Source organism: Furipterus horrens, unplaced genomic scaffold (assembly GCF_987537825.1).
Source record: "Furipterus horrens unplaced genomic scaffold, mFurHor1.1.pri manual_scaffold_2, whole genome shotgun sequence".
NCBI classification, from domain to species: domain Eukaryota; kingdom Metazoa; phylum Chordata; class Mammalia; order Chiroptera; family Furipteridae; genus Furipterus; species Furipterus horrens.
The window spans coordinates 141,741,198-141,977,682 of record NW_028327172.1 but is presented as its reverse complement, the minus strand read 5'-3'; the positions used below and the strand labels follow the sequence as shown (position 1 = coordinate 141,977,682).

The window sequence follows — 236,485 nt, the reverse complement described above, 5'->3', positions numbered from 1 at the left end:
ATAGAACTTGATCCAATGGACATATCCATAGCTTGCCACAAGTTATATCCACAGGACTTTCAGCATGTACAATCTTCAAGTTCTTCAACAAATTGCTAACCTTCTTCTGAAAAATGTTAGTAAATATACATCTATTTTGTATGCTAAATTTTACAACCAACACTCGAATTTTTTTCTATTTTGTTAACTACTTTTTCTTCTTCCTAATGTGGATAGTTGTGTATCATGGACATTTCACATGTAGGATTCTCTCTACTTTAGAATCATCCTTACTCCAAAAATAAATCCCTTATGCATGTGCAACTTCTGTCCTTTTCACACCATTTGCTTGTGTTTTGTTTTCTCTAATATCCTCCCATCGTAACTTTATGCCTGTCCTTGCTAGTGTTTTCAACAGTGCCATAGCTTTTGCATTTATTGGCCATTTCCGGGTTAATAATATCCCAGACACCTGAAAAATGAAGCACAAGCACAATGCTCACAACTAGACAAATGATCGAAATGAGGCTAATGCCATCTGTTGATACAAAAAATGGATTAATGTATTCTAAAATGACAAGCTTGGGACCTGGGGGCCACAGTGAAGCCTATGGACCTGACTTTTGTGTGGGATTCATTTAGTCCATAACATACTTTTAACTTTACTTTGATTCTTGTAATGAAAGCTTTGGAGCTACACATAAAAATCCAGGTATATGGCCTCTTTTGAAAACTAGATCAGCAATTGGATCTACATTCTTCAGCAGTAAGCAGGTGCACCTCCAAACCAACATGGGCTCTCTAGTCAACTACAATCGCCACCTAACTCACTTCACCCATGACCCTCCTGGTCCTAGAAGGCACTTGAATTGGTGAATCTTCCCATGTGAAGCAGGGGCAGCCTTGCAACTAAGAAATAGCCTCATAGAAAAGGCCCACACACAGAGGGAAAATTTTGGTTTTTGATGGTGACAAATATGTCTCAACAAATAAAACTGGTGATGTGAATAAATCAAGTTGTTGAAGTTTTAAGAAACTGAGTAGTCTAATATGGATAAACCACAAGAAAACCAAACAAAATTATTTAGCAAGAGCAAATAATTTTTTAAAATTTCATTGCATTTTAAAAAATGATCTGCTAATACTTAGAATTCTAATAGCTAATGTTTTCAAATGATAAAGAGAAGAATTTCAATATGCTAGGCAATATCATAATGTAGAATGCATAAGACTGAAGAAAGACTCATTACAACAAGATTCAATAATCGAGCAAAGTCTTTCTGATATAATCTTGACATTAATAGTCACATAGATTCAGATAGATCATATATCTTTACAGAGCTACAACCAGTGGTGTTGGGAGGAGGGTGCTTTAACTCAGATCTTTGTAAAGATGAAAAAGTGACTAGTTGAGAATGGCTGAACACACACATACTTTCTAAGATGAAAATAGATGCAGTGGTATATGTATTTCATATACATATGAACTATGAGACATAGAGTTTATTCTATCACTTTCTTGTGCCTCCTCACTAAAAAGTAGGTTACAGAACTAGAATACTTGATTTAAATTGACACACAAAAAATGAATTTATTGGCTCATGTAATAGGAAAATTCGAGAACAGCTTAACCTAGGGATCCACTCTGTCTCCCTCTCTTGGCTCTGAGCTCCTCTTGTTGCTTTCAGTTCTTGGCTCTCTATAGTGGTAAGATGGCTCCTCACATCGCCAGAATTCAAGCCCTCTCACAAAGGGCACAGAAAAAGTCTTTTAATTGACTCAGATATGCCCAACCCTTAACTAACAACTATGATCAGACAAATGCAATGTTTCAGGTGGCCAGGCCTGAATTTCACATGCACATCTGATATGAATCCAGTTCTGCAAGCAGAAGTCGGCAATAATTTTACTAGGCTAAAACCAGTGTAAGGAGAACTATATTCCCTCTGGAAGCTCCATAGGAAGTCTGTTACTTTGCCTTTTCCAGCTTCTAGAAGTTGCTTATATTCTTGGATTGCGGCCCTCATCTTCATTTTCTAAGCCAGCAGCACATCTTCAAATCTGTCTCTGACTCTGACCTCTTCTTTTGTCTTCCTCTGTCACTTTAAAGGACACTTGTGATTATACTGGGCCCACCCAGATAACCAGGATAATCTCTTTACTTTCAGATCTGCTCAGGATTTTATCATACTTCAGAGTCCTTTCTCCTAAGCCCTTTTTCTTGAATTTAGTCATTTAACAGGCAGGCATCAAGTAGCTAGCATGGGCAAAGCACTGTTTAGGTATTGAATAGGCAATGAAACGAGATGTTACCTTTCTTCATGGGGTTTACAGTCTCATGGATGAACAGACCATAAATCAGCTGACTCATAAGTAATATTTAAATATTTAATTATATTCAATCTGTTTCTATGGAGGCTTTCTTTTACTCCAAGTTGGTTTGAAAAATACTGACTGTGTCTTCAGAGATTCTACTGCTCTGTTTTTCTAACCCTCCCTCTGGGTTGTTAGGGTATTGAAGAGAGGAGATGGTCTTGGCTAAGACACAGTGGACAGGAAATGCCCCTCCTCCTGCCAAGAGTCCCAGCTGAAACAGAGGTCCATAGCATGGAAACAGGTGGCCATAATTCTCCATGTAACATCTTAAATGACAGCAACTCCCAAACTCATGCTCCTCATCCCTGACAGAACAGTAGTTCAAGGGTATTTACATTTTAATCACTTCATGTCTAATATCATGTTGGTTAAATTAGTAGGAAGTATGAGTATAAAACTACTCAGAACAAATTAAAGGGGAGAGAGAGAACAATTTTAATGAGTCACATGAATGAGAGATAAGGAGATAATGATGATTATGAAGAATGGATGTAGCTGTTCAAATATTATCTCTCTTTAACTAGTATACCATTACATAAGAAGCTTTAAGTGTTTTAAGTATATTTTATTGATTATGCTATTACAGTTGCTCCAAATTTTTTCCCTTTACCCACCTCCACCCAGTATCCTCTTCCCTTCAGCAATCCCCCCTGCTTAGTTCATGTCCATGCGTCATGCATATAAGTTCTTTGGCTTCTCCATTTCCTTCATTATTCTGAACATCCCCCTGTCTATCTTGTACCTACCAATTATGCTTCTTAATCCCTATACCTTTTCCCAATTCTCCCCTTCCCCACTCCACTGATAACTCTCCTTATGACCTCCATATCTATGATTCTGTTTCTGTTCTAGTTGTTTGCTTAGTTTTTGTTTTTGTTTCTTAGATTCAGTTCTTGATAGTTGTGAGTTTGTTGTCATTTTAATGTTCAAAATTTTGATCTTCTTCTTTCTCTTAAATAATTTCCTTTAACATTTCATATAATAGAGCTTGGTGATGATGAACTCCTTTAGCTTTACCTTGTCTGGGAAGTACTTTATCCACCCTTACATTCTAAATGATAGCTTTGCTGGAGAGAGTAATCTAGGTTGTAGGTCCTTGCTTTTCATCACTTTCAATACTTCTTGCCAGCCGTTTCTTGCCGGCAAAGTTTCTTTTGAGAAGTCAGTTGACAGTCTTATAGGCATCCTTTTGTAGGTAACTCTCTGCTTTTCTTTTACTGCTTTTAAGAGTCTCTCTTTATCTTTAACCTTTGGAATTTTAATTATGATGTGCCTTGATGTGGTCCTCTTTGGGTCCATCTTTTTTGGGACTCTGTGCTTCCTGAGCTTGCATGTCTATTTCCTTTACCAAATTAGGGGAGTTTTCTTTCATTATTTTTTCAAATAAGTTTTCAAAGTCTTGCTCTTCCTCTTCTCCATCTGGCACCCCTATGATTTGGATGTTGGCACTTTTGGAGATGTACCACAGTCTTCTTGTTCTCTCCTCATTTCTTTGAATTCTTGTTTCTTTATTCTGTACTAATCTACTGTTTATTTCTTCCTTACGCTCCAAATCATTGATCTGAACCCTGGCTTCCTTCCCTTCACTACTGGTTCCCTGTGGATTTTTCTTTATTTCACTTAGTGTAGCCTTCATTTCTTTCCTTATGCATTTGCCGTACTCAATGAGTTCTCTAAGCATCCTAATTACCAGTGTTTTGAACACTGCATTTGATATACTGGCTATCTCCTTTTCACTTAGTTCTTTTTCTGGAGTCTTGATCTGTACTTTCATTTGGGTTATATTTCTTTGCCTCCTCAATATGGCAGCCTCCCTGTTTTTGTTCCTGTATTAGGTAGAGCTGCTTTGACTCCCTGTTTTGGAGCATATGTTGTATTGTAGGAGGCGGTGCCATAGGTATTTGTCAGTGTGGGGTGACCCATTTCACTGCCTTCTAGCTGTTGCTCTGGTGGTGATTCATGGAGCAGGTGGGCTTGCATATGTTTTACGATCATGTGGGCCCTCTAAACAAAATCTCCCAAGAGACAGGCAGTTTCTTCCGCCACCCCAGCCTTCACTGGTTTTCACAGCCAGGAACTATGAGGCTTTATTTTCCTGACACTGGAACCCTGGGCTGCGTGGTCTGGACTGGGGCTGGGATTGCTCCCCAGTTGTCCTTCCCAGCTTTTATCTGCCACACATGAAAGTGGGACTGCCCATTCTACTGGCCACCACTGCCACCCTGCCATCTCCTCACCACACCACACTGCATCCTTTTGCCCTGGCTCCATCTCTGTCCCTCTTACCCATCTGGATGACTATTTCTTCTTTAAGTCCTTCATGGTTAGACTGCCATACAGTTCAATTTTCTAGCAGTCCTGGTTGTTTTTGTTTTGAGGTTAGTTGTGATCCTTCTTATGGTTGTGCAAGGAAGCAAAGTATGTCATCCTACACCTCCATCTTGGCTGGAAGCTCACCAAGAAGCTTTAATTTTTAATTCAATCTTTCTGCTGTATCATCTTGACCAACTCTATGCCATAGTGTCCTTATTTATAGGAGGTGGGTAAAATCTGGCAATACTTCACACAACTATATTGAGGTTATTTTTAAAGGAGTCTAAAGCAAGGGACAAGCCTTCATACACAGGTCAAAGGGTTTTGTATACATTCACTAAAAATTCTTTCAATGCTTCTGTAGCTGAACTGCATTTTATCCTTGTTATCTCACAAGAATCATAGGTCCCTTAAAAACATGACCTTGAAAAAATTCTTTTAATTATGTGTTGACAGCAGTGCTATCTACTCCCTCTTTTTCCATTTCACTTTCCTCCCCCAACAAAAATAACACAAATATTCACTCAGGAAGATAGTTCTGTACTATAGCACATGATCACAAACTTTAAATCTCAACTGAGCACTTCATATTGCTGAAATAATTAGTTATTTCATCCAAAATAAGCAATACAATAAAAGTAGTCATTGACTATGGACTTTAGTCAATATATTTCCTTATAATCCACACATTTTGGGCTGGATTAGTAACAAATTCTGCATGTGTTAGCCTTAAATGCCTTCTTCCTTTCTAAAACTTTATGGTTTCACATTTTTATTAATTTCATTCCCATTGCTATATTAATCATAATTTTAGCAGGACATTTTTAGAACATTCAAAGAATTGAACTGAAGAGCATTAAAAGAATTATTTGTAGGTAGCATATCTATGGCTGGACAGGAAAAAAATAAAAGGAGTAAATACTCTGACCTCTCTTTCATTCCATCTTCTGATTCCCCCACCAACACCTCTCATCAGCCTGCCCCAGACGGATGTCAGAGGACAGGCAACCCTGGCGATGTAGGCCTTAGCAGTCAGCCCCCTGGGGCACAGACTGAGGATATGCCGTGCACTGTGGGCCACAAGACAGAGGCCATCCACAGCCCAACAATATTGATGATCCCTCCTCAACACTCAGAGAGCCCACCAGCCAATGACAGAGACTCAACTGAGCTCCTGAGATGGCAAAATTCCCAAGAGAGACTGGCCAGCCTATTGGTAAATCATTTATATTAACTGTTTTCTTTATGGAGTGGGTAGATTTCTGTTCTACCCTATGCACAAAAATAAATTCCAAGCAGATTAAAGAGAAAATAAATGCTATATTGATGTTAAAATAAACAGGAGTTGTTAATAACCTTAGGATAGAGAAGTCCTTGTCCAGAAAATACGTGAAATGCAGAAGCTCTGAAGAGATGGATGCATTTTTTTAAAATGTTAATACTACTCTATTCTAGAGAACTATGTGCATTTGTGTACTAAGATATTGCTGTAATATTGGTAATACTAAAATTTTAGAAGGTACCTAAATGTCAGTTAGTATGGATAGTTTTAAAAACTGTTCTATGGTCTATGAAATACTACCTAGTAGTTAAGAAGTGTGAGAGGCCATACTGCTGCTTGATGGTGAAGATTGCAGACTCCGGAATCAGACCAATGGCTATCAGATCCCAATCACATCACTTTTTGTTCACATGAATAGCAAGCTCTAAACTTCTCTGTGCCCCAAGGTCTTCATCTGAAAGTGGGACTTAACAGCACCCACTTCATTGTGTGAATTAAATAAGACAGTACATAGGATGTTATCAGAACAGCATCTGACACATAGAAAGTACTCAATAAATTGGAAGCACTTGTTGTTACAAGTAACAACATGAAAAGATCTCCAAGACACGTGAGTTAAAAAAATGTATACACATGCATTAATGCACACACTCAGTATGATTGTAACTTATATATATAACACATATGTCTACATAAATAAGGATGAACATAAGCAACCACTTACAAGTGACTTTTTAGTTGTCTGTAATCCTTTCTGGGACAAACTGATGTTGAAAAATAAATTATTTTTCTAACTTTAAATAGAAAAAAGACTGGGAGAATATGAAAAATGTTGACAGCGATTGCTTTTGGTTGGAGAAATTATGAGATCATTTTGCTTATTTGTTGGATTTCTTTTCCTAGTTTTCCCTTAGGCTTATCTATTACCTTAATAGCAAATTTTAAACAACCATGATCAGTGATAACATATATTTATAGAAATTATGACATTTGAAAGCAGAGACCTTTCTCAGCACTGATGATTTTCATGTTATAAGATGAATTTAGGCAGGATTTCCTTCTCTACCATTTTAAAAAGAAGTATGAGCATCTGAAAACAAGTAATAAAAATGACTCCTTATAAAGATGAAGGATTTGAAATCAATTGATTTGGAAGGAAAAAGACACTACTTAACAAAAGTCCCAAACACACAGCCTCTCTTGTTCAGTAAAACCGTGAGACATGTTTTGTTTGACCTTGGTAACCAACACTGAATATGGATGCCCTTACCTGGGTACACACACTCCATTTTCTCACAGGTCATTTTTTTTTTTATTCTTTTTGTTCGTTTGTTTTACTATTTGGCAAAGATTTATTGTTTTCCATTTCCAGTCCTGTAGACACATGTGCTTGGGGTGAAGCTGAGTCTTGGTGTGCAAACACTGACATAAACGTGAGCTTCAGTTCATCTGCCTGGAGTAGAAATGAGGAAGGTGCTCAGCAGGGGTCTCTGGAGCGTCCTGTGTGTTCCTTCATTTCTAATTGACCTCAATCCTTTTGCAGCTTTTATTTATGATCCTTGCCTAGCCCATAAACGCATTTGAGCTTGCAATGCCTAGTTAAACCCTTAATACATAACCAAAAAGTAATTGAAAGCACCTAAAGAAATTTTAATTAAATATGAAAAAATACTATACAATATTCCCTCACTTATCGCGGGTATTATGTTCTAAACCCCTTCCCACCCCGCAATAGGTGAAAATCCGCGAAGTAGGAACCTTACATTTATTTTAGTATTTATGTATTTTTTAAGGCTTTATAAACCCTTCCCACACACTTATAAACTATTCCCAGTCCCTTATTAACCTTTCCCACTCCCTTATTAACCTTTTCCACACTTTTATAAACACTGTTTATGTTCTTAAACATATTCTACACTCTTAAACCTACGTAACTTTAACAACAAATATACAGTACCGCAAAATCCCGCGATACAGTGAAAAATCCGCGATAAATAATTAAATATAATATTTTTAAAAATCCCACAATACAGTGAGCCTGCGGTCAGTGAACCGCGATATAGAGAGGGACTACTGTACAGTTCTGTATAGGCCTATTTCTGGTGCGCCTTTATCATAGGATTTTTAACTATCTCAGATGATTTTTGCATCTGATTCGTCAAGATCAAACATTAAAATATCATTAAGAGTTTTAGAATATAATGGTTCCCCAAGGATGATGAGTATCAACATCACCTGGGGAGCTTGTCAAAAATGCAGACTTTTTTGGAGCCAAAGTACCAATCTGATCACATGGTGCCTTGCCCTCCACCCTAACTTCTTTGGCCTCTTCTCAGAGGTTCTTCACAGAATCCATCTCTGAGATTCTAATTCATTTGGGTGAAACTAAATCAGGGAAGCCTTAGACCACATTTCAAGGAACAGTATTGTGATAGATGCCTTTAGGGGTACTCATTAAACCCATTACTTTCTTCCCCACAGCATAGGCCCACAGCAGCCACCAGACTATTCAGTGAAACTGCTGTCTGGCCCTAGCAGACTGGTACACAGGAGAGTATTTTCCTCCAGTTGGGCCTGTTGGATTCTTTATCCTGTGGACTTAGACTTGGACTTGGAACTCAGCAATGCTAATAATCTCCACTAATTATCCAACTAGAAGGATGGGGAGAAGACATGCAAATTTAGGGATGGCTATCTTCTGCCTCATGCTGCAGAAGCAAATAAAGCTAATCCTTTAAGGAAATGAAGCATCAATGATAAGACAAAGAAGATAAAGAGATCACAAAATCCTGCATTAGGGTACAGTAACTGCTATACCAAACATCCTCAAATTTCAGTGGCTTAACACAATAGAATTTTATTTCTTGCTCACACAGCAATCTACCACAGGAATTTTTGGTCAGAGTGTGCCCAATACCATGCTCTTTCTGTCTTGTGGCCCTGGGTCCCTGGAACATTTTCCGTTTAGCCAGTGGATAGGATAAGAAACATATAAGAAGTTTTTATGGCCCAGGCCTGAGAGCAGCATACATGCTCTGTTGGCCAGAAGCCAGCCACATGGCCCTGCTGAACTGCAAGAGTTGCTTGGAAATGTAGTCTAGCTAGGTACCTCAAAGAGAAAGGGAAATGGGGTTTGATGAGCACAGAGCAGTCTGTCACAAACTCCAAAGAGAGAAAAGTTCAGAGAACAATTGCCAAGCTACTATCAAAAAATAAATAAATAAAAATTTTAAAGTGTAGGTGTGGATGTGGAGAAATTAGAACTTCTGTGCATTGCTGGTGGGGATGTAAAATGGTGCATCCACTGTGGAAAACAACATGGCAGTTTCAACATAGAAGTTCAACATAGAATTCCATATGATGCAGACATTCTGTATGCCCAACAACTGAAAGCAGGGAATCAAATAGATACTTGCACACTAATGTTCACAGCAGCATTATTTGCAAGAGCCAAAAGGTGAAAATACTCCAAATGTTCATCAACAAAAAAATAGATAAACAAAACATGGTATGTTCATATAAGTGAATACTATCTTGCTTTATAAAGGAAGGACATTCTGATACATGCTACCACATTACAAAAAGATGAATATTATATGGTTCCATTAATATGAAATTTCTAGAGTAGTCAAATTCATAGAGATAGAAAGTGGTTACCAGAGTCGGGAGGGAGGGAGTAATGTCTCTAGGCCAGAATTCCTTCCTGAGCTTTAATTATGAATACAAAAAACAAAAACAAACAAAAAACTGTTTATATTTATATTCCACACATCCAGTTTGAATATATCACCACCCTCCCCTCTTCAGTGCTCACTTTGCCCTGCCCCTCCTTGTCCATTCTCTATCTCAGCCAGTAGTTCTGCTTTTAGTTGCCCAAACATCCAAAAAGTCATTCAAGACCCCTCTCTCTCTATTCCCACCATCAAAAACATCTGTTAAATCAGAAGCAAGTTATCCATTTCTGTTTCACTGCTCTAGTCTATGCCTGCTTTGTTTCACACACTCATTTCTACAAGAACTTGCTAATCACTGTCACTACCATCAATCTCTTGTCAACCTTTTTTCACCCTTTTGCCAAACTGTTCATTCCTAAGTACCAATCTGATCACCTGTCACCTGTCCTTCACCCCAGCTTCCTGGCCCACTTCTCCGAGGTTCTGCCTCACTGTCAAGATGATGGCATATGAGGTTCTTCACATCACTAACATTGCCTGTTTTACTCTCACATGTTCCTTTCCCCACAAGCACCCAACTTTCTCCCCAAACTGGCCTACTTATTATGCTTCCATGACTTTGCAATACTATGCCCTCTTCCTGTAGCACCTCTCTTGTTGACCTCCTCACTGGGCCTACTTCCACTTCATGGAGTCGATTCAGACATCACCACTTCCTGAAAGCCTTTTGTGACTCCTCACCCCATCCCTAATCCAGGTCAGTTAGCCCTCCAAAGTTTTCTCACAGCATTATTGATGGTCATTCTATATTTATTTATCTATCTACCTAGTCATCAGTTCCTAGGTCAAGGACTCTGCCTTTGCCTCTCCAGCACCAGAGCTCATCTATGTGACTGGTATACTTAGACAATCAAAAAATGTCTGCAATCACCTCTAAAGGTACTCATTACTTCCTGGGATTTGTAACAAAGAGAAGCTGCTGGTCAAGATGAAACAAACACCAGGTATACATTGATACATTCATTGCATAGTCAATTTCATTTCGATCTTGTTTTTTTGGACTATTGATCATCATGCAAGATATTTTCCTATACTAGAAGAGTTAAACAGAAAGTATAACTTTTTCTGTTTCTGAGGGCTGATTGTATTCAAGAATTCAAACATAGATAATACTAAAGCACAATTGGAAGCTAATGAAGTACTCATTTTTACTAATCCTGGCCATACTTCTATATGAGAATATTCCCGTTTACAATTCTAGAAGGAAAATCTGGGTTTCATTTTGTAAATTCAGAACAGAAATAAGGTGCCTAAAGACATCCTGATACTCTAGAAATATTTTAGAGAAATTCTCTGTATTGCACATTTCCTGATGACAACACCAGTCAGAAATGTGTAGTTTTCTAATGAAGGAGAAACTACACTCTGTCCATAATCTGATAAGTCACCTCTGAAAGCTGAGTTTATGACTGATTTGCTCCTAATTCCCAGAGGAACATATTCATACAGTTTCTATTTATAGGCTAAATTGAGTCGCCACAAAAATGCACAATAACAAAAGATTGTTATGCCCCAAGGGAATAACCTACTTAAAGGAACACCATCGATCACTGGGAAAGCACAGACCACAGATGATTTAACCCAAGTGTTGCTTCAGTGGAATTTGACCTGTGTAACCATTTCCCTTCCTCACATAACATTTCTACAGCAGGGCTTCTCCACAGGCTTAATTCAAACCCTGCTTGCTGTTTTCCTGACCCATTTCTGGCAGATGGTATTTTGTGGGACTGGATTGAGTTATGATAGCTGGACAGTTTCAGTGACTAGAAACATGAATGTATGAATGAAGGCATGGTGAATTCACATGCTCTCACTTAAATAAAGGATAGGAATGAGAGCCATATAAGGTACTGGGGCAAAATCCCTCTCCTCTTGGTCCTTAAAATATTAAAAGAATTTCATGGTATGAATAAACAATACTTCATTCCTTCTGTAGATGAACATTTCACACAGTGTTCGTGTTTGCAATGTGTCACTTTCCACATGCTTATTTTAAGAGTAATAGATCAGCTTATGTATCCTAATTTTATAAATGTGGAAGTTTTCTTTGGCAGGGATCACATCAGTACTGAATATAAATCAGAATGATAACAGAGTTCAAAATCATCTCATTCTTCTCTCTCACCGCTATGTTTGCCCTCCACTATCATCAACCTCCAGAAGGTACAGATCTAATTTCTAAAACCTCCGCTGTTACAGAAATAGTCCAAACTTGCACATGCACTCCTGTAGATTTGGGCCAGCACTGACACCCCAGGCTCTGCAAATGTCCTCAAGTCTGAGGCCATCCCCCCATCATGAGGACTCCTAAAAGAACACACCAATCTAGGCATTCAGATCTGCTCAGGTCGCTGGCGTCCCAGCCATCTCCTGGGACTGCAGACGGCTATGATTTCTTTCCTCATTCCATGGTGACAAGGTCTGGGCCATAGGAAAATTACAGCAAATAAGACTGTTGAGGGTTGCCAGATATCAAAACATACTGTCATGTCACATCCACTAAATTAGTATAGAATTCATACAGGAATAGAAATGTAGACCAATATAAAAGAATAAAGAGTTTAGAAACTAAACACTCACACACACAACTGTATTACATGATGCAAATATTTTAAATTGGTGGTTCATGGAGAAAATACTATTACTCAGTTCTCTCGAAACAACAAACTACCAGTTTGGGGGCAAATGAAGATTGATCTTTACCTTAAATTTTATATCCAAATACATTCTGACTAGATTGAGATTTAAATGTAAAAAGAATTCCATAAAAAAAATTCTAAGAAAACTAGGTAGATTATTTTTATAACCCTACCATGAAGGATCTCTTTCTAAATATTAAAAAAAAAAAAAAACCTCAGAAATTGCAAAAGAAAAGATTAATGGATTTTAAATTTCCTTATGGTTAAAAAAAGACATATGATATATGTTTAAAGGTAAATAAAAAGTTAGGGGAAATATTTGCAATGTATCTTTTTAAAGGTGAATATAGAAAAACATTTCATACATCAGTAAGAGAATGAGGAATTCTCCACTAGAAAAATGGGCAAAAAAACAAAAAGGCGATTCACAAAGGTAGAAATACAGATAGCATGAAATGCTGTTAAAGATCAAAGAAAGTCCTATTAAACAACAATGATGTATCATATTTCACTTATCAGATTGGCAAAGAATAAAAAGAGTGATCCTACCCAAGGTTGGGTAGGAAGAGGGAAATAAAGCCTTTTGATCCACTGCTTATGGGAGTGGAAATTGATACCTCTTTCAAGAGCAGTCTGGCACTGGATATCTAAATTCAAAATACACATCATTTGACTGGCAATTCCACTTCTGGGAATCTATCCTGGAGAAACAGTCAGCCAGGTATAGGAAGGGAAAGGAACACAACAGTGAGATATGTACTGGAGGATGGGGGTGGGAACACAGAAAAGAGTCACACAAAGGGCTCTGGGGACCAGCGAGGACAGGGAGGAGCATTCCAGCAGATATCCAAGAGGAAGAGATGAAAGGGACCAGTCTTGAAAGACAAGGAAAAGGAGGACCAGAAGAGGTGGGAGGGTGGAGGTGTGGCCAAGAGAGAACCTTGTGCAGTCTAGTCCAGTCAGGAAGCAAGCTGGGCCTTGAAGGTGGGGCCAGGGTGCCTGCGAGAACAGGGCAGGGAGAGAGGAACAAAAAAACAAAGGTGGCTGCCAGTGGGGCCCATTTTCTGGGTGAGGAAATTCAGGTTTGGTTACACAGTTCAGGTTAACATACCTGTTCACACAACTTGTTAAGAAAGAGCTAAAATTTGAGCCCAGGGTTATCTGACTGTGGGGCTTAGGCCCTGGTCAGGGATTGGGACACTGTCTGGAGGGCCATGGGCCACTCTAGAAGGCATGTGGAAGAGTTAGGTTCACCTTCCAGAAGTTTTCTCTGGCGGCAGTGTGGAGAATAGATAGGAGGCAGCCCACGACAGAAGGGGGAAAGCAGTTAGGGGTCTATCACTAGGAGACAGGCCCAGGAAGATGAAGTGGGAATGGAGCAGTGGGGGATTTGGAAGATGCTGAAAAGGGAAACTTCACAGGACTTGGGGACCTGTTGAATGAAAGGTAATGGGAGGTAGAGGAGGAATAAAGAATGACTCCTGATTTCTAGCTGACATTACAGGATTAACGAGAGCTAATGTCCAGACAATCGCCTACTTCTTGAATATACCCTATATCCTCACTTTGCTCTCGTTCTTCCTTTCCCATGAAACATCATCCCTAATTGTCTCCAAGGTGGAACCTTACCCATCCTTCAAAGCCTGTCTCCAATACCACCTTTTCCATGAAGCTGTCACAGGAAACTCTCCCTTCACCCGCAGAGTGAGTCTTGGCACATTTTGTTATCTCCTAGTTGCCTACCTGATAGTTAATCAATTATGCAGCTATCTTGTTTTCTTCTCTAGACAGCCTCCTGATGGCAAAGGCCATGTGGCCACATCATACCCCCTTCCACATGTTCTGTGGTGTGTGGCAGAGCCTCTTGTGCATGGATGAAATTTAAATAGCTGAAATAAATGAAACAAATGGTTCTCCCCCTCTTTCCTCCCTTAGACTTTGCCTTCTCAGCTTTTAGCAAAGACACAGCTTTCATGTTTCTTGCTCCAGAAGAAACCCAAAGAGTTGGAAGGAAGTTTCAGAATGCCTGCAGGAGATTTTCTTAATCCTTAACTGGCTGATAACACCACAGGAAACTATCTCAAGGAAAACACAGGAATGAAACAGTGGGTCCTATTACCACTTCCTTGTTATACTAAACCAAACATTTTCAGGGTAATATCCAGTGGAATGTCTTCCAAATGTATATAAATAGTCATGGTCAGCTTGGTGAAAGTGTGTGTTTTCAAGATGAACTGATAAAAAGGGTCAAGTGGCCAAGATGGATTGAATGAGACATTTACAGACACAGTTAGAGCATTTTTCTGGAGAGCAAGTACATAAGAGCTCAGACACTTTATGGGTCTGCCCCATTTTAGGAAGCACAGTACAGAACTTTAATCTCAAAAAGCTTATAAATAAGGGGGAAATTGTTTACAAAACTAAAACATTCTAAACTCTACAGTAGGTCAGACACAAACAGTTATCTATGCAAGAAATAAGGCTAATCCTTGGTAAAAAAATGAGTCAACCCAACACCCGCCACCACGTAACACTTTGGCCACTTCAATGACATGATGAGGTCTCTTTTGGAGTTGCCTTTCTTTTCAGCTACTTCATACATCAAAACAGAATTTATTATAGTGTGATGCCTGGAACACTATTCCCAGAAGATTTTCGGTCAAATACATTTAGGAAATGTTTAGTGTTATAACATTATCAGAGAAGCACAATGCATCTTGGCATCATGGAGGCTCTGAAAAGTTCTATTACAGATTAACTTTTCCTTTCTTTAAGTATGTGTTTTCCCCAGTTATTTGGTATGAGACCTCTGAGAGGAGTAAAAGTAAGACCTACTAACACCAGGTGGAACACGTGTAGGGAACCTCAAGACATTACCATCTCCAATTTCCTTTCTTCTTCTGAACCTCACCTCATCCCTTCAAAATTCAAGTCTTATTGCTCATTTCTTCAGAGCCCAGAAAGGTGACTAGAACACATGAAGAGATCACTTACTTCACTTAATGTTGCTAATAGGTAATGATTTTTATTACCTCTCCCTAGGAGAATTTACATTTTTACTGAAGCCTCCTAAAATATAATGGCTAAATTCAAAGGAATAGTGCAAATGCCAAGAATCTCATACTTAGATGTTGCAGAAGAAAAGTCGCCTCCTCTTTCCATGCATAGGGTCACCTCTAGGAAAGTGAAGAGAAGTGACTTCTTCATTTCCTGCCATCTAAGCACTAGCAGTGATAACAAAATACCATGCTCACCTGCTTTGCAAATTGTGTGCTAAGATTCACCCATTATCTGTACCTGGCTCACTCCTTCTTATGCTTTAGGAATCAAAATAAGTATTGCAGCCTCCTCTCTCACCCCTAAACTAGAATAAAAATGGTCTATGCATCTTCATAAAACCCAGTACCTCTTCCATCCCTGCCCCTGTAGTATTCATCAGCAACAGCTGCTTACTTCTCTGTCTCAACCACCAGACTTTAAAGTATGTGGAGCCAAAACTTCTGTCTGTCTAATCTACTTCTGTATGCCCCAAACCTGATCTAGGATAGGGTACATAATAGGAAGTCCATAACATGAAGAACAGAGAAATGTGTTTGTTTGTTTATTTTTTAAGTATATTTATTGATTATGTTGTTACAGTAGTCTCAATTTTTTCCCCTTTGCTCGTCTAACCTCAGTAATCCCTTCCCTCCAGCAATCCCACCCCTCTTAGTTCATGTCCATGGGTCATGCATATAAGTTCTTTGGCTTCACCCTTTCCCATACTATTCTTAAGTTCCCCCTGTCTATTTTGTACTAACCAATTATACTTCTTAATCCCTGCACCATTTCCCTGATTCTCCCCCTTTCGCTTCCCAGTTGATACCCCTCCAAATGATCCCCATACCTATGATTCTGTTCCTATTCTGATTTGCTTAGTTGGATTTTGTTTTTATTTTTTAGATTCAGTTGTTGATAGTTGTGAGTTTGTTGTCATTTTAATGTTCATAATTTTGATCTTTTTCATAAGTAAGTCCTTTTGACATTTCATATAATAATAGCTTGGTGATGATGAACTCCTTTAACTTTGCCTTGTTTGGGAAGCACTTTCTCTGTCCTTCCATTCTAAACAATATCTTCGTTGGATAGAGTAATCTTGGTAGTAAGTCCTTGCTTTTCATCACCTTGAATACTTCTTGTCAGCCCCTCCTTGCCTGCAAAATTTCTTTTGAGAAATCAGCTAATAGTCTTATAGGCACCCATTTATAGGTAACTCTGCTTTCTCTTGCTGCTTTTAAGATTCTCTCTTTATCTTTCACCTTTGGCACTTTAATTATGATGCATCTTGGTGTGGTCCTTTTTGGGTCTAGCTTGTTTGGGACTCTCTGTGCTTGCTGGACTCATATGTCTATTTCATTCATCAAATTTGGGGAGTTTTCCTTCATTATTTTCTCACATAAGCTTTCAATTTCTTGCTCTTCCTCTTCTCTTTCTGGCACCTCTATGGTTCAGATGTTGGCATGTTTAAAGTTGCCCCAGAGGTTCCTAAGCCTTTCCTCATTTTTGTCAATTCTTGTTTCCTCATTCTATACAGGTTGACTGTTTTTTCCTTCCCTATGTTCCAAATCATTGATTTGAATCACAGTTTCCTTCCCTTTACCATTGGTTTTGTGTGGATTATCCTTCGATTCACTTAGCATAGCCTTCACTTCTTCCCTTATGCATTTGCCATACTTAAGCATATCTGTTATGCCTGTGAGCATCTTTATCACCAGTGTTATGAATTCTGCATCTGTTAGATTGACTATCTCCTCATCTGTGAAGTTGGCTATCTCCTCGTCGCTTAGTTCTCCCACTGGAACCTTGATCCATTCCTCCTTTTGGGTCATACTTCTCTGTCTCCTAATCTTGACAGGGTCCTGTGTTTGTTTGCCTCTGTGTCTTAGGTAGAGCTGCCACGCCCGTTACATTGTAAGGGGCGGGGCCCTAGGTATTTGTCAGTACAGGGCAACCCATTTCACCATGTTGTGGTGCTGTATGTGGAGGAGGGGTCTGAGAGGGAAAAATGCCGCTTGCTCAGCACTCGCCCCTTTTCCAGGCACTTCTCCCACTTCCGTGTGGACCTGGCGCCCCTCTAGCTGTTGCTCTGGTCATCGTTTCCAGAGTGGGTGGGTCTGCGGATGTTCTAGGACAGTGGGGACCCTTTAAACATGCAGACTCTGCTGAGAGACCGGCAGTTTCTTCCTCCGCCCCAACCCCCAATGGTTTGCAGAGTCAAAAGCAATGAGGCTTCATTTTCCCCTGGCGCTGGGACTGTAAGCTGCTCACTTTAGTTTGGTGTTGGGAGGGCTACCCAGGTATGCCCCCCCAAACTTTTTTAAATGTGTGATTGCGCTTTCTGCCAGTCTGCTACTGCCGCCACCGCACCGCATCCTCTCTGCCCCAGCTCTGCCCCTCCTACCTGTGTGGATGAGTATTTCTTCTTTATATCTTTGTTGGACTTCCATGCAGCTCAATTTTCTGGAACTTCTGGTTGTCTCTAGTTTTGAGGTCGTTGTATTCCTTCTTAGTTGTGGAGGGAGATGCAGCATGTCTTCTAGGCCTCCATCTTGGCCGGAAGTCTCTGTTTGTTTGTTTTTATTACTGTGGGACTAATAACCCTATTTTCAAGAAGAAATTTTGAAGGAGAAGATGAATGTGAAAAGTGGGCAAATTGGTGTGAGTCCAATGGTCCCATTCAGCCATGCACAGTAACTAAGCATTGTTATATAAGGCATTATAGGGGAAACTGTAGAAACATAAATGACATAAAATTCAGTTCCTACCTTCAAGGAACTAGAATAATGAAATGGCAGTTCTGACATTTCTATCAACCTTTACATGTGACTAGTGCAGGAGAGTATTTGTGAGACTTGAGACTGTCCTGAATACTGTGTAGGTTGGCCATTTCCCTCTTGATCTGTTAATTAACAACACAAATGTTCATTAGATTGAAAGTTTCGCCCTGGTCCCAGTGCCAAGGGCTGACAACAGGGTTGCAGGGAAGGTTGCCCACAGGATACCTAACTGACTTAGTGTGTTTCTGCTACTAAATACTGTGTAGGCATGAGGACAGTAGGCCAAAATGCAAGGGACCAGGTTGAAGGAGGGCTGAGGAAATTGGGGGTGGAGCTGTGCAGCTTTCCTGGTGTGTGCGATAGCAGCGGAATGGGGAACATCTGGGTCCTGTCACCGTTTCACAGAGATCTTCTCTGTCTAACTACAGTGTGAGCAAATTAAGATTGATAAATTGTATGGCTCTTTCTGGCTTTAAACATCCCAGATGCTCTGTTAAATTAATGAATGCTCTATCTCCACTCAATCTGACACCAAAACAGAACCTTGAAAACATTCCAGACCCTTACTCCTCCGACCATCCAAGCACACCCAGGGTAGCACTGCTTCTTTCAGCCTGGATTCCAGAGCGCAGACTCATGTATTTAATTGTGCGTGTGTGTGTGTGTGTGTGCAAGCACTTACGCTTTTTCAGACTAGAACTTATCTTCACTGCAGGGCATACGTGCACAATCTTGACCAACAAATGTACATCTGGAAACAGAAATTGTTCCACTCACCCTGAGTTCCTTAAACACCAAACTGCCCACTACAGACTAATTTCAAGAAAGATGAGATCATTTGTGTCATTTGGAAACTATAGTTTTACACAAATATAACACATTACTAATAATAACACCTAGAATTGTTCTGGTCTTATTCTCCAGCACTCAGTTCACTCATGCAGTTGTCTGCATGGCTAAGAGCATATTTTATTTATATCATTAGAAAACAAACAATCAAACGTAGAGGAAAAGGATTTGGGGCACATAGCTAAAGCTATTCTGTTTGAGATTCCAGAGATCAAATACAACTGGAGAATGATTTCTTGGTGCTCACCCAGATACCCCTAAGCATACAACTCCAAATGAAGCATCTCTTATAATGATATGTCCTCTAGAATAGAACTGACTAGAAGGAAAAATCTCTAACAAAGGAAAAGCATCCTAGGAAGATGCCCACAAAAGGAAGAAAGCTCTTAAAATTCAGACCACTGGGTCATTCAGATAAAAACCACTGAATAGGCTACTTCTATATTGATAAGGGTGCTAAAAGGAATTAAATAAAATGTTTCCTTCTTGTCATTGTCAAAAGTTTATAATGTTCCTAAACATTCCTTGTCAAGAGTTGATAAGAACGACTTAAGGATTTTGAGTGCCCACGTGCTTCACAGTAGAGTGTGCCTAGACACTGGCCCCAAGTCAGAAGTCTCCAGCATGGGAACCACACTGGTTTCCTCGGCTGTTTATTATTTGGTTTTCAAAGTTCTCCCATTTCCAGAGCCCAGTTATCATATTGACAAGCCAGTTCCCACTCATTCATTCATTCATCCATTTGACCAGTGTTTATGGAGTATTTACTATTCTGTATGCTAGGATGCATTGGCAAATAATAGACATATAGTTCTCCAAATGTGGTGCTAAGACCAGGAACATCAGTATAACCTGAATACTTGTTAGATACGCAAATTCTTGGGCTCCACCTCAAATGTACTAAACCACAAACTCTGGAGGTAGTGCCCCAGCAATCTGTTTTTTAACAAGTCCTCCAGGAGATTCTGATGCACATTTAAGTTGGAAAACCACTGGCAAAGATCAAGGCCTCACCCTCACTGAGTGTGCCTTCACATGGAGGCAATAAATAAATAACAAATGTGTGGTGTAATGTCAGGCAATGATCAATGTAACTTTTTTTAAGCAAGTAAATCAAGGAAACAGAAAGAGCAATGGTTTGCTATTTCAGGAAGGACAGTCAGAGAAGGAAAAGCCTCCCTTTGGAGCAGCAAATGAAGTGAGGGACTGGGCCATGTGCAGAGCTGGCCAGGATCAGTGCTGCATTCTGTTTCCTTTCAAAATTTCTGGATAAATATCAGACCACACTGGAGAGAACCTTGTCTCACCAGCCATTCAAGAATGCCTATGAGAATTTGAATCTTGAAGGAAAGTAAAAATGTAGCACCTACTCCAAACCTCCAACTACCTTTGGAAATAGGAAGATACCAAAATATCCAAGAGCTTAAATGATTTCAGTTACCGTTTGAAACAGACATAAGAAAGAACTTCTTAACAGCAAAGACAGATACAGAATAGACCGCCAAAGAAGAAGGAGGAATGCTTTTTTTGAAAGGAAGATTATTCTCCAACACTCATGGTTCAAGTGCAATTCTGGTGGGAGACAAGCCTGAAACAAATGACCCTTTGGGGTCACATTTATCCCCAAGATTATAAACATCTGCAATATCACTTTTCCCAATGCTTTTGATGAAAAGTCTCAAACATACTGAAGAATAGGATGATAATGATACATAGACCCTCCACCTAGAATCCAAAATTGTTAACATTTTTCCATATTTGTTTTAACTAGATAGATGGGTAGATAGATAGATAACATATGTTATAAGTCATTTGAAAGTACATTACAATGATCCAAGATGGCGGCAGAGTAAGTGAGAGCTACACTCACCTCCTTTCGGGACCAAACTGGAATTACAACTAAAATATAGAGCAAGCCCTGGCTGCTGTGGCTCAGTGGATTGAGCGTTGGCCTGCAAGCCAAGTGTCGCTGGTTCGATTCCCAGTCAGGGCACATTACTAGGTTGCACGTCAGGTCCCCAGTTGGGGGCGCAAGTGAGAGGCAACCACACAGTGACAAAAAAATAAATAAATAAAATAAATTAAAATATAGAGCAATCAATTTGAATAACCAACTGAAGACTAACTGAAGAGAAGTCTTATATCCAAGAAGCCACAGCAAGACTGGTAGAAAGTGCAGAAATGCAAAAAGGGCTGCCCCACTCCCATGGATGGAGGCTGAGATCCAGCAGGGATATCTCAGCTGTGGCGGTTACCCCTGAGAAGCATGGCATTTCAACTGCACACCAGGCACCCTAGGCCAGAGCATCAGAGCTGGGAAGAGACACCTATATATCATCTGGTTGTGAAAATTGGTGGGGATTCTGTCTGCTAGGGAGAGACAAAAGACTAGAGACCCAGGTGCCCTCATAAAGGGCCAATGCACAAAATCCCATTCATAGCCACTTACCCTGGGCTCTGGCAGAGAGAGGACGAAGCAGACTGCAGTCATGGGAGGAGAGTCTAGAGTTTATGGCTCTGCAGAAAGAGCCGAGAGGACAGCCACTGGGACCCCCTGTGGTGAGCAACATTACTGCACCACACAGATGCCATCTTTCTTAAGTGGAGCTCCTCCTTATGTCATTGGCCTTGGAGAATGGACTAGCCCTACCCTCTGGACTCTGTCATCTCACCTTGGGAAACTCACACTCTGCTGAGAAATCAGCTGCCTACTTTGAAGTGTAGGGATCTGGGCAAAATCAAGGGGTATTAGTGAATGGGTTGTATGGCTTTGGGGTAGGAACAATTTCTCTCACTTTTCTGTGAACCTGACTGGCACCTCCCACTTCTGAAAGATCAACTAGCTTCATCCCCTAGGTTTCTGGTGAACCCACCCTCTCTTGACTCTTGGTGGCTCTGCCCTGCTGAGGTGTGGACAGAATCTGAGAGAGATTGAGTTGTGTGGCTCTGGAGCAGGGGCCACACCCCCAGCCTTCCCTCAAGCCTGACTGGTACCTACCCTTCTCCCAACCCCCAGTGGCCCCACCCTCCCAGAAGACTTTGGGACAGATTGAGTTGTTTGGCTTTAGGATGGGAGAAAATTTTACCTTTCATGCCCCACTGGTGCAGAGCCTTCCCTTTGCATGGCCAAATCTTGGTCTCTTAGGGCCTGATAAACTCTGCTGGCCTCACCTTAACAACTTACTGAGACCCCATTCTACCACAAAAGTATGCAGGTACCCCACAGAAAGCAGCTAGACATGTTATACCCTGAGGCATTTGCTGAGCAACCTCAGACCCAGACTGGCACTGAAGTTAAACCAGTATCAATCTGGTGGCCACCTCTCACCCCTACCTGGTGACTCACTAAGAACCTACCTCATGCAACTTGAGTACCCCCAAAGGCTACTTCAGTGACTGAGCCTAACAGTCAGCTGGCAGGCAGAGGTAGGCAGAGGCAGGCAGAGGCAGATCTTGGGGTGCCTTGGGACTTTTGCTGACCTGCCTCCAGGCCCAGTGATGGTAAAATCTAGCCCAGGTTCACAGCCTGGTCCTTCCCATGCACACTCAGACTGAGCAGAGACAGCCACAAATTGTAGCTCCAAAAAGGTTGCTTTGGGCCAGTCACAGGCAGTGTCTAACATTGGTATAAAGCTTCAAAGAGGCCCCAGAACCACCGCACTCAGTGGCCAGCTTCAGAAAACATCAGAGCAGGATCCAAATAATTTTACAAATGCTATAAGCAAAGGGAAATATAAGCAGACACCAGACTCTGCTGAGGTGAATTCCACTCTGTGTAGTCAGCATCTGCACAGCAGTTGGTACACAGTGGTTAGGGTTGATTCTCACAATCAGCCAAGCTGGGGGTCAACCCCACACATGAATGGACCAATAACAATCGAGACTTTATTACAGATAACCCAAAATGGTGAAGGAGTAAGTGGGAGTTATTCTAACTTCCTCCCAGGACCAAACTGGAATTACAACTAAATTAAAGAAAAATTATTCTGAATAACCAACTGAACACTAGCTGGAGAGAAGCCTTATGGCCACAGACAAACAGAAGAAGCCCCATCACCACAACAAGACTGGTAAGGAGTATGGGAGGAGGTGTGAGAGGGCTGGTTGAGCTCCCACGGGCAGCAGCTGAAGTGCTGGAGGGATATTTCAGCAGCTAGGTGGGGTTCCCCTGGGAAGTGTATGGTCTAAACCCCCAAGCTGGGCTCCCTATACTACAGCACCAGAGCTGGAAAGAGACCAATATAACATATGGATGTGAAAAGCAGGGTTTCTGTCTGTCAGGGAGTGATGGCTGGAGACGCAGAGAGCCTCTTAAAGGCCCAACACACAAAATTCTGTTCACGCCACTTACCCTGGGCTCCAGCAGAGGGAGGGTGAGTGGACTAGAGATGACTGAGGAGAGTATGGGGCTGGTTGCTCTGGTAAGAGAAGAGAAGGAACCAGGACCCCTGTGCTGAGTCATTCCTCATACCGCAGGAGCCATTTTTCTCAGGCAGAGGACTTCTCTGTGAATGGCATCAGCTTGAGGGAAAGCAATAGCCCCTCCCATAGGATTTACTCTGCCTTCTTCTGTGGTACGTAAGCCCCAGTGCTGAAGTGTGCAGCTGGAAGACATTCACTGATTAACCCTACAGAAAGCCTGCAGGCAGAGGCAGATCACTGAAGGTTCTGAGTCTTCACTTGACCTTTCCCTGAGCCTGCTTCTGATAAAATGTAGCATTTGTGTGCATTCTGATTCTCTCTGAAGACATCCAGGCCCAGCAGAGGGAGCCACATGCTGTGGATCACTGATAGCTCCAAACATGTTGCCCAGGGCCAGCCATAGGCAGAATTTGACTTCGGACTGCACCAGAGTCTTGCAGATCTACCTATTACATAGAAACAAACACAAAGAGGCAGCCAAAATGGAAAAACAGAGAAACAGGCCCCAAATGAAAGAACAAGAGGATTCTCCACAAAAAGAACAAGAAGAAATGGAGGAAAGCAATTTATCAGATAGAAAGTTTAAAGTAATAAGGATACTCAACATTATGAAAAAAGACATAGAAACCATAAAAAAAGACCAGTCAGAAATAAAGAATACAATGTCTTAAATAAATAATACACTGGAAGGAATAGGATAGATGAAGCAGAGATTCAAACCAGTGATTTAGAAGACAAGGTAAAAAACAAACACAAAAACACCCAAGCAGAGCAACAAAAATAAAAAAGAATTTTAAAAATGAGGAGAGCTTAAGTAACCTTTGGGACAACATGAAGCATGACATCCACATCATGGGAACACCAGAAGGAGAAGAGAGTGAGCAAGAGATCAAGAACATGTTTGAAGAAATAATGACTGAAAACTTCCCTAATTCAGTGAAGGAAAAAGACACACAAGTCCAGGAAGCTCAGAGAGTCCCAAACAAATTGAACCCAAAGAGACCTACACCAAAACACATCATAATTAGGATGGCAAGGCTTAAAGACAAAGAGAGAATCCTAAAATCTGCAAGAGAAAGACAGGTAGTTACCTACAAGAGAACACCAATTAGTCTCTCATCTGATTTCTCAGCAGAAACATTTCAGGCCAGAAGGGAGTGGTGTGAAATACTCAAGGTACTGAAAAGTAAGGACCTACAAGCAAGGATACTTTACCCAGCAAGGCCATGATTTAAATCAAAGGAGAAATAAGAAGCTTCCCAAAGAAAAAGCTAAAGGAGTTTGTTAACAACAAACCAGTACTGCAACAAGTGTTAAAAGGCTTGCTTTAAGAAGAAGAAGAGAGAGAGAGAAAGAAAAAAAAAAAAACAGAGGAAAATAGTCAAGCAATAAAATTCCACTATATATGTATCTATCAATAATAACTTTAAATGTCAGTGGCTTAAATGCTCCAGTAAAAAAGTATAGGGTAGTTGAATGGATAAGAACAAGACCCATATATATGCTGTCTAAAAGAGACCCGCTTCAGGACAAAAGATACATACAGACTAAAAGTAAAGGGATGGAAAAAGATATTTCATACAAATGGAAAGGGGGAAAAAGCTGGAGTAGCAATACTTACATCTGACAAAATAGACATTAAAACAAAAGCTATAGCAAGAAACAAAGAAGGACACTACATAATGATAAAGGAGACAATTCAACAGGAAGATATAACCCTTATAAACATTTATACACCCAACATAAAAGCACCTAAATATATATAATAAATTTTGATAAACACAAAGAAAGGGATCAACAGTAATACAGTCAAAGTAGGGCATTTAAACACCCCATTGACATCAATGGGTAGATCTTCCGGATAGGAAATTGACAAGAAAACAGCAGCCTTAAATGACATATAAGATCCGATTAATTTAATCGGTATCTTAAGTGCATTTCATTCCAAAGCAGTAGAATATACATACTTTTCAAGTGCACGTGAAATATTTTCTAGGGTAGACCACATGTAAGGACACAAAACAGGTCTCAGTAAATTTAAGATTGAAGTCATATCAAACATCTTCTCTGGCCATAATGCTATGAAACTAGAAATCAGTCTCTCTCTCTCTCTCTCTCTCTCTCTCTCTCTCAAAACATTAAAGATACACAAAAACATGGGGGCTAAATAATGTGTTACTAAACAATGAATGGATTAACAAGAAGATCAAATAAGAAATAAAAAGATACCTTGAAGCAGATTAAAATGAGAATATAACAAACCCAAAATCTATGAGACATAGCAAAAGCAATCTTAAAAAGGAAATTCATAGCACTACAGGCCTGTTTCAAAAAAACAAAAGAAACCTCAAATAAACAATTGAACTTTATACTTAAAGAACTAGAAGAAGAACAAACAAAGCCCAAAGTAAGTAGAATAAAGAAAATAATAATGATAAGAACAGAAATAAACAAACTATAGTCTAAAAAAATACAAAAGATCAGTGAAACCAAGAGTTGGTTCTTTGAAAAGATAAACAACATTGATAAACCTTTAACCAGATGCATCAAGAAAAAAATATGAGGACCCAAATAAATAAAATGAGAAATGAAAGGGGAAGTAACAACCAACACCACACAAATATAAGCAATTGTAAGAAAATATTACAAACAACTATATGCTAACAAATTGGATAATCTGAAAGAAATATATAATATCTTAGGAACATGCAACTCCCAAACTGAATCAGAAAGCATGAGAGAATCTGAATACAACAATTACAACTAGTGAAATTGAAGAAGTAATTAAAAAAACTCCCAACAAATAAAAGTCCTGGAACAAATGACTTCACAGGAGAATTTTACCAAACTATTCCAAAAAACTCAAGAGGAGGGAAGACTCCCAAGCTCATTTAACAAGGCCAACATTACCCTAAATCCAAAACAAGATAAAGACTCTACAAAGAAAGAAAATTATAGGCCAACATCTTTGATGAACATAGATGCTAAAATCCTCAACAAAATATTAGCAAAGCAGATCCAGCAATACATTAAAAAGACCATTCATTACTATCAAGTGAGATTTACTCCTGGAATGCAAAGTTGATACAATTTCCACAAATCAATAAATGTGATACATCACATAAACAAAATGAAGATAAAAATTACATGTCAAGTCTTCCATCATTTATCCCCACTTTACCCTCTTCTATCTCCCATCCTCTTTTCCCTTTGGTAATCCTCATACCATTGTCAGTGTCCATAACTTTGCGTGTGTTTTTTTGGCTTAATCCCCTCACCTTTTTCAGCTAGTCCCCAAGGCCTACTGCCCTCTGACAGCTCTCAGGTTGTTCTCTGTATTTATGAGTCTTTTTCTATTTTGTTTCTTAGCTTATTCTGTTCATTAGATTCCACATATAAGTGAAATCTTGAAGCCAAAACTCACAACCACTGCTTTGTCAGCTATGAGGGCAACACTTTGACCTGAAGAAGCACCATTTAAGAGCCTCTCCAAGGCATCTGGAACACTAGCTGCTATGGCAACCATATTCCCTTGGGCATAACCCAATAGCACCTCCCCTCACACCCATACTGAGGACTAAACACTTCCTGACCTGGGACCTCCTTGTTAGTTTTGGGGGGTGAGATGTCATGGAACTCCCTGAGTGCCCACATATGCACAATCCAAATGTGTGAAGAGGGGTCACCCCATGTGAAGATCTTATGATCAATGAGAAATGGTGGATAAACTCTTCTCCTCTCTGGTGTGTAGTGTTCTTCATGTGGCCTGTCTAAAAATGGACCTGAAAAATCAAGCAATCCTTTATGAATGACATCAAGCAATGTCCAGCTCACCAATGCATGCCTCAGAATGCTCTCAGTTCTTCCTAGCTTTATTCCTCTTTCACTTTACTCCTGTTTCCCTGGGATTGGATTTCAAGTAAAACATTGTCATGGTATAATTTACCTAAGACTCTCTTTACTAGGAATCCTGAAGTAAAACAAGCTTAAACATACATGTGTGTATGCACACACATAGATAGGCTGGAGCAGGTGTTCTTCTATACCTTGTGTGTATGTGTGTGTAAAATGCTATATTTCTATTTGTTTTTACATACGACTTTCTCATAAGACTCTAATCTCCTTGCAGGCAGAGACTGTGTACAAGGGGGAACCAAAAGAATCCAGAAGTATCATCTGGAAAGCAGACTGTAGTACAGTCTTCCTCGGCTAGGTGAGTGTTCTAGGAACCCATCTGTATCAGTGTACCAGCTGGCATTGTTGTGAGAGGCTGTGTTCAGCTTCAGTGATTTTTTTTTCAAGACAACGCACTTGCCCATTTTATGATGGATGGATGATTTACGAGTACACCTGCCCACACTGCACTGAATGTTCAGCAGTTTTTTATTGAAAATGGCATGATCCCTAAGCCCCACACTTTATCTCACCACAAGTACCCTTTTTTTGTTTTCCCGGGTGAAAAATTTCCCCAAAGGGAAACATTTTGCTGATGTAGAAGAGGTGAAACAAAAAATGGTAGAAGCACTAAAAGGCATCAAAATTGATGAAGTCAAAAACTGTTTTGAGCAGTGGGGGAAAAATGTCTCAATAGGTGTATTGCATCAAATGGAGAGTACTTTGGAGGTGACTCCAATTAAACATGTAAGGATAAATACACAATTTCTTATAAATAACTTCCCATTTGGGGGTCACCCATCATATTTTTATAACTTTGTATCTCCAAAACTCAGCAAATGATGGCATTTCTAGTGTTGAATAAATATTTGTTAAATGAAAGAGCTAAACAAGAATAGCAATTAGAATCAAGCTATAACCCCTCTTTTTTTTTCTTCTGAAAAAAAAAGAAAACTAAAAGAAAGAGGGAGAGAGGGAGGGAGGGAAAGAGAGAGGGAGGGAGAGAGATAAAGAGGAAGAAAGAAAGAAAGAGAGAGAGAGAGAGAGAGAGAGAGAGAGAGAGAGAGAGAGAGAGAGAGAGAAAGGAAAGAAAGAAAGAAAGAAAGAAAGAAAGAAAGAAAGAAAGAAAGAAAGAAAGAAAGAAAGAAAGAAAGAAAGAAAGAAAGAAAGAAAGAAACTAAGATAATAGCCAAAAGCCAGGCCCTGGAAGGAATTTACACTAAATATAAGTCATACAGAGCTGGTTAAAGAAAAACAATGAGCTGCTCATGTGTGCTTTCCTAGGAAAGCACAGACATCACCTAGACATGACTAGAAATGAGTGTCAGCTCTTCCTGTCTGCCTCTGGGCTTAGAGATTCCAGGTCTGTGACACTCAGGGCAGTCATCCCTTACACATGTAGATTCTGCTTTGGGGGATGAGTTGTAATAAATTCTCACTCTCCCTTTCATTCCTACCCATTCTCTTCCTAACCTATAACCCCCAAACTTTTCTGTTCGTCAGAGACCAGACAGAGTTTCTATAAAACAATAGGGCAGGAAGTGGTGAGAAGGTAGGAAGCCATGGTCTACTAACCCAGCTTGAAACAACAAGTTTCAGAAAACATTCTTTAAAAGATTATGCTCAACTTAAATGTACTTAAATTTTCCTTTGTTTTTTAACATAGTTCATAATAACTGGGTCAAAGATGAATGTGTTATGTAGCTATTTAAATTAAGTTTATAAAATAGCTACAACATTAGAAATGCCTATATTATGATGCCACGTGAAGAAAACCAGGATACAAATTTTATATAGTATAAACTTCACTGTATATAAAAATGCATAGAAAAACCATAGGAAATACACTAAAAGGTTAAGAATTGGTGGGTGTGGTTGGACAAGTTAAAAGTAATATTTTTTCTTCTTGTTACTTCTCTTTATTTTCCAAATTTGTAGAATGCATACATTTTTATCATCAGAAATATAAACATTATTTTTTAAGAAACGTGACCTTCTAGTCAAGACGGAGGTGTAGTTAGACACTTCACCTCCTCATGCAACCATAGGAAGAATTCCAACCAGATCTCAAAAACATATAACAACCAGAGCCATCAGAAAATCAAGCTAGAGTAGAGCTCTGGTAGTCTCCAACAGGCTGCCTTAGCCCAGACTGGTACATGATCTGATGCCATCAGGGGCAGATCCAGGAAACGCACATCAATCTAAGAAGCAGAAACAAACAAGAGGAGTTAAAAATGGGGAGACAGAGAAACAGTGTCCCATCGAAAGGAAAGGAGGAATCCCCAGAAAAGGTGTTAAATTAAACAGAGGAAAGCAAATTATCAGACATGGAATTCAAAACATGGATTATAGGGAAGCTCAATGAGATCAGCATGCTCAAAGAAAATGACAAAGAACTCCAGGGAAACTACAAGGAACTTACTGAGAATTACACCAGCATGAAAAAGGACATAGAAGCTATCAGTAAGAGCCAGGAGGAAATAAAGAATACAATTTCTGAATTGAAGAACACAGTAGAAGGAATTGAAAGCAGGCTAGGAAAAGCAGAAGATTGAATCAGCAAGCTAGAGAACAACATAGGAAAAAATTCCAAGACAGTGCAACAAAATGAAAAAAGACTAAACAAGAATGAAGAGGTTTTAAAAGAGCTGCAGGACAACATGAAACATAATAATATCTGTAATATAGAAATACCAGAAGGAGGAGATGAGCAAGGGATAGAAAACCTGTTTGAAAAAGTAATGACAGAAAACTTCCTTAACTTGATGAGAGAAAAAGTCACGCAAGTCCAGAAAGCACAGAGGGTCCCAATGAAGATGAAACTAAAGAGGCCCACTCCAAGACACATCATAATTAAAACAGCAACATTGAAAGACAAAGAGAGAATCCTAAAAGCAGCAAGATAGAAACACCTAATAATATACAAGGGAGCTCCAACAAGGCTATCATCAGATTTCTCAAAAAAAAAAAAGAACACTACAAGCCAGAAGGGAATGGCAAAAAAATATTCCAACCAATGAAAAACTCTACCCAGCAAGGCTCGCATTCAAAATGAAAGGTGAAATAAGAAGTTTCCCAGACAAAAGAAGGTTAAAAGAATACATTTCCACCAAACCAGCATTGCAAGAGATGCTAAAGGGTCTGCTTTAAGAAAATGAAGAAACAGAGAGAGACAGAGAGAAACACAGGTACAAAGGGGGAAAATGACAATGAATAGGTACCTATCAATAATAACCTTAAATGTAAATGAATTAAGTGCACCAATCAAAAGACATAGGGTAGCTGAATGGATTAGAAAGCATGACCCACATATATGCTGTCTGCAAGCGACCCACCTCAGAACAAAAGATCTACACAGACTGAAAGTGAAGGGATAGAAAAAAATATTTCAAGCAAATGAACATGAAAAAAAAGCTGGGGTAGCAATACTTATATCAGACAAAATAGATTTCACAGCAAAGGCCATAAAAAGAGACAAAAAAGGACATTTCGTAATACTTAAGGGAAAAATCCATCAAGATGATATGACCCTTGTAAACATATATGCACCCAACATAGGAGCACCCAAATATGTAAGGAAATTTTTGAAAGACTTCAGGAAGGATATAGACAGCAACACATTCATAGTAGGGGACTTTAACACCCCATTGTCAACAATGGACAGATTTTCAAAGCAAAGAAACACCAAGGATATTGAGGCATTGAACAACACTCTAGATCAAATGGATTTAACTGATATATATATAGAACATTTCACCCCAAAGAAGCAAAATATACATTCTTTTCAAGTGCACATGGATTATTCTCAAAGACAAACCACATGGTAGGACACAAAACAAGCCTCAACAAATTCAAGAAAACTGAAATTATATCAAGCATCTTCTCAGATCACAATGGCTTGAAACTGGAAATCAACCTCAAGAAAAAACTCAAAGACATTCAGACTCATGGAGGATGAATAACATGCTATTAAATAATGAATGAATTAACAATGACAACAAGGAAGAAATCAAAAAGTTTCTAGAAACAAATAATAATGAACACAAAACAACCAAAAACCTATGGGATACAGCGAAAGCAGTCCTGAAAGGAAAGTTCATAGCAATACAAGCCTATCTAAAAAGAACAGAAGAATCTCAAATAAAAAATCTAACCCTACACCTACAAGAACTAGAGGAACAACAACAAACAAAGCCCAGAGTGAGTAGAAGGAAAGAAATCATCAAGATCAGAGGAGAATTAAATGAGAGAGAGACTAAACAAACAATTCAAAAGATCAATAAAACCAGGAGCTGGTTCTTTGAAAAGATAAACAAAATTGACAAGCCTTTAACCAAGCTCATCAAGAAAAAAAGAGAGAGGACCCAAATAAACAAAATCAGAAATGAAAGAGGAGAAATCACAACCCATACCACAGAAATACAAAGGATTATAAGAAATTACTACAAACAACAGTATCACAAGAAATTTGACAACCTAGATGAAATTGACAAATTTCTGGAAACATATAATCTTCAAAAAGTGAATCAAGAAGAAGCAGAAAGCCTGAACAGACCAATAACAACTAGTGAAATTGAAGAAGAAATAAAAAAACTCCCAGCACAGAAAAGCCCTGGTCTGGATGGCTTCACAGGTGAATTTTACAAAACACTTAGGAAAGAACTAACTCCTATCCTCCTCAAACTATTCCAAAAAAAATCAAAGGAGAGGAAAGACTCCCAAACTCTTTCTATGAAGCCAGTTTTACCCTAATTCCAAAACCAGGTCAAGACACAATAAAGAAAAAAAAAACTACAGGCCAATATCGCTGAGGAACATAGATGCTAAATCCTCAACAAAATATTGGCAAATCGAATCCAGCAACATGTTAGAAAGATCGTACACCACAATCAAGTGGGAGTCATCCCAGGGATGCAATAATGATTTAATATTCCCAAATCAATAAATGTAATACAGCACATAAACAAAATGAAAAACAAAAATCACATGATCATGTCAATAGACACTGAAAAAGCATTTGATAAAGTATAACACCATTTATGATGAAAACACTCAGCAAAATGGGAATAGAGGGAGCAAACCTCAACATAATAAAGGTCATATACGAGAAACCTGAGGCCAACATCATACTCAATGGGCAAAAACTGAAAGCATTCCCCCTAAGATTAGGAACAAGACAAGGATGTCCACTGTCTCCACTCCTATTCAACATAGTCTTGGAAGTTCTAGCCACAGCAATCAGGCAAGAAAGAGAAATAAAAGGCATCCAAATTGGAAAAGAGGAAGTAAAACTGTTATTATTTGCAGATGACATTGTAGTGTACATAGAAAACCCTTTAGACTCCACAAGAAAGCTACTAGACCTAATAAGTGAATTTGGCGAAATAGCAGGGTACAAAGTCAATATTCAGAAATTGAAGGCATTTCTGTACACCAACAATAAAATATCAGAGATAGAAACTAGAAGAAAAATCCCATTTACTATAGCAAAAAGAAAAATAAAGTACCTAGGAATAAACTTAATGAAGGAGGTAAAAGACCTGTACTCAAAAAACTACATAACACTGAAGAAAGAAATTAAGGAAGATACAAATAAATGGAAGCATATACCATGTTCATGGATGGAAAGAAACAATATCATTAAAATCTCCACACTACACAAAGCAATTTATAGATTCAACGCAGTCCCTATTAAAATACCAACGACATATATATTTCACAGACCTAGAAAAATTACTTCAGAAATTTATATGGAACCAAAAAAGACTTCAGATAGCCACAGCAATCTTGAGGAAGAAGAACACAGTGGGAGGAATCACAATACCTGATACCAAACTATACTACAAGGCCACGGTAATCAAAACAGTCTGGTACTGCCATAAGAACAGATATATAGATCAATGGAACAGAATAGAGAGCCCAGAAATAAACCCAGGTCTATATGGTCAACTGATGTTTGACAAAGGGGGAAGGAACATAAAATGGAGTGAAAAGGGCGCCTTCAACAAATGGTGTTGGGAGAACTGGACAGGGACATGCAAAAAAATGAAACTAGATCACCAACTTACACCATATACCAGAATACACTCAAGATGGATCAAAGACTTAAATGTAAGCTGTGGCACCATAAAAGTCCTAGAGGAAAACATAGGCAAGAAATTTTCAGATATCCCACATAGCAATATTTTCACTGATATATGTCCTAAGGCAAGGGAAATAAAGGAAAGAATAAACAAATGGGATTACATCAAACTAAAGAGTTTCTGCTCAGCAAAAGAAAACATCAGCAAGATGAAAAGGGAACCAACCATATGGAAAATATATTTGCCAATGATACCTCCGACAAGGGATTGATCTCCAAAATATGTAAAGAACTTATACAACTCAACACCAAGAAGACAGACAACCAATTAAAAAATGGGCAAAGAACCTGAACAGACACTTCTCCAAAAAGGACATGAAGAGGGGACATAGACATATGAAAGAACGCTCAACATCACTAGCCATCATAGAAATGCAAATAAAAACCACAGTGAGATATCACTTCACACCATTCAGAATGGCTATCATCAACAAGTCAACAAATAATATATCCTGGCGAGGATGAGGAGAAAAGGGAACCCTAGTGCACTGCTGGTGGGAATGCAGATTGGTGCAACCACTATGGAAAACAGTTTGGAATTTCCTCAAAAAACTAAAAATGGATCTACCTTTTGAACCAGCAATTCCATTGCTAGGATTATATCCAAAGAATCCTGAAACACCAACTCAAAAGAACCTATGCACCCCTGTGTTCATAGCAGCACTATTGACAATAGACAAGTGCTGGAAACAACCTAAGTGCCCATCTGTAAATGAGTGGGTCAAAAAACTGTGGTACATTTACACAATGGAGTACTATGTAGTAGAAAGAAAGAAGGAACTTCTACCATTTCAAACAACATGGATGGAACTAGAGAGAATTATGGTTAGTGAAATAGCTAGGCAATGAAAGAAAAATACCATAAGCTATCACCTATTACAGGAGATTAATGAACAACACAAACAAATGAGCAAAACTGAACCAGAGGCATGTAAACAAGGAGCAGACTAACAGTGACAAGGGAGGAAGAGGCAGGGAGAGAAGGGGGTATGAAGGGAAAGGGTCTAGTCATAAAACATGTACAAATGACCCATGGACATGGACCACAGGGTGGGGATTGACTGTGGGAGCAGGGGTGGGCAGGGTGCAGGAAAAAGGAAAGAAAAAGAAAAAAAAAGAAAGAAAATCAAGCTATATGGAAGTCTGCCAACCAAGGATTTAAAGAAGCCATATTTATCCAGACGAGTAAGAGGGGTGGAGTTGCAGAGACAGTGCAGAGAAGCAGTGTGGCAGCAGCAGCAGAGGTGGTGGCAGAATGGACAGTCCATGTGTAAGGGATAAAAATCAGGAGGGATACCCTGGGAGTGGGTGATCCCAGCGCCAGGCCAGACAGCACAGCCCAAGGACTCAGCACAGGAAAATAAACCCTGATTACCTCTGGCTGTAAAAACCAATGGGGGTTGGGGAAGCAGAAGAAACTTCCAGATTTTCACTGTGTAAAGGGCCCACGTGGTCTTAGAATGTACACAGACCCCAGGGCAGCAACTGGAAGCGTGCCAATTGCATACAGGAATTGGGTGAAGTGACTGAAAACAGGGCAAGTACCAGGCAAATTGCCAGAAGCCATAGGGCAGCATTGTCCCCTCTCTTGGCCCCCTACCACAAACAGAGCCACACAGTAGTGAAGTGGGTAGCCCTTCCCTGGCAATTACCTAAGGCTCCACCACACACAATTCACAGAAGCCTTTGCTACATAGGCCACACTACTAAGACAGGGAGTAAAAGCAGCTCTACCTAATACATAGAAACAAACACAGGGAGGCTGCCAAAATGAGGAGGCAAAGAAATATGGCTCCAGTAAAAGAACAAAACAGAACCCTAGAAAAAGAACTAAATGAAAACAGGTACCCAACCTATCAGATGCAGAGCTCAAAACACTGATGATAGGATGTTCAGAGAACTCATAGAGTATGGCAAAAAATAAAGGACAAAATGAAGATGGCATAAAGTGAAATAAAGAAAAATATAGAGGGAACCAACAGTGATGGGAAGGAAACTTGGAAGGGAGAATTAAACATTCAACTAGAACAGAAAGAAGAAACAAGAATACAAAACAAACAAACAAACAATAACAACAAAAAACAAGAGGCTTAGGAACCTCTGGGACAACTTTAAAGTACCAACATCCAAATAATAGGGGTGTCAGAAGAAGAAAAGGAAGATCAAGAAATTGAAAACTTATTTGAAAAAATGAAAGAGAACGTCTCTAATTTGGTGAAGGAAGTAGACATAGAAGTCCAAGAAGCACAGAGTCCCAAACAAATTGGACCCAAAGAGGACCACACCAAGACACACAATAATTAAAATGCCAAAGGTGAAAGATAAAGAGAGAATCTTAAAAGCGGCAAGAGAAAAGAAGAATTACCTACAAAAGAGTTCCCATAAGACTGTCAGCTGATTTCTCAAAAGAAACTTTGCAGGCTAGAAGGGATTTGCAAGAAGTATTCAAAGTGGTAAAAAGCAAGGACCTACAACCTAGATTACTCCACCCAGCAAAGCTATCACTTAGAATGGAAGGGCAGATAAAGTGCTTCCCAGAGAAGGTAAAGCTAAAGGAGTTCATCATCACCAAGCCCTTATTATATGAAATGTTAAAGGGGCTTATTTAAGAAAAAGAAAATCAAAACTATGAACTTTAAAGTGACAACAAACTCACAACTATCAACAACTGAGTCTAAAAAATAAAAACAGAAACAAAAACAAACAGCAAACAACCAGAACAGGAACAGAATCCTAGATATGGAGATCATTTGGAGGGTTATCATTAGGAAGGGGAAGGGGGAGGATGGGGTAAATGGTGCAGACATTAAGAAGCATAATTGGTAGGTACAAAATAGACAGGGGTTAAGAATAGTATAGAAAAGGGAGAAACCAAAGAACTTACATGTGTGACCTATGAGCATAAACCAAGAGAAGGGATTGCTGAAGGGAAGAGGGTACTGGGTGGAGGTGGGCAAATGGGGAAAAACAGGGGCAACTGTAACAGCATAATCAACAAAATTTTCTTTAAAAAAATAAAGAACTGTGACCTTGCCCACAGCTTTGCTGATCTTATTGGCTCAGTGAAAAGAGCACTAGATTCAGGACATTTGAATGTTTTAATGATAAAAATCAACTCTACTGCCCAGGATTGCCCAATACTGAAAGTCATCCAGCCCACATGCCCAAGTTTCTACATGTTGAAAATGAGACGGTTGGAACAATGATCTTCAAGGTTCTTTCCAATTCTGTGGTGGCCATGAGAAGTTGTGCAAACTCCCAACTACAGGAAGTGTAATTGACAGACAGGTCTAGCTTCATGCTCTGAAATCCATCATCACATTTGCATCCAGGCCATGCTTCCCACAGGCTGCTCTCAACCAATGACTGAGCACAGCAGAGCACATCTGGGAGACAGGTGACTAATCTGACAGGAAACCTGGCTTTGGCCCCAATGGCTTTACTAAGCCTTTCTTGAACTGCATAGCAATCTTAGACATTACCACCCAACCTTCCTTCCCTCTCTTCTTCACTTGGGGTCAGCTTTGCATTGTGGTCTGATGGCTGTCCATCCTTTCCTGACTCCCTATGCATTTTCTCTCACATAGATGTTTCCCCTATAGAAATCTTTGCTCATTTATCTCATCTTGTCATCTACTTCTCAGAGAACCCAGACTACCCCAGCATATTTATAGATCCACAAACTACCCCTGTGGATAGAAAGACTGAGCAGGAACTGCCCAAGTGGCATGGTTCCTCGGAGGACTAGATACTTACTTGGTTTGTATTTTCTGTCTTGTTCTTTCCTTTCTTTTTTAAACACATGTCAATTATAGTACAAAAACAGTAGTACTCTATTGCTTGAAAACCAGGGAAAAAAATTTTTTTCAATGAGCCTTTTCTGAGTTTATTTTAAACTTGCTCTTGGTTCTTCCTTCCTATCAGCCATATGTATCTTTTCAGCAACTTCTGACTCCCTACTTCAGATCAGATAATAAAGTTCATTCTTCACTTCTGTCATATACAACATTAGAGGAATCTTCTTCTGAGATTTAATGTACAATTAATCACATTCATCCCAGTGTGGACTCCCCACCCCCACCCTGCCTTTCGATGGCTAAAGGACCATTTCTTGCTGAAATCCTCTTTCCTTAATACAGCAGCTTCTACTTTTCAAGCTTATTTGTCAGTCTTTGTCCATCTTAACAACTGCTTTGAAAATGTCAGCAGTTCCGCATTCCCTAGCTCTTTTGCCCACCTCTCTCAGGTGGAGGGTATTGGAATCCAAAGATCCTTCTGGCTGTGCTGTTTAGAATCTCCTTTGCAAGCTAAATGAGGCAGCCTCACAAATTTAAATTCCAAATCAACATTTCAGAAAAGTCACCCTTATGCTTTGGTAATTAAGAGGAAAAATAAGCAACTCTCCGGGGAAGTAGAATTCTTTCTTTGATGAGCTCTGAGTAATTCAGCGACTACTTGGCAGACATTTCCTCCTCTGGGTGAGGGGCAGCTGATCCTGGGGTGGGTCACCACCTAGGATGCTGCCAGTGCCCTCTTTGTCCCCTGAGCAATGGGTCCTATGTCTGCAGGCCTTGCACATGGTGTGTTTCATCTTCTTGGTGATGTCAGATTTGGCTCTGGTTCACGGATTCTTGTGGTGATTGTTGCGTCTGTGCCAAAACCCTACAGAGCCACGCTCAAAAAGATTAGGGAGGAAAGAGCCCCCTGCATGTGCACAGACAAGATCATGCAAAAGTACTTGGTGTTGACTTCTCCTCCCTTAACCAAGACTATAATGCTATATCCAAACTCACTCTATACCAGAAAGCCTCAGGTTGCATCAGATGAGATGGATGGAGACCTAGTTGGTGCAGGAGAGCCCTGCCAAGTTCCCCAGAGAGAGAACTGGTTCAGTCTTGGAGGCGTGGGAGTGGGTATCACCCCGCCGGGTATAAACATCTAACTCCTGGGTTCCAAGGCACTGAATCAGCTCAGGATCAAGTGTCCCCAATTCCCTTATTTGACCAAAAGGACTAAAATAGAAGCCTTTACTCAGCAAACAAATAAGAGATTTTTTTCTACCTCTTGTTCCTGTTTCTATTTTATTGTCCTCAGAGAATGTAGAAAAAGCAAATATTATCTATAGCAATTTCCTCTCCTCAGAGGCCACATACATGCAGCTTTATGTCCCCAAAGAATTTGTACCCTTTCTCTAATATTCTTTCTTCAGTTATTTATTGTGACTTTTCCAAAACAAACAACCAGGCAGCTGAAACACAGTCTTGCACAGAGAAACTTAAGGACACAGGTTAACTGGTTTTAGGCAGCAGGCAGGATGTCTTGTTGGGGAACTAAGAAGCCCATATTCAGCCTGAGGAACTCTGTTGAGTTTCTTCAGTCACCCATGAATGCATTAACAATACATGTGACACCCTCTCCCCTACCTCCTAAAGAAGGCCACTTTGCAACAGAGAAACTACTATTTCTAAACATAAATCTCTTGCTAATACCCTAGACTGAAACTTAAACACTTGTTAATCAAGTTTAATCCCAGGTTACAAATAGCCTCTCTAAGTAAGGAATCTTATCCCCTCTGGTATGGGTGCAATTCCCTTCCTTTCAAAAGTGTTCCTCCTCAATCAAAACTCTATTGAAAATATCCTAAAATGGAAGAAATCAAGTAGTGGGTGTCGGGAGGGGGAAAATAATAGAGTTAGTGACTTAAAGGATAGTGCAAGAGATCAAGGCTTTGGGGACTATGAACATATCATGAATTTAGTAAAAGAATGACAAAGAAGAAAGAAGACACTCCTAACCAAGTTTGGGGATTTTAGGTACATCCTAATTATAGATGGTTTCTCCAAGAAAGCTCTATTTAAATACATTTACCTCACTCATGTACATCTCCAGAGATTATTTCAGAAAAAAATAATGGCTGCTTTACAGGTGAGCTGAAACCATTAACCATCCCTGAGAAATGGATGTTAAGTTAAATTCTTTAACCTGAACATACAATAAAACCAGATGGTTCAGTGGTATAAATTAGTGTAAAATTATTGTGCTAATAGCTCAATCTTAAAAAAAAAAAAATCTCAGCAGAAGCTAAATGTAAAATGAGTAAGAAAATACATCATGTAATTCGTTTTTAATTGGGTTGGTGCTAGAGCTGAGCAAGGGTATCTTTGTTAAATGACCTAGAAGATGAAAAGTGAAGAAAGTAAACAAAATTAGAAGGAAACACAGAGAGAAAGAAAATGGAGTTTGGGGTGTGAAGTTTTAACCTAGGAAGAATTCTACTTGCAGCAGAAAATCACCCAAAAACATAGACCTCAAGTATGGGTGAGACTAGAATAGAGTAAAAAGCCTGGGGAGAGTGTAGGGAACAGCTGGCTGAACACATGCTGAATGATAGGGAAACCTAAGACCAGTGTTTGTTAGGGATTCATGAAATGGTCCCCCCTATGAAATATGATCTTCCTACTCCCTACAAGTTGATTTTAACCTCCAATTCCATAAAAGAGAATAACTAATTCCAGTGACATGGAGAGAACAGAAGTTGGGCTGGATTTAGTATGATGGCATCAGGACCAGGATTCTCACTCACCCTGGGGATGATACCTCATATGATACCAGAAGGCTATAGTATGTTTCAGAGTTTACACTGTTTGTACGTTTACATGGTTTGCTTGAATTCATGTATAGTGACAGTGAATTAAGAAAAAAATTTTTAAAACTCAGTGTACATGTTTTGACTGAAATGGCAGTAGGGAAGAATGGAGTGAAAGCAACACCATAACTCAGGTAAAAAATAAAAAAGCTTTTACATGAGACGTCCTGACACAACTATAAGGCAGAAGAAAGGGTGAGAATGAACATTTCAGTGGCCTTAGAGGAAACAAAAGAACCCCGCTGAGAAGAGTGACCTTATTATGAAAGTGGATTTCCAGATGAATAGCTTAAGTCACTATATCCTGCCCCTTTAATGCCAAAACAACAACCCCCTAAAGATGTTAAAACTATCTCAGAGTAACTGTGAAGAAGCAGACAAGTGTTACATTTGTGAAACTGACTACAGTGTTCTTCAGTACTGAGAATGTAGAATCTATCAAGCCTAGTATTTACTGATAATTATTATGGACCTACGGCTGTTGGGGACATTTTAAACACAGTAAAAGAGTATTAATAGAATTATCAAGCACTTTTAAAATTGGAAAACCAATATTTGAAAACAATCATTAGGTGATAGAAGTCAATACAAAACTGCATTGTTATTGGGATAGTCATGAAGCCCAAGAAAAATTCATAGGAAAGTGAAAGCAAGATCATCCATGGAGGCTTCTTGGAAGAGGGGGTCCCAAAAGCTAAGTAAGATATAAATAAGCAGAAGAGAAGGAAATGGGCAGTCAATAAAATAAAATAGCAAAAAACAGCTTCTAGAAAATGTCTGGGGGACAGTGAGGATATGGGCCCAATCAGACCAGAGGGGCTGTGATAGGGACCATTGGTATGATAGATTCTCATAGGGCTAGAGTGGGGTCAGATGAGAAAGGACATTCAAGCAAAGCAGAGGCATATGTGTACTTCATAACATCAAAATAAGGAGCCACTTGTTTTCTAAGCAGGGAGTCAAGCCAACTAGCTAGGAAAGTTAGTGCCAAAATCCAAGCATGGGTAAATAGTCTCAATTAAAAAGTGGTGGTTATGGCAACAGAGAGAGGAAGAGAAGAGAAACATTCCAAAGAAAAGATGAGAGAGATGTTTCAAAGGCACAGTTTAGAGCTCTTGCTAAATAACTAACTCAAATCTCCCAGGGTGGGGAAGGGAAGGAAGCCCCCAGATCGCCTGCCACCAGGAGTCAGATGAGATCGTCTGAGCAGGACACCATGTGTAACTCATTTTCCCAAAATACTCTTTACAGGGGGTAGATGTTGAGTAGAATCTGTACTCTTTAAACTCAAAAGGCAATGTCTGAGTGTTTGAAAAACCACAGTCTATGTTGCAAAGAAGAAAAAAACTGTGGGTTAAACCTGAAGACCACACATTAAATAAAAGATGGAACATGGTACAATGTGGTCCCCAAATATCCACACTGAGGTCCCCCTGTTGCATAGAGAAGAGTAGCTGGTATCATCCTCTTTCTACCCTTCCCCAATCCAGCCTCTACTCCCAAATTCACTGGAGTCTCAGGCTCTGATATATAAAGTAGGAGGTCCCACAATAGTCTCTGTACAACCCCTAAGCCTTTCTGTTCAGGAGGTACTTTAAGAGTCTTAACTTTGTGTCTTATGCTTCAGCTCCACTGAACATGAGAATTCAGGCTAAGGATGGAGCTGCTTAAGGCTCTAGCTCCTCTGCCTGTAATAAATTACAGCAAGTCAAGAGGGAAAGCTGGTTAGGACATCTCACTGATTTTAAGATTACCCATAGTCTCTGCTTCATGGCTTCTTGATTGTCTGTTCCAGAACATTAAACAGAAAGCTATAAATGTTATTTTAACTGCCGATGACTAATAGAGCCAGAGAATAAGCAATTACTGGAAGAAATGTCAGTACATATTTTTCTTAACTCTCAATCCCTGCTCGAGGCCAGGCTTGTTGTGTGATGACTTCAAGGTCTCTTGGAGTATACAATCATACCTCTGTATCTGTCAGCTTCAGAATTCATCAAACCCTATACTCGTTGCACTTTGATGAGAAAAAAAAAATGTTTCAGCACTTGGTGCTTGCTCAGGACTAGTTGCACTTGCTAGAACTTGTATAAGCCACGACATGCCACCCTGCATGAGAAAATGCCTCATTGTTCAGTACTCATTGGTTTCAGCATTCATCACAAGTTCGGGAACAAATTAACGATGAGTACTGAGGTACCACTTGTAATTCTTCATTTAATCAAAGTTCATCAGACTGTACTGAACACATTTTCCTACACTCCTTATTTTTATTACTTATTTTAAGAGTCAACTCTGACAGTAAAATCTCATCTAAATGAACAGGGTAAACATATAACAATTTGGTAGGACAAAAAATAAAAAACAATGTAAATGGCATTAGTGTAGAAATGTTAGAGAAATCATCTTTGTAAATGTGTGCTTAATAGAGATTTTGTAATAAAATGTCAATTCAAGCATCATTCAATTATCCCTGTGAGCTGTTCTTTTAGAGTATTATCTGTGGACATGTTAAATTTAGTCTGACTTACTTCACCATTTAGCCTGTCTGGGGGGCCTTTTTCCCTCACCCTCAGGTGCTATGTGTGCAAAGCTAACATAATTATCAAATTGAACTAAATAAACATAATTGTGACTATCAGCATTGAAAAGCAATTATACAGTGAACTGTTGGGTTCTTGCATTTCTTTGCTCCTTCTGCCTGGAATGACCTTCCCCTTACTCTCCACCAAATGCAGCAAACTCCTGCCTACCCTCCAGAATTCATATCATGTTTTACTTTCTTGGAACATGTTGCTTGCTTTCAGTCCACTCCCCTTCCAGCAAGAGAAACACCTCAGATTTCTCTCCAGTGTTCCTCCATAAAGTTTTCTGTTTACTGCAATGACAGCGACTTTCCCTGGGTCTCTTCTATTCTGCCCATGCCTCCCCCATGCAGGAAACAGATAAGGTCCTACCTTTTGCAAGAGATTTTGATAATCATCTAAGTGCCCTACCTCTTAACTTTTCCCTTTTTACTTCTTTTTTGCCTCTCTGCTTGTTCTATTAATCATTCTATTTGTGTCCCCACATCAAGTTGTCTGTCTTTAAAGTAAATCTCCAATTACAACCTCGATTGGTGAGATGTGGATTTGTTTATATGCCAGCGCAGGGGAGTTGGGAAGAGAAAGCTGAGGTGGAAGAAAGAGGATAATTAACTCAGAGGAAGGTGATTTTCCTACCATTTCTGCAATAAATATATATTAAAATATGCATAATTGTATCCTGCATCGTATTGTCAATCATCGATGCACTGTGAGTTCCTTGACCCTTGGTGCATCTTCTATTGCCTCATGCTTAAAGAAAAGACTCCCGTTATTTCTTGACATTGATGAGCCCCTGAAAACACTCCATTTTAAGACTGAACACTTGAAACAAACATTTCCAGAGCAAAATAAATAAATAAAATAAGTTTCAGGCATATCTAGAGAAGAGACACATATGTAGAGGACAAAGTTAAACTGCATTGTCAACTATTCCATTCAGCAAATGCTTATTGAGGTTTACCATATATTGGGGATTATTCTGGGTGCTGTAGATACAACAATAAACATGACACAATCCCTGCCTTTATGAAACCTGCTCCTGAAGCTCAAAGAACTAAAGAAAATTCTTTTTACAAAATTAAAAGGAAGTATAACAATGACTCCATGCATGGAAACTTAATAAGATAAAGAAATTATAAGAAAGAAATGTAAATTGTGAAGTTGAAAAGTAGAATTACTGAAATTCTTAAGATTTTCACCAGAGGGTCTCAGCAGCATATTGGAGATAGCAAAAGAAAGAATTGATGAAATTGAAGATAGAGCAATAGAAATGATCCTATAAGAATGAAGAGAAAATAAAAATTGAAGAAAAATATACAGAGGCCCAGAGACTTGGGGGACAATATCAACTGTATCAGCACATATAATGAGAGTTCAAGAAGTGAGAAAGAAAGGGACAGAAAATTTTTTGAAGAAATAATGGCCAAAACCTTTACAAATTTGATGAAAAATATTAATCTACAGGTCCAAGAAGTTCAACAATTCCAAGTTGCATAAACACCAAGAGATCCACAACTATACCTATCATAATTAAACTTTATAAAGACAAAAATAAAGAGAAAATTTCCAAAACAACAAGAGAACAACATACACAAGGCAACAATTATTAACGGCTGATTTCTCAATGCGCTCATATATAAAGTGAAACAGTAGACCTCTGGATTCAGGTAGAGGCCTTTATTTATAGCACAGCTAACATCAGTGTCTCAATTCCCCACAGGACAATGTGATAATTGTCAATGTTACCTGATCTTGAAATAAAATTTTTACCACAGGATAGTAATTCCCAAAATTTTGAAACTCAGAGCTTATATAGGAAGTTATGGCACCTGAAGAGGATGAGCAGGAAGAAGCCTTCACTTTGGAATACAAGCAAATTCTTTCTGAGAGGATAAAGTTTGTGTTACCTTTTGGAATAAACAATAATTTTCCTCAGGGTAGATATCTCCTAATCTCTCATAAAGTTACTATATTGAACTTCCAAAGTGTGTTTGCCATCAATCATCTTTTAACTCAATTTCCAATTCTCTTTATTTAGAAAGGCTTGATCCTGCAGAAACATGAAACTATCCATGGAACATTGTCTTTTGATGGTCAGAAGACAGTGAAATAACATATTCAAATTGTTGAAATAAAAAACTGTCAACCAAAAAATCTATATCCAGCAAAACTGTTATTCAAAAATATAGGTGAGCCCTGGCTGGGGGGCTCAGTTTGTTGGAAAATGTCATCTAGCACACCAAAAGGTTGCAGATTTGATTCCCAGAGTACCTACCTAGGTTGTTGGTTTGATCCCTGGTCAGAGTGTGTATGGGAGGCAACCGATTGATATTTCTCCCTCACATTGATTTTTCTCTTTCACATTGATGTTTCTCTCTCTCTCTCCCCCTTCCTCTCTCTCTAAAGTGAATAAACATGTGAGGATTAACAATTTTCAGCATATATAGGCAAAATAAAGAAAATTCCAGATAAACAGAAACTATGAGAATTGTTGTTAGCACTTATGTTTTGCAATAAATACTAAAGGAGATGCTACTCCAGGGAGAAAAAGTGACACCAAATGATAAGTTATATCTACAAGAAAAAATAAAGTGTGCTGAAAAAGGCAAATATGTGATAAAATCTAAAAGACTCTATAAATATATTTTTCTTTATTTAAAAGGCATAAGATTTTATAAAGCAATAATTGTGCCACTTTTGTCAGGCTTATAAAAATATAAATATATAAATGTAATATATGAAACAATGGCACAAAGAAAAGAGAATAAAATTACATTAAAGCAATGTTTCTGTATTTTACTTGAAATAAGTTAGTATTATTCTAAAGTAGATTGTGATATTTTAAGATGCATATTATAAGCCATGAACAAACCACTAAGGAAATAACTAAAAATTATATGATAAAAAAATTAACAAGTGATTTGAATGCTGTAGTAAAAATATTTACTTACATTAAAGAGTTAGTAAAGAATAAAGAAACAAAAAGATATGAGGCAAACAGAAAACAAAAACAAAAATGTACTTAGAAGTCTATCCATATCAATAATTGCATTAAATGTAAATGAACTAGATGCCCCACCCAAAAGACAGAGATTACCAAATTGGATAAAAGAGCAGTACTGAACTATGTGCTGACTATAGGAGATACACCTACATTCATTGACGTAAATACATAAAAATAAAAGGGTAGCCCTGGCCAGGTGTCTCAGTTGGTCAGAGCATTATCCTGTACACCAAAATGTTGCAGGTTTAATTCTTGGTCAGGACACATATTCCTTTCTCTCTCTCTCTCCCTTCCTCTCTCCCTAAAATCAATAAGCATATCCTCAGGTGTTGTGGTACGTTGTGGTCGAGGGTGCGGAAGTAATTCCAGCAGACAGAATGGGACAGTCGGAGGGCTGCTGCACACTCAGGCAAGTCAGCACTGAGCAGAGCAAGCACCTTCCTTTTATTGAAATCTGAGGGTGGCAATTACAGGATACACATCCTATCGCTTAAGGAGAAAACAGGAAACCCGGGTTCAAATATTAACTACTTAGGTACAAAACAGAACTGTAAGTCCTTAAGGCTAAACAGTTCCAAACAAGATGATAGGACAAGGGAGTAATGGAGTACTCAGCAAAGTCTCTTTGTTCTCAGGGTACCATAGCTCAGCAGCCTGAAACAGCTTGCAGCTACCAGCGTTAGCAAGTTCAGCTCACTTAACTGAGTAACAGGACACCTGGACAGGGGGGCATAAAGAAATGCCCCTACCCAGAGACTTGATTTCCACCAACACTCAGGTGAAGACTAAAATAATAATAACAATAATAAAATAAATAAAGATAATCATAGAAAAAATAAATACCATACAAAAATGATGATAAGAGGGCTGAGTGGCTAGTGGCTATATTAATATCAGACAAAATTGATTTTAAAGGCTTCATGTCAAAATAGAGGCATAGGTAAACATGTTTCATATCCTCATACAACCACAGAAAGATTACAACTAGCCTCAAAAGAAATAACACCCAGAACCATCAGAAAGTAGGGTTGTATGGAAGTCCAACAACCAAGGACTTAAAAAAGCCACATTCATCCAGACAGATAGGAGGGGTGGAGAGTCATGGAGACACAGAGAGGCAGGGGCAGCAGAAGGGCTTGGTCCCACATTTATATGTGGTGGATAAAAATAGGGAGAGATACTTTGGGAGCAAATAACCCCAGCCCCATGCAAGACTACATGGCCCACAGCTCCAGTGCCAGGAAGAGAAATTCCTATAACTTCTGGCTGTAAAAAACAAATGGGGGTTGCGGAAGAGGAAGAAACTGCTGGGTTTTCAGGAGACTCTGATTAAAGGGCCCACATGGTCTTAAAACATATGCAGACCCACCCCCTTTGGAATTCAGCACCAGAGCAACACCTGGAAGGGTGCCAGTTGCACAGAGCAAGTGCTAGACAAACTTCCAGAAGCCAGGCAGCAATGTTGTCCCCTCTCCAAACCCTCTTCCACAGAGCCTAGCCCTGATGATTACCTAAGACTCTGCCTCACACAATTTACTGGTGCCTTTCTACATAGGCTATGCTACCATGACAGGGAGTCAAAGCAGCTCTACTGCACAGAAACAAACATAGGGAACCTGCCAAACTGAGGAGATGAAGAAATATGGCCCAAATGAAAGAATAGAACAAAACACCAGAAAAAAAAAATTCATTGAGTATGACAAAAAAATTAAAAAGACCCAGAAAAAATGAAGGTTACTCTTAGTGAAATAAAGAAAAATCTACAAGGAACCAATAGTGGAGGAAATGAAGCCGGGATTCAAATGAATGATTGGGAACATAAGGACAAAAATAAGCATTCAACCAGAACAGCAAGAAGAAAAAAGAATTCAAAACAATGAGGATAGTATAAGATGCTTCTGCACCATCTCCAAATGTACCAACATCTGAATCATAGAGATGCCAGAAGGAGAAGAGAAAGAGCAAGAAACTGAAAACTTATTTGAAAAAAAATAATGAAAGAAAACTTCCTTAATTTGGTGAAGGAAATAGACATACAAGTCCAGGAAGCACAGAGTCCCAAACAAGTTGAAGGCAGAAAGGGCCACATCAAGACACATCATAATTAAAATGTCAAAGGTTAAAGATAAAAAGAGAATCTTAAAAGCAGCAAGAAAAGAGAGTTACCTACAGAAAAGTTCCCATAAGACTGTCAGGTGCTTTCTCAAAAGAAACTTTGCAGGCAAGAAGAGACTGGCAAGAAGTATTCAAAATAATGAAAAGCAAGGACTTACAACCTAGATTACTCCACCCAGCAAAGCTATCATTTAGAATGGAAGGGCAGATAAAGTGCTTTCCAGACAAGGTAAAGCTAAAGGAGTTCATCATCTCCAAATCATTATTATATGAATGTTAAAGGGACATCTTTAAGAAAAAGAAGACAGTCAAAATTATGAATATTAAAATGGGAACAAATTCACAACTTTCAACAACTGAATCTAAAAAACAAGCAAAGCAAACAAGCAGAACAGAAACAGAAAAATAGATATGGAGATCATTTGGACTGTTATCAGCAGGGAGGAGGAAGGGGTTAGGAGGAGAAAAGGGGTGGGGATTAGGAAGCATAATTGGTAGGTACAAAACAGACAAGGGGATGTTAAGAATAGTATATGAGAGACTTCCGGCCAAGATGGAGGCTTAGACGGACACGCTAGATCTCCCTCTACAACTAGAGAGGAATACAACTACTTCAAAACAAAGGATAACTAGAAATTCCAGAAAATAAAACTACACGGAAGTCCAACATATGAAGTTATAAACCAGCGGTGCCATTTGGGCAGGTAAGAGTTAAAGAGGGCAGTGCTGTTTGCGGTCGCACCTGGACAGCGGCGGGGCGGTGAGGAATCCCGGCTGCGGTCAAGCCCCTGGCGGTGCGTGACCCCGGCGAGGAATCCCGGCTGCGGTCAAGCCCCTGGCGGTGCGCGACTCCGGCGCTGGGGAGAGCGGCCGCCGCATCGCCTTGAACAGTGAGGCCCAGGGGGGTGGGAGGACGGATCCCGGTCTCCTAGCTGAATAACTGTGTGAATCCATCTTGGACCCCCACCCCCAAAGAAAGCACCACAGGGCTGCGAAATAGGTCGCGGACAGGCAGGCGCCGGTCGCTGATTTGTGACGCGTACACAGGCACTGCCCCGGACAGCCGGCCCAAGAAACAAAACGCATCTGTCAAAATGAGGCAGACAACTATAGAAATCCCGGTGACACAACTCACCAGGCAGCAGATAGAGAACCTAACAGATGAACAGATAAGAAACCTGTCAGAGGCTCAGTTCTGGGCCATTGTTATCAGGTGGCTTACAGAATTCACAAAAGAGCAGGAAAAAGATAAGAAAGAAGCGAAAAACTTTCATAACGAAAGGAACAAAACCGCATACGAGATAGATGGTGAGAAAAAAAAATCCAGAGTTCATTTCAACAAACTGGAATATGGAGAAGGAACAAGCAGTCAACCAATGCAGCGAGAGGAAATGGGAAGCAACAATGAGAGGATCAGAAACCTCTGGGACAGCTATAAAAGGCCCAACATAAGAATCATTGGTTTGCCAGAGAATGAGGAAGATGAACTAGAACTTGAAAAATTGAGTGAAAATATAATAAAGGAGAACTTCCCAGACTTGGGGAAGGGAATAGACTTGCAGGTCCAGGAAGCAAGGAGAGTTCCCAAGAGACTGGACCCAGGGAGAACCACTCCAAGACACATTATAATCAAAATGTCAAAAATTAAAGATAAAGAGAGAATCTTAAAAGCAGCAAGAGAGAAGAAAAGAATTATGTACAAAGGGGTCCCAATTAGACTATCAGCTGACTTCTCAAGGGAAACCCTACAGGCAAGAAGAGACTGGCAAGAAATATTCAAAGTAATGAAAATCCAAAACCTACAACCACGAATACTCTATCCAGCGAAATTGTCATTCAGAATAGAAGGACAGAGAAAGTGTTTCCAGGACAAAATAAAACTGAAAGAGTTCATTAGATCCAAACCACTGTTATATGAGATGTTAAAGGGACTGGTTTAAAAAAACAGAAGCTAAGGAGATGAAACAAAGGCAAACTAAATAGGCAACGAGAGTGGAAAAGGAACTGTGGGTACGGGAAGCATATTGGGGGGAGGTCAACAGGGAGGGGGAATGGGGAAAGGGAGGGAGATGATATAGGAATTGGGGATCAAGGTAGGAGGGAATGGAATAGATGGAGAGAGGTTGGGAGGAACTGTATGCACAACTAATGGACATAATCTAAAAGGGGGGGACAACTGGAGGGAGGGGGGCCACCGGGTGGAGGGGAGCAGAGGGAAGGGAAATTGGCACAAATGTAATATTTTAATCAATAAAACACATTAAATCTGAAAAAAAAAAAGAATAGTATATGAAATGGAGAAGCTAAAGAACTTATATGCACAACCCATGGACATGAACTAAAGGGGGGTGGGTTTTGCTGGAAGGAAGGTGGGTACCGTACAGAGGGGGCACAGGGGAAAAAACTGGGACAATTGTAATAATATAATCAATAAAACATATTTTAATTAATTAATTAATTAATTTGATTTTAAGAATACACATTTATAGGAAAAAAAAGAAGCTTTATGATGATAAAAGGGTCAATTCGCTGGGAAGATATAACAATTATTGATGTATATGCACCTAACTACAGGATCCCCAATTACATGAAGCATAAACTGACATACATTAAAAGAGACACAATTAACAACAATATCTGGAGATTTTAATACCTCACTTTTGATAATTGATAGAACCACTAGAGACAAAAATTAATAAGGATATAGAAGAAATGAACAATACTGTCAACCAAATTGATACTTAGAGAACACTATCCAAAAACTGCAAAAAATCAGAAATTCTATCAAGAGTACATGAAACATTCTCCCGAATACACCTATGCTGGGCTGCAAAACAAGATTCAATGGACTTAAAAATACTGAAATCATACAAAATATGTTTTCTGACCACAACAGAATGAGAGATCACAATAGAAATTAACTTTGGAAATCCCCAAATATTTGGAAATTAAACAGCATACATCTAAACAACTCACAGGTCAAGGAAGAAAGAATGAGAAAATGTTTACAATATTTTTAACTGGATGAAAATGAAAGCAATATATCAAAATTTATGGGAAGCAGCTAACATAGTACTAAAGACAAATTTATAACTTTAATTCTTATATCAGAAAAGAAGAAAGCTCTCAAATCAATAACATAACCTTTTACTTTATAAAATTAGAAAAAAAGTAAACAACACAAACCAAACTAAAGAAAGAAAATAATGATTAGAGTGAAACTCAATAAAATAAAAAACATAAAAATAATAGCAAAATTTATAAAACCAAAAGTTAGTTTTTTAAAAATATTAACCAAGTTGATGAAACATTAGTTACATTAGCTAAGAAAACAAGAAGGCACAAATTACCAAAACCTGGAAGGAAAGGGGAACAATTCTGTCAACCCTACAAAAATGAGAGAATTATAAGAGAATGTTATAACTTTTGCCAACAAACTAGAAAAATTCTTGAAATAAATAAATTCCTAGAAAGACACCAACTAATTCAAGAAGCAATAGAAAATGTGAATAGGTTTATGACCAGTAAATAATTTGAATTAATGTTTTAAACATTTTTAGAAAGAAAAGAACAGGACCAGATGGTTTAACTGGTAAATTCTCTCAAATATTTAAAGAAAAAAATATTGCCTACTCTTCATAAACTCTTTCAGAAATTAAGTGAGGAAAGAAAACTATCAACTCATTGTATGAGACCAGCATTATCCTGATACTGAAGCTACACACAAGAAAAACAAACATTCCTAATGAATATACACACAAAAGTCCTTAACAAAGTATTAGGGAAGTGAATTCACCCACATATGGGAAGGATTATATACCATGACCAACTAAGATTTATTTGAGGAATGCAGGGTTGTTTCAACATCCAAAAATCAATTAATGTAATGTATCACATGAATGGAAGACAAAACTCACATGGTCATTGCCATAGATGCAGAACAAACACATAAATGCCTATAATCAGAGAGAAAATACCAAGTATTGGCAAGGATGTGGAGAAACTGGAGCCCTAGTACACTGATGATGGCACTGTAAAATAGCACAGCCCCTTTGGAAATCAGTTTGGCATTTCTTCAAAAGTTAACAAACATCACCCCCACGCACACAGAACCACTTTTAGGAATATACCCAAGAAAAATAAAAATGTCCACACTAACACTTTTATGTGAATGTTCACAGCAGCATTATTCATAATAATCAAAAACTGAAATTCATATGCTTATCAAGAGGTGACAGATAAATAAAATGTGGTATATCTATACAATGGGATATTATTCAGTAATAAAAAAAAGAATGAAATGTTTATATATATTACAATTTGGATGAATCTCAAAAACATGATGCCAAATGAAAGAAGCCAGGTACAAAAGACTGCATATTGTATTACTCCATTTATAAGAAATGTTCAGAAAAGGTAGATGTATAGAGACAGAAAGCAAATCTGTGCAGGACAGAGATGCCTAGAGGGAGGAGTAGAGATTGACATAAAATGCTCCCCTGGTAATTTTTGGAGGTGTTAAAAATTTCCTAAAGCTGATGGTTGCAAAGATAATAAATTTCTTAAAACTCAAAACATTAAATTTTATTTAAAAAGTGAAGTCAACTTCCAGTCAAGATGGAGGCATAAGTAGATATGCTTTGCCTCCTTGCACAACCATAGAAAGAATTACAACCAGATCTCAAAACGAGTAACACTCAGAACCATCGAAAAATGGGGCTCTATGAAAGTCCGACAATCAAGGATTTAAAGAAGTCACATTCATTCAGATGGATAAGAAGGGCAAAGTCACAGAGATGGGTAGAGATGTTATGTGGCATGGAGAAGTGGCAGAAGCAGCAGTGGAATAGATGGTACCACATCTGTGTGCAGTGAATAAAAATCAGGAGGGATACAATGGGAGCAAGCAATCCCAGCCCCAGACCAGACTACACAACCCAGGGTTCCAGCACCAGGAAAATAAACCATTACTATTGGTTGTAAAAACCAGTGGGGGCTGGGGCTGTGGAAGAAATTGCCAGATTTTTACCACTTAAAGGGCCCACATGGACTTAGAATGTACACAAAACCACTCACTCTAGGTTTCACCACTAGGGAAGCAGCTGGAAGGGTGCCAGTCACATACGGGAAGTAAGGGAACTAACTGGAAATGAGGAGAGTGTCAGGCAAACCTCCAGAAGTCACGCAGTGGCATTGTTCCTTCTCCATGCCCTCTCCCCACACAGAGCCACAAAGTGGTGAAGCGGATCACACCACCTTAGTGAATACCTAAGGCTTCATCCCACACAACTTAACTGGTGTGCTAAGATAGAAAGTAAAAGTAGATCTACCTAATACACAGAAACAAACATAGGGAGGCTGCCAAATTGAAGAGGCAAAGAAATATGGCCCAAAGGAAAGAACAGAACAGAACCCTAGAAAAAGAACTAAACAAAATGGAGAGAGCCAACCAGTTAGATGCAGAGTTCAAAACACTGATGATAAGGATGCTCAGAGAACTCATAGAGTATGGTAAAAAAAAATAATAAAGGAAGAAATGAAGGTTACACAAAGTGAAATAAAGAAAAAACATACAGGGAACCAATCATTAAGGGAATGAATCTGGGATTCAAATTAACAATTTGGAACAAAAGGAAGAAATAAACTTTCAACCAGAATGGAAAAAGGAAACAAGAATGAAAAAAGCAAAAACAAACAAACAAACAAAAAAACCCACAAGGAGAGGCTTAGGAACCTCTGGGACAATTTTAAACATACCAGCATCTGATCATAGGGGTGCCAGAAGGAGAAGAGGAAAAGCAAGGAATTGAAAACTTATTTAAAAAAATAATGAAAGAAAACTTCCTTAATTTGGTGAAGGAAATAGACATACAAATTTAGGAAGCACAGAGAGTCCCAAACAAGTTGGACTCAAAGAGGACCACAACAAGACACACAATAATTAAAATACCAAAGGTGAAAGATAAAGAGAGAATCTTAAAAGAAGCAAGAGAAAAGCAGAGTTATCTACAGGGGAGTTCCCATAAGACTGTCAGCTGATTTCTCAAAAGAAAAATTGCAGGCAAGAAGAGGCTGGCAAGAGGTATTCAAAGTGATGAAAAGCAAGGACCTACAACCAAGATTACTCCACCCAGCAAACTATCATCTAGAATGGAAGGGCAGATAAAGTGCTTCCCAGACAAGGTAAAGCTGAAGGAGTTCATCATCACCAAGACTTTATTATATGAAATGTTAAAGGGACTTATTTAAGAAAAATAAGATCAACACCATGAACATGAAAAATGTAACAAATTCACAGCTATCAACAACTGAATCTTAAAAAAAAAAATAGGGACAGAATCATAGATATGGAGATCATCTGGAGGGTTATCAGCTGGGAGAGGGAAGGGGGAGAAATGGTGCGGGGATTAAGAAGCATAACTGGTAGGAACAAAATAGATGAATATTAGGAATAGTATATGAGATGGGAAGCCAGAGAATTTACATACTCGACTCATGGACATGAACTAAGGGGAGGATTGCTGGTGGGAAGGGGGGTACCAAATCGAGGGGGGCAAAGGGTAAAAATTGGGACAAGTGTAATATCATAATAAATAAAAGGTACTTAAAAATATAAAGGTTGGAGGATAATAAAGAAGAGATTTTCATCACAAAAAAATAACTAAACAGAAAATAAAAAATGAAGTCAGATAGAGAAACAGGGGCTAGATCATGTCTGACCCTGTAAGACATGGTAAGGAGTCTGAATTTAACTGTGGTGGAGATCCATGAGGCAATTTTAAGAAAAGGGATTACATCGTCTAATTTCCTGTTGCTGGGCAATTTTTTGTTGTTGTTGTTTGCTTTGTTTTTTAATTTTTCATGCTGTGATGGGGACAATAAACTATAGGGAAATAACCGTAAAACCAACGATACCAGTTATAAAGACTCTTACTCATTCCGGCAAGAAATAATGATAGCTTGAATGCGGATGGAGGCAATGAAGATGTCCTTAATGAATTTAAACTCAAGAGAATGGAATCATTACCATTTCATTCAGATAAATGAACCAGGAGACCAGAGGATGAAAAATACCTAATTTCCCCATCTCTGGACACACACATATAGCAAAAAAAGAAAAGAAAGAAAAGGAAAAATTCACACAGATGAGAAGACTAGAAAAATAGTTGTCTTACTGTGAATTTCCAGGTTCAGTGCTTTCTAAGTAATGAACTTAGAGTAAACAAGAAAACAGAGTGATTTCTCATCATGTAGAAGCCAGACTGGTATTCAAAACGTTATTTATGTTTTAAAAGAACATTTGTTTCTCTAAGTATCTTATGTTTGCTTGTCCTAAAGAAATCATCATCATCAAAATCCCGGGGTCTGTCTGTAGTTAGCAATCGCATGTCTGAGTAGTACATGCCTTCCTGTTGCTTGTGCAAACATGCATAGCCATTGACGGAGTCAATGAAGCTGGAAAAGCAGAGCAGAGGTGGTTAATGAGAGACACCAACTTCATATTCTTGCACTAGTGTTGAGAGGTCTTGATATTTCCATGTGTATTTGAATCTCCTGCTTGTTTTAATTATGTTCATCCAGTTCTAAGTGATGCATGATATCAAGCATGACCAGGAATGGAAATATTTCTCTGTGGAATTTTTTAAATCTTGATTGCTGCAAGGAAAAGACCTTTAAGAAAACATAGAATCTTTTCCAAACACCAAAGAGATTCCCATAACTAAGACTCTTCCCAAAATGGAACAGCATTGATGTAGTGGCCTGTTTGCCCCACTCCTATTAGCCAGGATCATACATCCCTGAAAGACAGAAAGCTGGGAGAACGGTAGAAAAGAGCACAGAACACAGGACCTAGAAAGCAGCAAGTGGGACCCAGAAGTATTTTTCATGTCTTGGTTTGTGAGAGGAAAATGCTGTTTATTAAAAATGCTGCTTCAGGGGACAGGAAAACAGAGAGGAGAGTACTGACCTAGTGACCTCCACCAATTGCTGCTGTAGCTCAGCCTTCTGGCCTCGTCTGCAGGAAGCCAGCCAGCCAGACTCCGAACTTCCAGTCCTAATCAAGAGAGGTTGATGGGGCAGGCCTCGAGTGAGAAAGTCATGAGAATGCAATTTACTGCATTCGGAGTTCAGGGCAACTCTTTCCTCCCAGAGCATTTTGAGAGCAGCAAGCAGAAGCTCTGAGGCCAAGGGGTCACGGCTGCTGCTTCAAGGGTTGGGAGGCAGAAAATGTCCCTTCTTTCCCCTGCAGGGGAAGGAGGTTTGATTACAGTGGGTGGCCAGCTTTGGCTCAGAGTCCTGGCTTAACAGGAAATCCTTGTTTCTTCTGGGTCACTGAGTCACTGCATCTTGAAGTTGCAAGCCAGGTAGGAACCTTATACAGTCTCTGAGTCCATCCTTCATCCTCAGGTATGACACCTTGACCAGTCTATGATGATAGCAGGCCATGATGGCAGCCATGAATTGTGCTATATTGCTCCCTCCTGACAAGCCAAATGACTCAGGAAAGTGGTTGATACAGACAAGCTGTCCTTTTCTTAGTATGATGAAATGTCAAGTCACTGCCAGTAGGTGAAAGAAGTTTGTTCAATACGTGCTGACTTAAGTATTTGGTGGAATTACATGACTAATTGTTTCTAGAAAACTGATTCTGGTGAACACTAATTTCTTATTCAAGAACTCACAAGTCATTCTTAATAATCCACTCTAAAATCTTACACAGAGTTGACATAAAGCTTACTGCCTATAGTCTCAGAATATCTGAAAATGATGAATAGACTTCTGGTCAAGATGGAAGGGTAGGTAAACACAGCTCACCTCCTCACAAAACCACAGCAAAATTACAACTAAAATATGGAACAACCATCACTCAGGCCCATCAGAAAATCAAGCTGTATGGAAGTCTGAAAACTAAGGAATTAAAGAAACCACATTCACCTGAATGGTTAGGAGAAATGGAGGGGCAGAAACACGGAGACGAGGAACCAGCTGGTCCCAAACCCACATGTGGTAGATATAAAACAGAGGGATATCTCAGGAGCAAGGGATCCCACCCTGATACCAGAAAAACCAGCCCAGGGTTCCAGTGCTGGAAATATAAGTCCCCATAATTTCTAGCTGTAAAAACCAGTGGGGGTTGGGTCAGCAGAAGAAACTGAGAGATTCTCAGGTCTATCCTCTTAAAGGGTATTGCACTGCACACACACTTACTCAGACTTACTCCCTCCGGGATTCAGCACCAGGGCAGCAGCTTATACAGGGCACCAGCGGCACACAGGGAGGAACTGAAGTGTCTGGCATCAGGAGTAGAGCTGGGGGACAGCTTTCTCCCCAACATAACTGCAGACAGCAACCAATGTACCTTTTCTGAGCCATCCCCAACACAGAGCAACAGTGTGGCAGCACCATATCTGAATCTCCATTAACCTGGGTCACATAGTAAGCCCCACCCTGATGATTACCTTAAGGTCTGCCCCATCTAACTTACAAGCCTGCCCAGGAAACCCTCCCACCCGGGTAACAGTGGCTTTTCCTTATGAAGGGCTGGGCTAAGTGCAGGCTACAGAACTTCCTAAATCTGCTCAAATAAGCAATTGCTGAGCCCAGCCCCCATACCTCTCGCCAAGTGGCCCCAGACTCAGCACTAGCAGCAGAATCTGCAGATTGCATTATAGCTTATGCCAAGGGGCCCCAGACCAAACACAGGTGGAGGCTGAGCTTAGCCTGCACCACTCAGGAAACCCTAGAGCTTGGGCACCCAGAAGACAATTATAGGCCATCTTAGAGCACCACCCAACCACCTCCACAAGCCATGGAGGAAGGTGGTTGCTGGCCAGGGGTCACAGCCAGTCCCACTAGCTCTCTTAACTGGGTAAATTCCTCTCATTGACCTGCTGACAGCAATCAAGACTCATCCCACACAAAGGGAGCATCTCAAGCACACAGCTTGGGAGACAGGGGATGCCGTGCCACCAGACCCAACAGGATACCTGCTGCATTAGGCCATGCTACCAAGACATGGAGTCAAAGCGGCTCTATATAATACAAAGAAGCAAACACAGGGAGGCTGCAAAAATGAGGAGACAAAGAAATATGGCCAAATAAAAAAACAGAACAAAACTCCAAAAAAAGAGCTAAACAAAATGGAGATAGAAAATCTATCAGATGCAGAGTTCAAAACACTGGTTATAAGGATGATCAAGTAACTCAGTGGCTACTTCAACTGCATAAAAAAGACCCAGGCAGAAATGAAAGATATACTAACTGAGATAAGAATAATTTACAGGGAATCAACAGCAGAGTGGATGAAGTCAAGAATCAAATCAATGATTTGTAACATAAGGAAGAAAAAGACATCCAATCAGTACAGCAAGAAGAAAAAAGAATCCAAAAAATTGAGGATAATGTAAGGAGTCTCTAGGACAACTTCAAACATTCCAACATTCTTATCATAGGGGGCCCAGAAGGAGAAGAGAAAAAGTAAGAAATTGGAAATCTATTTGAAAAAAATAATAGAAGAAAACTTCCCTAATTTGGTGAAGGAAATAGACATACAGGTCCAGGAAGTACAGAGAGTCCCAAAGAAGTTGGACACAAAGAGGATCACATCAAGACACATCATAATTGAAATGCCAAAGATTAAGGATAAAGAGAGAATCTTAAAAGAAGCCAGATAAAAGCAGAGTTATCTACAGGGGAGTTCCCATAAGACTGTCAGCTGATTTCTCAAAAAAAAAAAAAAAATTGCAGGCTAGAAGGGATTGGCAAGAAGTATTCAAAGTGATGAAAAACAAGAAACTACAACCTAGATTCCTCTATCCAGCAAAGCTATCATTTAGAATGGAAGGGCGGATAAAGTACTTCCCAGACAAGGTAAAGCTAAAGGAGTTCATCATCACCAAACCATTATTATATGAAATATTAAAGGGACATATTTAAGAAAAAGAAGATCAAAACTATGAACATTAAAATGGCAGAAAATACATAACTATCAACAATTGAATCTAAAAACAAACTAAGCAAACAAGCAGAACAGAACCAGAATCATAGATATGGAGAATATTGGGATAGTGGCCAGTGGGGAAGGGTACCTGGGGGAATGGGGGGAAAGATTAAGGAATTAAGTACAAACTGGTAGTTACAGAACAGCCAGGGAGATGTTAAGAGCAAGTATAGGAAATGAGGTTGCCAGAAAACTTATATGCATGACTCATAGACATGAACAAAGGAAGGGGGCTCTCTGGAGGGAGTGGGAGGTGCTGGGTGGAGGGGGGCAAAGGGAGAAAAATTAGGACAACTATAATAGCATAACCAAAAAATAAGTAAATTTTTAAAAAGAAGGATGAATAGTTTCTGACACATACCTCAGAATTATTATTTTATTGAGGACCCTAAATTTTCTACCATTAAAGTCATTCCTTTGGTGTCATTTGGTGTAAATTCTCTGGAAAACAATCTGGAAATCAATCACAAGAGTCTGTTGCACACTATTGTTGTACATATGTCTGGACACAAAGACATTCATTTGAGTCTACTTTTGGGGGGCTCCAGCTCACACCAAGAAAAACTTCTGACCTCCGAAGGTCATGAGTTAATTTTCTATATGTTTCAAATTTTCTGCTTTTCATATAAGGTTTTATTATCTTTAAGTCATTTCTAAGGTTACCATGCTTTAGTATTATATACAACTGGTTATATCAGAGGGGACTAGAAGCCAATATAACCTGTATTATATGAGGAACCACTAGTTGAAAGTGTGTACTTCTATAGAGTATTTTGTTACAAGCTTATTCTAGTTTTCAAATGACTTGTACAGTATATCCATGAACAATAACTTTAACGGCAAATTAAAATATCTATTTTAAGCCCTGACCAGTATGGCTCAGTTGGTTGGGTGTCATCCCACAAAGTGAAAGTCACCGGTTTTACTCCTGGTCAGGACACATGCCTGGGTTGTGGGGCCAGGTCTCTGGTTGAGGCAAGTACAAGAGGCAAGGAATTGGGGTTTCTCTCTCAAATCAATGTTTCTCTCCCTCTCTTCCTCCTTCCCTTCTCCTCTCTCTAAAAATAAATAAACAAAATATTTTTAAAATGTGTATTAAAAAAATAAAACAGCATTCTGTAAAAAATTATTTTTAAAAGTGAGGAAAGGAAGTAATAAAGGCTCTCCAAAAATACTGGCATTTCCATAAAGTATCAAAAGAGAAAGGAAAAATTTCATTTAAGAAATAGTTTTTGAGAATCTTCTACATGCTAGGTATTCAACCAGAATTTTCCTGGGATAGAAGTAGGAGGAAAGCCTACTTCATGCCCTTGAAGACCTTACATAGAATCAGAAGAAGGTGAAAATAAGTACACAAAAATAAAGTACAAGTTAGAATACAATAATATCATAAATGATACATTTTTAACAGTATTGTTATGGGGTTCAAAATAAAAGGAAAGAGCATAATGGAGGGAGTCAGAAAATTGTTATGAGGGAATCACATTAGAAGTAGAAAAATACCTATAACTTTGGCAGGAAGAAAAGTGGAGTAGAGTACCCCCCACTCTGGTCTAAAGGCACAGCATGAATAAAGACATGGAGGCAGGAATGTAGGTAGCCCATATGGAGGAAGATCTTGGTAGTTGGGGTGGGAGCACTGGGTCCCAAAAGAGCTGGGCTGACAAGGCACCACCCTGGCTGGTCCAGGAACTATGAGAGACATTAGGTGTTTTTGAATCAGAGAGTAGTGTAGTCAGAGTTATGCTTTAGAAAGATTAGTCAGGCAAACTCTACAGAAAAAGTAAAGAGGAGACAACAGAGACTAACTGAAAGGGATCAAGCAAGGAGTAGAAAAATCCTTGTACCTGCAGTGGGAGGAGTGTCAAGGAATCTGCAAGTATGTTTCAAAACTGCCTCCACTTCTATTTAGTTTTTCCTTCCTACAGCTTCTTCATTTTCCCCCTCTCCTTTTCCTCCAGGGCAGAGGATTCCTTAAATTTCCATAAGCCAAACAAGCTATCCAGTCATTCCATGTACATCCCTTTTGCTCCTATGATGAGGCAAGTATTAGACATGGCCCTTCCCTCAAAGTGCCTGAATGAGTTCGTAGGGCCCTAGTAGAGGTCTTCCCTCAACAAGGAGGCAGTCTGGATGGCAGGGTTTTGCCCTGCCATTGTGTGTAAACCTCATTGAGCCCATTTTGAATAATACATTTTTCAGAACAGGAACAATGAGTTCATATGACTCCAATGATTGTCTCTTAAAAACCTCAAGTTAAAAGGTTATGTGAAGTGGCTTTGAGGAAAACAATAATAAAATCACAGAAGAGGCATTGCATCTCCACATACTATTGTTTGATTAAGGAAATTACAGTAAGGGAGGCTTCCTTCATAAAATACAAAATTATGAACTTCCTTAACTTTCACAAATATAAACTGAATAGTCTCATAGACTCCAGACATAATCTATCATCTGATCTCACACGACTCACTTCAGTTGACAGTAGGATCCCTCACAAAATGAAGGATTGTTAAATACTAACCTAGAAAGTGACATAAAAAGATGTGTGCTAAGAAATGATAAAGAAAATTCTTCTTAGCTAAATAAATACAGAGAAATGCTTGTCTTCATGAGGTCAGTCACAACTATATCATGCAATTTAGCAGGAGTGAAAAGTAGCTAAGGTAAGATTTAAGGTTAATCTCAAAATGTCCTTGTAGCCCTACCAGTATTTCATTCTCCAGTAGCTGAGCATTGTTATAGAATGGAGCAACAACTGAGCCTGCTGTTAAGTGGGACTCTTCCCCGTCACTCTATGTACTTCCCTATGGAGGGACCTCCATCAGAGGAACAGCCCTGGTCCATTGTCCCTTCACTCTTTGTTTTTATTCTCCACAGGGAAAAGGTGCATACTTATATGTGACAGACATTGTTCCACATTTCCCAACTAAGCAAAGCTCATCTACTAAAGAAGATAAACACAGAGGATCCCCTCTCTTTTCTCCTTTCTGTTTCTCATTCACTTCTGCCCTGAAAAAAGTATCTGGTCAGTGACTTTAGAAGAAACTTAGTCTCCCAACCCACCCCCTGGCCTGCTCTCTGCTAAGGGAAAGCAGTCTACCCTGTGTGGGAAGTCTATGGTTGTGGAGCTATGCCCATAGCTTTAAAAAAAATGTACATCTAAATCCAGGTAAAGCCATAGCAAATCCACCTGGCTACAGTTCCAAGCCACCTTCGCCCAACAACTTAACCCTATAACAAAGGCAGATTATTCTTCTATACCACCTGAATTCTAAGCCTATCTTTCAATTGATTCACTGCAGCATTTTTTATAATAGTCAAGATGTATAAGCAGCTCAAGTGCCCATCGGTAAATGGATAGATAAAACATCTATGGTACATTTAAACAATGGAATATTACTCAGCCATAAAAAAGAAGAAAACTTTATCATTTGGGACAGCATGGATGGACCTGGAGAAAATTATGCTAAGTGAAATAAGTCAGTCAGAGAAAGACAAATACCATATGATTTAACTCAAATGTAGAATCTAATAAACAAACTGAACTAACCAAGACTTCCGGCCAAGATGGAGGTGTAGACAGACATGTTGCATCTCCCTCCACAACTAAGAAGGAATACAACTACCTCAAAACTGGAAACAACCAGAAGTTCCAGAAAAATCAGGCTGCATGGAAGTCCAGCAAACAAAGATATAAAGAAGAAATACTCATCCAGACAGGTAGGATGGGCAGAGCCAGGGCAGAGAGGACACGGTGTGGTGGTAGCAGCAGCGGCAACAGCAGCAGGCTGGTGGAAAGTGCAGTTACACGTTTTAAAAAGTCAGGAGGGACACCTGGGGAGCATTCCCAGCTCCTCACCAGACCATGCAGCTCACAGTCCCAGCACTGGGGAAAATCAAGCCTCATTACTTCTGATTGTGCAAACCAGTGGGGGTTGGGACGGAGGCAGAAACTGCCGGTCTCTCAGTAGAGTCCACTTGTTTAAAGGGCCCTCATGGTCCTAAAATGTCCCCAGACCCACCCACTCTGGGAAAGACGGCCAGGGTAACATCTAGAGGGGCGCCAATCTGGTGTGGAAGTGGGAGAAGTGCCTGGAAAGGGGGTGAGTTCTGGGCAAGCAGCATTGTTTCTTCTCAGACCCCTCCCCCGCATACAGCGCCACAACCTGGTGAAGTGGGTCGCCCATTACTGACAAATCCCTAAGGCTCTGCCCCTTACAACGTAGTAGGAGCAACAGCTCTCCCTGGGACATGGAAGTAAACAAACACAGGAGACTTCCGGCCAAGATGGACACCTAGAATGACATGCTCCATCTCCCTCCACAACTAAGTAGGAATGCAACTACCGCAAAACCTGGAATAATCAGAAGTTCCAGAAAATAAATGGAAGTCCAAGGTATGAAGTTATAAAGAAGTGGTGCTCGTCCAGACAGGTAGGAGGGGCAAAGCCAGGGAGGAGAGTTTAAGCTGTGCTGTCCGCAGTAGCAGCAGCGACGGAGGCAGGACAGCAGTAAGCACAGACACCCATATGTAGGGGGAGGCGAGAAGCGCCTAGGAAGTACCCCCGGCTGCAGACCAGACCCGTCAGCTTGATATTCCAAAGCCAGGGAAGGCAGACCTCCATTGCCTTGGACTGTGAGGCCTGGAGGAGATGGGGATGGAGGAGGAGGCTCCCGGTCTCTCAGCGGAGAGTGAACAGCAGGAATCCATCTTGGACCCCCACCCCTGCAGAAAATGCCACAGCGTGGTGAGACAGGTCGCTCGGTTGTGATGAGTGCATGGGGCTCTGCCCTCTATAGCGTAGGAGGTGTGACAGCCCTGCCCAGAAAACAAAGGTAAACACAAAATGGTCAGGATGACACAGATCATGATAGAGATCCTGGTGATGCAGCTGACCAGACAGCAAATATCTAATCAAATGGCTCAGCAGATAGGAAATCTTTCTGAGGCTCAATTCAGAGTTTTGGTTATAATAACAAGACGGGGACAGAATGAAGGCTAGTCCTGCTGAAATGAACAAAAATGCGTACAAAACTAGTGGTGAGGGAAATAAAACCAGGGATCAAATCAACCAATCAGAACATAGGGAAGGAACAAACAATCAACTAGTGTGGAAAGAGGAACCAAGAAGTGAGGAAAATGAGGAGAGGCTCAGAAACTTATCGGACAGCTATAAGCGGGCCAACATCCAAATCATAGGGCTGCCAGAAGGTGAAGAAAAAGAACTAGAAATTGAAAAATTATGTGAAAAAATAATGAAGCAGAACTTCTTTAACTTGGGGAAGGAAATAGACTTACAGGTCAGGAAGCACAGAGAGTTCCAAAAAAACTGGACCCAGGGAGAACCACATCAAGACACATTAGAATCAAAATGTCAACAATTAAGGATAAAGAGAGAATCTTAAAAGCAGCAAGAGAGAAGAGAATTACATACTAAGGGGTCCCAATAAGATTCTCAGCTGATTTCTCAAAAGAAACTCTGCAGGCAAGAAGAGACTGGCAAGAAATATCTAAAGTAATGAAAAGCAAAAACCTACAGCCACAATTACTCTATCCAGCGAAGCTGTCATTCAGAATAGAAGGGCAGAGAAAGTGCTTCCAGGACAAAGTAAAACTGAAGGAGTTCATCAGATCCAAACCACTGTTACAATGAAATGTTAAAGGGACTTGTTTAGAAGAAGGAGGATCAAAACTATGAACATTAAAATGAAAACTGTATCACAACAATGAACAACAGAAGCTAGGGAATTGAAACAAAGGCAGACTAAGTAGGCAACGAGAGTGGGAAAAGAACTATAGGTATGGGGAACACTTTGGGGGGAGGTCAGTTGGGAGGGGAAAGTGGGGAAAGGGAGGGAGATGGTACAGGAATTAAGAAGCACAGTAGGAGGGAGTGGAGTAGACAGGAAGATGTTGAGAAGAACTATATGCACAACCAATGGGCATTGACTAAGGTGGGGGGGACAACTGGAGAGAGGGGGGACACTGGGTGGTGGGAAACAAAGGGAAAAGAAGTTGGGATAACTGTAATAGTATAAACAATAAAGCATATTTTTTTTAAAAAAATGAACTAACCAGCAAAATAGACACAGACTCATAGATAGTGAGCAGGCTGACAGCTCAGTTTGGGGGTGGTGGTGTTTGGGGTGGTGGAGGGATCAAACGAAAAAAAATAAAAGAACTCATGGACACAGACAACAGTGTGTTAATTAGGGAGGGGGGTGGAAGAGGGTATGAGGGTGGTAAACGGTGATGGGAAAAAATAAAATAAAATAAAATAAAACCAGGAAAAAGAGAAGTTCTAATTATTGACTCCCAAAAGTCCCAATGCACAGGTAACACGAGCAGTTATTACATAAATAGTAATTGACAACTGTTGAGAAGGAAAGCAGCTCTTACAGAGTTAAGTCACCAAAAGTCTTTCTAGTAAAAGCTCATTGACCATCTACTATATGCAACATCCTGCATACCTGTGTGGGATAAAGAAGAGAGGAATATACAGCAATAAACAATAAGCCCATATTCCCTTAGGGAGACAGACACATGCACAAATAACTTCAATACCAAGCAAACTGATAAATGGTGTAATAACATTATAGACAAACTGCTTTGAGATTTTCAATAAGTGGTGCTGGGACAGTTGGATATGCACATGAGGCTGGAATCCTATGTCACACCATACACAAAAATTAACTGAAAGTGGATAAAAGATCCAAAGCTCTTAGAAAAAAACATAGATGTAAATCTTTGCAACCTTGGATGAGGCAATGGTTTCTTTTTTTATTTATTGTGTTAAAGAGACATGACATAAAATTTATTACTCTAACCATTTCAAGAGTTACAATTCAGTAGCATTTAATACATTTATAATGTCATGCAACCATCACCACTATTTAGTTCTGGAACATTTCACCAGGCAATGGCTTCTTAAATATGACACCAAACACACAAGCAACCAAAGAAAAAACTAGGTAAATTGGACTTCATCAAAATTAAAAGCTTTTGGCATCAAAGGACATTATCAAAAGAATGAAAATACAGCTCACAGAATATGGTAAAATATTTGCAAATCAATATCTCATAAGGGTCTAGAATGCAAAATATATAATAATTAAAACTCAATAATAGATAACTTTTAAATGGGAAAAAGATTTTAATAGGCATTTTTCCAAAAAGCATATACAAGGAGCACATGAAAAGATTCCCACATTATCGGGGGAATACAAATCAAAAGCACAATAAGATACCACTTCACACCCAGTAGGATGGTTATATCAAAAAGACAGACAGTAACGAGTATTGACAAATATATGGAGATACTGGAATGCTTATGCGTTACAGTGGGGATGTAAAATGCTACAGCCACTATGAAAATGGTTTGACAGTTCCTTAAAAAGTTAAACATAGAGTTTCCATATGATCCAGCAATTCCACTCCTAAGTATATATACACAAGAGAATCTAAAATATGTCTACACAAGAACTGGTACATAACTCCAGTATTATTTGTAATAGCCAAAAAAATTAGAAACAATTAAAATGTCCAGCAAGTGATGAATGGAAACAAGATGTAGTACATGCATATAATGAAATACTATTCAGCCATAAAAGAAATGAAATAATCATTTGTGTTACGATATGGCCTAATTTTGAAAACATCATCTAAGTAACACAAAACACCTCACATTGTTTGATTTCATTTTTATGAAGTGTCCAGAATAGACAAAAAATTAAGTGGTGTAAACTGAAAACCGTTTTCTAATACAAGACCAGAAGAAAAAAGAAAGCAGAACTGGTATCAATATCCTCATTTTACAGGTGAGAAAATTAACTCTAAGGAGAGTTACAGTGTTTGGCCCAATGCCACATAGCAAATGGCAGAGCCATAATTATAAGTTAAGCCTTCTAACTCTTAGACTGGTGCTATTGGCAGGGCTCCCACCTCCAGCTAGATCACATTTCCTGGGATGAGCTCTCTCCATAATCCATTTGATCTGCCTGTTTCCAAATTAGCTGATCAGGACAGCAGACATGACTGGACTCACACAGCACAGGTTGACCACACCACAGATGATAGAATCACTGCTTCATTCTGTCTGCTGTCAAATTTCCCCTTACTATGCTCCAGACACAATCCAGCCTGATATCAAAAGGCCCTAAAGGGCTCCATCCAGGGGATGGGAGTTCAGTGATGACAGTAGAAAGTGTAGGCTACTTAGGACCCTGGGAAATGATACTCTCTGAGCATCCTTGTTTCATAACCACAAAAATGCTATGACAATATAATATCTTCAGAAAAAAATGAAAAGAAAAAGAAAAACAATTTTATCAACACAGTGATAGTGCATTGGGAAAAGGTGTTTTAAAAAATCACTCATTTTATTACATTAAATTATATGAATTTTAGAGGTTTCTTGAAATTTCTAGTAAGTCTTTTATGAAATCTCCAAATCTATATATTTGAATGAATTTTTAATTTTCAACTAGCTAATTTAACGTCATAGAAAATAAGTTAATACAAAAAGGAAATTCTCTCAAATAAATTCTATGAGGTATAATGAAAATTGTTTTCTATACAGATCAGCTTGGTCAAATGTTTTATTTTCTCCTATCTTTTTAGAGGAAAAGAGACAAAGATGATCCTTCTCAGCTGAAAGTCACTTAAGAGAGGTGATAATCTTGGTAACAGAATTAGCTGCAAAATATTTAACTGTGCTAAACTGACTAATCCCAGAAGCTAGATACCATGTTTTTCGTAAGAGTGGGAGGAAGAAAGTAATGACTTAACTTTTGAAACACTTATTAGATTTACTAGAGATTACTAAGGATTGGAGAACAGTTTATATAAGTTCCACGGCTCTTAAAGGACCAAGAAACAGGAAGATGAATGTTAGTAAAGTAATAGCGGTGGTGGAATAAATCTTGATACATATGTGCGCATAGTTGATGGGAAAACACAGTTTAAATAATGTTGAATAAAGCCGTGGAAACAAATGTTGACCACCTACTATTGACAGACTATACAGGCAAACTATCAAATGACTTTGTGTAACACATAATTTCCAAAAGTATCCTTGAAAATTAAATAACAATTTTAAAGTACTGCAAGGTTATGAAAACAATAGGACATAAAAACTATATATAAAGCATGTTTTCTCATTTTGTAATTATATATGTATATATAACAAGAGTGAAAGGGAATATACCAAAATTTTTGTAGTGCTTATCCTGGAAATTGCTATTGTGGGTGATATTTGTTCTCTTTTTCATTATTTTCTGAATTTTTAAAATGTTCTACACAGTACACACTATTACAATAAATACTTACAATTAACATTATAAAAAAGACAATAGCATTTTGGGTTCTTGCTGTTTAATTGAACCATACATCAATACATTTATAAAGCTAACACCATTTTCGGTAGAACCTATCAATCTTCAGTGACTGTGTATAGTGAGTTGAGACTTGACATCATACCCCGATACCTTTACTTAAAGCAGAGAATTTTACTGCAGTGAGGATGCAATTAATGTTGGGTTGTTAACACTTGTTCTTTATCCTTACCAAAAATAGAGGAAGAGGAACATCTAAATGCTTCACCTAAATGATATTCATTTTATTAAACTAAATATTGGATATACTTATAGAGATATATTTATACATATTACTCAAATAAAAATGCAATGTTAGAATGATTTAAGTAATAGGAAATACTGAAAACTACTTAACAAAATGACATTTCACCAATATTCCTCCAGAACTCTTAAAGAAAACTCACTTACAGAAATCATTCACTTTATAAATTAAGTATTTCTTCAATACCAACTCAAACCAGCTTACTCAAGTTCAACAATCTGCATTTCTCTCATCCAAGACAGAGAACCATAGGGGGGAAAAATCATTTAGCAATATTTGCAGCATCAGCCTGTCCAGACACAGCAATGATCACTTAACCAAATTAGATCAGAGAAGGGAGCAGAACATACTTTCAAAGGTTTCTGAAGCATCTCCAAATTTTAAATCAGAGGTGAGAGATGGAATGCAGAAAGCCTGCACAGTACCTTCCAATGACGGCAAGTACTTTCCAAATAAATACTTCCTTAACTAGAATCAGGCATTTGTAGTTTGATCACTGTCACAAAGCAAACAACTTATGAACTTGCCCTGGTCTAAAAGGAAAATATTCACCCTTCTTGTCCCCCCAAAGAGAAACTAGTCCCATTCTCTAGTGAACAGATGGCTCGCTGAGGGCCAGGAGCGGGGTCCCTTGGAGCACGTGCAAATGACTTCAGTTCCACTTCACCAGAAGGAGATTATAGGGCTACCCTTTGCTCCAGGAGACAGGCAGAGAGATTTTCCTGTTGATTTATATAAGATTATGCTCTCAAAACAAGACACAAGACAGCTGTTGGGGAGAAAGGCCTATCTGCAGTGCATCCCTGATGCACAGTGTTGGTGTTGGCACTGTGAGGAATAAAACATGAGTCCAGTCCACTTATCATAACAAGCAGAGAATCAGGGACTGGAAACCACGCCAGTGAGAAAGGCAAATCCTTTGATTTTGTCCACCCCTCCCCCAGTTGTCACAAAATATCATAAAAGTAATTCGTCTTGGCCGTGCATCCTTCCTGATAGTGTATCTGGTCCCTATGAAAGATGATACTGTGGGGTGTTCAAAATTTTCAAGAGTGTCTATTTTTCTTACATTTTCCAGATTTCTGCTTCACTCTGCTCTATGGCATACCTGCTCATGTCTAAATGTTCTCCCTGATTCTTTTCGTTCATCTAAAGTAAATATGACTTGCCCTGACTCTGTCCTGCTCCTTCCTTCCGGGATGTGGCTGGCTGCCATAAAGTCAAGGGTTGAGATCAAAGGGAGGTTGCTCCTACGCAAGAGAAAACAAAGATGGTCAGCTGTACTCTCTCTCCTGGTCTATGGGACCGTGTGATTCAGAAGAAGAGAGCAGCAGAGATTTGGGGATGCTGCCCACCTCTTAATGGTCTGAGTAAATGAGGCTGGCAGCCAGCAGAAGGAAGGAAGCCATTTTCTGCTTAGATTTATGACCAGAGTCTAGTGTAGCCTGTTGGAAAATTACTAAAAGACTGGGTGTGAATCTTGCTCTCCGAAATTTCTCTGTTCCCTTTTGATAAACAAACACTCTGAAATTCAAATACACGGATCCCCTCATAGCACTTCTGTAACAAAACAAGAAGAAATAAGGCCACTCCTAAATAGTTTTTCCCAAAGCCACTGAGATTTCCAATCTTGTGCTTAACTACTAGAAAATGTTTGCTTATCTACAGAAGTTCCAATCTCTGTAAAAGGACCCCATTCTGAGAGTTCTTCTAAATCAGAGATGTCTTAATTTTAGGAGCTGGAGACCAAATCCATTATAGGCATACAAGGTCGGTCCAGAAGGTATCCAGCCATTTACTATGAAAAACAGAGACATTTATTGAAGGAGATACAAGATACAAGAAATATAGTAAATAGGAAAATGATGCCTCAGTCCCCTTCAAAGTAGGCACCTTGGGACCTCACATGGTTCTCCCAATTGCCATCAGCTGCCCAGTCGTATTTTCCTGAATCTCATTGACATTTTGAAATCTCTTCCCTTTCAGAGGTAATATTAGTTTTGGAAAAAGCCAGAAATTCACAGGGTGCCAAATCTGGGCTATAGTGGGGCTGAGTCACCTAAGTGATTTGATGTTTCGCCAAAAAACTCTGCACGAGACATGATGCGTGAGTGGGTGCATTGTTGTGATGAAGCTGTCAATCACCAGATGCCCTTAGCTGCAGCCTTCCTAATCATCCAAACAGTTTCCGTAGAGGAATGTTCAAGCTTAACACAAAATCTGATGCAGATTCTTCGATCTACTCACGCAGTCATTTTGAATGCAATGCCCACACAGTACGCATGCTCATTCAACTGCATTTACTGCCCCATTGACTAATACAATGAAATCATCATTGTTCATGTATGCACATTCCAGTCCACTCTCCTTGGCTGCCAGGTTACAAAGAAGTCACGCCAAACCATTCTCATTATATTAGAAATGGCTGGACTTTTTTCTGGACAGTCCTCATATTTGCATCAGAATAATCTCTGCTCTACATCTAAGGCAAAACATTAATTTCCCTTCAGGTTTTTTTTAGAGAGAGAGAGATTGAAGACTGAATCACTATACCAAAAACTGAACAAAGATGACCCAAGTCCACTTAAAATACATCCACATTTAGAAAACCGTAACACAAGCCTTTGAAAGAGATGTTAAAACCAAATCCACACTTGAGGGTATAAAGTAAAACCTACTCATGTTTCCAGCCCAGTTTGGAAGAGCAACTTCTCCAAACAATCTTTCCTTTCCTTAGTCACTTACTTTAGTCAATTGTGTTCCTAAAGAAATGTTTTGGGAAAACAAAATTATTAATCTTCATTGAGAAATAAGTAACAGTAATTGCTTCAAATATGGAATTCATCTCAGTTAAATAACTTAATGACACCTTTTTTATTCTTTTCAATTCTTTAATTGACAATTGCAATACTCAGTGTATCAGAGATACTGCTAATGATGTTGATGCTATTATATATATGTGAAGAGGTAGTGTATTTTCAGCTAAATATCTTGAACTGTTTCTATATTGAACAACTATACTGAATTGGAATGAAACTGCTTTACCCTAACAGACCACACAAAATATGGCAAAATTGATCCCTACTTTCTCTAGAGCTTGAACATATCAACATTCCATATTCACTTCTAATTAGAGCTAAATATTTTACCCTGTTTCATCATGAACTGGTACATCTTCCTATTTCTGTAGGAGTGGCTGATACCACAGAATCAAAAGTTTCATTTTCAGGAAAGATTTTTCTTAAGCAACTCAAAGCCTTCATTTTTTCAGTGCATAGGTCAGTCCTGGTGTATTTAGGGACCTAATAAATGTTTCACAATTGATTGGTAGACCTTAGGACATAATAGTTAGACAACTTCAAAAACAGGTGGTATATTTGTTGTCTTTTTAAAAAATTTATTTCAATAAAAATGTTTAATTAAAAATGATCAATTAACTGACAACATATTTTGTGAACAACTTCTATTTAATTTATCTTAAAATATGGGGAAAAAAACAACATTTCTAAAATTTAAAATTTTTCAAAGACTTAATGATAAATTTAGTTCATGAACAGGAATGCATCTCCTTATCATGTCATTGCCACACTATGATTATTTTAAATTTTTTGTTATGATAAAATACAAGTAACATAAAATTTACCATTTATCCAATTTAAGTGTACAATTCAGTGATGTTTACATTAAAATGTCGGGCAACCATCATCACTATCTAGTTCCAGAACATTTCATCACCCCAAAAGGAAACCCTATACCCATTTAACAGTCATTCCCCATTCTTCACACACCCGACAAACATAACCTACATCCTCTCTCTGTGGGCTTGTCTATTTCATATAAATGCAGTCATACAGTATGTGGCCTTTTGTGCCTGGCCTTTTTTTATTAAGCATAATGGGCATATTTCAGTCTTGATAGTGAGCATCAATATCATTTTTGTCTTCACATTAGAGTTCTAGATTTGATTTCCCCTTGGAATTAGAGAGTCTTTTCTGATTACTGATATTTAATCCGCAACCTAAAATTTTTTTTGCATGGCTTCAACTCATACCAGAATCTTGAAGACTGGTTTTGCTCAAGGTTTCAGAGCATGCACTTCATGCTTCCACTGCAAATATTACACTGGTTTTGTGTTTACACCTGTTAGAATGCTTTCCACCTTTGAGTAGCAGAAAACTCAACTAACGGTACATCAAGCAATAAGAGGTTTATTATCCCATATAACAACAACAACAACAAACAACTAATCCAAAGACAAAGTGGTTTCAGGACAATTCAGCACTTCGGTGAATAAGTTTCCTTTAAATTTCTGCTCTGCCATCCTCAGCACCCCACCCTTCACCTCCCACCAACTGTGGCAAGAAGGCTGCTGCAGCTTCCAAGATCACCTCACAGCAGCTCATACAGAGACAGAAAATTACAGTTGTTTCTTGTGTTGATTTTTATTAGGGCAGGAAAACATCCTCAAAATCTTCCCAGCAGATTCCCTTTTATGCATCATTGACTAAAGTTATGTCACAAGCCCAAACCTAAACCTGCAAGGACAAGGGTCAAACCATGCCAACATTCACTCCTGGAACTGGCAGGACTCACCAAGCACGTTGCCACCAAACATGTCAACATACTGGGATTCTATTAGGAAGGAAAGCTAGGGAAATTATAAATTGATAGGCTACCTACCATGTCTGCTATAGCATTTGTGTTGGTTTAATCAATTACTTTTCCAACCTAATAATCTGAATGGTTCCCTAAGACTGGATAGTCTAAGACATAGATCTAAGAAACTTAGTTGACCATTCATTGAAAGAGATTGTTATTACTGAACTCTTGAAACTCACACTTGGGACTTCCGGCCAAGATGGAGGCTTAGACGGACACGCTAGGTCTTCCTCTACAACTATAGAGGAATACAACTACTTCAAAACAAAGGATAACTAGAAATTCCAGAAAATAAAACTACACGGAAGCCCAACATATGAAGTTATAAACCAGCGGTGCCATTTGGGCAGGTAAGGGTTAAAGAAGGCAAAGCTGTTTGCGGAGCGGCGGGCGGGGCTGCGAAAAATCCCGGAGGTAATCAAGCCCCTGGTGTGCGCGACTCCGGCGCTGGGGAGCAGCCGCAGCATCGCCTTGAACAGTGAGGCCCAGGGGGGCGGGAGGACGGATCCCGGTCTCCTAGCTGAATAACTGTGTGAATCCATCTTGGACCCCCGCCCCCACAGAAAGCACTACAGGGCTGCGAAATAGGTCGCGGACAGGCAGGCGCCGGCCGGTCGCTGATTTGTGACGCGTACACAGGCACTGCCCCCGACAGCCGGCCCAAGAAAACAAAACGCATCTGTCAAAATGTGGCAGACAAATATAGAGATCCCGGTGGCACAACTCACCAGACAGCAGATAGAGAACCTGACAGATGAACAGATAAGAAACCTGTCAGAGGCTCAGTTCTGGGCCATTGTTATCAGGTGGCTTACAGAATTCACAAAAGAGCAGGAAAAAGATATGAAAGAAGCGAAAAACTTTCAGAACGAAAGGAACAAAACCACATACGAGACAGATGGTGAGGAATCCAGAGTTTATTTCAACAAACTGGAATATGGAGAAGGAACAAGCAGTCAACCAATGCAGCGAGAGGAAATAGGAAGCAACAATGAGAGGATCAGAAACCTCTGGGACAGCTATAAAAGGCCCAACATAAGAATCATTGGTTTGCCAGAGAATGAGGAAGATGAACTAGAACTTGAAAAATTGAGTGAAAATATAATAAAGGAGAACTTCCCAGACTTGGGGAAAGGAATAGACATGCAGGTCCAGGAAGCAAGGAGAGTTCCCAAGAGACTGGACCCAGGGAGAACCACTCCAAGACACATTATAATCAAAATGTCAAAAATTAAAGATAAAGAGAGAATCTTAAAAGCAGCAAGAGAGAAGAAAAGAATTATGTACAAAGGGGTCCCAATTAGACTATCAGCTGACTTCTCAAGGGAAACACTACAGGCAAGAAGGGACTGGCAAGAAATATTCAAAGTAATGAAAATCCAAAACCTACAACCACGAATACTCTATCCAGCGAAATTGTCATTCAGAATAGAAGGACAGAGAAAGTGTTTCCAGGACAAAATAAAACTGAAAGAGTTCATTAGATCCAAACCACTGTTATATGAGATGTTAAAGGGACTGGTTTAAAAAACAGAAGCTAGGGAGATGAAACAAAGGCAAACGAAACCGGCAACGAGAGTGGAAAAGGAACTGTGGGTAAGGGAAGCATAGTGGGGGGAGGTCAACAGGGAGGGGGAGTGGGGAGAGGGAGGGAGATGATATAGGAATTGGGGATCATGGTAGGAGGGAATGGAATAGACGGAGAGAGATTGGGAGGAACTGTATGCACAACTAATGGACATAATCTAAAAGGGGGGGACAAATGGAGGGAGGGGGGCCACCGGGTGGAGGGGAGCAGAGGGAAGGGAAATTGGCACAAATGTAATATTTTAATCAATAAAACACATTAAATCTGAAAAAAAAAAAAAAAAAGAAACTCACACTTTATTTACCCTGATAGCTGGTTACAGAAAATAACAGACAACTGTACAAGAACATCAACTTGGCAGAAACAAGACTAGAATTGCTATGCCATAGCAAAATGTGAAGAAGAAGGCATCACATCAAGAAGATATTTTGAAAAGATTCCAGATTTCCTTTCCATTACACTGTTGTAGTATGTTTTGTGGGTTATTTACTCACAATGCAGGGGCTACTCTGACAGTTTTATTCAATTGATCAGCAATTGAACCAAATTTTTCACCACCCAATTCACTCCTTTTGACAGGGACTAAACCAAACCCACCAGTTAATGTCATGTAGATAGAACCTTAATTGAACCAATAAATCTAGAGGCCCATCAATTACCATGTTAGTCAAAGAGGGAGAAGAGCATAGATCAGTCACAATTCAAAGGACAAAAACAAAGCACACCCCAGAATGGGAATTGTTCTCTTCCTCCTCATCCTGTGGGAAGAGGAAAACCTTAGGAAATTTGAGGAACTCTTTAGCCAAAAGAATAATGAGGCATAAATCCTGCCTGCTGATAGTGAGAAGCCTCGCTCAGGAAATAACGCCATTAACCAAAGGATCCTCTGGTGCTAGGAACAGTGATTAATGGTCTAAACATGACACTTCTTTGTGGCTTGGAAAGGGTTTGCACAGTTAGTTTCCACTCTTAGGGAGAGTGATTTGCAGAAACTGGAAACGATTTTGGTGACTGTTTTCATTGTTTTGCTAGTTCCCTTTGCTCAGCAGCTAGCTCAGGGAGAAAGGAGAGTTGTTTATAACCTTTTCTCTCCAGATGTGAGACCTGAGACTGTTATCTGTGCAGTTGATGTATGCTGGCTTCCCTTAAAAATGGGAGGATGGGTTGTTAATGTTACAATTTATGGAGTGCTTATCAACATACTTCAGCTTGCAGAATGCTTGGGCAAAGGACTTTATTCTTATCGGAAACAATTCTCTTCAACTGTCATTTGTTGGTCTGGAATATTAACATGGGCAGAGCACTGTTGTCACACACTTGGTATGAGAATAACAAAAACTTTGCAGACAGCCCTTTGGAGACTAAGTTTCTGTCACTTCTTCAGATGTCTGTCACATCTCTATCACTAGGTTTCAAATCTCACATCTTTCCCAGAACACAGGAGCATTAAACAGCAAGACCAGTGACTCTTTAGGACTCACAGAACATTCCAATGCAAAATGCTGGAATTATTTTTTAAGTCTAATACAGAAAAATGGATAAAGAACAGGTATTCACTATTCAGTAACCAATGAAGCATAAGTAGACATGCAATTTGGTGGCTGGAAGAATATACCACAGTAAACTTAGTTATAAAAGTCAAAATTTAAGAAATCTGGAAAGATGTTTAAATCTTCCTTAAGATTCAATCTATTTTTTCCTCCTAGAAATTCCCTCCCAACCAACTAAAATAGTCAGCCTGAATTTGGAAAGCAGGGAGAGCTGTTTCTGAGAGCTAAGTGCAGAGCCAGATGCTACTTTGGTATCTGTGAGTGACTCCCCATTTGTGGCCAGTATGCACAGATTTTGAATGGTGTCAAGCCAGGATTCTGCAAAATCACATGAAGCTGAAATGGACAAGACGCTAAACACTTTGTTCTCTTCCTAGGGAAGAAAAAAAAAAAGGCTGGAATTGTTTCAATCATTTTTCTTGGTGCCAATCTAAATGGCAGAGGTAAGAAATTAATGGCTTTGGAAGGGGATGGAGGAATGTGGGAGGGAGACTGAACAGAAAATACAGCCTTGGGAGTGTACAACCGAAGACACAGAATGACTGTCTTTTCTAATAGTTATTTAGATAAGATTGATTTCCAATATAGAAACACATTTCCAGGGAGGACTGACCCCAGTTTGACCTCCATTTTTCACACCTGCATCTACACTTTGATCACCCAAGGAAATCCAGATCTCCCATAGACTTCAATGGAAGGATCCATGCATTTACATCGACATAATTACAGCAGCGGTAATAATAGCATACCTTAGCACTACATACACACCCACCACAACTCCATAGTGCTAGAAAGAGAAAGGGGGGAAAAGTGTACCACTAGCCCAGATGCGCATATCCAATGTGGTGCAGAAAAGTATAAAATGGCCTTTTAGGTCCAATTTAAAGTGAATTTTATCCCATTACATAGTCCACTCCAGAGGCAGGAGATCTAGAAATACCTTTTTTACACTTTCCCACAAGTTTCCTCTTCCCCCTTTTCACTGGTGTGGGGAGAGCATGGCTAATCCCTATCTGAAGGAAGAAAAACCTCCTTCTCCTTGGACTTCTAGTCTCTTCTTGCCCTCCCCCAGATCCCTCTGTGCTTTTCTCTCCTCTGTTCCTCCCCTCCAATCCCATTTTTCCGGTTCTGGGAAGTGGGTCCTTCAGTTGTAGGGGCTCCCTGCTGAAGGGGTGTCAATCTTCGACAAGTCAAGGAGGGACAAAGGGAAGGAGGCGTCACTGTGGTCTGCCTTGAGAAAATGATAACTGCAAAATAAGAGACCTCTCCTCCCTTCCGGTTCCCAGAGTGCCAAGCCTGTGGGCAGCTGCTTTATGTTATATGTTAAAAAAATATCTGTACCACTACTGTTATTACTATTACTGCTTCTACTGATAGTTGTCCTTACAATTCCTTTTGTATTCTGTTCTAATCACTGTGCCAAGAACTGTACTTATATTATCTCCTTTCATTCTCATAATGTGATATGAGTAAGTTCAGTTATTATTCTTGTTACTCTATGACAATATTGATGTTTGGAGAACTGAACTAACTTGCATGAGGCCACATAGCTGTTAAGGGGCAGCAGTGAGATAAGACAATTCTTAGTGAGTCTAAACTGAGGCTTCCCTCATGTAGTGGGAAAAGAAGCTGCTTAGGGTTGGCCTCTGCAGATAAGATGTGTGAAATTGTTTTGTCGTGGTTAGTTGAAAGGACAGCCAATTTCCCTTGCTTAAAACACCCCTCGTCCCCTATTGTGCTTCGATGACATCCAAACTCTTTCATCTCTCTTACAAAAGCCTTCATGATCGGACCCCTGCTTTCTCTCCAGCCTCATCTCTCAACACTCCCTGCCCTGTCCTCTGTGTTCTAGCTAAATCTGGGCAACATCTTCATAGAAATCCACTCACTGGAGGGGCTCACTTTGCAGTTGTGTGTGTGTGTAGTGTATTCTTCAGCCTTCCCATCAAACATTGTAAAGTCCTAGGAAGCAAAGAACATGCCTTCAGTGAATAAATTCATCTGTTACTACTCATTGCTTCTGGGGGTGCAACAGGATGAGGGACAAACAGGAGACGAGGTACTCAGGCCCCTCTGAGTAACAATCAAATATTATCAGTGATGGAAGAAGTGACCACTGCTAAGGCAGCACCCAAGCAAGGCCTTCAACAGAGCCTTGGAAGACAATGGGTAAATGGAGACTTTTAGAATAAATTCAAGTTGGTCAGGTAAAGAACGGCAGTGACTGGGGACAGGGCAGCGCTCCAGGCTGAGGAACAGCACACAGCACAACTGGAGGCCAGAAAGTGCTTGTCCGGCTGCAGAAACTGAAAGAATTCCTGCGAGGCTGGAATTTCCAGGGGAGGCCTATGGAGTGTGGAGCAATGAGGCCAGAAAGGTTGGTAGGGCAGAGCATTCTGTCCAGCTGACAAAGGGACAATATTAATATTAAAATGTCTTAAGCAGAGAAGTGACAGGACCAGGTTGGCCTTTTTGTTCTCTATTTTCCTGTAAACTATTAAATACAGTTCTCTGTATATGGACTTAAAGACACAGGTACTTAACATAGCTAGATTTCCCAAGGAAGGTTAAATTTGTACATTTTTCCCTCAGATCTAGGTAGGAAGAGAACTGAAAGTTGCTCCCATCCTCATGGAAGAAATCCTCTCCAAGAGTTAGGAGATGCTGCCGGAAGTCATGGCGTCTGCCCTCAGGATACCATGTTGCCTGGGAGGTGAAAACAATCAGCTCTTTTGTGTTGACGTTCAGTAAGGAAAGCTGCAGGGACCCAAGTAGGCCCTGACGGCACTGGCTTCAACAGGGAAAAATAATGACCTTATTGAAGGCGCTTCTTAATCAACCTTTTCAGTGGGGTGCAGAAGAGCAGGAAGAGCTCTGGGTCTCTACGGAGAGCAATCTGTTAATAACAACCAACACTTATACAGAACTAATTATGTGCAAGGCACTGTCCTACTGCCCTACATAGATTCATGTATTAGCTCAGTTAATTCTAACAGCAATCCTGTGATGGAGGAACTTCATTAACTTCATTCTTCAGATAAAGAAACTGAGGCAAAGAGAGGCTAAATAACTTTCCCAGGTCACCCAGCTGATGAATAGCAGTGCTGGGATTCAAGCCCTATACTTCAGAGCCAACTATGCCTCTTAGACACTACCCCTGCCCCCAGCCCAGCCTGCAGTCTGGGCCACAGCTTTGAGGGAACTGGAGGTGTTGCTACTCCTTGACCTCTTTCAGATGGAGCCCTCCCAGCCCAGCCACAGCCCTAACATCAGCCCCCACCACCACCACCACCACCACATGGCTTCAGTAGAAGAGCTCTGATTCCCTTCTAGAAGTGAGGCTGTGGTCCCAGCTCTGGAGACAGTCTGCATTCTGGGCTGGAAGGGGAAAAAATGCACTTTCTCATTTTATTGATAAATCACTCACACCCCTCATTCCAGGTTCTCTTTCCAAATGTTACCTTTTCCTAGAAGCACTCCTTGACTGCTTATCTAAAATACACACAAAAATACGTACCCCTCTTTGTTCCCTGACCTTGCTTTATTTAATTTCACAGCACCTATCACTAGTTAATTTGCATGGTCTACTTATTTATTTAATTGATTACTTTGTTCTTGCCTCTCTTACTGAAATAGTATAATTACAAAATAGTATATATTTATGTGTATCAATTATTATATACAAATAACTATAAATAATATGTACATATAAATATAAATGCTATAATGTCAAGGACTTGATCTTTCACTACTGTAGTTCTAGATCTTAGAACACTGACAACAAAAGGGGGCCACTCAAGAAATATTTTTTAATTAAGCAATTGAAAGGCAAGTAAAATTATACTGACCAACTTCCCAGCTTCACCTCTGCCAGGACTGCTTTTTGCCATGGAAGCCTGAGTCCTCTCTCTCCCTTCTCACCTCTTTTTCTCCTACTTCCACTTCTACAAGCTCTACTGAGCAAAAATAAAACAAACCCCCCAAAACAAAACCACAAGATTTTTTGGAGTTTCTCCTACTAAATATTCCCCCACACCCTCTATGAGCCTGTGAGTCTGTGCTGGTTTCTTCAAACTGGCTTCTTTCTCAGTAAGGAGAGGAGAACTGTGTCTATCCTGGCATGGACAGTTTCTGTGACATCCTGTATTATCCTGCATATTGTGGTGGAAGTGACCACTAACATTTGACAGACTTTCCTCCCCTGTGGAAGTGAGCTCCGTGATTCAAGCACCACAATGTGGGGCAATGAACTCTATTATAATTTGTAGTTCTGTTCAGCTCATTGTTAGGAGTTTGACACTATCATGAAATTATGAGAAGACACAAATGAGTGCCAACCACAAGAGAATGAAATTCTTCTGACTTCTGTGAGAACTCAAACAAATCTGTGTGGGATCTGCCTGCAGGGAGACTCCATGTCCTATGCTGGAAGGAAGGCAACTTCCCTGGGCAGAAGGGGACACTGCTGCTGCCCACTTCAAACCCAGCTCTCTGCCAGCTGCTTTCTCAGTCCTTCATCCCAAACAAAATCCCAGGAGGCAAAACAAGGTAAGAAAAGTTAGCCAGCTGGACTTTGGCCATAAAAGGAAATCCAGGGCAAATTTCCAAAATAAGGGGGTTATGCTTTTCAAATCGTCATTTTTCTCATTCTGGACTCTCCCACAACTAATTTTGCTTACTTAAAATGGAAATACACAGGTCATTATCTTCATGTAAATACCAGAACAAAAAAGATAAAAAGATGTTCCCTAGAAGAAAAGCATCTCAACAGAAGAATCTAACTTGGAGATGTTTCTTCAAGAAAAGTAAACATGTGAATATTTAGAAATCATAGTCATAGGGGCGGGGGGACAAAAAAAAAAAAAAAAAACTCAGAATTCTCTCCCAGAGGGCAGGCCCCTTGTAGTACAGGCTTTCCCTGCTAGGTGAGTGTTCTAGGAATCCACCTGTATCAGTGTACCAGCTGGCATCTTGTGAGAGACTACATTCGGCTTCAGTGAATTCTTTTTGAAGACTCTTCAATGCATTTGCCCATTTCATGATGGGTGATTTACGAGCGCACCTGCCCACACCGTGCTGAGTGTTCAGCAGTTTTTGACCAAAAAATGGCATGACCCCATGACCCACCCTCACTATTCACCCGATCTCGCCCTGCGTGAATTTTTTTGTTTCCCTAGATGAAAAAAGTCCTCAAGGAAAACACTTTGCTGATGTGGAAGAAGTGAAACAAAAACAGAAGTACTAAAAGGCATCAAAATCAACAAGTTCAAAAACTGTTTGAGGAGTGGGAAAAATGTCTCAATAGGTATACCTACCAAGTACTTTGAAGGTGAATGGAGTTTAAACACATAAGAATAAATACACAGATTTTTATAAATAAATTCCACTTTGGGGGGATCCCCCTCGTAAGTTGTTACCTGGCTTGTGTGAACATTTTAGGTAAATAAAATGTTAATTAAGTTATATTTTTACTTCTATCTGTAATGTCAGACCAGAATTAACTCAATTATTCTTTGAGATCATTACTTCAAATTCTTATTGTGTATGTCAATGATATATTTTATTTGATTACCTATATTTCAAAAAATATTCTAAAGGCATTGAAGACATTTGGCCATGTTGCCTCACAATTTTATTTTTCTTCATCCACAAAATTTCCTTTTTCTCCATAATAAACTTCCCCTCCCCGCCAACAATATTTACTGATCACCTCTCTGCATAAAGCAGCATGCTAAGCACCTTCATCTTGAATGACAACTGTTCAGGTCAGTGTGCCATGGAAGCCTCAAATTTTAAAAAAATTTCCTTATGCATAGGGTTTTCTTGGTTTGTGTCTCAGAACATTGTCTCATTATTCATTTATTACATGCCTAGAGTTTCCCCAATGTTTTAGCATGTCCTTAGTCTGAAATCCTTTTTCCATTTCCACAGCTTTTTAAAATAAGGCAACAGGGATCACATTAAGTAAATTTTAAATTGTCAACATCCTTTAAAAATGTATGTCTTCAAAATGAAGTAAATTTTAACTAATTATATTCATTCAAAGCCAAAATCTAGAAGTTTCTTCATGCTACATCTTTGAAATATCAACATTCCATGAAAATATTTTTGTCTCAGAACTCATACAACTGGGACTTATTTAGATATAGCAATAACTTCCAGCTTTTCTTCTAAACTCATAGCAGTCTAGGCATAGTTTCCATGTCAAGACAAAACAGAATAATCATATTGTTCAAACCCAGTTTTTTTTTATTTTTACCCTGAATATCATTTGCCCACAAGATGTGAAGAGGAAAAGGTTGCAAATTCAGATAAACCATGCTGGGAGGTTTAATCTACCCTCTATTTTACAACCAAATGATACAAAGATAAGACATCTGATTCACCTGCCACCCTAATTTCTGGCGCATATCCTATACCAGCTGCTCACTGCTGATTTTGGTAATTGTATTGATGAGCTTTGTATTCCTAAAGTTGAGAAGGATATGTAGAAGGACTGCCTAACCACACTTGAGATATGACCTCTTTAAAACTCTGGTCAGTAAAGTTTTTATAGACCAGTCCTTTTGAAAATAAAATTGTTTCAAGCTTTTGGGGGGAGGGAGGTATTTAAATAAGGAAAAAGGAAACTAAGAAAGATGACATAGGCAAAATAAGAAATTTTTGCTTGCCATGATTAAAATAAGTCTTATTTTACCCTTTTTTACTATTTGAGTGTTTTTTAATTAAATGCATGTATTACCAGATTAATAAAAAAGAACTAGAACATTTTAAATTGATGATCTGTCTTCACTGTTTTGTTCAAAAGTTAGCGAAATGGAGCCCATGTGCCAAAAATGGCCGATAAGAGGATGCTACTGGTGCAACTGAAGCTAGCACTGCCTTGGTTGTGAGATATGAGTGTTTTGTTGGAAACCTCCCTTGGGACACCTTGTTCATACCCTCCTGTTCTACCCAGCACCCCACCCCTCACACCCATCAGTCTCCAGCCCAAATCTCCTTCTTGCTCTCAGCTGTCAACTAATCCCTATAAAGGTGTTCAGTTTTTTAATATGTAAATTTAGGTTGAAAAGAAGGGTTAACTCCAGAGCCCTCTTTAAACGGATATAATGAGAAGTGCCCCAATTGAGGTAGCAATTCAGGCCCCTCCTTAGTCTCATATTGTGTGAATTAGAAGCATGGCAAGGAGAGTGAGTGAACTCCTATGTGTGTGTCAAAATGGCAATAAAGAGAGTTTGCTTAATCAGTCAACAAAATGTTATGCATCAGGTTAAAAGTCGAGGCTACCAAAAAATAAATTAAAAATGGAGGCAAGGTCCCGTCCTAGAGAAGTTCATCTGCTCATGTGGAAGTAGACACATAAGTAAATCAATGCAGTTCTGTATGATAAATGGCTAAACTAGAGTCATGTACAAAATGCCATGGAATCCCAGGAAAGGCTATGTCCTTGAAGGATTTTAAACAGGGAAGCTATGTAGTCATAAATAGCTCTCTGGTGGCACCATGAAAGAGTGGAGACCAGGAGACCAGAGGGGATGCTCTGAGACAGACCAGAGCAGAGGAGGAGAGGAGATAACACAGGGACATTGGAAACAGACAGAAAGGGGCCAAATCCTCCCAGGTAGTAAGTTTTCTCAACAACAGATCAGATAATGTTCATCTGAAGTGGAGAAAGAAAGTTTGTCACCCTCTGGTGGCTAATTCCCCAAATGCAAGTATTCGTATTGTACGTGTTTCCTTGTACATTGTTTACCACTGTTCTAAAAGAGAATTCTGCTGAACGTGCTATTATTCTTCAAGTGCATAACTTAAAATGCATGAAAAAAACATTATTTTAATACACTCTTTGATCTGAAGTCTGTCTTCTAATCTGTGTCCATAAACATACTATAGCATTCATTTACAGCCACCATTGTCTGGTCATAACAGTGGTTTTACCTGCTGTCCTTACTGTGTAATAAGTCATCATAATGAATTGAAAAGAGTCTCAGAAATAGCTTCTAGGTTCTACTCCCTGCTCTGCCTTTAATGAGGTCTGAGATGTTAAACTACTCAGTTATCCCTTCCAAACCCCGGTTTTCCAATTGATGAAATAATTCTAGGGACCCTCTCAGCTCTAACCTGCTCTGTGTCATCTAGCACATATGATTAGCCTTTCTTCCCCTTTGCCTGGTGGAAATGGGCCGAGGCAGTATGTGTGCCCTAGGTCTGCTTACTTCCCTACATTTATCAGCTGTGTGTAAGATAGATGACTAGTGAACTCTTTGTGTTCAAGAATGGTTCATAATTACTACTCATAAAACTCTTCAATAACTTAGCTATTATAACTTTAGAAAGCCTAACACTTAATCATAAAAGTTATTTAATATCTCCATCCTGTGAAATACTTTCTTTGTGTATCCACACATACTCTTATCAGTCTCAAAGTAAAAATTTTGTGTTAGTCAATAACCATCTAATTATTTACTGATCAATATTTATATTTTGTTTTAAACAAAGTAAAGTATCCTTTAAAAACAAAATCTAAATATTGATCAGTAAATAATTTAAACAAAAGCAATAAAGGCAATCAAAAGTGATCATTTTTCAAATGGCTATGAAAAGCAATGTCTCAAATAATGCTGCCTACCCCCCCCAAAGTGTGTTTACATTATTATTCCCCAAACTCCATCCCAAGGCTTAGAAACATAAAGGAAGCTTTTCCCTTTTACTATTTATGTTTTCAGTGATAATTTGACACTCATTAACTACTTAGACTAAGCATGAAAATGCCAGGTTTCACTCTAGGTTTATAATCTTTATGTCAAGTTAAACCAGATCTTTTCCTTTATGGTTCATTTGGTTTCTCAGGTTTCATTCCTGCATCCAGAATGTAAAGAGAAAAGAAATAAATACAAAATTAAATTTCATTAATATTATAGACATTTTTTTCCTGTAATGTATTGTTAACCAAGACTGTGGATTTTGGAAAAATCTCTGGGGCTTGGGGGGAGCAATTAGCTTTCACTCTATGTGTTTTGCCTTCTTCCAATTCAGTCAAATAGCCTGGGAACATGGAAAGAGGTCTGGTTTATCTTTGAGTAATTAAATAGAACAATAAAGAGAACTTGTAAGCTTTCTGACTCCAAACCTGAATGTACTGGACGAATGAAAAATAAAATTAGATTACCAATTGCAGAAGGAATTGGGACTTGCAGGATCTAAAGTACATGAGAAGTTGTTTTTGGCTTAGAAATTATTGTTTTTATGCCGGAAACGTTTCAATCTAACAGCTCCCCTTCAATATTACTGTTGAATTTAGATAAAGAGAGAAGAATCACATAGAACATGTACATGAATAACTGGGAATGTTGCCTCTCATTGTTTGAAATGTGACCTTTGTCCTCATAGGGAAGCACAATTTTTTAACTGGAAAGAGATCCTGAAAGGCCATACAGGAGGAGCACTTTGCAAACTACAGGACCCAAAATATGTGATCAAGATCTGACATCAGCTTTCAGAAAATACAGAGGCAAAAAAGCAAGTTAAACAACTTAGGACAAAATCAACAGCAAAATCCCAACTGTGGGACACTTTATAGGACAAGCCATCGGTTTCTCAGTAAATATATATCAAGGAGAGGGAAAAGAAATGGGAGAAGAAATCCATTTTTTAACAGATATTTAAGAGACATACCAACAATTGCCATTTGTGTATCTTACTTGGGTCATGATTCAAATAAACCATAACAATGTTATAAGACAATTGTGAAAATTTGTACCCTTACTGGTTATTTTGTTATTAAGGACTAGTAATCATTTTGTGTGATCATTGTATTGCCATTATTTAAAAGAAAGAGTTCTTATCTTTCAGATTAATATCCTAGGATTGCAATAGAACCTACAAGAGAAGGAGCCTGGGAGAGAAGGAATGTGTAGGTTGATAGGTGTATTTAGATCCAAGATGGGTCATGGATTAATAATCATTGTTAAAACCAAATGATGAGAACATAAAAGTTCATTATTTTATTCTACTTTTGTATATGTTTGAAATTTTTAATAACAAAAAGTTTAAAAAGGTGGATGGGGAGGTGGATTGCAAAATTGCCAAACACAGAGATCTAAAATCAAGTGGAATATGTGCACACCTACAACTCTACCATCCCACTCCTTGGTATTCAGAAAACTAAAGTTCTGGGAAGCTGAATCACACTCTAAAAAGGTTTTAAATGCCCGGTCTATTGCCTCTAATTTAAAAAAAATTATTGACAGCTATAAGAAATAACACAAGCTACGTTTAGTTAGGAAATAGGGAGATAAACTGGCTGCAATGACTATAGATATCACTTTTACATTTTGTTGTTCTTATGAAAATCTAAGGCACATAAAATATATGTTTATAGGAATATCTCACACATAAACAACAACGGAAAATGGAAGTGATATAAATACACATCAGTGGAAGAAGACTGGTTTAAACAAAATGTAAATAATGTATTCAATGTGCAAATGTAGAAATAAATAAACTAGATATCAATGTGAATAGTCTTTCAAAACATAATGTTGAACGGGGGGTGGGGGAAGCAAGTGCAAACGGACAAAGTCTGTAAGCTAGATGACAAAGGCACAAATGGAAAAACTGAACTCTAAATACTAGGGAGGAAGGGCAATGAATGCAAATGGGAATAATATATAGGATGTTCAAATATACCTGTGATTTTTCCTTTCTTAATCTGAGTGATAGGTGAGTGTATGTTTGTTAGATTAGCTCTCCTTTCTTGTATCCCTGAAAATTTAATAATAACACAAAAGAAAACTTTGAACAAGATGCCTTTTGGCCAACTGCAGGGGTGGGGGTGGGGGTAGGTCAGGAAAGGTGCTGCAGACAGCCAGTTTGCCATACATTCATTCACTCATCAGGTAGAGTGTATCTTATTTTAGTGTTAGTGATATTTTTAAAATTGAAAGGCATTTTCAGAGTAACACGACTTCTCTGGACTTTGTTGTTTTAGGTGTAGGAAAGGATAGTAAAGAATTTGTGAGGGATTCATCTACCCATCTAAACTGTAAGACCTGGAGAGAAAATATTAGCAGAATATCTTCCAAATCTCAGATGAGAGGTCTTAAAAAATAAATGCCCAAGGAACAGCTGCTTAGACAATAACTCTCTTTACTCAAGGCACAGAGTTTAGAGTATTTTTTAAGGAGCTTTAGAACATTAGTTGGTACCTGCCTAGAACTAGGTTAACAGATCTGGGTTTCCCCTCTCAGCCCCTGTTCTAAGAATATTACAAGTTTCTGATGAGCGTCCTGGAAAGCAACAATTCTGAAAACTGACCCAAAACACAGTGTAGCAGCGCCATCTACTGAGCCCTCATAACTTTACACAGAAACTTGGAAAACAGAAAAACTTACAATTGACGTACTTATTTTATCCTTTAACAGTAATTAAAGTAGTAAAGTGGAACGTGTAACATAGCAATGCTGTATAAATATTTCAAACGATGAGCTTTTGGTTTTTTTTACAAACTAGATACTATACTGTTACTTACAAAAAGACAGTTAAAATGTCTTCTACTTCAGAATGGTGTGGCAGAAAGAGGGATTTAGGCTGGTAGGAGGGGTGTGTTGGAAAACACTTGACCATCAGCGTTCTACGAGACGGGGGGGGCGGGGGGGGACCTCGGTGTGCAGCGCTTGCCGAGTTCTGCGGTGTAAATTCTCCTAACACGGCCGGCTTCCATAGGGCGCCCTCCGACCGGGGCTGCAGCAAGTGCTCAGGCTCCAGCTTGCCACTTGGTCCTGCTTTACCATTAAGCGGGTACTGAAAAGGCAAGTCATGTCACCTCTCCAAACGTTAGTTTTTCCATGTCCAAAAAAGCTGGTAAGTCATCCCTAGGATGTTTCTCAGCTTCAATTATAGAATTCTAGCGAAAGAGGTTTGCTCAGTAAATGAAGACCAGGAGAGCCGCAGCAGCACTTCTTCAGTTAAGCCGTCTGTGAGAAAGGGCAGTGGTAGTTTCCTTGCAGCCCCTCCTGTCCTGTTTCTGAGTCACGTTTGGAAATCATACTTTAAAAAAATTTTTTTTGAAAAGCTATTTTAATCAGCCCCCAGTAGATAAAGAACATCTAGTCTTACTTCAGATCCTTTTAGATCTATGCCTACATTAACGTTAAGGTGGTCAAAGCTAAAAGGCAATTCCTTGAAAATCCAATGATGATTTCAGCAAGCAGGTTCATCCCACTGGAACTTAAAGAGAACATGCCCCACGCTGAATTAAGGTAAAAGGACATTTCTTAGCTGATATACAGGGTTAGGCAAAAGTAGGTTTACAGTTGTAAGTACATCAAACCTTTCTACAGTAGCTACACCATTTTACATTTCTACCAGCAATGCACAAGAGTCCCAATTGCCCCACATCCTCACCAACATTTGCTATTTTTCATTTTATTTTTTTTATAACAGCCATCTTAGTGGTTGTGAAATGGATCTAGTGATTTTTAATTTGCCTTTCTCTAATTACTAGTCATGCTGAACAGCTTTTCATGTGCCTACTGGCCATTTATATATCTTTTTTTGGAGAAATTTGTATATACAAGTCTTTTGCTCATTTTTTAATTGGGTTGTTTATTTTTTTGTTAAGTTGTAAGAATTCTTTATGTAATCTGGATATTAATTCCTTATCACATATGTGATATGCAAATATTTTCTCCCAGTCTGTGAGTCTTTTCACTCTTTTAAAAGTGTCTTTTAATACACAAAAGAATAGCACATATTTTTGACACCTTAATAAATTATGTGCGGGCCATAACCAATTCCAACTCCATTGCTACTCCATAGGTTTCTTAACAAGAATATTGTTTTAACCTCAATGCGATGCTATACCAAAATTTGTATTTGTATTATCACCACAAAAATATTCAGAGTTGAATGTTTTAAATCTATACTTCTACAGACTTTTTATTCGATGGAATGAATTTAAAAGCTTTATTTTGACTCCATAAATTAGAGATAAAAATTCAACCATTATTGAAATGATTTTCTATTTGTGGCAACAATGACACTGCGGTAATACTGTTCTCATTTAACTCTTTAAAAAGTTCTTGTTCTGCTAAAAGAGCAAACATGCTGATAACTATCATTGTGCATTTTGTGTTTGCACAAGAAAATCTGAAATTTAAAAATGAACAAAACAAATTTGCAATGGCCATTTGCTCTTAATGTAAAGCCATGCTTTGTGAAAGGTGCATAAATTCAACTTTTGTAGCTGCTTACAGCCTTCCTGAAATAACTACCACTTTAATATATATGCAGACATTTATTCAGTACATTTGTGTCTGGGTCAGTGATATTACTCCATGATGGATAGTTGATGTCAACAAATATTTTGTGAAAATAATACATTTATCATCACCTTCCTTGAGAAACTGCAACAGTACTTAATTTTTTAATTAAATATGCACTACCATTTATTTGGGCTCTTTGCTCCCCAGAAAATTTATTGTTAAATATAAAAAGCGTTATCAAATAATGCTATAAATAGATGAACAGCTATAGATTTACCGTATTTTTCACACTATAAGACACACCTGACTATAAGACGCACCTCGGTTTAGAGGAGGAAAACAAGAAAAAAATATTCTGAACCAAATGGTGTACTAAAATATTTAATAAAATATAATAGGATAATGTTTCAACCATGTAAAGTGAACAGCAGTCAACAGCAGTATTAAGAACCATCATCACTGTCATTAACAAATGAGGAGAGACTTTAAGGTTCAAGTACTCTTCTAGTTTTCTGGGAACGCTGAGAACTCGCATTGCTAGTGTCAGAATTTATGAAGCTCAGTTGCTCACAATCACTGGTATCACTTTCTTCGCTATCTTCATACTGACCAGAAGCCATGAGATTCAGCAGTAAAATGGGACATACAAGAGTCCCCAAGAGTTTCGCGTGGGCCCACCACTTCCTCTTCTAACAACTGTTGCCACCGCTGACAGGCCAGGTAATACATATCAGAGTCTGCGATGCAATATTCACTCCATAAGATGCACAGACATTCCCCCCCGCCCCCCACTTTTGGGGGAAAAAAACTGTCTTATGGAGTGAAAAATACGGTACATTATACAGTATATAACAAAACACCATAGTAACAGCATTTACCCGACTCTCAATTTGCTCTTTAACCAGACAGTTTAACTACAATTTTCTACACATATTTCAAATACTTCTAACCTGTAGTTTCTTAACGTTCTCACTGATCACATCAGCTGGCAGTTTATGGGCTTCATCCTTCTTGCAGGCCAGCAGCCAGGGCCATGGCACAATTCGCTGGTATTATACCAAATAGCCAGCAGGGGCAGCAGTGTCAAGAACTTCTTTCACTACAATTTAAGACTGAAAGAAGATAGCTCTCCCTAGACTTTTGTACCCCAGAATATTTATTTTTAAAGCGCTCTGAATTCTACCCATCAAAGGGAAATTTTAGTTTTGTGGCATCAGGAGAGATTTAGGAAAAGAAAAGTCTGTTATTTCTGGTTGCCTTTCAGATTTAACAATGTGTTAAAGTATGAACTCTATTGTTTATACATCCCACACTACTGGACAAGATCCTGGCAGAAGCTGGAAGAAGAAAGAAGTCCAATAAACCTTTTCTGCCTTATTTTAATGCAACTATTAAACAAAATTTTCTTTCAAAGTGAAAAAGTCTAGGATAAATACTAAACTGTAAAGCATTCTGAGAAAATATGCACAAGCCAAAACTGTTCAGGGAAAACCAGGACATGGTCACCTAGCCAGGGAATGCTCATGTTTCACTTTAAAAGACATTGGAAGTTTCCTGAAGTGATTTTGGAATTTACATGCCCACCAACAACATTCGACACTGTTTGTCTTTTTAATTTATTGCCAGTCAATTACAAACACAGGTGTCAACCTGAAGTTGAAACTAGCTCTGTAGTGTGGTGGAGAAGGGGGTAGTCTTGTAGGACTGAGCCCTTTACCTGTGAGATCCAATGCTCTCTTCAGGTAGAGAGTGTCATAATTGAGTTGAATTGTAGGATGCCCAATTAGTGTCTGAGAAATGTGGTAGGAGGAGAAATCCCCAGTTTGGAGTTCAGTGCAGAACCTTCTTTGTGTCCCATTATTTGGGACAGTTTGTGTCAGTATTGTTTGGAAAGTGGAAATTTTAAGAAGTCGCGTTTAAGGGATGACAGCATGAACTGCCAGAACATCAATCTTGTGATTTTTAGTTTGTGTTTTCTAATTTGCTTTCTCTTATTCACAAATTATCATCCATGTGAGTGAATCAAAATAATTGTTCTAATTTTATATAAAAATAAATTAAATATTGAATCATCTAACCCCATAACCAAAGCAATAAAATTTAAAAATGGAGTGAGTTATTGGTATAAGAGGAAAACCATGCTTTAATTTAGAAAATAATAGGAAACTCCCTGTAATAAAAATAGTGTTTTGAGGAGCATGCTGAGTTCCCAGGAATCAATAAAAATGTTTGCTGTTTTATAGTTTTCCAAAGATGGAGTCTGCAATTTTAGGGCAGGTGCTGTACTCTTTCTTAATGTTTAGATGCCAGAGAGAGAAAAAGAGAGAGAGAGAGAGAGAGAGAAGGGGATCAGCAGTTATTTCCCTTCCAACTGGAATAAGGAATTTATAATATTAACAAGTAATTTTGCTAGCAATAGACTCTCCAAAGAAAATAAAGATGGTTTACATAAGGAGAGCCATCAAAACAAAAGGATCCATTCAAGAGAAATCAGCACAAAGTTCTGCAACTACTGAAACTATCAGCCAAGTCCAGCAGGAAATATAAACAATATTTTCCATTTCAGAGAAATACATCTTATCTCAATGATTATTCATCAAGACACAAAGCCAAGTAATTCTTAAATATTCTGTTTTATAGAGGATAGCATAGGGGAATTCCACTTAGAAACCTAGCCAAGAGACCAGTAATCACAAGTCCTGTCAGTTCAACTAAATGTTTTAAGCCATCACAGGAATACTTTGGGACAATAAAAAGAGGAATTTTATGTCTACAGAAAATATTAAATAAACCTAGGGAACTTAATAATTCTAAATCCCTTAAATATGTTTTACTCTAGAACCCTGTCAACTAACATTGGGGCAGGGTTGAGTGTACAGGGAAATCTAAATCCACATCACCAGCCCTCTTGACTCACTGAGGACCAGTACATTGTGTAGTACATCCCCAAGGACTCACCCTAGTTGGTCACCAAGATGTATTCATTTAATTAAATTACATAAAATCAAATTGTGTTTACCAAAGCTAAGATTTCATTTAGAAAAGGACAGAAATTAGTAATGACAATCTTCCTGTAGTTCTTATTTGATCAACTTGGGAAGCTTATTTTTGCATATCCCCTTATTCCTTTCCTCTACCAAGCACCAACAGCTTAAGGAAAAAGAACCTGTCTCATTTATCTTCTTACTCTTACTCTAGCATAGTAAGAGTTCAAATCTGCTTTTTGAATGAATGAGTAAATGATTCTTTAAATTTTCTTTTATTAGAAATTATAACTATATACTGTAGAAAATTTATTTAAAGAATAGTGACTCAGGAACATGAAAAAATAAAACCCAAATACAGGGGATAGGATAACAATACATAGAGAAAGTAAAATAAATATGCACATCTTATCTCTGTTCAATACAATTTTACAGTCTAAAATGGATATTCTGGGATCAACAAAAATGCAGAAGACCAATAGAATAATATTAGGAGTAAACAAAGTATGTGCATTGACATAAGGTTCCAAGCTCCATGAGTTGTAGTATTATTAAGAGAAAGCATAAATCAGATAAGAAGCATTTAAATTCTGAGTGCAAAGCAAATGGCAAAGATAAGCAGTGACAAAAGAGACAAAATGATGATAATCTTGCTCTAGCTGTCAACCTAATTCCAATAGCTAATTTTCAGCACTGATTCCTGAATTTCCACCAACTTGGGAAAGATAATAAATCCTTTTTTAAAGTTCTTAACAATCTGGCAATCGTTGTGTAAATCCTTGTAATACTCTGAGAGGGGGATACCATTAATCAAGTTTTATAGATGAGCAAGTCAAGGCCCAGAAATTAACTAACTTGAACCCAGATCTCTCTGACTCCAAAGCCCATGTTGTTGTTTTTAACTGAGATATAATTATACATAATATTGTATATGTTGAAGGTGTACAACATGTTGACTTGATTCACTTATATATTGCAATATGATTACCACAATAGTGCTAGCTAACCCCTCTATCACATCACATAATTGTCGTTTTCTTTTTGTTGTGGAAACAATTACAGTCTAGTCTGTTAGAACTTTGAAGTTTATAATAGAGTATTGTTGACTATAATCACTATGCTGTGCATTAGATCTCCAGGACTTATTTATCTACTGGTTGCAAGTTTGTGCCCTTTGACTAACATGTCCTCAGTCCCTCCACCCACCAGCCCCTAGTAACTACCATTCTACTTTCTGTTTTTCTAAGTACAACTATTTTAGTTTTCACAGATAAGTGAGATCATACACCATTTGCCTTTCTCTGCCTGACATCTTAGGATAATGCCTTCAAGGTCTATCCATATTGTTGCAAATGGTAGAAATTTCCTTCTCTCTCATGGCTAAATAATATTCCTGTGTGTGTGTGTGTGTGTGTGTGTGTGTGTGTTCACAACTTTTTTAATCCATTCATCCATTGATGACACTTAAGTTGTTTTCATATCTGGGCTATTGTGAATAATGCAACAATGAATGTGGAGGTAAAGATATCTCAAGATCCCAATTTCATTTATTTTAAATAAATATCTAGAAGTTAGATTGCTGGATCATATGGTAGTTCTGTTTTTAATTTTTTTCAGAACCTCCATACTTTTTTGCATCATTAATGTCATGTTCTTTATCATCATCCTCAATTGCCTTGTAGCCTAGATTGCTTGCTGACATCTCAAGCTCAGTGTGGTCAGTCTTATAAAAATAACAGTGCCCTGTATGTTAAGAGATTGTTCTATCATCTGATACTAATTTTGCTTGACTTTGTGTTGTTACTGGATCTAAGGAAAGAAGATGCTGACAATTACTCTTCTTCAACAAATCATTGTGAGATAAAAATGAAACAATATATGTGATTCATCAGCCTAATTTTTATGGATACTAATACCTTATCATCGTGGTGCAGGCCACGTGGGTGTCAGAAGTATAAACCCTGACCCCAGATTTTAAGCTTTCATTCTAGCTAAGAACACCAGAGGGACAGGACATCATCTTGATAGTTGCTGCAATTTGATATAGCCAGTAAATGCTGTGCTCTCTCACCAGAAAGCAGGGTCCACAGAGGCTTGTTCACTGCTTATCTCCAGCATCCAGAACAGAGCCAAGCACATAACCAAGCCTCCATAAATATTTGTTAAGTGAATAATAATAAATTAGTCTACTCAGATTTGAGTTAATGCAGTTTGGGGGCAAAATGTGATTAAAATTTATTTTTAGAATCTAAAAAAAGAAAAACATTCTTATTATATTGTTTATCATTCCCCACATATATTCTTAAAGCCTACATTTATAAATACTATACTGTGAAAAATGGTATTATCCCACACACCAAAAAAATGGCAGCCACCATTTCTTATTCTCACATCTAATCACAGAATCAGAATAGTGAAGCTGGAGGGGACCCCACAGATACTGTGGTTAAACCTTCTTTTGACTTATGAGAGAAGTTGTGGTCCAAAGAGATCAAGCCACTCCCCAAAGGTTTCACTGGTTGCAGATCCAGGGCTTGAATCCACATGTTTTGATGTCCAATTCAGTATGTTTTCCATAACACACCTCTGTCTCAGCTAGATGTTGTATTGTTCCTTCCCAAATACACTTCCACCTCTCCTCATGAGGTAACTTCGTCTGACCCCTTGTCATCTTGAGATTATGGACAATTCTACCCCTCTGCTTCCTGAGCACCAATACCATTCAGGTGATTGCATCAAGCCCAGTGTTGGCAGGACTTGACATCCACTATCTCTTCTCCTGCTGCATACATTCCCCCTCCCCTACATTTCACCCATGTGCACACACATGAGTGCACCCAACTTTCCCAACTACTTAGTAACTCTAGACTTCCCCAATTCTTGTTTATATGTCCCTTGTTTATTTCCTCAGTTCCAAGGTCAGGATGTAAGAAGTCCTTGGTGCCCATAATCATGCAAACAGAAGAACTTAAAAATAATATGTATAAGTAGTAGAACTTCAGGTCCTGGAAATATGGTGTGGACAAGACAGCCTAAAACCTTCATACTAAAAGTACTTAGATGAACTCATAGATGGAGAGCAGATGACAGCTAGTTGGGGGAAGGCAGTTAGGGGGTGGAGAGATTGAGCAAAAAAGAAAAAGGACTCATGGGCATTGACAACAGTGTGGTGATTGCTAGAGGGAGGGGCTATAAGGGGACTAAATGGTAATGGAGAAAATACAATAAAGATATTTTCTTTTAAGTACTAGATCAAAAATTAAATTGCCCTTTTTGTGCATAATTGCACTTACAAGATGATTAGGTAAAGTTTTAAAACCAGGAACAAAGCAGGAACTCAAGCCCATTTAGGATAGGTGGACACTGGTGCCATATGTTACCTTGGGGCTCCTACTGATAGCAGGTGACCCAGAGCAAAGATGAGCAGCAAAGCCAGGAGCTCATGCAGGTCAGGTCACAACCTCCCCCTTCAGATAACAGGGGAAGGCTGACTAAGATGGAGATTAGAATGTAGACGTTGGATTGAGGGGGTGTTATTGGGCTTAACATCTGTTAAGGACAGGGAGCAAGATCGGACAGAATGTATGAGTCCACCATTCTCATGTTGTACCATTCAGCTTCTCAGAAAATCTGGTTGTTGAAGAGAATTTGGACAGTAAAGTATGTTGAGGTGGTGGCTGATATGTATATGCAAAAAATAAATGAAATATATGCAAACAAAGAAATGAAATAGAATATCTAGGTAAGTTTAGGATGTCTTAGGATGACTAAGTGTAGGGAAACTCACTGAGATGCAATATGGCTCCAGCTGCAAAGGCATCTGGGAGATGTTGGACTCTCTGTGTAACCTTCTGTAACTGTTTAACCTTCTGTAGCCTCAGGCTTGGCTGACTATGCAGAAAATCAGAATGCACCCAAAGATAATTGTCGTGCCTCGAGGAAGGTTATTGGGTGCATGGAGTGTGATATCGTCGGCGGCGGCAGCCGTCCGTCTCGAGAGACGATGGTGTAGCTTCTTTTTTTTTTTTTTTTTTTTTCAGATTTAATGTGTTTTATTGATTAAAATATTACATTTGTGCCAATTTCCCTTCCCTCTGCTCCCCTCCACCCGGTGGCCCCCCTCCCTCCAGTTGTCTCCCCCTTTTAGATTATGTCCATTAGTTGTGCATACAGTTCCTCCCAACCTCTCTCCGTCTATTCCATTCCCTCCTACCTTGATCCCCAATTCCTATATCATCTCCCTCCCTTTCCCCATTCCCCCTCCCTGTTGACCTCCCCCCAATATGCTTCCCGTACCCACAGTTCCTTTTCCACTCTCGTTGCCTATTTAGTTTGCCTTTGTTTCATCTCCTTAGCTTCTGTTTTTTAAACCAGTCCCTTTAACATCTCATATAACAGTGGTTTGGATCTAATGAACTCTTTCAGTTTTATTTTGTCCTGGAAACACTTTCTCTGTCCTTCTATTCTGAATGACAATTTCGCTGGATAGAGTATTCGTGGTTGTAGGTTTTGGATTTTCATTACTTTGAATATTTCTTGCCAGTCCCTTCTTGCCTGTAGTGTTTCCCTTGAGAAGTCTGCTGATAGTCTAATTGGGACCCCTTTGTACATAATTCTTTTCTTCTCTCTTGCTGCTTTTAAGATTCTCTCTTTATCTTTAATTTTTGACATTTTGATTATAATGTGTCTTGGAGTGGTTCTCCCTGGGTCCAGTCTCTTGGGAACTCTCCTTGCTTCCTGGACCTGCAAGTCTATTCCCTTCCCCAAGTCTGGGAAGTTCTCCTTTATTATATTTTCACTCAATTTTTCAAGTTCTAGTTCATCTTCCTCATTCTCTGGCAAACCAATGATTCTTATGTTGGGCCTTTTATAGCTGTCCCAGAGGTTTCTGATCCTCTCATTGTTGCTTCCCATTTCCTCTCACTGCATTGGTTGACTGCTTGTTCCTTCTCCATATTCCAGTTTGTTGAAATGAACTCTGGATTTTTTTTCCTCACCATCTGTCTCATATGCGGTTTTGTTCCTTTTGTTATGAAAGTTTTTCGCTTCTTTATCTTTTTCCTGTTCTTTTGTGAATTCTGTAAGCCACCTGATAACAATGGCCCAGAACTGAGCCTCTGACAGGTTTCTTATCTGTTCATCTGTCAGGTTCTCTATCTGCTGCCTGGTGAGCTGTGTCACCGGGATTTCTATAGTTGTCTGCCTCATTTTGACAGATGTGTTTTGTTTTCTTGGGCCGGCTGTCCGGGGCAGTGCCTGTGTACGCGTCACAAGTCAGCGACTGGCGCCTGCCTGTCCACGACCTATTTCGCAGCCCTGTGGCGCTTTCTTTCTTTGGGGGCGGGGGTCCAAAATGGATTCACACAGTTATTCAGCTAGGAGACCGGGATCCGTCCTCCCGCCCCCCTGGGCCTCACTGTTCAAGGCGATGCGGTGGCCGCTCTCCCCAGCGCTGGGGTCGCGCACTGCCAGGGGCTTGACTGCCGCCGGGATTTTTCGCCGCCCCGCCGCTCCGCAAACAGCTTTGCCCTCTTTAACTCTTACCTGCCCAAATGGCACCGCTGGTTTATAACTTCATATGTTGGGCTTCCGTGTAGTTTTATTTTCTGGAATTTCTAGTTATCCTTTGTTTTGAAGTAGTTGTATTTCTCTCTAGCTGTAGAGAGAGACTTAGCGTGTCCGTCTAAGCCTCCATCTTGGCCGGAAGTCGATGGTGTAGCTTCTTAAGAGTCTATCTGCACCGCCGAGAATGGCTGTGCAGTCCGACTCGGGAGTGACACGGTATCTGTCTCCTCTCGTGTTGAATCGACATCTTGCAATGACGCTGGAGTGTCCTCTCCAGTGGAGCTGAAGCTACAGAGCCTGGGCAGGGTGATATGGAGGGTCTGCTGTTGCCCATGCAGCAGACCCCCCCTCTCTTCGCAGCTGAAGGGTCCAAGGGAAAGACAGAGTCAATACAGCTTGGCTTCAGGTGCGCCGCAGGAGTTGCCGGTGTTGACTACAACGTCAAACCGCCTTAGGGACTCCGGCTCTGGATTTTCTGTCGGGGTTTACTCCCTTAGCCTTTCCCCTGAAGAGGTATGCCGCAAGGCAGCAGAGGTTTTTTGGAGTCAGAGTTTTCCTTCTCTGATGTGCCCTGACTGGAAGATCGAACCAGCGTCACTTAGCTCGCAGGCCGACGCTCAATCCACTGAGCCAAACCAGCCAGGGTAAGGAGTGTGATAACTGCCTGATGTTACCTGATAACTTAGGAATGCATTATTCTTTCTGGTGGTCTCTGTGACTACAGATCAGATGGTTTTACCATTAACCCCTTATAAAAAAGAAACCCTGTCCTGGGAGGGGTGTGGATAATTCCTGGCCCACCACCACTAGGAGCAGCTGATATGCCCATGAGTGCAAGTTTCTCCTATTGAAGCTCTTTTGAATTTGAATAAGGCTACAGAATCAAATCCTGAGTTTAGACTTTTGGGACTTTCCCCCAACACTAAGTTTCTGCACACAAACTCTTATTCTTCTTCAAGAACATAACTCTTAACATGGACAATATTGCCTCCAAGATAGAGGGCAGGAATTGGTTCTTGAGGATCCAGAAATCATACTTTTTTTTAAATAAAGCAGATATACATATGTACACAAACATATACAATATGTCTGTGGTATTACAATTTCATGGTTGTGGTCTTTAGGAAAATTATGTCTATAAAGTCTCTTTATGGAATGGTAATGAAAAAAATTGAGAAATACTACTTTCAAATGACTTTGTTTTTAAAGATTTTATTTATTTATTTTTATAGAGAGGGAAAGAGAGGGAGAAAGAGAGAGAGAAACATCAATGTGTGCTTGCCTCTTGTGCACCCCAACTGGGTACCTGGTCTGCAACCCAGGCAGGTGACCTGACTGGACTCGAACTGGCAACAATTTGTTTTGCAGGCTGGTCTTCAATCCACTGAGCTACACCAGCCAGGGCTACAATGACTTCTTAAGTATTATCTTTGTAGGCTTTCTTTTTTTAATCATGGAAATGGTTTGTTGCATTTTCTTATTATAAAAAAAAATAATGCTTTTTCATTAGAAAAACAAACAAAAAAAGAAAAACCTTGCTAAAAATCCCACCACCCAGAGATAACTCCTAGTACATATTTAGGGGTGCGTATGTGTATGCACATACACAGAAATTCAGTTTTTCTATAGCAGTTTTTACTTTTACTAAGGTGGAATTATGCAATAATTACTATTCTGTAAATTTTTTCCACTTAATATTATAGTTAGGTTTTTATGCAACAAAGATAAATGACATCATAATTTTAATGCTCACATGATATTCCATGATATAATTACATCATAGTATATTCAGTCAGTCTCAATTAATAGATCTTCATGTAACAGCAATGTTTGTAACAGTAAACATTTATATGCTGAATATCCTGTACTTTTGTTATTTTTGAAGATAAATTCCTGAGAGGAGGAGTTGAAGTCTATATACTTTCTTTGAAACATTTATACATATTACCAAGCTATATGTATCTCTTCACATCAATAAATAGATTTCCAACATCATATTAATGCTTTTGTAACAGTCAATTGTATTAAAATATATTTTATTTAATCAATATAATATTTAAGTTACTGCCAATTTTTTCTTTGCTATTATAAGCAATGCTGTAAAAATCATCCTGGACTTGACTGATTATTTTCACAAGAAAAATTCCTAAGTAGAATCGGTGGGCCAACAGTAAACAATTAAAAAACAGACACACACAACTTTTTAACATCCTTGAAATGCTGTTCCAATTTACCCTCCTTTGAAGGTAATGAACCATCTGTAAGTCACAGCATTTCTGGCCTCCTGGCTTGCCATGACTGTATGTCTCTTACAGGATCCACCTGAAGTATCTCCTGCTTCATGTTCTGCTTCCTTCTGGATCATTTGGAAAGGCAAAGGTTTCTTCTACTGCCAATGCCTGAGGCTTCCAGTTTCCAGTGTTAGCAACAGGTGTCAAGGGGGAAGCCAGTATCTCCTCTCTAGAAAGGTGCTTTAAAAAATAAAGTATGGGAATTTTTCATACTGGCTTCCTGGTCTGCTGTTCCTTTGGTTTATTTATTTTCATTCTTAGCTTTGGACCTGCCAGGATGAGAATGGTGTGTTATATGTCACCTATTGACACAGGATTTGGGAAATTATTTCTGGCCGAAGTCTTTAATCCTGCTCCCACTTGCTTATTTTTGCTTCTGTTCAACAATGAAACTATCAGGGGCAGGATATCCAAAATAAGAGCCTCAGAGTCTGTAAAATCCTGGTAAGCCTTCTTATTTTCCAGAAATACATGGAAGAGCACTGCAAGTCCTATCATTCTCTTATGGAAACAAATGCTGGATTGTTTGCTTTTTATTTTAGATTTCTAAATGTCGTTCCCCTCTATTTCCTACTCCTCTCACCCAGACTCAATCTGAGGAATGAGAAGTGAGGCTACTGGCCCTGGGCCAGAGGTTTGAATGCCTGAGGGTGGTATAGAGAATCTGGTGACAGAAGCTGTGTTGGAGGCATCACCTGGGCGAGAAAACACATGGGACTCAGAAACACCTCTGCTTCCAGGTCACCAGCCAAGGAGTCAAAAGAGTTATAGCAACATTCATTGACTTCAGAACTTCATCTCTCATCCTCTCAAAATCTCTCCTCACGCTATTTCACCTTATTAATGAATGAAAATAGAAGTCAAAGGCGAATATGGGTTTTTTCATAACTTTTAAAAATTGTGCCAAGCCTTGGCTGGCGTGGCTCAATGGGTTGGGCATCATCCCACAAATTGAAAGATCACTAGTTTAATTCCCAGTCAGGGCACATGCCTAGGTTGTGGGTTCAGTCCCTGGTCAGGGCACATATGAAAGGCAACCAATAGATGTTTCTTCCTCACATTGATGTTTCTTTCCCACTCTTTCTCCCTCCCTCTGCCTCGCTCTAAAAATAAGTAAATAAAAATAGAAATTGTGCCAAAATACACGTAACATAAAATTTACCATCTCAGCCATTTTCAAGTGTGCAGATCATTGGCATTAGGCACATTAACATTGTTGTGTTACCGTCACCACCATCCATCCACAGCACTCCTTTAATCTTGCAAAACTGAAACTCTGTACCTAGTAAACAATAACCTCCATGCCACCTCCCTGTAACTCACGGGTTTTGGCCTGAACAGTTGGAGGGATGGTTATCACTGCTGCTTGACCACAGTGTCTTTCAATGATTATTTTCACCTTATATTACAAATATTGTACATTGGCATCAGGCCTGATGGTTTGAGTCATCTAAAAACAGCCCACGTTGACTTTTAGTTTTAGACTTTTCCTGATGCCTACTCATTGGTGCTGGTGTTTCTCATTTTATCCGTGGTCGGTGTTTAGGGTCATCTAAATTGAGCACCTGATCCTTAACTTCACTCTAAAATCATGACCCCCATGGATGTGACTCCATGAGGACAAGGCCAAATTCGAAGTATCGTAAGGAGTCAACTGTCATTATTATCATTTATTTAGAGCTTTCAGGTTGCAAAGTGCTTTGCTTTCATAGGTAGTAACACTTCATCACCTCCACAACCCTGTAAGGTAGTTGTTATTTTCCTCTCATTTCTTCAGAACCGAGGAAAGTGGATCTGAAAGAGAAAGTAACTTGGCAAAATTCATGCAAATAGTCAAGCAGTTCTTGACATTGTAGAAAATCCTGAGTGTTGTAATGTCTGTCTTGAAAAATAGTTCTCAATGTACTAACCAGTTAAGCTTTGGCTTCTATTTTGATTTGGTTGGGGGAGGTTTACACCTAAATTTCTCGTCTCAAGTTTTACTTATTTGAATTACTGCAATTCAAAATGTTGCTTAAATATTTTTACTTTTTTTTAGATTGTTTTCATTCTCTTTTCATAATTCAGTATGTATCTGCGTTGTCATTCCTATGCACAAATTTAGCTGCTTTTTAGTCAGCTATAGAAAACTATTACTAGTTTTCTTCCCAAATTCTCCCAGTGCCCATCAGGTGCTCTCCAGTTTACTTACATCCTTCTGCAATTCTGGCACAGCAATATATCAGTAAAGTGGAAAAATCACATTTTGTCCTTTTTCTTCTTCAGATTTTCCTCCAGCCCCTTTCTCTTTATAATTGTCCCCCTTGCAGCTTTCAAGACCTCAGCACAAATGGATATTTTAGAGAAAGTTGATATTACAGGAAAAATTTTGTTTTCACCCCTCCTCGCTTAATCCTACTTTTAACACAAACCAGCTCAGCATGAGGATTTCTTTTTATCAGGTTTATTCCTCATAACTGGACCCCAGAGCCCTTTGTGGGGCTCTCTCTGCAGCAGCTCCTCAGCCCCGAGGCCTCCCATGTCTTGCACAGGACAGATGGCCTGCTCAGCGGGGGAGGCACCACACAGATGTGAGCAGCTATCTTCAGGTTGTGTGGGAGAGGCGCAAGGCCTGTGCTCCAGGAATGCAGAAAAGGATCTGTTTTCTAAACCCAGCCTCTTCACATCTAGCAAAGGGCAACCTTGTTCTCACAACCAACAGCCACATTTCAAGTGGCATGCAGTGTGGGGAATTCTAGACAGGGGTGGAAAGAGGTGACGCCCTCCTTGTTTCTTGCTCAGCTCTCCCATCATGAAGTTTGTGAGATTTGGTGAAGGTGGGGACAGGTAGGGCCTTGGATCTTTGGAAAATCCTGTGGAAATCTTTTGTCCTCTTTCACACTGAATATTTTTAAATTAGTACAAGTCTTGGTACTATTTACATCTTTTGAGAGCAGTGCATTTTCTTTGTGGCTTCTTAAAGGAATTGTCTTTAACTCTAGCTCGAGAGGAGGAAGACTTCTTTTTCTTTTATTTTCTTTTTATTTTATTATTGTCCTTTTACAGTTGTCCCAGTTTTCCCCCCATTTCTCTCCACTGCTGCCACTCTTCCCCTCCTCACTCCCACAGTTAATCCTCACCCTGGTGTCCATGTCCATGAGTCATGTATGCATGTTCCTTAACTAGGCCCTTCCTCCTCTTTCCCTTTTTATACCCCTCCCCCTCCCCCTCTGGTCATTGTCAGTCTGTTCCTTGTTTCCATGCTTCTTGTTCTATTTTGCTCATTTGTTTTGTTCATTAGGTTCCGCTTATAAGCAAGATCATACGGTATTTGTCTTTCGGCTTACTTCATTTACCATTGTACTCTCCAATTCCATCCATGCTGTCGTGAAAGATAGGAGTTCCTCTTTTCTTTCTGCTGCATAGTATTCCATCATGTAAATGTACCACAGTTTTTTGATCCACTCATTTACTGTTGGGCACTTAGGCTGTTTCTAGCACTTGACTATTGTAAATAGTGCTGCTATGAACATAGGGGTGCATAGGTTCTTTTAAATTGGTGTTTCAGGATTCTTTGGGTATAATCCCAGCAGTGGAATCACTGAATCGAAAGGCAGTTCCATTTTTAGTTTTTTGAGGAAATTCCATACTGTCTTCTACAGTGGCTGCACCAGTCTGCATTCCCACCAGCTGTGCTCTAGGATTCCCTTTTCTCCACATCCTCTCCAGCACTTGTTGTTTGTTGATTTGTTAATGATGGCCATTCTGACCTGTGTGAGGTAGTATCTCACTATGGTCCTAATTTGCATCTCTCTGATGGCTAGTGATGTTGAGCATCCTTTCATATGCCTATGGGCCCTCTGTATGTCCTCCTTGGAGAAGTGTCTGTTCAGGTCCTTTGCCCATTTTTTAAGTGGATTGCCTATCTTCCTAGTGTTGAGTTATATGAGTTCTTTATATGTTTTGTAGATCAAACCCTTCTTCGAGGTATCATTGGCAAGTATATTTTCCCATATTGTTGGTTCCCTTTCCATTTTGCTGATGTTTTCTTTAGCCTAGCAGAAGCTTTTTAGTTTGATGTAAAAATATGGAACACTTCACAAATTTGCATGCCATCCTTGCTCAGGAGCCATGCTAATCTCTGTATCGGTCCAATTTTTAGTATATGTGCTGCCGAAGAGAGCACAAGACTTCTCTCTCTAATGTTCCTCCGCCTTCTCCATCTCTCCCTCACCTCATTTCCTACTTTCTTCACACAATACCTTTCTCTGCATTATTTTCAGTCTTCAAAGTGTTTTTACCTATATCATCTTGTCACCAAAAAAGTATTTTGGTACACTTACCTGCAAATCCCAGTTGTAATCATAACTGTCATTTTATGTGGTAAATGCTATAGGTAACTGTTCTGCAGTTTTTCATCCCCTGCCCCTCCTCGCAGGTATGAGCTTAGACTCACTGGGGATTAAATTTGTGACTTTGCTTCAGTGCCAAACACTAAGTCTTTGCCCTGAGTATCCCATTCTCCTCATGTTCCTTACTCTGCTGATTAGCTCTTCCTTCCCCTATTAGAGAACCTTTGGAGACAGGAAAAATAGTTACCTAGTTTCCTGTTTCGCCTGAACTGTTTATTATGTTTAATTAACTCCTCTATGGTGATTTCTATTTTTGTTGGCCAAGGTAACATTCATATTTGAAAATTTAGTTTTCAGCTGGTGGTTGAATTCTAAACTGTTTACCAAAGTAGGTCTGGCTTTTGTGATTCAGCCCAGATAAAGACAGCTACTGCCTTTCAGTTACTCGGAAGGCACTCACAGGTGGTGGTGTGGGTGCTTGGTTACCAAAGATGGTTAAGTTTGCACTGTGGAAGTGAAAAGGCAGATCTGTCACCATCAGTGTCTGTGACAAGTGAAAAGAGAAAATGATGGGGCTGGCGGATTAAGTTTCAAAACATAATAAAAACTTAGGGTCCAATACACAAAGAATTAATATGATTTTAAGGACTTTCTTCACCTAGTATGAAGATTTAAATAAGTGATTGACCAGCATGTCTAGAGTTTCTGGTTTTGCCCCTGTGTGTCTCAAAGATACTTATCCTCATGGGAAATGTCCTAAAAGTGCCTTCCCGAAAAAGTCTAGTCTTCCAGGAAGCTTTTCTTCACTGTGATAACAACCACAGTCTTGGAAATCAGGAAGTTAGGTAGATGCCACTTTATCCTGCAGGCGGCATCCAGAACCAGCAAACTGTGGGCATCCATTTCTCAGTTCAGCTGGTTTAGCCAGATTCTTTTGGTTGTAAATTGAGAAAGCCCAATTCAAGATCGTTAAAGGGAAAGAAAGGAGTTTATTGGCTTAACAAGCGAAAGTCCCAGGGAGAGCTGGACGGGATTCAAGGGCTCGTCTCACTCTATCTCTTAGTTCTGCTTTGTTCTGTTTTGACTCCATTCTTAGATTCTTACCGCATGGGGGCAAGATGGCTGCCAGAAGTTGGTGGCTTTTATACTCTCCTGTCATTAATTCCAGTTGGAAAAGCCCACCTCTCTCTCTAGTTTCAATTTTTTTTAAAGTTCTGGAATCAAATCATATTTTTTACAAAGTATTGACTTGGGGGTGGGTGAAGGAAAAGTCTCTAGGTTGTGAGCTTTTCAATCTGTCCGATGCTTTTGATAAGTTTAGGAAGGTCACCTTTTATGCTACTACAGGATGCTTTCCTACCAAGCTTCCTGAGAATCAGCTGTCAGGGCATGCAGAGTGAGAATCAGGCCTCTTCCAGGAGGCTTGGACCCATTCCCTTCCCCTTTCAAGGACTGATGCCTCTTGACTATATTTCTCTAGGTCCCTGGTTTCCATTATCCTCAGGGAAATATACCCAGGACCACTGCTCATTGATCTACTAACACCTTCACCCCAGGTAAAGGCAGATTCTGGAGCAGATGTGGTAAGGGAGACAATGCCCAAGCCTTCCAGAGTGGTGACTCAAAAATATTTATTTGAAAAGTAAATATTTTTATTTAGACAAAAATGTTTGTTGTTATATAACATCTTTCTTAGGTGTTATAAGTTGAAAGAATCATTTTTTGTATCATTTGTTCACCAACATCTAGCATTTCCCATGACATCTTACATTTCATCTGAATTATTTCTAATCCATCAAATCTATTTATGTCAACCAATAGGTAAGCCAGTAGGTAAGTGCGGAAAGTCATTTCCAAGCAAGGTGTTGTCAAGATCTTGAGGAAGATATCGAGATGTAGAAGTGAATATTCCTTTAAAGAGCTTGCACCGTGGAAAGAGAAGATTATTGCTGTAGTAAAGATATCACACTCAGGTTTTTAGTTTTTTTAGTTTGTTTTTTTTAATGACTGAAGTATGCCTTATTTTGAGGAGAATGTTCCAGAGAGTTATTGCATACATAAACCTTTTCCCTAAATACTGATGTTAGAACTCAGAGGTCAGAAGTTTACACAAACTCAGATAATCCCACCAGATGTTACCATTTTGACTAGTACAGACAGACTGCATGAACTTGGGGAAATGCAGCCCCAAGTCACCTTAGAATCAGGCTGTACATCTTTTCTATACATGGTGTAACATACATATAACACAGCTGTTTCTGACATGTGGTAACATGTAATTAGAATGATAACTCACTCTACAAAATAGTTAATGGATGAAATAAACCTTACTTGTCAGAAAGCAGTGTGGACTTGGAGGCCATGACAGAGGTGTGACTTGAACCACACCTTGAAAGATGGAAAGGAATTAGAGGGTCAGCATCAGCAAAGGTCTCACAGTGGGAATGTTCAAGTGTACTTCAGGGTACAGGGAGTGCCTCCTGCTTTTCTGAAGTGGGGTCTCTGAAATTAGTCCTGAGAGGGAAGTTCAGAAAGGTGGAAGTGTGGGACTGGAGAGGGTCTTCGGTTACCTTAAACTTTGGGCCCAAGGTAAGGACTCAATAAATACTTGTTAATTCATAAATCAATCCAATGTAGCAGAGATATACGTAGACTAATTGGAAGTATTTCTTCTAGGTAAGATATGATTTTTCACATTGTCAAGTAGTTATTGAGCTTCAAACATTTTTCCTAGATATTAGAAATATATTAATAGTGAACTAGACAAAAAGCCCTATTTTCATAGAGCTTATATTTTAGTGAGAGTTTAGTAACAGACAGTAAGAGTTGAAGAACTAAATTAAGATCATCTCAGATAGTGACAGGTGTTGTTAGGAAGACAATAAAATGATGGACAATAATTTGGAGGAAGAGGGTTACTTTAGATAGGGTGGTCAGAAGGGTCTTTGGTGAGGTAACATCACCAAGCTAATGTTCTGAAGGAACATCAAACACACAATTGTTCGCACACATGAGGGTCCACAGGGTGCCTTCACTCCTCCATGCATTTCTCCTGTGCAACCACACCTTCTATGCTAGGCCTGGAGGTGCCTTCTCCTGGGCCTTCCTCACTTCTGCAAAGGTAGCCTGTCCTACCCAGCCTAGCTGTGTGACTTTAGGCTGGCCCCTTATTCTACTTTCTTAATTGTGAAACATAGTTTTTTCATGTTTCTTTTAGTTCTAGCATTCCATTTCTACCATTGCATTTCATGTTCAAAAATGCAGAAAAGATACTGGAACTGTTGTAAAGGGGCCAGTAATGTTTTGAGTTATCCTTGAACCTAGAACTGAGGTGATAACCATGTTCAATCATCCAACCACTAGGTTCTAGGGTTTGTTTGGGTTTTTTTTATGACATTTCCAGACTTCCTTGCAGCCAGGCTTCTGGATAGGAGTTAAGTTCTGCCTACTAGATGTTCTTGGTAGAGATTTTGGAAGCAAAAATGAGACAAGGCTGTCTCCCTGTTCCTGGCCTGGAAGTTCTAGAAGGAGACTGGCAGGAGGTCAGGGTGAAGCCCTGCTGCCTGATCACTGGACCCAGTAAGAGTACAGGGTCTTGAATGCAATCTTTGCAGTGCAGCTTCCTGCCTGGGGCTGAGGAAGCAGCTCCCCAGGCTTCCTGATGCCTTGGAGGCCCGGCCTGGAAGCCCTGCCCTAGCCCTTGCACAGATTTCAGGAGCACCTAATTCCCTGCAGAACACCTGGCTAGCAAACTAGAGGGATTTCTCTTCCCATCAACTGAGCCCTTACTAGTGGAGCCTGTAACCTATCTTCAGAAAAAGGAAATGCTCTTTCAGATCATGGTTATTAAAGTTTTAATTTATACATCTTTATTTCCAAATCATTAGAAACCCATTGTTCCCAAGTATATCTGTCAGGGTTCTCCAGAGAAATAGGACCAATAGGATAATGAGACAGAGATAGAGATAGAGATAGAGAGAGGGGGGGGAGATAAATAGGGATTTACTATGAAGGATTATCTCACATGATATGCAGGCTAAGAAGTCCCATGGTGTGCCGTCTGGAAGCTAGAGAAGCAGGTGATATAGTTTGGTCGAAACCCAAAGGCCTGAGAACCAGGGAAGCCCCCAGTGTAAGTACCAATCCAGGGTCCCAAGGCCCAAGAACCAGAAGCACTGGTTACTGAGGGCAGGAAAAGATGGATGTCCCAGTTCAAGCCAAGAGCAAATTTGTCTTCCCTCTATTTGGGCTTTTAAAGGATTTGATGATGCCCACCCACATGGGAGAGGGCTGTCTACTTTACCCAGTTCACCAGTTCAAATGTTAATCTCTGCCTCCAGAAATATGCTCACAGACACACGCAGAAATAATATTTTACCAACTATCTGGGTATCCTTTGGCCCAGTCAAGTTCTCATATAAAATTAACCATCACACCAAGAAATATACCTCCCTACATAAAGAACCAACCTCCTTCTGCTCAACCCATTACTCTCAGGAATCAATATTCTTTTAGCAAAAGCATAAATAGGGTTCGGGCATATTTAGAGTGGAACTCTTTGCCCTGTATCAAACATGTGACTGGGGAGAGGAGTTATATAACCAGAACTTGTAACATTAAGTAAGTATTGCCACTGACTTACAAATCAACATTTGAGACACAAAATGCAAAGACTCATATTTCGACATTATAAAGCCAGACCTTTCAAGGATTATGAAGGATTTTTTTTCCCCCTCCTCTTACTTTTTTGGAGAAAAGCATTGATTTTTACCCAGTACTTCCTGAACAGAAAAGTTAGGAGTTTAAGCGAATTTTTATTTGTTCTTTTTCTGGCAGGAGAGGGGCAATGTTGTCTTTTAAATTTACTTTCTGAAGATTTCAAAAGACTACAACTATGAAATATCTACTAAAATTTTTATGAAACTTTATATACCATTGAATTTCCTTTCTCCACAGAAGTCTCCATCTCTTTAGAAGATGCAAATAGAACATTAGCAGCTAATGCAATCTAGGTTAAGACTCTATCAGAGGAGAATTTCAGAAGCCTATGTGCGAATACAGTCCATTCAACCCTTTTATTTTATACAGAAAATGATCTCCTAAGGCTGTATACATTCAAAGTGAATGCATCTACACCTATTGCATTATTTGCCCAGACAAATCACCTCCTCACCCCTATTTCCATGTTTGTGGGGCATATAATGAAGGGGACTCTTGGTGGGAGAGACTGTTGTTTAATAATTAAACAGGACTAGGGCATTAAAAGAAATGACCTGGCAGCAGATAGCTTTGGGTCAAGAGCCTCAAAATTAAAGAGAGAGGAAATGGAGAGAAAGGAAAATAAAAAGAATAAGAAACTGCTTCTCAAAGAGTTAGGGTCTCTAGCACCAGGAAGCTTTCCTCCCGTTTCCGGTACAGAAAACAAGAGATCAATTCATGCTATTTACCTTCTCCATTACGTTATTTTCCTGGTGTGTTTTTTTGTTTTTGTTTTTTGTAACTTTTTAAAGTTTCCTCTGGAAAAACAAAAAACAAAAAACTTTTCTGCCTTGCTGGATTGATATTCCCTTCCAAGTCTCTGAAAGCAGATCCTGGCAACCACAAACAAACATTGCTTCCTGTTAGAACTGGAAGCTCACTTTCCCATTCTCCATGAGCTTTCCTTGTCTATACTACAGTAATTCGGTGGCCAGCAAAGGGTTGTGCTAGAATCTTTCCCTTGCTCTAATGGAACAGTCCTAAAGTGTACCTCTGGGCAGCCAGATTCTTGGTGAGCCACTAGCCTCTGAGTATTCTTTCCAACAGCCAGGACCTAGGGTTATGTCCTGGTCTCCTACAGTTGCTGTGGGGCATGCAAAGGGGCACAGCCACACAGCAGATCTGAAAATACACTTCCATAGAATCACTCTTGCAGGCTAATGTACACTTGCAGCATCTCATGGGAAGCTGACATCAGACATCCATTCACTGAATTATTTCCTTAACAAGATGCTACTCCTGGATGACAGCTTGAATGACAGAAAGGAGGTTGTATGAAAAAAAAAAATTAAAAGAAGGATGTCTCTGGAAGAAAGATCCTGTTGCAAAGTCACAGAGACTGACCTATGTGTGCTGAGCCACAAATAGAGCACGAAGTGCTGGAGTGTCAGGGTTAAAAGAAACACAGCAATTCCTTTTGAATAATTTCTTCACCTTTTTCTTTTTCTTTCACAAGTGGATGTCAAACTGGTTCTGAAAAAAATGCTGAGCCCTTCTAATTTCTACCCATGGCTACATTTGATCTAACTTTAATAAAAGCAGCAGCCAACAGAAGTGGGAATATCCGGGACACACTTCCTGATCTGTACAAACCTCATAAAAAGTTTGTTGTTCACGGGCAGCTTTTTTACTCAGGGGCGGATGGTGGGGTGAGGGACGGGGGCAGGGCGGACAGGAGCAGAAGGGGGAAAAGGAAGGAAAATGCCTCTTGAAGTAAATTTAGATTATTAAAATTCCACCACATGGTTACCAACCTCAGGAAAGGTTTCAATAGAATAAAGAATCTTGGGCTCAGAAACCTTGACATGGAGCCTGTAAAATCAAGGCCTCTGGAACATTCAGGCAGGAAAAGTTCTGTACATGGCATCACTGTTTTTGGCAGTAAACTTGCAAATTAACATCAAATGCTGCACAGTCAGGCAACTTCTAAGCAATTTCAAGTAAGTAAAGTCATAATTCATCTTTGGTCAAACAGAGATTTTCATAAAAGCAACAGGAAAAGTTTTAGAAGGGAAGAAAACTTCTAATTTTCATTGTTCTGCAGACACTCCCTCTCAGGCAGTGATTTTTTTTTCCCCCACAGTTACTAAGTGGGAGTTTGTTTATTGGAACACGAGAAAAGGTAAGCCATATTCTTTTATTCCATAAAGGAGAAGGGTGATTGTTTAATTCTTACATAACTCCGGGCAGATGATATGCAAAGTGCACTTGTTCGTGTGATTTAGCAGATTTGTTCTTTCTTAGCCTCCCACCCAAGTAACTGGAAAACATCCACCTGCTGAGAGAATGCCCATGGGGGTCCCGGCTCTCTTCTTGGCACTGAGATTTGCTTGCAGGTTGAGGGCACACTGTGCAAAGTATTCAACTTATTTTGTTTAATCTGAAAAATCGGGGGGGGGGGGAGTTCTGAAACCATTTATACAAGCCTCAGTGTTGCTATAAAGGTACATAATCTTCCCCTAAAGTGCTATGTAATCCACAAAAATTTTGTTACACACATGATAATAGCAACCATTTTACCTGAGTATCTGTAGTCATGATTATGATCCAAACTTGATCAGATTAATCATTTAGTTAAGTTTACTGATACTACTTCTCCCACTCTTAAATATTCTAGAACTCTGTACTAGGATCACAAACACCAGTGTTTTGAGCGAACAGTAAAGCTTATTTAAAAAATGATATGGAACAGAGTTTAATGCTGTTGTTGTTGTTTTTTATTCTTTATTTTGCAATAATTATGGACTGACAAGAAGTTACAAAAAATCATACAGAGAGGTCCCTTACACAATGTACCCAACCCCCCCAATATAATGCCTTACATACCTAGAGTACATTATCAAAGCCAGGAAACTGACATAGGCACAATACCATTCACTAGATACTATGAACTAGTTTCAGACCTTACAGAGATTAGAACAGGTTTTTAAACCATTTGGGCACAGCTGGAGGTAACTTGAACATTTGCATGAAATTTAGCCTTGGAGTAACCAGGTATAGAGAATTGAGTTTGCTGTCATCTGACCTAGATATCTGGGCAAATTATTTTTCACTGAGCCTGTTTGTTTACCTATAGGATAGGAATTATAATACTACCCAAGTAAATTGGTATGAGGAAACATCTCCAGTCCAGTGAGAGCAGCATATTTTAGGAACCCCAACTGTAACAGTGTCCTTCGTTCCTTCAGAAGACCTTAACACTTCAGTTCTCAGGATTTTTAGGAGTCCCAGGTGATCTCCTCAAAATCAACCTGGTTCTTGATTCCCCACGCCCTTCAGGCTGTTCTTGTCTCTTGATGGAGGCACATCATGAAAGTATTTTAAGAGGGAAGTTTCAATTCTGGGATGGGCTTAATGCCACTTCTCTTAGAAGCAGCTCCCTACACCAAGAAAGTGACTTGAAAACTTTGGGACTGCCCTGCTCCATCCAGCCATCTAGCTGGCCTGGACTCTGTGCTTCTGTGGGCTGACACCCAAGCTGGTTGTAGAGGGTGAGTTAGACCATCATCCCATTCATTTCCCTCCCTTGGCTCTGAGGTGGACCCTGAGGCTTTGACACTGGAAGTTAGAAGGAGGACGGAACAGGCTGCCCCAACTTGTGAGTTTTCTTTCCATCTTCCGGACTACTGGCCACTCTGTGCAGGTGTGCAATTTGCACGAATTGTAGCATTGGTCCTGAGGGTGATGATAAAACCCACATGGGCTTCTCCACTTCCTATTTTTTATTGTGTCTCACAATAATTTGTCATAAGCAAAGGGCAAGTGTCATCTTTCATGCTCTTTTTGGTATGATGCTCAATTAAAACTTCAGTAACAACCCTCATCTGGTCTAGTGTTCTGGAGGTAGCGCTGGGCAGGGGGTGAATCTGGTGTGGACTTCCTTAGAGCCTGGGTCCCTTACTGAGGTTCTGGGGTCACTGCAGTGTTGGCTGGAGAGTCAAGGGTGCCATAAGAGGTGTGTGGAGGGAGGTACACAGGAGCATGTTGAGGGAATGGGAAGTTGGAGTGCGGGTGAGTATACCCTCTGCTTAAGGGAAGCAAGAGGTTTTTGTGAAGAGCTTTGTCCTTGGGACCAGCCTGTTGGAACCTTAGCTCTGTCACTAACCAGCTGTGTGCTAATGACAGATTCTTTAACCCTCCTTAAACTCTATTTTCTCATCTGTAAATAGGGATAACAATACCTATCTCTTAGATCATATTATAGAGAATGCAAAAAAAAAAAAGTGAAGAAAAAGTACCTAGGGCCTCAATCAAGAGAAATTTTCCTACCCACTTTAACTTTCTATGAATATCTAAGCTCAATTCAACGGGGAGGTGTTCACCTGTCAATACTCAGGCACTGAGGGCGTAGAACAATTTACACAGGTTTAGGATTACCTTCCCACTGACCTTTAGATTGGGTGTCAAATCTTCCTTGAGAGCATAAGAGGCTTAGGACAAGAATAGTTGCAGGACATTACACTTAGGAAACCGAGGCAGGTCACACCCTGAGACCTTCAGTTAACCAGGTGTGAAGGCCTCAGATCTTAAAAGCAGGTGTTTTTTCCTCCAAAGCCGCGGAGAGTGAGGGGCTTTACCGCTGTACCTGTGCCAAAAGCCTGGCTCCCTGCTCTAGCTGCAGCTCGCGGGCACACAACGGTGCGGACGCAAGGGATACCGTCGCCCTGCGGAAGCCCAACCAGGAGCGCACGGTCCTCCCCCGTGGCGCGGCGGCCGCCAGGTGGCACCAGGACCCAGGAACTGGGCGCTGCCCATGGACAGGTCAGGGCCTGAAGGGGTTAACGGGTGGGCAGGGCCGCGGCGCTGGCGCTTCGGAGAACCCACCGGGGTACGCGGAGAAGGGAGCGGCCGGGGGCTGCGGAGCCCGGCGCCGCGCTGCGCGGGGGCGCGGCCAATTGGACGGCGGCCCCGGCGCGCGCGGAGCCAGGCGACATGGAGGCAGGCGCGGCAGCCAGCTGCCCCTGACCCGCTGCTCCGTCCCGGTGGTCGGCGAGGCCGAGCCGGCCCGGGCTCCGCGGCGTGGAGATGAGCAGGTCGACGGCGCTCCTGCTCTGCCTGCTGGGCTGCCACGTCTGGAAGGCGGTGACCAAGACGCTGCGGGATCCGGGCGCCGGAGCCCAAGGTGGGTGCGCGGCAGGGCCGAGAGGCGAGGCTGGGCCGGGCCGGCGGGCTTTTGTGTGGGCCACGGGTCTGCCGCAGAGGCGGCGGCTGGGAGGCTCTCGGGCCGCATTGTGTCGTCGCCACCGGAGCCAGGCCTGCAGCCCCCGCGCTGCGCTCCGGAGGGGGCGGCGTCGCCTCCCCGGGACGCTGAGGGGCCTGGAGCAGATGCTTCCGAGGGGCTGGGGACAGGTGGGGGTGCGGCTGGCACCAGCTTTGCAGCTTAGGATGATGTGTTCGAATGCATCCGAAGGTCCTTTTCTTTATGCGGTGACACGGACATGCGGCTCAATCTCCTCCTTTGCCCTAGTCACAGGGGCAGCCCCACGGGTCGCCGCCGCCCGCTCTTCCCTCTGGCCTCGGATCCATGAAGCCCGGGCGCGAAGGCTACGCTCGATTCTTTTTGTGTGTGTGTGTGGTGGTGAGGGGGTGGCCGCTAGCCCTAGAGTGCCCACTGCACCCCGGGACCCTGAGGTCCACGGCTGCTGCCAGCCACTGGCCTGCCGCAGTTCGGGAAAGTTTTGGGGGTCTCCTCCTCCTCCCTATTCGACGTCTTCTCTAGGCCTTGAGGGATTTCTTCATCGCCCCAGGAATCACCCTCGGAAGGGGAGAAATAATTGGAACTGGGAGGCCCTAATCACTTGGAAATAACAATCATTTCCAGGTCTGTACGTCGCCAGCTCCTGCCTTTTGTCTAATCTTTGGCCTCTGCAAATCTGCTTTCCAGCTTTGGAAGTAATGTGGTCGCTTCTGAGAAAGGCCGGGAGCCTGTCTTTTGTTTTTAAAGCACGAATATATTTGGGGGGAACCCTAAAGCTTCCTTTGCACGCTTTTGTGGGGATAAAATCGAGTGCTTCTCTGTCGCCTGCCCTTTCAAAAGGGTAAGTGAGGCCGCCGCAGAGGAGCGTTTGCCTCCGCGCAGGATACCGCTGGCTACTTTGCGCGGACCTCTCCGGTCTCCTGCAAGGGTCCCCCTGCAGCCCTGAGAGACCACCCCCCTCCGCCCCAGCCTCCTTGCTCATGTCCTTTCCTTGCAGAAAGCAGTGTGTCCTTTGAAGTCAGCCCTGCAGGCAGAACGAAGAGCGCTCCATCCCGTGTCCTCTTGCTCAGACTCTGCCTTACCCCCATCCTCATGCTAACAGTCTTTTTTCCTTATAACCAACACAGGAGTGGAGAACCTGGATGGTCTTCCACCCCCGAGGTTGTATCAGGGAGTAAGATTCTACCCACAGGCTACTGGGTTTAGTTTGTCATCTACATGTTGAATTAAAGGTTTTCATGTCCATCCCTTGCTCTACCTTTTACCAGTATGATGGTATGATATGACCATTATGAATTGTGTATAAATTTAGTAATATATGTTATGGAAGAGGGGACATTGACTACGTACAAAAGACACGTGTATTTCTTCATGTAGGGAATGAATGTTTACGACATTAGGTCATTGGTGTTGAATTGTAGCCTCTTTCATTAATACCCTACTGCTCTTCGAATCAGCTATTTTAATGAGTGATATTTGCGTTTTAAGGATGCCATTAATTCCAAAGAAGGGGCTGACATTTTTGTTTTCCACTTGAAGTGCAATATATAGAAATGTTAAGTTCATGCACTTGTAAAATAGGGAAGGCTTGATTGGCCTCAACAGGGAAAAAAGGAGTCATGAGAAAAACCTACTAGGTTTAGGTTGGAGACCACATTTTACAGAGATTTTGCTGCTAAAAATCAGATAAGGTAACTCAGTTCTGAGAAATGGAATGTGCTGTGAAGCAGAAGAGAAATGATTAACCTGTGAGGATATTTGTGCCAATTAAGAGAATCTTAGTTAGTATATGGGATGGTTGAGTGGAATATTTTTCCATCTACATTACTTCCTTGATTGGATAAGGATGGCTTTTTAAAGAGTCAAGCCCAGGAGCCCTAACTGAAGTCAGGGTCTCACTACCTGGCATCTGACTTTCAGCTAGTACCATTCTTATGGGAGTGGACAGGATCTCCTTTGACATTCTAAGGTCTCTTTCACCACACTGAGTTCTTCAAACCATCTTGACACTTATATTGTAACATAGTTTTAAATCGCATGTTTCTCTGCTCTCCTGGATCATACACAATGAAGGTAAATGCCACATCTGATTTCACTTTGCATTTTCTGCACCAGTTTGTAAATTGTTCTGCACGTGGTCAGTGCTGCATTGATGAAGGGCTGGAGACAGCTAGTACGTATGCTGTAGTGCAGCGATTTTCAACCTTTCTCATCTCATGGCACACATAAACTAATTACTAAAATTCTGTGGCATACCCAAAAATAGATTTTTTGCCCATCTAACCAAAAAATGCATATAATTTTGATTCAGTTACAACGGCTGTTGTTGTGTTGGCTGTCGTTTGACAGTCTAAGGGAAAAGAGGTCAGTGTCACTGGCAAATAGTCAGGTATTGCATGTTTTAAAAATTCTCGTGGCACACCGGTTAAAAAATCGCTTCTGTAGTGCAACATGTAGTCATCCTCATTAGCACGCATTTTAAAGAGTAAACTTCAAAGTTTTCCCTCTCTGAAACCTAATTTGTAGGACTTTTACTTCTATTGCTGAAACTTACTTGAATCATACTTTGGACATGAATTGTGCACTCAGACATTGTGTACCAACAGGACTTAGAAGTTACTTGGGAAAAACTTAGAGACCTAGAACACACAGATCATATACGATAGTATTATTCCAATTAGATTCTTGGGACTAAATGATACCTACTTTATTAAGCAAATCTTTACTGTGTTATCGGAGGAAACTAGCATCTTGCAAAACTTCTTGGCATAACTTTACTATTTATATATTTAAGACAAGATTTAAGGTTTGGCTTCAGATTCTTTCTTCTTACTGTAGCTGCTTTGAATCAGCAAAGGGATTACAGAGGCAACGGGTCACAGTGAGGCTTTGCTAATCATGAATTTGACTGGTTCTAGAATATGATCGCATATTTTTATTAAGTGTTTCATCTAGGTTGCTTTAAAGTGTTTATAGTATCTTTTTTCTTTTTTGGAAATGTTACAGAAACTATTATTCCAAAGTATTGACTAATTTTGCCTTTCTCCATCTCTTACAAACTGTGCATTGAGGCTGGATTGGTAGAGGAGGCTGTCCTTGAAGAACAGTAAATTGTGCAGATGTGCTCTTTAGGGGTGTATTTTTGAAGCCCAGCACTCTTCAGTGCCAAAAGAGGTCAGAGCTAGGTTAAGGACTTCAGGCTTGGATTTCTGTTGTATGATCTTGACTTTGCTGCTCATTATGTAATTTTGCAATAATGTGTTAACTTTTCGTTCATCTCAGAAAAGCTACACTCTTGTCATGACATTTGAGGTGAGTGGTTGGCTGTCCCTCTTCTTTCTGAGACATCTGTTCTTGGAGAACCTTGAAATTCAGTTCTTAGAACACCTTGATCAATTGGAAGTCCATGAAGCAATGTAAGATATGAGGAGGATCAATCAACAAAGCCTGACTTATGCTGACATAATATTAAGAACATATCAGCTATATAAAACTCACAGACTCACATCCTAGGAAACTGCAGGACTTCATTGATGCCAGGTGTGAGAGCTCTGTCTAGAAGCAACAGGAAAGTCTAGGGAATTTCTGACAAAGTCTTTGAAATGAATTTATGAATTATTTTTGTATCCTATTTGTACTTGTCCTATAATACAAGTGATGCCTGGCTTTCTAAACTAATATCCTGTAAATGAAAGTACTTTCTAAGTTTTAATCAACTCTTATTTTGAACAAATTAGTGATGCTATCTTTGTAAATATAACTGTACATCTTTATTATTGTTCAGAAATACTAATTTAGTAACTTTTAGTAAATATTGCTAAAACATGTGGAAATAAGTTGGGGAGACAACCGACAATACTGTATATTGAAGGAAGAAATGTATAAAAATTTTTTTAAAAACTAGATGAAAGAATTTGTCCTGTAATAGCAACTACCTTGTGTACCTTTTGTGAAACATGTTTAATGGGAATTATAATATTGTTCAATAGTGCAATTATAGTTTGATCAAGGTAGATTAATATTATAAAAAAGTCTTTTGCACTTGATATCACCAAATATAATTTCAGAACTTTTAAAGACAAGTTCTGGCTAAATTATTCAGGTCCAACAAACATGGAACTGAATGTATTTTTAAAATTAAACTTCAACACTCTAATAGACCAATTAATTGTATGAAATAATTGTTTTTTAAAATAAACTATACAGTGTGACCCAATAGTATGCTCTATATTAAGAAAAGTATAATTTTTGTAAATAAGCAAAATTTGAGGCAATTAAATTCTTTAGAAAGTGGTTTATAATAAGTTTCCTTAAAAATAAACATATTTAAAATGATTCTATCTTCTTCTGATTAAGCCTCTGCTTAAAATGATTTGCTAGCTTCTCTTCCTCATCGATTCCAGTCAGTCTACAAAGAATTTTCTTTTTGTTTCACTTACCCTTATAGAATTTGTTAATCCTTACAGATCCTATTAATTAAACCCTTGTAGGTGGATAACTCTACCTTTTCTAACTCTTCCTTGACCTTGTGTCCTAGCTCTATTTCTTTATATCCATCAAGCTACCAGATACCTTCATTTCAGTGCACCAAGTATACTTCAAACTCCTCATCTTCCAACCTCCTTTCCCAGCCCAGCATCCCTGAAGTTCTCTGTCAATGAGACTTGAAATCTGGGTGTCCCTTTAGGTCCTTTCTACCTTATAATCTATGTAACCGGTAATCTTACAGGTGCATTTATATATCATCTTTATATAGATGTCTTTAGATCAAGATAGATGTATTTATATAGTATCAGAAGAATCTTGAAGGTCAAGTTTATACTCCTTGTTCTGGAGATGAGGAAAGCCAAGCTGAGGAAAGAAAGGTGACTTGAGATAATGAAGCTCTAACCACACAGCCCCTTTAGGGAGTTGAAATAATGGCCCCCAAAGATGCCCATTCCCTAATCCCTGGAACCTAGGAATATATTACTTTACATGGCAAAGAGGACTCTACAGAACTGATTAAGTTAAGGATCTTGAGTTGGGAAGATTATTCTGGATTATCCAAGTGGACCCACTGTAATCACAAGGATCCTTACAAAAGGGAGGCAGACTCTGAGAAGATGTGACAATGGAAGCAGAGAATCAGAGTCAGAGAGAGATTGAGGATGTTACATTGCTGCCTGTGAAGGTGGAGGAAGGGCCATAAGCCACGGAATGCAAGCCGCCTCTAGAAGCTAGAAAAGGCAAGGAAACAGGTTCTACCCTGGAGTCTCCAGAAGAAATGCTGCCTTGCCAACATCTTCACTTTTAGCCTGATTTTACAGATTTTGGGGTTCTGACTTCCAGAACTGTAAAATAGTAAATCCATGTTGCTTTAAGCCACTGAATTGTAGTAATTTGTTATAGTAGCAATAGGAAACTAATACAGATCCTAATCCTCAAGAATTATGAAAAAAGCTGCGCCCATACATACAGTCGGGGTAATACAGAGTGTAGACTACATCCTGGGACCAAGCCACTGAAGGTAACAATTGTAGAAATGCATGACATTTTTGCATCTATTTAACAAAATTCTGCCAAATTGGAGCCATTCCCCACTCCCACCCGCCCGATGAGACCAGCGAGGTGTGGTTTTATTTGTAAGCGAGGTGCATGAGTCCTTTGTTCCATCCAGGGTTGGGATTACTCACACCTGAAGGGATAGCATGTAGCTCCCAAACCCCTGCCAAACGTCACTTCTAGAAATCTTGCTTGCTTTTAAACCTTGCTCTAATTTTTGTCGAAGCCTGTCTATTGGAAGTAAGTGAGGTAAAAGAAAGTTGTGATTGAATGTCACCATAGGCCCCCAATTCCTTCATGTAATGAAATGATAGGGTTCCCCCTCCAACTTGGAATGGCCTCCCAGGTGTTGTTGCAGACACTCAGTGCAGCCCCTCTGATGCTTCTCTGCCTCTCTAGGCAGACAAGCCCTACCAGCTTTCTGCCTGGACTACATAAACAACGGAAGACACCCTGGTACAGGCAGGGGCAGAAGCAGTGTGGAAACACCTGGATTATCCTTGACACTACACCATTAGGGAGTATAGGAAGCATGAAATTGCCTGTCTTGTGAATTTTCCGTTTCATTGGGAGCAAACAAATTAAGTTCAATGTGGCCCAGAGAAGGAGGGTATGTGACATTTGGGCAGGTCCCACAACAGCAGCGGATAGGGTCACTGGCAATTTAGGGTGGGATTCAAACCTCATGGGCTGGGGGAAGGACAAGGATAATGTAGTGTCCTGGCTTGAGTCTCTTCCCAAGGAAGTGAACTCAAGAATGGAGAGAAGTTTGGGCCTTCTTGGTTTTAGGGCTTTGGCCAAGAGGTAAATAAATAGTGGAGAAAGGGAAGGAATCAGTACGCTATTTTAAGGCTGAAGACCTAACCACTTGTTCAGGTATCATACCTATCATCCCAGCATATGTCATAAACATTCGTTTTTCAGTTCTCTTCATTTTCACTGTCATGCATACCTTAACCCCCAGAGGGCACTTGCTGAAGGCAGCCTGTCTTTGTCTTTTAGTGTGTTCTTACTATGACATCCCTCTTCAAACACCACTTTCGTCAGGTTTTTTCCTGCAGAAAAACATTCAGTATTTTTGTGTTGCCCAAAGTATGTCTAAATCACTAAGTCTTCTGGCCTTTACATCTTTCTGCCTTTTCTCCCGTGCCTGTTCCAACTTTATCTCCTATTCTCCACCAGCTTAAACCATCTTCCCCAACTAGAACGTACCACTCTTCGGCCCCTGGGTGACTGCTGTACATCCTCACTGCCCTTCACCTACAGCTCTGTTACTGTTTCCTGCTCTTGAAATCCTCAGTATGAGTATCTGCTGTATGAGGGCACTATGCTGCTTATTCGGCAATAAAGGGTGGTGTGGAAGGGACTATATATTTTTGTGGAAGCCTGATTATTTAGAAGTCTTCACCCCAAGATATTTTATAATCCACTTGGAAAAGAAATGAAGAAGTAAATTTCATAAAGTAAGAAGGACATCACTAAGATACTTTTAATGTAATTAGGCAAAAGTTTCTTGAGTTAGATAAACCCACTAGCACTTGGATGACCAAAGTCCAGCTCTCAGTTGCCTGTGATGTTAATTTCTGCGTGTTCCAGGAATTTATCCATAGTAAGACACAGGAAGTTTTATTTTCTAGAGCATAAGTGTTCAGCACATCACTGAGTGCTCTTAAAAGTTGTAAGAAAACTCCTTTTAGTGATCAGATATATAAACAGAGACCTCATGCACTGGAAAATACTGACTCCGTGGTGCCTTCCAATGTCATTTGATGCTCTGAATAAAATAAGTGCAGAAAAAACTGTCTGAAGCTCACATTACTTAAATTGCATGGGGAGATATGATGATCAAATATGGATTTAATATGTTCAAATATTTTAAATTCTTAATTTTATATAAAACATATAAACACATATTCAAATATTTTCCTAGCAAATGGCATAGGAAAAGCTGGTTTGGGAACAGATACCTTGGAAGTTAGTACTGATTTTATACAAGATTGGTTTGTTTTGTTATTTTGTTTGTTTTGATCTGTGCCCCACAGGGATAGAGAAGCATGAGTTTCTGAGGAAAAACAACTATTTCCAAGGCAGATGGACATTTTATTTGGTTGAACTTAATGTAATTTTTAACACAGTTTTGAGAGAGCTGAACTAAAGATACTGAGCACTATTAAAGCTGTTCTCAGTGAATAAGGTGAGTCAAATTAGTAAGACTTCTGATTTCAAAGCAATAATTAGTAGCAGACAGAGAAGGAAAACTCTGACTCCAAAAAACCTCCGCTGCCTTGCGGCATACCTCTTCAGGGGAAAGGCTAAGGGAGTAAACCCCGACAGAAAATCCGGAGCCGGAGTCCCTAAGGCGGTTTGACGTTGTAGTCAACACCGGCAACTCCTGCGGCGCACCTGAAGCCAAGCTGTATTGACTCCGTCTTTCCCTTGGATCCTTCAGCTGCGAAGAGAGGGGGGGTCTGCTGCATGGGCAACAGCAGACCCTCCATATCACCCTGCCCAGGCTCTGTAGCTTCAGCTTCACTGGAGGGGACACTCCAGCGTCATCGCAAGATGTCGATTCAACACGGGAGGAGACAGATACCGTGTCACTCCCGAGTCGGACTGCACAGCCATTCTCGGCGGTGCAGATAGACTCTTAAGAAGCTACACCATCGTCTCTCGAGACGGACGGCTGCCGACGACGACGACGAATTAGTAGCAGAGTCTCAGTGGATGAGGTTTATTCTCTTCCTCTCTATACTAGTTAGAGTGTGGTGGCGGTTTGGCTCCTTTGTACCACAGTTAAGCTTATATCTCTTGGAGAAAAGGTCAACAAGGAACATTTTCTAATGGAAATTAATCTTAATGTAGATAATTAAAACACATGTAACTTGGGTCTTAATATTTTATTAACATTCTATTTGTTTATTCTTAATTGTTTATTATTAGTTATTTGTGGGTTATAGTTTATTAATAATATTTTATTAATTATTTAGATGAGTACATTTCTGGGATATTGATTATGCTTTCTTGATGAAATAAAGGTGAAAAGGGGGTGTTTTAGTCCATTCAGGCTGCTGCAACAGAATACCATAGATTGGGTGGCTTATGCTCAACAGAAATCTATTGCTTCCATCTTTGAAGGCTGGGAAGTCCAAGATATGATGTCTGGTCAGGGTGGTTAAGAGCCAGCCATCTTTTCGCTATGTCCTCTCATGGCAGAAGGAGCCCCTGTGGTGTCATCTTATGACGTCACTAATCCCACTTATGTTGTCTTCATCCTCATGGCACCACCTTCAAATATAATAACATTAAGGATTAGGTTTAAACATATAAATTTAGTGGGGACACATTCAGTCTGTTGCAAAAATTAGATTAAAAAAAACTGCAGGCAGTAAGTATGGGTTAAAAGTTAATACAATTGCAGAATAGAAAGGAAGAAACCTATTTTTTTTAAAAAGACTTAGCTCTTTTAGATGACTACAAGATTAGTTAAGTAAAAAGTGAGTAGAAGGTGTGACTTGGTTACCAAAACTGCCAGGGTGACCTTGGGCTGCCCTGATGAATGCCTGGTTTCTAGAAAGCAGATTGGGACATAATCCTGTTGTGTCATGTGCTGGTGGGACTGTACCTGAAGGATTGTATTTGGTCCTAGATGCCAGATTTAAGATTGACTGACCCTCCACAATACATTCAGAGGAGAGCTTGAAATCAGGTTGCGTGGCTTTGTATGCTGTCGTTATCTATGTCATGTGATCATCCACCCATGACATTAGTGAAGGCTGGGCTGGACCTGCTGGCCCCTATGATCACACACCCTCCCACACACGCTCCTTCCTGCTGGTCATCCCAGACTCAGCCCCAGAAGAGCTGAACTAAGTTCATCAGATGGAGGAATTCCAGGCATGTTGTTGATGTTTCAAAAAGCAAGGCAGATAAATAGGTAGCTTCAAAGTCTTATTTATGAAAAATGTTCCATCCTAGAGAATGTGTGGTTTAGATCAAAAAAGATACAGGGAGGCCAGCAGGAAACCTCAGACACTTTGAGGACTGTTGCTTTCGTTCCCTATCGCTGCCTTCACACAGCATCTGAAGTATAGCAGCTTGCAGCAGCACCTGCTGCTAGCCCACAGTTGCCACTGGTGGGAAGTTGGAGCACAGCGTGGCTCAGTCAGACTCTGCATAGGGTCTCACAAGGCCAAAATCAAAGGATCGGAAGGGCCATGCTCCATTTTGATGGCTCTGGGAAAAAGTTGCTTCCAAACTCATTCAAATCGTCAGGTTTCAGTTCTTGCAGACAAATGGCCGAGGTCTCTGTCTCTTTGGTGGCTGTCAGCGGGAGCCTCTCATCACTCCGTAAGGATGCTTGTATTCTTTGTCACTTTGCCTCTCCCTTTGCCAAGATAGCAGCATCACATCCAGTCCCCATGTCCCACATCTTGGATCTCTCTTTTGCCTTGTCTCTCTGACCACAGCCAGAAAGAGTTCTCTGCATTTCAGAGCTAATGTGATTAGATTGGGTCTTCCAGAAAATCCAGGAAACTCCCTAATTTACAGTCTGTAACCGTCAATAACCTCTGCAGTTCCTTTTCCTATTTGACAGAACATATTCGCAGGTTCCAGAGGGGAGGGCATGGACATCTTACGGGGCTCCTTCTGCCATAACGTGGAGGGTGGGTCAGTCAGGCTCCAGTGGACAGAGGGGTGGGCAAGGCAGGTCTCCCTGCCAACGGGAAGGCCGAGGAGAACTGGGAAGAGGTCTGCAGAGGGTATCCTTTCACTGAGTCTCATGAAGGGTTTGGATGAGTGACTTTTGTGTCTCTTCCTGCCCTGAGGCTTGAGATGGTGAACTCTATGGACTAAGTTCTAAGTTCTGTGGATTTACATGCAAGGATACCAAATGCTACATTTAAAGTGGTCCTGAGTTTTTGTATTTTGACCCTGAAAAACTTGAAGTAAGGTTTATTTTGATAACTAATATACAGAATTCTTTGAATGGCCAATGTTTAGATATCTCTGCTATCCTCAATGTTAAAACAGTGTAATAGTGACAGGCGCTCTCAGCTTCATTCACCTAGACATGAAAAAATAATAATGATTAGCATGTATTGGGTGCTTATTGAATGCCTGGCATGATGCTAAGTATCTGAATGGCTTATCTTATTTAACCTTCACATCAATCCTGTGAAGTGTAAATATCAGTCTCACATTATATAGAAGAAGAACTAGAGGCACAGAGAAGTTAACACCACTTGCCTGAAGTCACACAGTAAGTGGCAGAGTCCACCATGTGACACTGAGCAGGCTGGACTTCACCCTCACACTAGGCAGCTTTCATGTCTTGGAAGATTAGATAATTTTACACAATTTTAATCATCATAGCATTTTACCAACGTTAAAAGGGGGCTCTTAATGGGCCTGGTTGTTTTTTATGCAGAAAGACAAAAGTACCCCCTAGGGGGAGGGATGGGGGGGGTCCCTGTTTGCCTTTGAATGGTGGAAAACAACCTTGAACCATTATTTGCTGGGCAGCTTTGAAGAGCACAGCTCTGCGCTTGGTGCTGTGTGGGATCCAGATGTGCAGAAGCGATAAATTCACACAAATAACTGATGAGCTCTTGAGGGAGGTCCAGTCGAGCAGGGTGGGATTTAGGGTTACACCCAGCTGGGAGTGGGGGAGTCTTCTGGCTTGTGTTGCAAGTCCATTAGCATTTGGCAAACTGTTTATACAACAAGAGAAACTTGTTAGACCTCATCAGTTGAAGAGTTGGGGCTAGGGAAGGATGTGGTTATTTATAAAACAGTCCTTTCGCGGATGTTTGGGTTTCTAAAGCATAATGAGATGCCCTTGCTCTCCTTTGGCACCAAGTGAGGGCTTTATTGACTGAGGTAAGTGTGAAATACAATTTACTTGGTATTTGAACTAACTTGGAAAACTTTAATCTTTTTCACTCAAAAAGAAAAGGCAGTTAGTTCCTCTTTGCTTATGCAGATAAATGTTTAAATGTTATTATAGGACTATAACCAATTATTTTTAACTTACTTTGTGAAAATGTTCAGCCATACAAAAAAAAACAGGGAAAATAACAGTGAGTACCATATTCACCACTTATGTTGTACAGCTAATATTTTACTTGCTTCATTACTTATCTATAATTTATTCATTATTTTAACTGTTCATTAATCCACCTTATTTTTTATGCATTTTAAAAGTGTGTCCCAGATACCGGTGGCCTTTCCTCCAAATACTGCAACATGCGTGTCATTGACTAATGTGCAGGGTATTTCTTTATGATTTTTTTCTCATAGGGAAATTTAGATACAAGGAAATATACATATCTTGTGTTGACATATGCATACATCTATGCAACCCCAAATCCCATCATGATACAGAATATTACTACCGTCCTTCCAGAAAGTTCTCTTATGCCCCTTCTCAGTAAATCTCTGCCTTATTCCTCGGAGAAACCACTGTTCTGATTTGTTCTATCATAGATTACTTTTTTGTTGTTGTTGCCTGTTCTAGAACTTCATGTAAGTGGAAACGTAGTTTATACTCTTGCTTCCCTTAATCACCATATTTTTGAGATCTATCCATTTGTGGTTTTTATCAGATTATTTCTTCTTATTGATGAATAGTATCCTTCCATGTTTGTTTATGCATTCTCCTATTGATAGATGCAAGTTTTTCTGGTTTTTGGCTGTTGTAAATATACTGTTGTGAACATTTTTATACAGTTGTTCTGCGGACATATGTTGTCATTGCTCTTGGGAAAATACCGAGGAGAGGAATCTCTGGGTTTACAGGGTAGGTGAATGTTTAATTTCAAAAGAAATTGCTAGTCCTTTTTCAAGAGAAAAAATAAGTGTGACAAGTTTTATTCCACATTCTCACCAACATTTGGTGGTGTTAATTTTTTTTAACATTAGCCATTTTGATGGGCAGATTTATAGATAGATAGACAGGCAGACAGACAGACAATAGAGCATATACATTTTATTTTCCAACTATGAATGGCTTTGGTGTTTGAAGAGTGTTGGAGCACTTTTAGAAATCAAAATTGAAGTTTCACTATTATGTTTATGTTTTTTAAACAATATTTTAGTGTAGATTTTTCCCCCCCGATATTTTATTAAAGTCAATTGCATGGCCAAGTTATCTCCTCAATGAGTATCCAATATGATCAGGTAGAACCACTTTATTACATACCCACCAGATAAGCCATGATGGGTTTTGTCATGCACATGTGTGTGTCTAGGTGGAGAAGGAAGGGGAGAGAAAGAAAAAATAAAAGTACCCCTTTCGGAGGCTAATATTTGCGTACTGCTGATGTACCACCAGAGATTATAATAGAACTGTTTCCACAACTGTTCTCCTCCATAAAGAAAACCAAAATGTATATGCCATTTGGAAGGTGCAAGAGTCATACACTCAAAAAAGTGCCAGAATCTCTTAATGACTTAGCAACTTCTACAAGTTACTTGGGACAGTTCATTAACCATTTTGTGTCATTGGTGTATTGAGTTAATTCCTGAAAGTATTCTAATAGCCTTTTAAAAAGCTAGGATAGCCCTGGTGTGGCTCAGTGCATTGAGTGCCGACCTGCGAACCAAAAGGTCACTGGTTCAATCCTGGTCAGGGCACATGCCAAGGTTGCGGGCCAAGTCCCCAGTTGTGGAGCTGGGTGCAAGAGGCAAACAATCAATGGTTCTGTCCCTCTTTTTCTCCCTCCCCTCTCCTCTATAAATATAAAAAATAAAAGTTTTTTTTTTTAAGTTATAAAAAGTCAGGATAAAGTTCTAAACATATTTAACAAAATTCAGATCTGCATTGAGTTCTTTGAGATTTACGAAGCTCCCCTAAAGACTGGGTATATACCATTTGGAAATTTAGACAAGATATGTGTTGTTTCCTTATTTCCTCTGCTTGTGCCATCAACCTACTGCCTATTCACAGATTTTAGCGATAAGAGTATTATTTGAGCAGCAGGCAGTACCTATTGTAAAAGAAAAGTTGATACCAGAGCATTTCTGATCTTATCAGAGGTGCTGTTTCAGCTGGAGTCTATGTGAGGTGCTGGTGGGGAAAGAACGGATTTATTAGACACAGGGTTTCCCCAGGGAGACAGTTGCCAGGCTCATTGTCCCTGAAGGTGGCTGCCCTCTAATTCTCATGCTGAGCCCCTAGCAGCAGTGAGGAGTGTGGGGAGGGACCGAGACCACACGTATGGCAGTGGTGTGTCCTTGCTGCTGTGTGGTGATCACAGGCAGCCTGGCGGGTGAGCTGTGCCCAGGCTGTTGTCCGACTCAGTCCACTCTGCTCTCCCGCTCAGAGGCCCAGCCTGTGCTGCCCCACAAGTGGCTTTAGGAGGGCAGGGCGGCCCGGTGTTGCTAACTCATTATTTCTGAGTTTCCAGGTGACCCTTAAAATTAAGTACTTGGCATTTTGAGTGAATATGCCTGTCCATGTGCCTGTTTCATGGAACTGAGCAGTTTCAGAGACTCACATCTGGGATGGGGAAGAAGTGGGCGCTCGAGTCAAAGTCCTTTCTTTTCTGTTGTTTCTTCTCTCATGTAGCCCTTTCTCACTTTTATTCTATTTCAGAGCAGCCTGCTTTTTAGAAATGGTTCGGGCAAAGAGCAGGGACACCTGTGTACAGTTTCCCTGCTGTATGTACTGTTGCCCTTCTAGTGGAGGTACTTCTCCCAAGCCCTCTACCTAACTTCTTTGATAGAATTAATGGCATTAACAGCCCTTCTATTATTTATATTAAAACAGATTTTATAAAATGAGAGGGTTTTTTTCAAACATAGAATCTTTTATTGTTCCATGCTCATGAGATACATCTGTTCAGTCTGATTCCTGAAGGCAGAAAGTCAGAGCCCTACGTTTATTTGGTGCTTCACGTGACAAAGAGTCATCCTCTGGGAACTACTGGTCACTCTTATTGTGTTCATATATTTTGATATTAAGAAAATCTGTCCTTATTTCAAGCCAGGAAAACAGAATAGCATTAGATAAATGCAAGTCTGTTATTCCAAATATTGTAATACAGAGGGCAATATCTGCTTCTTAAGGATGGCATAAAAGAAATTACTTGTGTTTAATGTCACTTGATTCTTTAAAAGATTCATGTCTAAGCAGAAGTTGGAGTTGACTGGTTTCTAGATGCCTCCTTCAGGACAAGGTTTTCCACTTTTTTCCTACGGATCAGTCTTTCTCTTTGTTCCTCGCCGTCTGCTGCACATGTATCTGGATGTGTGAAAAAGCATATGGGAAGGGGATAGAAAAGCGAATGCATTCAGCCGGGAAGGGTGGAGGACACAGTGTCTGCAGTCAGGTCAAGTTGACAGCCATCTGCTGGAACACAGGGAGCCCTTTTCAAAAGTGGCTTTGCGCTCCAGGCTCTGTGTGCAGAACCCCCTCCCTCCATGGATTGTCCAAATGTTACCAGTATGGCCCCTTCCTAAACACTTCACTGGACACAGGCATATACTCTGTGCACAGTTGTATGGATGCATTTTTTTTCCTTTACTGTAAACCTAAAGACTGCCTAGTGAAATTAAACTCAGGAAGCAATCCTTTAGCTCCCTCACCTCTTAGCAGAGCAAACTGTTAAAACTGGCTTTTAACTCACACTTTGTATTTTCTTTAGAATTGATTCTTATGCTGTAATTTGGGTTTTTGATTGGAGTTAACATTGATAAAAGGCTCCTATCGTGTATTTTCCCTGTTACTGTTTGAAATAGTATTTTTTTAAAACCATTTTGAATCTCATTTCCCTCTTCAAATTTAAAAATAAAATCATTGTCTATAATGATGTTTCTTTCAGTGTCCTGATGGAAATCTATTAGATGTCACATTAAATATTAAACTTACACATTCCAAATCAATACATGTTAAAGTACTACATAAATGCTAAGTAAACAGGAGAAAGGAGTATTGTTTATGTGCACTCATTAGATAACATTTTGTTAATTAGGTGGGACTATTCCCTACTCATATCTTCCCATTTCTAATTTATAATCCTTAAGATGTTTACAGGAGAGAGTGGACTGGCAAGATGCGAAGTTAGACAGTTTCTGACCATACCTTCCTGTCAGCTGCTTTATGGCTGATGAGCCATTCTTTATCTATCCATCCATCCATCCATCCATCCATGTACCCACCTATCCACCTACTGATCCATCCAACAAAGAGTCTGCTTTTTTCATCTTTCACCCCTAAAATGTTGATATTATTATCTTAAATTTGTATGATTCATTATAGATTTTCAAGTGCTTTCAGATCCATCATCTGTTTTGCTCTTCTTAATCCTGAGAGGTATTCAGAAGAAATCCTTTTTATATGTGAAAAAGCTGTGGCTTGAAATCATGTGCTGGTGTGGCGTGTAGGTGGTGACCCCACACACACTCCCGTCTCCTCTGTCCTTTAGCGTGTCTCTCTCGGCAGGTCCAGGCAGTCACACTCACCGTCTCGGTCATGATTTCCACATAGGGACTCCAATCAGAGCGCCCAGTTCCTGTGCCACCGTCATGCGTCCCACCAAGCATGACGCACATGCTTATCCATCACTTCTCCTGGTTCCAAGTTATGGGATTCCAAAGATGTTTAAGACCCAACCCGTACTTTTCAGGAACTCAAGCTCCTATGGAGAAAACAAGAAGTGCTATCCAACAAAATGTGCTGGGGTGCAGAGGAGGGAATGACTAACTAGGCAGGGAGGGAGGCTTCACAGGGGAGTGGCTTTTGAGCTGGGGTTTGAAGGCTATGAATCATGTGGAAATGGAAAGGAAGGCACTCTCTGGACCACACCTCCAACCCTGGGAGTTGTAGCCGTTGGAGGAACAAGAGAATAAGAACATCTCCCACAGCCAAGCCTCCTGAGTTTCCCTACAAAGCATTTGAGAAAGAGCTCTCTTAATTTTTTTTTTTTTTTTTGCGAAGGGGAGTGCAAAATTATCAGTGGAGTTGCTGAGCTTGCTAATAAACGCATGTCTCAGACCATAGGGGTATAATGAGTAGTGGGTGTTAGTCTAAGTCTGTGAAGCAGTTGCCATGCCTGATCTATCTTCCTCTCCCAAATTACTGTAAATCCTCTTTTCCCATTTATTCGGCTTGGTTGGTTAATCTTCAACCAGATGTTTCAACATCAAAGGGTCTGGCTTTTCCAGCATAACCTTCCTCCACCCCAGCCTCCTCTGCTAATCTCACATCATTCATTTAGAACACTGTTAGTCCTCTTTGTGACTGATCTCCTTTACTTTCTTTCCTCGTTCTTGCTTTTCAGTTGGGTTACTGGCAAGTGTCCACATCACATCTACTAAAAGGGTACAGAAGAGAGTTCAGCCTCTGTAAAGTCCATTTCAGCAGCAGAAGAAAGAGACTTTGAAAACTGTTGAAAATAACCACTTACTGTATACCCAATCTCTTCACCAGTGTGTGTGTGTTCTGTGTTGAATGTGCAGTGTTTATCTCTCCAGGTACAAAAAGTGCCTTCAAGATAAGGAAGCTGATACTAATTAATGTAGTGATGGGGAAAAGGCCCCTCCAGTGACCTTCATGGAAGTGGTGGTAGAGACATCTCAGGTGGGGAGTAGCTTCTTGGCAATCAGGAATGGATGGGAGGTTCCTTCAATTCTCTTGCCTTTGCAGGAATTGAAAGGGAAGGGGCAGTGTTGTAGCATGAACCTGGGTTTACATGCCATTCACTCATTCATGGGTGATTTTACCCCTCTTACTATTTGTTGGGCAGTATAAAATAGACCCATGAGCTCCACCCGTCAGGAATTTACAGTGTCACGGATACAGTTACCTACTGCTCTAGCTGGAAACATGTACTTAGGCTGCTGTAGAACACCTGTCTGTAGTGTGACTATGTGCATAAAGTCTTGTCCTACGCCTTCCGTGGCACCAGCCAGGGCCCCTTCTGTGTGGTTCTGATTACATGTCATTTTCCTAGACAACGCTTAAGTGACTTCCTAGCTTGCTGTGAAACACTAGTGCACAATTGTCATAAAAAAATTAAAAAATAATCGTATCTAAAATTCATGTAGATGATTTAAAGTTGGAAGCCTGATGCCAAACTTCTTAGAAAAACTAAGGTTTATGGATAAAGCAAAGAAAACAGTTCTGTTACTCTAGAGAAAAGGTCAATAAAACCAAAAAATGTTATAAAATGAAATGTAATATAATGAAAGTAGTACTTGATAACTTGCCTGGTCTTCCTATTAAATACTCTGGGTGTGGGGCCACCCCGCAGAAAGCCAGCTGGTCTTGCTCTTCTAATCACAGCCCCCAAACTTCAGCATGCATACAGACCGCTCACAGATTCTGGATCAGTGGGCCTGGTGTGGCCCCTCAGATGCTGCAGCTCTTACCATGCTGTTGGTCGGTGGACCACAGTTTCAAGTGCGGCTCCCCGCTGCGCGTGGGAGGCAGAGGGACACTGCCCCAGGAATCTGCCCATCGGATCTGGCTGCTAGCATGCACCCCATGCTGCACTGACACCGCTCCTGCCAACAGGTAAAGGGCCGCTACTTTCTCCTGTGATTTTTAACTTCTCAGCTTAAGAAAGCTACCTCAAGAATTTATTCTCAATGGGGGGAAAATGGGGCAACTGTAATAGAACAACAATAATAAAAAAAAAAAGAATTTATTCTCACCTTAGTCAAAGCCTAGCTTTAAGAGTGACTGGTTTAGTACCTTGAAGTGTTGTTGTGGAAGGGATATTGCGTGTCTTTCTAGGAATGTGTTCACTTGGTTACACATTCATAAAATTTTTAAACTCTTCAGAGCTCTTAGTAGTTCTCATTGTGGACTTTGGTTCAATTATCTTTAATCTCCCCATGGGCCACCTCCTATCACACTGCATGCATTTCTAACCCCAAAAATGATTTCAGGAAACAACAGAAATACTGATAGTGCCCTGGTTGCAGTTTGCACTTGATGTTAAACCTCTCTTTTATACTGTTTCTTTTTAAGTGGAATGTGACTATTCTAAACTATGAAGCGTGCACATTTTTTAATCAGGTTTATGTTAGTGCAGTTTTTAGTATTGTGCAAATGGCATCTTGAATAAGTCATTTATTGCCTGCTCTTCAGGGCTTGCTTAAAGAAATAACAATGACTATTATTACTCAGAGATTTAGAGTTCCTGATTTTTTTTTTTCATATATTTTTTTAGGGAGGAATGAGTTGCCATATTCGAAAGATGTGGTTTTTCAAACTCAGACATACACAGCAGTATGGTGGTTACCAGAGGGGAATGAAGAGGGTAAAGGGGGTCAAATAAATGGTGACAGAAGGAGACCAGGCTTGGGGTGGTGAACACACAATGCAACATACAGATGATGGTATCGTATTGTAGAATTGTATACCTGAAACTTATATACCATTATTGAACAGTATTACCCCAATAAATTAAATTTAAAAAACTTTAGCCCTGGCTGGTGTGGCTCAGTGGACTGAGAGCAGGCCTGTGAACTGAAAGGTCGCTAGTTTGATTCCCAGTCAGGGCACATGCCTGGGTTTGGGCCAGGTCCTCAGTTGGGGCCTGTGAGAGGCAATTAATTGATGTTTCTCTCACACATCAACTTTTCTCTCTTTTCCTTTTTCCTTCCCTTACCCTCTGAAGATAAATAAATCTTTTTAAAATTTTTAAGAAAAAAAAAACTTTAAAGGAATAAATATTAATGTATATAAAAAGATTTTTAAAAATAAAGATACACAATCATTAAGACATTTTTTAAAAAATCACTTTTGCACCACACCCAGATTAACAGTGGCAAACTTGGCCCCGAGCTGCCTTTTCAGCCCTGTCCCTGCGTGGAAGGTGGGTCAGGCTCCGCTGAGGCAGCAGAATTCCTGAGTGACTTTTTTGTAATTTATCTCCCCAGCGATTCCTGGCTGCCTGCAGCGTTCAGAGGACCTTCGGGGAACCAGTAGAACAATGATCAGTGTGAGCTCTTGTCTTTCTAATTCACAGGAGTTTTTATTTTTGTTTTGTGGCTTTTAAAAAAGCTTTTGTTTATTTTTAGAGCGGGGGTGGGGAGGGAGGTAGAAAAAGAGGGAGAGAAACGTGATTGGTTGCCTGTCACAGGTGCTACAACCAGGTACCTAACTTGCAAGCAAGGCACATTCCCTGACTGGGAATTGAACCAGAGACCTTTCGCTTTGCAGGATGATGCCCAGCCAGCTAAGCCATACTGTTTTGTGTTTTTAAATGAATGAAATGGAATTGAGTCCCCTAGTCTCTTGCCTCTTGAAATGTTCATCTCCTAGTATTCGGAAGAGGCACCACTCACCAGGTATGAGCCAGGGCACCCAGGCGTGGGCTCGATCCCCAGCTGGGCCATGGCTCATTCATACTGTATACTTTAGGCAGTCTGGAGCTCGTGGAGAGACTTTGAGGGAGAGGAGGTAGAGAAAAGGCATCCTCTCATCCTGACGCACAGCGTTTAACTTTTAGTTTGAGATGTTCAGTCAGCATGTCCCTGCCTGTGACTCCATCTCTTCAAGTCTTAAGGCCTCTTCCACCATAAAGACATACCTCTTGGCTCCATAGCCCCTCAAACTATCCATTTCTTCCATGCCGTTGTCAGAAAAGCTGCTGTCCACACTCAGTCCTCCACTCACCACACCCCCAACCCCCAGTTCACCCCTTAATGCTCTGCTTTCTCTCCCCTTTGACAGTGGTACCTCCATTTCCATGACATGCTGTTCCAGCTTTTGTGGCAATAGCAGATCTTGGCTTGGCTCCACCTGCTAGGACTGCCCTTTCTAAGTCTTCTTTGGGTCCCTCCTCTACTTCACTTCCCCCCAAGAGGAAGTTGTGACCTAGGGTTCCATACCTGAACCACCACCACCACCCCTGCCCCCGAGCATCCTCTCTCCACTGGGCCCTCAGTTTCTAGCTATTTTCTTAATGGACTCCCAGATCTCATCCTCGGTTTAGAACTCCTTTCTGAACACCAGCCTGTGCTTCTGCAGCTGTTTGTTGGGTGTCTCTTACCTGTGGGAGTCCAGCACTCTCACTTTTCCATGCTTTTGCATGAGCTGCTTCTCCTGCCTAGTATTCTTCGGCCCGACTAACTCATTTCACTCTTCCTAAAGCATGGTCCCTCCATTTCCCCCAGGTCTGTGTGCATATATTTGCTGTTTATCCAACAAATACTTTTTGAGTGCTTCAGTGTTCCAGGCACTACTCTAGCTTCTGAGGGTACAGCAGAAAACTTGGTCCAGACACTCACTGCCCTGGGTTGAGAGGTTGTGTGTACTTGTCCATAATCCCTCTGTCTCTCACTGCATGGGTCCCCAGACAGTGTTTGCTGAGAGCAAATTCGAGCGTGCCACTTTCTTCCTTCTCTCTTCTGCCTCCTCTGCTATGTGTCTTCCCTCCCTCTCTCTCAGGAGCAAACACAGGAAATAGAACTTCATAATTACGAGACCAGCCAGATAAAATTTCATCACCATTTCTGGTTTCTACATCTAGTTCCTTGAAGTTTGGGGTGTGTGTGATGTAAAGTGTGAGTTGAATGCTTTCTTTGTTTGATGAATTTGCTCAGCTGTGGCTAACAACGCAAGTTCCACTCTGCAGTGTCCTTTGTCTAGAGCTGAAGAACTCAGTTCTTTGAAAAGTCACTGGGAGAAAGGCGTATTCTGCTTGTATCTTATTTTAGATGCTCCCTGTGTCTATGAACACCAAAGCATGTTGTTGGGGACAAACACAAGGTTTTAAAATGTTGGCATCTTGTCATACCATCACCCCTTTCTCCTGAAACAAAGCAACCCGAAGCTAGACCATTTATTTGGGGGCTAGTACTGGTCCAGTTGCCGGATGAAATACAGGCCATTCAGTGTGATAACATTTCAGATAACCCATGAATATATTTTTAGTGTAAGTGCCCAAATATTTCACGGGACATAATTATACTTACAAATTATTTACTGTTCCTCTGAAATTCAAATGTCACTGGCATTGCACATTTTTATTCGCTAAATCTGGCAATCCTTACTATGGCAGAAGGCAGTTGTTGGGGTGCACTATTGTTAGCTCACATTTTTGCTCATGGTGATGGGTCAGAAGAATACCCCTATTTGGTGAAAGCTGCTTCCTTTGCCAACTTTAGTTTTGGCCTTACTTTGAGAAGGTTTCTCAGCCCCAAACTGGAGGAACAGTGAGGAGAAGGCACAGTCTCTTCTTCATGGCACCTCCCTCAGTCTGGAGGTGCGACGCCAGGTGTTATAATGCTGCATGGTTGCAAAGATGAGATGCCTGTTATTGATGTGGAAGTTGTCTGATGTGGAAATATATTCAGTTTAGTTCAGCAATAATTTCTTAAGGATTCCATTTGTAATGTAGAGTGTGGGAAACTTTCTACCTCCTAGTTTTGGGAGGAACAAAAATATTCCCAATGAGACTCAACCCTTTGTGGACATTATAATCACCTGGGAGTATTGTAAAGCCACACTGATGCTTAGTACATACCCCAGAGATTCTGATCCAGGGGTCTGGTGGGGCCTGAACATGCCTGACTTTTCCAGAGCTCTCCCTCTGACTCCGGTATTCAGCCAACGTTGAGACTGGCTGAGTTTCAGCGTCATGGATTGACTTGAAGTATGTATTCTCTGAGTGCCAGTGTGGAGGAGGAATGGTGAGTGACAGAATATCTGCTTATAAGCACATGCAGGTTTAATTCTAGGCCATGAACACAGGTGGGGCTTCCAGGCTCCTTCAGGAGTAGCCCACATGATCAGAAGCCTATGTGTGTGCCGACCGCATTTTAAAAATCATTGGTAAGTGGGACTGGTGAGGGTCAGACCTGGCATACTGGAATGCCCCAAATTGAAGTAGAAATTTTATGGGAGCAGCATTCATACTTATTTTCCACTTGTCATTAATTTTTACTGCTGTGTCGTTGGTTGGTGTGACTGTAGTGGTATTAACCTGGGATAGTTAAAATGATAAGTGCGAAACTGAACATAATTAAGTGTTAAATACTGACTGATAGAAGCCTGTCGCAGTGACACTTGCTAACAGTTGTACAACAAATGGTAGCACCAGGCTACTGATTAGACCTCTTCCAATGTGTGCCACCTCATCCTGCCGCTGAAGCTCATGAGGGGCGACTCCCAGGGGGAGTGAACTGGTTTGGGGTACAGATCACCTAAGGTGTGTAGCCCCAAGTCAGGGTGTCTCAAAGTGTCTTCAGAGCCTCCTTCATCTACACCCTGGGACACAACTTAAATATGCAGATCCCTGGGTGATATATCAAGCTAGGGGCTCAGGAACTCTGAACATGGGCCTATGAATGCAATAACTAACCTGGGGATTTCTATGCTGGGGTCATGGGGTTACTCTGAGAAGCATTTCAACAGTGGCAGGCTCTGAGGTCCAGACTGGGGTAGAGGCCGGCCTTCTTGATCACTTTTATTTTATTTTTATGGACCCCCTTTGCTTGGGCAGTGAAGTCTGCCCTCTTTGTCTTTGCAGAAGGGTCCCTCTAACCCTGTGAGGTGTCCGAGGACAGCAGGGGTGTCCACAGAAGTTCCTGGTCTCTTTTAGGTTCTCCCCAGCTCTGCCTAGTGGCTGATGACTTGGGCACAGCTTGTCTTTCTGCTCTGATGCGGTGGTGTCACGTGTTTCCCTCTTTGATACTTTGTTCCTATTGCTTTGAAGGCACATTGATTAAAAAAAAAAAAAAAAAACTGAGCAGAGTCTTCCATATTTAACTCATAGGTAATTCCATGTATTTATCATAAATCTTCATTAATGCATAGTCAAGCTAAAAACAGAACAGTGGCTATTGCTAGCCATTGTAAAACAAATACAAAAACGGAACTCTTGAGTAACGTTTTTTAAATCTATCTTGGGAAGCCTCTTTATTTTTTGCTAATATGGATTTTATGGTGATTTTTTTCCTACTGCTAATGAAAGAGGGTTTTTTTTCCTACTGCTAATGAAAGTGCTGGTTATTTCCCCCGTTTCCCAAAGGCCTTTGATGTATTTAAATGAAAGGTGCTCTTTGAGTACCCTGTTCAGTTGAAGCCACCAAAAAGGGATCCAGTGATGCGAACTACGGTTTATAAGAACACCAGAAAAAATTGTGGTTCTAGTATGAAACTACAGATAAAATATCAGTTGCTCACATTTCTTCCTCAGGAATTTCATCCAAATATTTTTACTCAGGCTCCTTGAATCACAGACCTGATTTTTTTTTTTTTTTGTATAGAGGCTGCAACAAGTGATCTCACCAGGGGAAATGTAGCTTATCAGATAACTGAGCTATCATTAAAGATGAAAATTAAGTTTATTACCAGTCAGCATTTACTGTGTTAAGCATATTACATGTAACTTTTCACTTTAAACACTAACAGAAGTCTACACTGCCCCTCTCTTTGCTCGCAGAGCCCTGGTCTTGTTTCTGGGCCGGGGTAGGTGGGCTCAGCCGTGGGCTAGAGATGCTCGCTTCAGGACCCCCAGTGGGGGAACAAGGTGAGAGCATGTCCTCTGCTAGAAGCTGCTGGGAAGCTTTCGCTCCCTGACAGGTGGCAGGAGGAGCTGGGCCACCCCTTCTCCCTTCCTTTCTGCTTGGACACCGTTGTGATGATCATGCTCCAGCTAGGAGACTTTTGACTAGGAAGTGACAAAAAGCCAGCATGCTGAGGATGGTGCAATGAACCCCTGGAAAGAATTCCTTATTTTCACCCCCACCACCGAGCCCCTGAGCCGGGCCGGCAACTGCTGACTCCAGACTTCTTGTTCTCTGTTTAAGACATTGCTAGCCAGGTTTTCTATGTCTTGCAGCCAAAAACGTCCTTAACTGCTGCTGCTGTGTTATCCCACCCAGCCTTTCCCAGGAGAGAAGGGAGACTAACAGTTGTCAAGCAACTTTCCCAGGGTTGCCTGACAAACAGGCAGAGCTGGTACTCAAATATCCTTCTAGCTCCTCCAATCCCCCACCCTTTGTACTTAACCACTAATGAGTGCCTTTCCTCCAAGATACGGCTTTGAACCTTTACAAAGATAGATATACTTGGAGCAAACCTGACCATAAATCTGGATGTTCCCAAAGTACTTGTGGTAGCTTCCAGGAAATTTATTCTGGAACCCAAACCCTCTCCTGTCCAGGGATATGTCTTCAACTTAACTGAATAGTGAATATTCTGCTACCACACTGAGCTAGTCTGCTCCGGCTGCTATAACAAAATCCTATACACTGAATGGCTTAAACAACAGGAATTCACCTCTCACAGCTCTGGAGCCTGGAAGTCCAAAAGCCAGGGACTGGCTGATTCTGCTTGTAAATACAGTAGTCTTCTCTCTGTGCCCTCACATGGGAGGGGGCAGGTAGTGAGGTGGAGACAGAAATCTATGTCTCTCTTCTTTTTCTTAGGAAACCACCTATCCTATTGGATTAAGACCCCACCCTTAAGACCTTATTTAACATTTAATCACCTCTTAAAAGCCCGACTTCCAAATACAGTCACCTTGGAGGTTAGGGCTTCAACATATACTGTATTTCCATATTTTTCACTCCATAAGACACACTCCCCCCCACAAAAAAAGTGTGGAGAAATATCTATGCATCTCCTGGAGTGAATATTGCATCACAGACCGTGATGTGTCTTATCTGACCTGTCAGCGGTGGCGACAGCTGTTAGAAGAGGAAGTGGTGGGCCCATGCTTAAATGTCCCACTTTACTGCTGAATCTCAGGGCATCTGGTCAGTTGCCATCTGCCTCTGCCCATCACCCGGGACCTGGGAGAGTGCAGAGAACCGCCTGACACTCCCAGCTACAACCACTGACCTGTTGAATCAGCTGAGGCTAATAATGGGTGTGAGGCACAGGGCCAATTGCCAATTGTCTTTGACACTGGGCGGGGTCCAGGTCAGTAGAACCGCCTCCAATCACCAGTCACTGTGTCTTAAGCTCTGCCAATTACAAGAGGCAGATGGGTAGAGCTGAAGTAACATGTTCTTGGCTGGCTCCATTAGATGCTACAGCTGTCTCATCTACCTCCATACTGTTTCCAGTGCACACCAGATTTCTGTGTGAGGAGGCCATCAGTAACTGGGTGAGCAGCCACAAATGCTGAAGTTTGTAGTATATAAAGGTAGTTATGGTGGGGTCACTGTTCTAGTAGTAACACAGGCACTGAGGGGATTAAGGGGTGTCACTAGCTGTAACAGGCACTGGGGGTAGTCTGCCAGCACCTGTAACTAGGATAGTGATACTCTCAGTCTCTGTTGCAACTAGTGATACCTCTTAACTCCCTCAATGCCTGTTATTAAAGGCCCCCATAAATTCTGACACTAGCAATGCTAAGTTCTTGGGGTTCCCAGAAAACTAGAAGAGTACTTGAACCTTAAAGTCTCTCATTTTTAATGACAGTGATGATGGTTCTTAATATTGCTGTTGACTGCTGTTCACTTTACATGGTTGAAATATTATTCTGTTATATTTTACTAAATATTTTAGTACACCATTTGGTTTAGATTTTTTTTTTTTTTTCCTCCTCTAAACCTAGGTGCGTCTATGGTCAGGTGCATCTTATAGTGCGAAAAATAGGGTAAATACTTTTCTGGGGGGACACAATTCAGTCTATAGCACACACCCATGGAATGACCTGGGAGAAACAAAACCTGCAAGAATTCTAGCCAAACCCACTGCTGGCAGGTTGTCTCCGAGTTATGGTCCCGGCACCCAGACCCAGACCTATACTGCGCAGCCTGGTCACCCCTCAGTGACCCCTCTCCTCAGATTGCTCAGTGCTGACTTGGGAACCCCAAGATTTCTGCTCTCAGGGTAGTTGATCTGAGGGGGTTAAAAATGGTATCTTCTCAAAGAAAAATGAGGGGGAGGTTTTATTTCTGGCATTAATTTCCCACCTTGCGTACTAGGCATGGACCTGTAGAGGAATCAGACTAAGCATGTCCCCAGGGGACACACAAGATCTGTGCAGAGATCCTGGGCACAGCTCAAACACACACAATGGAGTGAGAAAGGAGATGTGATTCTGTTTGTTTCCGCCACATTTGGAAAATTCAGCCCTGAACAGTGACCCCCAAATCCTTGAATTTGAGAGCTGCTTTCTTTCTTTTTCTTTTTTTATTAAATTTGTTTGAATGACGTTGGTTAATAAGATCATCTAGGTTTCAAGCATCCATTTCTGTGATACAAGCTCTGTATGTTGCACTGGGTGCCCACCACCTAAAGTCAAACCATCTTCCAACACCATATATCACACTACCTGACTTCAGATTATACTACAGAACCTATTTCTTATCAAACCAGTACTTCCAAAGTACAAAGCAAGCGGAGCAGTTCATAGGTACCCTCCTACATAACCATTCCATGCATAGTATCATCGAGTGGGGAAAATAAGTTGGTCCTGTGAGTATTCTATCACCTTACATTTAATTGGCATGTATTGACTAAAGCCATATTTCCGTAGAGCTGAAAATTATGGGTGGGCAGGGGAAGTATTTTCTTCACTCTAATGGACAGTATTCCCTTGATTTGGTCAGAGTCTGCCCCATCAGAGGCCCATACTGATTATAAAACATACCTCCATTTCAGAAATGGTAAAATGGAGTAGAAAAGCTACCTCTTCAAATCAAAGAAATACATGTGACTTGGGTTTTTTCAGGCCACAGAAGGTGTTTCTGCACATGGCTTTGCACTATCGCAGACTCCAAAGCCCCCATGTGCCTGGCAACCACTGATCTTTGAGTGTCAGGTCGGAGTTTTCTCCCTCTTGCATGTGGAGGACAAACCTATTTTACTGCTTAAACTGCCCTATTTGGTCCTTCTTTTCTTTCTGTTTTGGGAGTTGGTAGTTGGGTCTTTCTCAGTTTGTCTTGCCTCAGAAGGGACATACACAAAACACCAATGACACCAGTCAACCTGGGAATAACAGAGGGACCCCAGATGGTGGCCTCACATCCTGGTTTCCCTCTCTCAACTCTGTTTTTGAGGGTACCATGCTCTGAAGAACATCCTCTTCATTATTACCCTCTCTTTCCTCTGAATGCTGTATTGTTGGCTTGTGAATAAATCAAAGGTTTCACGGTTGTCAGTCATAGGACATCTGACACCAGACACTGTATCAAGCTCCCGATTGTTAAGTAAAAGGATCTGAGAGCAGTTGCAGAGATTAAAACAATTTTTGTCTCTCATCAGTCCAGGTAAATAAAGCTTAAAAAAGTCAGAAACTTGAGTCTTGGTAGGAGGCAGAAATGAGCCTAGCACTTATTATTAGTCTTAGGAGTTTATTCCTATGTCTTCTTTCACTTTTTTTAAATATATTTTTTAAGACTTTATTTATTTATTTTTAGAGAGAGGGGAAACGGGGAAGAAACAGAGGGAGAGAAACACTGATGGGTTGCCTCTTAAATCTGCCCCAACCAGGGACCAAACACTCAGCCCAGGCCTGTGCCCTGACCAGGAATCGAACCAGAGACCTTTCGCTTTACAAGACGACGTCCAACCAACTGAGCCACATGGGTCAGGGCCCTCCTTCACTTTATATTTGTACACACTGTTTGCTTTTGTTAAGAAGTTCACACACGAAGAATATGTTCTGGAGTCCCTGGCACAAATGAAAAACAGATCTCTAGTCACTTTCAGGCTATGAATCAAACAAGTTTAGCATTTTAATTTTTCAAATATCAATATTGTTGCTAGATATACATCTTGTAAATATTTAATTGCTGTTTAAAATTTAATCTCTTTTGTCCCACGTTTTGTTTTTCTGTGTGAAAATCCTGATGAGGTGCTTTAGGATCATGACTTTTTCTTTATTGCCATTTTAGCAACAAAACCTTTTCATTAAGCAAATAGGTTTTTAAAGCAGCATTTTTTTAGTCTTAAGTTTATTATTTTTAAAGTTGAGCTATAGTTGACGTGTAACATAGTATTAGTGTTAAGCATATAACATAATGATTTGATACTATGGAATGATCACAATGAGTCTAATTAAAATCCATCACCCCACAGTTACATTTTTCTTTTTTTCTTGTGATAAGAACTTTTAAGGTCTATTCCCTTGGCAACTTTCAAATACAGGGTGAGGCAAACGTAGGTTTACATTGAGTATGCGAATCAGTTTATTCTTGTTTTATTTACTCTTTATTGTATTATTTTTCATATGAACAGCTGTAAACCTACTTTGTCCCACCCTGTACACAATGCAGTATTATTAACTATAGTTACCATGCTGTGTATTACATCCCATGACTTACTTTGTAGCTGGAAGTTTGTGCCTTTGGACCACCTTCACCTGCTTCACTCCCCCTCACCTCCACCCCCAATTCTGCTTATTATTATTTCAATTTATGTCATTTTCTCCTTATAAAGCAAATGAGAGCACTGTTAGTGACGTACCACGTTTGTGCATGTTTATTTCTCATCACAGTGTAAGAGATGAAACTTGTGTTTTTGTGTGTATATCCTGAATCAGATTTTATAGAATCCTTGCTATACCTTGTAACGCACTTTGGGGAGCTGTTTCCTGGGCAGTGGGTTATGAATCATATGGCCTTCTCAGAGCAGTTCTGTGGCAGAAAGTGTATTCAGGCATCTCATTCAGAAATGTTTTGGAAGCACAAGATGATGTGGTAGAAATGGCTTTGCACCTGCATTAAGACCAGGGTTTCATAGTTCGGAGTAGGTGCCACCTTCCAGAAAATCTCCTTGCTTTAACCCAAGGTCCCCCAGATGTATCAGTGTACCCGTTTCCTTCAGCGCCAATAGCTAGTGGTGTCCTGTGAACATAGTTTGGCAAACACCATTTTTGAGGACTTGAGAGTTTACTTTTGTTTGGCCTCTTTAAATAGATCTTGGCTGTTCTTTGAATGCACTGTTGCACTCAGTTAATTTTCATTAGCTATTCCAGTAGATTATAAACAAAAGTAAAGTTAATAATGTTAATAGTTAACCACCAAATGTTCATTCATTGGAATTTTTAAAAATCACTTACTTAAGGTTTCAGAGATGCTGGCTCCAGACCTCCTGCCTCCCAGACAGTGTTGATGAGGAGCTATTTTCCAGGCAGTAAATGACATGATCGTGTCTCCTTTTTGATCACAAACCCAAGTTCTAAAATCCAACATTAGAGGATATTTTCCATTTTTCTAGTGCTGTATTTCTCATTAAAAAGGGAGAGGGACTATAGGAAAAGTCTTAACTGCAGTTAAACCAAAAGCTTAGTCTTGCCGAGGCCAGAAGGATGCATCTGTGACACCTGCATCTGTGTGTTCATCTGTGTGCCTGTTTTTAGGGTGGGAACATCAGGAGCTGCAGGTCGGGAAGGAGGGCCTCCCTGAGATGAGGGGCTTTGGGTATCCTGGAGGCAGATTTGAAAACCTGGGCTAGTGATTCTGGTAAGAAGGCTGATGATGAAACTTTGAGCTTTGAAATGGATTTCCCAGACAACAGATATGTTGAAAAGCTGTATGAAGGGCCAGGGAAGGGAGGTGTAAAAGCATGAGCAGCCCCAGGGACAGGGAGCCCTGGAAGGAAGGTGATGCCTAGCGTAGGAAGAGTTCTCCCAGGAGCTGCTTATGGGGCTCAGGGGCTGTAAAGAGAGCAGCTGAGGACTGCCGGAGGAGAGTTAAATGTTGACTTATCCAGCTTGTCTCATGGGCTGGTTGTGATCAAATGAAAAATGTATTGTATGGGAGCTTTGTAGTCAGCGCTGTGTTGAGTATGTCAGGGAAGGTTAGATCAATTTGCTTGGAACATTCCTTGATGTTCACTTAAAAAAAAAAAAATGCCATAAGATTGCAAAGTGATTCTGAACTGTTCTTTCCTACCCAGACCAGACAGACTAGTTGAAATTCATTGCTCCCAGCCTGCCCATTCCTGAGATGAACTTTGAAGAAACCTTTGTGAAGGGGATCAGGAGGAGAGGGCAGATGGAGTCAGGCCACAGGGGTAACTGAACAGAGCAGTTGAAGTGCTCTGGCCCCACTGGCCCCACTGTGAGCCTGGGCAGTGAGACCCAGTGACTTGATTTGTACTAGAAAGTCTACATTTATGAGTTACTTAATGACATTAGTTATTTCAGGTTGGTATATGAGATCTGTCCAGAAGGTGTCCAGCCACGTAATATGAAATATAGAGACATTTATTGAAGAAGATACAAGAAACATTGTACATAGGACCATGACGCCTCCGTCCCCTTCAAAGTAGGCACCTTGGGACCTCACACAGTTCTCCCATTGCCATCAGCCGCCCCATAGTATTTTCCTGAATCTCATCAACAGTCAAATCTCTTCCCTTTCAAATGTGATTTTAGTTTTGGGAAAAGCCAAAAGTCACAGGGAGCCAAATCTGGGCTCTAGAGGGGCTGAGTCACCTGGATGATTTGATGTTTCATCAAACAACTGCATAAGACGTGATGCATAAGCTGGCACATTGTTGTGATGAAGCTGCCAATCACCAAGTTTCCCATAGTTGCAGCCTTCTGAATCATCCCAATAGTTTCTGTGGAGGAATGTTCAAGTTTAACACAAAATTTGATGCAGATTTGTTGCTCTACTTGCTCAGTCATTTTGAATGTGATGACCACACAGTACACATGTTCACTCAGTGGTGTCTACCGCCCCCACTGACTAGTGCAGTGAAGTCGTCATTGTTCACACATGTGCATTCCAGTCCACTCTCCTTGGCTGCAGGTTACATCAATGTTGTGCAAACCATTCTCGTTATATTAACAATGGCTGGACTTTTTCCGGACAGACCTCATATGAAGACTTTATTTGTATCATCACTTCTATGCAATAAGATTGGAAAACCATTTATATGTCATACAAAAGAGAGCTTTGTGCAAGCAGGCCCCACATCAGAATCTCTTCTTCTGTGGAGGAATGTAGCCCTATCTCTCCTGGAACCCAGCCAGCACTGAGAAGCATGAAAACTCTGCAGCTTAAAAAGAATAAAAGGGAACCATTGGGCATCACCAAAACTAAGGAAATTCCAAGTAAAGCATGTATTTTCTCTCATGAACTCAAAAGGAAAATATCAATGTTTGGTTATGTCTCTAAGAAGTTGAGCCTACAATACAAATGCCTTAAAATACTAGTACTAGTTCTTAGTTATTCTAGATAATAAAACTTGAGTTCTTGAGTTTTAATTGTATTTTTTAAAAACTATAAAATCAGTGCTGTAATCGGCATATATTTGACTTTTGAGTGTGGGGTATTTCAGGTACTAACTCAAGGCCTTGTGCCCCTTGGGGATAAGGAATGGTTGCTAGAACTAGGAATATGCTGAAGGGGTGTGTTTCTAGTGCTAATTTTTAATACATTTCTCTGGTGTCTGCCTACTTGCTTTCATAGGCAGAAGATACTTCCAAACTGTTGATTTAGAAGACCTGGATTTTGAGGACAGTACTCAACTTTTGGAGACCACAGTCTCTTCATTTTTGGTAGGGGCCCTATAACACCTCCCAGTCAACAGGACCATCATCTTTATGTTCCAGTGAGATCATGTGTGTGTAAACAAGCTGCAGAGGCTTCACACACCGCCCCAGGCAGCAGTGGGGAAGATTAATAAAAGACCGCCTGAGGGTGGCCTTTACCTATGTATCAGAGGAATGAACTGGAAAGCTTTTGTTTGGTGCACTGCTCTTGTTTTATTACTAGGGTGGTCTTAATAATGACTGAAAGAAGTTTTGTGTTAATCTGTGGAATCAGAATATCTGTCAACTCTCTTCCCAGGACCATTACATAGAGAAGTTTTTCGGCTTTTTCTCCCTCGCTTCTGTTTTCCAATTCCATGGCTCCCAAAGAAATGGCTTAGTGTGCCTTTAGAAATATTAGGGAATTGTGATTTTGATAATATAGTAAAATAATTCAGTCTGGAATAGACTGCAACTTATTGTTTACACCAGCCATCTCTAAGGGGAAAATGTTTACCAAGTGAATTAAACCTATAGGCCAGGTTCAGCAAGTTGCAGTGCCATCCTGTGCAGCAAAGGGCTTGTCTCACATGCATCCTGTGACAGGACTCTTTACATTGCAAATAAAAGGAAACAGAACTCCAGGCTAGTTGAAACAACAAAGGGAGTATTGGCTGATGGAACTAAAAGCCAAAAGGCACAATCTTGATATGGCTTAGCAGAGCCACTAAGTGTCTTGGTTTCTTTTCTCTGTCTGTTTTGCTTTCCATGGTATCAACTGTATTCTAAACATCTTCCTGTGACCCTAAAATGGGTCCCCGTAGGTCATAGGGCCATATGTACACCTGTACCCAGCATCCCTAGGAAAAGTTCTGCCATTTGTTCCTACTGGATCTGCTCGGGTCATATGCCCAGGACAGACATCACAGTGGCAAAGGGGAATGGGCTGTGTTAATTGTTTAACCCATATTATGGATGTCACCCCTAGGGTCAAATAGAACCCCCACTGGAAATCAGGGACTCACAGTCAACTGAGGCCTCCCTGCAGCCCCCATCTGTTCATTATGGCTGGTTGGTCAGGACTCCTATTGGCAAACTCTTAGTAATTTGAGTAAGTATATATATTTTAAACTCATAAGTGGATACCTATTAAAAAACAAACCATGTTGTAATCAGATTCTTGCATTGCCCTGTACCCCTGGATTGAGATGCCAGCCTTCTTCTCCCAGAACCATATTAGAGTCTCTTGGTCCTGGTGACTCACTTGGTTTTGCCAAGGCTCCTTATTTGTTGCATGAATAAGGGCGAATTACTTAACCTCTGAGCCACAGGTTCTTTGTGTAGTTGACCTTTACAGGTTGTTCTGACTATTTTTTTGAGGTGCTGTATCTGTCACAGAGAGCAGCTCAGTGATGGCCATCTCTACCCTGACAGTCAAAGGCCAGGTCTGATGGCGCCCTGGGGAGACCTGCAGTTGCTTGATCCTCGAACTTTGGGTGCACGTGCTTGCCAGAGCCTGAGTTGTTGGAAAACCAGGTTGCCAAATCCTGGGGCTAGATAGGGATTGCTGCCAAAAATCAGTGAGAAAGTTAGGGGAGCTGATGAAGGAAGAGGAGTGACCTCAACCAAATGGAAGCAGTCAGACTCCCACAGTGCCGCAGCCCAAGAAGGCCCCGGCTTAGGCTCCTTCGCACCAAAGAGCAAGCCGGTCCATCCATGCTTAGGGCCATCAGTGGTTCTATGCTGGAAGGATTAAACTCCAGGGTACCTGCCTACTTTTGTTCAGAATAGCCCAGTTCCTGATGAAAACCAATAATTTAATATTTATTTTAAGAAATGTTTTTTCTTAAAGAGTGCAAAAGTACTGGTAGAATGTGAGCAGTGTACATATAGTTGTCCCTGTCTAGGCTGTTCTGAGTCAAGTCTCCTCATAGAAATAAAAATAGTGGCTAGGCCCCAGTGGGCTCTTTAGCACCTGCCAGGCACTGTTCTGAGCACAGTGTTTACTGACTTGTTACTGCCCTAACACCTGGGAGCCTGGTGGCATGGGGAGGACGGGTAGCTTGCCCCAGGTTATTCAGCTGGCAAGGGGCAGAGCTGGGATTTGAACCCTACTTGTGTGGTCCCGGAGCTTTTGACCACCACACTATGCCACTTCCTAGTGACCTGATCTCTGTTAAATTTTTTCTAAGGGACTGCTTCATCTGAAACTTAGAGCTTTCATTGACTTTTGATTGGTACTCCAGGAGGTAGATGGTTCATTTCATATGTATTTGTTGCCACATTTTAGTGGTAAAAAAACACCCTCTGTATCTGTGTCCTCCTGACCAAAAAAAACAAGAATAGTCAGAAGCTCTCACTCCCATCAGAGGCAGTCATTTGAGACTTATTTTTAATTACTTACTGAGCCTACTTGAACAAACCAACTATGAATGAACAAGCAGGTGATGGGAGGCAGGGAGAAGTCCAATTGACTCTTACTACTTACTAACAGAACATAAAATAGAAGAATCTAAGCTTGCCCAACAAATAAATTAGAAGGTAATTAGCTGCAGTGGAAAATGATTCTTTTTTTTTTTTTTTTTTTTTTTTTTTTTACTGAATAGTTCATAGATTTTCTAATCCTGAGCATCCTGAGAGTATTTATAATGTGATTAGAACTAGATATGTTTCATCTGTAACATGGTTTTTAAGTTGGAGTCTGAATTAATAGTTGTGTAAAAGTAAGTGTGAGAAGATAGAGTGATGGACTGTTGGAGCTATTGCTCCTTCTTTCTGTGACTCACCTTCCCTTGGGCCAGAACGAAGCAGCGTTTACCTACAGCGTGCACAGCCAGCATCCGCCCCATCATTCACACCCTGGCTAATTGGAATGGAAGCCACAGGCAAAGGCGAGTGTGTCCGTTGGTGATGAAGGAAAGAAAAGGGACACATCATGGGTCTGAGCTCATCTCAAGGGTGAATTCTACACTATGGCTCCCACCAAACACAGTAGGCTTTTGGAAACCCTGAGTTCCAGCACAATGTGAAAAACTGTGCCATAGACTAAGTGTTTGGGGTACACAGTGTTGGGGGCAGAAGGGCTTGGGAACCAGGCAAGGAGAAGATGGGGGAACCTGAAATGGAGGTGGAGGGAGGGGAGTGTCCTGAGAGGAGTGAGGAGTGGGGCTGGCTGGGTGAGACCCTTCGGGATCCGCCAGCCAAGGAACAGTTTAAGCTCAATGCAGAAGACCAGTAACCTGCTGCGGGGTCGTGAGCAGAAAGATGAGCTGGTGAGACCTCTTAAAAGAACTGAGGCATTTTTTATCTTATAAATTAGATGATAATCCTTAGTTTACCCAGTGATAGATTAGAGTGTTATAAGCACTGTGACTTTTCAGATTCATCCATGTCCCCTTATAGGACATGTGGCTGCTGGTGCCCGTGACTGGCAGAACACACAGCCTGCAGCCCCCAGCCCATCCCACAGTGCTGACCTGGGAGCTCAGGCCTTGCTCAGAGAACACTGGACTTGTTTGTAACTGCTTGATTTTGATTAAATATTAAATGAACCATATAAGTGTGAAAAGAAAGATCTTTTTGTAAGACTAAGTTGAAGTTTTGGAAAGATTCAGTAAAGGCTTGCCACTGTAAAAAAGATTGGAAGGGGTCAGTCATTAAAAGCCAGAAGGATTCTGCACCAGATTGCTTTTCAGGTGTCTTTGGAAGTTCCTTCTCCACTTACAGAGAAACTGGAAATGGTAGACAGTGCTCCTGGGTATGTAGATTTTGCAAGAAAAGTGACATTAGACTTTGTCAGCCATCAGGAGAAGAGGAAAGGAGTGGAGAGAACATCCTGTTATTTAGTTTTAACCAGTTTATTACTGTTAGTCATTGATTATTAGACACACATGTTATGTGATATGCCTCTAACTTTTCTTAAGTCCCATCACTTGCATTACTTTTCCATTTTGTTCCAAGTCCTTGGATGCTGTGGCAGGTGCTGGGTGGAAGGCATCAGTACAGATGTTTTTACTCAGAGAGTAATTAGGAATGTAGAGGTTTTTATTTAGTTTGGGTTGGTCTGCATGCAATTTGTTATTAAAACCATGACTAAATTGTGGTTCCATCATGATAGCAAGGGTATTCGTGGGCTGGTTTGGTTTTTCTATTCCTTTTTGTGGACTCTTTTTTTTCCCTCGCCCTTGCATCTAAGGCTTTAATAAACTCTGGTGGTTGAGCAGATTTTAAAATCGTCGATAGGAAACCTCCTAACCATTCCTTGGGTGGATGTGAGTAATGTGAGTAAAACCACCACTGAAAACAAACAGTAAATCTCAGCTGGGTGTGCATGATAGTGGGGTCATGCACGAGACCAGAGGTTGACTAGGTTAATGTCACCAGAGATGCTTAGTGCAGTGCAGAGATTGTTGGTTGCCAGGAGAATATGGTTAAAATTTGTAATACTGATAAGATATTTTGCTATAGAAATAAAATATATTTGATTACAATATATAAAGAATGTTTCCCCTAAAGAAGAAAGAGGATGGACCGCTTAAAAAATGTGCCCTTTGAGCCCTGGCCAGATGGCTCGTTTGGTTGGACCATTGTCCCATGCCCCAAAAGGTTGTAGGTTCAGTTCCCAGTCAGGGCATATAGCTAGGTTGCAAGTTCAGTCCCCAGTTGGGGTGCATATGCAGCCAATCTATTCAATATTTCTCAAATTGATGTCCCTCTCTTTCTCCCTGCCCCCTTTCCTATCTCTCTAAAATCAGTAAACATATCCTTGGATGAAGACAGAAAAAAAATGCCATTTGAGGGCTGGAGAAGGTTTTGCATTGCACTAGGATGGTCTACCATTTGTGCCCTGCTTGGGGTGGACTCCTCTGCTTAAGTAACTTTAAATGGAAGAAGAAAAGGAAATTGGGTCTCAGCTGGTCATGTGACCAGTAGATGCCTAGGTGTTACATTCCCTGTTAATTCGAAGCAGACATTATGCATGTCAGTTTCCATCTCAAATCTTACACATCTTGGGGTAGAGATTAAAAATCAGATTTATCTTGCTGTCATTCACTTTGCCATTTATTTATGAATTTCAAGAATTCTAGCTAAACATTACATGATAGCACTCATGCAAAACTGATTAACCACCACCCTGTGTGTTTTTGAAATGCTTTATGCTCTATGTGGACTTTTTTACTGTTATATTTTCAGCAGTACTGAAGTGGAAGCTTTTCTTAGCATATGCTTGGCTACTATTTTTAAAGTCTTTGCATTGTGTTTAAAGATTTTTTTTAATTGTTGAAACTAGACTAGGTACTGTATCACACTAGAATCTTACACCACATTCTTTTCTTTCACCTATGTTACTTCCCACTTGAAATAAAAGCACAACACAAAGATTAGACCTTATCATGGTCTCTTTCACAAGACTGTTCTGATTGTGGAGGTATACCACAAGGTCTGTCTGGAAAAAAGTCCAGCCATTGTTCATATAATGAGAATGGTTTGCGTGACATCGATGTAACTTGGCAGCCAAGGAGAGTTGACTGGAATTCACATGTGTGAACAATGACGACTTCACTGTACTATTCAGGGGGGCTGTTAGACACCATTGAGGAGCATGTACATTGTGTGGCCATCACATTCAAAATGACTGAGTGAGTAGAGCAACAGATCTGCATCAAATTTTGCATTAAGCTTGAACATTCCTCCGCGAAAACTTTGGGTGATTCAGAAGGCTGCAGCTATGAGCAACTGGTGATTGACAGCTTCATCATGACAACACACCCTCTCATGCATCACGTCTCATGCAGAGTTGTTTTGGCAAAATATCAAAACATTTTTTGGTGACTCATCCTCCCTAAAGCCCACATTTGGCTCCCTGTGACTTCTGACTTTTCTCAAAACTAAAATCACCTTTGAAAGGGAAGAGATTTCAGGCTGTTGAGATTCAGGAAAATACGATGGGACAGCTGATGGCGGTTGGGAGAACTGTGTGAGGTCCTGAGGTGCCTACTTTGAAGAGGACTGAGGGGTTATTGTCCTGTGTACAGTGTTTCTTGTATCTTCTTCAATAAATGTCTCTATTTTTTGTATTATGTGGCTGGATACCTTCTGGACAGACCTCGTATGCATTGGGCTAAGTTAGCCTAATGCCATTATGCATTTGAATCCTAGTTAGCTCTTCTTTTTCTGTATGTTCTACCAAGTAAATTTCTGATTATAAGTTGGCTTCTTGGCTTTGTGTACTTTTAAGGAAGAGAATGTACTGATTGTCTGATGAGAAGATTGTCATCTTAAGGAAATGTGTACATTGCATTGCAAATTAAGACTTTGGTGTTTTGTTTTTATGCATTAGTCTCTCAGCCTGCTAAAGGAGGACTATCTGGAGGCAAGATCTCCATCAGGGCTGACAACCAGACCCAGATACTGAGATGAATTGATGAGAATTGATGCCACTCTGGGAGCCCACTTGGTGAACAGCTCACTTGCCACTTCTGGAAACTATACTAGTGCTTTTCGTGTGAAATGTTCACAGTTACTAGTAAGCACTTTTGGTAATAGTGACTAACTGTGTGAAGGAAGGACCAGTGCATTTGAAGGAGTATAGTATTCCAATGGAGGTCACTGAAAGCTGATCAGCTCTATCTCCACCTGTGTCTAGCTAAAGTTTAAGTGGAATAGCCTTAACCTTAAGGCTATTGCCTTTAAATACACAATTTACTTTATCTAACATGGGTGAAGCCTGCTGGAAAAGAATTAACATAAGCATTATCTTTTAATGCACTTAAGATAAATAAGACTAGCTTGAGTGTTGGAAAGCATTCTGGAAATGAAAACCTGGTAGCGAACCAAATAGAAATCTCTTGGCAGCTGACTCTCTCAGCTGTATTCAGTTATTGAACAGCTGTCAAAGAAAGCAAAGCATTATTTGTCCATTTAGAATAATTTCAGAAAGCTGTTTTTAACCCCCAGTGTGGGTTCTGCTGGAGTGGTATTTTTCTGCAGCCTTCTAATCTCTGCAACGGTTTTAAAAGATCTCATAACCCATGCTTCTGTCAGGCCTGAGGTTACCACTGGAGCATAAAGAGACAGAGTTTGTGTTCATGCTAAAGGAATTACAACCATTAGAGTTTTATTTCCTGCAAAATTTTGCACCTTGGCACACACGTAGCTGTCTTGGCTGATAGTCAGCAACAGTATCTACTGTTTGTTTCTCAATGACAATAAATAATGCATGATAAAAGTCAGAGCTCTATGTATTTCTTGAATAACTACAGAGCTGGAAAGAACTAGCAGGTCAATTTGTATTCTAAACATTCATCTTCTAGAGGGGCTGGCTCTGTGTAGTTTTATGAGCTCAAACAGAGAAGGAAAACTCTGACTCCAAAAAACCTCCGCTGCCTTGCGGCATACCTCTTCAGGGGAAAGGCTAAGGGAGTAAACCCCGACAGAAAATCCGGAGCCGGAGTCCCTAAGGCGGTTTGACGTTGTAGTCAACACCGGCAACTCCTGAGGCGCACCTGAAGCCAAGCTGTATTGACTCCGTCTTTCCCTTGGACCCTTCAGCTGCGAAGAGAGGGGGGGTCTGCTGCATGGGCAACAGCAGACCCTCCATATCACCCTGCCCAGGCTCTGTAGCTTCAGCGTCATCACAAGATGTCGATTCAACACGGGAGGAGACAGATACCGTGTCACTCCCGAGTCGGACTGCACAGCCATTCTCGGCGGTGCAGATAGACTCTTAAGAAGCTACACCATCGTCTCTCGAGACGGACGGCTGCCGACGACGACGACGAGAATGGTACAAAATACAGTCAACATGGTCTTTCTTTCTGTCTTGAGGCTCAAACCATTTTGATTTTTAAGCCTCAATTTTTTTCTCTGTTTTTATTGAAGGGTTTTGGTTTCTGATGGGGGGGGGGTTGCTGGTATTTCTATATACCAACATTTTAGACTCAGAGAAATTCAAAATGTTTGGGTTTGGGTTTTTCTTTGTGGTTTAATATTTGCAGTTTTTATTTTCATCAAAGTTGTACAAAATCATAAATCCATTATTTGTGAAACCAAGTCATAGTCTTAGTTTAAAAAGTTAAACCACGTCATATTAGTGAAAAAACATTAAAAAGAAAACTACCCTATTTGGTGGCTTGTAGGACTTGAAGCTGGACCTGTGGCTTTCTCATTATTGAGTGTTTGTAAGAATTAATTCTGAGAAGTACCCTTTTAAGAATATGAGCGAGAGGACACACAACCCACCTGAGAAGACGAGTTTGTCTTTTAAGACCTCTGGACGCAGTCCTGTGTTTGTTGTCATTAAACGGTGACCTGTGGGTTCTGCTGGAGTTTCAGTTTACCCCCATTTTCCTGAGCAGAGATTGTGCCCTAGGAAAATCATTTAAGCTACCTTATCTCTTACTGAAAGCATTTAGTATTGCATTTTGAATATTTGAAACAGTATCCATTTTCTGGACTACTTTTCACAAGTAGCAAACTTGAACATACAAGGGCATTCTTTTCTGTGGTCACTTCCTTGAGTCAGGCCACAAAATGATCAAAGGTAAATCAACCAATGTGAGTGACAGAGATGCTGGCTTTGAATGCTAAGATCTACACAAAAATCTGCCCACATCATATCACCATTAAACTCTTTTCAAATATGTTATCTAGAAACCATTTGATCTAGACAAGTTAAAAGTTGTCTGAATGACCTAAACTCTTTTATGTCTTTCACTGGTGATTTTCAGTATGCCCACTGCACGATATTACTGTAACTATTTAGGTAGAACTAGGAGATGATTTTTTCTGGGCATTACTGCCATATGGCTAAAATTGCCTTTGAAATATAAAAAGTTAAGTGTTCTTACCTGCTATTCTTATTTCTTTCATCAAAAGAACCACAAATGGTGAAGAATGTTTAAAAAACAAACTTTGTATATGTTCTGTGCCTTCCTTTAGTTCTTGGATTAGGGATTGTTTTTTGCTTCTGTTATTTTCCTCATTCTCACTTTTGAGAGTCTTCCTCATATGTGTTCAGACCTCCAGACAGTGTCTTATTTTTTCATGGGGGCGGATATATCCTGTTTCATTTTTGGCAAACATGGACTTTCTGAAAGAATGAACAGTGACAGAAGAGAGAGGCAGAGATCCAGTCCCAAGGGGCAGTCAGGGAGTGTCTTGGGTGACAGGACCACTTGGAAGAAGGCGAGTGGATTTCTCGGCAAGAAAAGCAGGAGTTAAGTGTGTTTCCTCTGTTTAGACCTGCTACCCACAGATAGGCAACCAGCTTCCTGACCCTTTTCTGCGTGGCAGTGGGATTGGGCTCCCGTCCCAGAAGGGTCACCTGGGAGGAGGAGCCCCTGACCCCTTTCTTTTCCAGACTCATTGTTCTGGGAATTAAGGAGGAGAAGCCTCCAGCCTCTGGTGGCTTTGCTAACAACAGATTTAATCATGTCATTTTCCTAGTAAGAAAGTTCCAGTCTCCCCATCACTGAGATCATTCATCTCTGCACTTTTCTGACTGCATACTTCTTGCAATAAAATGAATCATGTGCCTCTAATATACGTATGTTTATTTATAACCTGTGTCATCTGTTTTAGTGTAAAATATTAATACAATTGGATTTCTTTTTTAGATAGAAATGTATGTGGGCAGTTTTTACACTTCAGTTTCATGAACACAGGCCCACAGGATAAATCTAGACCTGCCCCATGGCATTAAGCTCTTTACAGCTGACCACAACCCCACCTTTCTAAACAGTTTTGCTTTGTTCTCCATCACTGGCAATCTGTGCCTCCGGTCTTGCCTTCCCAGCCCTGCCTGTCTTCAGGCCTCCCTGATTCACGGGTCTTTCTGTCTACACACTCCTCATTTTGTTTGGATAACATGCCTCTCTCCTGCTCCCTGGAGTCTTAGAGGCCTGGTTTGCTTCCCTACACAACTGTCAAGACCTTGTACATTTTCTTCAGCTTCCCCCGCCAGAAGAAACCTGTTTAGACAACTCTCTTACTAGACAGAGTATTTCAAATGTTGGTGGAAAATTCCCTCCTGTGTCACAAGGCCCGCTCAGGACCCCTGCTGGGCAGACCACCTTTCCTCTTACATTGTGTCAGAGAATAAATTCCAGAAGTCAAAGCATATATGCATGTGTGACTTCGATGGGTATTGCCAGGGAGGTCAACTAATTTATGTTCCCAGCAAGGAATGTATGTTCAAAACCCATTTTTCCAAAATTGCACCAACGTAGTATATCATTAAACTTTCTGACCTTTGCCAAAACATTGAAAAATTTAAGGGAAAAATTGTATCTTACAGATGGAGCTTTTTCAGTGATTCTGCTTAGCACCTCCCTCTTACTGAAGGTTGGAAAAGAAAGTTATTTAGTCTTAAGAAGTAAAAATGGTCCTCTTAGATGGAAGTCTTCATCCTACCTCAGTCACTAAGTTGCATTGGGCATTGAGAGAGTCAGCCATAAAGGCTGGAATGACTTCTTAGAATTAAAAGAGCCAAATGCACCAGATCACTCAGGGGGATACTCTCATGCTAAGAGCAGGGCCTTAAGAAGCCCTTCACCTAGCACATACTAACTTTGCAGTTTGGAGGGGCACCAAAACTTATCCTTCCAACACATGGAGAGGCAGTGGCCTGGTGAGGAAAGAAGCTACCCTCTGGACTGATGCCTTTGCTTTCCAGGGACAACCCAGATGGTCTACACAGAATATACAGCTTTTTAATAAACCCAGAAATGCCTGTCATTCAAAACAGGGAAATTACGCACAGGGGTACTGGTAGCATCATTTATAGTCATGAAAACTAGAAACAACCTGCAATCCAAAATAGGGAATCATTCTATGACATATGCATAAGACAGAATGTTATGTAATCTTTAACACAAGTTTTTAGTGACAAGGGAAATATTTACATACTGATTTACATTTAAAATGTAAAAATGCACATGTAATAGAGGCTTCCTGCTATGTAGAGAAAAATGGCTAAAAAATTTTAAAAACAACACACAAGTGAGAAAATATATGAAAATGTTAAATTTGTAGATATTACTTCCTCCTTATCCTTAATAAAAAGGACATCAAGGCCTGTACTTTAGCCTGAGGGAACACCAGCTTAGTCTCAGGGAAACAGGGGTGATTGTGAGTGTGACCAAGGTCTCAGTGATTCGTTAGAATAAATTCTTATTTGAGAGGAGTGTTTCCTGGGGCCTTTGTGAATAAATCCATATTTCCGTATGTACTAAGTCTAATGGAGTAATGTGTTATTAAAGGGTGATCTCTCCAGGGTTCTGTCACAGGTCCCTCTGACATAGGGACAATCTGTGAGAGAGAAGGAAGCTCATCCATTTCTGATGAAGAAGATGATGATGATGACAGCTGATACATGTGGAAGAACAGCTGTGTGCCAGACGCAAATGTAAATGCTCTGCTCTTATCACACCATCGAATTCACACACAAAGTACAATGTTGTAAATACTACTCCTGTTCCTATTTTGCAGATGGAAAAGCAAGACAGAGAGAAATCAGACAACTCGCTCCAGGCACACAGCTAGTAGATGGCAGAGTTGCTTAGCTCCAGAGGAGAAACCATTCTGCCTTTCGCTAATAGGTGCATCAAAACAGGCCAGAAGACTAGGGGACTTGGGGAGGTAACAGAAACTTTCTATATTTATAGGCATTGTGGTGGTGGTTACACAGGTCTTTGCATTTGTCAAAGTTCATCCAGCTGTACACTTAAGATGGGTAGATGTTTTTACATCTAAATTATATCAATAAAGTTCATGAAAGGAGAGAGACCTGAGGGTGACTTCTTATCCTAATTCCAAACTGGAGTCTGAGAATTTTCCACTGTAATAGGAGGAAAGGCAAGATCAGTCCACAGCACACCCGCGACTCTAGAGGAAGAAGAGAGAGATGGGCCCTGATGGAGCAGGTTTTGCCTCCTGCTGCTGCTGCAGCCTCTCCGGTTTGGGTAGTGAGGGGGGACCAACTCTCTGGGGTCACTTCTGGCCTGTCTTAATGGCACTCTATGACCAGAAATCACTTGATACTCGCACGGAACTCCCTGCCATGTTTAGCCTTTGGTGTTGGGCAGTCAGCCAGGTGGTCCCAGTATCCATCTCCCTTATAGAGTGAGCATGCTTCATATCCCAGACAAATTATGGTTTTCTCCACAGTGCCAGCCTCAAAAAGACTTGTAAGTAAGCAAAACTACCAAGTTAACATCTGCAAGTTCCCAGATCTACTGTGAGCATTCAGGCCTATGTTTTTAAACCATTGTATTATGTGGCCTCCTATTTTGAAATCCTTTCCAATCATAGGGTGGCCATTTGTCCTGCCATGTACTGTATGATTACTCTTGGCATACCATCCCTCCATCATTGGGTTTTGGCAGTGAAAATGGGCTTCTCTGGTCTGATCATGGAAGCACATTGTCAACAGGAAGTATCTGCACCAGACAGGGAAGACTTCAGGAAAGATCATGGGAGGAGAGACCAGGGCGCAGAGTAACCTCATGTTGGGCTCTGGGGATGGAGGATATAGGACAGGAGCAATTCCTACTTTCTTAGAGTGTGGACTCAGCAAAGTTCTGCTTTGTTCCAACAGGAACTGAATTATACTCCTGCAAATTCTAAAGTGGCCTCCGTAAATCCACCATATATATATAATTTTTCTTTTTTTTTTTTTTTTCCAAATTAAGGATGGCAATTTGGATTGTGAATGGAGTTATTTATCCTGGAAGGCTATATTTTTCTTTACCCTTGGAATGTTGTTTATGCCTCTTAATTTTCCTTTTAGTTTGGATGTCCTTTATTAGAAAAGACTTGGAAATATGAACAAACACAAAAGTTAAAATCTACAGGTGCCCAGGTCTCCTGCATTTTGAAAATAGTCCGTTCCTTTATGGTAATAAAGTTGACCCATTAAAGTAAATATAGTTGATTTAGAGGCAATCTGTAGTTTAGATGTTGTCTCCTCCATATCCTTGCTAGGTTGGGTCTTTAGGAGGGAGACTAAGTGTTCATCCCTGACTCCTGAGGCCCCACATAGAACAGTGGGGAGAGAGAAGTTGCAGAAGGGAACATTTTAAGTCAGGAAAATGAAGGATTTTTTAACATCTGGCACTGTCCAGTTATGGAATGGGCTGCCGCCGGGGACAGGGAACCTGGCGAGGGACACCAGAGGCATTTCAGCCGTGGGAGCGGGAAGTCTCCCTCCTGAGGCTGCTGGGGTAGCCCCGATTCCCTCCTTCTGCTGTTGAGTCCTGGAACACAGAGGACGTTCCACTGCTTCAAAGCAGCATAAAGGAGACACTTCTGGCTTTTGGAGTAGGAATTCTTAAGTATTTCCACAGAGGAGGATGAGCTCTCATTATGGGCTGTCCGGAGCTGGTTCCCTGGACCAGTCCTTTGTTCCCGGCAGGCAGAGAGACGCACAGCTCACGCCAGAAGGAAATCAGTGCTGAACTCAGAACAGTCGTGGATTTACATTCCGTTGCCAATTTTTTTTAATAAGTCACAGTTTAGTTTGCAGAGGGCACTTCTGTGACCCTCAGCCTGATGGGTGCAGTCTTTCAGGTGTGGAGAGGCAAGTGAGGGTCCCAGAAAATGGGAGGTCCAGGTCACTTGCTCCCCCTACCCTTGCCCCATTGGCTCCAACCAGAGCAGGCTCCAGGTGGCAATGAGGGCCTTGGGGTGAGGGTGACATGTCAGAGCATTGCCACCGTTTCTAACCCTGCTTCTTTGTTTGGAACTTGGCACATACTCTTTGCCATTCTTTCAGGCATAACTCCGTAAGCAGAGGCTTCCTGTCTCCTTTTGTGGTGACCTTCTGATCTGGTCAGATTTGAAAGGAAGAGCCTGGACTTGGTTGGCAAGAGTTTGATTGTGACGAAGTATACCAGACTCAGCAGATGGATCTCAGTCTGCTCTGTGCCATGTACTAGCTGTGCACTGCAGGCAGGTCACAACCTTTCTGGTGTATTTTCATGTCTGTCACAATGGGGTGCATATCACATACCTCACAATAAAAGTAAGTGATGGAATGAGGTGATAGTGTGAATGTGCTATATAAGCTGTGGGGGATGACACCTTTAGGTGTCCCGGGAGCATCTGGACCTCCCTGGGCCGAGCACTGTCTATGCACCATTTTCCTCAGATTGAGCTGTAGTCAAGCCATATTCACCACAAATGATAAATAGTTTGGAAGCGACTCCCCTGTCCCATGTACCAGAAAGACTAGGACAGAGGAGAGCTGAGTCTTTCTTACAAACGGACTCCTCTTCTCCCTGGTCAAAATTCTGTTCCTCCAGGAGGAGACATAAGCATGAGGAAGACAGGGCAACTCTTTCCCTGGATCATGAGAGCAACCAATCTTCCCTTCCTTGTGGAAGGGGAAGAAATCAATGCTTAAGATTTCAGCCTAAGTCCCCAGAGCAGTGCTTTAGAACTCATTTAAGGAGAGTCCCAGAATGAATGGAGATTAAGCTGTATTTACTATTCATTCTTAGTGGCAGGAGGGAGACCAGACCTGTTTAAAGGAGGAAACAAAATCACATGCACAGAGGAGACAAAGGTTACTTCATTGCAGATTGGAGCCTTTAAACAGCATTACTTACTCTTGCAGCAAGTGGGTCAAAAATCATTAAAAGGGAATATGGATTAAACTTTTTTTCTTTATCCTCACCCAAGGACATGCTTATTGATTTTAGAGAGGGTTTAAGGAAGGAAAAGAGAGAAAGAGAGAAACATCAATTGGTTTCCTCTCATACACCCTGACCAGAACAGAACTGCAACCTGACTGTGCCCTGACTGGGAATCAAACCTGTGCCCTTTTGGTTTATGGGACAACGCTTCCAGCCAATTGAGCCACACCAGCGAGGGTGAACATTTTTCTGTCTTTTCCCTTCACTCCCAACTTATTGAAATGTTAAAGGCAAATAAAAAAATTTGAAATGATACATTGAGATTATACCTGTGATGGCAGAAAGCATACTGAAGTCCCCTGTTGTGCTTACAAAAATGCAAAAGCAGGCTCAGTCTTTTCAAACAGAAGTGCTTAGACTCCAAGTGTAAAAGAAGTGGTCGCTTTTGGAAAAGAAGGTAGTAATTGTAAGTGTGTGTTATTTGTGGGTATGGAGAGAATCTTGTGGGCTGTAACTACGTGAAAGACAGAGATGAGGCTCAGGAGAGAAGGATGCCAGGCCGCCTCCCTCCGTCCTCCCTGCCTGCATCCCTCAGGTTCGCGGTGTGCAGTGTTGCCTGGGCTCTGTCCCTCCCCTGGGCCTCCCTCCTTTTTCTCACTCCAAGGGGTTAAGGTCCATCTTGCCACAGAGGTGCTTACCAGGTACAGGGAGGTGGAGAGGAAGACAGAAGACCTCTGGAAGATGGATGCTTAGATCCAACAGATCTTTATATAGGAAGAAAGTTTTGTTGTAGACAGGCCATTGGGCAGAGCTTTAAAGCAGGGCTGCTGCTGAGAGAGGGGCGGCTGCCGCTTCTCTGCAAAGCTAGCCCGGGCGGGTCCCAGGGTGCAGCTGCGCTGTGTGGCCACAGGACCAGACCAGCTTGCATCTCAGCTCTGCGGTTTTTAAGATATCTTTAAGCTTTTTAGGTCACACTTTCCTCTTCTATAAACCCAGGATATTACCTGCTCTGTGTCATGGGATTTACTACTGAGATCATATAATAGAACCTATGTGACAGTTATTTGGAAACTTTTACGCAGTACATTTATAAGAGGTTTTTGATTTTTTTTTTTTTAATTATCAATTTTATGTTACTCTTTCCTACCAATTTCCTCTCACCAAACTCTTTAGTCCAACACCCCTACCCCCACCCCCACCTCCACATTATAAGCATTGCAACAGAGATTGGAAACAGTTGGGTCATTCAAGGCCAGAAGGAAACTTTAACTATCAGTGCAATTGGCTAGTTGAAACTCAACTCTCTTTTACTCTCAGGCTAGTGGGTCCCAGACCCAAAAGGCAACTTTGATCTATTGCTTAAGAACTAACCCCAGAGACCTATCAAAGTTAGAGATTAAAGTTTAGTACTTTAACATTACCTTATATATTCTTCTTTTCTCCTAATTGAAGACTGACTCTATCATTAAACAAAAATAACTTAATGATCACTGAAAAATTTCTACATTAAAATATTAGCATTTTCTGTTTCCTGTGTTTTTTATTGATAAGTTGTTTTTCACTTTGAAAGAAACATTTAGAAGTTAGATACTTCACCTCCAAATATTTTGCCTTCTTGGTCGATTTAATTTGCCTTTTCTTGAGTATTTCATTTAAAACTTAGACAGTTGTTATCAGCCAAGCCTATGAATACTTTGCTTTACTTTTAAACTGTGGGTTGTGAGCACATATTCAGCTTACTCAAATATTGGATATTTCAGTAAATATGTGCATTAGAAAATAAGATAAACTTGGTTTCTGCTTGCCTCTAATTTGTATTATATTTATGTTTATTTCTATGCATTAATTTATTGTTTTCAGATTACATAATAAGAAGAAGTGAGCAAGAAAACAGAATGTTCAAAGTTTTAAAGTACGACCAGGTTTGCAACAAGGAATAGCTGTTCATGTTAAGACTATATTTGCTTTTTTAAAGTTATGTTGAAAAACTAGAGCAATTACTTATAGAAATATTGATCAAAATAGACTTTTTTGAGATAACATGTCTGAGATTTTCCATATCTTTAAAAGCTAGCTTTCTGCTTTTAAAAATTAAATGTTAACAGATGTTTGTCTATTTACAAGACTTTCTCTTTATCCCCCTAGAACATATGAACTTTCACAATGAGGTAACAGCTTTGCTTTCTGGCTAAATACAGTACACACCCTTCCTAAGTAAATCCTACATACTCTGATTGTATACGTAGGCGTAGAATGTAATGTATGGCATTTGATTGTGTGCATAGTAACCAATGATTTTGAAAGATGAATGTATGAATATGGTCAGCATGAAAATGACAAAAATATTTACTGTTTTCTGAACATTAAAAGGAAAAGTTTTCATTTCTCCCCATTGCCTCCATGTTCCTACATAAGCATGAAATATTCATTGGTTGGTTGGTTGGGAAAAACACGTTACAGCATTGGAAGAATATATTCACATTTTTGTGATGTGGATGTTATTGTTTTGGGGTCTTATGTTTCTTCCTATTTTAGGATGAAATCATAACTATTTAATTTTGTGTGTGGTCCCTTAGCTCAAGCGTTTTAGATCCCCATTAGTGTTCTACCAAGGTCATGAGTTCATCCCCCATATGGCCTTGATATATGGCATCTAATACCTCCAGGCAAGCGAGTGGGAAGTTGTAGGGTTTATGCTGATGCACAGCTTCCTGAAAAACAAGGCAAAGTATTTGCCCTGTTGAGGGTATGTGGGTGGTGTCATCCTTCCATTCCTGGGTCAGCATATGGAAGCTGGAAGTAAGGTCACCCAACAGAGACCATCTCAACACTGCACTGGATTTCAGTCTGTGTCTATACCCACAGAATGTCACAACTCAAAGTGCTGGAGAGGATCTTCAAGTTCACTCCAGAATTCCATTGGCCTGATGGAAAGCCTTGGTCTAGGAAACTTGACCTGGCAGGAGTGTAGCCATGATGGGTGTTTGCTGAATTTAGTTCCAGTGAGAAGGTGATTGTGACCTAATTGAGCAGAAGAATGGGGATCTGGAAGTAATCGCTGGTTCTCTGGGTGCAGATTGCTGTGTTTAGGATGCAGTCTTCTCCCACTGCCCTCATTTCTATTTTTTGGGGTCACCCCAAAATCAGATGGTCTTGAAAGTCAACTTTAAAAAAACATCTCATCCTTAAAAAGCTAAATGAATGAATTACTCTAAATTTACTTATATTGATGAAAGGATGATTTAAACATTGTTCTTCTACATGGTAATATTTTAATATGACCTTTTCAAAGGAGAACCCAAAGTATTCTATCTGTTGTAGCCTCGGTGAAATACCTGAACTTAAATCTATAACTTAAAATCTTTTTTGAATCAAATGATTTGGATAAATGTTCTTCTGAATGTGAAGGTAGGGGTTGGCCCCAACAAGAAATGTACAGTCGAATTGCACACTAAAGTGACACCCATGATATATTTATCATACATATGCATGGAATGTGTACTGACTGCTTGGGTGGGTCCGTTGCTATCAGACCCTTCCCTCATAATATTATGTTATCTGTTCCACTAAGAGCTTCTGCTTGGGTCTCTCCTCAGTTGTGTTGAGTCAGTTCAAGTTCAAGTTTACTTTTCCTCCTCCTCTGTCTCCACTGTCATACACACATATGCATCAACAAGCCCCTCACTGCAATTTTGGGACTGAACTTCAACAGGAATCTCCTCATTATTCCTTCCACTTACAGCCTCCCTCTGTTGCAGTCCAGTATTGCATATTGTGATAGGATGAATTGTTTCAGTCCCCTGCTCAAAAATCTTCCGTGAGCTTCTGCTGTTGAAGGTCTACAGTTTCTCATTCACTGCTCTGATACCTTAGGTCCTTGTAAGGTTGTTACAGAGTTTGGAAGGTAATGTACAGGTTTATCAGGTCTGATCTGAGTTTCTATTGTTCTTCTCTGATAAGTCATTTTCTCTTCTCACTGCTGAAGCATTTTCTGTGACATGGAATGTACCATTTATTCTCACAGTCCAGACTTTTAGAAGGTTCTTGCTCAGAGCAAGTGTAAGTCTAGTTCTCTACCAATACTCTGTCCAGGGCTTATCTCTCAGCCAGGAAAACCTTGAGTCATCTGTTTTAAAACAGATTTTGCTATTATTCAGGTATGGCAAGGCCAACAAATCAGGAGACAACTGCCATTGAAAAGACAATTTGTTATACTCACAGTTCCCAAGAAGACAGGTCATAGCATGCCATGGGGAAGCACCAGGTCAGTTAGGAGGCAGAAGGAGCAAGGGAGAACATGGTGGTTTTCTTGGGAAGGAATGGGCAAGGCAAGGTAAGTGAGCTAGATAGGGTTAGAATTGGCAACTTGGAATGAATTTAGTGGGCTCTGAATAAGTTAGTTTGCATATAAAGGCATGCTCACAGGTGAGCCCTGGAAGACAGTAGTTTGCTATTCTTAGGAATTAGCTGGTCCTGGGAAGGGCATTCCCTCCAGAGTCAGCAAAGCCTCAACAAGTCAAAGCATCAAACACAGAATTAAAAGACATGACCAATACACCTACAGGCCCTTACAGTTCCACCTCAGTTACAAACTAGCTGTGTAAGGTTGAATGAGAACCTGAAGTTCCCTAGTCTGTTAAGTGAAGAATTAAAGATTCTAGCACAGCCAAGAACCCATTGTTTTTTCCTTGTGGGGATGAAGCCTCTGACACTTCCTGCTTCTTTGTCCCCATTCCCAGGTTCTTTCCATTCATATTCCCAGTGCAAAGATGCACTTTCAGCCCCAGGAAGTGCCGTGAGTGCATGTAGACCAGCTCTCTCTCCCTGGCTAATGAGCAAGGAAGGCCAGTCAGCAGTGGGCCACCCTGGGACTTCCCTTTTAATCTCTTTCATATGTGGATTTTCCTGACTGCACTTATGTTCCTAACGCCTTTGGCTTGTGGGCTCTCTTTGGGATATAATCCCTGCCGCTCTAATAGCTTTTGAGTTCTTGGTCTAAGCCAAATGATTATTCAGTGTTCAATATATGTCTGTGACCCACTTAACAGGTGACATTTAATAATGCCCTTGTGAAAGAGAGCTAAAAATAGAATTGACATTCAAGTATAAGATAAAAAACATGGCAGACCTTCTATACTGCAGGTTGGAAAATATCTCCATTTTATGTTGCAGAATTATTAATCAAGTTGGCAGTAAAGAAGAATGTGGAACTCATTTTTCAAGGCAAAAGTGGAAAATAAAATCCCTTTTTTGACACTGATGCAAGTACATGAGCTATAGAGATTGGAAGGTGAAATGTTAATCCATTTGGCATAAATTAAGAATTCTATAAATTTAAACTGTGGAAAATATTGTACATTGGTGTTCACTATGGAGAAAAAAACACAAGAAACAGTACTTCGTTGTTTAGAATAGTCAGATATATTTTTACCCTCAGATGAAGCAGGAAATTTAAATTGTGTTGTGAAAAGTTTTAAATTTCTTACAACACCCCTTTTAATTGGATTCATAAACATTGGTATTAATCAGGACACCAATATATAAGGTTTCGTAACATGTAGGAGTAAGTGTAGCTTGAGGTCTCACTAATACAGAATTTATTCCAACAGATTTATAAAGCAGAAGTGGTATTTCACTAAACAAACATATATTTTCAACTGTTAAATGAAAAGCAACTAACAGTCCAATTAACATATGATTTTAATTCTACTCATTGTGATGATCTAAATACAGCTTTTCAACTCTTAAGATGTAAAAGGAAACTGAAATGGTCAATCCTTTAAAAATGAACAAAATGCCTACCAGTGCTTGGAGTGGAAAACCCTCAGATTCTGCTTTTGTCCCTGTTGTTCTTTGGGAAAGGCTGGGCACATGGAACCTACTAGAGTGACTGTGTTGAAGAAATGGAGCAGAGTGGCTGGTAGGTGGGAATAAGTGTCGTATGAGGAGTGAGAGTGGTTATAATTCCAAGAGAAAAGGGCAACCTTGGTCATCCCTGATAGAGGATTATTTAAGAATTTGAAAATTCACAATCTAATTTAAGAAAAAGAAAAGAACCTTCATAAGCTAAAAGACATTACCTAAAACTTGGGACTGTCTTGTCTTTGTTTTTTAATTCTGACTCTTCTGGCTCTTCTCCAAGGACCCTAGCCCACTTTTTTCCTACCTCAGTGCCTTCATAATTCCTGGATTTCCTTGGGTATTTTAGAGGCTGTCAGGAACTGTGACAGGTGTGAGATTCTGCCTTACTTATAAGCTAATAAGTCAGCCTGCCACAGTTGTATAGATGCTGGTAGAAGACACAATACTTCCAGGTCAGAGATAATGGACTCTGTTACAGCAGTAGCTAGAGCCAGAGTACTAGCATCCTTGTCCCAGTTCCCTGAGCCCTGTTTCCCATAGGGCAGCTCAGAGAGGACCAGATGATACGTGCGCATGTCATGGACTGCATTACAGAAGAGAAGCCCTGAGCTTTGGGAACCCAAATCTTTCATAATAGGCAGTAGGCATACCTGCCTATGATATTGTGATTTCTAAGAAGAAATATGTATTTGGTCTTTGTCCCTGTGTCTGGCACAGAACTCCTAAAATCCTTGGAATTTCCATAGTGATGAGAGTGATAAAGTTGCCTTTTGGTATGTTAATGAAATAACCTTTAGAACACAACTCGGGATGAGGGCTAGTCAGCAGAGAGACCAACCAAGTCTTTAGAGGGTTGGAATTTTCCATGCTGCCCCCCAGACCTCCCGGAAAGGAAGGGAGGCTGAAGGTTGAATCTGTCCCCAGTGCTCAGTGGTTTAATCAGTTGTGCCTATGTAATGAAGCCTCCATAAAATCCCAAAGGAAAGGGTTTGGGGGAGCTTCCAGGTTGATGAACACGTGAAGATTTGGGAAGAATGGCATGACTGGAAGCTCCACACCTTTCCCGTGCCTTACCCTAAGCACCTCTTCCATCTGGCTGTTCCTGAGTTATATACTTTTATAATAAACCAGTGATCTACTAAGTAAAATGTTTCCTGAGTTCTGTGAGCTGATTAGCAAATTAATCAAATCCAAGGAGGAGCTGGTTGGATCCTCTGATCTATAGCCAGTCAGTTGGAAGCACAGGTGACAACCTGGATTTGAGATTGGCATTTGAAGTGGAGACTGTTGGGGGGTTCCCTCTATTCCTAGTTTACGGAGCGCTTTTATTATGAATAGGTGCTAGATTTTGTCAAATGCTCTTTTTTTTTTTTTTTTTTTGCATCTATTAACATGATCATGTGATTTTTCTTTTTCAGTCTGTAGGACTCGGCCCTTACCTGTGGGATCCGACACCATCTCCAGGCAGATAGAGTTAGAACTGAGTTGAATTGTAGGGCACCCAGCTGATATCCAGCAATTTCTTGGTAGTTTGGGTCACTTGCCCCCCCCCCCCCACACACACTGGAATTGTGATCAGGCTTTTATTTTGCATCAGAGGGAGGCACTGTCTATTGTACATGGATGTTCATTAAACAAACACCCTTGAAGGGACTCCACACCAAAGGGTAGTCAGTGCCTCATTCACCAGTTGTGCAAAAATTTAAGAGACCCCCAGAGAAATCTCTCTAAACAATGGCATCTGCTGTTCCTTCCAACTTCTTGTGTTCTCAGGAACTGTCAGTGATGGATGTGAAGGAGAAAGAAGAATCTTCCATGAACAGTAGTGTTACAGAACCCCTGGGCTGCTCCAGTTGAAAACAAACCCGCGGGCTCTTTAGTTAGGGGCCCGATTGCCCGCCGCCAAAATTATAACTCTCAATACCAGAGTTTAGTGAAAAGAAAAAGAATAGTTTATTTAACAGTTATATAGATTTAGTTATTTGCGGATTTCTGTTAAGTCTTATGTTCTTTAAAACACCCATAAACACATATCCTTGCCTCCCCCCTACCAAACCAGGCTAGTTTTAGAAAAGTCAGAGAAACCCTTTCCCTACTTTCCAAACACAGTTCAGCTTCACCAGTAGCTGCCAATCATTCAATCCTGATTGGGGAGACCTCGTCTGTGTTATGGGGTCCACCAGCTTTTAATCCAGAACCTCATGGATTCTCAGCCTTCTTGTAAACTGTATAGTTAGTCCTTTTGTAATCCGCACAGTCCGCCTTAACCTTAGTTAAATCCGCACAGTCAGACCGCCTAAAATGTCTGCCGCTTATTTTTAAATCCCTGACTACATCCTCTGATGTAGTGGGTGCGGTAACCAGTTCTGACCATTCACAGAACCTTACGCAGGTTCTGTGTGCTTTCTCCATACCATCCCCTGGTTCAAGACTCCTCCCATGTACCTGAGGCTTTGGATGCATTAAAGCTATTTTGCATAAAAAAGACACTAGCCACCGGCCTCAGGCATGTGGAGGCATTCTGAAAAGCTGCTTCCTTTTCCCCATCCCCCAGCTGCAAACTCTGGGGGTTTTTTTGGAACACCCCCTGTTTCTGTAACAGTAGTCAGGTGTGGTTTGCTCTTCCCATAAATCTTTTCAGGTCTTTTGTAAACTTTCTGGAGACCCTCGGTGATTCTCATTTGAATCAGGTGTTGGGAAACAACAAGCTAATTATAAAAGTGGCTAACAGTTATTAAACCCCCAGTGTGCGCTTTGCTATGTGCTAGACACTTTACATTCAACATCTCATTATAGGTCTCTGAGATGTTTAGGGGGGCATCACCACCATTCTTGGAGATAAGAAATGCTAGTTAAGAGCATTAAGCAGGAAGTAGAGAGATGAAATTCAAATATAGGTTGTCAGAACCCTTTGCTCTGAAAACCACATTATCTTTATTTCTCTTCCATTGAAAAGCTTTTTCATTGAGAGCTGGTGGTGGTTTTGAGATTTTGTTTCACCCTGGCATGAGGCCAGGAGGCAAGGTCAGGAACGATCTTTGGCCAGCAAAGCCCTTACAAATATCACTGCCAGCCCTCCAACAAATGCTACAATGTTTTCAAAACCCTTGAAATCCCTGTTTTATGGACAAAGAAATGGAGGCTTAAGGTGACCGATGGACTTGACTGAAATCTCACAACAAATACTTGAGAGCCTGGGAGCCAATCCCAGGCTATTTAGCCATGAAATATTCTGTATACACTTATCCGGTCATCATGGGCATCATATCAAAGACCCCAAAGTACTCTCAGATAATTAAGCTTCTTCTGAAATAGAAAAAGAAAATGTTAATAATGGGTTCACTGTAGTTTGTTAAATATTTTCTCTTTTTGAAAAGATAAGCACATATGTATAATTTAATCACCACATTGACTAAACTTCAGCTGCTTCAAGGACCTTTATATTCTTTTGTAAAACTTCAAGTTCCAGAGTGCTTCCCCCACTTGAGCCATTCACAGCTTCCCAGCAAGCCACTGCAGCTGGCCTGCTTCGCCCCTTTCTTGAATTCTGAAAGTCATAAGTGAGTCAGCTTTGTCCCTACCAGCTCCCCCTTAGCACTTTTTATCTGGTCTCTTCCTAGAGAGAGAAATGACTTACTTAAAAAAATAAATTAAAAACAAAACATCTGAAGGTTTCTTTATTTTTTTTCTTTTTCTGAGCTTAGTGGCAAAACTTTTGAGTTTCTCACCACTAAGTATGAAAGCTGATAGCTGTAATTTTTTTTTTTTGTAGATACTCTTTATTAAGTTGAGAAAGTTCACCTCTATTCCTAGTTTACTGAGTGCTTTTATTATGAATAGGTGCTGGATTTTGTCAAATGGTTTTTTGGGGGTTTCTTTTTTTGCATCAATTAATATCATGTGATTTTTCTTTTTCAGTCTGATGATATGATGCATTATATTAGTTGATTTTCAAATGTTGAATAAGCCTTGCATATTTGAGATAAGTCTCACTTGATCTGAAGGTTTCTGTATTCAAAATTAAATGTCATGTAATTTTGCCCTTGATCTAGCCCTAGACAAAACAAACAAACAAACAAACTTAAAAATGCATATTTGTAGCTATAAGGAGATCTGGAAACACACTAAGAATTTTTCCCTCACCAGGTTCCCTTGGCAACCATTTTACCAGCATCTTCCAACAGCTCTTTAAAGCTTGGCAAGGTGTGTGTGCTAATTTGATAGATGTACTTAATATTATTCATGAACTTCACAATTCCAAGATCTTCCAAATTCTCCTAAGTGGTCTCTGTGCCTTTGTGAAAATTTTACACCATCCACAGAACAGAAACCTTTTGAAGTGATCACAGTGATTTCCTTATTCTTGTGGGTCCTCTTGGCACCACACTGTTGCATCAGCATAATTTGGTTGTGAAGGATGTTGTGTGCAGCCTATAAACACATTGGCTATATTTACATTTTCATATTGTAGTTCTTATAATGAGGATACTATTAGGTTTATACATCTTAATTGATTTTTAGGGAGAAGTTTTTGAAAGTTGGAACCACAGCTTTTTTTTTTTTTTTTTTTTAGTTATATTGGGCATCATTTTGCTGTCCACTACCTGCTTCTATTCTTTCTTTTCAACAGTTAAAGCATTCTTTTATTTTAAATTGGTTTGATTTTTTAGAGATGCTGCCCCCAAGATTGGTAACCATGTTTTCATTACTTTAAAGCTCCACCTGAGCGATTCCTGCTACCACCACATCAGGAGGATGGGAATAGGGTCCCTTTTAGTTTGTTTCAGATAATTTTTTTAGGTGAGATCATAGGAACATTCTGTCATTAGTTTTGCTTGATGACACATGGTTATATATGTAAGTTGTACATTTGAATCCAGTATATCCACCAATAGTTTTCAGATTATCCTGGGACCTTTACTTAAATACCACCTTGGTTAGTTGTGAGAATGTAGCCACTTTACAGTTGCTTTGACCCATTTCCCATTTGCCCGGAGAATACTCACCAGCGGCACTTGCAGCTGCAGTGTTTACCCTGAGATAACTAACCTTACCCCCAAAGTTTGCCATGAAATATGTCACTTCTATTATTATTGTCTCATTACTCTAGTGTATCCACAGTCTTTGGAAACAAATGACCACACTCTATTTATAGCATTCTCTTTTTAGGTTCCACATATAGGTGAAATCATATGGTATTTGTCTTTCTCCAACTGGCTTATTTCACTTAGTATAATGTTCTCCAGACTCATCCATGCTGTTACAAATGGTAGTTTCATTCTTTTCAATGGCCAAGTAATATTGCATTGTATATATACCAAAACTTTTTTATACATTCATCTATTGAACTCAACACCAAAAAAAATCCAACTTAAAAATGGACAGAAGACCTGAATAGGTACTTCTCCAAAGAGGACATATATATGGCCAATAGACATATGAAAAAAATGCTCAGTGTCACTAATCACAGAGAAATGCAAATTAAAACCACAATGAGATACCACCTCACACCTGTCAGAATGGCCATCATTAATAAATCAACAAACAAGTGTTGGTGAGGATGTGGAACAAAGGGAACACTTGTATACTGTTGGTGGAAATGCAGACTGATACAGCCACTGTGGAAAGCAGTATGGAGGTTACTCAAAAAATTGAAAATTGAGTGGCCTTATGACCCAGCAATTCCACTTCTGGATATGTATCTGAAGAAACCTAAAACACTAATTAAAAAGAATATATGCACCCCTATGTTCCTTGTGGTGTTACTTACAATAGCCAAGATATAGTAGCAGGTTTTTATTGAACTATGTTATATATTACACACAATATATTATTAATATTGCCTGTAATGTGTAATATGAAATATGTTTATATACTATAGATAACATATACAATATAATTTTTATATTAATACATTATATTTGATAGATTATATAATGTATAATATGATATACGTTGTATATATAGGGTGGCGCAAAAGTAGGTTTACAGTTGTGAGTATACGAAACAATTCATTCTTGTATTATTGTGTCGTGTCAGGGTGCCTATAGTCAAGATCCTTGCCTCCACATGCATGTATTTTCATTTGCCTAGGTCACCCTTATCTAAGGGTAATTTCTTAGTGTGTAAATGTTATGCCATCACACATCTCAGACTGGCCGGGTGCCACCTTTATTAATGTATATATACAGGCCCCTGCTGCTCAAGGGGTGTGGATGATATTTCCTCCCCAAGTTCTTGCCCACAGCCTCAGGACAAGACTTAAGGCAGGTGATTTGGGCTCCCATAGCTACATCCTTGGCTGCCGCCACAGGACAAAAGTGAAGGCAGATGTTCCCGTGACTCCCCTGTTCTCGCTCGCCGCTGTGAGACTTGTAAGGCAAATCCTGTTGTTCCCATCCTTGCCCACAGGAGCGAGATTAAACTGGTATGATTCCCCCTCCAACACACCACTGTCATTTTTCAGTCTCTGCGAATCCAAAGTAAACTTAGCTGGAGTCGAACTCTTGTACTGATACAGTTACTTTCCATACGAACAACTGTAAACATACTTTTGCCACACCCTGTATTATATGTAGGTCTTTTTAAAAATATATATAAGTTGCTTCAAGGACATGATTTACTTAATTTTGAAAGAAAATAAAATTGAATAATATAAGGTACATATGCACCTATAAGACTGGAGAAAATAAATGACCAGAAAGCTTTATAGTGTAACAAAGTGCATTCTAACCTCATCAGATTACAAAGTAAAGCAAACCTTTCCTGTTTATAAAATCAAGGGACAGAAAGCTGCTCCTAAACACATTGGGCATCCTAGGACATGCCTGTAATTGCTATATAAAGTTGTGGAAATTCAGTAGATATACTGATATTGTAAAATGTCAACACCAAATAACAGGGCAAAATCTCCTTAGAGCAGAGGTCTGTTAACACTTCAGAAATAACCTCCCATTTGGAAAATGTTTTAAATAAACAAGTAATTTTTTTATTGTTTTATTTAAGCGATGAAAAGCCATTGTGACGCCTCTGAATTTGGGTTAAATATACCTGATCATAGTGCTGGAGGCTAAGTAAAGTGACTTCTTTTCCACTGTTTTCCCTGGTGACTGGCAGCCGTGGAGTTCCAGTGTGTTCCAAGCAACTTGGAAGAGAAGCTTTTGCTTGATCTGGTGGAAATGTCCTTTCTTTCTGCAGGGCCCCCTGTCCACCCAGAAAATACTGGGTTCCCAACTAGGTGGGTTGCCATAGGAACCAACAACTCTAAAAACCAAGAAGAAAAAAAAAATTTAAAATCCCAGGACAAAGCCCAATTTGTGGGGCTGTAAAGGGAATGAAAAACAGTCGGAGGGAGCCAAAAATTTCACAAAATAAAACAACAACAACAAAACAATGGGAGTTGACCAACTTCACGTTGCCTCCCAAGATGAAGGCAGAGTTGGTAAAAAACTGAGAGGTGCAGACTGTTCAAAGAACAGGGAAAAGTCATTGTTCTAGCTCTGTGCCCAGTGAAGACCACAGAGGACTCCGATCTGGAGTAGGACCAGTTGGCACATGATTATAACAAGACATGGAGAATATTGGTTTTGGAGCTTAGATGAGAAGTTATAAAATACGTGCATTCTGTCATCTGTAGAAAACTAATTCAAGGTGTAAGTCATTGCAAGAGGAAAGAGAAAGAAAACAAAGCATGCTTTCCACATGCCGGTCCATGCCTGCAGGCAGTTTTGTCCAGTGAGGATGGGGGTTCTGCCCTGCGCCTGCGGAGCGTGGGCCCTCATTCCTTCCTCGTGGCTCTGCCGTTATGTTTGCTCTCTCTCAACTTGCTTCTGAGAGCTGCCTGCTCTCAAGCCCACAATTTGCAAAGGCCTTGTTGCATTTAGTTCTAAATCTGTGGCAGGTAGAAAGGAAATGACTAAAAGATAATGCTGGGCTCAAAGATAATGTTTAGTTTTCTTCCCACAAAGCAGATGTTCTTTGTACTACTTAGAACAGAGTAGTTCGTGCCCACAGAGCCAAATGCTTTGTGTTTGCCAAGTGCAGAGGAGCTGTCAAGCACTTGAAATGTGTGCCTGGTGTGACTGGAAAGATCCATTTCTAATGTAACTTTTGTTAATTAATTGAAGCTTAAATTTATACGCCCACACATGGCCAGCAGTTTTCAGATTGGGCAGTGCAGTGTTTGAAGATGGTTTTTTTCACTCTAGCATTCATCCATTTTACAAATTTAGTGACACCTGCTTGGCTTTCAGTGCCAGACTAGGCCTGAGGTTATAAAAATTAATTTTAAAAAATGAGAACCTCTAGTCCTGAGGGGCCCACAGAGCACACCATCTACAGTGAAGTAGGGATGAGTGTGTGGCAGGGACCACACATCTTCAGGCATGAGGGCCTCTGCCAAGCCCCCTCCACCTTGGTGCTTAGGTAGTTCAGCAGCCAGGTCATTCTTACCTCAGCCTTCGCAGCTCTGTCTGCGCCTCTTTGTCCGCTGATTCCTGTGTATCCTTCAGGCCAGAGCCTTGGTGACACCTCCTCAAAAGGCCCTCCCTGACCACTCCATTATGCTCTCCTGTGTACCCAGTTTTCCTTGAGGCACTTCTCCCGTTTCAGAGTTACACTTGGTGTTTATGTAATATCTACAGCTGAAAGCCAGCTCCTCGGGATTAGGGATCTGCTCCCCACGGTCTGCGTACATGGTCAGCCTACCGTGAATGCCGACTGACGTGGAAACAGAGGAGGAGGGGCACTGACAGTGTAGACAGTTTGGGGGGATGGAGATGAGGGGCCTCCAACCCAGTTTGGAGAGGGTTTGGTGAGTTTGGAGTAGTTTCTCAAATAAACTTTAGCTAGGAGTTTTAAAGAATGAATAGGAATTAGCAACATGACAGTTACGTTGTACAAAGGCATTTCCTACAGAGACGAGAAGTGGAAGGGAGGGAGAGAGGGAAGTAGGGAGGGATAGTGTCTAGGGGTCTCTGGGCAGTATGTGGGGATCAGGTAGGGTGATTGTGGATGACCTGGGGTATTTTGAAGTGTATCCCTTAGGTCAGGAGTTGGCACATTCTTTTTTCTTTAAAGAGCCCAAAGTTGCCCTGGCTGGTATGGGTCAGTGGATTGAGCACCGGCCTATGGACCAAAGGGTCGCTGGTTCTGTTCCCAGTCAGGGCACATGCCTGGGTTGTGGGCCAGGTCCCCAGTTGGAGGTGTGGGAGAGGCAACCACACATTGATGTTTCTCTCTTCTTTCTACCCCTCCCCTAAAAATAAATAAATAAAAATTTTAAAGAGCCCGAAGTAAATAGTTCAGGCTTTACAGGCCATGTGTTCTCTTGTTAAAACTTCTGAATACCACCATTGCAATGCAAGAACAGCCTTAGAAGGTGGGTGTGTGAATGATGGGGTGTGGGTGTGTTTCAATAAAACTTTATTTATAGACACTAAAATTTGAATTCCAGATAATTCTCATGTGACATGAACTATTATACTTTTTTTTTTAATCATTTAACTGTAAAAACCATTCTTACCTCATGAACCACAGGAAAATAAGCAGCTGGTCACATAGTGGGCACTGAAGGGTTTGAAGTGGGACAGGAAGTGGTCAGATCAGTAGTTTCAGAAAGCTCCCTCTGGCTTCAGTGGGACGTCAAGGGTCAGTTCTGAGGATGGTGGCAGTTTCTATGAAGAGGCTGAGCAGCAGTCTGGGTGATAGATGGCAGGGGCCTGAAATAGGGCACTGTTAGTTAACAAGGATGGGAAAGAGGGGCCTGCTCTGAAACATATATTTTGGAATTAAAATCAGCAGAACTTGGTGATGGATATGCAGTGTAAGGAGTAAAAGAACGATGTTCCAGCTTTGGTTTACTTATCAGGTGTCCCAGCTCAGCAGGACCCCTCTCAGCTCTCACCGGCCAGCAAGAGGAACATAGGGCATCTTAATGCATATTAATGGGCAATTTATAGCCTCTTCCTTTAATCTGCAAAATGAGAGTAATGTTAGTAAATAGTGATTCACTCACCTAGCCATAAGATTACTCCTGTGGTACGAATAATTCTGTTTGTTGTTGAAAGGATAATCTAATTCTAAGTGTTACTCTCGAAAAATGATACCCCAGTGGGAAATTTCTATAACTTGTGCTCAATATTGCTGTGAACCTAAAACTGCTCTAAAAAATAAAATCTGTTTAGAAAATGAACTAGATCTAATGCTGTTGAACTGGAGGACTGTTCATGATATACTATTCTATGAATAAAGCAAATGGCAAAACTAAAAGAGTAATACCCCAGTGGTGTGTAATAATTACCTGGTTATAGTGGCATTTTTTCATGTCCTGTCACACTAAAAGAAGTAAATAATCTCTTTCAAAGTACACAGTTGTAGAGCATAAACTAGGTTTCCTGTATTAGGAAAAACTCAAGTGGTAGATTCAAGGACATTGATTTCAGTAGAACTTTTTCTTTCTGTGTTTATTCAGAAATCCTTTAGCTTTTTTCCAGATATCAGCTGCTTTTGCCATCCCAGCAAACAGTGAAGACGGAGCAGAAATCTTGTAACCCCAATTGTTAGTAAATGTTGCATTACCATAAAATTGCATAAGTCATCCATGCAGCCCTACAAAGCCACTTTCTCACTGGCCCTGTTGTAGAGAATTTCTGCTGTGTGAATATTAATGATAGCTGAGTTAATTTATGTTACAACTTTGCATGCCCTTGGGAACAGGGATGACTCAGTTAAACAAGAAAATGAGTGTGGGTAAGTCCTGCAAATCTCCATTAAAATGGCAGTGATAAGGTTGGAGGGGACTGACAAAATAGGTTTTGTGATGTCATATCCTTGATTTTCATGATGTTGATTTTATCACTTTTTTGGCATTAGTTTTCTTCTTCTATAGCATGAAATACCCAAGTTTGGTTTCTGTAGCACTTTTTTTTTTTTTCTCTGCAAGGTTTTGAGACATTTATTTGGTACAGATGTGTAGTCCTTAGGTCTAGGGAGCTTTAGCTGTTCTTTATGGTCATCTAGCCCAGAAATGTATTAAGTCGGTATGTGAAAATATGGGTGAGAAAATGATTGACTAACTGAAATTTGCAGTATTGAAAAGGTTGCTTCAGTATCATAAGAGAGCTGGTGAGTTACCAAGGTGGACGCTCTTGAAGCAAAAGAAATTATCTTCCATGTGGTTGCCCGTGTTGTGGAAGGACTTCGGATATCAAGCACTTAAGAAAAAGAAGTCTAAAAGCCCTGGCTGCTGTGGCTCAGTGGACTGAGCGTCGGCCTGCGAGCCAAGTGTCACTGGTTCAATTCCCAGTCAGGGCACATGACCAGGTTGCAGGTCAGGTCCCCAGTTGGGGGTATGAGTGAGAGGCAACTACACAGTCATGTTTCTCTCCCTCTCTTTCTCCTCTCCCCTCTCTCTAAAAATAAAATAAATAAATTATTTAATTAATTTAAAAAAAGAAAAGAAAAAGAAGTCTGTTAGAGCAGGATCCTCTGGTTGTCCTGGAACATAGTCCTTTAACTGACGTCCGTTGTGATGCCGGAGTCTGGGCCCCCGTCATCTCTTCCTCGGTTATTTCATAGGCCTCTTAACTGGAAGCTCAGTCTTCAGTCTTGCTCCTGCCCTAGTTTGTCCTTCACTTAGAACCAGATGTTTCTATAATGTAAGTTTGATTTCCACTCCCCTGTTTAAAACTGTTAGGACTTCCCATTGCCCTTGGGGTAAAGAATGACCTGTTTAGATTGCTTCTAAAGCCCTGAGAGATCCAGCCCCTATTTGCCTCTCTAGCCTGTCTCTCACTGAGCCTCAGACCCCTCGCACTCTTCGTCCAGCTTTCAGAACCTATTTCTGGTTTTTAGGAAGCGTGCCTCTGAGCCTTTGCACATGCTGTTCCGTCAGTACCCGCTTCGTGCCTGCACCAAATGCCCCCCCAGGCACAGCACTTACCTGTGTACTCCTTTTCTTCATCACTGTAGTTGGCATAATTACTCACAATTCTAGGCATAGATAGCAGCTCAGTAAACTTCTCTTGCATGAATTGAACATGATCCAATTTTAGTATTTTAATGTTAATTTGGATCTGCCCATTTCCCACATTCATCATGTTTTCTTGCCAATATTACTGACTCAGCTTCATTTATCTTTTCAAACATGTACTTTTTTTCTTCTTCTAACCTTCTCTCCTCCCATTCTATGGGTTCTCTCTTTTAATGATATTTTGGACTACGTTTGGGTCTAGTCTTCATGATTACCAGCACAGTGATCCTGGGTTGCTCATAGCCATCCATATTCACTGGGGCCTTTGAAGAATATGGTTCAAATCTTAGAGCCTGCAGGATCCTTCTGTAGCAGCTTGAGCCTGTTCAAGCTATGTTTGCAGGCAATGCTGGGAAGGATAAAAGTATTGTGTTTGCTGTACAATGTCAATTATTTGTTGATGTGAGCAGGGAGGAGCAAAGAGAAAGAAGTTTGTGAGGGCCAGTGGTTTTGAACAAAATAGGAAATCATGTAAAATAAAATGGGATCTCTAAGAAGAAACGTTTCCTTTGTTAAAATTATTTGTATTTTGGGTGTAGATCTCAATTTTCATATATCGCACTCACCACCTCCTGAAGCATTTACAGCAGAAATGCTGTTGAAGTGACCCAATTAAGAGCCATTGTTCTGTTTTGCTTTCTCCTCTTCCAGAGGTTACATTGAAGGTCCACATCAGTGACGCCAGCACCCATCAGCCTGTCCCAGATGCACACATCGAGATTTTTACCAACCAAGTCTCCATTGCCTCTGGCACCTCAGGGACAGATGGCGTTGTCTTCATCAAGTTCCAGTATAAGCTAGGCAGTCAGCTGATCATCACCGCCACGAAGCACGCTTATGTGCCAAACTCTGCCCCGTGGAAGCCAATCCGACTACCTGGTAAGGTGCTCTTAACCTTTCTCTAAAACAAAGTTCATAGTCAGGCTAGGGACAGAGTCAGACACAGACGTGATTTTGAAAGTGGAACTCTGACAATCAGGAAAATATTTGCTTGGTCTCTGCTTTACCTTGTGGGGTCCCTTATGGGAGGAATGGTGGGATCAGATATGAAGGGGGTTGGGGCTCCATCACCTTACTATATGCACCATGGAGTCAAAGCCTTAGAGTGTTTCTGCTCACTTCTGTAGCATTCCATTCTGCACCTGACTGATTGTAAGTAGCCCGATGCATGGGGCAGGGCCCTGGCATGGAGCCTCAGGGCAAAGCTGGCCAAAGATGAGGGGAGTCTTGGTGAGATGGTTTTTCTCTTCCTCTTCTTACCTGCTAAGGGAAAACACCTCTATGGGTTTCTTCTCTCTCTCTCAGTACTCCACTTCACTTCTGGCACTTCTCATCTTCAAACATGTGGGTTTCACCCTGGCTGGTGTGGCTCAGTGGATTGAGCATCATCCTGTTAACCAAAACCAAACATGTGTGTTTCTTTCCATACACATCAAGCAATTCTCAAATTCTCAAATACTAGCTGGGTGTCCTACAGCTGAACTCAATTCTGACACTGTCATCCTGGAGACAGTGTCAGAACCCACAGGTTAAAGGCTCAGCCCCATGAGACACCCACCCCCACACACAGCCACCCCAATTCAGGTGCCGATGGAAAGTCCAGGTTGTCACCTGTGCTTCTGACTGACTGGCTGTATGTAGATCTGAGGTTCCCACAACCTCCTCCTTGAGGATTGACTGATTTGCTAGAGTGGCTCACAGAACCCAGAGAAACAATTTACATACTAGATTACTGGTTGATTATAAAGGCTATTAAAGAAACAGGGAGCTTGAAGAGATGCATCAGGCAAGGTACGTGGGAAGGAGCACAGAACCTTCATGCTCTCCAGGTGTGCACCCCTCCCAACACCTCCACATGTACGCCAACCCCAGAGCTCTCCAAACCTGTCCTTTTGGGTTTTTTGGAGGCTTCAGTACATAAGCATGATTGATTAAGTCTTTGGCTGTGGGTGACTGATTCAACCTCCCACCCCTCTCCCCTCCCTGGAGGTCAGGGGGTGGGGCTGAAAGTTCCAACCCTGTTTTGTGTGGTTGGTTCCTGGCAACCAGCTCCCATCCTTAGGCTGTCTAGGGGCTTTCCAAAAACCACTATATTAACATAAAGTCCAGCATGGTTGAAAGAGGGCTTATTATGAATAACAAAAGACACCTTTATAGCTCTCATCACTTTGGAATGCCAAGGGTTTGGAGACCAAGACCAAATACATATTTCTTATTTTAAATCATAACATCACTTTAGCATTCACCACTCCAAAGTAGTCGGTCCACCACAGGGAGCAAGAATGGTACCTGACATAGATTCAGCTTGGGATGAGGTAGGTGGGGAGCAACCGTTAGGTCTCTTCTGTCCCCTCCCTTAAGGCTCCATCTAGTGAATGGACCACATCATATATTGCACTATTAGATGAGCAACAAGGATGGGCTGACAGCTGATGGGAATGCTGCCAGGATAGTGGAGGGAGCGTGGGTTTGGAACACCAACTGACGTGGGTTCTGGCTCCCAGGCTGTGCTTGAGCCCATGTCGCTTTGATGTCAGACTCTGTCAGATGGAGCTAATACCAGCTCACAGAGTTGTTCTGATTAAAAAGTTGTGAACATATGTAAACTAGCTTACAATGCCCAAAATACAGTAGGTGCTGTGGCACCCAGCACCGTGCCTGGCAAAATACCTATATGAGTGCCCATCTCTGTGCCATAGAACAGTAGACACACTCCTTCAACGTCCCTGCTGTCTCCGGGGACACATGGGAGCTAACTGTGGCTCTTCCTGGCTTATAAAGCACTCGTGTCTACCCTTATTCACAAAGTTCTCTGAAGTTTATTTAACATTTATGAAGGATCTACTATGTGCCAGGCATTGCCCTGGGCCACTGAGAAGAGAGACCTAGAGACACAGAAGTTGCCCCTAGGAAGTTTATAATTTCGTTGTAAAGTCAGCCACAGAAGCCATTTCCATGTCAGGAGATAAATGTTGATAGATTTGTGTGTATATATATGTGTGTGTATATATGCCTGGGAAGACAACCCGCCTAGGTGAGGAATGAAGGCTTCCAGGATGGTGTGAGAGGGGAGCTGAGTCTTGAGGATGAATAGAGATTAGGACCAGGAGGTGCTTGTAAATACATACAGAGGCCAGGACTCAACCATTCATCTGGGGAGGTTGGCCCAGGAGTTTGCATTTTAACAAACAACCCCTCTCTCCTGCTGTGGACAAAAGTTTTCACTGAAGTTTGAGACCGCTGTTTGGTGAGCTATGGAAGGTCATGTAACTGAAGAGATAATTTAGGGAAATTTTAGAAATATGGGGGTAAATCTGAGAAATATTTAGCAGTCATAATCTAGAAAGCCTAAAGGTCACAAAAAAGGATGCTTATGGTGTGAGAGCTAAAACAGGAAGGCAGAGTGGTGTCGCCGTGTGTGACCCGAGTTGGGAATGTGCACATCGAGAGACTCAAATCTCTAACCACCAGTCTGCATGTGCACACGTAAAGCACCATGAGAATTGATTTGGGGATCACAAATAAATTTTAGTGAGTTGGCACATTCACAAATACCAGATCCACAAATAATGAGGATCAACTGTGATTACATTCATTTTGACTCTGTTAACATGATCATTTGAGAAAAAAACAGCCATTCCCCTAGAGTCTTATTTTCTTAAATGAGTCAAATAATGGGAACAGTGTAGTTTAACTGAAAGAGTTTTGGACTAGGTATGAAGATACGTGGGTTCTCACCTGCCCACCCCCAACTGACACCACACATGTGGGTCCATCATGACTCTGAGCCCACATTTCTCATTTCTAATCTAAATAAGATTGACTAAATTTCAATGATCCTCCCATGTCTTTGATTATTTTTCTCTGGTTGCCTTATCAACATAAGAAAGATACTCTTAACTAGACTAACAGAAAATGTGACCAAAATTTAGACTGGTCTATTGTGAAAAGCAGAGTAGACTACTTTTTTTCATGAATAATTTTGGAGGCCACTTTTGGTATTCCAGATAATTGGGAAAGGAAGAGAGAAAAGTTGGGAGCCTCTTCTAAAATACAGAGGTGGGCAAATAGGTTAAATTACTAGCTATCATTACCTAAAAGATAAATCAAAAGTAAGGATATGAAATAAGGACAATAATAAGGAGGAGAAAAATGTAATTAATAAGTAAATAATAATACAAGAATAAACTTTATTTCACATACTCAAAATTGTAAACCTACTTTTGCCTACCCCTGTATGTTAAAAATTTGAAACTAAAGAAAAAAAATGCTTTATTTACTACATGTGCACACATGATTTTGTTTGAATAAGCATACCTCTGGTATTTTTGAATGCATTTCTTTTTTCATCCTTGACGAGTTCTTGGAGGATATATGTTTTTTCTCTTTCAAGGAAGAAGGTATAGATTGAGGGATGGGGGAGGACTCAGCCTGGCAAACAGGTAAAACAAATTTAGCTATATAAAATATAATCCATCAACTAAAAACTATAATTCCATATCTTAATTATTTTCATCTCCATAGTGATTGCCCAGTGGACCTTTAACAGTGGTCTGAGACTATTGCAGTAGCCGCTGGCTAGCTCAGTCTGCCTCTTCACCACCCTCTATTTTATTGAACATCAGTGTCATTTTATATGTATGTGTGTATATATATGTATACATACACACACATATGTGTGTACACATATATACTTACATACATACATTAACTGGTACGGGTGTTTTGTGGCCCACTTTTCGAGAGGCGCCTCTCTGATCCCCACGCACCCAGTGGGGCAGGCGAGCCATGGCGAGACGGTAGCTGTCCAGTGAGGTGCGATGACCTCTCCCACCGTCAGAGGAGACCCCTGGCGCTCGTTTCCTTCGCCAATCGGATGAGCTTATAACCGGTATCTGTCTCCTCCCGTGTTGAGTCGACATCTTGCGATGACGCTGGAGTATCCTCTCAAGTGAAACTGAAGCTACAGAGCCTGGGCAGGGTGATATGGAGGGTCTGCTGTTGCCCATGCAGCAGATCCCCCCTCTCTTCGCAGCTGAAGGGTCCAAGGGAAAGACAAAGTCAATACAGCTTGGTTTCAGGTGCGCCGCAGGAGTTGCCGGTGTTGACTATATATATATATGAGGTCTGTCCAGAAAAAGTCCAGCCATTATTAATATCATGAGAACAGTTTGTGTGACATCGGTGTAACCTGGCAGCCAAGATGAATGGATTGGAATGCGCATGCATGAACAGTGATGACTTCACTGTACTAGTCAGTGGGGGCGGTAGATGCCATTGAATGAGCGTGTGTACTGTGTGACTGTTGCATTCAAAATGACTGAGTAGAGCAACGAATCTATCAGATTTTGTGGTAAACTTTAACATTTCTCCATGGAAACTATTCAAATGATTCAGCAGGCAGCAGCTATGAGCAACTGGTGATTGGCAGCTTCAACACAACAATGTTCCTGCTCACGCATCATGTCTCGTGCAGAGTTTTTTGGTGAAACATCAAATCACCCAGGTGACTCAGCCCCGCTACAGCCCAGATTTGACACCCTGCAACTTCTGGCTTTTCCCAAAACTAAAATCATCTTTGAAAGGGAAGAGATTTCAGACTGTCCATGGATTCAGGAAAATATGACAAGGCAGCTGATGGTGAATCCAACAAAGGATTTGTAGAGTGTTTTGAACAGTGGAAGAGATGCTGGGAGAACTGCGTGAGGTCCCAATGTGCCTACTTTGAAGGGGACTGAGGCGTCCTTGTCCTATGCACAATGTTTCTTGTATCTTGTCTTCAATAAATGTCTCTATTTTTCAAACTACATGGCTGGGTGCCTCTGGACAGACCTCCTATACACAGACATACACACACATATAGATATATATAAAGTTATACATCTGCCTAAAGTCCTTTAGTGACCTTTGGATAAAGTTCAGACTAAACACAACACACAGACCCTCCTTCCCCAGCTGCTTCTCCCTTATATATGTCATGGTCTAGTCAACCTGAGCAATTTGCTATTCTGTGCAGGAATCTGACATTTTATTCTCTTCGTGTTTGTCTGCACTATTATTTCTCTACCATTGTTCTGTTAGAAAGTTAGTCTTCTGTCCTTTAGTCCCCAGTGTGGCATTAAGTCTTCCTAACTCTCTGGTAGAGTTAGATGTTCCTTTCTCTCTGCTTATCAAATAACACACATCTACCTGGCATGATAAGAACCTCCAGACATGAGTCAGCATCTCCTCTGTGATGGTTAAAATCCCACCTACTGGCAGATCTGAGCATCTCTGCCACCTCCCTCCCACTGGGGCACTTAGTCCGTAGAGGTTCATAGTCCCCTCTCTCCTGCTTCAGGAAGCCTCTGCTGGAACCTCTGCTGCCACACAGCACACTCATGACAAAATTTTTTTTCTCCTATACGAAATAAGGTTTGAGAAACAGTTTGCTAGAGCAAACGCTTCTTGTGTGGAGGTAGAAACGTTTTTAAAACACCTTGTGATGGTCACACACATCCGAGATGATCGCAGGTGGTTTCAGAGCTCAGAGTCCGCACACCAGTCAGCACAGAGGCCTCGAACCCTCACATGAAGCAGGACAGTGTCCAGGCGCCTGTGCATAGAGAGGCAGGGCACGGATCACCTGCTTGCGCTTTGAGGTGAGTAGTTTCCTACAGGCAGAACAATCTGGCCCTTTCTTTCTGGTCATTAGGTACCCAATCCCACCAGGTGAAGGGGTCATTGTTAACGAAGGTTAAGTTTACCTTTGAAGTGGTTTTGCAAGATTTATCTCAGTCAGTGTTCCTCCCATTAGTTCTAGCTCACAGGCATTACCTGATCCTCCCGCCCCCAACCTGGTGTGAGTTTTTCTCCAAACTTTGAACCCCTGAGATGGATTCTTCTTTTCTCTTAATTCTTTTTTTTTTTTTTAATTTTGTATTTGGAATATAATTCATACAACATAAAATTCACCATTTTGAAGTGTGCGGTTTACAAGGTTATATAACAATCACCGCTCTCTAATCCCAGAATATTTTCTTCACCCTCTAAAATACCCATACCCATCAGCATCGGCTTACTCTTTCTTATGCCCTCCAGCCGCTGGCAACCACTGATCTCTATCACTATGGATATTGCAGATAAATGGAATCCTGTAACAGAGGAACAATTTTTAACATAATTCCTGTTGAGTTGGATTTTTCAGCTGTTTTAGACTTAAATCAGCATGCTGATTTCAAAACTGCAGTTAGTTTTCATCTATCACATCAAGTTTTTTCTGTACAGCTTATCTTACTGCAACCATTCTAGGCTGGACCAAGCCTGGACCCGGGGAAGCACTAGTACTCTCCTATTGGCTGACAGCAAACCTCCCTCGAGTGGGGAGAGTGAGGGACAACCTTGGAGACCAGTGACAGGTTCATACTTGTCTAGGCTATTCAGTCACACATGAGACAAGTGTGGTGAGAGGTTGTGTGCTGCTCTATATAGTGAATTGTATTCCAAAGTGTAGTCTGAGTTCTTGTCTGTATAAAAGGAGTTAGCAGAATTTATTTTTTTATTTACACACATACTTATTTCCTTTCCTTCAGATTATGTCTGCCTCTGCTATTTCTCATCTTAAGTGCCTAAACAACCCTGATGTATTTTGTTATATCTGTGGCAATTTCACCATTCCCAGTCAAAGGACAAACATCAGCACATTTGTCAGGGAAGCCTATTTTGCATATTTTAAAGTAAAACTTCGTGATCACGATAAGTCTTGGGCCCTTCCCAAGGTGTGCAAGCAGTGTGTTGAGAGTTTACGGATGTGGACGAAGGGAACATGTGATAAATTGCCATTTGGTATGCCTGTGGTTTGGCGAGAGCCCAGAGGTCATTCAAGTGACTGTTACTTTTGTATAGTGAAAACGTCAGGATATAACAAGAAAAATAAATGTAAAATAGAGTATCCTAGTCTACCATCAGCTATATGCCCAGTGCTTCATTCAGCTGAAATCCCAGTGCCAGTTTTCATTGAACTACCCTCTTTCAAAAAACAGGAGTATGGTGAAGAACTAAGTGACAGCAACGATGAAGATTTTGAAATTGAAGATGACTCAGTTCATAAGGGATTTGATCAGCATGAGTTGAATGATTTGGCATGAGATTTGGGACTATCCAAAAAGGCTTCAGAACTCCTAGCATCAAGACTGCATGAGAAAAACTTGCTTGAAAAAGGCGAAGGCATCCTACTGTCGATCAAGAGAAAGTGCATTTCTGCAGTACTTTCGAAGTGACGGTGGCTTTGGGTATTCCCATAACATACTTGGTTTAATGGAGGAATTGGGAGTTCCAATCTAAAATGCAACTGAAAGGCAACTGTTATAGATAGCTCAGAGCGGAGCTTGAAGTGTGTCCTCCTCCACAATGACAATTTATTTGGTGTAGTCCCAATTGGCCATTCAGTTTGTTTTCATGAAGAATATGAAGAAAAAGAGAGTCATTGATCTGTTGCAGTATCCCAAGCACAACTGGATCATCTGTGTTGACCTTAAAATGGTCTGCTTCCTTCTTGGTCAGCAGCGCAGATATACCAAGTATCCCTGTTTTCTGTGTATGTGGGACAGCAGAGCTCATGAGAAGCACTGGATGGAGTCAAATTGGCCTCCAAGATCTGGCCTCAAACCTGGTGATCCAAACATTCTACATGAGCCACTTGTTGACAGAAAGAACATTATATTCCCACTGCTGCACATAGAACTGGGTCTCATGAAGCCATTTGTGAAAGCTTTGCCAACTGAAGGAGACTGTTTCAAGTATCTCATTTTCGCATTTCCTAGCCTGTCGTTTGAAAAGATAATATACCTTAATATGTACATTCGGTAGCAGAACTTTACTAGTTGTACACAATTTGACTTACAGTAACAATATATAGCCTTTATATGAATAAAATAACTAAATAAACAGTATATTCAAGTAATTTTTTCCTTTATTTTCCTTTGTATGTACATTTTGTATGACTTTTTGGGGACAAAGGGAGGGTATCCTGTACCTTAAAAAGTTGACCTGATAGAGAAAAACTGGGGTCATTTTTGGATTCAGATGCCAAAGTTTAGTCAAAAACAAGTGTCAGATCTAACTCAACAAAAATTGTGTTCCCCAGTGATAATATGTGGCCTTTTGTGTCTGGCATCATTCACTTAACATAATATTTTCAATGTCCATTCATGTTGTAGCCTGAATCAGTACTTAATTCATTTTTATGGGTGAACAATATTCCATTATGTGGATAGGCCACATTTTGTTTTCCTTTTCATTGGTCGATGGATATTGGGGTTGTTTCCACTTTTTGGCTATTATGACTAATGTTGCTGTGGATACTTATGCACAGGTTTCGTGGGAACATATATTCTCAGTTCTCTTGAGTATATGCTTAGGAGTGGAATTGCTGGCTCACATGTAAACTCTGTGTTTAACATTTTGAGGAACTGATAGGCTGTTTCTATAGGACCATGGTGCCTTCTTATCTTACTCATGGCACTTGCCACATAGCCCCTTCTAATTTAGAGTCCTTGAAAGCACACACTGCCTCCCGCTCTGATCTATTCCACACATATACCACTGGGTCTTGCCCATAGTGGTAGCTTAATATGTGGATTCTGTAGAGGGATTAACATCCAAGGCCAGCTGACTGGTTCCTTTTGGCACTACTAAGAGCCAATAGTGCTAAGTAATTGATATTCTTAGCACTTAATATTTCTGGTTCCTAAAATTTTCACAGGAAGTCACTTTACCTCTCTAGGCCTCATGTTTCTCCTCTTTTAACTTAGACACTTGGACTTTGAATATGAGTGCTTAGAGCATGGTGGTTGAGAACAGACTCCAGGCTTCAAATCCCTGCTCCAGTATTTACCAGCTGCAGGACCTTGGACAAGTTAATTTCTTATCTATAAACCTGTCTTTTTACTTGTCAAATGGGTATATTAATAATACATATTGCAGAGAGTTGTTTTGACATTTAAATAAATTACTAAAAATAAAGCACTTAGGAAGGGCTCAGTAATGTTAGTAATTATTATTTTATAACATATTTATTTGTTTTCTCTTAAATTTATGTTTTACTCAGAAACTTGTAGCCTTTGCGAATCTTTTAGTTGGAAGTCCAGGAGGTACTTAATTTTAAAAAAACACAAGTTTTGGAAACCTATTTGAAAAAATGATGACATAAAACTTCCCTAACTTAATGAAGGAAATAGACATATTAGTCCAGAAAGCACGGAGAGTCCCAAACAAGATGAACAAGAGAGAATCTTAAAAGCAGCAAGAGAAAAGCAGTTAGTTAGCTGCAAGGGAGTTCCTATAAGACTGTCAACTGATTTCTCAAAAAAAAACTTTGCAGGCTAGAAGGATTGGCAAAAAAATATTCAAAATAATGAGGAGCAAGGACGTATACTCAACTTAGCTCTACCCAGCAAAACTACCATTTAGAATCAAAGGACAGATAAACAGCTTCCCAGACAAGAAAAAGCTAAAGAAATTCATCACCACCAAACCAGTATTATATGAAATTTTAAAGGGTCTTCTTTAAGAAGAAGATTAAAATTATGAACAATAAAATGGCAATAAACATATCTGTCAACAATTGAATATAAAAAAACAAACAAGCAGAACAGAAACAATCATAGATACAGAAAACTTTTTGATGGTTGCCAGATGGAGGGGGTCAAGGGAGCGCTGGACGCAAAAGATGAAGGGATTAAGAAGTACAAATAGGTAATTACAGAATAGTCATGGGGATGTAAAGTGCAGTATAGGATATGGAGTAGCCAACGTACATATATGCATGACCCAAGGACATGGACAACAGTGTAGGGATTTCCTGAGGGAGTTGTGGGGCACTGGGTAAAGGGGGACAAGGGGGAAAATTGGGACAACTGTAATAGCATAAACAATAAAATATAATTTAAAATAAATAAAAAAATAATAAAGAAATAACACAAGTTCTATCGTCTTATTAGTTTCCAGAATAGGGGGGGATATTCTTTTACCATCAGGCACACAATAACCTTGGCACATATTTTTGAAGTCTTTTTTAATGTTTGTATCTAATGTTATATATTCTATATTTTTATAGTGTGTACATTTTAACTTTTTATATATTTCTATGTGAAGAGATTCAGATGCTTTACTAAAAACTTTTAATGAATAAAATCTGACTATTGAAGGATAAGCCATTGTTATATGAGGGATGGTAGTACTCCTGTGACATGGCAAGTCTCTCTTAAAGGAAAAACCATTTCCTTTCTCTTATACTTCTGACACCAAATGAATGTTTTTTTTGTTTTGTTTTGTTTTGTTTTTTTCCCTCAAACCAATCAATTCTCCAACTCTCTGAACACCACTGGATGTCCTACAAATCAATTCAGTTCTGACACTAACTACCTGGAGCTAGTGCAGACCTCACAGGTTAAGGGCCCATCTCCCAAGACACACACACACCCGCACTTCAAACCTAAGTCCCAGGTTGCCTCTTGTACTTCTGACTGACCAGCTAAAATCAGGCATTTCCACGAGCCCCCCACAGTAATTTGCTATAATGGTCACAGGACTCAGGGACACAGGATTAACTTAACATTTGCTGGCTGATTATAAAGAATATTGTAAAGAATACAGATGAACAGCCAGATGAAGAAGTATTTTACATGGGGCAAGATCTGGAAGGGTTCTGAGCACAGGAGCTTCTGTTCCTGTGGAGTTGGGGTGCATCTCTATTCTGGCACATAGATGTATTCATCAGCCCAGAAGCTCCCCAGATCCCCTACATTTTGGATTTTCATGGAGACTTCATTACATAGGTATGACCACTCATTAACTCAATCTCTCCAGTTCTTTCCTTTTACCAGAGAATGGGGAGTGGGGCTGCAGATTGCAAGCTTCTAATCATGGCTTGATCTTCCTGGTGACCAGCCCCAATCCAGGAGCCACCCAGAGTCCCCTCATTAAAACAAAACACACTCCTATCACCCGCATCACTCAGGAAATTAACATGGGATTTAGGAGCTCTATGTCAGGAACCAGGGCAGAGACCAAATATATATTTATGCTACAATTCCCTTACATCTATTTTTGCATTTGCAGTGTTTTCTTCACTGAGCCTTGGCCTGCTTCCGGAACGATCCGCTACTCTAATGGTTTATGAAGATGTTGTCCAAATAGTCTCAGGATTCCAAGGTATGTTGGATATTTAAAAAGAGAATCAACAATAACATTTGGGTTGACTACTGAAATCTTTTGAGGGACGACTTACTGTCAGGTAGTGATGGTAGTTCATTTACCCAAAGCTGAGACACAGCACATTGGAATTTTGGTTAAACTATCTGTTGGCTGTGATCTTGTTCCTTGTAGGCTCGGCTGTTAAATGTTGAGAAAAAGAAGGGGCCCTACCACTCTGTCCATGACATACCTCTTTTTTTCTCCAAATGAGGTCAGAGCCAGGACCCTGCCTGGGCCTGATTGACCAGTAGACAGGGTCACTCTGAAAAGAATTGTGAGCATTTGAGCATATAGTTTGTTTTGCAAAATGAAATGGTTCTAGAGATCTGTTGTACAACAATATAAATGTGTTTAACACTATTGAACTATACACTTAAAAATGGTTAGGATAGTAAATTTAATATTACAGGTTTTTTAACCACAATAGAAAGTATTCCCCCAACGAAAAAGGACAAAAGTTCATGAGCATTCTATGTGGCTTTTCCTTCTCTCTTGTCCTCTAGTTTAACCCACATCACCTACAGCAATGTGTGTAAGCATGACCTCACACTGTCTCTTGCAGAGACACAGAAAGCTTAAGAGACTTTCCCTTTGGTTGGAGTTGGGTTAAAATTGGGAATAAAGCTTGTGTCAAATGTATTTCTGTGCTGAAATTATTTTCTTCCACCTAAATCATGGGCCTTGAAAATGCTACTTCCAGGATTTTAGTGCTTCACCAGATTCGTTTTTATTTACTTTATTTCTGTGTTCTAATACCATTTACACTAATAATTCTTTTTTTGTTTGTTTTTCTTTTTTTCTTTCTTCTGTTTTTTATTTTTATTTTAATATGTTTTATTGTTTATGCTATTACAGTTTTCCCAATTTCTTTTCCCTTTGTTCCCCTCCACCCAGTGACCCCCCTCCCTTCAGTTGCCCCCCCCCTTAGTCCATGCCCATTGGTTGTGCATATAGTTCTTCTCAACATCTTCCTGTCTACTCCACTCCCTCCTACTATGCTTCTTAGTTCCTGTACCATCTCCCTCCCTTTCCCCCCTTCCCCCTCCCCACTGACCTCCCGCCAAAATGTTCCCCATACCTATAATTCTTCTTCCCACTCCCGTTGCCTTCTTAGTTTGCCTTTGTTTCAATTCCCTAGCTTCTGTTGTTGGTTGTTGTGATAGTTTTCATTTTAATGTTCATAGTTTTGATCCTCTATCTCCTAAACAAGTCCCTTTAACATCTCATATAACAGTGGTTTGGATCTGATGAACTCCTTCAGTTTTACTTTGTCCTGGAAGCACTTTCTCTGACCTTCTGTTCTGAATGACAGCTTCGCTAGATAGAGTAATCGTGGTTGTAGATTTTTGCTTTTCATTACTTTAAATATTTCTTGCCAGTCTCTTCTTGCCTGCAGAGTTTCTTTTGAGAAATCAGCTGATAGCCTTATTGGGACCCCTTAGTATGTAATTTTCTTCTTCTCTCTTGCTGCTTTTAAGATTCTCTCTTTATCCTTAATTTTTGACAATTTGATTATAATGTGTCTTGGTGTGGTTCTCCCTGGGTCCAGTTTTTTTGTAACTCTCTGTGCTTCCTGACCTGTAAGTCTATTTCCTTCCCCAAGTTAGGGAAGTTCTGCTTCATTATTTTTTCACATAATTTTTCAATTTCTAGTTCTACTTCTTCACCTTCTGGCAGCCCTATGATTTGGATGTTGGCCCACTTATAGCTGTCCAATAAGTTTCTGAGCCTCTCCTCATTTTCCTCACTTCTCGTTTCCTCTTTCTGCACTGGTTGACTGTTTGTTCCTTCCCTATGTTCCGATTTGTTGATTTGATCTCTGGTTTTCTTGCCCTCACCACTAGTTTCATATGTGTTTTTGTTCATTTCAGCAGGACTAGCCTTCATTCCATCCCCATTTTGTTTAAGATCTGCTGTTAGGTCTGTAAGCATTTTTATAATCAAAGCTCTGAACTGAGCCTCAGAAAGATTTCCTATCTGCTGAGCCGTTAGATTAGATATTTGCTCTCTGGTCAGCTTCATCACCAGGATCTCTATCATGATCTGTGTCATACTGCCCGTTTTGTGTTTACCTTTGCTTCCTGGGTGGGGCTGAATTTTTCTTTGAGTAGCTTTACTGTTATTGTTTCACAACTAAAAAACAGTGGTTTTCCTTTTTTCCCTGGTTCATTACAATATAATTGACATATAACCTTGTATTAGTTTCAGGTGTACAACATAATGATTTGATACATATGTGTTGGGAAATCATCACCACAGTAAGTCTAGTTAACACCTATCACCATACATAGTTATTCATTTTTTTCCTTATGATGAGAACTATTAACATCTATTCTCTTAGTAACATTCAGATATGTAATACAGTTTTATGAACTATAGTCACCATGCCGTGCATTATATCTCCAAGACTTCTTTTATAACTGGAAGTTTGTACCTTGTGACCCTCTTCATCCATTTCACCCACCCATCACCCCCGGCCTCTGGTAATCACAAGTCTGTTCTCTGTATCAGTAAGGTTTTTTTTTTTTTTAAGATTCCACAGATAAAGGACATCACACAGTAGTTGTCTTTCTCTGACTTATTTTATTCAACATACTACCCTCAGGGTCCATCCATGTTGTCATAGATAGCAGCATTTTCTTTCTCTTTATGGCTGAATAATATTCCATTATATGTATGGACCACATTTTCTTTATCCATTTATTCATTGAAGGACACTCAAGTTGTTTCCATGTGTTGGCTATTATAAATAATGCTGCCGTGAACATGGGAGTGAGGCCGTAGTGTTCTTGAAATGAGGGAATGTTTACGGTTCTTCTCATGTTCTTTGCTAACACAGGAAACTTTAGTCTTTTGCTAGCCCAGTTGAAATGATAGCAAGAGACTAACAGTTGTAATTAATGTCTCTAATACAGACAAGCTATGCTCCCCCTTTTATTTCAGGGTACAGGAGGTCGTCTCTGTATCTTTCCTGGAGATGTGAGTCGTGGGTGCCTTGCTCTTCGACCTCAGGGGCTTATACCCACCCATAGTGGTGCCTGGGGCTGGAATCCAACAGGGAGGGAAAAGCTGGAGCCATCAGCACTTCCTTTCTCTTTCTATTTCCAGCATTGAGCTTAGAACCCAGAAGAGGTGAGAATCTCAGCAGAAAGGTCCTGAGGTGCAGTGGGTCTGTGACCATGCCAGGCCACCCGCAGCCCAGATGAGAAAGAAATAGAAAGTATGAGTAAGAAAAGGGAGCCTATTGGTAGCTGGTGAGAGAGAAGTGGACTGGGGACTCATGGAGTCATGTCAGAGTCGTGGCATTCAGGTGACATCCACAAATTCCTGCCTTATGGTCCCAGAGCTGCCCTGAGCCCAGAACCAGGCAGTGCTGTGCCGTCCATCCCTCTGGCTCCTGTCCTTGGATTCCACACATCCCTCTACCCCTTACTGCCCCTCATGTTCTTATCTGTAGCTGGAAGTGTGGATTCAAACAACCCTCCAGCTGGGGGTTCTCAGTCTTATTATGGCACCTCCCTTTCTGCCATATTTGGGAGTACATCTTACCTCCCAAACTAACGTTTTAAAGCTGAAGTGCAAGAAGTGTGTCATCTTCATCTTAGAACCTACAGAGCTGACCACATCAAGTCCGCAGTCTTGAGCAGACCTACCAGGCCTTTCACAAGCCTTCTCCTCTGCCCCTGGGCCCCTGCAGCCTGCCCTGGGCTCCCACTGAAGTCCTCAGCCTTCCCAACATGCAAACCTTCCGCATGTGCAGCCTCTTCCATCTGCTTCCGCACAGTCTCAGCTAGCACCTACAGAACTTCTGTTCTCTTGGACACTTGGTGGCTCTCTCTTGAAGTTTCTCCTGTGCGTTTTAGCATAGATATTTTATTTTAGTATTGAAAACACTGCGATAATTAAGCTGTTTTCATAACTATCTTTGAGTTCCAGATGGCAGAGCCTTTGTCCTTTCCTCTTCACACCCTGTGCCCATTGCAGAGGAGAGCCTCGGCACATGCTGTTGGGTCAGTGTGAGGGTGCTCACAGTATCTTTACAATGGTTTTCAGTCGAGGGCAGTTTTGTCTGCAGGGACATTTGGCAAAGTCTGGTGAGGTCATAACTTGGGAGCTGCTACCGACACTGTGGGTAGAAGCCACCTTTGCTGTTGGAAATACTGAAATGTGCGGAACGGCCCCTGTTTCCCAACAAAGAACTACCTGGTCCAAATGATTTAGTGCCAAGATGGAGGGACCCTGACCTATTCAGAATTGAGACAGACCATTATTAGTCCATAGTGAGTTACTCAGTAGAACTCAGCTTTACATTCAGTTCTGTAAACTTCATTGAGTACCAGGGCACAGTGTGATGGGTTTCACAGAGTACCTGTGATTAAGGAGCTTCTGTTTAAAAGGGTAGAAGAGATGTGAATTATTGCTTATCCTGCACCTGTTACGTACCATGAGGTACTATTAGGCATCGTGCGTATGTGTCCTAATCTAGAACCATAACAACCATATTGTGAGACAGGTGTGATTTAAACCCATTTTAAAGATAAAGAATCTAAAGGCCAAAGTCACTGAACTAGAAGGTGGCAGAGGAAAGATTGAAAATAGAGCTAAGTGATTCCACTGCCCGTGTTCTCTTATGGCGCCTCTGATCAGGGAGATTTGCAAATATACAAATAAATGTAATATGGGGCATGGAAAGATCAGTGCTGTAAGAGAGATACAAGTAGAGCTTAGAGCTTGGGGTGGGATCAGGAAAGGCTATATAGAAGAGGTGACATTTGAGATGCATCACGGATGAGGTTCATCATATGCAAGTAGGGGATGGGAGGAAGCCTCAGCCATGGAGCGGAGCATGGGCACATATGCAGAAGCAGAGAGCTGGGCAGTCCCCCTGGACAGAGTCTGAGAGCTGACTGGCAGTATGTAGGCCATGTCTTCTGATGTAAGCATGGTGTTGTCCTAGAAGGGGGTATGGAGGTTAGAATAAAAATAATTCATTTCTGCCTCTTACACACAGAATGACTTTGGGCAAGTCACTTAACCTCTTTGAGCTTCAATTTCCTCACCTATAGAGGAGAGAGTTCCCTCTTCACATGATTGTAGTAAATATTAAGTAAAATGATATGTATGTGACAGCTTTTTTAATTCTTAAAGTGCTGAACTCTCTCTCTCACTTGCAGGCAGATGGCATAGTAGTTTAGGTCTAGTTGGTCTCTAATGGTCACTGCTGTTGTTAATTTGGTAAGTGGTGCAGATCCGTTGACGGTTTCTTGGCAGGGAAAGGATGTAATCAGAGTGGAATTTTCGAAAAGTCAGTATGCGAGTAGAAGAAAAGGGGTAAGTCTGAAGCAAAGGGCCAGTTAAGAGACTTTTGCAAAAGTTAAGGCAAGGGGTAATATGGGGTAATGTAGGGTGGAGGCAGAAAGGGAGGAAAAGATGATGATAGAAATGTTGATAAGGAAAGACTGGCCAATCCTGGCACTTGAGCCCATGTGCAGGATATAGAAAGGGGAAATGATGGTGACAACCTGGGATCAAACCCGATGTTGGGGAAAATGGGCTCTTGTGCAGCAGGAGGGGAGGTACATGATGATTTTAGAGTCCTCCATGGGTAACCGGGTTGCAGTGTCCAGAAGGCAGAGGAAACGCAGACATGGAGCTTGGCAGAGAGTCCCAGGCTGGAGAGGAAGGTGACAGAGGAACGCATGGCAGTGGAGGGGAGTCGATATGGACAGAGCCCATAAACAGGAGCAGCTGTGGCTGGGACTGTTCTGTCAGACGTAGGAGGAGGAGAGAAAAGCACTTGCAGAAGAAAAAGTGGGCTGACTCTGGAGAGACCGGAGTTGAAGGCCATGAATGCCAAGAAGAGGGGTTCCAGGCCGGGGGCGGGAACAGTGCTGATCATTGTGCAGAGGTCAGTGAGGATGAAGGCTGAGACATGTCATAGAGCTAGCAGATCATACAGTCATCAGTTGGTATTACCCAGAGCAGCGCATGTTGGCGGTAGAAGCCACATCACTGGGGGTTGGGTAGAAGGAGAGAAGACATTTGCTTATGGGAATAATAGTACAAGTCATTGTTATTTTTCTAGAAGAGGAAGAAATTGGTGTATGTGTTGGTTGGGGAGGAAAAACCTGTAGAGAGAATTATTGGCAAAGGCAAAAATAGTTGGTTGAGCCAAGTCTTGCAATAAAACAAACAAGAGTTTGGACACTTGGGTTGACCTTGGAAGAAAACAGGGACAGAGAAAAGAGGGAAGAAAGATTTTCTAGTGCCGAGAGAGAACGTGGTGGCCCCAGTGTTGTTGGTAGCGGAGGGTCTGAGCATTTGGGGGGTGACGGGTGAGAAGAACAGAGGAAGGCTGAAGCGGCTGCAGCGGGGAATGTGGGCGAGAGGCGTCCGGAGAAAATGACAGGCTCTGCTGTCCACTGTCCACCTCCCACCCACCCAGTCACCTCCCTTCCTGAAAAGTGGGGGATTGAGCGGCTCTAATACGAAGATAAGCCTAAGGGCGTTACGCTCCCCCAACCCCACACGTACCACTTTAAATTTTATTTACCCCATAGTTTAGAATAGCCTCGACCCTTACACCCCTCAGATGTTTCCTTGGTCATCTCACCAGGCAGAGGTCTTGCCAGTGCTCCACGACGGTGCACATTTGGTCCCTCAGCAGCCAGGTACCCAGGTCTCAGCACAGGTCAGGTCAGCTGGGCCGGCCACATTCCTTCTTAGTAAACCTGCGCCAGCATGGCTTGTCTGTGCCCCTCACCCCCAGCTACAGCAGAGAGACCCCGATGTCTGGCCAGGGACCAACTTCTCCTGAACAAAAAAGAGAAGCAACAGGAGGAGAGAGGGAACAGGGATGGGGAGGGGAGAGGTACATCTCCCACTAAAATGCATGACATATTCGAGAATAAGAGAAGGTCCAAGAGAGACAGACAGACAGGCACAGAACTGGGATGAGATCCCAAGGACCCCTGGGAGCTGGGCAGCAGCCTTGGTTGTGGTTTCTGGATCCCAGACCAACCCCATAAGGTTGGGCTGGGGTGCTTTCCTTGGGTTCAGTGTGACTCCCTTTTCCTTTTTTCTAGTCTAGGGTAAGTAGGGAGGCTTCACAAAGATTCCAACCTGCTCATCTCACAGGGGCTGCTCCCAGGCCTGGAAGGAGGCACGTCTCCTGCCCTGTTCTGGGGTAACCAGCTGGGGCTCTGCATTGTCTTAGTCCTCACAAATACAAGCCTCTCTTCACCCTGTCACACTTTAGACACCTCACTCTATCGGAGTAAGTCCTTTATCCTCCCACTGTGTGAAACCCGGGCATCAGCAACACATTTAAGCTGACAAACAGTGAAGAAAGGGAAATGAAGTCTCAAAAGTTCACTATCATTGAAAAAAATGTTGGGAGAAATGAATGTTGTTATGTAGTTGAGGCTGAGGAAGTAAAAAAGAAAGAGGTGACTGACTTTCCATCTCCAAGGGCAGCAGGCAGGAGGACCAAAGAGGCAAACGGCACATGTGGGGAGTGGAGAGAAGGGATTATGAGAAGCAAGGAGCTCCTAGCCTGGGAAGCCTGTGCCATTCAAACTCTATACAGACCCAGGAGAGGACAGCAGGAAGACAGAAGAAAAAATTAGATCAAGAAGAGATTCAAGTTAAAATATATACAAATAAACATAATACAACACACATGGGTGCTAGTACATGACCGAAGGTTTGTTTTAGGGATAAAGAAAGGGCACTGATGATCTGGAGCAGGACTGATGTATGTGCCCCCTTAGTTTCAATGGTGACCAGAGCTAGATAGGACTGTCATGACTTTGGGCACCCAGTTCCCATGGCACCTAATGCCAGGCCTGTTTTATGGAGTGGAGAACCACTCATGTGAGAAATCTAATCAGATTTTTAGGAGTTTGGGGGCGATGTGACCACCTCAGGCATGCATGGTCAAGGCAGCCTACCCCACACGTCTTTGTGGTCAGTCAGTCCATTGGGCTTCCATGGCTTCACCATGGAAGAGAGATGCAGGTTAGTTGATCCTTCAAGCTGTAAAACTCCCTTATTCTAGAACACTTCTAGATAGGTGTATCCCCCTAAACATTTCTGGTCCGGAGTTAAAATGAACGCTCAAGCATAAAGACCATCAACTCTGGGTAGGGCAGTTGGGCCAGAACACCATGGACTGGAGGGAGCATGCCCCCAGCCAACCACATGGTCCACCTCCATCTGGGGTAGTGTATATGCTGACCAGAAGGTCAGGACAGACTGTTGCATTTGAGCAGCCACTTTATTTTAATCAGGAGAGATGTGTTTTTTATTGATAAATACTTTAACTCCCATTTCTATTAATTTTTGTCTTAATAATGTTTTTGGTGGGTTTGTGCAGAATGACTTGGCACCTTTTCTCCTTGGACTGTCACCACAGCATTAGGTAAAAACAGGTTTAGGTTTTACAATCAACATCGAGAGCGAAGTCAAACTGCGGATGATGTCACAAGGTAATGACGGGCCTGTCATCTCAACCATCCGTCTGCACAAAAGAGTTGGATTTGGTGAAGGGATGCACCCTACCAGGAGGGACTGGATGCCAAATGGCAGCTTCCACAGGAGGAAAGGCGTTCATTACTTTTGGGCTCTTTCCTTGCAATTCTTGTCCAGGCTGCACATTTAATTCCCTGGCTCTGCTTCAGTTGGGTCTGTAGAGTTCAACCAGATTTTACCAGATAGAGAAGGATGTGTTTGCAACCCTATCAAAGAGTATCTCTTGCCTTGTTTGTATATAGAGATTGTCATCAACTTGTTTCACTTACAGGGACTTTGTTCCCCAAGATGTTACCCCTATCCATAGGCAAATGCTGTGCAGTGAAAAGACTGTTCACAAAGAGCACTTGGAAAGCTTTTTGTTGGAAACCTAAATAACATCCTGTGTTGAAACAAATGTGACAATGGGCTATTATTTCTACCCCTATAATAGCGTGTTGTCACATCTCTGTCCTGCGTGAGTGGGGGATGGGAGGCAATGAGGGGCGGGCTGGGGGCAGGGGAAGCCCTGCCAAAACCTTAGAGAAGCACTTCCTTCTTTCGCATTTTCGAAAAACAGAAACTGCTCCTTGGGGATGTATCTCAAAGGTTAATTTCTGCAGGTGCCCGGCCACAGCCTCGTGTTCATTTCCAGAGGAGGTCCCTGCGGTTGCCGGAGAACACCAGCTACAGCGACCTGACCGCCTTCCTCACTGCCGCTGGCTCCCCCTCCGAGGTGGACAGCTTTCCACACCTGCGAGGATTAGATGGAAACGGAACAGGTAATTTGAGGCTCTTCTCTTTTCAGCCCGGCTTCTGTGTTTGCATCTTTGTATGTGGCTTGAAGTGTTTGTACTGAATGGGAGAACTGAAGTTGCGAAGGGGAGGGAGCTCTTTCTCCAATTTCAAGTGTGTTGAACGGTTACGTAAGGAATTTAGTCTGCACCACTGCAGAGCTGCGTTTTTGTGACTTCGTCTCCTGGAGCCTTTCTCATACAACTGCCTTAAGCGCCTTCTCTGAGCCCTCTTTTGGTGGACAGAATACATTGAATTCAGAGCAGATTTTTTTTTAATTGAAATTGTATTACTTTTTTTAAGTATAAGATCAGAGTTAGTGTTTTTCTGCCCCTCTGTCCACATGCCCCTGGGACCATGTGTTTGGCAGGGCAGCCTACCTCGCTGGCCTTTGCAGAGATGCACAGCCCCACCCGCCATGTGCCACAGCCGCCGAGGTGAGCAGACCAGTGCTCTCCACTGCCAAAATCACAGAAAAAGTAAAAGCCACCAGCCAGAAAGTTTGTAATAAATCCTTATCCGTAAAGACTGGAGATGTGTGCCTTCCGTCCCTGTTCATGACCAACAGCACAATTCTTCAAGCGCTGCGTGCCAACATGGTCCCCAGTCCTTTGGTGGCTGCAGAGTGGTGGATTCTGAAGTCCTGAATCAATGTCTTGTCTTCCGTCTTCTTTGCCCAGACATTTTAGTCTAGTCATAACGTATACTCGAAAACCAGAGGCTGCTCTGGGTTTAAGCCTGATGAGTAAGTTATTGCATTTCCCAGGGACACTTCCATTGAGTATCACTTATTAAATATCACTTCAGAATGATTATGCAACTGATTGTCCTGAAAAAACTTCTAAACCTGCAACATCTGATCCGTTTTATAGAGTATTAATTAATGACTGGCTGTAGATCAAGATGACCTGGTGATTTGTCATTTGCTTTTCTTCCCTCCACGGTACCTGTTTTCAGAAATGTTTATTCTTCCTTTAATTTTTACGTGATCATGATGCAATTGATAGTAAGTAATTGGACAGATACATGGTAGTCATCTTAAGTAAGCATTATAGGGAAAGAAGTATTAACGTCTACTTTAAATGTACAGCCCTAAGAGAAAACCAGTGTTTCAAACATGATAAAGTACAATCTGAGACCATTGTGGAATCTCCACTCAGTCTCCCTGACAAAATGGTGCACAGTCATAAAACCCCAACTTGAAGAAACGACCTCTTTTCACGGAGCTCATTAATTTTTCTGTGCCCCACCCCCTACAGTTCTTGAATAAATTACAAAATCTGAGAAGATGGGGAAAGAAGAACACAAAGGCAAAGGACTATTGATTTTAGTGGAGTTTGGTTTATTTTTTAAATCACTGTCATTTCAGAGGGAAGAGGGTCTTTGGAAGGTTACATTCAACTTCTTTTCTACTGAAATAACTGATAGTTGACCTAGGAAGAATTCTTGCAGTGATTCCAGAAAAGGCAGCCAGCCACCTGCAGTGTGTTTGTTGGCACCTCTGAGGGTGTGGGTGCAGGGACCCCATGTCCTACCGCAGCAGCTCACTAGCTGAGTACCCATCTCCAGGTCACTTTGTACACAGCTTCTCCACTGCCCCATAGTTGTTTGCCTCCTATTTTATAAACCACATCTAAGAGATTTCAGCTTCGCATGAGAGCCTGGACCCCCCGTACCTGTGTGAGATAAGTCATAACTAGAATTCAGTGAAAACAAACCATGCCCGGGATGTGATGGGAAAGTGCTCCAAAGGCTCGTTTCCTTTGAGCATCCTAAGGGGAGTTGTGTCAGCTTAGAGGGAACTTCCAGAATTGTAAACAGAGAAATGCAGCCACGTGGAGATTTCAAGCTCTTCCTCGCTTGCTCAAGCCTCCTGTCCACTCATTTAGTTTCCTGATATCACATTGTGTCACATACCATGCCTGAGTAACATTATACTATCCCCTGGGGTTGCTGAGAAAGCACAGCGTTGTTCAGTGACATTCCCAAGGGGTTTTCTGGAAATTATTGATACTTCTACTAGTAACTCCAGGAAGACAGAGAGGAGTCAGTTAAATGACTAATGGGTGAAATTGTCCTACGGCCTAGAAAAGCTGGTAATGGATTTCAAAGCTAGACAGAACCCTAGATGTTATCTGAGCAAAACCCGTCATGTTACAGACAAATCGGAGGCTCTGAGTGTGGGCCAGTGGCACTGCCCCTGGTCCTACTGCTTTGGCCTGACACCTGTCTTCATTCGGACATGATGGGAGCCGGGTAACAAGGCAAAACAGAAAGGAAAGACCCCCTTATTCGCAGAACTCAGTATTTTATATAGAGTTACGGTCTCATAACAAGGACTGGAGGAGCCAGTTTAGCCTTTCAGAGTATGAATCTTTCCAGAATAAAGAAAGTGGGAGGGCAGGGGGAGGGCCATTTGGAAGGCATTTAGTGGCGCCCTGAAAAAGGAGGCCTCAGCAAGCAGATAGAAAGAAGTGCCTGCAGTGTTTTCAAACAGAGGACTTTTAAACGAACATTTAATCACAAGAACTTAATGCATATTGCATTAAATTAATAAGCCCTTTTCTGCAGTGCTGTACTTACTTCTGAACATTTATAGCTGAGTGTGTTTCTTTCCATAGACTCAGGAAAGAACCTAGTCCAACCCCCTTAGTTTTGCAGATAAGTAAAACAAACCCCAGAAGAGTGAAGTCACTTGCTGGAGGCCATGTAAGCAGTTGTTATGGGAACCCTACTTCCTGGGCCCGGAATATGCAAGATAACAGGAAGGGAGAATTGAAAGGTGATGAGTGGGGAAACCAGGGTTGCCTTTTCTGGGACTCAGGAGGCAGAGTAAAGTGGGAGGAAAGAATGGATGATGATGAGCCTGGAATGCTTTCTGACTCTACCTACTGCTTCCCTCTTCAGAGTTCCTGCCTCAGGTTTGATGAAGGAGGCAGCACTACCTAACTGAAACATTATCCCAAGCTGTTTATACAGTGTCTAGTAAGTTACTTAATTTGTCTTTAAGTTCTATCTCATGGAGAGAACCTAACAGAACCTAGTAGAGAGGTACACACTGTAGACCTGGCTTTGCTTCTGTGTTATCTTTGGGCAATGCGCACTTTTAGGTCTCCATCCACAAGATATCTTGACCAGAAATCTGGTAAATTCTGGGTTTTGATTTTCTTTATCTAAAATGAAACAGGCAGAATAAGATTTCAGGACTTGAATCCATGACTCCAACATGGACCTTTTGATCAAATTCCCATATCCATGCCTTTCCCTACATTGAAAAATGGATACAGGTATAAATTATAAAGGGTACTGCTGTCATTAGCTGTATAGAAATTGCTCAATGGAGGGGTTAGCTATAACATGTTGAAACTCTATAACTCACTAAGAAACATTAAAATTTTTATGAGATTTTTTTTGCGCCAAAGTGATGACAATTGCCAGGAAGCCAAATCTCAATGAAATGAGAAAATGCCCTGGAGAGTGGAAGTTTTGCACGTTATTTTAGAAATCAGAATCAAAGGAGGAGGTATAAAGAGGGTTACATGAAATTCATTGGTGGTAGATCAGGGAGGCAAGAGAAGGCAAAGCAAGGAAATCTCTGAAATTGGATAAAGAGTAAAATGAAGAGAAAAGTACTTCTTTTATGTTGGTGGTTACCAGATAGTTAACAATTAACATTTACAGCGTGTAGAGATGGTATGTATGCCTGAGAACAAGATGACGGTGAAGGATTCCATGGTCTTGCTGCTCTGGTGGGAGATGGTGTCCTGAGGGGTCTGATAAAAAAGGATTACTCAGACATTCCAAAGGCATGTTATCTCAGATGCAAAAATACAACAGATAGGCTCTCATAAGGTAAAACTGACCTTTGTCATGGGAGATACCGGTCTAGGACAAGACTGCTGGCCTTGGCTTGCTTTTTGTTAAGAAGTTTTCATTTTGGACCATCAACGTGGTTACTTTAGGTCTCTGAATTTGTAAAGCCGTCACATAGGCTCCCCTGAGCTTGTCAGGTTTAATATGTGGCCCTTTTTTCATCCACAAGCTTTAAATGTTTAAATTTAGTCCTAATTGAAGGTTTGAATTCTCTCAGATAATTGATGGGTAGGTAAGTATGTAAATAGCTTAATAATAAATCCTATAGATAGTGTTCTGATGCAGCTTAAAATTTTTTTATCATTGTGTTTTTGTCATTGTGTTTAAGGAAAGATTTGAAGTTATGACAGAATACATTTTGTGTGATATTATATTTCACTGGAGAAAAGTTTTTTGAAAATGATTGCTTAAGTAGACAGTCATTAAAGCATTGGCTTGGATAAAAGGCCTCTAATGCAGAATAATTGGTATATTAAATTCCTTTTAAACAGATCAAAATAACAATGGCAACTGAAATAACTCATAAATATTTCAAGCCCAACTTTTTCATAGTCTACTTTTAGTAGAAGTAAGGTAATATTTTAAAGCTCTCCTTGAAGAAATTTACTTTTTGGTGATTTGCCAAGTAATTACAAGGGCATGGGACTCCCTTTGTGTAGGAGGAGTCAGTTTCAGGGATTTCCACACACACTTCCCTGTCACATTATGGACAGGTCCTTCCCTTTTTGAGGCCATTTTTTAAAGCAAAGCACAGTAATTAGAATGGGCAACCTGAGTTTGGATCCCTACCACCAACTATTCTATGCCATTAGACCAGCTCCTATTACAACCCTCTCTGAACCTCAGTTTCTCTATGTGTAAAATGGGGACTTTCCCTACCTTAGAAAGTCGAGGTGAGGATTAGTGTGTAAAGTGCTTAATGCAGTCCCTGGCAGATAGGAGGCATGGTACTCAGCAATTGGTAGCTGTTACTATTTTTTTTGAAAACGGTTTCCCCAGCCCCGCGTAGGCCTTTGTGTGCATGTGATGGAGAATGCCTCTTGCTTCCAGGAAACGGCACCAGGTATGACCTGAGCCCTGTCACAGCTGTCAGCGTGCACTTGCTCAGCAGTGATGGAACGCCGGTGCTGGTGGATGGTCCCATTTATGTCACCGTTCCCCTGGCCACACAGAACAGTCTGAGGCACAATGCCTATGTTGCAGCATGGCGGTTTGACCAGAAGCTGGGTAAGCAAGACACCTGTGCCAACAGTTGGCTAACACATGACTTCATCATTACTGTTTGGTTTTTCTTTGAGGAGGCTTGTGCAAATTTCCTTTCCTTGAAGGTATTGAGTACTTCTACTCACAGTGCGTGGCGTGGTTTCTGGTGGATAGTGCTTACTCCATGGTGCCGTTCAGGCATGTTCTTTGGGGTGCTTTTTATCTTTTTCTTTTTGGCACATTTAAACTAATTTACTTGAGAAGATTCTTAAAAAGTTATTAGAGCTAAAATTGACTCTCCTAATCTTTAAGCTTTGATTCTTTAGGTCATATGATCTCTCTTGGTTATGTGGTTTTCTTTTACTGTTTTCTGGAAAAGGGAAAACATTGTCACATTGTACCCAAAAAAATAAATAAATAAAAATTATTATTCCACCACCTAGAGAGAACCACTACCAGTATTTTGGATCATATTCTTTCAGTCATTTCACTATGCACATATGTATCAATTATTTACTGCCATGTAACAACTTGCCCCCAAAGCCAGCAGCTTCAGACTACAGTGAACACCTGTCATCTCACAGTTTGGGAGAGTCAGGAACGCAGGCACAATCCACCTGGTGGTTCTGGCTCAGGGTCTGTGGCAAGGGTGCAGGCAGGCTATCAGTCCAGGCTCCTCTCATCTCAGGGTTCACCCGGGGCCAGCAGCATGCTCCCAGCTTCACCGTCAGGCTTGTTGGAGGCCTCAGCTCCCCACTGACTGTTGAGCGGGGACTTCAGTTCTTTCCCACATGGGCAGCTCTATAGGGCTGCTCGCAGCACAGCAGCTTGCTTCCACCCAACCAAGTGGTCCAAGATAAAATAAAAATAAAAAAGCACAAGTGGACAAAATGTAAGTCAGTCTTTTATAACCTAATGTCAAAGTGGCATACAGCCACTTCTTTCCTTATGCTCTTGGTCACGGAGCCCAGCAGTATGGGGATGGACTCCACAGGCATGTGAGCACCTGGCGGTGGAGATTATTGGGGCCCTCTTAAGAGGCTTCCTTCCACAAAGTATATATTTAACAGAAATGGGGTGATATGCTACGTGCTGTTCTATAACATGCTTTTAAAAGTCATCTGTATATCATGAACGTCTTTCCAAAGCATTAGCTACTGTTCTGCAATGTTAGTATTAATGAATGCATAGTATTCCATCACATGGATATGTTGTAATTTGGTTGCTCAATCCCCTTCAATCAGGAAAAACATTACTATTCTCACCAATGTGTGATAACTGTCTTTGTAGCTAAATCTTTATGCGCAGTCATGATTATTTCTTTAAGATAAAGTTTTGGAAGTAGTGGAATCACTGGGTTAAAAATGTACAAATTCTAAAGCTTTAAATACATATTTCCAGATTTTTGTTCAGGAAGTTATATAGTTGACATTCATAATAACAAAGTGGGAGCATATGCTTGGGCTTAGGGTTCTGATGGCACATTGGTTCCTACACACTTTGGTTCCCAGTCCCATGAAAATCAAGCTTGAAAATACTAATTTTTAAGTAACCCAACTCAAAGTATTGGGAGATTTTTTATATCAAGTATATTTTCAAAGACATCTAATTTCTTGAAGAGTTAATTTATAGAAATTTATATTTAGAACCAAATGCCTATTGGACTTTCTGGGATTAGTAGTGGGGGGTTGTTTTCTGTGTTTTGTTTTTAATTTCCAAATAATTACTAACAGACTCCTTAAGTATTTGTGTGAGATTCATCAATTTTACCAGATCCACTGAACTTGACATTATTAGATGGATTGTTATGCTGCACTGAATAAGAAGGGCACTTTGTCATTGGCATGTGTTCTCTACAGCTTAGTAGGTTTTTGAGGCATTGTGGTCACAGTCAGAACATAAGGGGCCCTGGGCCTCCAGGAGAAAACAACATGAGAGAAGTATGACTGAGAGAATCTCTGAAGGGCAGGGGAATTCTGATGGGAGGAAAGGGCGTGGATAAAGAAGAATGGAGAGAAAGCAGGAAGGAGAAAGGGGAAAGCTTGCATGTTGTGTCCTGAAAACCTGGATTCTGCTACTTGTAACACTGTAAGGCCCACTTTGGGCAAATCACTTGTGCCTATTTTCTCATTTGTACAAGACTGCATTTGTTGATTTTCATTCCTTATATATTCTGCCTCTCTCCATTAGCCCTTCTGGTTGGCCCCAAACACCATTGGGTCAGTGCTGTGGAGCATCAACACAGCATGTGGTTAAGAGCAGGAACTCAGCCCTGGCCAGTGTGGCTCAGCTGGTTGGAACATAGTCCCGTAACCAAAGGGTTGTGGGTTTGATTCCTGGTCAGAACACATACCTACGTTGCAGGTCTGATCCCTGGTGCAAGCGCATATGGAAGGCAGCCAAGTGATGTGTCTGTCATATGAGTGATTCTCTCTCTCTAAAAGCAATGAAAAAAATGTCCTCAGGTGAGGATTTAAAAAAAAAATTTTTTTTAAAGAGCAGGGACTCACTGGTTTGGAATTCCAGCTTTGCTATCGACATGCTGTATGGCCTTGGCCAAGTTACTTAACCTGTCTGTGCCATAGTTTCCTCAACTGTAAGATGGGGATTAATAATAGTACCTAATATTGTTACAAAGAGTGTATTAGTTAGAGTTCCTCAGAGAAACGGTATAGTGTGTGTGTATGAGTGCACATGTGTAGAAAGAGAGAGAAATATTAAAGAATTGACTAATGCAGTTATGGAGACTGGTCAGTCCAAAATCTGCAAGGGGGCCAGCAGGCTAGAGATTTAAAGAATAGCTGATGTTGCCATTTGAGCCCAAAGGTAGTCTGCTGGCAACATTTCCTCTTCCTTGTGGGAGGTCGGTCTTTTTTTTTAAGGCCTTCAACTGAGTAGATGAGACCCACCCATGGAATGAAGAGTAATCTGCTTTACCTACTCTATTGATTTACATTAGTCTCGTCTTAAAAATAACTTCAGAGCAACATCCAAACACATTTGAACAGATATCTGGAAACTGGCCTAGCCAAGTTGACACATAAGGCCAACCACACCAAGGAGTAAATGAGTTAATATTTCTAAGAAGCTTAGTATAGTGCCTGGTGTATACAGCAAGCGTGCCCTAAGAGTTTATTAGGTAAACAAAGTTCTTCCCATTCTGTAGATGCTTTCCTATACTGTGCCATCCAAACCACTTTCCCAAATTACCCTGAGCCCAGATTTCTCAAGTATTGTTCCCTGTCTGCTGCCTCCATTTCTCTACACTCTGCAATCCCGCTTCCACCTTACCACTTACCTGAAACAAATGCCACTAAGTTGACCAACAGCTGCGTATTTTGAAATCAGGTGACCTCCTCATCCTCTCAGACAGACATCTCTGCAGCATTTGATGGTTTTCCAGCGTCTGTAGAGGGCCCTCCTTTCTTGGCTTTCTGACTCAATGTCCCCCTGGGTCTTCATCATCTGCCAGTCCCTGGGCTTTGCCCTGCACCCTAACTTCTTTTCTCTACAGACCATTTCTCACACTCCCACAGCTGTCTGTGCACCCAAGTCTGATTCTCTGCTCTGTGTCTCACTGTCTAGTAGACATCTCTTTCTGGATGTGCTATAGGAAACTCAGATTCTACACATCTAAAACTGAGACTCATCAACTCCCCTCACTCCAGCCTCTCTACCTATTCATCTCTGTTTCTTCTCTGGTTAAGGGTGTCATCTACCAGACCATCGCAAAAGCAACCTCAGAGTTATCCCCAGTGTATTCTTTCACTGCACTTCCCCATCAGCAGCCATGTCTGGACCCCTGCAGAGCCATGTGGATGTCAGATCAGCATTTCTCCACCTTACCCTCACCTCTCCTTCTCAGTGGTATCTCTGCCTCAGTTCAGAAGCTTCCCTCTTCTCTGCCAGTTTCCTCACCTGACTGCCTTATGCCTCTTCTTCCCTTTAGTAGGTTTTCTGCATTGCTTCTTGAGCTCTTTCAAAATGACAGATCACTTTTCCACATGAGAATGTCTTAGAGCAACTCACTGTGAGGCAGTCCACACTGCCTTGCATGGCACTCGTCCTCAGAGGAGGCCCTGCCTGTCCACCACCTCGGGGCCAGCCCCTATCTTCTGCGCACCCTCATTACTGCCACAGCAAACTACATACCCTTCCCTGGGAATGCTCAGGACTCCTTCACACTTGCCACTTTGGGATCTCTGCTTTCAAATCCCTTTCTCCATCCCCTCTATGGTAATTTAGACACGTTGTCCATATTGCAGTGATACTAGAAGCGTATAAGGACATGGCCTTGCAGTTTCTTAGTTATCATCTGTGTCCTTGCTGAGTCCTTGAATCCATATCAAGAATAGTTTTGGCACATAGGTACCCAACTAAAATGTTTATTGAATGATTGAATCAGATGAGGATCATTTAGGTATTTTTAAAGTCAGGACAGTTAAAGATATGGCAATGTAACATTTGTAACTTAAGATAACAACATACATAGAATTTACCTTCACTTATCTGTGCATGTATATGTGGTGCTTTGAGCTCCTATTTAGAGAAAGGACAGTTATATTGGATTTTCTTCATCTTGCTGCCATTATTCTTTTCTTTCTTCCTACCTCCTCTTTTTGGAATGACTGTACTTAAATATGAATGAGTAGCACTGGGAGTATAAAAGATTATGTTCCTAATACAGTTGACCTTTGAACAACACAGTTTTGAACCACATGGGTCCATTTATACATGGATTTTTTCCCCAGTAAACATACTGTTGACCCTCGATGTCCCCAGGTTTTGTATCCACAGATTCAACCAACCATGGATTGAAAACAGTATTTTCAGTCTATGGCTGGGAATCCATGAATGCGGAAGGCCACCTGTATGCATTGTTCTGCACCATTTTCTTTAAGGGACATGAGTGTCGGCAGATTTTGGTAACTGGGGGGCAGGGGATGTCCTGGACCCAGTCCACTCATGTGGATCCCGAGAAATGACTTAAGTTTTGGGAGAGTCAAAAATTATACAAACGTTTCAACTATGCAGGGGATCAGTATCCCTAACCCTCGCATTGTTCCAGGGTCAACTGTACAATGAAGCTTTCTCTAGGAATATGTACGAGGTCTGTCTGGAAAAAGTTAGCCATTGTTAACATAACGAGAACAGTTTGCGCAACATCGATGTAACCTGGCAGCCAAGGAGAGTGGATTGGAATGCACATGCATGAACAATGATGACTTCACTGTCTTAGTAGGGGCAGTAGACGCCATTGAGTGAAAATGTGTACTGTATGGCCATTGATTCAAAATGACTGAGGAAGTCAAGCAATAAATCTGCATCAAGGTTCACGTTAAGCTTGAACATTCCTCCATATAAACTATTTGGATGATTCAGAAGGCCACAGCTACGCGCATCTGGTGATTGGCAGCTTCATCACAAAAACATGCCCATCATGTCTCGTGCAGTTTTTGGCAAAACATCAAATCACCCAGGTGACCCAGCCCCACTGCACATCTGGTGCCCTGAAACATCTGACTTTTCCCAAAACTAAAATCACCTTTGAAAGGGAAGAGATTTCAGACCATTAGTGAGACTTAGGAAAATACGATGGGGCAGCTGATGGCAATTGGGAGAACTGTGTGAGGTCCCAAGGTTCCCACTTTGAAGGTGTCATTGTCCTATGTACAGTGTTTCTTGTATCTTGTATATTCTTCAGTAAATCTCTATTTTTCATATTACATGGCTGGATGCCTTCTGGACAGACTTCATATGTCCTAACAATACAGCACAGGTCTATAGGAGCACTATCCTTGCATTAGTTGTCTATTTAGCTCACAAATAACAAAAATTTATTTTAAAAAATTTATATATGTTGCAGACTGAATAATGGCCTCTCAAATAGCTCTACATCATAATCCTTGGGACCCTGTGAGTATTACTTTACATGGTAATGGGACTGTACAGATGTGATTAAGTTAAGAGTCTTGCGATGAGGAAATTCTCCTGGATTGTCCAAATGGGCCCGCTATAATCACAACAGTCCTTCAGGAGGATGCAGGAGAAGTCAGAACCAGAGGAGATGGCAATGAAGCAGAACTTGGAGTGAATATGGAGAAAGCAGCCACAATTTTAAGGAGTACAGGCAGCCACGAGAAGCTGGAAAAGGCAAGGAAAGAGCTTCTCTCTTCACAGCCTCCAGAGGGAACCAGGCTTCAGACACCTTCACTATAGCATGGTGAAACTGGACCTCTGACCTCTGGAACTGTAAGGGAATACATTTGTGTTGTTTTAAGCCCCTAAGTTTGTGGTAATTTATTACAGCAGCAATAGAAAACTCACACAAAGTAGAAATCATTGAAGCTTCTGAAGTTATCCAATTCTCTGGAAATAATTCCCATGGCATTCAGCCTTTTTTTTCATTGGGAATCTTCATTGTGTAGTTGATCTATTTCTATTTAAATGGTCTTTTTAACTTAGTATCTACTGTGAAAAATATAACTGCCAAATTTCTGGCTATCACAGATTGTGTGCAGAGAAAAAGCCAATGTTTGGATAACTATTCAAAAATAATCAAATGAATTAAATTGTGTTTTCTGAAAATGTTATCTTTAAGATTGGATGGACATATCAAAAAGCCATATGTTCTTTACTTACTAAACTCAATAGAAGCCTACATATTTCATAAGGGTTTCTTTTACTATTATTACATTTAATCAATAATATTATTTAAGTATAAATTAAATTATTTCAGTTAAATAAAAAGTTCCAAGGCAGTATTATCAGATTAGGGAAAAAAATAGGAACACATCTTAAGTATATAACTATTTACTAATTAACTGTTACTTATGATTAAATATGATAGTCGATTCAGACCAGTTTAACACTTTAAATGATCTACTTTTGAGGTGAGTTTAATTACAGTTCCAAAGTGTTTAACAGCCAGATATAGCAATTTGTGAATCCATTAAATTTTCTTCGCCTAAATAGATCAGCAAACTGTGCCCAAAAGCTAAGAATGGTTTTTACATTTTTAACTGGTTGAAAGAAAGAATCCAAAGAAAAAGATTATCTCATGACACATGAAAATTATAAAAATTTAAATGTAAGGTTACCTAAATAAAGTTTTATTGGATGCTAGGGAACTGAATGTTTGTATCCCCTCACCCCAAAATTCACACGTTGAAACCTAACTCCCGATGTGATGGTATTAGGAGGTGGGCCCTTTGGGAGGTGATGAGCTCATTTGGGTGCAACCCCCATGAATGGGATTAGTGCCCATATTAAAGGGACTGCAGAGAGATCCCTGGCCCCTTCTACCATGTGAGGGAGGACACAGCGAGAAGGTGTCTGTCATCAATGAATCAGGTCCTCACCAGATACTAAATCTAATGCCACCTTGGTCTTGGACTTCCAGCCTCTAGAACTGTAGGGAATGAATTTCTGTTGCTTATAAGCCATTCAGTCTTTGGACTAAGGCATTGGAACACAACCATGCCCAATTGTTTGCATATGGGTTATAGGAGTGCTTTCTCACTACACCCTTGGAGTTGAGTGGTTGTGACAGTCTGCATGTCCCCACAAACTAAATATATTTACTCTCTGGCCTATTACAGAAAATGATGTTTTCCCTGATCTAAAATGCATTCAACAGGGAAGGTCTTACCATTCAGTATAAGAATGCAACTATACACTCTGTAGGACCAGATGGGGGTGTCTGATTCAGTCACAGTTTGTACTGGCTCTTATCCAGATAACCCTCCAGCATTTTGCCAGAAGTGACCACTGATGCTCAGAGTGATAACACCGTCTTTATAGGGCAAGATTTCAAACTCTAAAGAAGGAAGAAATTCTTTTTTAGTTCCCTGGGACTTCTATTTGAAAAATAAATTCACATTTTTTAAAAATTATTTGTTTGTTTATTTATGTATTTTTAGAGAGAGGGGAAAGGAGAAAGAGGGGGAGAGAAACATCACTGTGTGGTTGCCTCTCACTCGCACCCGCAACTGGGGATCTGACGTGCAACCTAGTCATGTGCCCTGACTGGGAATCGAACCAGCGACACTTGGCTTGCAGGCCGATGCTCAATCCACTGAGCCACAGCAGCCAGGGCCTTAAATTCACATTTTAATGCTAACTCAAATACTTCAATCTGTGAGTGCTGGGTAGCTGAACATTTACTCATAGGAGAGAAACCTAGAGATGCTCCCTTCCAAACACCCATAGATTGGAGTCAGTATTTGACATTAGCATTTATCTTGATTGTCTTTTATTTTTCATGGCTACAATTTTGAAACAGGCAAAGAATCTCCCATTTTTTAGCATCTAAGATTAACACCATCTTAGAACATAAAGTTGGATTTTGTCTAGTATGTTACAACAATATGAATTGGCTAATTGTTATGGGTGCCCTCAGGAAAAAGAATTTTTAAGAAGTGCAACTTGTGTGTATACTAGAATTGAAACTTTTGCTGCATTTACATGCAGTGATGAAGCCTTTGTGTTAAAATGCCACTTGATTTATGGTGCAAGAGAGGACTCAGTTTAGCGATTCTGAGTCTTTTCCTTTCAGGAATTAGCAGATGTCTTTAATTTATAATCTTCTCATGGTACTCTCTCCTTTGAAATGAGGTGCAATGCCAGTGCCTGTGTCTGGGGTGTTAAGATGTGTCCGAGGGGTGGGACAAAGTGGACATACACACCTTCTTAGCAATCCTGTGCAGGGGGCCAGTTTGACCCAAATGAAATGTTGTTGATCATGGCAAATGTGTCTTAGCTGAGGCTCTCTGGACAGTAAGAAATTATTATGTCAGCTTGCTTTTACAAGCATTTACTCTCTTTCGCCTATAACTGGGACAGCAGATGGCTGTCTGATATCCCAGGTTGTCAGATTGTGATCTGACTTGTTGCCCTGGGGAATGGTCCCTGATGTACAAGCAAACCAGGTCAGTGGTCTGAATTTAAAGTGACCAACAGACATAGAGTGGCAAAGAAATCAAGAATTGCAGTTATATATGTGACAAGTTTCTGCCATTTAATGAAAACTTAGGTTACTTGATTTGAACACTCTCATTCTAATGAGATGACAGAAATGAAAGTGTGTTTTAAGTGAAGCTGCATTGTAGGATCCAGTTTTAACTGCCTTTCTGAAACACAGCCTGCAGAGTGTGTGTGGGTTGCTATAGAAATGGTGGTTACTGAACCAGCTTCTTATCATGTATGGCGCATATGTATCAGGCACTAGGGATACCCACTCGTGATTGGCCTGTAGTGGATTTATCTCTGCTTCAGATCGTGAATATTCCTGCTGATGCTGGGCTTATTGAACTAGTCCTTTTTGGTAAGTCATGGCCAGCTGCCCTTGAAGGTGGAGCTTGATTTAAAATGTAGACCTAAGATTTTGTTCCATTTCATTGTTTTTTGGAGGGAGGAAAGGGTGAGAGTTCTTACACCACTAAATTATGTTTGTAACTTAAGAAAATGAAAATATTGCTGGCTTATTTTTTTCTGTGTATATCATGAGCCACATGTCCAGATGGAAAGGGATGTATTGCAGTACTGAGGTGTAGAGATTGAATTGCAAGGATGAACTGTATTATGTTGGGTAGCCAAAAGTTAGAACAAAAGAAGGGAGTTTACTTCTGTACTATTAAGTATGTATTTACATCTGTGATATTAATTTTTGAACCAGATGTATCTTTAATTTTTTTCAAAAAGAAAAGACTTGATGGTTAAGGATATTAACAAACAAGGAAGCAGACTTACCTATCTTAATGTTAACATAGCTTTAAGAAAGATGGTCTTCTCGCAGTCAAGGCTATTTCTTAGAAACGAAGGAATAACTCTCAAGAAAAGTCTACTTTCTTTTTCCCAGATGTGACAGTTGCCCATAAAAGTGAATCAGGCTTCTATTAGATATGTAGGAGGGAAAAAATGGTAATGTACCTGCCAAGAGAGCTGATTAAAGTGATGTAACAGAAGAGAACACTGAAGGCCCAGGACTTAAATTGGGTGCAAATGATGACAGTCCAGTGAAAACATTGTCTTGCCTGAGATCTTGGCTGCCAGGTGGCCAACAAATTGTGGTTTGGTTTTGAGACACGGATTGCTGTCTTCTTGCCGTGACAGGCCATTAGCATCACAGTCGCGATGTTCTGCTTCTTTGTCCAAGAGGAGTAGAGCAAGGCAGAGAATATTTGCGCTGTCCGTAGGGAGGATAAATGCAGAGTGATCTCAGAACATGGACATTTGTTTTTCAATGTTGCCTAGCAACTCAAAAAACAATCTTGTAATATCAGTCCACTCCCAAGAATTGTCAAGTCTTTTGTGTTTGTACCCACTCCTGCACCCCTATCCCATCAAATGAGAATGTTTAGAGAATAATACCATCACTTTTGCTCTATTGTAGTTGTGGTTCAGGCCCCCTTTTGTTTTGAAACCCTATTCTTAGAGGCTTAGTTTTCCTAAAGTGTCATTTCAAATAGAACTAGAGCTTTCCATACTTGAGTTTAACTGAAACCATTTTGGCAAGCTTTACCAATGACTGTTGCCCGCTTTGTGGTCTTAGATCAATATGTTCCTCCTGGAAGAAAATGTGTCATGTGTTACAGTCAACCCTTCATTACCATGTATGGAATATTCACTCTGTGGATTATCTGTGGCAAGTTTGCATCCTCCTGCAGGCTTCCCCATCCCCAGCAGCCTCAGAGGCCTCTTGCTGTGGGGCCACTTGGTTCAAAGTTTAAGCACTACATGCTTGTTCTGTTCTCAGCCTGGGTGAAAGATAGTAAAGGTGCCATAACTTATGTCAGAACCAAATACTTTTTCAATGTCTTCTGTTTTCAGTTATCTCTGCTGAAATGAATAGTTAAAAGGTAAAAGTATTCTTGATAGATTTGAATATTGCTCTGGTTGTACAGCATGTATTGAGTTGGCCAAAAAGTCCATATGATTTTTTCCATAAAATAAAAGACACGGTTTTTCATTTTTACCTGTAACTTTATTGATTTGGATATTTTGAGTATGTTGGCTATCTCCTGTATGGTATAATGTTATAGTTTTCAATTAATGTCTCAATTTGATCACTATCAACTTCAACTGGTCTACCTGGCTGTGGATCACTGTCCAGTCAGAAATCTCCAGCATGAAACTTCGCAAACCACTTTTGACACATTCAATCAGTCATAGCCCATTCTCCAAACACTGCACAAATCTGTTTTTGTATTTAAGTTGCATTTTTACCTTTCTTGAAATAATAAAGCATAATATGCCAAAAACATTGCATATTTTCTTCCATATTCAATATTAAAATGGCTGCACAAAAAGTCACCAATTTTTATTTCTTTTTCTAAATGCATGCTGATATGACAGTTGTCCCCATACAATCTACAAAATTGTTCCAAATGAAGTTCAAGACAACCAAGCACCATTAGAGCCATCTTACAGAAAAAAACAAATAAACTTTTTGGCCAGCCCAATAGCAGGAGTGTACAGGATATTAGCAGGATGTAGACACACACCAATTGAGACAGCTTGGACTTGAATACTGGCTCCTCTTCAGCTTACTAGCTATGTGATCTTCAGTAAGTCCTTTAACCTCTGGGGGCCTCAGTTTTCTCATATATAAAATGGGGATAACAGCCCTTGTCCTTAGCTCATAGAATTATTGTGAATGGAGAATAATTAAAATAGTTCCTGACACTTGCTAAAGGGCTATATAATTGTTAGCCATTATTACTGTAATCATCATTGCCCATATTTGTTTTGTGCTTTCTTTGTGAAGCAAAATATAGGAGAGAAGGACAGGCACAGAAAATGTCTAATGCCTTTAAGTTTAATCTCCCAGTCTCAGCCAGGGCTGCTGTGGAGCTGGTATGTCCTCAGCATCCCATCTGATGCGCTGGTACCCATGCTCTACCAGTTGTTCCATAGTTTGAATGTCATTGCTGTTTCCCTATTTCCAAATGACTCTTAAAGTTCAGAATAAGTAATGCCTTTAATTTGAGTAAAATAGGACTGTCAGTCCCCTGGTATACAGAGCAAGTGTTTCACCAGGGGGATAGATCACTGGCTGTCTGCTCTCTGAACTTCAACCCACCCTGCTCTTGTCTTTGGTCACAATTCAGTGCCCTTGGTCTTTACAGCAATCGATAGTGTTGTCCTCACTTCACAGGGGAGGAAACCAAGGATGGGGACTTGCGATGGGTGAAGATCTCCAATGTCCAGGTTCTTCTCGAATAAGACCCCATGTTTTTCCACTTGGGGCCTGTAGACCCTGACAGCTTCTTTGGGGTCTGGGAATTGTCCAGCAGTATTTTTAAATCTTGGGTTTTGGTTTTGATAACAATATTTTAAACATTAATGTGAAAAAGATTCTTCATCATCTGGACTCAGAATTGTTTTCCCGTTGTATTGAGATATAACTGACATACAGCATTGTGTAAGGTCAAGGTACACAACATAATGATTTGACTTACCATATATTGTGAAATGATTAACACAATAACTTTAGTTAACTTTGTGATAAAAACACTTAGGACCTACTCTCTTAACATTCATATATATCATGCAGCAGTGTTAACTAGAGTCATCATATGTACATCACATCCCTAGTACTTAATTTACCTTGTAACTGGAAGTTTGTTCCTTTTGACCACCTTCCTCCAATTCTCCTTGCCCCCACCCTCTCAATACAGAATTTAAGATCATCAGATACTTATATAGCTTTATTTGCATTTATGAATAGACTATTTCATAGACTAGGACTAATGAGAACTGAACAGTGGTAGATGTCATACGTGAAACACAACCCACCATAGTAACAAAAAAGGAAATCAAAGTATGTTAAAAGAGGAGAATTTCATGGTAAGTTCACCTAGAGAAAAGTGGCAGGAAAGTTGAATCACAGGTACACCGAGCTCTGAAGGAGCCTCGCCCTAGCCATCTATGCCAGTGTTTAAGATGACAAGTTCCCTTAGTAACATGTCATCAGGTACTACATTAAATGGATATTTCCTTTACAAATTTGCTTTGGTTTTATACTTTCGTATGAGCTTTAAGCTCTCTTATATTAGGACATATTTAACACATTACGATTTTGTTAAATAAGGTCAACACATGGTATGGGGATTTTTTTTTCTTTTAAAAGTAGTTTTGTATGTTAATCAGGTCTGGAAATCATTGGTATGAATGGTAGTCCTGGCCTAACATCTCCTTTGGGTAAAGTTTCATCAACACTTAAGATTTAATATTGGGAAGATATATTTACTGGGGAAACCTTTTAGATAGGTCTTTTGGAATAAAACTTTACCTCTTAGTAGCTCTGCTTTTGGGCAGAGCAAGAGGGACCTCTGCTCTAAGCCCTGTTTTTAGGGGGCCTCACTCTGGTCCTCATTTAGCTGTGCCCCTTCCCCATGGGATAAGATGTCCTCTGAGCTGAAGGAATGTGGCCACCTGGAAATTGAGCCTCCGTTTCTAGAACACCTTCCTCTTCCCCAAGACCCCAGAATTCCCTGCCCAAACAGGTCTAAACTGGCTTCCAGGTCCTCTCCCCCAGGTGCATTTCCCAAGGGCTAACTTGTCTGCTCAACGTACACATGTCACGTGCACACCCCCAGGCCATATACATTGCGAAGGAGTGACTGCTGGCTGGGAAATGAGCTTGGATGTTTGGGGGGGGGGGTGTCTACATCCATGTGCATAAGACTGGGGGTGAGTTGAGAAGGGGGGTAGGTCACAAGCTTTCATATGTGCTCTGAGAAATCTAAGAATTCTACATTGGACCCTGGCGTTTAGGCTATTTTAAAGTTACGGTGGGAGGAGAGGACATTTACTTAACAATTGATCACTTGCTGTATAAATTAAATATTTAGATATATTGTATATGGACCTTCATCTGTACTCTTGCCTTGAGTTCTGCAAATGTTAGGGGTGGGCCTATTCTTGAGCAAATCAGTGACTTCTCTGCACCTCAAGTGGTTTTATAAGATTGAAGAGAGAAAGCACATAAAGCACCCATCACATGGCCACATCTTGGTTCTTTTTGCCTCTTCCCTTGAATCACCCCTTCCTGTGAATCACGCACATGCACACGCATACGCAGAACACACACCTATTAAAACCCAACCTGCACAGAAGGTGCTTCATCGTAGGTCTCTGCAGAAGCATCTTTGCTTGCTCTGTAATATGTCACTTGGATGTAGCCATTTGACATATGCAGTGTGAAGTGTGTCTGAATTGAAGGGAGTGAGGAGAATGGGATCATTTGAAAAAAGCATTTTTTTCCTACTCATTCTCAGCTGAGTTTATCCATTAGCAAAACAGGTGTTACTATAAAACAACAGTTTTCATCACGTTCGCAACACAACCCGGGAGGTAGGGGGGCTATGCTCTTTCTTAATCAGAAAGAAGCTGAAACTGAGCCCAGTGAAGTGCTCATTTGCACATGAATGGGTTGTAGCCGTGGAGAAGGGGAGGTGTGAACCAGATTTCCTTCAGCATTCAACTCCCCTTCCTTTTCTAGTATATCAGATTTTTGTGCATTCCTGCTTCTGTCGCAAGACTTAGAAAGTGGCTTAACAGAATAATGGACTAAATCTGGGCATGCAAAACAATAACCCATTCCCTCCCAGCTGTGTTCGGTTTGGCCCACACAGTTGATTTGGGGGCATTTGTTTGTTGTGTTTTAATATCCTGCCAACATTTAAAAGTTGAAAGATTTGCCATGGACTTCAATTCCTGATTCTCTTTCTTAAAAAAAAAATTGAACAATTCATTCATTTTAGCAAATGTTTATTGACATCTTCTTTGTGTCCAATGTTACTCTGTTCTAGGCTCTTGGGATAAAGCAGTAATGAAACAAGTCAGGGGAGGTCCCTGTAATTATGAAGCTTTTGTTTTAAACGGAGACAATGAAATAGTTTACTCCAGATGGCACAAGTACAGCAAGACAGTTAAACAGTGTCAGAGGGAATGATTGGCCTGTCTGACCCTTTGGAGAGGTGATGCTTGAGCTGAGATCCTAAACTAGGAGCCTGGCATGGGAGTGTCTTGGGGGTAGAATGTTCTGGGCAGGAAAAAAAAAAAAAAAACAGCCAACACAAAGATCTTAAGGATAGAAGCAATTTGGTCACACGGGAAGCAGCCAGTTCACCAAGCAGCACTACCCCTTAAAACAAGGTCACAACACTTGTAGGTACAGTAAGTCCTCACTTAACATTGTCCTCAATAGGTTCTTGGAAACTGCAACTTGAAGCGAAAGGACATGTAACAAAACCGAGTGTACCACAGGCAAATTGACATGAACTAGAGTTATTCCCAAGGCATCTCACCGTCAACGTTATAACAAAACGACATTATTTGAGGACCTGCTGTAGTTAGTTCGCCAGCTCCTGGTCTCTCATCAGACAAGTGACTAGATTATTTCTTAAATATATTAGAAATATTTCTGAAGTTGCTTCAAGCATTGGTTGCCCAGTTGCAACATGGTGGGAAATAGCCTCAGGGATTTCTAAAAGAATCACCACGCCTACAAAAGTGTGAATAAATTAGAGGCCTGCTATTCAAAACGTGGTCTGCAGATGGGGAGTCTGTTAGAACTACAGAATCTCCTGCTTCACGCCAGACCCACTGAATGAGAATCTGCATTTTAACTAGATCACCACTGTAACAAAAGCAGTGGTCTAGAGCATCTTATTGCATCTGTCCAAATGTTTGTAAACTTCTCTCTTGCACTGTCCCTCATTTTGAGCAAGTTTCGAATGTTGGAGATAGGTGGCTATGCCTCCTGGAATCCCAGTGTGCTAACCCACCCAGTCCCTTCTGAGATGTAATTGCAAGATGGATATTACATTTATGGGGTAATGAACAAAATTTCTCACCATACGGGCCTAATTAGCCTGTAGTCTGATGAACTACTTGCTGGAAAATTTATATATACCTATTGTAAATTCAAAATTCTCTCATTAAATTTTATTAATGCTATTATGTATTCTACTACTTCTGGCTACCTATTTAAGGCATAAGCTTTCTATAACTACCAGAATCTTTATAGCTTCCCATTACTGCTCTCTCCTAAAACTTGTTTTAGTAAATCTTGTGATAACTCAGCTATAGCTTAAAGTGTGTGTTGGGGGGTGGTATCAGTTGCTTAGATTGCATTTATTTTTAAGAATCTATTTTTCAAAAGCTACCCTGAAAGTATCCAGAGAACATGTTGTAGCTGAATATAGATTACTTTCTTGTTTTAATTTCTAATAATTCAACATATCTGTGATCTTTATTGTTTTTAACAAAAGGGTGTTGTTTTTAGTGAATTGCCCTTAATTTTATTCTTGTTTAAACCAATCCTGAAATGTATTTACCTGAAGCTATAAGAATCCAGCCATCTGTACATAACTTTTGCTCTTCAGTTCGACTGCTCTCAATAAGAATGATTAAATAATTCACCACCAGGTTAATGCTTTGCTATTTAATTACAAGAACTGTTTCCTTCTCACAGATTTCATGGAAAAATAATTCTAAAGAAGGAAACATAGATACTCAAAGGCATAGACTTTACTTTGGGGGAAAGAGAAGGCTACTCCACAGTATCATAAATGTAAAAATTGACATTGTTTCTGCTACTCTGACGAATGTGATGGATTTTTCTATATTCTGATTTTAGTGCACAATCTTGTCCCAGTTTTGTTAAAGTGTGCATGAAACAGACCTTGGTACTTCTCTGTGCACAACTGGTAGAAAAGTATGGTGGAGGTTATAGCTTAAGATAACACAGATGAGAGCCTGGAAAAGTACGTCACATATTTTCTAGTGAAATTCAGCATATTCAGAGATCTGGACAGGTCCTATGACTAAAGTCAGCAATAGTAAGAGTAATACTAATGATAAGCATTCTCTATGGATCTGAAAGGTGTGTACTTCTGTACCCACTGTAAGTGCTTAAGAAGATTTTTCCTCAAACCAGCTAATGCCCACGGCCTACTGATTATTCAGCAACAGTCACCGCAGCCCAGGGGTTAGGTTACTGACCATAGCGGGGTGGCAAGACAGCCATGGGCTCCTGCTGTCCAAGTTCCTGCCTGTGTCATGCATGCATGTGTCTCCTCTCTCCATAACTGTAACCCGCTACTTCACAGCGAAATTTAGATGCGGGAGTAAAAATGGCTATGTGTCACAGTGTGATGATCCACCTTTGATTCATAGAACTTTGTGGGGGATGCACTTTCTGAGTGGCTGTGGAATTTCTTTTTTTTTTTTTTTTTTTTTTCATGTTCCTTCTTATATGTATCAGAACTCATACTGAACAATGAGTTCTGGGTTGCAAAAGAGGATTTATTTTTTGCACCTGTATGTTAGTCTTTGCCCACAAATTAAACAAAAACAAACACAAGTGCTAGGCTGTGGAATTTCTTATGTGTCCCAGCTTATAGATCTCGGTAGAACTCATTCGCGCCTCTTTCAGGAAAAGTGTATCAGTGAGATGTTCACTGCAGGAAGTAAAACATGCACTGCATGTGCTTAGACCATGAGGATGTCCGATGTCCGTTTATATGACAAAAGAGATGTGACACCAAAGCTCCAGGACTGCCCTCCTCCCTCAGTGGCAGCACCACAGACCTTCAGGTCCTCTGCTTGCCATCCTTGGTAAGTCCTCAGGTCACACCACTGGAAGGTGGCACAGCTAGAGTTCCCATGCAGGGTTATCTTATGGTGGAACCAGTTAACCCTTTCCTTCTTTGAGTTTTATCTTCCCAGTGACCTGAGGTCCCACATGGGTACCGGTCTGAGTGTCAGAGCGGGGACTTGTGTCCCTGTACATTGCTCCTGTGCAAAGTGTCAATTTGAATTTGTAATCTGCTGAAGTGTGGGTTTTCACTTGCAGTTTCCTTTTCAAAATCAGTCGTGCTCCTAATACCGTGTTTTTCTTCTTGTTAGCAAATACTGAGATGAGGTAGCCTGGCTTTAGGCTAAAATGGGGCTTCCAGGCAGGAAAAGCCAGGCTGATCTGAGCTCTATAGGTCATATTCAAATTAGATCTTGCACTTTGGGCCGTTTTTCATATTTTAGAGTTCTTTTCATTTTTGATGGCCATTTTGAACTCACTTTTCTTTGTATCTTGAAATAAAAGCTGATTTTATTACTGCTTGGGAACCAAGCAAACCAACAGTGCCCTTGGTGATTGCTGAGAGACCCCATCAGATCTTACAGACCAGCAGCATAAGGTGTATCTTTTTCTGTCAATTACTGTGTGCAATAATCTTTGTAGTTCAGTGTAGCTTCCAAGTTAAGAACTCCTGGTTCTCTTTATACACAGTGAACCTTGCCAGCTGAATACATATATAAACCATTTTCAAAAGATGAGGATGATTTTTCAACAAAGTATTTATTCTCGAAAATATCTCTAAATCTTTCTATCGTGCAAGGTTTAACTCTGGAGAATGACAATTCATACAAAACTGGCCTGTGGGTGTACTATTCAGGAGAAAAATATACCAGACTTGGATTCAGAACACCGCTGTTCCATATCGGGTTTTGTTCCCCAGTCCTTCACCCTGCCTGCCGACCTCCTTCCGGAGACAGTTTTAGTGAGGTGGGTTATCTGGTTCCCAATAGCAGACCACCCTGGGTGGGACTTGGTGGTGGTTGGTGGTGAGGGAGCAGAGCTGATTATAGACGCACTGATGACAGCACAGAGGGAGGGAGGAGAGGGGGAGGGAGTGAGGGGGAGAGGGAATAAGGAAGGGGAGAGAGAGGGAGGGAGGAACAAGGGAAGGAAGGAATGGGAAACAAACATGGGAGTGGGTGGGGGTGTTCAGTGTATGAGCAAACGGTTCCGTGTTCCTCAGTAGGGACCAAAGGACAGCAATATTTTGGAGCCTAGCATTGTAGTCAGTCATAATCATGACCCTGAGCTATCATGAAAAATCAAAATTATATTGTGCTTTATAAGGCAGGAGTAAATGATGCTTTTTAGAATTATATAAAACTTCCTTTTCAAATTATGGCAAATAAGACCCAAATTATTTTTTTAAAAAAAAACAAAACTCACAAGCCATTTCAGGATATGTCTTGGGAGTTGCCATTGGGAGAGGGGGTTCTCTTCACCTTTCATTCAGAGAAGCTTATCTTTTATCTGTTTTATATATGAATTATAGCTTAAGGTTATATTAAAGATAAAGCACTGTAGAGCAGTTTTCAAATGCTTTTTAAAACTATTTGGAAACCCCCATTCTAGAAATGTCAGTAATGAAAAATTTCTGAATGATGATGATGCCAGAGGGATTGCTATATAACCTTCACACACATACAGTCCCAGAAACAGGCATGCCACAGACCTTGGACAGAGCAAAGGGACACTCATGGCCACCAGCCTACACCCAACAGATCCACCTAACAGTCGGCCACGCGCTCTGTGCAGGAGCAGCTGTGCGTGAAGAAGGTGGCCGCCTGGCTGGGCTAGTGTGACAGCACGCAAGGAAGCACAGGGTCCTGCCCGCACAGCTGCCTCAGGTGACCCGCCTGGACACTTGGCATGCTCCCAGCGGCTGCCCACCTTTGAAGAGGACCCTGAGTGAGTCAGCAGCAAGCCCCCAAAGAGAGCAAAGGGAAGAGGCTGGGAGGGACTAGTCTAGAGCAAGGCGACAGAGAAGCACGGGAGTGGAGTGAATGGAGGAAGCAGCTGCAGGGCTGCTGTGATGATGTCAGGGGCTGCTCTGTGTCTGGACCACAGAGGAGACAGGCTGAGTCAGGACAGGCCTTTGGGCAGCTGTTCTGGCCTAGGAGCATGCAGGGGCTGCAGGCATTGGGGCATGGGGCCATGGGGGCAGACAAGGAAAGCAAGCAGAGGCCTTACAGTTGGAGCCTTCCTTCGTCCACATAGCAGGAGCAACCTGGTCCCTCTCCTGTTCTGTCTGAGCCATTTCTGGGGGCCCATGGGGATGAGAGAGAGCCCCCTGCTAAGTACCCTGACCGAAGGTCCAGTAGTCACATAACCTCATCAAACCGAGGAGACTATGCAGAGGTCTGTGCTCTGCTGTCAGTATCACCAGAGAGGATCCAGGCGCGAGTTCCCCAGCCATGAATACAAGAAGCTCCTCTAATATGTGTTGACTCCTCAAGTGGGAAAAGCATCCTCTTCCTGCGGTATCAGGATTCTAGTATGCATTTCATTCACTCACGTTCCATGTAGCTTATTCTGTCCTACAGAACAGAACGCTTGCATGATTGCTGAATCCTAGGACAACACCACCCTCCATTTCCTGAATATGGGTGCATGTTATGGAAAACTTAGACCAAAAGCAATGCCTCTTTCTCAGCCAGCCCTGTTCCCTTTAGTTGGAAAGGGCAGAGTTGCAAGCTGAACCTCAATTTTGTCAGGAGATCTTGCCTGCTGGCCACACCCAGCTTTTCACAGACGTCATCTGCAGTTATTTTTGAAGTTACATGTCTGGCTTTCACTCATTGTTAAATACCACTGAGCTCCTACACCAAGGATATTTCTGTGTGCTGAGAAGACAAAGGAATCTAAGACTTGGCCCACTCATGCAGAGCCTCTGGGCTGATAGAGGAGGTAAGACAGAACAGTGGGTAACAGATGTTTCTGGAAAATCAGTGATGCGGGAACACATGCCCTGGGAGTGCCCAGTTGTGAAAGATTCTTGAGTGCTGGAGGAACTAGGGGAAATGCGTGGTGCAACTTGAATCTTAAAAATTGGGTAGATTTTTGGAAAAAAGAGAAACGGGTTGAAGCAACAGTTGTCGGCCAAGTCACACACAGGCTTGGGTCAGAGAGCATGAGAAGGACAGACCAGGAGGTACCAAGGGGTTGGGGGGTGTGGCAGAGGGGCAGGTGGTGAGAAAAGCTGGACCAACTGTGCCTCCACTTCCAGATCCCAGTGGCCTCCCATTGCTGATGGCATCGGAGACCCTGCCCAGCCGCTGGCAAGCAGACACTAAACTTCTTTCCAGCACCTGCCTGCAGCTCCCTCCCTGCCACCCACCCTGCACCTCCATCCCAGCCACTGCATCTTGCAAGTCCTCTTGCATGCAGTTCCCTCCTCTTTCCCTCTGCTCCATCCCTACCCTATTCCCTCAACTGGAAGCCTTCTCGTCCCCCCTCCCCCCAGGTGGCGCTCTTTCCTCCATATGCTCCCAGAGCAGCTGTGAGTCCTTCAGTCACTGGACTTTCTGGCTCCCACCAGCCTTACCACCACTGCCGCCGCTGCACAGAGGGCCCTCCAGGCTGGACGTGGGCACTCGTTGGCTGGGTGGAGTGTGCGTGTCCACCCACAAGGCTTGTCCCCAGTGTAACTGGGAGGTGTTCTGAAAGTGTTTCCAAGTGTTGTGCTGTGTTGTAGAAGGCAGAGGCAACTGAGCGATCCAGTTAGGTGGTTTGCCCTTGGGTGAACGGGAATTAGGACTCTGAGCTTCCAGCTCTTTCCCTGTGGGTCCTCTTGAGCCTAATCCAGCATCCGCTCCATTCAAAGAGCAGTGACTCAAGACTCTATATCTGGGGAAAACTAAACCAAAGAATGTACAGCCACTTCCTGGCTGATACGGATATTGGCAGGGTTGCTATTATGGGAGAGCGTGTGTAGGAGTGGGGTGTGGTGTGTAAGTCAGGAGCTATTCAGTATGGGGTCCTGAAGGGCAGGGAGAACTGGAAGCAGTCACAAGCACTTTGTTCTCTACCTTCAAGGAAACGTTCGTACCAAACATAGAAACCCTTTCACTTCCTGTGTCATGTGCCTTCTCTGTTTCCTCATTGGCTATGGAGAAGTAAGTGATGCTCTGAACGGCTTAATCGTCTCTGGGTTGATATTCAGTGAAAGAATTGGAATTAGGCCTCCTTTTCTCATACTCATTTTAGAAACCTTCCAGGTTGTATTTTCATCTCACTTGAGTTGACACCATCTGGAGCCACGATTCAGCCTGTTGCACAGGACAGTCAGGTGGTGCCAGGCGCTCGCTGGCCCTGGCTTCTCCAGTGTTTCTTTGTTCAACTGCAGTCAGCGGAGGTGCAAGCGCTGGAGCTCTGAGGCAGCACCACGCACCTTTCCTCCCTCTGCATTTCAGTGTTGCTATGGCAACTGACAAGCCTCTAGAAGCAAGCCCAACTATTGTCTTTTTTTCCCAAGGGTAAGAAAAAAAATCCATGATTGCCACGTCAGTGATATATGTACACAGGCAAGGCAGGAATTTGGAGCTGGAGGGCAGAATATTTGGTGCACAGTTGATGCGTTTGGTTCTCAGGTGAACAAGAGCTACACATGTGGCCATTCCAGGTGGTGGATGAATGCAGAAGGGAGCTGAGCTGGGCAGGAGCACTGCAGGCGCTGAGGCAGAGCAGGAGCCCTGCGTAAGTGGCCAGTGTCTTTGCTGATTGGTGGGGTGTGTTTGCATGCCCCTGGGGCGCCTGGCCAGCAAACTCTCTTGCCTCTGCTGCCAGACTCCATCATGGGTCTCAAAGAAAGGTTCTCTACAGGTCAGACAGGTGACAGCCAAATGACCTTGGGCAATGAATCTGCTCCTAGAAACCCTACAAAGTGAAAAAGTTATCAAACTTGGGGAAGGTTTCTAGGAGATACAGCATGGGAGAGTGGAAGAAAGGCACTGGTCTTCGGTGGACAGACCTACCGAGGTGCCCCTGCTCTGCCCCGACCACTGGGAGGCCTCGAAAGAGTTTCATAGCTCACCAGTCTTCAGTGTCCTCATTCAAAAAGGGGAAAAAGTCCAACTTCATAGGGTTGTTGTGAGAATTATAGATAATGTACTGTCAGCTCTTTGTAGCCACCAGTTTTGCATCTGTGGATTCAACTGCCATGGACTAAAAACAGTACAGTCAAAACGTGGTTTCTGACCATCTTGGTTCTCGACAATTTGGTTCTCGACCAAGTTGTTCACAGAAAAATGTCTTAGTTGTCAAACAAAACTTTGGTTCTCTATTCTTGACCTCACAACCTTTTCATGCTGATACCTGTATGATCAGTCATGCATCTCTCAGGCGACAAAGAAGATTTGGTTTTTTAACAAATCACTTATTGAACAGTTTTCCAGAATGAATTAAGTTCAAGAACCACACTCCCACTGTACGTATTTTTGATTTATGGTTGGGAATCTGCAGATACAGAGCGCCAACTGCATGCATCATTCTTATATAAGGGACTTGAGCATCCCTGGATTTTGGTGTCTGTGGTGGTCCTGGAAGCAATCCCCTGCAGATACCATGTGAGTGATGAGTGTATTTAAAACATATCTACTATGACTGGCCAGTACATAGTAGGTGCTCATTAATGTTAAATACTAGTCAAAGCAAAAACTGAAAGAATACTGACTTGGACTTACTCAGTTTTTCCACCATCAGGACCAGCTACAAGTTTGTTAGGCTTTCTGGCTCAGTATTTACAAAGATAGACCAAGGAATCTATATTTAATTAAAAAAAAAAAAAAAAAAAAAAAAAAACTTTTCTAGGTAATTCTGTTGTAGCCAGTCTGTGATTCCAGATAGGAAATTCACTTACTTGTTTGAGGTTAAAGAGCATTAACAGCGCTGGATTTCCCCCACTTTCCGCTTCCACCAGCCCCTCTCATTCTACTTTATTCTCCTCCTAAACTCCAAAGGCTTCTGCTAAAATTATCTGTGTTTGGAAGCAGGAATGATTGATAAAGTGGTTGAAGGGAATTTAATAAGGAAGGCAAAGAAAAATTAAGGTGAAGCAAGTTGAAAAGAATCTACAGAAAGCTGTATGCAGCCCACTTTGGCTACCTAATGGTTATAAACATGACATTGAAGGTGACTTGTACAATATGCCTAAGCCTTAAATAGGCGTTTAGCATGCCTAGAGCTGAAGCTTTTCTCTGCACTCCACAGGAACGTGGCTGAAGAGTGGTCTAGGCCTCGTGCACCAGGAGGGCAGCCAGCTGACGTGGACGTACATTGCCCCTCAGTTGGGATACTGGGTGGCAGCCATGTCTCCTCCCAACCCAGGTAACTTGAAGCCAGCGCCTGCAGTCCTGGGGAATGATGTCTTCGAGGTGTCAGGCTGAGTACACTTTTGAAAATAACTTCAGCAATCACATCACATCTTACTCAAAAGTGGTTGAGAGTCTGAAAAATCAAATGATGAAACTAAGTTATTTCATGGGGGCGGGGAGTTCTGGTTGGAACTCTCCCATCTTGGATAAGAATAATGCACAGAAAATCATCTTGTCTCGTGTCTCTGTTTTTCTTAGACAGCTGCCATAGGAAATTCTTAATCTAAAGCCCCCAGAGGCAGCTCAGACCGCCTCCCTAATTCCTGAAACAGCTGTGGCCTGGTGTAAGGGAACATGTACGGAAAGGCATTCAACAGAGGGACTCATAGAAAGTCGTCATGGATTTCTTGGGGCAAAAAGCTCAATTTGGCATTTCTAAAAGTCTTCAGAGCCAAGCAGTGGCTTCCTATCTAGAATACTCATCTCCATTTAGTAAATGTGAATGAACTTGTATTTTTTAAAGTGTGACTAAAACTTGTTTTGTTTTGTTTTTGCCTTTGTGCCCTAATTTATCCCAGTATTATAGAATTATTATTTTTTATGTTTTGATTGATCGATTTATGCATTCATTGGTTGACTCTTGTCAACTGACTGGGGATCAAACCCACAACCTTGGCATATTGAGACGACACTCTAACCAACTGAGCTGCCTGGCCAGGGCCAGAATTGTTCAAAATAGTCACCTTAGGGGAATTATTTCCAGTGATGGCTTCCATTGCTCAAAATACCTTTTGAATCTGTATCTCTTGGACTGCCTTCCTTAGTGAAACTCTTCACTGATTGCAAATCTTTATGCACAGAGGGTCCCTTTGGTTTTTCATAGGTACATCTAAAAGTCATGCACATCTGGTCTGGTGAATAAAGTAGGTGATTGTGCCTAGGTCAAAGTGTGCTGTGACTGAAAGGAGCCTCTTATAAATTAATCTTGAAGGCAGTTCCAAAATGGGAGTCCAAAATAATTTAGCAATGGGATTATCACTGGAATGAACACTGAGATTCCCAAAGTAACTAATTTCTTGGAGGCCATTCCTAGATGGGTATTAAAAGATCTGTCACCATTTACTTTATATTTCCATATTTAGAAAATGTACATGTCACATTGGTGTTTAGAGTATGTGTTTCCCTTTATGGTACTGTTCTTGTAGCAATATAGGCATGAACCACTCTCCAAATCTGAACTATCTAGGATATGATGGAGAGTAAGGAAGGAAAGAAAAGAAATTCCTTAAATACCAAAGTAGCGGCCACAAAGCTCATGCATTAAAGTTAACTTTCTTTTAGACCTATTTCAGACAACCTTGACTATCAGCGTTCCATCATATGACAGCTTAATAGACACTTTTGTAAAGAGGGGAGAAAGAACTGCTGGATGCAGGTCTGCTGGAGCTTCCAAGCAGTGAAGGAAGAGGAAAAACTGCTATAAAAAGCATACATAGCACAACCCCTGATGGCATTTAATGTAGAAACACATATGTTGTTAATCTCACAGCCATCTCTGTTATTAGAACAAATTACAGTGATGCTGTGTCTTCAGGAGCCCAAAACCAACAAGAACATAATTAGGGCTTTCCTCTTTAATTATCTGGTCAAGAAGGAAATGAAGTATGTCTGTGAATATTATAAAGGTTTCCACTGGCGGAAGTTACTACATTTTAAGTACTTAAAGGCATCGAGCTTCAGTTTTTTGGAAATGATTTTTATGTCTATCCTACGCCTGTGGAGGTGTCTTTGTGTAAAAAAAAAATTGTTCTCTGAATGATTAAGGCAGGATGTAGTTATCAGATATTTTTCCAACTTTTGTAAATATTAACTCCACCCCATTGAAGTGAATTATATTTGAGAGAGAATGGTGTTATCCTTGGGACATAAGTAATGTCACTATTTACAAAAACTAGTAAACCTTTTTGGGTTTATGAAGCTTTTAAGAGATTTGTCTCCTTTGAAAGATTTTTGAAGAAGTCTATCTCTTAGAGTATCAAAAATCAGTAAGTAAATGGGTGTTTTTGATATTTAGTCATCAGAACTTTTATGAAACAACATAAAACCACATTCCTTCCTTCTTCCCTTTGGTGCTCTGTCAGGATACCTGGACACCAGGAAGGGCACAAAGAGTGTAATTTGGGGAGGTTTTTGTTGTTTCTGTGGATCTGCTGTCAGTGACATTTATATACATTCTTACAGCTATTGAACATAAAGAGTCTCAGTTCAAGTACCTCTTGAGATTCTTTACAATGTAAATGGAAAAGTCTGTTGATCTCATAACCTGGTCTATACATTCTGGAGAGGTCTGTGGCCACATAGGTTAATCATTTTGAAAAGTTACTGCAGAGGAAAATTTTATTTATTTTAAAAAGTAAAAGGCATTTTAGAAACACTTGACACCCTGTAATAAGCTGTGGATGGGTAGTCCATTTGTTTCATAGGTCTCAACTGATTTATTTAGGCAAAGGGCTCTTCGCACAGTCCTAATGACCGTCCAGTGAAAGAATAAAATCTTGTGATTTTTTCTTCTCCTGTAGTATAAAATCTCCTGATATTCAGGCCATCTCTCTGAGCATAAGAATACCACTCATAATATTATAATGCATCCATTTACTTTTATTAAATTCACATGTTCAGAGTGCTGAACAAATGTGGCTCTCTTGGCTAAGGAGAGACCTGTGACTCACTGCATGCAGTGTCTGCATCCTCAGAACACTGCTGGCCACAGCTGCTTCGGTACCCGTGCTGGGCATCCCTCCTCATTGAGTGACATTATGATGTCATCTGAAGGGTGCTGGCATCTGCCCTGCTCCAGGCCCGTGAGAATAATAAAAACATGACATTTTTATTCATTGTCCCTCTTTATATTTAAAGGTTTTCACAAATCTAAAATGCCCTTTTCTGACCTTCTAGGTCCCGTTGTCACTCAGGACATTACCACGTATCACACGGTGTTTCTTTTGGCCATTTTAGGAGGAATGGCTTTCATACTTTTGGTTTTGCTGTGTCTCCTTTTATATTACTGCAGGTAACGTGTTACCATTTTGGCAATATCCTTTTTTTGTTTAGAATGTCTTATGCAAGCATTAATATGGAGGTCTCTCTTTTTTTTTTCTCTCTCTCTCTAATCAAGGTCCCTTTTTCTCTCATGAAAAAATACCTACAAACCGAACATTTGTCATCTAACTTGCAAACGAATGAAGGACATGTGAGGCACACTGTATATAATGCTTCTTAGAAGGGGTGTTATTAAAAAAATTGTTTGACAATTGTGCTATGATTCCTTCAGAATATCCCTAAACACTGATTAAGACGTAATATTCTCAAGGACAAAGCAGAGCTATTTTTATTGTGATGCCTCACCTATTTTGTTTGCAAGAATGTTGATTGTTGATTCTTCAGTAACTGCTTTTGAATGAGTAACTTGGATGTACTTATAAAGCCTGAGGGTGAAATCTGTGGATTGTGCTGCTCTGAATCAAAATAAGGCTGAGGGTGTGGGGTGAGAAGACGTCTGGATGCCTATTAGTTGTTTTGTCTTGTTTCTTTCATTGGCAATTGCGAGTTAGGATTTTACTTGAAACTTGACCATGACAAGAATCTTTAATCTTTGGATTGTTGTCTCTTTGACCACAGGAGGAAGTGCTTGAAACCTCGTCAGCACCATAGAAAACTGCAGCTGCCTGCGGCCCTGGAGAGTTCCAAAAGAGATCAGTCCACCTCCATGTCTCACATCAACTTGCTGTTCTCCCGTCGAGAGTCGGAATTTCCTGGCCCTCTATCTGTCACCGGCCACAGCCGCCCGGACGCTCCGGGCACAAAGGAGCTGATGAGTGGGGTCCATTTAGAAATGATGTCTTCCAGCGGAGAAGTGGACATGCATACCCCCATGCTAAAGCTTTCCTATAGCACCTCCCAAGAATTCAGCTCTCGGGAGGAACTGCTATCTCATAAGGAAGAGGATAAAAGCCAAACTTCCTTTGATAACCTGACACCGAGTGGGACCTTAGGAAAAGACTACCGTAAGTCCGTGGAGATTTTTCCCTTAAAGTCCAGGAAATCTATGGAAAGAGAAGGCTATGAGTCCCCTGGCAACAGTGACTACAGGAGGAGTTACAATGCCATGCTGTCACAGCCTTTATTTGAGAAGCAAGACAGAGACAGCCAGGCCTCCATTAACCATATTTCCACAGCAAGTAAGCTTACCATTCAGGAACACATGTACCCCACACCTTCATCTCCTGAAAAAGAACAGCTTCTTGACCGCAGACCTACTGAATGTATGATGTCACGATCCGTAGACCACCTGGAAAGACCTACATCCTTTCCACAGCCCGGCCAGTTGGTCTGCTGCAGTTCCGTTGACCAGGTCAATGACAGCGTTTACAGAAAAGTGTTGCCTGCCTTGGTCATCCCAGCTCACTATATGAAGCTTCCCGGGGACCACTCATATGTAGGCCAGCCCCTTGTTGTTCCAGCAGACCAGCAGCTTGAAATCGAAAGACTGCAGGCTGAGCTCTCCAGCTCCCATGCGGGGATCTTCCCACACCCCTCTGCCCAGATCCAGGCCCAGCCCTTATCATGCCAGGCGATCTCTCAGCAGCACTTACAAGATGCAGGCAGCCGGGAGTGGAGCCCGCAGAACGCGTCCATGTCGGAGTCTCTGTCCATCCCAGCATCCCTGAACGACGCGGCCTTGGCCCAGATGAACAGCGAGGTCCAGCTCCTAACTGAAAAGGCTCTGATGGAACTTGGTGGCGGGAAGCCACTCCCTCACCCCCGGGCCTGGTTTGTCTCCCTGGACGGCAGGTCTAACGCGCATGTTAGACATTCTTACATAGATCTCCAAAGAGCTGGAAGGAATGGAAGTAATGATGCTAGTTTGGACTCGGGTGTGGATATGAATGAACCAAAATCTGCCCGGAAGGGAAGAGGAGATCCTTTGTCTCTCCCGCAGAACCACCCACCCGTCCAGGAGCATCCCCAGAAGGAGCCCAGGGCAGCAGACAGCCCCGCCTACACACAGCTGGTGTACCTGGAAGACCTGGACCAAAGTGGCAGTGAATGTGGCACCACCGTCTGTACCCCTGACGACAGTGCTCTGCGATGCTTGTTGGACAGCTCTAGCCGGAGAAGCGGTGGCCAGCTGCCCAGCCTGCAGGAGGAGACGACCAAACGAACTGCTGATGTCCCCACAGAGCTCTTAACCAGTCCCGATCAGAGAAGATCTGCTCACGAGGATGACGAAGATGATGATGATGATGATCAAGGAGAGGACAAGAAGAGCCCCTGGCAGAAGCGGGAAGAAAGACCCCTGATGGCATTTAACATTAAATGAGTGGCCACAGAGTCACCCAATCTAACAAAATTGCCAAAAAGTCTTACTTAGGGAAATGCTTATGTGTTTGTGGAGGACGTTGAACAAGGACACCCGTGGCCCCTGGACATTTCCATTACCATTCGTGTAAATGTTAGAAAGGAATTACAGCGATGATTCTGAAGAAAGGAGATGGTTAAGTGATGCCTCACCACCAGGGAGGTGACGAAAGGTAGTGTCTAAATGTCCTTCCACGTGCTTGATGTGTGTCCCCAAGGACACTGAAAAACCCCAAGTGATATTTCTGGGTTCTAATGCTAACCTCAGTTCTCCTTCAGATTCCGGGAACAGATGAAACTCTTTTTGCATTGCTTGAGTCAATTTTATCACAATAATGCTCCTATGAAGTTATGATTGAGGAATTAGCTTGGCACTTAGTGTCTTGAGGTTCTCATCACCTCAAAGGAAACTATGCATCGCTGCTTCATGCTCTTTGCTGAGGTTTTTGCTTTGCTTGGGTTTCATTTCTGGTTTGCTATTTTTATAAACCCAGTTTGATTGTCAAGATTCTAGTCCTTCATTTTCACTTGTTCCCCTTCTCGGTGGCTTATTTCTATGTCTCCTTTCAGGGACTCCTGAGGGTCATCTCTTAACATCCAAGCCTTTTAATGAAATTGTACTGAAATTTTTTATTAGCTGAGAATCCTTCAATTCTGGTCCCATTAACTCCAAGTGCCTTTTTTACAGTGACAACAGACAGTCCCTCACTTATTCTCTTTGTTTTTCTTAACTCCTGTAATGGAACTGCCTGGATTTTATAAAGTTATTAAATGATTCCCCTTTCCTTTGAACTGCATGCTGCCAAGTGCCCGTTTGTGCGCAGAACTCTGACTTCAGCGCAGTGTGCTCTTGTTCTCCTGTGTGACGTGGATTCTGTTTAGCTAAGATAGACTAGAGGACACCTTAGAGACACCCCCCCAACTCCATCCCTTTGGCCACTGGCCACCATTATGGTTTTATTGGCTGTTTGTATATACAGTTATGTATTAACGCTGGAATCCTATGGGCTGATCTTGCTCTCCCAACATGGAGTATGGACTGAGCAAGTGGACTGAATGTGACTATTAAAAAAAAATCTTATGTACTATCCTAAAGTGCCAGAATGACTCTTCTGTGCATTCTCCTTAAAGAGCTGCTTGGTTATCCAAAAATTAAAATTCAAAATAAACTCTGAAGGGAAAAAAAAAAAACTATCTTATGGTCCTTTTCATTCATCTGAGCCATTATTTGTTTCAAAGTTGTTATGAAGAATTTGCTGTTCATTTCTGGGCAGTCTAAATGCCAATTTGTTGGACTTATATCCAAAGACCGTAAATTTACAGTATGATTAAAGTCCTTAAAATGTACCTTTGCATTTAGTTTCATTCAAGAATACAAAGTAACGTGTGC

General features: G+C 40.9%; 1 protein-coding gene and 2 non-coding genes across 4 annotated transcripts; 1 reads left to right on the top strand and 2 right to left on the bottom strand.

The window, feature by feature from the left end:
• Positions 1 to 104,402: 104,402 nt before the first annotated feature.
• On the bottom strand, positions 104,403 to 104,507 carry LOC150019635 (U6 spliceosomal RNA). Its single transcript, XR_016509407.1, has one exon. It is a non-coding gene; the product is annotated as a U6 spliceosomal RNA (small nuclear RNA).
• Positions 104,508 to 114,340: 9,833 nt separating this feature from the next.
• Positions 114,341 to 236,183, top strand: FAM171A1 (family with sequence similarity 171 member A1). Of its 2 annotated transcripts, XM_090266561.1 has the most exons (8): positions 114,341 to 114,553; positions 179,755 to 179,982; positions 191,203 to 191,295; positions 200,472 to 200,630; positions 205,567 to 205,743; positions 229,574 to 229,690; positions 232,633 to 232,747; positions 233,356 to 236,183. In XM_090266561.1, the coding sequence occupies exons 1-8, from the start codon at positions 114,457 to 114,459 to the stop codon at positions 235,055 to 235,057; spliced, it is 2,688 nt and encodes an 895-aa protein (XP_090122687.1). In that variant the 5' UTR covers positions 114,341 to 114,456; the 3' UTR covers positions 235,058 to 236,183. The 2 variants fall into 2 exon arrangements, with proteins under 2 accessions (XP_090122687.1, XP_090122688.1); XM_090266562.1 differs by lacking the exon at positions 205,567 to 205,743.
• On the bottom strand, positions 222,971 to 223,098 carry LOC150019634 (small nucleolar RNA SNORA40). The gene has a single exon (XR_016509568.1). It is a non-coding gene; the product is annotated as a small nucleolar RNA SNORA40 (small nucleolar RNA).
• Positions 236,184 to 236,485: the final 302 nt, after the last annotated feature.

Excerpts from the sequence above, each read along its gene's own strand:
- FAM171A1 (XM_090266561.1), top strand. The coding sequence starts at position 114,457 with ATGAGCAGGTCGACGGCGCTCCTGCTCTGCCTGCTGGGCTGCCACGTC. Across the intron at positions 200,631-205,566 it reads ATTAGATGGAAACGGAACAG|GAAACGGCACCAGGTATGAC; the intron begins GTAATTTGAGGC and ends TCTTGCTTCCAG. Across the intron at positions 232,748-233,355 it reads CTCCTTTTATATTACTGCAG|GAGGAAGTGCTTGAAACCTC; the intron begins GTAACGTGTTAC and ends CTTTGACCACAG.